General features: G+C 38.4%; 5 protein-coding genes, 1 long non-coding RNA gene and 2 pseudogenes across 9 annotated transcripts; 5 read left to right on the top strand and 3 right to left on the bottom strand.

The window, feature by feature from the left end:
* Positions 1–51,664: 51,664 nt before the first annotated feature.
* On the top strand, positions 51,665–52,026 carry LOC100429415 (dynein light chain 1, cytoplasmic pseudogene; annotated as a pseudogene).
* Positions 52,027–52,028: 2 nt separating this feature from the next.
* On the bottom strand, positions 52,029–66,579 carry LOC114678362 (uncharacterized). The gene is made up of 3 exons (XR_003729726.2): positions 66,390–66,579; positions 66,138–66,183; positions 52,029–56,366 (listed from the first exon to the last, which is right to left on the bottom strand). It is a non-coding gene; the product is annotated as an uncharacterized LOC114678362 (long non-coding RNA).
* Positions 66,580–91,366: 24,787 nt separating this feature from the next.
* Positions 91,367–94,608, top strand: LOC711701 (ribosomal protein uL30-like pseudogene; annotated as a pseudogene).
* Positions 94,609–136,077: 41,469 nt separating this feature from the next.
* On the top strand, positions 136,078–138,218 carry H2AZ1 (H2A.Z variant histone 1). The gene is given in 5 exon segments (NM_001193550.1): positions 136,078–136,136; positions 136,567–136,644; positions 136,923–137,036; positions 137,370–137,499; positions 137,780–138,218. Coding segments are annotated over 5 exon segments (387 nt in total). The 5' UTR covers positions 136,078–136,133; the 3' UTR covers positions 137,842–138,218.
* Positions 138,219–139,674: 1,456 nt separating this feature from the next.
* Positions 139,675–190,605, top strand: DNAJB14 (DnaJ heat shock protein family (Hsp40) member B14). 2 transcript variants are annotated; one of them, XM_015138876.3, is made up of 8 exons: positions 139,675–139,845; positions 155,972–156,143; positions 163,832–163,977; positions 178,104–178,289; positions 180,389–180,483; positions 181,295–181,404; positions 182,952–183,124; positions 185,714–190,605. In XM_015138876.3, exons 1-8 carry the CDS (start codon positions 139,713–139,715, stop codon positions 185,836–185,838), a joined length of 1,140 nt encoding a protein of 379 aa, XP_014994362.1. In that variant the 5' UTR covers positions 139,675–139,712; the 3' UTR covers positions 185,839–190,605. The 2 variants fall into 2 exon arrangements, with proteins under 2 accessions (XP_014994362.1, XP_014994363.1); XM_015138877.3 differs by lacking the exon at positions 155,972–156,143.
* On the bottom strand, positions 159,386–192,429 carry LOC144340815 (uncharacterized). Of its 2 annotated transcripts, XM_078002026.1 has the most exons (4): positions 192,181–192,429; positions 186,699–186,762; positions 165,719–165,785; positions 159,386–164,305 (listed from the first exon to the last, which is right to left on the bottom strand). In XM_078002026.1, the coding sequence occupies exons 1-3, from the start codon at positions 192,427–192,429 to the stop codon at positions 165,766–165,768; spliced, it is 333 nt and encodes a 110-aa protein (XP_077858152.1). In that variant the 3' UTR covers positions 159,386–164,305; positions 165,719–165,765. The 2 variants fall into 2 exon arrangements, with proteins under 2 accessions (XP_077858152.1, XP_077858153.1); XM_078002027.1 differs by lacking the exons at positions 159,386–164,305; positions 165,719–165,785 and adding an exon at positions 174,361–174,494.
* LAMTOR3 (late endosomal/lysosomal adaptor, MAPK and MTOR activator 3) lies at positions 192,331–206,425 on the top strand. Its single transcript, NM_001257535.1, is given in 7 exon segments — positions 192,331–192,513; positions 192,847–192,892; positions 194,828–194,862; positions 199,726–199,784; positions 201,390–201,523; positions 202,925–202,988; positions 204,983–206,425. Coding segments are annotated over 6 exon segments (375 nt in total). The 5' UTR covers positions 192,331–192,513; positions 192,847–192,883; the 3' UTR covers positions 205,057–206,425.
* A 7,792-nt stretch (positions 206,426–214,217) lies between these two features.
* On the bottom strand, positions 214,218–272,706 carry DAPP1 (dual adaptor of phosphotyrosine and 3-phosphoinositides 1). 2 transcript variants are annotated; one of them, XM_078002025.1, is made up of 10 exons: positions 272,365–272,701; positions 253,295–253,417; positions 246,840–246,973; positions 233,137–233,267; positions 224,905–224,952; positions 223,466–223,528; positions 222,672–222,757; positions 220,411–220,498; positions 218,389–218,422; positions 214,218–214,320 (listed from the first exon to the last, which is right to left on the bottom strand). In XM_078002025.1, the coding sequence occupies exons 1-10, from the start codon at positions 272,463–272,465 to the stop codon at positions 214,304–214,306; spliced, it is 825 nt and encodes a 274-aa protein (XP_077858151.1). In that variant the 5' UTR covers positions 272,466–272,701; the 3' UTR covers positions 214,218–214,303. The 2 variants fall into 2 exon arrangements, with proteins under 2 accessions (XP_077858151.1, XP_001107831.4); XM_001107831.5 differs by lacking the exon at positions 214,218–214,320 and having other exon boundaries at positions 216,351–218,422; positions 272,365–272,706.
* Positions 272,707–288,358: the final 15,652 nt, after the last annotated feature.

The raw sequence follows: 288,358 nt of genomic DNA, 5'->3' as shown, positions 1-288,358 counted from the left end.
CTGGCTGGCTGACGTCAGAGTTTAAAGTTGTTTTTACCCCTGGCATCTGTGGGAAGGAAAGGGAGGGGTGCGGAGCGCAGGAGCCTCTGGTTCTTTAAAAAAGCCTGCTGGGGACCCCTAGTGGCCACCAGCTATCATAGGTTTCTCTGCAAAAGGAAAGCATGAGGCCTCAGAAAAACTACCTGGGCTTCAATTATATTTGTCTTCGTTCTCTCCTCAGTGATCCAAGTTTTTCTCGGAAGTTAGTGGTTAGAAGGTAACCACTTTGTAACAGGCCTGTACAGCTCTCAAGTTTAGAAATTGGAGTTACGGGTGGCACAGACATCAAAATGATGGCATCAAATTGGAGGAGAGCTCTGAAATCCTCTTTTAATCCTCACCAGGAAAGCAGAAGGCAGAGCAAGCTGGCTGAAGACTGACAGAGAAGCATTTGCGTGTCCTTCACGAGCCCTGATTTTCATGGGAACAGCTGTCTCGGTGACTGCATACAAGGGCCCACTTCTTAGATCCGTTCCCAGAAACGCAAGAGAAAAAGTAGAAAAATAAGTCAAGGCCGTCCTGCTCATAAACAAATGTCAGACTCTTGTAGCTGGTGTGTTTCTGCTTCCTGAGTCTTTATTTCCCAAACCCTAGTGAACATAAGCAATAAAGCTATATCATGCTGGGGAATAAATAATAAATGACTCAGCCTCGACTCCAGGCATGTGTGGGGAATAGATATGGACCCAGCAGGGATTTATATACACAAAACACCACGACACTCCTGGTGAGAAACTTTTCCTTTTCAGGAGAAACTGAGAAAACACAAGTTTGTTTCAAAGCGGAACGGGGTGATTTTGGAAAAACACAGTTTTAGTCATTCAGACTCATCTTCAACTCAGCCCTCCAAGCTTCAGTTCTTTCCTTGCAATGATAAGGCCGGAAGCTAACTCCTCCTTTGGCAATTAGAGAAGAGAGTGCAACACCGGGACTGACGTCCACTAACAGATGAGGCACCAGCAGCTTCAGCATAGCCTAGAGACAGCAACCCCAGGCATAGCTATTAAGGACCCACCTTCAGAAATTTGCAATCTTGGTGTTGTTACATTAAATAAGCAGGAGACCCTTGGCCTGGGACTGTCTCATACTTTGAGGTCCTGCATAACAAACGGCAGCAGACGCCTTAACATGCTGTGGCCCAATAAGGCAAACGCCTAGCGGAAGCCAATCAGATGATTTTTTTCTATTTTTCTTCTGTGTTCATCTTGTAAAAGTTTACTGCTCACACTGCTGGGCGGAGCTCCCTAAAACCTCTTCTGGTTCTGAGTGTTGCTCAATTCACGAGTTGTTCTTTGATCAAACAAAGTCTGTTAAACAAATCTGTGTAAAATTTTTCTTTGACAATATCTCTGGCTTCCCAGCTGATTGTCCTGCCTTAGTGGTCACTGGAGATAGAGCTATTACTTTTGGCATTAGATATGACAGGAAGCATCACCCCAGGCAGCCAGAACAGAAAAAGAAAATGGCAGACAGCACAGGTTTCCAAGGGCTAGCTTGTCATTCACGAATCCTTTAAGCATGCTTTTTGTAGTGGGTTAAGTGGTTACACTCCAAAAAGATATGTCTATGTCCAATCCCCTAAAACCCATGAACATGATCTTATTTGGAAAAAGGGATTTTGCTGATGTCATTAAATTAAAGGTCTTGAGATGAGATCATTCTGGATTATCCAGGTGAGCCCTAAACTCAATGACAAGTATCCTTATAAAAAACAGGGACCAACCTGACCAACATGGAGAAGCCCCATCTCTACTAAAAACACAAAATTAGCCTGGCCTGGTGGCACAGGCCTGTAATCCAAATTACTCAGGAGGCTGAGGCAAGAGAATCTCTTGAATCCGGTAATTGGAGGTTGTGGTGAGCCGAGATCACACCATTGCACTCCAGCCTGGGCAACAAGAAAAAAAAAAAAAAAGGTACAGGGGTGAGATATAGAGAAGCAAATATCAAAGTCATATGGAGACTGAGGTAAGTATTGGAATTACACAGCCACAAACCAAGGAATGCCTGGAGCCACCAGAAGCTGGAAGAGGCAAGAAAGGATTTTTCGCTAATAGTCTGTGGAGGGGACATTGAACTGCTTATACCTCAGCTTGACTTCTGGCCTCCAGAACTGTAACAGAATAAGTTTCTGTTGTTTTCCATCACCCAGATTATGATAATTTTTAAGGCAGCCCTAGGAAATTAATATACTTTCAAAAAAATTGACTGAACACATTCTCCAGGCCAAACACTGTGCCAGACGCCAATGATAAAGCAGTAAACCAAACAAAGTCCCTACTCTCATGGAGCTTATTTTACAAAGGAGAAAGAGATTATACACTGGGAAATAGACAAATTTTTTGAGAGGGAAAAGTCCTGCAAATAAATATGTCAAACATGGCCCTGTGGTGAAGATCGTATACCTAGAAAACTGTAAAGCCTCCTCCAAAAGACACCGAAATTTGATAAATGAATTCAGCAAAGTCTCAGGTTACAAAACCAATGTACAGAAATCAGTATCACTGCTATACCCTAACAAAGACCAAGCTGAAAATATAATTAAAAACTCAATCTCTTTTACAATAGCTGCAAAAAAAAAAAAAAAAAAAAAAAAAAAAACTAGGAATATACTTAACCAAGGAGGTGAAATACCTCCTAGTACAAGGAGAACTACAAAACACTGCTGAAAGAAATCATGGATGACACAGACAAATGGAAACACATCCCATGTTCACAGAATGGAAGAACCAATATTATGTAAATGACCATACTGCCCAAAGCAATATACAGATTCAATGCAATTTCTATCAAAATATCAACATCATTTCTCACAGAACTAAAAATAAAAATCCTAAAATTTGTATACAACCAAAAAAGAGCCCTAATATCCAAAGCAATTCTAAACAAAAAGAACAAATTTGAAGGCATCACATTACCTGACTTCAAGCTATACTACAAAGCTATAGTTACCAAAGAGCAGGTATTGGTATAAAAGTAGATACATAGAACAATGGAACAGAATGGTGAACCCAGAAAGAAAGATAAATAGTTGCAACCAACTGATCTTTGACAAAGCAGACAAAAACATAAATTGAAGAAAGGACACCCTATGTAATAAATGGTACTAGGAAAACTGAAGAGCCACATGTAGAAGAATGAATGAAACTGGATCCCTCTCACCGTGTAAAAAATCAACTCAAGATAGAGCAAAGACTTAAATCTAAGACCTGAAATCATAAAAATTCTAGAAGAAAACCTAGGAAAAACTTTCTTCTGGATATCGACCTAGGCAAAGATCTTATGACTGAGACCCCAAAAGCAAATGCAACAACAACAAAAATAAAAGGGACCTAATTAAACTAAAAATCTTCTGCACGGCAAAACACATAATCATCAGAGTAAACAGAGAGCTCACAGAATGGGAGAAAATATTCGCAAACTTTGCATCAAACAAAAGATTAATATCCAGAATTTACAAGAAACTCAAACAAATCAGCATGAGTAAAACTGAGTCAAACAAATCAGCATGAGTAAAAAAAATAATCCCATCAAAAAGTAGGCAAATGACATGAATAGATATTTCTTAAAAGAAGACATATAGATGGCCAACAAACATGAAAACCTGTCCAATATCACTAATCATCAGGGAAACACAAATTAAAACCACAATGAAATACCACCTTACCCCTGCCAGAATGGCCACTATTAAAAAGTCAAAAAACAATAGATGCTGGTGTGAATGTGGTAAAAAGGGAGCATATTTACACTGCTGGTGGGAATGTAAATTAGTACAACCTCTATAGTAAACAGAATGGAGATTTCTTAAAGAACTAAAAGTAGATCTACCATTCAATCGAGAAATCCCACTACTGGGTATCTACTCAAAGGAAAAGAAGTCATTATATTAAAAAAACAAAAACAAACAAACAAAACAAAACAAAAAAAAAACACTTGCAGGCATGTTTATTGTAGCACAATTCATGATTGCAAACATACAAAATCAACATAAGTGCCCATCAACTTATGAGAGGATAAAGAATATGTGGTATATATACACCACAGAATACTACTCAGCCATTAAAAAAGAACAAAACAATGTCTTTTGCAGAAACTTGGATGGAACTGGAAGCCACTATTCTAAGTGAAGTAACTCAGGAATAGAAAACCAAAAACTGTATGTTCTCACTTATAAGTGAGAGATAAACTATGGGCACACGAAGGTATACAGAGTGGAATAAGGAACTCTGGAGACTCAGAACGGGAAGGGTGGGAGGAGGGTAAGGAATTTAAAAAACTGCATATTGGGTACAATATACATTTCTCAGGTGACAGGTGCACTAAAATCTCAGATTTCAGCACTACACAATTCATCCACAGAACCAAAAACCTCCTGTATCCCAAAGGCTATTGAAATTTAAAAATTTTAAATAGAAGCACTTATCAATATTTAAAACATAATTGAGGGATGCAACTCCAGACAGGATGATTAGGCAAGAGTAGGTGACAATTTAGCTGACTCCATCCAGAAATATCCAGAAAATTTTGAGAAGAACCTTAGGGGCATTGGACTTTTTCAAGAGATCAGGGTAAAGCCAGAAAAAAAAAAAAAAAAAAAAAATGATATTTTGCAGCCATTACTATATACCTTTAAAATTCCCAAAATTGTTTCTCAAGCTATACTCCTTGGAACCCTGAGGTGTTCCACTAAAACCTGTGCAGGAGTCACACACAGCTGGAGGGGGGCTGGAGGAGACTGAGGCAGGGTTCTTTGCCCCTGAAATCTCTGTTAATCAGAGCAGCTATATGCCCTCCAACTTTCTGTATTATAGCTTCCATGTAAGCTTTTGCTTAAGAAACTGTTTTGCAACTGAAAAAATTTGAAAACCACTGCCCTAAGTTGATGTAGCCTAGGAAATGTGAAATTAAACTAACGTAGAGATGGTTTTATCCAGGGCCTTCTACGTTTCAAAGTACAGCCATTAGTTCATCAGGATGTACGTAGACTAAACAAGGACATAGAATGTTTTCTCCTTCCTCCTGGATTCCTGTCTCCCTTTAATTGAGAGTCATTCCTTGAGGAAGGAGGCTTTACTTAACTGAAAGATATATATTGATCATCTGAATTATTTTTTAACTCATTATACAATAGTTCAGGTTTTCACACTTTTCCTAAATATTTTTTAAGAATCCCTACCCCGTGTAACATGCTACAGTTACTTCACAGCAGTGCTAAAATAAAGTCAAGGAGGCAGCCAAATAGAACTTCTTGTTAGCTGGTGATATGGTTTGGATGTTTGTCCCCTCAAAATCTCATGTTGAAATGATGCCCAGTGTTGGAGGTGGGGCCTGGTAGGAGGAGATTGGATCATGGGAGCAGATCCTTCATGAATGGTTTAGCACCATCCCCTTGGTGATGAGTGAGTTCTTACTCAGTTGGTTCATGTGAGACCTGATTGTTTAAAAGACTCTGGGACCTCCCCCTTCTCTCTCTCTTGCTCCCACTCTCACCATGTGACGTCATCTGCTCTCCGTTTGTCTTCTGCCATGATTGTAAGCTTCCTAAGACCCTCACTAGAAACGGATTCTGGAGCCATGCTTGTACAGTCTGCAGAACTGTGAGCCAATTAAACCTCTTTTCTTTACAAGTTACCTAGTTTCAGATATTCCTTTATAGCAATGCAGAAGCTGACTAACACAGAAAATTAGTACTGAGGAGAGGGATGTTGCTATAAAGATACCTGAAAATGTGGAAGTGGCTTTTAGTAACGGGCAGAGGTTGGAAGAATTTGAAGGACTCAGAAGACAGGAAGATGAAGGAAAGTTTGGAACATCTTAGAAAGTTGTTAAGTGGTTGTGACCAAAATGCTGATCAAAATATGGAGTGAATATGAGCCTGATGAAGTGAGGAAGATGGGAATGAGGAACTTATTGGGAACTGGAGTTAAGGTCACCCATGTTACACCCTAGCAAAGAATGTGGTTGGGTTGGATTCATGACCTAGAGATCTGTGGAAGTTTGAATTTAAGAGTGATGACCTAAGATATTTGGCAGAAGAAATTTATAAGAAGCAAAGTGGTCCAAGATGTGGCCTGGATGATTGCAACAACCTATGATTAGATACAGGAGTGAAGAAATGATTTAAAGTTGGAATTTATAATTAAAAGGGAAGCAGAGCAAAAAAATGGAAAAATTTGCCTCCTGGCCATGTGGTAAAGAAAGCAAAAGCATTTTCAGGAGAGGAATCCAAGCAGGCTATGTTGTACAGATTAGTGTGACTGAAAGGGAGGCCAAGTGCTACTAATATCCAAGACAATGAATGAAGGGCTTTGAAGCCATTTCAGAAGTTTTCAGGGCAGCCTCCCCTCACAAGCCCAGAGGCCTAGGAGGAAAGAATGATGTTGGTGGCCAGACCCAGGGCCCCACTGCCCTGTGCAGCCTTGGGACACTGCATCCCGCATTCTGACTACTATAGTTTCAGCTTCAGCTCAAAGAGGCCCAGATCCAGCTTGGACCATGACTCTGGAGGGTGCAAGCCATAAGCCTTGGTAGCTGCCATGTGGTGTTAAGCTTTCCGATGCTCAGAATGCAAGCATGAAGGAGGCTTGGTGGCTTCCACCTAGATCTCAGAAGATGTATGGAAAAGCCTGGGTGCCCGGCAGAAGCCTGCCATAGAAGTGGAGCCCTCACAGAGAAGCACTATTAGGGCAATACTGAGGGGAAGTGTGGGTTTGGAGCCCCCACACAGCATCCCCACTGGGGCACTGCCTAGTGGAGTTGCAGGAAGGAGGCCTAGTGGAGTTGCAGAATGGTAGATTCACTGGCAGCTTGCACCTTTTACCTAGAAGAGCTACAATCTCTCAACTCCAACCTGTGAGACCAGCCACATGGCCTGCACCCTGCAAAACCACAGCAGCGGGGCTGCCCAGAACCCTGAGATCCCAAGCCTCACATGAAGATGTGGGACATGAAGTCCAGAATTATGTTAAAGCTCTAAAATGTAATGCCTGCACTGCTGGATTTCTGACTTGGTTGGGCCCTATTATCCCTTCTTTTGGCCAATTTCTTCCTTTTGGAATGTATACCCAATGCCTCTACCACCATTGTATCTTGGAAGTACATAATTTGTTTTTTATCTGATAGGCACATAGTTGAAAGAACATCATCTCCAGATAAGATTTGGAACTTGAGACTTGAGACTTGGGACTTTTTAGTAAGCTGGAATGAGTTAAGAATTGGGGGATCTGTCATGAATGCATGACTGTATTTCAAAATGTGAAAAGGTCATGAGATTTGGGGGACCCTCACCAGAAGCAGAATATCCTCAAGTATTTCTTTATAGTGATACAAAAACTGACTAACAAAGCTAGTAATCTTCTCCACTCTACAATCAATGACAAATTTTAAAAAAATGTGGCAGTAGAGTACCCTCAATGGATTTAGCTGGGCTAATTTTAGCCTGCTGAAACCTCAGGGTTATCAGTTGCAATTAGATTTTCTGTAACATAAAAAAAAATCATGAATAATAGTGGCATCAACAAGAGGGAAGGACGTTTTAATTCCCCTCCCCAAAAAGTCGTGTAGTCAGGCCACATCCACCATGGCACTCAAGTGTTAGGACCCAGGTTCCTTTCACCTTGTGGTTCTGGCATGCAGAGTTTCTGTCCCAAGATCACCTCGTGGTTCAAAAGGGCTACTTGAGCACCAACCACATAATCCAAATTTCCACCAACAGGAAGGATGAAGTAGGGGGAAATGACATGCCTTTCACTTTAAAGACACTTGCTGGAAATTGCAACTTGTACTTCATTTTACACCTCATTGGCCAAAACTTAACCATGTGGCCAAACCCAGCTGCAGGAAGTTGAGAAATGTAGTCTTTTTTCCAAGTAGTCATGTGCCAGCTTAAAATTAGGGGTTGTATTGCTAACCCCTGTGTAGCCTCATCTCACTGTGCTCACCCCTACTCTCTGAGCTCTGCCACACTGGCCTGCTCCCAGTGCCTTGACTAGATCAGGCTCCCTTACAACAGAGGGTCTTTGTATGTTCTCTTTCATTGTCTGAGCCACTCTTCTCCCATGGCCTACCGTCCTTATCTATCTATTAATAAACCCCATCTATCCTTCAGATCTGACTTGAAACAGCACCTTCAGAGGAAAGCCTTCCTTTACATCAAACTAGGTTGAATGCCCTACTATATGGTCTCAGGGTGCATACCCTTCTTGTTTGTAGTACTTATCACTGTTATAGTTTGACATTTACTTGCATGGTTAGTTCATTAATGATTATCTCCTCCTTCAGGCAGTAAGTCTGTCTTATTCACTACTGTATCTCTAGTACTTTGTTTAATACCTGGTGCTTAGAAGGTGTCCAGTAAATATGAGTTAAACAAGTTAATACCATTTAAATGTCTGCTTTACAAACATGGTGCCAAATTCCCTAAAAAAATAAAAAATAAAAAATAAATTTAAAAAAAACTATTTTTGGGGCAAAGGACACAAACAGAAACTTCTCCAAAAAAACATAAATGTGGCTAACAAGCATATGAAAAAATGCTCAACATCACTAATCATTAGAGAAATGCAAATCAAAACTGCATGAGACACCATTTCACACCAGTCAGAATAGTTATTATTTAAAAAGTCGAAAAATAACAGACACTGGTGAGGTTGCAGATAAAAGGGAATGTTTATGCATGCTGATGGGAATGTAAATTAGTTCTGTCTCTCTGGAAAGCAGTTTGGAGATATCTCAAAGAACTTAGAAATACCATTGGACCTAGCAATCCCATTACTTGATATATACCCAAAGGCATATAAATCATTCTGCCATAAAGACACCTGCATACATGCATTCACTGCAGCACTATTCACAATAGCAAAGACATGGAATCAACCTAGATGCTTACTAACAGTAGATTGGATAAAGAAAATGTGGTATATATACATCATGGAACACTATGCAGCCATAAAAATAGTGAAATCATGTACTTTGCAGCAACATGGATGGAACTGGAAGCCATTATCCTAAGCAAATTAATTTAAGAACAGAAAACCCAATACTGCCTGTTCTCACTTATAAGTAGGAGCCAAATATTGGGTGCTCATGGACATAAAGATGGCAACAACAGACACTGGGGACTACTTGAGAGTGAAAGGTGGGAGGAGGGTGAAAAAATCATTTGTACACCAAACCCTAGTAACCATGTAACAAACCTTGTAACTCATAACCATGTAACAAACCTGCACACGTATCCCCTTGAACCTAAAATGTAAGTTAGAAGGTAAACAAAAACATATTTGTGACAAATATAAGATGTATAAGATGTACAACTAATTACAAAGTTATTTTTTCCATTTCGCTTGCCTAAATTATGATTGTATACAAAACAAAAATATGAATATTTTCTTGCCCATAATCTGGAAACTCTGAAGCTTTTTTTGGGAAGAGGGATATGTAGTAGTTGCTTATATTAGTGAATGTGGGCATGAGGCAGTGGGGGAGGAGTTTTATTTCTATTTTTAATCTTCCCAGGTGTTTTCTCCTTCATTCCCAAGCTCCTTTGCAGCTGGCTTTAAATTTTTGCATTGAGTCATCCTTGAATACATTTCCTAAATATACTCTAATCAAAGTAGCAGCCTTCCTTTAGTAGTTCAGCCAGTCTGATGTAATTCTAACAACACAGACAACAATTTCATTCCTCTAACTTGAATAGTCTTCTATCAGCAGCTTTATTGAAAAATCCCCTCGTGTGCAATTTACCAGCACTTTCTGTTTAGGGGTGATGGTAATAGGCCTTGTTCAGGGAATCAAAACTGAACAACTCCCAAAACTAATCTTTTACTGGAGTTGAGTCACATCTTTCCATATTTCTTTTGTGTAAAAACAGCCACAAAAAATAAAATGACTACGGGAGAGAGAACAAATAATCAAAAGCTGACTATATTTGTGGTGTTTTCCAACTGTGGCTTCTACATGACTTCCTTGCTAAATTATCTTGAATCTTATTGTCCTTAATAATGATGAAATGATAATAGAGTCATAGCAAATATTTATTGAGTGCTTACTATATGCCATGCAGAGCCATCAAAATAAAACACTAAGGAACACTATGCTAACCTAATATTGTAAAACCTAACACACTAGAACGCCCTATGTTTGAAACTGTGTCTGGCAATATACACTATTTATATATAAATGACACAAAAATCTTCTTCCAGCAAATTGGTAAGCATGAGTCATAAGATTTCTTGAGCTCTTCTCCTTCCACATACAAATCTTGATATGTATTATGGATACTCTTCCTCCTCACTTGAGTTTGAGATTATTAACTCAAGCTACCTCCTTGGGTCTTCACTGACTTATTTCTTAAGTGTCTTTCATCTAATGCATTGATGAGCACTCACAGCCAACAGACTTCATGCAGCCCACCTGGCTTTGTGACACTGTCTACAATACAACTGTAGAAACAATAAGTGAAAATATTAGTATTGATAAATGATATTCCCACTCATATATACATATTTGTAAAACCCTGCCCATGTTTTCTCTTGCCTTCAGGTCTCTACACATTCTGTTCCCTCTGTCTGAAACCTGCAGCCTGCTTCTGCCTAGCAAACTCTGAACCATCTATCACTTATCAGCTTTCATATCTCTCTAAATCTAGTTATCCAATCAGTAACCCTATTGTATAGCATTTACCATACTATGTTATAAAAGTGCTATACAATTGTCTGTAATGCCCAATGAATTACAAGCTTTAGAACAGTAAAGACTGTGTCTTCTCTTGATTTATTTTCTGCATCAAAAGCAAGCAAAATAAGAATTCATGTTCATATATATTAAAAAATGTATTGACTATTTATTATAGACCTGGACAATAACTATGAAGGTATGCTTTCAACACTGATTAATGGCCTGCTATAAGTTGCCCAATTCTCAAACATAAACCACAAATTCTTCTACTTTTGTTGCAAAAGCAACAGCTCTACAGTCTTGTGGATATAAACAAAACCAACCCACCTATCCCAATTCCAAAATAAATTAATACTTCTGTATTTCTTGCCGTCAATTGTATCTTCAGTAAGTAATTTGTTAGAGAGAATGGTAGAATTATGGTAGATTATTCATGAGATAATTTATTTAAATATATAAATAGACTGACCATGTTTCTCATCTGCTCAAAACTTCCAGTGATGCCTTAATATCTGTACAATGAAAACCCATATTTCTGAGGCTGATATTTAAGGCTAGTCATGATCTTGCACCTTCCTACCTTTCCAGCCCTTTCTTCCCAACCCATCACACACTTGGTATTCTAGGCAAATCAATTTGTTATTCCCTAATATGTGCAATCTTTGATCATAATGATAATAACCAACCCTCAAAGAGTCTTCATTGTATGCCAGCCCCTCTTCTAAGTGCTTTACATATGTTAACTCAGGTAATCTTTACAACATTGTTAGGTGGCTATCACTATTATCTCTGTTTTAGAAATGAAAAACTTGAGGCACCTTGCTTAAGGTCACACAGTATGTAGGAAAGCCTGGCTGTGATCCCAGACAAGTTTAGCTCCAGGGCAATGTTCTGAATCATTATGCTCCCTGCTTCACTATTCTGCTCCTTCTACCTGTCCCCACCTCTGCATTTCTGAATCCCATACACAGCTTTCAAGTCTCAACTCAAATGGCACCTTCTATATGAAGACTTTCTTGATCTCCCACTATCCTTGTTTCTCCTGAAATCCCCTAGCCTCTTGCCAATATTTACCTTCTAATGGAGCTGACTTTCTAACCTGTCTATATTTGAATGTATTTGCCTTTGCCTTACCTGAAGTAAGCTCCTTAAAGTCGGAACCTTATTTTCATTACTGATCTTTGTTTTAACCCCAGTACACATAGTTTGTAGTTTCATTCATAACAGGTATGTAATAAATTTTTTTTGGAAATTGAAGAAAAAGGAGGCAAACAATGAAAAAAGAATGCGATAAATGGATTATCCTCTGATATTTTATTATATTTTAATGCCACATTCAAAGTCACTGAACACATTTGTCCAAATAAAATACGTTATAATAAACTGAGAAAACTATCTAAGACTTTTCTTATCCTTGCCACTGTATCATTTTTCTCAATCACCCTTTTGTTTTTCTGACAAATATCTACCTTAAGGACTATCCTTAAGGACTGAGCTTAAATGTCACTTCCTCCCAAGGCTGTTCTTGAGGATGTCCATCTAATAACCCCAGGGATGGTGACAGATTTCTTCTGTATCTCCTATGGCTCTTCTGCCTAACATTACACAGTCCATTGGATTGTGTTGAGGTGTTTACTTGACTTCTCATTAGGCTAGGAGTAGAGGGCCATGGACTTCATCTTTATGTGGCTGGAGGAATTAGCTGAGGAACCCTGTCCCCACACTCACAGCCTTTAATCAGACAAAACCCCATTGCTAAATATAGACTATAACCTATGCTGCACTTATCCCAGAGTAACAAAAAGTTGCCATCCTGTACTACTCTGGTGGTTATTAATGCCTAGAGCTGCTCTGGACAGGTTTCTCACCAACAAAGAAAATGTTCTTACTTCAATATCAGTTTAGATTTTACCGTCCCTGAGAATAACATCAACACTTTCTCTTAGAAGCTTTTGCTTATATTATAGGTTAGCCAGTACTATGGTTTGAATTTTTATCCCCTCCAAAACTCATTTTGAAATTATTTGCCAATATGACCAAATTAAGAGGTGAGACTTTTGAGAAGCCATGAGAGTTCCACCCTTGTTGGTGGGATTGGTGCCCTTGTGAAAGGAAAAGTTTGGCCCCCTCTTGCTTTCTCTTGCCCTTCCACCTTCTGCCATTGGATGGCACAGCAAGAAGGTCTTCAGAAGATGCTGGCTCCTCTATCTTGCACTTCCTAGACTCCAAGACCATAAGAAATTTCTGAATTTTCTGTTCATTATAAATTACCCAGCCTGTGTATTCTATCATGGCAGCACAAAATGAACTAAAACATCCAGTAAAGGAACCAACAGGTCTGCAACTTTGCTGGTGGGAGTTTTAAGAAGGAAACTCATGTTGAGGCCTCCCCTGACTAGAGGACTGTAGCCAAACACTTCCTTCACTCATACAGCCCATTTTCCCTTAAAGCGTAGGCTTTCCTGGGATTTTTATACTTGGCAGTAGAGAGGACAGCTAGATTTTTTTTTTAACACTAAGAAGCTTGCTTGAAAAAGGGTTGTTTTGGCTGGGTATGGTGGCTCATGCCTATAATCCCTGCACTTTGGGAGGCTGAGACAAGAGTATCACTTGAGCATAGGAGTTCAACAGCAGCCTTGGTAACACATTGGAACACTTGTCTCTACAAAAAAAAAATGTTTTAAATAAAAAATGGTCAGGCATGGTGGTGTGCTTGTAGTCCCAGCTACACGGGAGGCTAAGGTGGGAAGATTACTTGAGTCTGGGGAGTTGAGGCTGCAGTGAGTCATGATTGTACCACTGCATTTCAGTCTGGGCAGCAGAGTGAGACCCTTTCAAAAGAAAGAAAGGAGAGAGAAAGAAAGACAGGGAGGAAGGAAGGAAGGAAGGAAGGAAGGAAGGAAGGAAGGAAGGAAGGAAGGAAGGAAGGAAGGAAGGAAGGAGGGGAGGAAAGAAGGCAGGCAGCGAGAAAAGAAAGAAGAAAGAAAGAGAGGAAAGAAAGAAAGAGAGAAAGAAAGAAAGAAAGAAAGAAAGAAAGAAAGAAAGAAAGAAAGAAAGAAAGAAAGAAAGAAAGAAAGGAAGAAAGAAAGAAAGAAAGAAAGAAAGAAAGAAAGAAAGAAAGAAAGAAAGAAAGAATTTTTTGTGGGACAATTAGCCAAAAAAGCCCAAAATAGCCTGAGGGTAGGCATGCTATCCCCTGGCAGCTAGCTAAGGTGACTGGGGAGTTGTGGTCTAATTTCTCTGAGATTCAAGGTAAAGTACAATTGAGCTAAACTGTCTCTTCTAATTGTAATTTCCTCTGCTTTCATTCTCTAATGTGGAAATTCCCAGTCTCAGATAGTGCTTTAGGGCTGCTGAAGACAGTGGGTGGTGACAGGAAAATGCAACTTGTCCCACCCCTCCATCTTGGGCCTCAGTGGAGAAAAGGTGTCAATGGTACTAAGTGGTGCTGAGCTTCAAGTGTTATTGCAAGATGACTGGGAGCAAAGCTGGGGTAGAAGAAGACCCATGATGCTAAAGGAATAGCTGAAAGCAGACATGCACACAATGGAGTAATACACAAACTTTGGGTTTCTCCAAAGGAAAGGAAAGCACCACTCCCTGAGGACAAAAGAGAGTTATAGAAAAAAATCCTATAATAGACATTCAGTAAATGTTTAATATCAATCGAAAACCCAAAAAGAAATATTTCTACTGCTCTTCTGAAAGTCAAAGACAGAAAACTTAGACACTTGAACAAAATAATTCTTCATATAGTGAGAAGGAGGAAGTATAGTTGAATCGATAAGAGCTGTTCTCTAGGCAATGCTGTCCAATAGAACTGTCTTCAATGTTGAGAGATTATGGATTACACTGTCTATGCAGTCCAACATGGCAGCCCCAGCCACATGCTGCTATTATGCACTTAATATGTGGCTAGTACAATTAAAAACTAAATCTTAAATTTTAATTAATTTAAATTTAAATTAAATGCATGTGCTGATAGCTACCGTACTGAACAGTGCAACTTTAGACTCATGCTGACTTAGATTTGATTCCCAGCTGTATCTTTTACAACTCATGTGCTCTGAAGTAAGGCAATAAGCCTTTCTAAACTTTAGTGTCCTAATGTGTAAAATGCAAATATTAATAACACTCTTTTGAGAGTGTTGAGGATTAAATGAAATAATGCATGTAAGTGCTTAACAGTACCTAGCACCAAGTACATGCTCAATATATGTTAGCAAATTATTTAACATAAAGATAGATGACAGTAATATGAACTACAAGCTTTTTTATCAATTGGAATAACAGAAGAATAGTTATTTTAATAAAGAAAGAGTTGGTCTCTGTTCCATTGCCATATTTTATTTTCTTCATAGCACTACCATTCTCTAGAAGCTATATTATTAATTTATTCATTTACATGGTTTTTATCTGTTTGCAATGCAAGAACAGTATATAAGTTCACAAGTTTTTTTTTTTCTTCTTCCTCTTCTTTTTCATAAGCCCAATATCTTGTTGAGTATCTAGCCCATAATAGGTTCTTCCTAAGCAGTTACTGAGTAGATTAATAACTTAACAAATTAACCTAATCTTATTCACGATTTCAAAAAACCTTAGGGATACTACTGCTTACCAAAAGAGAAAAGAAAAGATGCTTTTTCTCCCACAATGGCTAGTGCATAGTGAAAGACTAATGATGGATAAATACAGGATGATTTCATAAATCAGTATGAATCAATTAAGACCAAAGCAAGTGCTACCTTTTTTGAGATTTGGAACTTCAACTCTTCGGATTCTTTTATTACATAATTGCTCAAAACTTAGTGAGTAATTTAGATTACTATACATATAATTTGCCAACAAAAATGATATTCTGTCAAAATTAATTGCCTTTTATTTTTGTCAAACCTATTTTTAAAGAATTCAATCAAAATACTAAAACATTTTCCAGAAAACAAAGCTCAATTAACATAAATGAAATGAAGATAACTACGCTTTTATACAATGATGTGCCTCAAATACATTTTTCATGCTTTAATACTCAGCAAAACTACAACATAATAAAGTTTTAAAAAACAATGAAATTGTCTCTAATTTGCAGATCCAACATAGTCAAAATATATTGTTAATAAAATTAACATTCACATAATGGCACTGCTACCAAAGTATAATTAATATAAACTGAACTAGATTATAATTTACTGAGAAGAATACTCCACTAATTGCCAAAGAAGTGCCTGAATAGTGATTGACACCTGTAGCACACAGAAATACAGTCAGGTTTTACAATCTCAGAGAATCTTTAATCTAATGCTTGAAGGTGGGAAGAGAAGAGATTAGAAAACATACTCTACTTCAGACAGAAAAATTGGTATTTTTTATTTGATTGCTTTCTTCCTCTTTAAATTATTGGGTATGAGCATCAGGTCTATGGGCAGGGAAGTGAATAGGTTTGCATCATACATTTAGATCCAAAATAACAATCATTATAATAGATAACTTGTAATTCTTACTATCTGTTCATCACTGTTCTAAGACTTTATTTGTAAATTGTCCAATCCACATTTTCCCTGGCCAGATAATTCAAAGCCAACATTTACAAACTAAATTCATTACCCTTCCCATGTTTAAAGAAAAACTTTAGACACAATAAATTTAACAACATTTATTTGCACAGAGTGACTCATGACTCAGGAAGCACTCAAAACCAGAGCAGGTTCACAGAGTTCCACCCAGCAGTGTGAGCAGTGAGGTTTCCTAGGCCAAACTCAGAAGCAAAATAGAGAAATCACCTGATTGGTTACAGCTAGATATCTTCCTTATTTGGGCATGGTGTGATGAGGCATTTGCCTTATTTGGGCATGGTATTATCAATTGGCTTCCTGTGATTGGCTAAAGCTGTACTACTTGTCATTGGCTGAAACCTGGTTATTTGTTAGAAAAAAATATACTCCTAATTTAGGTTTCAACTTGTTTATGCACTAAGTTAGGTAGTAATTTGTTATGTAAGAACCGAAAGTACTCAGAGAGCCTCAGGCTAACGACCTGCTGCCTATTTAATTACACATCCATGAACTTGCAAATCATTTGAGTAATTTTCTTAACTATTTATTGGTGGAAATGCACCCTCTTAAAGAAAATCTGGGTCCAGGCACAGTGGCTCACCAGTAATCCTAGAGCTTTGGGAGGCTTAGGTAGGAGGATCACTTGAGGCCAGGAGTGTAAGACCAGCCTGAACAACATAGTGAGAGCCTCTCTACAAAAAATTTTTACAACTAGCCAAATGTGGTGGTGCATACCTGTAGTCCTAGCTACTGGGGAGGTTGAAGCAGGAGATCACTGGAGTCCAGGAGTTTGAGGTTGCAGTGAGCTATGATTGCACTACTGCACTCCAGCCTAGGCTACCAAGTGAGACCTCATCTCTAAAAAGAAAAAAAACCTGAAAAATTAAAATATATATACAAAACCGATGAGTTTAATATTGGGTATGTTGAAAATGCATGCATGATACATGACATAATTAAAATACAACTTTGCTTTTGGCTCTCCATTATCTTACTAAAATTTATTCAGCTGGGTAGTTACCTACACCAGAATAAAAACTCTATCAGGTCTAAGAATTTTTAAATTCCACTCTTCAGTGACAGTTATACAATGAGTTTAGTCACATCAAAAAAAGCCTCAGTTTCAGAGAGCAGAATGGTGGTTGCCAGGGGCCCAGGGTAATGAAGAGTTACTGTTTATGCAGAATGAAAGAGTTATGAAGATGGATGATGGTGATGCTTGCACAGCATTATGAATGTATTTGATAACACCAGACTGTACACTTAAGAATGGTTAAGCTGGTAAATCTTATGTCATGTGTATTTTACCACCATAAAAATAATTGGGGAAAAAGTCTAATTCAAATATTATATGTGCAGCCACACACAATAATTGAAACTCTGAACTTGACTAAATGCTCCTGCTCTCATTGACTCCCCCATAAGGCTGGAAGTCTGCAGTGAGAAAGGCACTTGTGGTAGCTGCGTCTCCGTTTGTTCAAAATGCTTTCCCCAGCTGGGTCATGAGTCCTGGCCCTCTTGTGTGGGTTCAGAGGAGGGAGAAAGGGAAAGGGGCAAGAGAGGACTAACTTACAATGAACTGGTCTCATATTGCATGCTCCTGGCTAGTGGTTTCAGCTGACCTCCCTCTCTGGTGGGGTTTTACTGGGTTTCTCTCTCTGTATTTTACCACTGTGCCACTCTCTCCTGCAGTATCCCTGACCCAGAAGGTTGACTTTCCCTTATAGGTGGTCACTTATAACTCCTTTCTCAGGCATACTTCCGTACTCTTTCTGCTGAGGACTTCATTCCAGGAGGCCTATGGGACAGATGCAGAATTCCACTGGATCACTACTCCTGTGCAGCCCACATCTAGTGCATTTGAAACATGCATCCCTTGCCTTGACAATGTATTTGATGCAGGCTGATCCCAGAGTGGCAGCAACCACTGTCAAAGCAATTAATCATCCCCTGTCTCTCCTTCTAGACTTTCTGGACAAGAATCAGACCCCAAACCACAGTTCACCTTAGTTGTCTCAGAGAGAGTCAGGCACCAGTTCTCCTAACTACAAGGAATGCATTTCAAAGTTCACCAAATAGCCCTTTCTTTCACTAAGCTTGGGCAAGTATGTAAAATTCCCTGCCACCTCCCTCCCAAAGGCAGGTGATGAGATTTTAGAGCATGAAAAAAAGTATTCCTAAATACATTTATTTAGCAATCTTCTCTTCCTTCCCATCCTCTGAACATTTTTTATTTCCTTGCTCTGCTAAGTCAGGGAACTGGTTCTCAGAGAATTCCTTTACTAAGTCTTTATTTACAGATATGTCCCACTCTCCATTTGCCTATCAATAGCTACTATCTTAGTGCCTCTATTGAAACTGAGGCATGAAGAGTCTCACTCTAACATGAATATAAAAGCAAGTTGAAGGCTAAGCTTCTGTAACAGAGAGACCCAGTCAACAAAGATTAAATAAGACTGAGGCTTGACTTTCTGGATCAGAAAGACTGTTCTCTTTATTAATTTAGCACTCAGTTTTCTTCCATGTACTCAGCCATCCTCTAAGGATATAGCTCTTAAATCTGTTGCCCCCTGAACCCTTTTATACTCTTAAAAATTATTGAGAACCCATGAAATCTAAAACACTGCCACCACCAAATGTTGGCAAGGATGCGGAGCAAGAGAAAAAGCTCATTCATTGATGGTAGAAATACAAAACTGTACAGCAACTTTGGAAGACAGTTTGGCAGTTTCTTACAAAGCTAAACATATGCTTACCATATGATCCAGCAATCATACTCCTTGGTATTTACTCAAATAAATTGAAAACATGTCCACAAAAAAACCTGCACATGGATGTTTACAGCAGCTTTATTCAAATTGCCAAAACTTGGAAGCAACCAAGATGTCCTTCAGTAGGTGAGTACAAAAATAAACTGTGGTACATCCAGACAATTGAATGTTATTCAGTGCTGAAAAGACATGAACTTTCAAGCTATAAAAAACATGAAAAAACCTTAAACTCATATTATGCAGTGAAAAAAGCAATCTGAAAAGGCTACGTACTGTATGGTGCCAATTACAGGATACCCTGGAAAAGGCAAAACTATGGAGACAGTAAAATGATCAGTGGTTGTCAGGGGTTATGGGGAGGAAGGGATGAGTAGGCAGAGCACAGAAGTTTTTAAGGCAGTAAAACTACTCTGTATGATACTATAATAGTCGATACATGTCATTATACATTTGTCAAAACCCATAGAATGCACAATGCCATGAATAAACTCTAAAGTATGGACTTTGGGTGATAAGGGTGTGTCAATGTAGATCCATCAGTTGTAACAAATGTACCATTCTGGTTTGGGATGTTGGTAGTTGGGGGGGTTGTGTGCATTTGGGGAGGAAGGGTATATGAAAACTCTCTATATTCTATATTTTCCACTTAATTTTACTGTGTACCTAAAACTTCTGTAAAAAAAAAATCATGTCAAAATAAAATTTCTGAGGACCCCAAAGAGCTTTGGATTTTATGAATTATATCTATCAATGACTATTGCATTCAAAATTAAAACTAAAATTTTTACAATATTTATTCATTCATTCAAAAATAGTACTCAACTCATTATATATGAAAATAAGTAATATATTTCTGGGAAAAATAGATCTATTTGCTAAAACACAAATGTAATGAGAAGAGTGAAATTATTCTGTTTTTGGAAATCTCTTTAATATTAAATACCTGGGTTAATAGAAGTCAGTTAGATTCTCATATATTCTACATTCAGTCAGTTTCACTGTATCGTTTTCATTAAAACAGATGAATAAAAGCCAGCCAGACAGAGTTTTGTAGTTGGAAAATGAAGGGCTACTCTAATAGTCTTTTGAGATAATTATGGCTATTCTTGTTGGATACTATACCAACATTTAACAAGTTATAGGATAGTTAGGATAGAATACCCTATAGGATTATAGGGGAGTTATACCAAAACTTAATAAGTAATAGGATAGTTGCAGGGTAGAATCTTAAATCTGATATTAATGAACTGTTCATGTTCTATTATATTAAAATCCATTGGTTTATCATGCAATTTACATGTTTTTTTTTTTTACTATGTGTGAGGTAGTAACATACATTGGTCACTTAGAAAATACTGGTGAACTGAGTTAATGTAGGTTCAAATTGCATGATAAACCAATGGATTTTAATATCATAGGACATGAACAGTTCATTAATATTAGGTTTAAGAGTCTACCCTGCAACTATCCTATAACTTATTAAGTTTTGGTATAACTCTCCTATAATCCTATAGGATTAACACACTTCATTATGCAATATTTTAAAAACATATTAATTAATATACTGCCAACTTAATCAACAGAAGTATTTAAATATTGGGAAGCTATTGAGGTCTTGGCAGCAAATATAAGTTTTTTTAAAATATATTTTTGCTTATCTGCTCAAATTTTAACATTGGCTGACTTCGTTCATTTTCAGAGAATGTCTGCTGAAATCCCCAAGTCTAAATAACTATAGTTTTTCTGTCTACCTATTTAAATGCGAATGGTGGTACACCACAAAACAACAAAAAGCAAGTTCAGCTATTCAAACACACACGGGCTTTGAGACACCCACCGTACTTAGGCAGGCAGCAGAAGAATTGGATGTACACTTGCCATTTTGTCACACTGAATGTCAAAAAGATGTATTCTCAAAGTCCAAGATTTAATAAAATTAGTGATTTTTACTACTTCATCAAGGAAAACCTTAGGTAAAACTGGCACTTTTCACTACTGTGTGGTGATGAATCGAATGACTACTTTTACAATAGAATGAACTGCCTAGATTTGTGCTAAGGTGACAGTTTTACCCACCATTAATTTTGCACCCACAGTGTCAACGTCAACATAGTGTATAAAGCAAATAACAAATTAATATTACAGTGAAAATAGTTTTGACCCCTCAGACCCTCAAAATGTCATGCAAACTTGCAAGAGTCTGCAGACCACACTTCAAGATCAACTATCTTGGAGCTCTGTCTGCATCTGCATGGTCCAAGTTAGTTGACCTCTATATCAGCCTGTTGTATGGGGAAAGCTATTGAAGCAAAATGAGTATGTGTCACTTCTGCTTACATTATACTGGTAAGAACTTGATCACATGGTATTGATTAGCTATTTCTGAGTAACAACCCACCCTGAAAACTCAGTGGCTTAAAGCAACAACCATTTTATTCAGCTCATTATCCCATGCGTTGGTAATATAGACTACATTCAGCTGGGTAGTTTCTGTCTCTATTAGAATCCCTCACACATCTTTCATCATCTGCAGGTCAGCTAGGTGGTTTTCACTGACTGTCAGCTGAGGAGATGAGGTGGTTAACCATGTGTCTCTCACCATCCAGCAGGCCAGTCCAAGCTTAGTCACAGACAACCGTGAAATTCTAAGAGAGGGCAATGGCACAAAAGCCCTATTGAGGTCTAGGTTCAGAGTTGACACAATATCACTCCCACTGCATTCTATTAGGCAAAGCAAGTCATGAGGCCAGCTCATACTCAGAGGGTGTGAAACAGACTCTGCATAATGAAAGGAGAAGCAACAAAGTCACATTGCAAAAGAGTACGAATACAGGGAAAGGAATAATTGCAACTAGTTTACAAGTACTCTACCACACATGGCCAAAATTAGCTGCCAAAAAGGATGATAGAGTCTTCAAATGGCAGCCATAAACTTATGAGTAGGAGGAACTTATCTCTTGGGAACAAATCAGCAGTTTGTAAAGATTTCCATTGTTCCCCAATTCCAATCAAAATTACCACCAATTTTTTTAGGGAACTTGACAATTTGTTTCTAAAATTTGTTGAAAAGCATATGGTTTTTCTACATGAGAAGTACCAGGACAATGCTAAAGAGGAACAAGATGGAGACATTTTCCTTTGCAGATATCAAAATCAATGTAACAGATTAAAGGCCAGAAACAAACCCATGAATATATAAAAACTCTATTATAAATATGTATTACCTATCTGTGGGAAACTAAGGACTATATTAGTCCATTTTACGCTGCTATGATAGAATACCACCGACTGTGTAATTTATAAGAAACAAATGTATTGGTTCACAGTTTTGGAGACTGGAAAATTGAAGATCCAGGTGTTGGCATCTTGCTGGGGCTTCCTTGCTGCATCATCCATGGCAGAAGGTGGGAGAGTAAGACAGAAAGAGGGAACCAAACTTGCCATTTTATAAGGGAACCAATCCCACCCATGAAGGTGGAGCTCTTCTTGTCTAATACCTCTTCAAAGTCTCACTTCTCAATACTGTTACAATAGCAATTAAATTTCAACATGAGTTTTGGAGGGGGCAAACACTCAAACCATAACAAGGACTAAAGACTTCAATGTAAAAGGCAAAACCAGAACAATTTTAGCAGGCAATACCAGGCATATCTTTATGACTGGAGGAAAGCAAGGATGCTTTATGTAAGACCCAGCGTTACTATAAGGGGAGGAAATAGCCACATTTGGTTATACTAAAATTTGGGCTTTCTGCTCATCAGAAGACACTATAAAGAACGTGATAAGACAAACCAGTGTGAAAATGAACAGGGATAGGTAAGTAGATGAATGGAATAGAACAGCAAGACAGAAATGTCTTATATTGGTCATGAACCATAAACTGCAAGAGAATATTTGCAATACAAATAACCAACAAAAAGTCATTATCTAAAATGTATGAAGAACTATTAAAAAGGGCAAAAGATGATATTTCAGGGAAGAGAAAATACTTATGGTGAATACAGACAAATAAAGGATGTCTAGTCTCATTAGTAATTAGGGAAACAAATTAAAACCGAAATCAAATGGCATTTATACTGCCCTGATTTTGCAAATATTAAAATATATGATGTCAAGTATCTTCATATGAGGATGTTCAGCAACAGAAACACTTATAGTCTGCTAGTGGGAGTATATCAGTACAACCTCCTTTGAAAACAGTTTGACAATATATAATAAGGTGTATATAGCGTATTCTACTCCTCAGCAATTTCTCTCCTATATGTATGTATTAAAGAAAGCCTTGCACAAGTGCATGAAAAGACATACAATATTCATAGAAACATTACTCAGAAGAGCAATATTTGGGGGATAAACAAATATCTAATTATATATAGATAAATTATATGTTTATATTTTGGAATATCATATACAGTAATTAAAAGTGAATGAAACAACTGGAAGGATTTCCCAAATTTTATGTTAACAATAATTTAAAAAGATAAAAGCAAGTCATAGAAAAAAATATGCTGCATATTTCCTATTATGATAAAATAAAGCCAAAACTAAACAGTATACTGCCTAAGGATTTATTTACAGATGGCAGTGCTGGTTTATTCTATTGACAACCTGACTAAGCTAGGAACTATATATCCTGGAGTTCTCTACCCTGTGCAGATTAAAGTTAAACTTGGTCAAAAGAGGAACTTGAACAAGATATTGGAAGCAGAGTGAAGAAGCATCCAATTTTCTCAAAAGAACTGTGCCGTCAAATGTGGTGATAGACAGATGCAGAAGTGCCAGGAGGTTGCCCCTTATACTTCCTCTCCTCAACTCAGCTCCCAGCCCTTCTTCCTCACTGGGGGCCTGTTGACCAATAACAGACCCACAGAAGGGGAAGCTACAGTGGCAATCACTTCCCATAGGACTCTCCTCCATCTCCCTCTTTGTGGCCCCACTCCCGTTGCTAGATGCACTTGGATTCTTAGCTCCTCGGTGAAATTCTCACTTACCCATTGACATGATGCTTCAGGAGGGCTGGTTAGTGGTTTTTCCTCCATTTTTCGCACTTCCCCTTTCAGATCTTCACTGAAAAGCTATATGAGGTATAACGTGTAAGTCCTGTAATAACCCCTGTATTAAATCATTTATAGTGGCTTTTCTTTCCTGTTGAAATTCTGAGTGATGTAATGACAAAACTATAAAGACAAGCAAAGAAACAACTTAGCATCTGGTAGGGAGGAGAATGAACAGAATTAAGGCAGGGCACACGGGATTTCAGAGCCACTGGAGCATGCTTTTCCTTAAGATGGGTATGGGTATGGCTATGCAAGCACTCATTTTAGTAATATTATTTAAATTGTACAAAATATAATATATACTCTATATGTGATGAAGTTTACAATTAAAAGTTAAAAACAAACAAAAACATAGTGAGATGTCTCAAGCCAGAGAGTTCAAATCTTCAGGAAGAGTCCAAAAGCCTTAAATGTAAAGGAGAGAAAGAATTGCCCCTGGTCAAAGAGAAAGGCATTGTTAGTTCCCTGAGACTTGGTGCAGCCAGAGGCAGAAAGAAGCAGTCAGACCCAGAGAGCCGGGTGTTGAGGTAGCAGACTGCTCACTTCCCAGTGTATGGAGTGTGGGTGGAGTGGTGATCAGTGACAGGTAGGGGATTGAAGGGAACTTTTCAAAGGGGACAGCAGTGTGCTAAAAGAAGCAGGGTACATTGATTCTACCCAGGATAGCAGGTGCTGTCAGGAAAAGGCAATGTGATCCCAAGTGGATAACCATAGCTGGAAATGATGTTTACAACCACAATACCGTCCTCTAGAGAAACTGAAAGACACAGCAGAGTGTGAGTTTTTCCAAAGGGCCTCTTAGAGGAGACATGGAGAGCTGGTGGAAGCTGGGATTGATGGTGAGCTAGACTGATGGGTGGACCTCAAGTAGGGGGAGCTGGGGAAACAATTGTGACGGTAACACTAGCAGCCACCGTTTACGGGATGCTTACTTATCTCCCTGACTTCTAAACGTTGGGTCTCCTCTTTTCCAACTAAACTCCTCTGACAATCCCATTCAGAGTCATGACTCTCAATACTAACTACAGGCTGCTAATTCTATTTTAGCCTGACCTTTTCCCTGAACTCCAGACTTTCATATCCAACTGGCTTCTTGATATCTTAACTTAGGTGAAGGTGATTAATTGGCATCCGGTATGTCCGAATCTGAGGTCGATGTCGTTACCCACATCAACTATCCTCCCTACCCTAGCTCCAAACCTGCTTTTCTCACCACCATGACTATAGTTTTCTCACCACCTCAGTAAATGACAATTACATACTGACTATAGTTTAGACAAAGAAGTTGGTGTCTTTCTTGGCTGCTGTCCTTCTCTCACATCCTACATGTGATGCCTCAGCAAATCCTGTCGCTCCGCTTCAGTGAGACTGGTCTTCCTTCTGTTTTCTTAATCCACCAGATCTTGCTGCCTCAGGATTTTTGCACCCATTGTTCCTTCAGCCTGGTATTCTGTGTCCTGAGAAAACTGACTGACTGGTTCGCTCATCCCATTTAGTTTTTACTCAAATATCTTAATGAGGCCTCTTTAACCAGCCTAATTAAAACTATAAACCAGCCCTCCAACACTTTCCAGTCCTTTTTCTTGCCTTATTTTTCCTCTTATCATCGTTTAATATAATATAAATGTTCTTATTTAACTTACTTTCTGCTATTACACATACACCACAACCCCCCCAACACACACACACACTCACACACATACATGCACACACCCAAATGTAAGCTCCAAAAAAGTGGAGATTTAAGTCTGTTTCGTTCAGTTTAGTAGTCTCAGCAGTAGAACAGTGCCTGGCACATAAGAGGCCCTTAGTGGGCTGGGCACGGTGGCTCATGCCTGTAATCCCAACACTTTGGGAGGCCGAGGCAGGCTGATCACCTGAGGTCAGGAGTTCGAGACCAGCCTGGTCAGCATGGTGAAACCCCTTCTCCACTAAAAATACAAATATTAGCTGGGTGACATGGTGTGTGCATGTAATCCCAGCTAATTGGGAGGCTGAGGCAGAAGAATCACTTGAACCCAGAACATGGGAGGTTGCAATGAGCAGAGATTTTGCCACTGCACTACAGCCTGGAAGTCAGATCAAGACTCTATCTCCAAAAAATAAACAATAAAAAAAGAAAGAAAGAAAAAAAAAACTCTCAGTGAATACTTGCTGAATAAATTAGTGAGTGAGTGAGTGCAATTTGTCAGGCACTATAAGTGCTTTACATGAAATGTCACAATTTCCATTTAATTATTCCCATTTTACAGATAAGGAAACAGGTTTTTAGATATATTTTTTTTATTTGCCCAAGGTCACATGGTGGTGAGTGGCAGATCTAGGCAGTGAACCTCAGCAGCTTGATTCCAGAAATCTCACTCTTTTTTTATTATTATTATACTTTAAGTTCTAGGGTACGTGTGCACACTGTGCAGGTTCGTTACATATGTATACATGTGCCATGTTGGTGTGCTGCACCCATGAACTCGTCATTAACATTAGGTATATCTCCTAATGCTTATCCCTCCCCCCTCCCCTCACCCCACGACAGGCCCTGGTGTGTCATGTTCCCCATCCTGTGTCCAAGTGTTCTCATTGTTCAATTCCCACCTATGAGTGAGAACATGCGGTGTTTGGTTTTCTGTCCTTGTGATAGTTTGCTCAGAATGATGGTTTCCAGCTTCATCCATGTCCCTGCAAAGGACATGAACTCATTCTTTTTTATGGCTACATAGTATTCCATGGTGTATATGTGCCACATTTTCTTAATTTAGTCTATCATTTGGGTTGGTTCCAAGTGTTTGCTATTGTGAATAGTGCCGCAATAAACACACATGTGCATGTGTCTTTATAGTAGCATGATTTATAATCCTTTGGGTATATACCCAGTAATGGGATGGCTGGGTCATATGGTACTTCTAGTTCTAGTTCCTTGAGGAATCACCACTGTCTTCCACATGGCTGAACTAGTTTACAGTCCCAACAACAGTGCAAAAGTGTTCCCATTTCTCCACATTATTTCCAGCACCTGTTGTTTCCTCACTTTTTAATGATCACCATTCTAACTGGTGTGAGATGGTATCTCATTGTGGTTTTGATTTGCATTTCTCTGATGGCCAGTGATGATGAGCATTTTTTTCATGTGTCTGTTGGCTGCATAAGTGTCTTCTTTTGAGAAGTGTCTGTTCATATTCTTCATCCACTTTTTGATGGGGTTGTTTGATTTTTTCTTGTAAATTTGTTTAAGTTCTTTTTAGATTCTGGATATTAGCCCTTTGTCAGATGGGTAGATTGCAAAAATTTTCTCCCATTCTGTAGGTTGCATGTTCACTCTGATGATAGTTTCTTTTGCTGTGCAGAAGCTCTTTAGTTTAATGAGATCCCATTTGTCAATTTTGCCTTTTGTTACCATTGCTTTTGGTGTTTTAGGCATGAAGTCCTTACCCATGCCTATGTCCTGAATGGTATTGCCTAGGTTTTCTTCTAGGATTTTTATGGTTTTATGTCTAACATTTAAGTCTTTAACCATCTTGAATTAATTTTTGTATAAGGTGTAAGGAAGGGATCCAGTTTCAGCTTTCTACATATGGCTAGCCAGTTTTCCCAGCACCATTTATTAAATAGGGAATCCTTTCCCCATTTCTTGTTTTTGTCAGGTTTGTCAAAGATCAGATGGTTGTAGATGTGTGGTATTACTTCTGAGGGCTCTGTTCTGTTCCATTGGTCTATATCTCTGTTTTGGTACCAGCACCATGATGTTTTGGTTATTGTAGCCTTGTAGTATAGTTTGAAGTCAGGTAGTGAGATGCCTCCAGCTTTGTTCTTTTGGCTTAGGATTGTCTTGGCAATGCGGACTCTTTTTTGGTTCCATATGAACTTGAAAGTAGTTTTTTCCAGTTCTGTGAAGAAAGTCATTGGTAGCTTGATGGGGAAGGTGTTGAATCTATAAATTACCTTGGGCAGTATGGCCATTTTCACGATATTGATCCTTCCTATTCATGAGCATGGAATATTCTTCCATTTGTTTGTGTCCTCTTTTATTTCATTGAGCAGCGGTTTGTAGCTCTCCTTGAAGAGGTCCTTCACATCCCTTGTAAGTTGGATTCCTAGGTATTTTATTATCATTGAAGCAATTGTGAATGGGAGTTCACTCGCGATTTGGCTCTCTGTCTGTCTGTTACTGGTGTATAGGAATGCTTCCGATTTTTGCACATTGATTTTGTATCCTCAGACTTTGCTGAAGTTGCTTATCAGTTTTTGGAGATTTTGGGCTGAGATGATGGGGTTTTCTAAATGTACAATCATGTCATCTGCAAACAGGGACAATTTGACTTCCTCTTTTCCTAATTGAATACCATTTATTTCTTTCTCTTGCCTGATTGCCCTGGCCAGAACTTCCAACACTATGTTGAATAGGAGTGGTGAGAGAGGGCATCCCTGTCTTGTGCCAGTTTTCAAAGGGAATGCTTCCAGCTTTTTCCCATTCAGTATGATATTAGTTGTGGGTTTGTCATAAATAGCTCTTATTATTTTGAGATGTGTCCCATCAATACCTAGTTTATTGAGAGTTTTTAGCGTGAAGGGCTGCTGAATTTTGTTGAAGGCCTTTTCTACATCTATTGAGATAATCATGTGGTTTTTGTCTTTGGTTCTGCTTATATGCTGGATCATATTTATTGATTTGCATATGTTGAAGCAGCCTTGCATCCCAGGGATAAAGCCTACTTGATCATGGTGGATAAGCTTTTTGATGTACTGCTGGATTTGGTTTGCCAGTATTTTACTGAAGATTTTTGCATTGATGTTCATCAGGGATATTGGTCTAAAATTCTCTTTTTTCATTGTGTCTCTGCCAGGATTTCATATCAGGATGATGCTGGACTTATAAAATGAGTTAGGGAAGATTCCTTCTTTTTCTATTGATTGGAATAGTTTCAGAAGGAATGGTACCAGCTCTTCTTTGTACCTCTGGTAGAATTTGGCTGTGAATCCACCTGGTTCTGGACTTTTTTTGGTTGGTAAGCTATTAATTATTGCCTCAATTTCAGTGTCTGCTATTGGTCTATTCAGGGATTCAACTTCTTCCTGGTTTAGTCTTGGGAGGGTGTATGTGTCCAGGAATTTATCCATTTATTCCAGATTTTCTAATTGGTTTGTGTAGAGGTGTTTATAGTATTCTCTGATGGTAGTTTGTATTTCCATGGGATTGGTGGTGATATCCCTTTACCATTTTTTATTCAGTCTATTTGATTCTTCTCTCTTTTCTTCTTTATTACTCTTGCTAGCGGTCTATCAATTTTGTGGATCTTTTCAAAAAAACAGCTCCTGGATTCACTGATTTTTGAAGGGTTTTTTGTGTGTCTATCTCCTTCAGTTCTGCTCTGATCTTAGTCATTTCTTGCCTTCTGCTAGCTTTTGAATGTGTTTGCTCTTGCTTCTCTAGTTCTTTTAACTGTGATGTTAGAGTGTCGATTTTAGATCTTTCCTACTTTCTCTTGTGGGCATTTAGTGCTATAAATTTCCCTCTACACACTGCTTTAAATGTGTCCCAGAGATTCTGGTATGTTGTGCCTTTGTTCTCGTTGGTTTCAAAGAACATCTTTATTTCTGCCTTCATTTCGTTATGTACCCAGTAGTCATTCAGGAGCACGTTGTTCAGCTTCCACGTAGTTGAGTGGTTTTGAGTGAGTTTCTTAATCCTAAGTTCTAGTTTGATTGCACTGTGGTCGGAGAGACAGTTTGTTATAATTTCTGTTCTTTTATATTTGCTGAGGAGTACTTTACTTCCAACTATGTGTCAATTTTGAAATAAGTGTGATGTGGTGCTGAGAAGAATGTATATTCTGTTGTGGAGAGTTCTGTATATGTCTATTAGGTCAGCTTGGTGCAGAGCTGAGTTCAATTCCTGGATATCCTTGTTAACTTTCTGTCTCACTGATCTGTCTAATGTTGACAGTGGGGTGTTAAAGTCTCCCATTATTATTGTATGGGATTCTAAGTCTCTTTGTAGGTCTCTAAGGACTTGCTTTATGAATCTGGGTGCTCCTGTACTGGGTGCATATATATTTAGGATAATTAGCTCTTCCTGTTGAATTGATCCCTTTACCATTATGTAATGACCTTCTTTGTCTCTTCTGATCTTTGTTGGTTTTAAATCTGTTTTATCAGAGACTAGGATTGCAACCCCTGCTTTTTTTGTTTTCCATTTGCTTGGTAGATCTTCCTCCATCCCTTTATTTTGAGCCTATGCATGTCTCTGCACATGAGATGGGTCTCCTGAATACAGCACACTGATGGGTCTTGACTCTTTATCCAATTTGCCAGTCTGTGTCTTTTAATTGGAGCATTTAGCCCATTTACATTTAAGGTTAATATTGTTATGTGTGAATTTGACTCTGTCATTATGATGTTAGCTGATTGTTTTGCTTGCTAGTTGATGCAGTTTCTTCCTAGCATCGATGGTCTTTACAATTTGGCATGTTTTTGCAGTGACTGGTACTGGTTTTTCCTTTCCATGTTTAGTACTTCCTTCAGGAGCTCTTGTATGGCAGGCCTGGTGGTGACAAAATCTCTCAGCATTTGCTTGTCTGTAAAGGATTTTATTTCTCCTTCACTTATGAAGGTTAGTTTAGCTGGATGTGAAATTCTGGGGTGAAGATTCTTTTCCTTAAGAACGTTGAATATTGGCCCCCACTCTCTTCTGGCTTTAGAGTTTCTGCCAAAAGATCTGCTGTTAATCTGATGGGCTTCCCTTTGTGGCTAACCCGACCTTTCTCTCTGGCTGCCCTTAACATTTTTTCCTTCATTTCAACTTTGGTGAATCTGACAATTATGTGTCTTGGAGCTGCTCTTCTCAAGGAGTATCTTTGTAGCATTCTCTGTATTTCCTGAATTTGAATGTTGGCCTGCGTTGCTAGGTTGGGGAAGTTCTCCTGGATGATATCCTGAAGAGTGTTTTCCAACTTGGTTCTATTCTCTCTGTCACTTTCAGGTACACCAATCAGATGTAGATTTGGCCTTTTCACGTAGTCCCATATTTCTTGGAGGCTTTGTTCATTTCTTTTTACTCTAAACTTCTCTTCTTGCTTCATTTCATTCATTTGATCTTCAATCACTGATACCCTTTCTTCCAGTTGATTGAATCGGCTACTGAAGCTTGTGCATGTGTCACGTAGTTCTTGCACCATGGTTTTCAGCTCCATCATGTCATTTAAGGTCTTCTCTATGCTGTTTATTCTAGTTAGCCATTTGTCTAATCTGTTTTCCAAGTTTTTAGCTTCTTTGTGATGCGTTTGAACATCCTCCTTTAGCTTGTAGAAGTTTATTGTTACAGGTCATCTAAAGCCTTCTTCTCTCAACTCGTCAAATTCATTCTCCATCCAGCTTTTTTCCATTACTGGCAAGGAATTGCATTTCCTTGGAGGAGAAGAGGCACTCTGATTTCTAGAATTTTCAGCTTTTCTGCTCTGGTTTCTCCCCATCTTGGTGGTTTTATCTACCTTTGGTCTTTGATGATGGTGACATACAGATGGGGTGTTGGTGTGGATGTCCTTTCTTTCTGTTTGTTAATTTTCCTTCTAACAGTCAGGACCCTCACCTGCAGGTCTATTGGACTTTGCTGGAGGTCCACTCCGGACCCTGTTTGCCTGGGTATCACCAGCGGAGGCTGCAGAACAGCAAATATTGCAGAATGGCAAATGTTGCTATCTGATCGTTCCTCTGGAAGCTTCACCTCAGAAGTACACTGGGCAGTATGAGGTGTCAGTTGGCCCTGAGTGGGAGGTGCCTCCCAGTTAGGCTATTCGGGGGTCAGGGACCTACTTGTGGAGGCAGTCTGTCCATTCTCAGATCTCAAACTACATGCTGGGAGAACTATTACTCTCTTCAAAACTGTCAGACAGGGACATTTAAGTCTGCAGAAGTTTCTGCTGTCTTTTGTTCAGCTATGCCCTGCCCCCAGAGGTGGAGATTACAGAGGCAGGCAGACCTCCTTGAGCTACGGTGGACTCCACCCAGTTTGAGCTTCCTGGCCACTTTGTTTGCCTACTCAAGCCTCAGCAATGCCAGGTGACCCTCCCCCAGCCTTGTTGCCACCTTGCAGTTTGATCTCAGACTGCTGTGCTAGCAATGAGTGAGGCCCCGTGGGCATGGGATCCTCTGAGCCAGGCACGGGATATAATCTCCTGGTGTGCTGTTTGCTAAGACCATTGGAAAAGGGCAGTATTAGGGTGGGCATGACCCTATTCAGAAACCTCACTCTTAACTGTAATGCTAGCCTTTCCCAGGATGAAAGTCTGTGACATGGTCCTACAAAGAAGTTGGAAGTCAAGTACCAGAGAAACCAGATGTAATTCCCAAAATCAGGAGTAGAATGATAAACAAGAGATGGAGCCAATTCTCTAGAATTAGATGCAACTGGATAACAAGGGTTCATGGGAGGGGTGGGAGTGGAGTTGTGGCCAGACACAGACACTCTCAGTTGACCTGCCCACCCTTAGAGGCCAGGATAAATATACCTCTGTGTGTGTCAGAAAAACAGCTAAAATGAACTGGATTCCAAAATTATGAGAGATGGGAAGTGGATGCAGACTGTGGGTTTTGTCTCATTATTGTGCTGCCAGCACCCGTTCAATGGTCCCCGAAATGGTTGGCTCTGCATCCCTACCCAAATCTCATCTTGTAGCTCCATAACTTCCACATCTTGTGGAAGGGACCCGGTGGTAGATGTTTGAATCCTGGGGGCGGGTCTTTCCCATGCTGTTCTCGTGATAGTGAATGGGTCTCATGAGAACTGATGATTTTAATAAAGGGAGTTTCTCTGCACAAGCTCTCTTTGCCGGCTGCCATCCAGATAAGATGGGATTTGCTCCTCCTTGCCTTCTACCATCTTTGTGAGGCTTCCCCAGCCACGTGGAAACTGTGAGTCCTCCATTAAACCACTTTCCTTCGTCAATTGCCCAGTCTTGGATATGTGTTTATCAGCAGCATGAAAATGGACTAATATAATCCCTCATTAGGCTGGTGGGTGGCCAGGGGAGAGTCTGATACAGAAAAATGATTCCATTGACATATAAGTGATCAAAACAAGATGTGGAATGAGATATAAGGGATTAAGATTATGTTTCTTCTTTTGATTTGTTTTAAAAATAGCTTTGATTTAGGACACAAAATTTCAAAAGCAATTAATATTTATTACATATACATTTGTTCTGCTGCTTCCAAACTATATGACTTTGGGTGAATTGAAGTATTTGCTATGATTGGAGACAATAATAGTACACATTTTATAGAGTTGTGAATATTAAATGATACACACACATAAAGCACTTAGAACAGTGCCTGGCATATAGTAAACATGCAATAAATATTTATCATTACAGATATAAAATATAAGGCTATTTTGTTTATTATTACATATGGACAGACCCTCTTTGAGCACCATGAAATAAGTTGCATCATGAATAAAAGAAAACTTTGTTGAAGATCAAGTTTGTGGGAGAGTAGTTAAAGCAGCATAATAAAAATGCAGAATAAGATATGTAGCTAAAATTTCATCAAATAGGGAACCATTATTCTGAAAGAATGTCAAAGGTCCTTTGGAAAATCAGGACCAGTAAACAGGACATCTTCTGTCCAGCATGTATTGGACAGAGAGACTGAACATAATCCAAGAATGATGAAATATCATTTGGACATATTAAACCCCATCCAATCCTGCACAACCATGTCTGTTACTAGTATAAGAGTGTCATGTTAACCGTCAAGTGGCAGGAAATTAAACATTTGAATTTTCTAAAAACCGAAATTAGAAAAGAAATGTACATTAAAATAAATTCTGTGGTTAGTTTACTTTAGCATGATGTTTTGACCAAAAATTGTCTAGAGGGATCCCCTATTATGGTTATCAGATAATGATTCAGGTATGGGACTCCTGGCACTTTGGGAAGCTGAGGCAGAAGAATCATTTGAGCCCAGGGGTTCGAGACCAGCCTGGGCAACATAGTGAAATCTGTCTCTACAAAATATAAAAAACTCAGCCAGACATGATGATGTGTGCCTGTAGTCCCAGTTACTTGGAAGACTGAGATAGGAAGATTGCTTGGGCCGGGGAAGTCTAGGCTGCAGTGAGCTCTGATCGCACCACTGCACTCCAGCTTGACTGACAGAGTGAGACCATGTCATAAAAATAAAAAAGGGAAAGAAAGAAAGAAAGAAAGAAAGAAAGAAAGAAAGAAAGAAAGAAAGAAAGAAAGAAAGAAGGAAGGAAGGAAGGAAGGAAGGAAGGAAGGAAGGAAGGAAGGAAGGAAGGAAGGAAGGAAAGGAAGGAAGGAAGGAAGGAAGGAAGGAAGGAAGGAAGGAAGGAAGGAAGGAAGGGAAAAAGAGAGAAAAAGAAAGCGAGAGAAGGAGGGAGGGGGAGAGAGAGAGAAAGAAGAGAGGGAGGGAGGGATGGGGGAGGGAGGGAGGGAAGGAGAAAGAAAGAAAAAGAAAGAAAGAAAGAAAGAAAGAAAGAAAGAAAGAAAGAAAGAAAGAAAGAAAGAAAGAAAGAAAGAAAGAAAGGGAGAAAGAGAGAGAGAAAGAGAGAGAGAAAGAGAGAAAGAAAGAGAGAAAGAAGAAAGAAAGAAAAAGAAAGAAAGAAAGAGAAAGAAAGAAAGAAAGAAAGAAAGAAAGAAAGAAAGAAAGAAAGAAAGAAAAGAAAACAAAAGAAAAGAAAGAAAATGGGACTCTTTCTTTGGTCTAGGGAAACATTTTTTGCTTCCAAATTGATTATCAGTCAAAGTGCTGTCAAAGACTGGAGATGTACTTTTTTCAGTAGAAAAACAGTACAACTTTAGTACTGGTACCTGGCCCAGGATAAATGAAGGACATCTCATGATCCCTAGGTTTTCTTTCCAAACAAACAAGAGAAAGTAATATTGAATGAGGTATAAGAAAAATTAAAGAAATGCAACTTCTGGAAGATTCCTGGAGTTGTAAGGAAATGATTTAGAAGGAAGAAAAAAACTGAAGTACCTACACTGGGCATCCAACCTAACTTTATTCACTCACTCATTGGGTCCACCAGCCCTCCAGTCCACAGCTGAGTAAACTTAAACAAGGCATCTTGTCACTCTAAGACTCGGGGCTTTTTTTTTTTTTTTTAATTTGTAAAATAAGAATAATAATGGTCTCTACTCATAGAATAGTTTGAAATATGAAATAATGCATGTAAAGTGTTTAGAACATGGCATGGCATATACATTGGGGCTCCATAGGATTAGCCATTAGCATTGTTGTTATTATTTTTCACTCTTATTATTTTCCACTATAATAGAATCTAGGTCCTAATGGTTTAGTGTAGATAGCATGAACAAAACTTACCCTCATGGAACCTGCCAGCTGTCAGCCTCCTAGTCATAGAGGCTACATCAAACCCCAAACAAGGACATTCATTGCCCACTATCTCCCCGAGCCCTGTGTGGACCCTACTTCTCCAGAGATGCTGACCTGAGATGGCCACAACCAAGAGACACGTGAGCACATTCTGTCATAAGCACCCTGCCTGATCTTGCTTGTGCCTTTTATCTCTCCAATAAGGATACTGGAACTTAGTAGAAGTCTAGAAGATAAGAAGAGGGGACATCCAGGAAAGGAAATCCAAATCTGGGTTCCAGCAGAAAGTATCTGTAAGTATTCCAAATACAGAGAGACAACCAAGGAAGTCTCACTGAAGCTATGATAAACTGCTACTGCCCAAGCATCCACTGAAAATCCACTGAGGAAAGAAATAAGGAGATAATTGAGGAGAGTCCTTTAGAAAAATATTTCGTGAAATCTCACAATTATTAATTGTATACTACTGCATTGTGGAACATTCTAATAAAGCAAAATGCTACTAAATATGTGTATATTGTAGTGTGCCTGTGTTAACTGAGGACTGATAAAATCTGAAACCGTGATCCATGATAAAAATAGAAAACGTGGTTTTGCAAATGGATTTTTATCTAGAAAATAAATTTGCCACAGGATGGCAGTAAAAGGTAAGATATAAGGATAGGGCATATATTTTATTAACCCTTAAAAGCGCTTTAAGGTATATAGAAACTTCAAGTATTTGAACATAACCTGTATACCATTCTTCAAACTAGATACAGAAGAAAAAAAAAAAATCCTGGAGTTTTAAATACCAGAGTTATTAGACTAAAATTGGTTTCCTCATGAAAAAAATGATGCGTAACTGATGATTATGACATCTTAAGGAGTCATCCTATAACTCTATCTTCAAGTTTGAACCAATATTATTACAAATAAATTCTAGAGTAACTAGGTCATATTTTAAAGAGAATTAAAAAGCATAAGACAAGCTTTTCATCTCAGTTTCCCTGAGATCTCAAGTCCTGATGCTCTTCCTCTGCTTTCATCTCTTTTCCAGTTGAAGTCATTAATCATCTCAAAAACATTTCAAACTTTCTGTGCTCACTTTGACAATGATACTAGGGCCTCAAATTCTTGGTTGAAGTCATCTGCTTGGTGAATTCATCACAATCATAAGTGTAAATAAAAGTCACTAATGTACATAAAATTTTAACTCTTCTAAAGTTATCACTTCAGAGTTGATGGGCTTAATAGCCAGTGACGGAGCTTTAATACAAGCGAAAACTTGTCAAAGGAGCCTCAAGGATAGCATTGATCAAGGGAGCAATGTATTATAGGACAAGGGTTGGGGCAACATATTTGTTCATTCATTCATTCTACATAAACGTGTTAGTGTATAGAAGGTTAAAAGGTGCCAGGCAGTATAATATATGCTGGAAATAGTTGGGCAAAGGAGTATTTGCCCTCTAGGAGTTTACAGACTAGTAAATAGTCAAATACTATACATTGAGACAACTGCTAAGGTAAGAGATGAGTTTGCAGTAAGCACAAAAATGTGAACTCTATGAGGGTAGGAATTTGGGTCTATTTTGTACCTTGCATCCCCAATGCAGGAATGGCTACATGATTTGTGAGGCTCGATATAAAATGAAAATGTGAGATCTCTTGATTGAAAAAAAATTTTAAGATGTTCAAGACAGCAATAGCAGAGCCGTAAACCAAGTGTGGTGGTCCCCTGAGCACAGAGTCCCATGAAAGCAGCCCTACCCCCATGCCTAGAACAGTGCCTGGCATAGAGTAGGCTTTCAATAAATATTTGTGAAAAAGGAAAAAAAAAAAGTTGGGGGCAGGGAGCGGGTGTGGAGAACAGGCAGAGAGAAGGCAATGAAAAGTCTTAGAAATACTGCCTGCAGTGAGCTGAAATCCGGCCACTGCACTCCAACCTGGGCGACAGAGCGAAACTCCGTCTCAAAAAAAAGAAAAGAAAAGGAAAAAAAAAAAGAAATAGTGCCTAAGCTGGACTTGAGAAGTTAACAAAGATTCTCTGAGACCTTCTGGTTGAGACAGAAAGTAGAGCAGGAATTCCCTGGGAAGCAGCAGAGGAGGAAGAAAGTGCTTTACTTAGAAGTAAGCACATGTGCAAAGTCTCAGACAAAAAGGGAGAACTGGCTCATGAAAGAACTACTGAGCAGAGTGGGTCATGAAGTCAGTTTGGTAAGTGTAAACCCACATTTATAAGAAAGAAAAGGGAAAATATTAGAATTCCTCTTCCATTGCTCTGTAAAGCTTTTATCTGATATACGTATATATGTGTAAATGCATACTGAATCATACTGTAAAATGCTGAGAATTATTTATTTGGTCGAGGTCAAAAAAAGCATGAAAGGTCCTGGGCTGGAGCAGGGGAGGAGTGTGGTGGGAGCAGCAGTAGGAAGAAAAGGGCAGGGGAGGGGCAGTGGGGCGGGGGCCATGATAATCAAAGATGAGCTTAGGAAATTAGCAGGGATTAGTTCAAGAGGGGCCTTGTAAACCTTATTAAAAAGTTTAGAAGCCATTCTGACAGCAGGAAGAAGTCACTAAATGTTTTTAAACAGGAGAATGACAAAATCAGATTGCATTCTTAAAAAAGATTAGGCAGTGGCTCACGCCTGTAATCCCAGCACTTTGGGAGGCCGAGGCAGGTGGATTGCCTGAGCTCAGGAGTTCAAGACCAGCCTGGGCAACAGGAAACCCCATCTCTACTAAAATACAAAAAATTAGCTGAGTATGGCAGCATGCGCCTGTAATCCCAGCTACTCAGGAGGCTGTGGCAGGAGAATTGCTTGAACCTGGGAGGCAGAGGTTGCAGTGAGCCGAGATGGTGCCACTGCACTCCAGCCTGGGTAGACAGAGTAAGACTCTGTCTCAAAAAAAAAAAAAAAAAAAAAAAAAAAAAAAAAAAAAAAAAGATTAGCTGCCACTTGGAATGAATTCCCCACCCAGCAGTCAATCTTATTACTCCTAGGTTAAAATCTTTAATTGCCTTCAACTCTTTTTAGAATGAAGACCCAAATTTTTACCAGGCTTACAGGGCCCCTTCAAGATCTGAGACTGAGGGCAGAACTCACTTGAGCTATTCCCACCCAATCCCACCCATACCCCAAATGCTAGTTCTTTGGGGCACCACTCAGCCTCTCCGACTTATACTAGAAACATTCTCGTCCCACTGCTTTTCTGCTTGCCCTTTGCTTGGTGCCTTCTCTCTCAACCCACAAGCCTCAGGTTAAAGACCCTTGGGGCTCCTCTGGGAGCCTTTCTCTGAGCTCCCAGACTTTCCCTTCCCTTGTAATGAGATCCTCAAGCCCTATCACACTTGTCATTTACAAGATTACTCATTTCATGTCTCTGTCCTCATTTGGCTATAACCTCTGCAAAGGTAGAGACGGTGTCTGTGGGGCTCATTACAGCATCTAACGTGGCGAGCAGCCCATAGCAGCATTCAATAAATACATTTAGTGAGTGGATTTAAACAAAAGGAGAACATACCTCCTGGCAGCACAGGTTCTGGTTAAAAACCGTTTTAACAATGCAAAGGAGATGAGCAGGAATAGGGATTGAGATGAATGGGCTCCTGCAAGAGTTATCTGACATATAAAATGGACAGGATGCTAATTATATTTTCTATGCTGAGCTAATTGCATTTTACCTGGAGGCTAGGTGTCTTCTGGGGCATAGGTTTCTTCCTGCAGGACAGTACTACCAAAGAATTCCATTTAGCTAATACAAGGGAAGAATTGGAAGAATTTATGAATCTTGAGTTTACTGAAGACGACACTCTCTCTCTTATTATTCTGGTAAGTCGGGATCCCAGACAAAGCAAGAGAGAAATCAAATGCTAATTTTCCTATTCTAGAAAATAATGGCAGCTTAGACTTTGGACTGAAATTGGTGCTTCTTACTTGAGAGAATATTTTAAATATTTTATTTCTCAAAATGAGAATGAATGGTAGCTCCCAATTTAATGTCTGTCCTCAAGAGATTTCCATGTGCTTAATTTAACTGGCCCATAATTAGAGAAACCATCATATCAGCAGTTCATATTGATGAAAATATCAAAAGACCCAACCCCAAGGAAACCTGTCTTTTTTTTTTTTTTTAAGACAAAGTCTCACTCTGCTTCCAGGAGTGCAGTGGCGCCATCACAGCTCACTGCTGCCTCAACATCCCCAGGCACACACCAGCAAGCCTGATTTTTATATTGTTTATAGAAATAGGGTTTTGCCATGTTGCCCAAAATGGTCTCTAACTCCTGAATTCAAGTGATCTGCTCACCTCAGCCTCCCAAAGTGCTGAGATTACAGGTGCGAGCCACCGCGCTCAGCCTCCTGTCTATCTTTGAGCACATAAGAGCATGTCACAGGAATGGTTCATTTACATATGTAGTCTGCTTCTGTTTTTTCTCATCAGATTGTAATGACTCGAGCTGTACTGTTTTGTGCCAACATAGTTATTAACACAAATACAAAAGGAGGCCAAGAAATCAAGAGGTGGTTCTCAGGAGGCGATGCCGAGATCCCAAATACGTTAATAATACTTTTTAAGATTAACATCAAAATGAAAACATAGTGTTTTTAAATTTTATAAATAAGTTACGATTCCTCAGTGGTCTTGAGACTCCACTCAAGAAACATGTCTTCAAAATATTGCATGATGACTACCTTCCCTAACATTCAAGTGACTCCTCTATGTCAACCACCTCTGTTTTCACTTCTTCAGTGGTAAAAGTAACCAGACCATATCCAGTAATGATATCCAGTGTTTAGGAAAAATGTCTATCCTAAAAATGTTTCCAAAACCTTCTAAACTTCCATGTGGTCTCTCACTCTCTGAACTCAAAGCATTTATTGACCATAACACTCATTTGGCAATTTATCACTGAAACATTTTATACATATTGCATTTCCAACTGTTATTATTTAATGCTTGTATTTCCATTCAGCCCCTCATAAACTTATGCTTGGTCTCCGCCAGATTTTGGTCCAATACTACTCCCAAAGACCAGCCACCAGTATCTTGTTCCTTAGCTCATTTTTGTCCTTACACTATCTAGAGAGAAAATATCCATGCTGATAGGAAAGTTGATCTTTGATCATTTGGTGTTCTTTTACCTCACCCCCATAGTCCCCCTCAGGTCTTCAGTATGGATTGCTTTATAATTCCTCTCGATACCTGCTGATAATACTTAGCCATTTACCATGTGTCAATTTGGATTTCTGAGAAGCAGATGCCAAAACAAGACTAGAGGTGCAAGAGATTTATTGATGGAAATTCCGGTGAAGGAAAAGATGCAGGAGAAGTCAGAGAGAGCCTTTGAACCCTTAACGGTGCCTCTTCTCTGGAGAATAAGGTCTGGAGACAGATTATTCAACCTTTTTTCACACTGATTATATTTACAGAATAAATTCCATGCCTCAACTTGATTTTGCTGCATTGTTCAGGCCCAACCACAATGTGTCCCCAATTGAGGTAGTACTCAACACTCAGGAAAACTCAAACATTCCGTTCAAGCCAGCCTCAAGTACAAATGGAATTTCTTTGGCACATTTATACATATATATGTGTGCGTCCATGTGTGTATGTGTGCGTGTGTGTGTATGTATGTTTGTGCTAAAAATATAAATAGAGGTGTTCAGTTTTTTGTTTTTTGTTTGTTTTGTTTTTTCTTTTCAGAGACAGGATCTTGCTCTGTTACTTAGGCTGGAGTGCAGTAGCCCTATCACAGTGCACTGCAGCTGTGAACCTCTGGGCTCAAGCAATCCTCCTGCCTTGGCCTCCCAAGTAGCTGGGACTACAGGCATGCACTGCCACACGTGGCTAATTTATTTACATTTTTTAAAGATGGGTTACCACTATGTTGCCCAGATTAGTCACAAACTCCCGGCCTCAAGAAATCCTCTCGCCTCAGCCCCCCAGAGAGCTGGGATTACAGGTGTGGGCCACTGTTCCCTGCCAATAGTAAGTTTTTTAGTGAATGCTTGAAGGAAAATATATTGGAAATGCATATTTTGTTTATTTCCTTTGGTGTGTTTATTTTCTGATAATATCCCAGAGGAGAATGGGGGTAGGAACAACAGAAGAGAAGAGGCATGGGAAAGTCTTAATGTTCTGAGAGCTCTCCTAGAGATGAAGGTAAACCCAGGCAGAACACGAAGCAGATGCCTTATCATCAGCCTCTGAATTGCACAGTTACTGAGGCTACTCTGTTGTTGTTGTTGTTGTTGTTGTTGTTGTTTTTACTTACAAGGGTTGGGAGTGTAAGTAAATGAGTGAGGAAGGCCTAAAGGACTCTATCTGAAGTCAGGGTGGGAGGGGTGGAGGCTGTGACAAATTACAGAGAAGGTGGCCCACTTAAATAGGACAGCAGCTATTCAGCTCCAGTCCTGTGAGAATTTCATTTTGCCACATCCCCTATTGTTTAAAGGTAATAGAGTAATGTAGGTTTTTATGTGAAGTCTCCTTATGATTAAATGTTTGTTCAAAAACATATATAAGATAGTCTTCAGGCCAGACACAGCTCCCAACCAGTTTGATTTCACAGGCCACTGAATTTCAACCTCTCCCCTACTGTGAAGCCTTTCCAGAGATGCTTACATTGTAGTGACTTATAAACCTTCAAAGGGAAAACTCTGGCAAGTTGGATTTTCACACTAAAGAAAAGGGAAGATATTGGACACCTTCCTAGTGCCCCCTAAATCTCGAAATGTACACTTCCACCCATTCTAACTAGGTCTAAGACTAATCTTGGAAAACATAATCTAAATGAATACTTTGATTTTTCTGCAAGATTCACATTCATCTTCCATTACAGTTGTATTTTATCACCCTCAAAAAGAATACACGGTCATTTTTTCTAACAAGTACTTCAATTTTATTTAAAAAGCAAAACTGTTGACTTCAAGGAGCTTTTCCTCAGTCTGTGTATAAGAATGACAAGCCTCCCTGGTTTGCCCTGAACCTCACATTTGGCTTGTCATGAACTCTATGTGCCGTCTGTCACCACCCCTAATTTAAAAGGTTCTCGTATAAAGTAAAACGTAATTATCTGTTCAAGGCCTGATTCTATTGCTTAAATGCTTGAATGCCTCCCCAAAATTCCACTGGGAAACACAGGCACAGAAGTGCTACAGTGTCTTATCTTTTCTGTTGAGAAGTTAAAATAGGGCATCTTATCACCATGGTTACAGCGTTCTGTGGGTAGTCTTGATCCCTTACTACCCAAAAAGATCAGTTAAGTGACCAATAGGGAATCTGTACCACAGTTTCACTGACAAGCTGAAAGCAGCAGAGGAGCTCACAGGCAACCTGAGGCATCTTGGAGCTCACATTTCCTTTCAAATAACAGGTCTACACAAGGACGAAACATTTAAAATATGTTTTCCAGTACTCATAATTGTGAAAATCAATGTGATTTGAACTTATTTTAAAAATTAATTCAAATATACCATTGCTCATTATAAATATGTATAGAAAGCTAATATGCATTAATATTTGTTAAATATATTTAAGAGTAACACAATTAAATTGAAGATGAGAGAAGCAAAAATGTATGGTCTTCCTTTAAAATACATAAATTTAGATGAATGCAGCCATTCAGTTAATCTCTTTTGAGTACCTTCTACATGATAGACATTGTACAACAAGTTACCTGTGATACGAACAAGATAGAAGCAATGTATCTATCTTCAAATCACTCATAAGCTAATAAGAAATTTATAAAAACATTCAGGCACAGTGACTCACACCTGAAGTCCCAGCACTTTGGGAGGCCGAGGCAGGAGGATTTCTTGAGCCCCAGAGTTTGAGGCTATGATTATGCCACTCACTCCAGTCTGGATAGCAAAGTGAGAATGTATCTCTAAAAACTAACTAAATAAAGCCATTTATAAATGGAAATATAACTAGCAAGAATAGTAAGTGCTTTACAAAGTTATATATAAATTGTCATGGGACCTCAAAGAAAAAAATAATTGCTTAAGCCTGGGGGACTCCAGGGAGACTTTAGAGAGTAAGGCCATTTGGGCTGGTTCTTGATGGTGAGCAGGCAGAGGAGAAGACCTGTGCGGAGAACCCGCGGTGAAAGGGCATCACCTGCGGGCAGGGCAGCTGGAGCTCCTGGAACCCACGCTGCAGGGGCAGAAGCGGAGGTGGGAGGTTATTTGGGGCCAGATTAAGCAAAGCCTTTTATCCCAGATTTAATGTTGTGGGCAATAAGGAGTCAGTGGGGTTTTAGGCAGAAAACAAGATGATCAGATTTAATCTCAAAGGTTTCCCCAACTAACATATGGAGAAAGAACTAGAATAAGTAGAGACCCATGTCAGATGTAAAATGAGCATTCTTCTCTGATGGACCAGCCTCCTTGTTTTTTCAAAGCACTCTTCTTTTAATAAGTATATATTCATAAGACATTTTTCTGAAAATACAGATTAACTTTCCAGTTATCTTGCTATTTCTAGTTATTTGGTGAACAGGAAAAGTATCTCATGTGGTAACTTCGTATCATCTTTCATGAGAGAATTGGCTTCATTAATCACTTTTTCAGAATTCTGACACTCAAAGATGTTTCTGTTTGACTCTCAGGCATTTTGCAATTCAAGACCTTGAAAATATGTCCCTGCATACAGCAACAAAGAGGTTGGAGGTTATTTTTTAAATGTCTGAAAGTGAAAAAAATCAACAGAACTCCCTTAAAAATAAATTAATTCTGGTCTCTAAAATGTATTCTTAGGAAGAGAAATGTAAAAAAGAGAAATAATGCTATAAAATAAAAAGAGGAGAAATAAAAACAACAAAAGGGAATCCAAGAAGAGTTTGAAACTGTATTGTGCAGTGTTCCCTGGGTAACAGTAAATATTTCTTACCTTCCTCCTCTGCCATCATGACAAGTCATGAAACCTAGACAATATTTAATCACAGCTATATTCACCACAAATCATCAATAGACAAAACCCCTGCAGCTCTGTCAGTCAGGGGAGCCCAGAGGCAAAAACAGTCCTTGAGAATGATAGGAACAGGACTTCATTCATAACCCTGTCATAATTCCCTGCTGATTCTACAGGAGAAGGTTACTGAATTTGATTTGGAAAAAAAAAAAAAAAAAAAAGCACAGTTATCAACTGTAATATGCTAAACATCCACATATGATATCTATGCTAGCAATACAGCATTCAGTTTCCCCATTTTACAGAAGAGGCAGAAGCCCTAGAGAAGGTAAGAAAGTTTCTATAGTCACACAGCTGGTAAGTCATCCTAATAGTGTTGGACCAATAACTTCTTGATTCTAAATCTTGTGCTTTTAAATCAAGGATAGCTACCAACATAAAGAGAAATGTCAAGTGCCACCCGAGTAAGACACGCAGTGAATTCTGTGGTTCTTGGAGAAGGGAGCCCCCTGTCTGGAACAAGGGTCAAGAAAGTCTTCTAGCAGAGGGTAACACCTGATCTTGGTCTCTTTACTGGACAAGTCAAAAGGATAAAGAAAGTTCATTCCAGGTTTGAATTTAACAGCAAGCATGAAGAGATGTAAATGGATATGATAAAAATTTTTACATACCCATTCAAGAAATGTATTATGCATCTATTATCTGTAGCATATTATGCTAGGGATATAACTATTAAAAAAAAAAAGAAGAAGGCAATGTGAGGAAAACAGCATTTCTTTAAAAATTGTCTTAGGTGCCCCTTCCTTACAACGATTACGAGATTGAACAATATGACTCTACCAAGGGGTTGGTAGAAAGAAAAATAAGAAAAGGCTGTCAACGTAATTTGGACCAAAAGTTATGGAGTAACAAATTTGTAGTTGTGATTACTAATTTATTGTTATGTCATGCTCAATATAAAATGATTCTGAAGTATCTTACAAAGATGCAATGGTAAACATAAAATATAAAAATAAAAGGAAATTGAGATGAAGAAATATAAATATAAGTATGAATAAGATATCCCAGCACTTTGGGAGGCCAAGGTGGGATGATCGCTTGAGGCCAGGTGTTTGTGACCAGACTAGGCAACATAACAAGACCCCATCTCTATTAAAAAAAATTTTTTTTTAATTAGCTGGGTGTGGTGGTGCCTGCCTGTAAACCCAGCTACTCCGAAGGCTGAGGTAGGAGGATCACTTGAGCCTATGAGTTTGAGGTTACAATGAAGTATGAACACACCACTGCCCTCCAGAGTGGGAGAATGAGTGAGACCCTGCCCTAAAAAAGATAATAACAATAATAAGATGGGCCAGGCATGGTGACTCATGCCTATAATCCCAGTACTTTGGGAGGCCAAGGCATGCAGATCACCTGAGGTCAGGAGTTCAAGACAAGCCTGACCAACGTAGTGAAATCCCATCTCTATTAAAAATATAAAAATTAGCCAGGTGTGGTGGCATGCACCTGTAATTCCAGCTACTCAAGAGGCTGAGGCAGGAGAATCATTTCAACCCAGGAGGCAGAGGTTGCAGTGAGCAGAGATGGAGCCACCGCACTCCAGCCTGAGCGGCAGGGTGAGACTCTGTCTCAAATAAATAAATAAATACATAAATACATAAATAAATACATAAATAAGATGAAGCTGGAGTAAGGTCAGTTAAAATGTCAAATACTGGCTGGAAAGGGGTATAATTTGGCTCTATGCTTCCTAGCAGTCATTACCCTGCTCCCTCCAAAAATAATCAGTTATATTATTTGATAAGACAAAACCATTCAATGAGAAAAAAATAATTTTTTGTAGTAGTAATAACAATAATAATAGCTATTATTTGTTCTCATATGCAACTACTGGGGCTTGATTGGTTTACATGTACTTTCTCACTGATGACCACAATAAGCCTGTGAGGTAGATCCTATTATGGTCTTCATTGTACAGAGAAGAAAACTGGGAGTTAGAGAAGTTAAATAGATTTCCCAAAAACACATGATACGGTTTGGCTGTGTCCCCACCCAAATCTCATCTTCAATTTTACTCCCATAATCCCCACATGCTTTGGGAGGGACCCAGTGGGAGATAATTTGAATCATGGAGGCAGTTTCTTACATACTGTTCTCATGTTCATGAATAAGTCTCAAGAGATCTGATGGTTTTATCGGGGTTTTCACTTTTGCATCTTCCTCATTTTCTCTTACCACCACCATGTAAGACGTGCTTTCACCTCTCTCCATGATTCTGAGGCCTCCCCAGCCACGTGGAACTGTAAGTCCAATTAAACCTCTTTTTCTTCCCAGTCTTGGGTATGTCTTTATCAACAGCATGAAAACAGACTAATACAGTAAATTGGTACCAGTAGTGGGGGGCGTTGCTGAAAAATACCCGAAAATGTGGAATCAACTTTGGAACTGGGTAACAGGCAGAGGTTGGAACAGTCTGGAGGGCTCAGAAGAAGACAGGAAAATGTGGGAAAGTTTGGAACTTCCTAGAGACTTATTGAATGGCTTTGACCAAAACCCTGATAGCAATAAGAACAATAAGGTCCAGGCTGAGGTGGTCTCAGATGGAGATGAGGAACTTGGGAACTGGAGCAAAGGTGACTTACTATGTTTCAGCAAAGAGACTGGTGGCATTTTGCCCCTGCCCTAGAGATTTGTGGAACTTTGACCTTGAGAGAAATGATTTAGGGTTTCTGGCAAAAGAAATTTCTAAGCGGCAAAGCATTCAAGAGGTGACTTGGGCACTGTTAAAGGCATTCGGTTTAATAAAGGAAGCAGAGCGAAAAAGCTCGGAAAATTTGCCGCCTGACAATGTGATAGAAAAGAAAAACCCATTTTCGGAGGAGAAATTGAAGCCAGCTGCAGAAATTTGCATAAGTAACAAGGAGCCAAATGTTAATCCCCAAGACAACCAGGAAAACGCCTCCAGGGCATGTCAGAGGGCAGCCCCTCTTGTCACAGGCCCAGAGGCCTAAGGGAAAATGATTTCATGGGCCGGTACCAGTGTCCTCATGCTGTATGCAGCCTAGGGATTTGGTGCCCTGCATCCCAGCTGCTCCAATGATGGCTGAAAGGGGCCAATGTAGAGCTTGGGCCATGGCTTCAGAGGGTGCAAGCCCCAACCCTTGGCAGCTTCCACATGGTGTTGAGCCTGCCAGTGCAGAGAAGTCAAGAATTAGGGTTTGGGAACCTCCAACTAGATTTCAGAAGATGGATGGAAATGTCTGGATGCCCAGGCAGAAGTTTGCTGCAGGAGTGGGGCACTTATGGAGAACCTTTGCTAGGTCACCGAGGAAGGGAAATGTTGGGTCAGAGCCCCCACACAGAGACCCTACTGGGGCACTGCCTAGAGGAGCTGTGAGAAGAGGACCACCGTCCTGCAGACCCCAGAATGGTAGATCCACCAACAGCTTGCACCATGCCCTTGCAGAAGCTGCAGGCACTCAATGCCAGCCTGTGAAAGCAGCTGGGAAGGAGGCTGTACCCTGCAAAACCACAGGGGTGGAACTGCCCAAGATCATGGGAACTCACCTCTTGCATCAGCATGACCTGGACATGAGACCTGGAGTCAAAGGAGATCATTTTTGAGCTTTAAAATTTGACTGCCCCACTGGATTTTGGACTTGCACGGACCCTGTAACTCCTTTGGCCAATTTCTCCCATTTGAAATGGCTGTATTTACCCAATACCTGTACCCACATTGTAACTAGGAAGTAACTAGCCTGCTTTTAATTTTACAGGCTTATAGGCAGAAGGGACTTTCCTTGTCTCAGATGAAACTTTGGACTGTGAAGTAACTAGCCTGCTTTTAATTTTACAGGCTTATAGGCAGAAGGGACTTTCCTTGTCTCAGATGAAACTTTGGACTGTGGATTTTTGGGTTAATGCTGAAATGAGCTAAGATTTTGGGGGACTGTTGGGAAGGCATGATTCATTTTGAAATGTGAGGACATTAGATTTGGAGGGGCCAAAATGGAATGATATGATTTGGATGTGTCCCCACCCAAATCTCATCTGAATTGTACTCCCACAATTTCCATGTGTTGCGGGAGGGACCCATCAGGAGATAACTTGAATCATGGGGGCAGTTTCCCCCACGCTGTTCTCAGGGAAGTGATTAAGTCTCATGAGATCTGATGGTTTTATCAGGGCTTTTCACTTGTGCATCTTCCTCATTTTCTCTTACCACCGCCATGTAAGAAGTGCCTTTCACTGCCCACCATGATCCTGAGGCCTCTCCAGCCATGTGGAACTGTAAATCCAATTTTTCTTCCTAGTCTTGGGTCTGTCTTTATCAGTAGCATAAAAATAGATGAATACAACACAAAATCAGTAATTGGGGCAAGCAACCTCCAAATCAAGCAAACTTTCTGCCTACCTCAAGCCGAGGAACTTAACCACTAGGTTATTTCTGAAGTAAATTATCCTGCAAGTCCTCAAGAAAATAGACCAGGCAATACAGAACAGTGCATCTCAAATTCCATTGCACATATAAACCACCTGGGATCTTACAATGCAGATTCTGATTCACTAGCTCTGAGGTGGGATTTGAGATTCTGCATTTCTAACCACCTACCAGGTGACCCCAAAACTTCTGGCCTAAACCACACTGTGATTAGCAAAGCTAGAATGAACAATATCCCCACAGTTTAAAGGGGTTCTATTTTATAGCATCCCTCAAAGGAAGTAGATGACACAAAACCACAGCATTTCCGTAAAAGCATCATCTCTTTTTAAAAGAAAAGCTATAGAAGGAATGTAGCACTGCAATGATTTGGACTAACCAAGGAATTTAAAGTATCAAGACAGAAAAAAAAAAAGGATATTCTATTAATAATATACCTTATGTTCATACTAGGCTGCATTTAATTGCAACTAAATTATGTCTAATCCCTTCAATTATAGACAGGTACTGTTGATTAGACCTCAATGAGGTGGGTGTTAAGTGCTAATTATGCACGTGACTCTGATTTACTACAAGAAAGTAAAAAAGGCCAAAGCAGAGGGAGATTCAGAGGAAAAGGGGAATGGCCTCCTGTTTTCCTGCCTAGAAAATAGATTTTTCTAAAATAACTGCTACATAGCAGTATCCAAGAATAAAACTTTTCTTTTCAATTAACAAAGAATGAGGAATTTCTGAGGCTGCTGCTTCAGAGCCCACAATTTTTTAACAAAACTGCATATGTTCAATCACTATTTTGCTTTTCATTTAGAATCTGTTGCCAAGGAAACATCAATATCCAAGTACATTCAAGGTAAATCTTTCTTCTTCCGTGTTTTTGAAGTGAATCATTGAAGTGAATCACTTAGCAAGGCAGCAGCAAGTTGTAGAACTGAGCTAATCCAGAGGTGGACTTAATTCCAACCACTGTGTCCTTGATAAATCAGCTAGACCTCAGTTTCTTTACCCATAAAGTAACAATGATTATACAGTTGTTGTTTTGAGCAATTTAATTCTGGGGCATAGTCCCTCTATCTGATGTATAGTTTGTCATCTCATTATGCATGGTCAGGAATCTATAGAGTTAGCTTCTTTTATGTAATTACCCTGGAACAAAAGAGGACAAAGAATCCCCATTTTCTCCTTCAGTAATGCAAAGGCAATACATACTTGACTTGCCTAAAAGAAGTGAAGCGATGTGGAATCAGAATCAAATTAAAAAAAAAAAATTCCTGTCCCTGCAAATATTATGTAATTCAGGTTTCTCGGTTTCATGGTACATCAGAAATCACAGCCAAAGATAACCACAAACTGAAAGGTGTGTCTACAAAGTCCTTCTGGGTCACTGGCAACAGGGTATATGATCACAAACAAGGGTGGATTCAGGTAGTGTGTGGCCAGAAGCTTTCACAATCTGAAGATTCCCTTAAGAAAAAAATGCGTACTTGTGAATCCAAACTGACTACAAAAGTATCAGGCATGAGAAAAATAAAATAAAATAAAATAAATGAAAAACTGATAAATACTACAATCAACCAAAAATGCCAGAAAAATAATATAATTTTATTAATTAATGTCCTGATATACTTCTAGTAGTCTCTTTTTCCTATGTTTTGGACTTCATGCTCTTTGAGCACCTTTATGGATGATAATTATTTCATAATACCTATTATAGAATAGGACTTCAGTGCACCTTTGAAATTTATTTTATCAATAGTTTAAAATAGATTTATTTTATCAATATGTTAAAATTTATTTTATCAATAGTTTAGAATATAGTATCTTTCAGTTTCACACCACATTATTGGTAACTTCACGTAAAGTTTCAGGATTGTGGTCAAATATTAGAAACACTTCCATCCAAGTTTCTTTCACATGTGAGCTCTAAGGTTCAGAAGAATTTTCCACTAGGTGCATCTAAGGAACATAGCAAACCATTTCCTCCTCTACCACCACATTCTTCTGAAGCTGGATACTGTGCACACGTCCAACTATTTGGCCACACCTTTCGCCTTTGCATCTGCACATAGCATAGTGGGCAGTCAGAGGTTTTCTAGAATCCATTCCAACACCAAGACAGCTAGAAGTAACCCAACTGTGTGTAGAAATGTAAGTCAAATATATCTTATAAGCCCAAACTAAACATATTCCCAACTCAACTTTCCCACAACTGAAAGCCAAGAATGCCTACAGCCCTCCAATACCAGTTGAAACAAAGGCAAATGTGGTGGAGATGAAATCAAATGGGAAGAGTCATCCTAGCCAATTGTAGTTAAAATATCTTATTTTGAGTATACTTACTTGCAAAGGGCCCTTAAACTTCATTAAAATTTAAACTGCATTTGCTTCACTGTAAGTCCGTCTCTGACAGAAAGTGATTATTTTCTCATTTTCTCATGCCTGACAACTTTAACATAACTACCTTCAGTTTCATTACTTCATGTGAAGGATTGTGCTATGTGTTTTTTAAACATTAGCTAATCCATCCTCAAACCAACACTATGAGGTAGTAGTTATTGCACAGCTGGAGAAACTGGAACTCTGAAAGGTTAAGCCACTTGTTCAAGATAAGTAAACTGGTACAGTGGTTCCAATGCTGGTACATGCAAATGTGCTCTCCTGCTTCCTTGAGAAAATTTAGTGGGGAAAGAGCATGAGAAGGACTTTCTATGCTCTCTTAGGCACAGAAAGAACATGACTAGATACAGAGTCTCATTAAGAATATAAAATGTGTTAGATGTACCATGGCTCCTGTAGTGACCGTAGCTCTCACAGGGCCTGAGCCATGCTAGCACCTTCCCAAGGAGACTATTCCAGTTGGCCAGTCTCTGCTCCACAGTAACCATGTGAAATTGAAAAGCTGTGATCAAAAATGCAGTCACATTGGAAGAGATGCAGCAGGGCTTAGTGGTGTGAGCTACACAGGCATTGGAGAACATTAAAAAGACTCTTTCAGCCCATATCAAGAAGCAGTTTGACAAGAAGTACAATCCCATCTGACATTGCATCATGGGGAGGAACTTTGGTAGTTGCCTGACACATGAAACCAAACACTTCGTCTACTTCTACCTGGGCCAAAGGGGCATTCTTCTGTTCAAATCTGATTAAAGGCATAGACTGTGCCGCACATAGAGTGATTCATCCAGAAATGAGGACTGCAGCCTAAATTACAAATACCAGAGACTAAAATTGTCAGCCTTGCTAAGGAACACCTCAATCTTTGAAACTTTATTGTGTTTTGTACAGGGCATTCTCTGTATTAGTTTATTGTGGTTATAAGATAATTAGTAACACACTTATATTTGTATTCCATACTTCTGTTCCATGTTTTTTTCCCTCAAAATCCATTACTTTAAAAAACAAATCTTTTACAGATATGAAAGAAAAAAATGTAAAACACTGCATCAGTACTTTCTTGTAGTAAGTTTGGGCACTGAGCTAAGAATCCAAAAAGTTAATTCAGATAATATGCTGTCATTGGGGTAATTTCTGTCAGCCATTCGCCAGCAGTTTAACTCTGTTTTATCACATGTCAAATAACAGCCTGTAGTAATAATAAAAATATTGCCATATTTGAATCACAATTCAAATGGATTTTACCAATAACACATATGTAGCATAATTTGATATTGCTTACTAGGGCAAGATTGTATAGACTGAAGCCTAGAAGATGCTTTGTAATAAAGCATGATTATAGGAAAATTATCCTATTTAAATTCAAAGAACTACGAGTTCCTGGCTAAGTTTATGTCTCTTATACAAGAAAATCACAGGGTGACAACCTGCAATTAAAACCCTAGCTCTGTTCAGATCATTAAAAGCCATCTATTTACAATTTAGGTTTACAATTAGTCTATCTCAAGTCACTGAGAATGTGGCCACACCAGAAAGTTCACCTCCAAGAAATCAGGCAGCTTCCTTCGGGAGTCTTAAGTGTAGTACATGCTGTACTGTGTACCCAGCTCCCTTTCTCAAATACCTCCAAACAGATGTGCTTCCCATTATTACTTGCCAGATGAATTCGAATTAAAACTATGATAAGATACTACTCTACACTGACTAGAATGGCTTAAATTTAAAGACTAACAAAACCAAGTGTTAGCAAGAATGTGGAGCAACTGGAATTCTCATAAATTGATGGTGGGAGTGTAAAATGACACAATTCCTTTGGAGAAATGTTTGGCAGACCCAACCAAAGGTAAACATATGAATACCCTATAATCCAACATTTCCATTCTTGGGTATATATTCAAAAGATAAGAGTATATCCTTCAAAATACATGAACAAGAATGTTCATAGGTACTTTTTTTTAACTAATATCCAGAAACTAGAAGTAATATAAATGCCCATTAAAAGTAGAAAGATAAATTATGGTGTAATCATACAACAGAATACTATACAAATGAAAATGAATTCATTCCAGCAGCAGGCAACAACAAGGATAAATCTCACAAATGACCATGAGTGAAAGAATCTAGATACAGAAGAATGTACAGTATAATATTGACAATCAAATTTACAAACAAATATCATAGTATTCACAAGTGGGCAAAACAAATCTGTAGGACTAGATATCAGGATAGCAGTTACCTGGGAGTATTGACTTGGAAGGAATATTATAAACCTGCATATTCATCTGAGCAGTAGTTACATGGGTAATATATATGTAAAATTCATTTAGTTGTAGATTTAAGATATGTGTACTGTAAATATGTCGTATTTAATGTAAAATATTTTTTATATTAACATTAAGGCAGAGCCTGAGAAAAAGGATCAAGACATCAGAATAGCTAAATAGGAAACCTAGGGCATCTAGAAGAGTGCAGAGGTTCTCAACCTCTGTGGCCCAGAAGGAACACAGAGGAAGGAAGAAAGAAAGCAGAACCTGGGGTATCTAAACCGGCCAAACACATGCAAATCCATTCTCGTTCTCTCATGCTCTCACTCTCTTTATGATCCAATTTCTTTCTTATGTCTTGCTTTTCCCCTGAATTTTTGCCCAGATACAGCAAAGGAAGTAGAAGCAGAGCTTTGGATTCAGGGGAATCTTCATCCATCACATTCTCCTGTTTTGCATGAAGCATTATTTTTCAACCCTAATGGACTGGTAGGTTATTCCCGATCTTACACCCAAGTATTATCAAAGTTAAAAGTGAAGGAGTTTCATATGTGAGGCTTTACACAATCTTTCTCATTGTTGTTATGCTTTTTCAACTGCTCTATTTCTTTATTTCAACAACAAAGAACTGTTAGAAGACATTAGTACCCTAAAACAACCTAAATCAATGTTAGTTGGAGATGTTTCTAGAAGATGCCCAAAGGAATTTTTTAAAATAAAAAAATTAACACTATTTAGTGATCATATTCCTATAGTATATTTTCATACTTGTAAGTTTGGGTTGTTACTATAAACAAGCATTTAAGTTGCAAGATAGTATAGTGGATATTACTGTGAAGGTTAAAAAAATGCACATTAACACGATGATTGAAATTATTGTGCTAGTATCATGTAAGCATTTGTGGCACAGAATAAAATTTCCAGAGTTATATCTTGAACAACATAAACTGAATTGAAGACTGGTTTCTCTGGGAAAAATGTAAGGAAAGTAAAGTGTTTCTAGAGAAGATAAAAATACTACACTACCAAAGGTTCAAGTGAAGAATTTAGTTTATGAATTTGGGATTTTCTACATTAAAGAATTTAAAATTGCATGTGACCATTTCATGTACATCTTTAAAAGTTTATGTGTTCACGATGGACAAAGAGAAGATTGCTGAAGGCTGACAGTCATATTCCATATGTATACAGTGTAAACGAGGCACTCAAAGTGGAAACAAATATTTTAAACACAGCTTAATCATCATATTGAATTCCAGTTTGACACTTTTGTCACCCTCACTTTGTGTTTCTGCATGTATATTCCAAGGAGAGAATTGTGCTATAATCTAAATGAGATAAATACAGCTAATTATATTAAGGTTAAAAATATCACTTTTGAAGAATAGGACTATGTGGTTTGTCCTTAAAAAAATCATAGTCAGAAAATGGGACTGAGTTATTGGCTAAGATAAGTGTTCACCATATGCTAGTAATAAACCCAGCTATCTGTTCTTAGAACATCTTTGTTATTAGTAAAGAGATGTTAATGACTTGGGAGAGTAATGTTGGTAGAACTGGTTAAGAATGTCGACTCTAGAATCAGACTGCCAGCACTAAAAACCCCACTCTGTCACTTGCTCTGTGACTTTGCACATATCACAACTTCTCTACACCTGTTTTCACTCTGTAAAATGGGAGTTACGATAAGATCCACCTTATAAGACTTATAAGACTTATAAGGCTTTTGTAACTAGTGAATGTTAAAATATTTGTTAAACAGGCCGGGTGTGGTGGCTCACTCCTGTAATCCCAACACTTTGGGAGGCCAGGGCAGGTGGATCACCTGACGTCAGGAGTTCAAGATCAGCCTGACCAACATGGTAAAACCCCATGACATGAAAAATCATGAGAACATGAGAATAGCATGAAATGAAAAAACTAGCTGGACGTGGTGGTGCACATCTGTAATCCCAGCTACTCAGGAGGCTGAGGCAGGAGAATATCCTGAACCTGGGAGGCTGAGCTTGCAGTGAGTCGAGATCATGCCATTATACTCCAGTCTGAACAACAAGAGTGAAACTCAGTCTCGAATATGAATATATATATATATATATATATATATATACACACACACACACACACACACACACATATATATATAAAACAGCTAAAAAAATATCTTGCACGTGGCAGATGGTCAGTCAATATTAGGTCTTATACTTTATCCTTTTCCCTTTCATTGACAACAATACCAACCTTTTTTACCCCCATAAAGGACTTTTTGTAATACAGAAAGTGAATGTAATAAAATACCATAGAAACCTAATAGAGCAGAAAATTGAAATGGAGAGAAATGAAAACAGACTTATTTTAGGCAGAACATCACATGTCATAGATTTGGCTAATGATGAGTTTAGCTCTTTCAGTGGATCTGTGAGTGCCAACTAACACATCCAAGAAGCCAATCTCTGGTGTGACAAGTTTCTTCGTTATTTTCCACTTACCACGTTATAGAATGCTCACTGGCTTGAATGCAACTTTAGCTGAAGTGAGCAGTAATGAAAACCAAACAAAGTACTCCTCTATCCAGAAGAGGTCAAACTCAAATCCCAAGAAAACATATAAGTAACACTTCATTGAAAGGATTTTAACCAGCAAATTAATGCTGCAGCAGCAAATTAATGCTACAGTAGCATACGAGACTATAAGTAAAAGGAGCTTCCATTGAAAGTGCCACAAAGCATTGCAGGGCCACAGTGGACAAGTGATAGCAGAACATCCTATGTTCCAGGAAGAGGATGCAGGACACACATTATGGTTTATAAAAACTCCCGGTTCTTGCAGTTGGCAAGAGCTTGCTTTTAGTCCAAATAACATTCTCCAGAAGTTCTTCGTCTTCTTGGATCCCCCGTTTTGCAGCAACATTAAGAAGCATTTCTACATCCCTAGAAGAAACTGTTATTTAGTAGTGCTAAGAAAGAGTAAACCAAAAGCACCCGCACATTCAAGAGTTTGAGTTAAGAGCCAGAGTAACAGTTGTTTAAACTCATTGTAAGGTAATGAGGGAAACACATGCCATTTCACCTGGGTTCCATCATGAGTTCTGATATAGTTTGGCTGGGTCTCCACCAATATTTCATCTTGAATTGTAGTTCCCATAATCCCCACGTGTCATGAGAGGGACACAGTGGGAGATATTTGAATCATGGGAGCAGTTTCCCCCATGCTATTCTCATGATAGTGAGTAAGTTCTCATGATAGCTGATTGTTTTATAAAGGGCTTCTACCTTCGCTCAGCTCTCATTCTTCTGTCTCCTGCTGCCTTATGAAGAAGGATGTGTTTGCTTCCCCTTTTGCCCTGATTGTAAGTTTCCTGAGGCCTTCCCAGCCATGCAGAACTGTGAGTCGATTAAACTTCTTTCCTTTATAAATTACCCAGTTTCGGGTATTTCTTCAGAGTGGCGCATTAACAAACTAATATAGTAAATTGGTACCAGGAGTGAGGCACTGCTGTAAAGATACTTGAAAATGTGGAAGCAAATTTGGAACCGGGTAACAGGCAGAGGCTGAAACAGTTTGAAGGGCTCAGAAGAAGACAGGAAAATGTGGGAAAGTTTCAAACTTTCTAAAGACTTGTTGGAAGGCTTCGACCAAACTGCTAATATTGATATGGACAAGGAAGTCTAGGCTGAGGTGGTCTCATACGGAGATGAGGAACTTGTTGGGAATTGGAGTAAAGGTCACTCTTGCCATGCAAAGAGATTGGAGGCATTTTGCCCCTGCCCTAGAGATCTGTGGAACTTTGAACTTGAGAGAGATGATTTAGGGTATCTAGCAGAAGAAATTTCTAAGTGGCAAAATGTTCAAGAGGAAACAGCGCATGAAAGTTTGGAAAATTTGCAGCCAGACAATGTGATAGAAAAGAACCCATTTTCTGAGGAGAAATTCAAGCGCACTGCATAAATTTGCATAAGTGAAAAGGAGCCCAATGTTAATCACCAAGACAATGGGGAAACTGTATCCAGGACATGTCAGAGAGACCTTCGTGGAAGCCCCTCCTAATCACACACCCAGAGCCCCATGAGAAAAAAATGTTTTCCTGGGCTGGTCCCAGGAACCCCCTGCTGTGTGCAGCCTAGGGACTGGGTGACCTGTGGCCTGCCATTCCAGTCATGGCTAAAAGGAGCCAAGGTACATGTTGGGCTATGGCTTTGGAGGGCACAAGCCCCCAAGCTTGGCAGCTTCCATGTGGTGTTTAGCCTGTGGGTGCACAGAAGTCAAGAACTGAGGTTTGGAAACCTCCACCTAGATTTCAGAGGATATACGGAAATGCCTGGATGTCCAGGCGGAAGTTTACTACATGGCAGGACTCCCATGGAGAACCTCTGCTGTGGCAGCGCAGAAGGGAAATGTGGGGTCAGAACTCCCACACAGAGTCTTCACTGGGGCACTGACTAGTGGAGCTATGAGAAGAGAGGCACCATTTTCCAGACCCCAGAATGGTAGATCCACTGGCAGCTTGCACTGTGCACCTGGAAAAGCCACAGACATTCAATGCCAGCCCGTGAAAGGAGCCGGGAGGGGGGCTGTACCCTACAAAGCCATAGGGGCAGAGATGCCCAAGGCTGTGGGAGCCCACCTCTGGCATCAGCATGACCTGGATATAAGACATGCAATTGATGTAGATCATTTTGGAACTTTAAGGTTTAATGAGGGCCCTATTGGATTTCAGATTTGCATAGGGCTGGTAGCCCCTTTGTTTTGGTCATGTTTTCTATTTTGGAATGGGTGTATTTTCCCAATGCCTGTACCCCCCATTGTATCTAGGATGTAGCTAACTCGCTTTTGATTTTACAGGCTCATAGGCAGAAGGAACTTGCCTTGTCTCAGATGAGAGTTGGGATTTGGACTTTTGAGTTAATACTGGAATGAGTTAAGACTTTGGGGGACTGTTGGAAGGGCATGATTGTGTTTTGAAATGTGAGGACATGAGATTTGGGAGGGGATGGGGCAGAATGATATAGTATGGAGCATCCCCATCTTTACTTGTAGTTCCCATAATCCTCATGTGTCGTGAGAGGGACACAGTGGGAGGTAATTGAATCATGGGAGTGGTTTTCCCCATGCTATTCTTGTGATAGTAAGTTCTCACAAGATCTGATGGTTTTATAAGGGGCTTCCCCCTTTGCTCAGCTCTCATTCTTGTCTCTCCTACCAACTTGTGAAGAAGGACGTGTTTGCTTCTCCTTCTGCCATGATTGTAAGCTTCCTGTAGCCTTCCCAGTTATGCACAACTGTGAGTCAGTCAAACCTCTTTTCTTTATTAATTACCCAGTCTCATGTATTTCTTCATAGCATCATGAGAATGGACTAATACAAGAATCTTCATAATAAAATCAGAGCTACCCAAATAAATATTCTTAAAACATCAGAGCCTAACTAGATTATTTTGCCCTATTTAGAGAAGTTTTTCTAGCCAAGAATCTTATGTAATGTCTGAGGCACCCCTCTCTTGCAAGGAAATTCTATATTTTGGTTTGGGAGTGCTAACTGGAGAGGGATTCCATACAACCTCCCATCTGGTAACTGTCAGTTGCAAAATAGAACATATTGGCTTCGCCATTTTGACTTGGCTGCCTCAAAATGGTCATTTCAAAATTTTGTTACCAATTGTGCAGCCAACATCCCTAACTATTATACAAATTCCCAAGATCCGCCCCATCCTCAGTGCTTTACTGAACCTTTTTTTCTAAAACTGGTCTACCTCTTAGCCTGAGGTAGAAGACTAAATGCTGGAGTGGCAGGACGTGAGGTTCAGAGTGTGATCCAGGAGGAGATGTGTTACACTCGAAAAGAACTGCTTGAGTTTTATAATTTATGTAAACAGAAATCTGGAGAACAGGCATGGGAATGGATATTAAGGGTGTAGTATAATGTTGGAAAAACTATAGTTGTATCAGGCTGAATTTATTGATTTGGGTCCACTAAGCAGGGATTTTGCATTTAATGTTGCAGCTTGGGGAGTTAAAAAAAGGTTCAATAGTTTATTTGCTTAGTTAGCTGAAATATGGATTAAAAGATGCCCTACTGTGAGCAAGCTGGAAATGTCTGATCCCCCTTGGTTTAATGTAGAGGAAGGGATCCAAAGGCCTAGGGAGATTAGGATGCTGGAGGTGATTAGTCACTTTAGACCTATTCATTTCAGTTGGGAGGGTCCAGAAGATATACCCTTGACCAATGCATTGCAAAATAGATTTGTGAGGGCAGCACCTGCATCTTTGAAGAGCCCTGTAATTGCTCTTCTCTGTATGCCAGATCTAACAGTGGGAACTGTAGTCACTCAACGACAAAACTTAAATACAATGAGAATAATTGGATCCCAAGGTGGCAGAGGCCAAGTGACGTCACTTAACCCTCAAAAGCAAGGTGGGTGTAGCTACCGTAATGGACAGCAGAGGCAAAGCAGCAATCAGAATAGTCTCACTTGTGTAGAGCTCTCACATTGGCTAATCACGGTGTTCCTAGAAGAGAAATTGATAGGAAGCCTACTGCATTCCTACTCAATTTATATAAGCAGAAAACTTCCAGGTGGAATAGACAAAAGACCAATTTGAATTATAAAAACAGAGAATCACGACCCCTCAATCAATTTCCAGACTTCAGCCAGTTTACAGGCTCAGAGCCCCCTGAATGAAGGGGAGGACAGGTACCCTTAAGGAAGGACCCCACTACACTACTGACAACTTATGTTAATTTTTCTCCCATCCTTCCTCAAATCGACCTCTGGCCTCTTACCAGGGTAACTGCATTGGGGAAAAAGAAATGATCAGACATTTTGGGAACTACTGGACACTGGCTCTGAGCTGAAGTTGATTCCAGTAGACCCAAGACGTCATAGTGGTCCTCCAGTTAAAGTAGAGGCTTAGGGAGGTCACGTAATTAATGGAGTTTTATCTCAGGTCCAATATACAGGGGGTCCAATGGGTCCCTGGACTCATCCTGTGGTCATTTCTCAAGTGCCAGAATGCATAATTGGCACAGACATACTTAGTAGCAGGCAGAACCCCCACATTGGCTCCCTGACTGGTAGGGTGAGGGCTATCATAATGGGAAAGTCCAAATGGAAGCCATTAGAGCTGCCTCTACCTAGAAAAACAGAAAATCAAAAACAATATCACATCCCTGCAGGGATTGCAGAGATTAGTGCCACCATCAAAGTCTTGAAAGATGCAGGGGTGATGACTCCCACCACATCACAATTCAGCTCTCCTATTTGGCCTGTGCAGAAGATAGATGGATCTTGGAGAATGACAGTGGATTATTGTAAGCTTAATCAAGTGGTGACTCCAATTGCAGCTGCTGTACCAGATGTGGTTTCATTGCTTGAGCAAATTAGCACATCTTCTGGTACCTGGTGTGCAGCCACTGACTTGGTAGATGCCTTTTTCTCCATTCCTGCCCAGAAAGCCCACCAGAAGCAATTTGCCTTCAGCTGGTAAGGCCAACAATATACCTTTTCTGTCCTACCTTAGGGGTATATCAACTCTCTGCCTTTGTGTCATAATCTTATTTGGAGTGCCCTTGATCACCTTTTGCTTCCACAAGGTATCATACTTGTCCGTTACATTGACGAGATTATGCTAATTGGATCCAGTGGGCAAGAAGTAACAAACACACTGGACTTATTGGTGAGACATTTGCATGCCAGAGGATGGGAAAAACATCTAACAAAAATTCAGACAGCTTATACCTCAGTCAAATTTCTAGTGATCCAGTGGTGTAGGGCCTGTCAAGATATTCCTTCTAAGGTGAAGGATAAGTTGCTGCATTTAGCCCCTCCTACAACCAAGAAAGAGGCACAGTGCCTAGGGGGCCTATTTGGATTTTGGCGGCAACACATTCCTCATTTGGGTGTGTTACTCTGGCCCATTTATCCAATGACCCGAAAGGCTGCCAGTTTTGAGAGGGGTCCAGAACAGGAGAAGGCTCTGCAACAGGTCCAGACTGCTCTGCAAACTGCTCTGCCGCTTGGGACGTATGACCCAGCAGATCCAATGGTGCTTAAGGTATCAGTGGCAGATAGGGGTGCTGTTTGGAATCTTTGGCAAGACCCCATAGATGAATCACAGTGGAGGTCTCCAGAATTTTGAAGTAAGGCCCTGCCATCTTCTGTAGGTAACTACTCTCCTTATGAGTGACAGCTCTTGGCCTATTACTGGGTTTTGGTGGAAACTGAATGTTTGATGATGGGTCATCAAGTCATCATGTAACCAGAACTGCCTATCACGAACTGAGTGTTTTATGACCCATTTAGCTACAAAGTAGGTCATGCACAGCAGCATTACATTATTAAATGGAAGTGGTACATATGTGATTGCGCTTGAGCAGGTCCTGAAAGCACAAGTAAGTTACATGAGAAAGTGGCTCAAATGCTCATGGTCTCCACTCCTGCCACCCTGCCTTCTCTCCCCCAGCCTGCACCAGTGGCCTCATGGGGAGTTCTCTATGATCAGTTGACAGAGGAAGAGAAGACTAGGGGTTTTTTTAAGAGAAGACACTTGGTTTTGCACGATACACAAGCACCACCTGAAAGTGGACAACTGCAGCACTACAGCCCCTTTCTAGGACATCCCTGAAGGATGGCAGTGAAGGGAAATCTTCCCAGTGAGCAGAACTTCAAGCAGTGCACCTACTTGTACACTTTGCATGGAAGGAGAAATGGCCAGATATGCAATTATATACTGATTCATGGGCTGTAGCCAATGGTCTGGCTAGATGGTCAGGGACTTGGAAGAAGTATGATTGGAAAATTGGTGACAAAGAAATTTGAGAAAGAGGCATGTGGATAGACCTCTCTAAGTGATCAAAAACTGTGAAGATATTTGTATCCCATGTGAGTGCTCACCTACGGGTAACCTCAGCAGAGGAGGAGTTTAATAATCAAGTGGATAAGATGACCCATTCTGTGGACACCACTCAGCCTCTTTCCCCAGTCACTCCTATCATTGCCCAATGGGCCCATGAACAACATGGCCATGGCGGCAGATGTGGAGGTTACACATGGGCTCAGCAACATGGACCTCCACTCACCAAGACTGCCCTGGCTATGGCCACAGCTGAGTGCCCAATTTGCCAGCAGTAGAGACCAACACTAAGCCCTCAATAAGGCATTATTCCTCAGGGTGATCAGCCAGATGCCTGGTAACAGGTTGATTATATTGAACCTCTTCCATCATGGAAAGGGCAGAGGTTTGTCCTCACTGGAATAGATACTTACTCCGGATGTGTGTTTGCCTATCCTGCATACAATGATTCTGCCAAGACTACCATCTGTGGGCTCATGGAATGCCTTATCCACTGTCATGGTATTGCCTCTGACCAAGGCACTCGCTTTATGGCTAAAGAACTGCAGCAGTGGGCTCATGCTCATGGAATTCACTGGTCTTACCATGTTCCCCATTATCCTGAAGCAGCTGGATTGATAGAATGGTGGAATGCCCTGTTGAAGTCACAATTACAATGCCAACTAGGTGACAATACTTTGCCAGGGCTGGGGCAAAGTTCTCTAAAAGGCCATGTATGCTCTGAATCAGCATTCGATATACGATACTGTTTCTCCCATAGCCAGGATTCATGGGTCCAGGAATCAAGGGGTGGAAATGGAAGTGGCACCACTTACCATCACCCCTAGTGATACACTAACAAAAATTTTGCTTCCTGTTTCTGTGACATTATGTTCTGCTGGCCTAGAGGTCTTAGTTCCAGTGGGAGAAATGTTGCCACCAGGAGACACACTGATTCCATTAAACTACAAGTTAAGATTGCCACCTGGACACTTTGGACTCCTCCTACCTTTAAGTCCACAGGTTAAGAAGGGAGTTACAGTGTTGGCTGGGGTGATTGACCCGGACTATCAAGATGAAATCAGCCCACTACTCCACAACAGAGGTAAGGAAGAGTATGCATGGAATACAGGAGATCCCTTAGGGCTTAGTATTATCATGCTCTGTGATTTAGGTCAATGGGAAACTACAATAGCCCAATCCAGGTAGTTGGCCCAGACTATTCAGGAATGAAGGTTTGGGTCACTCCACCAAGAAAAAAACCATGACCTGCTAAGGTGCTTGATGAAGGCAAAGGAAATACGAATGGGTAGTAGAAGGTGGTAAACATCAATGGCCCCGTGACCAGTTGCAGAAATGGAGACTGTAATTGTCATGAGTATTTCCTCCTTCTTTTGTTAAAAACATGTGTGTGCATGTATACACTTGTACTAAGAAAATAACTTCATTTTATTTCTTTTTTCCTTTATCATGTGACATAAGATTTACTTACTTCATATCGGCATTTGAGTGTCATTAACTTTATGTAATAGTATTTGGGTTGGGGATTGGTGCGTTTCTGGTTATATGAAGGATAGTTGCATTACGCTAGGCATAATTATGACCTTATTATTGTTTTTATTTGAAGATTATGTATGATCTCAGGAAATGTGTATCAGTTAAAGTTGACAAGGGGTGGGCTTGTGATGGTTAATACTGAGTGTCAACTTGATTGGATTGAGGGATGCAAAGGACTGATCCTGGGTGTGTCTGTGAGGATGTTGCCAAAGGAGATTAACATTTGAGTCAGTGGGCTGGGAAAGGCAGACCCACCCTTAATCCGGGTGGGCACAATCTAATCAGCTGCTATCACAGCTAGGATAAAAGCAGGCAGAAGAACGTGAAAAGGCTAGAATGGCTTAGCCTCCCAGGCTACATCTTTCTCCCAGGAAGCTGGATGCTTCCTGCCCTTGAACATTGGACTCCAAGTTCTTCAGCCTGGAGACTCAGATGGGTTTCCTTGCTTCTTAGTTTGCAGATGGCCTACTGTGGGACCTTGAGATTGTGTTAGTTAATACTACTTAAGAACTCCCCTATATATAAAAATATCTATCCTATTAGTTCTGTCCCTCTAGAGAACCCTGACTAACCCCCCGTCTCTACTAAAAATACAAAAAACATTAGCCGAGCATGGTGGTGTGTGCCTATAATCCCAGCTACTTGGGAGACTGAGGCTTGCTTGAACCCAGGAGGAGGAGGTTGTAGTGAGCTGAGATCACGCCACTGCATTCCAGACTGGGTGACAGAGGGAGACTCTGTCTCAAAAAAAAAAAAAAAAAAAGGTTTTTCTTACTTGAAACAAGTACAGTACTTTAAAAAAATTAATCACATATTTGTTTCAAATCAATTCATCAGCTTTTCCAAATATTGATATAATTATACTCTTTTCTCCAAAATATACAGGCAATCAAAATGCTGGAAAGGACTATGTGGGAATGTTAGAAATTCAATAACATGTAAACTGACCCTTAAGCACTATTTCCAGTTGCTGAAACATAAATGTAAATTGCTAGTACTTTCCAATAGAATTTTTACCAAAGATAGAATCGATCTGTATTTGCACTGTCCAGTACAGTAGCCACTACTGGTTATTGAATACTTGAAATGTAGACAGTGCAACTATGCACTAAAATTTTAATTTTATTTGGTTTTAGTTCATTTCCATTTATATGGCCACATTGTGGCTGTTGGCTACAATACTGGATGGTGCATATCAGTCACCCCAGGGTCTTATTAAAATGAAGATTCTACTTCAGTGGGTCTGCATTAGGGCCTCAGAGGCAGCATTCCTACCAAGTACCCACCTGGCGATGCCAATGCTGTGGGTGTATGGACTATACTCCCAGTGGCAAGAGCTTCAGTCAAGTGCAGTTAATCACCAATGACACTTTGCCACTTTGGAACCACGTCACTCCCTTCCTGATTCTCAAAGGTGTTTCTTCTGTTGTCAGGTGAACTTTATCAGAATATCGATTTTAAGCTTTAGAATATGTTCCTGAAATGCCTTCTTCTGCTGGTTCATGTTTACTTTATTAACCATTATAGACTTCTGGAGTAGTTTGAGCTGGCAGCATATTACACTCTTCTAGGGAACTTTTTCTGCTCATTTAAATCAATCTGGAACTGGGCTTCAGTATTTTTCAGAAGTTTCCCAGGTGATTCTAACACATAGCCCAGTTTGTAAATTTCAAATTAGTGTATGTTTTATAGTCAAGAGCTCAAAACCTTAATAACCAAAGTAATGTTAACACAGAGCATTGTTAATAAATTTATTGACATCCTGAATATTGACCTAGATTGGTCCACATTCCCCACTTTGACTCTTTTGAATCTAATCTGCTGTTTGCTTACATTGTGTAGACTGTTTTAAAATGCACTGGCCCCACCCTCTCAACAGCCCCACCAGTACTCCTACCTCATCACCAAGTGGAAAAAGTAAAGAGGGTACCAAGACTTTAATATTAAGAGATTTTAGATCTCTAGCTTATTTTTGCTCTAGGGAAAAAGCACCAAAATCATAAGGTTTTCTATTTAAGCATAGGTTGAGCATCCCTAATCAGAAAATCTGAAATCTGAAATGCTCCAAAATCTGAAACTTTTGGAGTATCAACATGACACTCAAAGAAAAATCTCACTGGAGCATTTCAGATTCTGGAATTTCAGGTTAGAGATGCTCAACCAGTTAGTATAATACAAATATTTCAAAAAAAAAAAAAAAAATCCAAGATCCAAAATACTTCTGGTCTCAAGCAACTCGGATAAGGGATGCTCCACCTGTACTTTCTGAACAGGTAACTCTGGAGTTTTGCTTTTTGGCAGATGTCATCATCTTACCTAAACCATTGCATTGCCTTCTCTTCATCCTTCACTATACCAGCTCCTAGGTAAACAAAAGATATTATATTTTTAAAAATGGACTCAGTTTACTGCTGAATGCTAAGACTTAAAAGTCTACAGATATATCGGGTTGGTGCAAAGTTAATTGGCAAAATGTTTTTGCCATTAGTTTTAGAACTCTAACCAGCAAACCTCTCCCCACCTCTTTTCCCCCAGTAGAATAGCACCAGAGAAACAAAGTTACCTTACCTTTCAGATATCTTTACCCAAAATGAGCATAAAAATGTGCCACATGGAAATGAAAGCTCTGGGAATACAGCCACGTATAAAGGAGAGAGATCATGGCTCCCACTGTGGCCAGGAGCTGCAAAAAGGAAAAAGGAGACAGGAGGAAAAGCATAAGAATCTACTACTTCAGCTATGGTTCAGATATGAAAGAAATGACTGTACTGTATGAGAAAAGCATTTCAGGATGAATTTCACATGATTTAAAGAGGAAGTATGTCCTTCAATGGCCTCTGTTGGGCAAAACATCTTTATTGTCACTAGTCTTTTATTTTAAGACAGTCTTATATTACTTTTTCTAGGTGATACAAGATAACTGGATTGCGTAATTAAATGAATTGGATGCTGACCAATAGGATCTTGGCAGTTTATAAAAGAAAAACAATTGAGGCAGAAACAAAAGCAGAAGTGATAAAAAGAATGTATGTGTTTATTGTTTGGGCAGGGACACAGTGAGGGGCTGAGATTTGGAGCAGAGGAAGATTCCTGTCCTTCTCTGTCGCAGTCTGAAGAAGCCACAATCCTGGCCCATTTTCCTAATATCTCCAGCTGCTTCTAAAGAACTGACAGACCCTCAGACTGCACTTACAGCTTCCTTCCTAAAAAGGTCTTGACAAGCCTGTGGGCTCACAGAAGACGAAGGAAGATGAGATCTCACAGCCCAAACCATAGCCTAAGCTGACAATATGAGGATACTTCCTGAAAGAACCATGGCCTTAGCAGGAGCTTTGTCATCATCCTTCTTAGCAGTTTCAGCATGCTATCTACTTCTCTTCAGGAAACCCTCTTTTCTCATCATGAGAAGCTTGTACCTCAATGGATTGATGCCCAAAACAAGATCACATTGTCCAACCTAATCAGCATGGCCATTAGCATTTCCAGAGACTTGGCAGTCACCCTCTGAGGTGTCAACTCATACAGCTATCGATGGCTGACAGCGAAATAAATTCTGTGGGGCAACTATGAAACACAGCAAGACTGCAAACTGCACTAGACCATGGAAAGCTCAGTAGCCCCTAACCCATCGCCTGGGCATGCTTGGCTGGCTTCTAAGGAGGAGCTCATAATCTGGAAAAAAATACAGTGGGGCTGACTATTTTCCCTTTCAGGTGCGATGTATTTCTAAAAGAAGAAAGGAATGCTGCGTCTACACCAAAAACCCAGGTCTCTAGTGCTGGCATGAAGGGTACAGATCTATTATTGACTCCAAGACCAAACTTGAACTTGAAAATTGGTGATTATTGGTGGTTATACATAATCATATATGATAAAGCCTGTATGACAGTCTTCATGTTTATGTGTATATATATTAAATACTAATAATATTCTTTGTATATTGTTGAATTTTTTTTGTTTTTTGGTGTATGTTTGGTAGGACTGTTCTAATTTTTTTTCCTCCTCTACAGTAATCTCTGGATTCTGTTTCATGAATACACTACAGCCTTTTACAGTAATTCTGTATGTTACGGGCTTTCATAGCAGATGGATATTTGCTTTTAAGACTCCTCAAATCTTTTCTGAAATTATTTAATTGATTCATTATTTGTTTTGAATGTGTTTAACACTGTTCTGATCACTGTAGATAAAATAGTGAGTGAAATAAGCAAAATGTCCTGCTCTATTATAGCTAATATTATAATGAGGATAGAGAAGTGAGGAAGCAGACAACTAGTAAAACACATGAGATATTGGATACAATAAATGCCATAGAAAAGCATAAAGACTAGAAAGACATTAGGGAATGCTGTCTTTCTCTCCCTCACACACACAGCTGGGGGAAGCAAGCTACCATGTTGTAAATAGCCTTATGGATTGGGCCACATGATAAAGAACTGATGTCTCCAGCCAACAATCAGCAGGGCACCAGAGGCTGACAACAGTAACGTGAGCTTGAAATAAGAACCTCCCTCAGTCAGGCCTTTCAACGACTACAGCCCCAGCTGATAAATTGATTGCAGCCATACAAGAGAGCCTGGGCCCAGATGCCTGACCCACAGAAACCGTGAGATAATAAATGTATGTTTTACGCAACTAAGTTTTGAGTACTTTGTTACATAGCAACAGATAATGAACACAGGGCCTGTTGGCCATTTAAAGCACTTTGACTTTTACCCAGAGTAAAACAGAAAGGCACTGAAGGGTTTTAAGAGAGAAGTGATGTTATCTGGCATTTTTTAACAGAATTATTCTGGCCTCTGTGAAAATAGAGTGAAGGGAGGCAAGGGCAGAAACCGAAATAACAGTTAGGGAGCTATCGTGAAAATGCAAGCAATACTGAAGATATGATGGGCGCATGATACATGGTGGGAATGGAGGCAACAGCAAAGCAATTCTGAAAATGCTGATATTAGATCTAAGAACAACTGCTGTTTGGATGTGGGTGTGATAGAGATGGGAGAGTGTATACCTTTACTTTCTTCATTTGGGAGGCCTTCTTCATTTTCAATTTGTTTTGAAAATCGAATTTATTCTTTCAATTGGTGAATATTTATTAAAAGTCTACTATGCTGCTATGTCCCCTCCAAAATTCAGGTTGAAGCTTAATCCTCAATGCAACAGTATTAAGAGATGTGGACTTTGGGAAGTGATTAAGTCATGAGGGTCCTGCCCTTCTAAATGGCATTGGAACCATTATTAAAAAGGGCTCTAGGTTGAAGAGAGTCTTGCCTTTCCACCTTCTGCCATGTGATGACATGGCAACAAGGTGCCATCTTGGAAGCAGGGAGCAGGTCTTACCATGCACCAGTACCGGTACCTTGATCTTGGACTTTTTAGCCTCCAGAACTGTCGGAAATAAATTTCTGTTGCTTATAAATTGCTCAGTCTATGGTATTTTGTTATAGCAGCACAAACAGATTAAGACATGTGCCTGTTATATAGTCTGTTTGCTTTTAAGATAGTCCAATCTTTAGTTTCAAAGATTTTTTTTTCTAACTTTAGTGGGAAGCCATTGGCACACTTTTAGCAGAGAAGAGACATATGATTTATGTTTTAGAAAATCTCTCTAGTTTTATATAGGGAATTAGCCATATGGGAGTAAGTGAAGAAGCAGGGAGACCAATTAGAAGACGACTGCAGTTGGGTGCAGTGGCACGTGTTTGTAATCCCAGCTATTCCGGAGTCTAAGGAGGAAAGATGGTGGGAACTCAGAAGTTCAAGTCCAGTCTGGGCAACATAGCAAGACCCCATGTCTTGAAGGAAGGAAGGAAGAAAGAAAGGAAGAAAGGGAGGAAGCAAAAAAGGAAAAAAAGAAGGAAGGCAAGAAGGAAGAGGGAAGAAAGGAAAGAGTTGAAGACATTAAACGCTGTATTTCTTAATATCTGAGAAGGAATTTTCAACATGTAAAGGAAGCAGACTAAGAAGAATCTTGACTAGGCACCATGGCATGCCTGTATTCCCAGCATTTTGGGAGGCCGAGGCGGGAAGATCACTTGAGGCCAGGAATTTGAGACCAGCCTGGGCAACATAGTGACACCCCATCTACATAAAATAAAAAACATTAGCTGGGCAGGGTGGCACATGCCTGTAGTCCCAGCTACTGGGCATCTGAGGCAGGAGGATCGCTTGAGCCCAGGAGTTCAAGACTGCAGTGAGCCACTGCACTCCAGCCTGGGCAACAGAGTAAGACCCTATCTCTAAAAATAAAAATACATAATAAATAAAAAGAACCCCGAGGTATAGGATTAGAATTAAAAGTATCAGCATCAAGTCAGGTATAAAATACACACACACATACATAAACACATACATAAATAAAAATAGTTACAATCATATGCTTGCATACATACACATGTACATGCATATATACATACATACATTTCCTAGCTCTTTCTACTGAAAACTCCCAATGCAATGACACCTCGGTAATGATGAACATGAGCTCCCAGATCATTGTTTCATTCTTTTAATACATGGTATCCTTCATTAAAAGAAATCAAGGGTAGGCTGGGCATGGTGGCTCACGCCAGTAATCCCAGCACTTTGGGAGGCCAAGGCAGGTGGATCACTTCAGGTCAGGAGTTCGAGACCAGCCTAGCCAACATGGTGAAACCCTGTCTCTACTAAAAACACAAAAAGTACCCGGGTGTGGTGGCACATGCCTGTAACCCCAGCTACTCGGGAGGCTGAGGCAGGAGAATCACTTGAACCCAAGAGGCAGAGGTTGCAGTGAATGGAGATTGTGCCACTGCACTCTAGCCTGGGTGACAGAGCAAGACTCCATCTCAAAAATAAATAAATAAATAAATAAATAAATAAATAAATAGTTCTTTAAGAAATGGCTAACTCCAGGGGACCCAGATCATTGTTTCATTCCTTTAATGAATATTATCCTTTATTAAAATAAATCAAGGGTCCTTTAAGAAATGGCTAGTTCATTTAATGGAATGAAAAAAGGTACCTGGAGCATTTTGTTATCTCTAAAAAACATATACAATGAGTGATGGAGATATGTCAAGAAGCCTACTTACCAGGGCTAAAACTGGTCAATTCTGGGATAATATCCACATCATGATAAATAATATTATCAAATGAAAACTCAGTAACTAAAACTGGAATCCATGAATCTATACTAACATAAATAATAAAGAAATGTGAGAAGATACATTTATTTGTTATAGTAGAGTGCCAACTAATAATTGTAGAAAGAAGTAAATAAGGAAGCAGCCATTTGGCAAACCTCATTATGATGGTTGACTCAGTTGGAAATTGTCAATGAACGCTAATACTGATGTGGGAAACTCGATGAGAAACGGGATATTAGTGTAAAATCTTAGACGTCTTGCCTTCAAATGTTAATTGGTCTTAAAGAAAAATTGAGCTTTTAGAAATCTAGTAAACACTAACATAAATATGTGCCCAAGATCAAACAGCAGAACAGATCAACACTGTGTGGTGCCTCCTGACATGAGGCACCAGGAAGAGCACAGCATCATTCCTGTGATATTCCTGCCACAAATGCATGACTTGTGTCTGGTCATGAGGAAACATCAGACAGACCCGTGTTTAGGGTTGTCCCATAGAATAAAAGGAATCCATTCTTTAAAACCCAGAGACTTGAGAGAGAGTGAAACACTAAAATGTTCCAAATTGAAGGAATCTAAAGAGGCATGGCCACTAAATGTAATGCAATTTCCTGGATAGGATACTGGACCAAAAAGAGGAAGAAAACACTGTTGGGACAGTTGGCAAAATATGATCAAAGTTTGTGGATTCAATGGTGGTGTTCTATCAATGTTGATTTTCTTATTGGCAGCCAAGTATATTGTTACTATTATAGCAGAGTGTCCCAGTTTATGGCACGTATATACTGAAGTATTTAGGGAGTAGAGCGACATCAGATCGGGGGAGAGAGAGAGAAGCAATAAATATATATACATAGTAAAATGTTAAGTAATCATCCAAATAAAAAGGATTGCTTTGTTCAGGCCGGGCAAGGTGACACACCTGTAATCCCAGCGCTATGGGAAGCTAAGCTAGGAATATTGCTGGAGGCCAGAAGTTTGAGAACAACCTCAGCAACAAAGTAAGACCCCATCTCTATAAAACATTAAAAATTTGGCTGGGCATGATGGTACCAATTACTTGAGAGGATGAGAGAGGAGGATAGCTTGAGCTCAGGAGGTCAAGGTTGCAGGGACTCATGATCACTCCGTTTCACTTCAGCCTGGGTGACAGAGCAAGACCCTGTCTGTAAATAAAAAATAATTTTGTTCTATTCTGCCAACATTTCTATAGGTTTGAAACTAGTTTAATTTTTTACTTTAAAAAGCAAATTGCAGTTCTTTAAATACATGTATATACACACACTTATATATATATATTTTATTGGTTTATAAAATCCATCTGCTAATTTTTTTCTGTTCCTAAAGTTATAATTCATCTTGGCCAAAAAAAAAAATATATATATATATATATATATACACACACACACACACCAATCGATAAAGAACAGCTGGGCAATATTTCACAATCAGCATACCCAAATGGCAATACCGATAACGAAATAAACATTGAATAGTTTTGTCACTGTCATCTATGATTTTATACCATCACTTCAAAGTGGTGGGTCTGAGCCTTTCTCCAAAATAAAGTCATGCCCATTTTTCATTATTTTTTCTAATTTTAAAAAGCCTCAAAAAAAGTGGAAATAAGATATTTTTTAAAGCCTCTATTTTTTTCTTATAAACAGTAAAGGTTACTTTTTTATATTTTCCCACCATTGCTTGACCTTTGGTGTTTTTACACAAGATCTTTTATCTAGGTTCATTGGCCGATGTCTTGTGAAAATATCAATCTTTTAAGAAATTGCTTTATCTTCTTTCTCTTTTTGATTGTTTATTTCTTAAATTAACTTATATAGCTTGTGGTATAGGAATTAGATACTAAACAAACAATAAAATATGCAAGTAAAATTACAACTGAGATAAGTGCTAGGATCAAACCATAGGGAGGTTCATGTCTTCATATCTTTGTATCAAAGAGCAAGGGTTAGCTTTTGGTAAGGTGAGGCTGAAGAGGGAGATAGAGGGCAAATTATGAAAAGACTTGACCAAACGCCATGCTAAAGATTTTGGTCTTCATATTCAGAGCAAATGGAAGTCTCTGGAAGGTTAATGTATGAAGGATAGGGAGGAAAGAAAAAAATAATAATTTTGAGTTTCAAAACTATTCTGACCACAGTATAGAGTTGCAGTCTCCAATGTGGAGTATACAAGATGTTCCACTGGACAAGGAAAAAATGTTCGAACTTCTACAAACACATATTAAAAACTTAAGCTTCGTTAATATTTATCCTAGGGATTCACTTAGTCAATATGACAGGTGTCATGACTCATTTAGGGCAGGTGAGGTAATATTAGGAAAGGGTGAGCATTCCACAGTGTTGACTTTCACATATTGGCTGTGCCTCTGTTTATGTATGCCAGGTTAAGTAGATTTATGGATATAGTGCTAGTTTAACTGAAATAATCTTCATAAAATAGACATACTCTTAAAAAGACTGCTGTTAAAAAAAAAAACCCATGAGATGAAGTAATATTAACATTGTAAGGCACGGCAATCAATAAACTTCCCTGGGTTTCTGATTTGCATGACTCCAGTCACCAGAATAAGAGAACTAGGTGTAGGCATATTACATTAAAGATAGTGCAGGGGCCCGTGACTTTGGTTTGGATCATATGGGGCTCAGAGAAAAACTGTAAAGCAGCCCATTGGGTGTGAGTGTCTGGAATTTACAGATGTCTATACTAAACATTGAGTTGTCTAAGTAAAGGTGGTAATTTAGGATGTATAGGCTTTAATGAAATTTTAACTTTAAATATCAAAATTTCAATTTTTGAGAGCCTCAGATCTCTCTTGATCTGTCTTTCTCTATAGTCTATAATTAGAATTCTATATTTACTCTGATGTTTTTAAAGTTTTTCTAAAGTTAAGGACGAATGTTTTCAATCTTAGAAGTTTTTCTTTAACTTTTTAAAAATAAGTAAATGTATTAACGCCATTTTATATGGGTGTTGTTTAAAAGAGGCATTTGAAATCAGCTCTTTCACTTTTAAAGTATGAAACTTTCAAACATACAGAAAATGAATTAGATAGCTATGGACCCATCAGCCACATTTAACAGGTTTATATTTTGACATATTTGCTTCAGATTTTTTCTTAAAGAAATAAAGCATTACAGAAATAGAAACATATCTACCCTCATCTCTTCCCTCCTCTCTTCCCAGGGGTAACTACTAAACCTGTATTAGAGGTTTGACATTCTAATGCATGGTTTCAAGGAAGAATGGGCTTAAGTTTTAGTTATATCAATATGGATAAATCTTTAAAATAAATGTTACAGTTAAAAAATGAAGTTGAATGATATTTTAGTAGTTCACATGGTTAAATAAGAATAATAGTTAACCACAATAGCATTACCAAGGTTAACTAAAACATCACATTTCTGTATTCTTGGTTGGAATTTTTCAACCAGTATTGTATATGTATGTATCAACAATGAACAGAAGCCAGAGATTATTTTTAAATTTGTAGTTTGCTTGGTAGAAGTCTATTAAAACATAAAATTCATTAACAGTAAAATTTGTAAAGGATGCAAAGGGGTAGGTATGGTGGCTCACACCTGTAATTCCAGCACTTTGAGAGGCTGAGTCAGCAGGATTACTTGAGCTCAGAAGTTGGAAACTAGTCTGGACAACATAGCAAGATCCTGTCTCTACAAAAAAATATTAAAATTATCTGGTAACGGTGCATGCCTGTAGTTCTAGCTACTCAGGAGGCTGAGGTAGGAGGATCACTTGAGCCTAAAAGGTTGAGGCTGCAGTGAGCCATGATCATGCCACTGCACTCCACCCTAGGTGACAAGAGCGAGACTCTGTATTAAAAAACAAAAAAAACAAAAAAAAACATATGCGATCCTAAGTGAAGTGATGAAAACACTGGGACAATTTCTGGTTTAGAACATATGCCTGGCTACACAAAATTTGAGTCCCTGATTATGGTTAGTTAAATCTCTAAACTTGAGGACACAATTTGTGCTAAACTCTGGTTAAAGAGATACACATATGACCTAAACCTTGCTTTCTAGCATTTCAAAGTTGTAGAGCAGAGATATAAACAAATGGTGAAACAGCATGATAAGCATTTTAGTAAAAGTGAGGAATGTATAAAGTTCCAAGGGAGTGGGGGCACTCAGGTTTTGTGTATGGGAAGAAAATAGTTTTTATATAAAAATGAAACAAATTATGAATGACCACTAAGGTCTCTTGTTCTTTGTGTCTAAGATATATTTTATTTTACTTAATTATACATCAATTTTGTTCTCAATTATTAGTCTCAAATTACAAACTTTGATATACACAGTTCATTGTATTTCAAATTAAACATCAGAAAACCTTAGTTCTCAATCACACAAGCCCCTATTTGGGTATATCAGGGCACCAGAGAGTCTGGTGAACATTTTGACTGAGTTCCAAACATTACAATTACATTAGCAAAGTGCTTACCCCTTGTCTCCCCTGAATCCCAATGCCTTGAACTATATCCCATTCCTAAAGGCCTCACTCTAAATTCACTCTTATTGTCACCTAGGAAGCAGTAGGCCAAATGAAAGAGAAGGATAGAGGAGATGGGGAAGGAGGGTTGGCTAAGGGAGGAAATGAAGGAAGAAAGAAGAGAAGAAAAGGAAAAGGATTTGAGTTAGAATGCCAACTCTGTCCTTATTTGTTTTTTTAATTAAAAAACATTTTGATATGTAATATTTGTACGTATTTATAGGACTCATGTGATTTTAAAAAAAATTTTAAGGGTACAAGTGATATTTTGAAACACGTATACAATGTGCATTGTTATTTAATCTCTGAGGGTCAGTTTTCTCATCTGTAAAATGAGGGTAAAAATACTTTCCCATTCAGGTTTGTAAGAGTGAATAGACTATAAATAAATTATTTAGTTGAGCGCCTCACCACATTGTAGGCCCTTCAAAATAACTATTATTTATTGAGATTTTAATCTTTATGCAGCCTAGAAGCATTAGTAGGCAAAAAAAAAAAAAAAATCAGGAAAGTCTTTGGATGAAAGAAATTCATACTTAATGATGGAATTGTTAATATGTGTCATACAGCAAATGGACTTGAATTCCTCTGCTTCTACCATTTACTGGTTGTGTGACTTTGGGCAGGTTGCTTAACCTCTGAGCTTCCTCTACCTCATTCCTCAAATGGGGATGATAATGTTAACAAGTTTACAATATAAGATTTGAAAATTAAATGAGATAGTGTGCACAAAGCACTCAGCACAGGGCCTGCCACACAGTGAGGGCTCACATTAACTGTTCCACTTTGCAGTCTGGGCACACCACTCTGCACCTCAGAAACTCCAGAAATCTGTTCAACACCCGAGTTTGCTTTTCACAATTTTTTTTTTTTTGAGACAGAGTCCTGCTCTGTCACCCAGGCTGGAGTGCAGTGGGTGCAATCTTGGCTCACTGCAACCTCTGCCTCCCAGGTTCAAGCAATTCTCCTGCCTCAGCCTCCTGAGTTGCTGGGATCACAGGTACGCGCCATCATGACTGGCTAATTTTTTTTTTTTTTTGTATTTGTAGTACAGACAGGGTTTCACTGTGTTAGGCAGGATAGTCTTGATCTCCTGACCTCGTGATCTACCTGCCTCAGCCTCCCAAAGTGCTGGGAGTACAGGCGTAAGCCACCGTACCTTTTGTAATCTTGAACAAATTGCTGTGTTCCTGGGCCTCTGTTTTCTTATCTAAACATTTTAAGAAAAAAGTGGAAAAGTAAGATAGATGACCCATAAAGCCACTACAGGAATTAAGTAAGAAAATATATGCAAAATCACACCTATAATAAAGCCTTATACAAATGTATGGTGGCATTCGATCACACCAAGTACTCATTTCTTGAACCCTCTCTTCTCTTAATATGTGTGAGATATTCTTCTCTTTCTAGCCCTTAAATCTCCATGTTCCCTTAGGTTTCTTCATCAAACTTTCTCTGACCTTGTTGAGTTGACACACTTTCCTCCTGTGCTCTCAATTCACATGACTCCAGACAGTACCATATGTGAATGACACCCAAGAATCTATTTCCAGGGCTTCTGTCCCTTCTGAGCTTCTGATTCAAATCCCCACTTGCACATCCCACGTAAAATTAAACTTTTCCAAAATTAAATTCACTATCTTCTGCCTTAGAACTCACCCCTTTTTCACTTCCTCTAATTCAATGAAACCCAAGTCCTGTCTAATTAAACTTCTAGTGTCTCAAAATTCACTTTCCTCCTTCTTGTCACAGACCCAATTCAGATCATCACCATCTCACCTGAATTATTCTTCGGTGTTTTAGTTCATCTCCAGGACTGTCCTGAGCCCTCCAATCCCTTCTATAGACCACAGCCGTGTGAATGAACTGTCCCCAAGCCAGGGTTAGATAAGCTTCCTTTTCTTCAGTAACAACATGTGTACTCACCCCCATTGCAGTAGCAATGATACTCCCACCTATCCCCATACACATACATTCACATGTATAAGTTCCACAAAGGAAAAGACATTTTGGTTATTTTCATTTATTTTTGTGTAACAACTGCCCAGCTAACTGCTTCATACGCTGTAGTTCTTTCAATGTTTGAATGAATAAAGGGAATGAGTTTGAGTGGAGCAGAACTTGAACTCAATTTACTGAATTTACTGATTATCTCTAGTTTGTCCTAGCTTCAATTTATCAGGAAAAGCCAGTGTAGGACACTCAAATATTTATTGAGGACTATAAAAACATAAGATACATTGATAATTGACAAAACTGAAATAGCTGAAACATATTTTTAAAAAACACTAAAAATAACCAGAGATAACAATTTTGAATTTGCCTTTGCACTGCCACAATGGCTTTTACTGATCAAGCTGACAATTAGGTTCACAAGCCACATGAGAGAGAGAACAGGACAACAAAAAGGTCAAACAGAATTATGGCATTTTTTTCCAGGATATCTGACTTCCAAATAATGGGAGTCTCATAAAGAAATCAGAAAAAATAAAGAAGAAGAAGAAGGTATTCAACTAATGATTCAAGAAAATTTTCCAGAACTAAAAAACACAAGTTTCCAAACTGAAAGGTGTCACCGTGATACAAGGTGTCCAGCACAATGGGAAGAAAAACAGTCCTATAAATGCATATGACTGAGAAACTTCAGAACATCACATATAGAAAAGAAGATGCTAAAAGCTTCCAGAGAGGTGGAGAGGAGAAAGCAGGTCACATACCAACAAGCATGAATCTGAAGGCACCAGATGTCTCAGTACCAAAACTGGTACCTGCAACATAGAACAATCCCTTCAAATTTTAAGAATGAAGTATTGCAAACCTAGAATTCTAAGCCCTGTCTATAAATTAAGTGCCATGGTAGAATCAGGACATTTTCAGATGGGCAAGGTCTCAAAGTTTACCTCTCAGGCAGTCTCTCAGGAAGCTACTGGAAAATATGCCCCACCCAAAACAAGAGAGTAAGTCAATAAAGAGGAAGTCTCGGGATCCAGGAATAAGGATCTCAGACAGAAGGAAGGTGAAGGAAATGTCCCAGATGATGTGACAGGAAATCCCAGGAAGACAGCTGAGGGGCAGATGGGGAAGACAAGTAGCTCAGATAGGAGCAGCAGGGTGGAAGGTGTATCTTCAAGACAACAGGGAAACTGAGATTTCCTGAAGCGTTAGACTGTATTAAGAGGAAGTCAACACTTTGTGAAGCAACACAGGATGACCCTGGTAGCCATGAGCACACAGAAAACAAAGCAAAAATTTTTTAAAAGGTACAATTATAAGTACCCAGAAAACAAAGTTGTAGAAGAAAATAATTACAATCCCGATACACTACATTCATCAGTTATGAATGATATCTAATTGGTTATAATGAAAACTGAACATTGATTTAGCCAAATAAAGCTGTAGCTATACTGAGAAGAGAAGTAGAAGGTAACTGTGATTGAGGGGGTAGGAGGGCAGGGGTTAGAAATAACAAGTTAACCATAGGATAATAAAAAATTGAAAAAATAGCATTAAATGAGGGTTCTTAGACGTACAGCAGTAGACGCCAGGAAAAAGAGCTGAGAGAATTAAAAATGGTTTTCTCTGAGGACCAATAATGAGGGGAAGGAACAGAAGAATGATGTTTTTAAATTATTAGCCTTGTGAAATATTTGACTTTTTAAGCTATGTATGTGCATAGTTTTGAAAATAAAAATTTAGTTTAAAGAGTAGAAAAATTGCTTTATATTTAAAAATTCAAATATAATGTATAAATAATGACAAATAACATCTTAGATGGTTGGCCTAGGAAAACAAGTATTGAACATATTTACATCTATGTGATTTCCTGCCGCCACACACTAAATGTAATAATTCACAGCTAGCAATACTATTAGCACACTTTCTGAGATGTGACATTTCCACCTTCAGTACTATCATTGTATACTATAACTATTTGTTCAGCCAAAATTAAAAGGAGCTTTCAGCTGCAGAATCCTATTTAGCACCCAGTAATCCACCTCTTGATCTGATACCTGAAAAAAATTTCGATGTAAGCAGGGAATGAAAATTATGTTTTCATCATTCATTGCCATCATGGTATGTTTGTCACAACTGTTTCAATTTACTCCCACACTTATAGCAATGAGAACTAACATAGCACTAGCATTTAGTTAACTGCTATAAATGCCAAAACAAAACAAAATTTTGACACTGTAAGAGCCATAAATATTTTCACGAGGTCTTTCTGCTGTACTGTAAATAGTTGCAAATTATAGATGTTTTGGAGAGATCATCAGTTTTAAAGCTCTTAGAACTCAAAAGACCTACTGCTGTTATTAATATTTGATATTTCACATGACTAGTTAAATAGCCGTATAAATTTATCAGCATTGCACAGGAGGGAGATGTGTGTCTTCTCCCTTTTTTCATCAGTGTGTTTTTTAGGTGGCTAGTGATAATTCACCCAAAGCAGATAGGAAACCTTGGATATAACAATAAAAACCAAAGAGCAATCTGTTTCCTTTCACAATTCAGGGCTACCCATATTATTCAACCTATAAAAGGAAATCACACCCATTTTACATTTTTATTTGCATGCAGCTGTAATTACCAGGCAATGAACTAATGAAATAGGGCCTATTAAGAAAGGACAGCTTCCAAGAAATCAGCTATTTATCTTGTTGCTAGAGAAAAGAACTCTCTTCTAAGGAGGAATCCTGAACCATTAGTGATATATCCAGTAAGTTCTCAGTTTTCCGGACTGATAAATGGAAGTTGTTTTCAGATCTGAACCAAAGACTAGAATTCCATTGTGTTGTTTTTAAGTCAATGGAAATCTAAACCTCTTAAGTTTCAACTGAGGGACTAAAGGGAATTAAAATCTTTCATGTTGTATCTCTGAAAAAATATTCAAGATATTGCTAATAGTGGTTGCCTCTAGGAGGAGGATTGGGTGGGTGAAGGTTAGGATAGAGTGATTTCTGATTACTACCTAACTTTTCAATTTTGTACCACATGCATATATTACTCTCTCTCTCTCTCTCTCTATATATATATAGAGGAAGCTACTGGAAAATATGCCCCACCCAAAACAGGAGAGTAAGTCAATAAAGAGGAAGTCTCGGGATCCAGGAATAAGGATCTCAGAGAGAAGGAAGGTGAAGGAAATGTCCCAGATGATGTGACAGGAAATCCTGTCATATATATATATATATTTATATTTATATATATATATTTTTAATAAATTTTTAATAAATTTTTTAATAAAAAAAATATATATATATATTTTTTTACAAACACTTTATGGGGCCGGGCATGGTAGTTCATGCCTATAATTCCAGTACTTTGGAAGGCTAAGGCAGAGGGATCTCTTGAGCACAGGAGTTTGAGACCAGCCTAAGTAACAAAGCAAGATCTCATCTCTACAAAAACTAGAGAAAATTAGCTGGGTGTAGTGGCATGCACGTATAGTCCCAGCTACTTGGGAGGCTGAGGAGGGAGGATTGCTTGAGCCCAGGAAGTCAAGGATGCAGTGAGCCGTGATCGTGTCACTGTACTCCAGCCTGGGCAACAGAGTGAGAGCTTGTCTCAAAAAAAAAAAAAAAAAAAAAAAAAACAAGCTATATATGAAGATTTATCTATAGTCTTATCATCTTCATATACTTACTCTCACTCAGACATCACTGTTGTCTGTTAGCACAACAATTACAGTAGTTTAGTAGTTTCTGTTCAAGAATATTCTGTAGAAACTGAGGTTCTACATTTATATATTCCCTGGCTTTTTATTGCTGTTGTTTTTATGAGCTTTTCTCTAACTTCGTGAGTGTGAGAGTGTGTGTGAGTGTGTGTGTGTGTGTGTATACAGCTGGGAGCTGAATGTTTATGCTCCTTAAAAATCCTTCTAGTTTTATTTATTTGAGAGATATCAAGGAAAGGCAATGCCCATTAGCCGTCAAGTAAGAGAAAAGGAATGCAGATAGAGTAGTAGTGTACTTAAATGGAGCTGTGGAGAATAATATAAATCAAAACTGTCATTCTTGAGAGCCTAAAGTTGTACTTCTAGCTGCCAAAGATGTCTAAAATAAGAATTAATCTGCACATTTGTATCTATTGATAAATACATTGTTTTTATTTGGCCACCACAAAATTGCTAGCATTCCCTCCTTTCACCACTTCTGTAACTCCTATAGCTTTTATTTACCTGTATTTAAACAATCCACTCTCTAATACCTTAGGGTAAGAGTATGTTAAAATATGAGTGAGCTGTTTGAGAACTCTACTAACACTATAACATGATTTTTATTCCTTTCATTCAGCATTTCAATTTTTAAAAAGCTTTATATTTTCAATATCAAACTTAAGCTAATTTTTAAAAAGAAACAGTAACTGAAATTGATAATAATCCTTCAATTTTTCAGCCAAATTTATAAAAATCAGACTATGTTTATGTGATTTCTAGCAACTGGCTAAAAAACTGGAAAATGTAAAGCTAGCTATCTGGTGTCAAGTAATTATTTTTACTGAATTTTGATGAGTTATTTACCTCTTGGGTTAATGTGTATTTTAAAATATATTAACTGGTTAATTCAGGAAGTCCAAATTTGTGTGTATATATAAAATTGTGAGAGTTGTTTTGTAGAGGCAGAGATTCTCAGTATTGCCTATGCTGGTCTCAAACTTCTGGCCTCAAGCAATCCTCTCACTTCAGCCTCCCAAACCTACCGGGGTTACAGAGGTTAAGAGCTTTGTGAGGTTCTTAACATGTGTGATAACCTTGAATAAATTGATCTTCAATACATTTTCCAGGAAAACTAAAGTACTTCATCTATAAACACTTAAATCTAGAGCTAGGGTCCCAACCCCTGGGCCGTGGACTGGTACCAGTCTATGGCCTGCTAGGAACCCTGCTGTGCAGCAGGAGGTGATCAGTGGGGCTACGGAGCATTACTGCCCAAGCTCCACCTCCTGTTAGATCAGCGGCAGCATTAGATTCTCATAGGAGTGCGAATTCTATTGTGAACTGTGCATGCGAGGGGTCTAGGTTCACACTCTTTATGAGAATCTAACGCCTGATGATCTGTTACCATCTCCCATCACCCCCAGATGGGACCCTCTAGTTGCAAGAAAACAAGCTCAGGGCTTCCGCCAATTTTACATTATGGTGAGTTGTATAATTATTTCATTATATATTACAATGTAATAATAATAGAAATAAAATGCACAATAAATGTAATGTGCTTGAATCATCAGTCAATGGAAAAACTGTCCTCCACGAAACCAGTCCCTGGTGCCAAAAAAGATTGGGGACCACAGATCTAGAACTTTACGGAAAAACACAATGTGGTTGCTGTTTTTATGTAACTATAACTTACAAGTAGTAGCATTCCTCCCTCTTGCCCAATTCTGTCTTGTGTCTTGGAATTGAACACTCACCTCCCATTTATTCCATGAATTTGAAGTGTGTGTCTTGTACTTCTGGGGTAGATTTGTTCCAAGGGTGTGTATATCAGTTGCCTGGGTTCTCCCTTGCAGTTTTTGAGGCATCAAGAACAGCATCATCTTTTTCTTCCCCTGCTGGCTTCTCTGTTCTGTCTTCTCCAGTAGCAGAGGACTTTTGTTTGTTATGTCTGGCTTAGTAGGGACTCTCCAGGGGTCCCTTAGTCTTCCCTTCCACTTCCCTCAATTCCTATTCCGTTTCATCCTCCCTCCGGGTCCAGAAGCTGGTTTTCCTCTTCTGATTTACACCTGAGGCAAAGCAGCTGTCTTTTAAAGATAAGAACCAGAAAATAGAGACATCAAACAGACATAAAGAATAATATAGGAAAGACAAGAAGTCCCTTTCCCTAAAAATAGCTTTGTCATTAGCTCTTTTTATGCTGAACATCCAGATTTATTTCCCATTGTCCCTTTGCTTGAACAAACCAAGTCAGTCAAACTACCTCACCTGATGAGAAAGAGAACAGTGAAAAGGAAATCCTCTAGGCCAGACTGATTTAACCAAAGTAATATAATATGAAAAGTGGCTAACTTGACTCTTCTTTTTTGGTAAATGTTAAAATTATAGCATAACCACAAAGGAAGAGTTTGGGGACACAAAAAAAGAATAGGATAAAAAGACTTACTGGAAGAAAATGAACTGTGAATACCTAGTAAAATGAGAAGCAAAGAAAGCACATGCATATTTTATATATATATATTTAAATAAGCATGCATAAGAAAGCATGAAGCATAGTTAGATTTTATATACTACATATTCATGGGAGGATTGAGGAGGAGAAGTCAGAGTTGAATGGCTGCACTCACTGAGCAGGAGAAACCCTGAGATTCCAAAGAATAAGCTAAATTGTCAGCTGCCACTGCCACCTCTATCTTTCCTCTTGGGAGCTGTGGTCCCGGAAGAGGCAGATGTAGAAGAGAGCCTCTAGGATGAGAATGATGATCCCCGTAGTGCTTTGCTTCCCTGGATATTCCTCAAGGGTAAAATTGCATCACAAATGTATATGCATCAAGAACTAGTATCACTGGTTCCATCTGTAGGAAGTAAATTACAATGTAGTAAGGAGAAAGGTCAATGCATACTCTGCATAGGGGTTAAGTGCATGGGTTTCAGTCAGACAGGTAGTGTTAAGACCCTAGGACATGTGATCTAGAACCTTGTTACACAATGTATGATGCACAAGCCAACATTGTTGCCTTGACCTGGGAGCTGATTAAAAATGCAGAATCTCAGGATTCACCCCAGACCTACCAAGTCAGAATTTGCAAATTATCAAGACTCTTGGGTGATTCTTTTGCACATAACGTTTGAGAAACACTGGTCTAGGGTAAGTTTCTTAATCTATTCATGTCTTAGCTTTCTCATTTCTAAAATGGGCATAATAGTACCTACTTTGTAGAGATGTGAGGATTAAATGAGGAATACATGTAGAGAGACAGCAAATGTCCAGTAACTGCTAATGAAGACAAGTCATAAAATATGGTTCAGGATTTTGAAATTGAATTCTATGCTCTGCTGCACACACAATTAAATTTAACTAAAGCTGAGTTTTACTTATAAATGCTAACTGACTTTTATGACCATTTCTCCAAATGAAATAGTCACTTAAAAATGAGTAGATTCTAAAAGGGCTGTCAATATTAATTGCTTAGCTATGCAAGTCACTTTATTTTTTGAGAAATTGATTTCCTTATCTGAGCATAGGGCAGTTCAGCTAAGATCCTTTTTAATTCTAAGTTTTGAGTTTTAGTTATTTGCTGTGAAAATTAATGCTCTTTTTCACTGATTAATTTGGAAGATCACAAATTAGATATAATGATGGTATAATTCCTAACCTTTCTAATTGATGACTATTTTAACTTAGAAAGCAGAGAAAAGCACAAAAAAGGAAAGGTGACCAGAATAGGATACAAAACCTGAGAAATATCTTGTGGATCTCTGCTTTCATTTCTATAAGTATAAGGTCTCTAAGGCTGCAGTTAAATGTGTTGTTGGAGGTTCTTAAACATCACTGCATAAAAATCACCTGAGCCTCTTGTTAAAAAACACGAATTCCCAGGGCCCCATCTGTAGATATTCTGATTCATGAATGAAACCTTGAAATTCATAACAAACAACCCGAGAAATTATAATGTAGGCAGAACACAATTTGAAAAACACCATGCTAGGTGATTTTTTTCTCATGTCAAACATAGTTTGATTCTTGCATATTAGATCATATAATGTAAACATATTTTCTACTCACTTATATATAAATATTCATAAACCTTAATGTCATATATAAGTAGAACTACTGTCATTTGGGAAATATGAATATGAGTTTCAACTTTGATAAAAAGCTCTACGTTTGGCATGATAAGCATCAGGTAAGCAAATAATGTCTGTGTTTCTCTTTCACTTTAACTACAAAATAAAACTGAACTAAAAACGTTCTTGAAAGGATCATATGAAATAAGCATTTCAAAAGCTCTAAAGCAACTTTAAACATTGATTTTGATAATATTTATTCAGTTTCATAATTCTTTTCAAGTTTGTAAACTTATTGAAGGTAAGGATTGTATCTTTTAAATTTCTTTTAGTGGATAGCTATTGTTTCTGCCTGCCTGACATTTCTTCCCCCTTGTTTTGGTAACAGCATCCTTTTTTCCTTTGGGAAACCTCTGTTCTTCCATTATCAGTTCATGTTCAGGAACTGGAGGAGTGGTTCAAATCTGGGTCTGTCAATGAGCCTGTGATCTGCCTAGGAGATCAGAGCACTCTTTTTTCCTACCACTGAAACTGGTTCAGGAATTCGTAAGTGACACAAGCCTGGCCAATAGGAGCGAGCCCCAGAACTTCTGCTGAAACCTTTGAGAAAGAGAACCCTTTTTTAAATTTTAATTTTTATTTATTTATTTATTTTTTGAGACAGAGTCTTGCTCTGTTGCCCAGGCTGGAGTGCAGTGACGCGATCTCGGCTCACTGCAAGCTCTGCCTCCTAAGTTCAAGCATTTCTCCTGCCTCAGCCTCCCGAGTTGCTGGGATTACAGGTGCCCATCACCATGCCCGGCTAATTTTTGTATTTTTAGTAGAGACCGGGTTTCACCACGTTTGCCAGGCTGACCTGAAACTCCTGACCTCGTGATCCACCCCCTTTGGCCTCCCAAAGGGCTGGGATTACAAGTGTGAGCTACCGTGCCTTTTTGAAGTAGAGAAACCAGTAGCCTAGAGTCATGTTTGCTATCACAAAAGAAAGCACGGTTGGGAATAAAGCCATTGCAAAAGAAAACAGAAATGAGAGGGTAAAAATGGCAGATACGTCTATGACACTGTTTAGGGCCTTGAATTAATCCCATGTAGACTTTTCCAATACAAAAGCTTTCTCTCACCGTCTCTCTCTTACCTAGGCAATTATCATGCAGTTGGAGACTTTCAAGGAATGTTGACTTACTTGTTTGCTAATGAAAAAAATAAATCCTTAATCACAGATGACAAAGCAAAGATGTTAAAGTTAATCATTGCAATGTTTTGGTGATTCATTCAAAAACACATTACACGCACATGTAGAAAACTGAGAGTTCTTTTATTTTTTGTTTGTTTCAGTAATCTGCGGAGCAACCAAAAACATCTACTAGACATTAATTTTAGGCACTATCCATAAATTACCATTCTGCTTTGCATAATTCACCAAATAATCCCCATACTGAATACCAAAAACTGCTCAGCTTGAAGAATGAGTCAGTCTGACCGTCTTGTTCTAGCTTAAAATCTAAGAACTCAGAGCTCTCTGTTCTTTTGTTCCTTATTGTTTTTGGGATTTGAAAACCAGTCACTTCACTTCATATCCTGCATCTGTAAGAGCTGACTAGAATACAGGATTCACAAAGCAGGTAGATATGAGGTTTTTTTATTTGTTCATACCGATTTTAAAAAATTAAAAGGATGGCTTCAAGTAAATAATTCTTTACTCTTTTAACATGCTGCCATCATGTGGTTGCTTTGCTTATTCACATTCAAATGTCTCAAAGTTAACATTTATAGTGACTCTTACTCAGCAAGGTACTAAGAGGAAGTGCCCAAAGAAAATGAAGGGAAGAGAATACATTCTTCCCATAATCCTACTTCAGAGGATGGTAGAAACATATGTGTTATTTGCCAAAATGCAAGGTAGAATGTGGTAAGAACCTAAAGAGACAGAGTGCAAAGGAGACTCAGAAGGGAGAGTCAACTCTCTTAGATTTCAATCTATTAAAAAAAAAATGTGAGGCTGTAATTTTAGCAAAACTATTTCATAAAATGTGACAGTACAGTAAGCCCTTGGTTAACTCCAGCTTCTACCAAAATCCATACATACTCAAATCGGCCCCTCCCATATATGGGTTTTGTATCCTGCGAATACTATCTTTCCATTGTGTTTGGTTGAAAAAAAATCCACCTATCAGTGAACCTGTGAAGTTCAGCCTTGTGTTGTTCAAGGGTCAACTGTATTTACATATATTATTAATTCCTTGCAACATCTCAGCAATCATCTCTATTTTAATTCTGAAGTGCTTGAAAACAACAGAGTACATGCCAAATGTCTATGTAAATTAAAAGTGAGAGTCTTTGCTCATATTTTGGACTCATAGAGCTTTACATAGTTTATTGTTTCTGAGTCCTGAGTGGTGGATAAGGCAGGAAGATTTGAGAAGAGTTCATCAAATTTTTCTAACTTAAGAACTTTTTTACTGAATCTTGCTTTATATGTAGATGCTAAAAAATGTGGTTGGATTAGATGAATTCATGTAAAAATACCCAAACATTTTGAGATTTTGTATTTAATTTTCAATAATCAAAGAAAAATTTAGTAAAATGACTTGGATTAAGTTCTATTATAATATTCATTGTCAAATTGTTTTTAGAATGAGTTTTAGCACCTAGAAAGAGAATTGAAGAAGTTGTACATTTTTAAATTATAAAAAAGAAAAGAGTTTTTTAGGGCTACATACAGGACACATAGTTACTAAATTCTGCTTAGATTTAAGCACTTACCTCTTGTCCGCAAATTATTCTTTTAAAATATTACAACCTTCAATTCTGAACTAAGAGAGGTCTTCCTGGTCCTGCCCGCATTTAGGAATCCTATCATCTCAAACCCCTGGACCTCAGCACTACTTTTTTCCCAAATCACAAGTCAAAAACAGCCTATCCAGTAGTTTGCAGCCTCCTTGCCTTCTCTCTTAAACACAAATTTTATTTAGATCACCAAAAAGATTCATGTTATGGGTTGATTGTGTCCACTGCCCCATAATTCATATGTTGAAGTACTAATCCCCAGTACCTCAGAATGTTACCTTATTTGGAGATAGAATCTTTACAGAGGTAATCAAGTTAAAATGAGATCATTAAGATGGGCTGTAATCCAGCAGGACTGATATCCTTATAAAAAGAATAAATGTGAACACAGAAGCAGTTTCAGAGAGAAAACAACATGTAGACACTGGGAGAAGGTTGCTGTCTACAAGCCAAGAAAAGAGGTCTGGAACAAATCCTTCCCTCAGAAGGAACCAACCCTACTGAGACCTTGAGCTTGGACACGTAGTTCCAGAATTGTGAGACAATAAATTTCTGTTGTTTAAGCCACCAAGTCTGTGGTATTTTGTTACAGCAACCCTAGCAAACTAATACAATTAGATTGGTAAAAATGGTTTATATTAATTTCCTTTTAGGCATGTATATCTTTGCAGCTAGTCCTAACTTCCTGTTCTGATTCTAGAAAATACAAAAACAATATATTGCTATTTTCATCCCGAAACTGTTAGTGTGTTAAATTATTTTTGAGAAAAACTAAGACCCTGGAAAGAGATTGTATACTTTAATAATCAAAGTAGAAGATTAAAAATTGGTACTTACAGGCATAAATATTGGTATTGGCAGTTATTTCTCTAACCGCATCTTCCTATTTCCCTGTCCCAGCCAAAATTCTATCAGGCTATGTGGAGACAGGACCAATTATTTTCCTCCTTTTTTTTTTTTTTTTTTTTTTTTGTTGAGACGGAGTCTCGCTCTGTTGCCCAGGCTGGAGTGCAGTGGCCAGATCTCAGCTCACTGCAAGCTCCGCCTCCTGGGTTCCCGCCATTCTCCTGCCTCAGCCTCCCGAGTAGCTGGGACTACAGGTGCCTGCCACCTCGCCCGGCTAGTTTTTTGTATTTTGTAGTAGAGACGGGGTTTCACCGTGTTAGCCAGGATGGTCTCGATCTCCTGACCTCGTGATCCGCCCATCTCAGCCTCCCAAAGTGCTGGGATTACAGGCTTGAGCCACCGTGCCCAGCCTTATTTTCCTCCTTAACCCTCAATATTTCAGGCCAAGAGAAGGAAAAGAATATTAGTTTTGTGATTCTCAAGTATCAATCTTTTAAAGACCATCACCTGGAGGATAAGAACACCAGTTGAGAATTATTGATAATAATCGTCAACCTTTTTTACCAACCTTCAATGATAGGATGTCCCCTCCTGTAGAGGGGAAGATGAGCCTGCCTCTAACTATGAAGCCGCAAAGGCCTAATATCGGTTTCCATAACCTCCTTTACAGGCAGAGCATGGACACCCGACCAAGACCACAGACCAGACATGGCCTACACTGACCAAATCAGATGTTGTAAGCCTAAAGAAGCAGGGACTGCTCCAATTTCATTTGGAAAATCCAGTTGCAGCCACATCCATTTTCTGAGGTAGCAGGAGCAGTTGTGCCACCACAGCACCCAAGGTCGATAATCAGGAATGATCAAGCCACAGAGGATAGCGCACAACAATGGCGATGCCTGTGTGATTCTGTAGCATAATTCTGAACAGTGTTCATGGCTGATGAGCCTGCCTACCTGCAGTTAGAGCTACCCCATTTGTGCTTCAATCAGCCATAGTTTCTGTTGCTTCCAACCAAAAACTGACTGACCTAAAGGATATGGTTGTTTTAAATTTATCTTTTAAGAAATATAGAATTCTCTAATTATTTTGCTTTTTACAATAAAGGTATCAAAACATTTTACTCAGTAAATAGAAATATTAAATGTAGATTTAAATTCTTCATGAATGGTTGACAGATAGAGGTAAATAGGAAAGGAAAATAGAGAATAAGAGGCAGAAAGAAAGACAACTTATTAGATGTTCAAAAGTTTGTTTTTTAGAATTTTAAGACTAAAACCTTCTTGATTTCTCATCGTTTGGCCCATATTTTACTTAACTTGAAAAATCTGTATCAAATATTTATTTAAGATAACTAAATAGAAACCATAATAGAGAATATAATATAATATAGAATGCAATTTAAAAGTATAATGATATAACGGTTTTCACCCCACACAATGGCAAGACCCCAAAAGTGTGACAATGCACTATGTTGGAATAAATGTGGGGAAACAGGCCCTTTCATGTTGCCTGTGAAAATATAAATCGGGACAACCATGTTTTGGGAGGAAAATTCAGAAGCATACATCTGGATGACTCATGCAGCTGCCCTTTGGCCCAGCCGTTCTATTTCTAGGAATTAATGCTGCAGATAGATACATGAAGGCATAAAACTACAAAAGTAGAAGGATATTAATGGTAACCACAATCAAGAACTAATTATATCAGTTCTCGTATATTAAAAAAAAAAAAAAATAGTATGCTATGAAGCTGTTAAAATAAGCCAGGAAGGTCTCCAAATGCTGATATGACAATCATAGCCAGGACTTATTGGTAAGTGGCAAAAAAAAAATGCTTACTTATATAGTATGTTATCATTAGGGGGAAACAATAATTATAATGATCTTTATGACTATATTTGTGTGTATACGCTTGTGTGTGGATAGACGATCTCTAGAAGGTCTCTTTTTTAAAAAACCTGTTAATACAAGTAGGGATTACTTGTGAATAGGAAATTGGGTGTCCAGGGAATAGGGCAGATGGTAGATTATGCCCTTTGTATCTTTTGAATTTTATAATACATTTCTTTATTATCGATTTTAAAATCACAAAAGGTACTAGACTATACATATATGCATGGATATAGTAAATCATTTTTAACTATCAAGAAATATAAGTATATAAAGATCTATCAAAAATTATAAGAATAAACCCAAAATTCCAAAAATAAGTACTTTATTAGGAATTAGATTCATGCAGAAAATATCCATAAATTTGTTTCGAGTTAAATAACCCACATCTGTTATTTTTGCTGATACGATGTGGTAGATAAAGCTCTTTCCCTCTCACCCTAGATCTTACCATAGGCCTGGGACAATTTGGCAAAGCAAGAATGGACTTGTTCAAAGTCTAAGAACAAAGAGGAAGAAGGTTTGTATGTGTTCAGCGAAGAAAAAGAGATACAAATTAGAGAGAAAGAAGAGGGGTCTTGAATCCATGGAGCACTGTTACACACCTTGACAGCCCTGGCTGTCTCCAATATTTGGGGAGAAATGTCTTTTCAACACAGAAATGAGAAAGATGGCTCCTATGGCAGATGGCAGAGTGGTTCCTCGTACGCACTGCCAGAGGTATGCTTAAAGCTAACATTTCAAGCAGAAACAGACTTTAGACATTATATATAATCCTCCTAACTCTTTTAATTTTTACATATGAAGAAACTGAAACCTAGGGAAGTTGTGACTTGCCTGAATTTACACTGCCTGAATCCAGGGGAATTAGGATAAATGTTCCCCTAACCGATGTTTCCTCAAATCTACATTCAGTACTTTTTTTTCCACTACACACATGAATTGCTTGCTCCCTAGAAGTAACCCTTCCATATGTGGAGGGAGGTGCTTCTTCCATGTTCAGTATAACAGAGATGAAACAAAGTGAAGGAAGCATGTTTCCCCCTTCTCTTGTAAGCCCACAGCCAGAGCAGCTAAATTTCTATACATTTGGTACAACTCTTTCAGCTGGACTTCAGTTCTACAGACGAAGGATATGTAAAGTAAGGTCAAGTTGGATTAATGCTGTGCTGCAGCCAAGGCTGTTCTGGGTGCAAATACCAGAAGCCAACTCAAATTAGTTTGAGTAAAAGGAGTTGCAGATATTGGGTTTCACATACTTTGAGGAGAGTAAAGAAATAAGGACAGGTTTTACATGAAATGGAAAGCTGGGGCCAGGCATGGTGGCTCACACCTGTAATCCCAGCACTTTTGGAGGCCAAGGCAGGCAGATCACCTGAGGTCAGGAGTTCGAGACCAGCCTGGCCAACATGATGAAACCCCATCTCTACTAAAAAAAAATACAAAAATTAGCTGGGCATGGTGGCAGGTCCCTGTAATCCCAGATACTCGGGAGGCTGAGGCAGAGGTTGCAGTGAGCAGAAATTGCACCACTGGACTCCAGCCTGGGCAACAGCGAGACTCTGTCTCAAAAAAAAAAAAAAAAAAAAAAGGGAATCAAAACTGTTTTCTATATACTCTTTCAGTTTTGCATCTGACAGGACAACATCTACAAAGAATAGAATAGATGAAACTCTTTGCAGCGGAACCTTAAAAAGCCATTATAGGAAAAAGGAATGAGTAAAAGATGGCTCAACTATCAGTTCTTGTTTAAAAAAAAAAAAGCCAAGATTTTAGATTAAAACTTTAATATGAACCTAGAACATATTACTAGGAGCATAAGGCTCACCATAAGGAAAGTTTTTTTTTTCCCTTTATTAGTCATACTATATCTAGAATATTGGGCTCCACTCTAGACACTATGAGAAACAGAGAAAATAAAAAATTAAAATATCCCGTGGGTAAAATTTTTGAAAACGTAGTTTTTCCAGAGGAAAGACCATAGCCAGAGGACTTGATAACCTTCTTTAAATATTTGAGGAGCATTTAATTAGGGATATTCTCTGTGCCTATGGGACAGAACTAGGATGAGTTAATAGAAGCTGTGGAAGTGGAATAGTGTGTGGCGGGAGGCCTTCTGTGTCACAAGGGTTCGTGTGTGATCTGTGAAGGGAGCCATGTGCTTCACTGCATGATAGAGAAAAAACTTTTCAGCACATGGCCCAATTCAAGGGAAAAAAATTTGTAGGACACATTTTTTCCAACTCAAAATAGCTTTCCTGAATTCCACTGGGGAAAGCTTTTTACAACTTAGATTAAATTCTTTAACAAACAGCAGGATGTTGAGAGATTTTGGCATTTCTTTGTAGTTATTAGAATTTAATATCTGGGCATGTTAGCAAAGTAGCAACTTTTCAAAACCCTTACATTGGTGTAGCACTTGAGTCACAAAATACCCTCACATGAGTTATTTCATTCTTGAAACACCTCTGCAAAGTAGATACGGTATTTACTATCCCTGGGAAACAGGTTTAGAGAGGCCAAATGACTTGCCAGAGTCTAGCAAAGGAGGATAACGTTCAAGCAAGATTTAGTTCTCTCCTTTTAATGCAAACTTTAATGATCAAGGTGGTTGCCGTGGAGACTTTTTTCTTCTTTCTTATCACTCTGCTTAGTATGAAGTCAAAAAGCAACCAATCACTGCCTCACAGGCTAAATGTACGTGTTCCTTCCATTCCCAAGAGAATTTTCAGATGAGAGTGTTTTGTTAAAACAAAGGGAACATGCTTTGTATAACTAAAAGAAGGTGCTGCTTTCAAAAAGTGCATAATCACTTAAATGTTAAAACTCTGCAATATGATTTTTTAATAGTTTATGAGAAAATATTTTCTGTATATTTCGCTTTTAATCTCCAAATACATTAATATTGGCATTATGCATTTAGATTGCTAAATAGCTATGTCATAGTAACTATTGATTAGTTTTCTTTATTAACCTAGGTTCCAACGATATGGGCCCTCTACATCCAAGAAATAAAACGGCATAATGATGAGCTCTAATATCAACAGTGTGTACCCAGCACCTAGCACAGTATCTACTAAGTATTAGGCAATCTATAAATATTCATTAAATAAGAGAGCTTTTTTGAGCTGCACCACTAGAAAGACGGTGGAGCAAGAGCAAAAAAAATCCCTTTGGTTCCAGAAAATCTCCTGAAAAAGAGGAAGGCTTATCAAGCCCTCAATGCCATCCAGGCAAAGCAGGCACTTTCGGCAAAGAAGGAGCAGAGGAAAGGAAAAAGGCTCAGGTTTAAGCGACTGGAATCATTCCTACATGATTCCTGGCAGCAGAAACGTGACAAGGTGTGTCTCAGACGACTAGAAGTGAAACCTCATGCCTTGGAATTGCCAGATAAACATTCCTTGGCCTTTGTTGTATGCATCGAAAGGATTGATGGCCTGAGTTTACTGGTGCAGAGAACCATTGCAAGACTTCGCCGAAAGAAAATGTTTAGTGGTGTCTTTGTAAAAGTCACCCCCCAGAACCTAAAAATGCTGCATGTAGTGGAACCTTATGTGACCTGGGGATTTCCAAATCTGAAGTCTGTCCAGGAACTCATTTTGAAACATGGACAAGCCAAGGTCAAGAATAAGACCATCCCTCTGACAGACAACACAGTGATTGAGGAGCATTTTGGGAAGTTTGGCATCATTTGCTTAGAAGACCTCATTCATGAAATTGCCTTCCCAGGGAAGCATTTCCAGGAGAGCTCATGGTTCTTGTGCCCTTTCCGCCTCTCAGTGGCCCGTCATGCTACCAAAAATAGAATGGGCTTCCTCAAGGATATGGGCATAACCAGCTATCAGGGTGAACGCATCAATCAGCTCATCCGCCAGCTGAACTAGACGCAGGTGCCAAACTGCAGTAATTTTTATCAATGAAGTGGAAGCATGTGTTTTTGTTTTTGGGGGAATTTTTATCAAGTATCTTCAGAGAAGACTATTTCCTGCCTTATCTTCAAAAACTGGAAAGGAGGAGTCAAAGAAAAGACAGTAACTGGCTGGGCGTGATGGCTCACTCTTGTAATCCCAGCACTTTGGGAGGCTGAGGCAGGCGGATCATCTGAGGTCAGGAGTTCAAGACCAGCCTGACCAACATGGAGAAACCCTGTGTCTACTAAAAATACAAAAATTAGCTGGGCATGGTGGCGCATGCCTGTAATCCTAGCTACTTGGGAGGCTGAGGCTGGAGAATCACTGGAATCTGGGAGGCGGAGGTTGCAGTGAGCCAAGATTGCGCCATTCCACTCCAGCCTGGGTAACAAGAGTGAAATTCCATCTCAAAAACAGAAAAGAAAAGACAGCAGCTTATGTTCATGGCAAGTACCTCTCATCACAGTCCAATTCCAAGGAAAACTTCCAGCATTTTCTACATTGGCTGCCGCCTCATCTGAAATCAGCATATTCCATGGAGGAAGGAGTCCTGTTTTGTTGCATCTTCTATCCTAGGGTTTAATGTTGGTAAATGAGTAACTCTAGCATTTGTACAAGGCTCCCTAAGACTCCTACAGCAGTCGACCAAGCCCAGGGGCATAATTGAATCTGGAGATTCCTGGGGTTTTGTTTTGAAAAAGATTTGAAATACACATAGGAAGAAAGGCATAAAAATAAATGTTCATTTGTCTCTGCAAAAAACAAACAAACAAACAACAACAACAACAAAAAACCAAGAGGGCTTTTTTGATAAAAATGAAACAAAAAAAAAACTGTCAGACTTAACAGATATCTATACATTAGTGTTCACAGCAGCATTGTGACCAAAGACAAAAGGTAGAAGCAACTCAAATGTCCATCACAGATGAATGGATAAACAAAATGTATATACATAAAATGGAATATTATTTAGCCTTAAAAAGGAATGACATTCTGACCCATGTTCCAACATGGATAAACATGAAGGTGTTATGCTAAGTGAAATAAATCAGACACAAAAAGACAAGTATTCTACTTCTGTGATGTATCTAGTGTAGTCAAATTTATAGAGACAGACAGTAGAATGGTGGTTGCCAGGGGCTGGGGGAAGGAGGAATGGGGAGTTATTTTTTAACAAATAATGGAGTTTCAGTTTGGAAAGAAAAAAAGCTCTGGAGACAGATAGTATTGATGGTTGCAGGGCAATGTAAATGTACTTAATGCCACTGACCGGTACACATAAAGATGGTTAAAACGGTAAATTTTATATTATGTGTATTTTACCAGAGTTGTTTTTAAAAGCTAATAAATAAATAAATCATTTACGTTTAGTTCATGAAATTAGAAATCATGTCCCAACTCCATAATAGCATCTTGGAGATTTAATGTAGCTTAAGTTTTTAAATAATTTTTTTCTTTAAAAAAAATCACTTGAATTTAAAATAATTTATTACTAAAATAAGTAGAAAAACAGCTGTCAAGTGTGAAGGAAATGATCATCTTTAAGCATACCTAAAAATTAAATTCTCAAAAGGCATAAATGCCTAAATTATTTAAAATTTTTATAATTATGAAGTTACATATTAATGTATATTTGTGGAGGAGGAGGACAGAAAAAGCTTTCTACCAGAACTCATGAAGAAATTTAGAAAAGACACCTCATTTATAAAAACTTTTATTCAGTAACATTTGAAGAGTTCTCTCAGTTTAATAGCTGGGGGACCATATTGTTTCCATGGGAAATAATCTTTCCTTGAAACTATTCTATGAGAAAAAAAGAGACGAGATGGTGGCTCATGCCTATGACCCTAGTGCATAGGGAGGCTGAGGTGAAAGGATCACATTATCCCAGAAGTTCAAGGTTACAATGAGCTATCATCACATCACTGCACTCCAGCGTGGGCAACAGAATGATACCCTATCTCATAAAGTAACAATATTAATAATAATAAAGTTATGTAGAGGGGCGGAATCAAGTGTCGGTTTAGCCTTAACACATAATAAGGAGACACTATCCTTTATAATAATGTGAATAGTGAAAGTATGTGGCTTTGTTCATAGCCTTAAATAGATGGTATAGGTGGAAAATATTGCTTACAGACAAACAGGGAGTCCATAGACCAGTGCTTCTCAGCTGGTGCTATTGGACAGAATGCACAAGTACTCTCCATGCAATACAGTGCTTTCCTAATAGTCAGAAATTGCTCTTCCTTAACATTCATCCTCACCACAAATAAGGAGCTATTTCCTGCAGACCCTAACAGCCTTGATTGATTATCAGTCTGTATAATGTTTGCCCCTGCTTGCAGTAACAGTAGGCACTAGATTATTGTCCTGATTGTGATCTTCAGCTTTCTCTGTTCAGTAGGTGTCATTGATGTGCCCTCTCAGCTAAAGCTTCCTGCTAAGAGTTAACTTTTGCTATTTAACCCTCACCTTTACCTTACCTTAGTTATTCTATTGCATAATACTTGTGTAATATTATATTATTTGGTTCTGATGAGCTATCATTGCTATGACATTAAATTTTTTTTTTTTTTTTTTTTTTTTGAGACAGAATCTTGCTCTGTGGCCCAGGCTGGAGTGCAGTGGCCGCATCTCAGCTCACTGCAAGCTCCACCTCCTGGGTCTACGCCATTCTCCTGCCTCAGCCTCCCGAGTAGCTGGGACTACAGGCGCCTGCCACCTCGCCCGGCTAGTTTTTTGTATTTTTTTGGTAGAGACGGGGTTTCACCGTGTTAGCCAGGCTGGTCTTGATCTCCTGACCTCGTGATCCGCCCGTCTCGGCCTCCCAAAGTGCTGGGATTACAGGCTTGAGCCACCGCGCCTGGCCATTAAAATATTTTTATCAGGCCGGGTGTGGTGGCTCACGCCTGTAATCCCAGCACTTTCGGAGGCCGAGGCGGACAGATCACGAGGTCAGGAGATCGAGACCATCCTGGCTAACACGGTGAAACCCCGTCTCTACTAAAAATACAAAAAAATTAGCCAGGCATGGTGACAGGCGCCTGTAGTCCCAGCTACTCGGGAGGCTGAGGCGGGAGAATGGCGTGAACCTGGGAGGCGGTGCTTGCAGTGAGCCGAGATTGCGCCACTGCACTCCAGCCTGGGCGACAGAGCGAGACTCCGTCTCTCTCTCTCCCTCTCTCTCTCTCTCTCTCTCTCTCTATATATATATATATATCATTTTTATCTTTTGGTAGAATTTCTAAATTGCATCTGAAAGGGATAGCAACAAAATACTCATTCAACTTGCTATTGTAGTCTAAATGTCCTTAAAACTTACTGTAAATAATAAATAATTTCAAAAACACAATGTGCTTTCACCATCATGCCAGTTTAGGTTTTTCGATGGGTGAGAAGTGAGATATGCTATAAACTAGAAGTTAGCAAACTCTGTGTAGTACATATTTGAGGCTTTCTGTGCCGTATGCTTTCTGTCGTTACTACTCAACTCTGCATTTGTAGTGTGAAAACAGTCATAGGCTCAGTTATAATAAAACTTTATTTACAAAAATAGACTTGGGGGCATGGTTTGCTGACCCCTGCTATACACAATAAGAACTAATGGAGATTAGAGAACAGAAACTATGAATGGAGACTGGTGTAGTTAGAAATCAGATGGAGGTGAGGTCTTACCTATCCTGGAAAGGTAGAGAACAAGAAGAGTGTATTCTAGGCAGGGGAGGCTGCATGTGTCAAGACATAGGCATAGAACTGACCATTCATAGAACCCCCAAACAGGACTACATAAAGGAAGAATTCACTGAGGCCTGGGGATAATAAAGTGGGAGAGTGTTTAGATGAATTTTATGTCATGGTGGATAGATTATTAATGATCCTAAAAGGCTGTTTGAGATTTGGACTTTGCAGATTATAAAATTCTTATTATGCTTTTATTTCATTGTAAGCATTATCAGAGGCTATGGAGTCCATTTGAAATTTCTCCCTGGGCAACCTTTAAATCTTAACTAAAATCTTAAGAATTTCAACAACTTCAGAGATATGAAGGAGTATATGGAAGCAGAGGCAGATGATAATTACTGTGCAACTGCTTTCACATTGATTTTTTAAACCACTTTATTAAGTTATGATTAACATGCAAAAAGCTGTACATATTAATGTGCAGTTGGCCCTCCCTGTAGGTCCCACATATTTAAAAAAATACAACAATAAGAAATAATGCAAATTAAAACAATACAGTATAACAACTATTTACATAGCATTTTTATATTGGGTATTATAAGTAATTTAGAGATAATTTAAAGGATACAAGAGCATATGCATGGGTTATATGCAAATATTATGTCATTTTATATAAAGGACTTGAGTATTCTCAGATTTTGGTATCACTGGGTGTTGGGGGTTCTAGAACCAACCCTGCACCTACCACAAACATAAATGACTATATATAACTTGGTGACTTTCAAGATAAGTATACACCTGTGAAACCATCATCACAATATATGCCATGAACACATGTATCACCTCTAATAGTTTCCTCCTACCCTCTGTGTTATTATTATTATTTTATGATAAGAATACATAACATAAAATCTATTCTCTTAGCAAATAAATACATGCTCATTTGATTCTTGTAGTACTTTTGTAAGAAATTTTATGAAATCATACATCAGTGACCTTTTATAAACTATAAAACACAATAAGAAGTAAGATACTTATGTAGTATTAAAACAATTCTATTAAATAGGATAAGGCTCATATTTTAACCCCACTTTGCAGACTTAAAAACTGAGACTCAGAGAACTTAATGGACTTTCCCAAGGTCACGCTAACTAATGGCAGAGCCAGTACTATCAGTGCAGTGCAGTACAAAGAGAACTAGTTTAGGTCAAAACATTAAGGTTAAAAAATGACTGTAGCAGTAATTAGCCAGATAATCTTTGAAAAATCAGTCATTTACCTAAGTACGAGTCTCTTAATTTGTAAATTGCAGTTGGTATTAATAATACATTACTATCCCACAGTAGCTGTGAAAACAAATTGAGATCACATGTATTTGTTCTTCTTTTCCTCATTTCCTTTCACCTCTCTCAACTTTCCTTTTTTTTTTTTGAGATGCAGTCTTGCTATGTCACCCAGGCTGGAATGCAGTGGCACAATCTTGGCTCACTGCAACCTCTGCCTCCTGAGTTCAAGCGATTCTCCTGTCTCAGCCTCTTGAGTTGCTGGGATTACAGGCACATGCCACCACATCCAGCTTTTTTTTTTTTTTTTTTTAGATGGAGTCTCGCTCTGCTGCCTAGGCTGGAGTGCAGTGGCATGATCTCGGCTCGCTGCAAGCTCCGCCGTTCTCCTGCCTCAGCCTCCCGAGTAGCTGGGACTACAGACGCCTGCCACCATGCCCGGCTAATTTTTTGTTTTGTATTTTTAGTCAAGACGGGGTTTCACCGTGTTAGCCAGCATAGTCTCAATCTCTTGACCTCATGATCTGCCTGCCTCAGCCTCCCAAAGTGCTGGGATTACAAGCATGAGCCACCGTGCCCAGCCTCCTCAACTTTTTTAATTTATCTGCAACCAATAATCAAAGCATGCATGTGACCTGTCATTTCCCACATCTACCTGTTAGGATCTCTTAGTGTAGTCTTTTTCTGTTTTCTCCTTTGTCAAATTATTTTTTAAATTTTATTTTATTGTGGTAAGAATGCTTAACATAAGATCTGCCTTTGTACAAATGTTTATGTGTACATACATTATTATTGATTATAGGTACAAATTATACAGTGGATCTGTAGCTTATTGATCTTGCTTAACTGAAACTTTATGCTGGTTGATTAGTAACTCCACATTTCACCCTGCTTTGCTGCCAATCCTGCTGGCCTCTGGTAGCCAGAATAATTTCCTTTCTTTTTTTTTTTTTTTTTTTTGAGACAGAGTCTCGCTCTGTCGCCCAGGCTGGAGTGCAGTGGCCGGATCTCAGCTCACTGCAAGCTCCGCCTCCCGGGTTTACGCCATTCTCCTGCCTCAGCCTCCCGAGTAGCTGGGACTGCAGGCGCCCGCCACCTCGCCCGGCTAGTTTTTTGTATTTTTTAGTAGAGACGGGGTTTCACGGGGTTAGCCAGGATGGTCTCGATCTCCTGACCTCGTGATCCACCCGTCTCGGCCTCCCAAAGTGCTGGGATTACAGGTTTGAGCCACCGCGCCCGGCCTAATTTCCTTTCTTTTTAAGGCTGAAAGTACCCCATTGTATGTATATGCCACATTGTCTTTATACATTCATCTGTCCATGGACATTTAGGTTGTTTTCACATCTTGGGTATTGTGAATAGTGTTGCAATGAACAGAGGAGTGCTTCACGATACTGCTTGATACTGCTTTTGATTTCAGTTCTTTTGGATAAATACCTTGAAGACAGTGTCTTAGTCTGTTCAGGCTGCTATAACAAAATACCATGGACTCAATGGCCTATGAACAACAGAAATTTATTTCTTACAGTTCTGGAGGCTGGGAAGTATAAGATCAAGGTGTTAGCAGATTCAGTGTCTGATAAGGGCCTACTTGCTCATGGATAGCTACCATAGACTCTAACATCACATGGTAGGAGGAGTGAAGAATCTCTCTCTGGCCTCTTTTATAAGGGCACTAATTTCATTCATAAGGGCTCTGCCCTCATAACCTAATCACCTTCCAAAGGCACCATCTCATAATGCTGTCACCTTGGGGGTGAGAATTTCAATATATGAATTTGGGAGAGACATAAACTTTCAGATCATAAGAGTAGAATTATTGGATTAAAGACTTAAACATAAGACCTGAGTTGAACCTAAAGATGTTATGCTAACTGAAATAAACCAGACACAGAAAGATAATTACTGCATGATCTCATTTATATGTAGATTCTTTAAAAATTGAACTCACAAAAAAGAACAAAAAAAGTAAATAAATAAATAAATAAAAACATAAAAATTAAAAATATTGAACGCATAAAAGCAGAGAGCAGAATGGTGGTTGGCAGGGCTGGAAAGCAAGGGAAATGGGGAGATGTTGGTTAAAGGGGTACAAAACTTCAGTTATTCAGGATGCATAGATTCTGGAGAGCTAATATAAATCATGGTGACTAAAGTTAATAATAGTGTATTGTATACTTGAAGTTTGCTAAGAGCAGATCTTAGGTGTCCACAGGGAAAAATGTAACTATGTGAGGTGTTGTATTAGTCTGATTATAGCAATCATTTCACAATGTCTATGTATATCGAAACATTATATTGTATGCCTTAAATATATACAATATTTATTTGTCAAATATATCTCAATAAAGCTAGGGGAAAAAGTATCCTAAACACTCTAAAATGTATGTTTCTCTTTATAGACACTAAAATGTTTTAGATATTATTCTCAATTATGTTATTGTAATAGTGTAATACAAATATGTTTTATTATACTATAATAAATATAAAAATTTTTAAATATAAAAATAATTGTTTTAAAGACAACAACAAGGAAGAACCGTAAGACCTGAGACTGTAAAACTCCTAGAAAAAAATATAAGAGAAAAGCTCCATGATAGTTGATCCATGAATTTCATGGATATGAGATCAAAAGCACAGGCAACAAAAACAAAAGTAACCAAGTGGGACAACATCAAACTAAAAAGCTCCTACACAGCAAAAGAAAGAATTAGCAGAATAAACAGGCAACGTGTGGAAGGGGAGAAAGTATTTGCAACCCATATATCTGATGAGGGGTTAATCTCCAAAATATACAAAGAACTCCTACAACTCAATGGTAAAAAACAAACAAACTAATAACCCAATTAAAAATGGGCAAAAAACTTGAATGGACATTTCTCAAAAGAAGACATACAAATGGTCGACAGGCATAGGAAAAAATGCTCAGTGTCACTAGTTATTAGAGAAAAGCAAATCAAAATTACAATGAGATATTACCTAACATCTGTCAGAATGGCTACTATTTTTTTTTTTTCCAAGACAAGTGTTAGCAGGTATTTGGAGAAATTGAAACCTTTGTGAGAACCATTGGTGGGAGAGCAAAGCGGTGGAGCCATTGTGGAAAGTAGTTTGGAGGTTCCTGAAACGATTTTAAATGTAGTCTTTCGATTTCCACTTATATCTGCATCGGTTTCAGTATTCTTTGCTTCAACATCCCAAGTGAGAAAATATGATTGGTTTAAGTGGGGGGAAAATAAACCCAAACCTCTAAACCTTAAAGTGATATCCTTGAGCAGCCAGCTTATATAAATGGACTTGAAGCAAGAAGGGGGAAATTGGGGTGACAGATAATTATAATAGATGTAAAATATGAATCAAATGTTAGTTACTGTTCTGATTCATAGTCTAGTGTGCCTTCTAGTAGATCACACATTGGGAAAAACAAGCAGTAGTGGGAAATTACCTTCTGGGAAATTCCAACAGCTAATCTCCAACAGCTAATGTAGGCCACAAATGGTAAATCAGTTACTTACGGATTCCATGTTCCATTATTCAAATGTACTACCAGTTAAGAGAAAACCACACCTTATTCTTAGACTTCTGTGGGCATCTTATGCTTAGATTTCGTTTCAAATCAGTGCCTTTTGCTCCACTGGGCAATTCCTAATACAAAAATGTAGGTACTTTATCCTTTACTGATTTACACATATTTTAAACTTTTTTAGGAGATAAAAACCCTGTATGTTTTTCTGCCTTAAGACATAGAATTTTAGAGTTGGCGATTATCTTTGAGTTTAGACTAATTCTAATTTTATGAGTGAGGAAACGAAAGGTCCTGAATATTACAGTTACTACCCCAAGCTCCAGTAAATGGCTGGAGGCCATGACAGTCTAGGTCCTTAGTTTAGTTTGGCTCTAATACATGCAATAGCGCTTTATTTTCCAGTGACACTACATAAATGAAATGGAGTTTTTCCACGTGTGAATTTTCCAGATAACTAAAATGTAAGCACTAAATTAATTGTCAGCCATTTTTTGAAAAGTTTTAAGGTGGGTATTTTGCACTTTTCTGTCTTGAAAAACAAAGTAAATGGGTCCTCACTTAGCCTTTTATAGATGGCTCATTCAGTAGTATAAACGTTACTTACTGTGTTATTATATAAGGAAATCCTTTTGAAATATGAAAAGCTGTATCAATAATGACTTTTCTGTGTCTTCATAGAAACTACATAAATATCTGTTGGTGGAGTGATTCTACACATTTGCAATCATGCAGGAGACTGAGGTTCATGGCAACTATTTTTCTCAGAGGCTTAGAGACAAAAGTTGGAGTCCGGTTCAAATTGAAGGTTGATTCCAGACTGGCATAGTATTGTGACATACATGTATTATTTTTATTAAAATATTATAAAATTCAGCTTTCTCTTTCCCATCCCCTCCCCTTCATCTTGCCCTTTCCCCCCATTTCCCTTTCTTTTTTTGAGCAATTCAGGCTTAAAAACATTAGGTAGAGCAGAGCCAGACAGGAATCAACAAAGGGACTGACTTGCATGAGGTGTCAAACCCAGGAAGAATGAGAAAGGCAACCACATTGGCAGGTGATGTCAATGTGAGAAGGGTGAGGAAGGCATCCACACAAGAAAAGGGGGCTAGAATGAGATGTCAGCTCCCAAGTGGTGTGAGAAAGGCTCCCACACATAGGGGAGCCTGGCATGGAGACCTGGAGCCCAAAAGAGTGAGGATGACACACTTGAGTGAGAGTAACCTGGCCTCACGTGTCAGAGCCAGAGTCACATGAGGAGGGCTTTCAAATGGGTGCAGTGGAGAAGGGAGAGACTTGGCTCAGGATGTGAAAGGCTATGCAGGGTAAGGAAGGTCCTTATACGAGGGAGATATGTGGTATGGGATATCAGGGCCCAAAGAGAGTGAGGAGGGCATCTACCTGGAGAGGCAGTCCTGCAGTGAAGCAGCGCCTGAGGAGGGTGTCCATGCATGGGGGCAACTTACGGGTTTCAAAGCTGGAGTGGATTAAGGAGGGAGTCCATATAGGAAGGAGACCCCACTTGGGGTGTCAGAGTTCAAGGAGGATAAAAAAGTCACCCATGCAAGGAAAGTAGCCTGATGTCGTATATAAGCCTGAGTAAGGAAGATGCACCATTTGGTGGGAAGGAGGTAACCCCGTCTCAGGAAGGCCGGGGGAGGTGGGGGGTTTCTATGTGGGAGAGGCGGGGCAGCAGATTGATGAAATAAACACGAAAAGGAGGAAACTAGGTTGGATTCTGTGGTGTTGGATTGGAATTGAAGGTGCCAATGTAACTCATGGATTTCAATATTTAGAGATAGATGTAGAAATTAATGCAGTTGTAAATATATATATGTGTATTTACACATATGTGTGTGCACATATGTATGTGTCCACATACACATACTTCCTACATCTAACCACTGATAGGGCCTTGGAGCAGTGACCACCCCATCCCCACACCCCACCTGCAATAGGAATCAGCACACCAAGCACCCAGATCATGGCTTAAAAATCAGTGTCCACTAAAAGGAGCCAAGTCTTCCTTGAAGAAATGACTGATTTCAGGGATGGGCTTGATGAAGTACTAGATGGGCCTGAAATATCTTGTCCTCAAAAGCAAGGAAGTGCCTTAGAAACATAGGGACATGTAAAGCACATGGGCATCAGCTTGAAGGAGCTCCTGCTGGTCAAATCTGGGGCCCTTAAGCCTGGTAGTAACAGTAGTAAAAATTTATTATGCATGGCTTCAATTTATATAAATAAATGAATACATAGAAAATTTGATGAGAAATAGAGTGTGGAGCAAAATTTCAAAGTACCTCTCCACAAAATACTTAGTAATTCCAAAAAAATATGTAATAACTTCACAATGGAGAAAGCTGACAGACTATACCTTAAGTGATTCAAGTTAATAGCCTCAATAGTGGGACAAATTGAAATTATTAGAGACCTGATAGAATGAAATTCTGTGATATTCCTGCCAAAGATGCAAAATCTGAATATAATCATAAGGAAACATCAGACAAATCCAATAGAAAAACATTTTACAAAATAAGTGGCCTATAATTTTGTTTTAAAAGGTGACGGTCATGAAATTCAAAGAAAGGCTGAGGAATAATTCCAAACTGAAGGGACAAAAAAAGACATGACAAATACAACACACAATTCTGAAATAGATCCTTTTGCAATAAAGGACATTATTGAGACAAATGGAGAAATGCAAATGGGGTCTGTGAACTTGATACGGATTTGATGGTTGTAATGTAGAAATGATAATCTCTTGATTATAATGGTTATCCTATGGCTTATGTAGGAAGAATGTCTTTGTTTGTAAAGAATATACCTCCAAGTATTTGAGGGTGATGGGTCAGCCACTTACTGTCTAATGATTTAGGAAAATAACATTATTTGCATTGTACTTGTAATTTTTCTGTACATTTGACAGTATTTCAAAGTTTTAAAAAAGTTTCAAAAAATATCCTCTTTTATGACTCGTGTCATTTTCTCAGCAAGGTCTTCTCTGACAATCCCTTTAAAATTGCAACCTCTGCCCAGCACTCCCATTCCTTTATCCTCATTTATTTTCCTCATAGTATTTATCCTCTTGCATTCCACATAATTTACTGATATATTTGCTCTCTACGACCCCACCCCCACTCCATTCCATTTCTAGAATGTAAGCTCCTTGAAGATAGGATGATTTGCTTTTGTTCACTATTGTAAATCAATGTGTAGAACAGTGGCCAGCATATGATATGTACTCAAATAGTCATTAAGTTACTGAATACAGTTGGTTGTTCAGGGACAGGTTCTATTTTTGCTCTATAAATTGATAGCTCTTTGTTCATCAAAAAACCCAGAAGGCTATTGAGTTTCATGAAGTTTAGGTCTAAGTACGTTAAACAAGGTAGAGAGTTAGGGATCTTTAGAACTCAATTTATTCCTTCATCCTAACTTCTAATTAAAAAAAAAAAAAACCCAAAAGTATATAAATGGGTATCAATGAAGTAACAAATAGATTTCACAAGCTAGCAATAAAATACATTGCCATGCTTTGCATGCATATGTATGTGTGTGAGAGGTTCATTTAAAATCATCTATATCTTGTTTATATTGAGATTTTTGCCACATGGTTGTCAATAAAAACTTCCCAAATATTGATCATTTCTTAATATTCAACAGACTACTCCTTGCTAAATCAATATTTTGCTCCTTCATGGTTCATGAGTTTCACTTGTATTGAAAATGGCTGTTGTAAATATTTTTGAGTCATAGAAATTTAGCATTATTATGTACATTTAAGACTATTTTAAGTAAAGTTGTTCTAAAAATTGTTATTTAATTACAAATTAACATCAACCATTTATGGTATCTTTATATGTTATTGGTAGGCAGGTATGTGTTTTCAATTTATGATTTCAAATATCTGTGATATTTTAGTATCTGCCTTTTCTTTCTATCATTAGAATCTAACAAAGCAGAGATTTGGCTTTGTTTCTTATGACCTAAAAATATACTTCTTTGTCTAGAAATAGAACTGTTTGTTGACAGCATCACATATCTACAATGCAATTCTGAAACGAGGGCAATGTAATAGTTTCTTGCATAACAACAACAACAAAAAAAAACTCCAAAAATCCCAGTAGTGCCTAGAGTGAACATTTCTGTTTTTTTGTATGTGTTCCATTTGTGGTTCTGAAAATACTCATAAATTAGCATGATAATCACCAAGTTGTACATGGTGACTGAGGAACAATTTTCAATATTACATAACTGAATATATAAATCTAGATATAGCATCAGTTGACTGGGCTATCAGTTTTTTACATTATTATACAGATCTTACTTAAAAGACAATGTAAATTACAACATAAGTGATAGCAATGAAATTTTAAATGTTTTGTAAAATCTCATGGGGTAATATTAGTTTATCATATGCAAACCAATGCTCAAACATGATATGTAAAATTCATGATCCATTACTAAATCAAGTATTGCTTTAAGAATTTCATTTAAAATTCCAGATGTTATTGTTTCAGCAGAGTGATAGTTTGGCAATTAAAATTAATTTTAAAATCTATTAAAAAGTTTTAATAAATCAAGCAATGTCCTCTCATTTGGCCTGCTGTTAATACAAATTAATGAAAATACTGATTATAACACAATTAGCAACTTTTCTAAAATGAAGAAAAAACAATTTTTACAAAATAAATATATAATAATGTATTCATTATATATATTTTTATACCATTCGGACATCACTGGCCTATCACTAGAATGCCAGACATGCCAAGCATAATTAAAATAAATCATCTTTTACATTTACTAACTTGCAGCTATTTAAAAGGAACATAGTTCTTTACTTTTAAAAATGTTATAAATATAATTTTGTCAGTGTAGGGTGATAAAACATTTTACTCAATAATTTGTTAACTTTTAACATGTAAATATTCAGGAAAATAGTAAGTATGCCTCCACAAATGCTGGGGTTAATTTGGTTTTTGCTTGGTTTTGTCTGTTTCTAAACTTTTATTTGAAGCTCGGGGGTACATGTGCAGGTTTGTTCTATTGGTAATCTCATGTCATGGGGGTTTGTTGTACAGATTATTTTACCATCCAAGTACAAAGCCTAGCACCCAATAGTTATTTTTTCTGATCCTTTCCCTCCTCCCACCCTCCACCCTCAGGAAGGCCCCAGAATGTGTTGTTCCTCTCTTTGTGTCTCATTTAGCTCCCACTTATAAGAACATGTGGTATTTGGTTTTCTCTTCCTGCAATAGTTTGGTAAGGATAATGGCCTCCAGCTCCATCCATGTTCCTCCAAAGGACATGATCTCATGCTTTTTCATAGCTGCATGGTATTCCGTGGTGTATATGTACAACATTTTCTTTATCCAGTCTACCATTGATGTGCATTTAGGTAGATTCCATGTCTTTACTATCATGAACAGTGCTGCAATGAACATATATGTGCATGTGCCTTTATAATAGAACAATTTATATTCCTTTGGGTATATACTCTGTAATAGAATTTCTGAGTCAAATAGTAGTTCTGTTTTTAGCTCTTTGAGGAATTGCCACACTGCTTTCCACAATGGTTGAACTAACTTACACTCCCAGTAAGTGTATAAGTGTTCCCTTCTCTCCACAACTTCGCCAGTATCTGTTATTTTTTAAAATTACTATTTAATAATGGCCATTCTGACTGGTGTGAGATGGTATCTCATTGTGATCTTGATTTGCATTTCTCTAATGATCAGTGATATTGAGCTTTTATTTCACATGCTTGATGGCCCCATATATGTTTTCTTTTGAAAAAGCATCTGTTTATGTCCTTTGCCCACTATTTAAAGGGGTTGTTTGTTTTTTTCTTGTAAATTTGTTTAAGTTCCTTATAAATACTAGTTAATAGAACTTGTCAGATGCATAGTTTGCAAATTTATTCTCCCATTCTGTAAGCTGTTTGCTCTGTTGATAATTTATTTTCTTGCGCAGAAGCTCTTTAATTAGATCCTATTTGTCAATTTTTGTTTTTGCTGTAATTGCTTGTGGCATCTTTGTCATGAAATATTGCCAGTTCCTATGTCCAGAATGGTATTGCCTAGGCTATCTTTCAGGATTGTTACAGTTTTGGGTTTTACATATCAGTTCGTAATCCATTGTGATTTGATTTTTGTATATGGTGTAAGAAAGGGCCCCACTTTCAGTCTTCTGCATATGGCTACCCAGTTATCCCAACATCATTTGTTGAGTAGGGAGTCCATTCCTCATTGCTTACTTTTGTCAGCCTTGTTGAATATCAGATGGTTGTAGGTGTGCTGCCTTATTTTTGGGCTCTTGATTCTGTTCCCTTGGTCTATGCATCTGCTTTCATACCAGTACCATGGTGTTTTGGTTACTATAGCCCTGTAGTGTAGTTTGAATTCAGTTAGTGTGATGCCTCCTGCTTTGTTCTTTTTGCTTAGAATTGCCTTGATTATTCAAGCTCTGTTTTTGGTTCCATATGATTTTTTAATTTTATTTATTTATTTATTTATTTATTTATTTGAGATGGAGTCTTGCTCTGTCACCAAGCTGGAGTCCAGTGGCCCGATCTCTACTCACTGCAACCTCCACCTCCTGGGTGAAGCGATTCTCCTGCCTCAGACCCCTCAAGTAACTGGGACTATAGGCGTGCACCACCATGCCCAGCTAATTTTTGTATTTTTAGTAGAGACGGGGTTTCACCACGTTGGCCAGGATGGTCTTGATCTCCTTACGTCATGATCCACTTTCCTCGGCCTCCCAAAGTGCTGAGATTACAGGCGTGAGCCACCACACCTGGCCTCCACATGAATTTTAAAACTGTTTTTTCTATTTCCGGGAAGAATGTAATTGGTAGTTTGATAGGAATAGCACTGAATCTATAAATTGCTTTGGGCAGTATGACCATTTTAAAGATATTGATTCTTACTATCCATGAGCATGGAATGTTTTTCAATTTTTTTGTGTCATCTCTGATTTCTTTGAGTAGTGTTTTGTAGCTTTCATTTTAGATATCTTTCACCTCCCTGGTGAGCTGTATTCCTAGGTATTTTATGCTTTTTGTGGCAACTGGGAATGGGATTTGGCTCTCAGCTTGGCTGTTGTTGGTGTATAGGAATACTAGTGATTTTTGTGTGTTGATTTTGTACCCTGAAAATTTGCTGATGTTGTTTATCAGCTGAAGAAGGTTTGGGGAGGAGACTATGGGATTTTCTAGCTGTAGGATCATGCCATCTGCAAACAGGGATAGATTGACTTCCTCTCTTCCTATTTGGATGCCCTTTATTTCTTGCTCTTACCTGATTGCCCTGGCCAGAACTTCCAATACTGCGTTGAATAGGTGTGGTGAGGGAGGGCATCCTTGTCTTGTGCCAGTTTTCAAGGGGAATGCTTCCAGCTTTTGCCCATTCAGTATGATGTTGGCTGTGGGTTTATCATAGATGGCTCTTATTATTTTGAGGTGTATCCCTTCAATACCTAGTTTATTGAGAGTTTTTAACATGAATGGATGTTAAATTTTATTCAAAGCATTTTCTGCATCTATTGAGGTGATCATGTGGTTTTGTCTTTAGTTCACTTATGTGATGAATCATGTTTATGGATTTGCATATGTCAAACCAACCTTGCATCCCAGGGATAAAGCCTACTTGATCATGGTGAATTAGCTTTTTGATAAGCTGCAGGATTCAGTTTGTTAGTATTTTGTTTGGATTTTTGCATCAATTTTCATTGAGAATATTGGCCTGAAGATTTGTTGTTGTTGTATCTCTGCCAGGTCTTGGTATCAGGATGATGCTGGTCTCATAGAATGAGTTGGGAAGGAGTTTCTCCTCTTAAATTTTTTGGAATCGTCTCAGAAGGAATGGTACCAGCTCTTCTTTGTACATCTGGTAGAGTTTGAATGTGACTCCATCTGGTCCTGGGGTTTTCTTGGATGTTAGGCTATTTATTGCTGATTTAATTGCAGAGCTCATTACTGGTCTATTCAGGGAATCAATTTCTTCCTGGTTCAGTCTTAGGAGGGTATATGTGTCCATGAATTTATCCATTTCTTCTAGGTTTTCTAGTTTGTGTGTATAGAGGTATACATGGTAGTCTCTGATGGTCATTTGTATTTTGGTGGTGTCAGTGGTAATATCCCCTTTGTCATTTCTAATTGTGTTTATTTGGATCTTCTCTTTTCTTCTTTATTAATCCAGCTAGCAATATATTTATCTTATTAATTTTTTCATAGAAACAACCCCTGGATTCATTGATCTTTTGACTGGCTTTTTGTGTCTCAATCTCCTCCAGTTCAGCTCTGATTTTGGTTATTTCTTATCTCCCACTAGCTTTAGGGTTGGTTTGCTCTTGCTTCTCCAGTTCTTTTAGTTGTAATGTTAGGTTGTTAATTTGAAATCTAATTTTTTGATATGGGCATTTAGTGCCATAAATTTCCATCTTAACACTGCCTTAACTGTGTCCCAGAGATTCTGATAATGTTGTATTTTTGTCCTCATCAGTTTCAAAGAATTTCTTGATTTCTACCTTAATTTTGTTATTTACCCAAAAGTCATTTGGGAGCAGGTTATTTAATTCCTATGTAATTGTATGGTTTTGAGTGATTTTCTTTGTCCTGAATTCTACTTTTATTGCACTGTGATTCAAGAGAGTGGTTAACATGATTTCAGTTCTTTTACATTTGCTAAGGATTGTTTTATGTCTGACTTTGTGGTTGATTTTAGAATATGCACCATGTGGCAATGAAAAGAATGTATATTCTGTATTTTTGCAGGGAGAGTTCTGTAGATGTCCATCAGGCCTGTTTGGTCCTGTGTTGAGTTCAGGTTCTGAATATCTTTGTTATTTTTCTGCCTCAATGATTTGTCTAATACAGTCAGTGGGGTGTTGAAGTCTTCCACTAGTATTGTGTGTGAGTCTACGTCTTTTGAAGGTCTCTGAGAACTTGTTTTATGAATATGGGTGCTCCTGTGTTGGGTGCATATATATTCAGGATATTAGGTCTTATTGTTGAATTGATTCATTTACCATTATGTAATGCCCTTCTTTGTCTTTTTTATCTTTGTTGGCTTAATTATATTTTGTCTGAAATTAGGACTGCAACCCCTGCTTTTTTCTGTTTTCCATTTGATTTTTTTAATCCCTTTATTTTGAGCCTATGGTTGTCACTGCATGTGAGACGTGTCTGTTGAAGACAGGATATCACTGGGCCTTGCTTCTGTATCCAGCTTACCACTCTGTGCCTTTTAATTGGGGCATTTAGCCAGTTTCCATTCAAGGTTAGTATTGATATGTATGGATTCATCCGTCATTGTGTCGTTAGCTGGTTATTATGCTAACTTGTTTATGTAGTTGCTTAATAGCATCACTGATCTGTGTATTTAGATGTGTTTTTGTAGCGGCTGGTAAAGATCTTTCCTTTCCATATTTAGTGCTTCTTTCAGTAGCTCTTGTAAGGAAGGTCTGGTGGTAACAAATTCTCTCTGCATTTGCTTGTCTGAAAAGGATCTTATTTCTTCTTTGCATGTGAAGTTTAGTTTGGGTTGATATGGAATTCTTGGTTGGAATTTCTTTTCTTTAAGAATGTTTTGAATCTAGGCCCCCAATTTCTTCTGGCTTGTAGGGTTCCTACTGGGAGGTCCACTGTTAGTCTAATGGACTTCCCTTTGTAGGTGACCTGTCCTTCTCTCCAGCTGCCTTTAACATTTTTTTCTTCCATTTCAATCTTGGAAAAATCTATGATTATGTGTCTTGGGGATGATCTTGTGAATTATTTTATGGCAGTTCTCTGCATTTCCTGAATTTGAATGTTGGCTTCTCTAGCTAGGTTGGGGAAGTTCTCACTGATAATATCCTGAAATAAGTTTTCCAAGTTGCTTCCATTCTTCCCATCTCCTTCAGGGATGCCAGTAAGTTGTGGATTTGCTCTCTTTACATTCCTTTTCATTGTTTTTACTTTATTCTTGTCTGACTGTCTTATTTCAGGAAGCCAGTCCTCAAGCTCTGAGATTTTTCCCCCACTTAGTCCGTTCTGCTGTTAATACTTGCAATTGCATTATGAAATTCTTGTAGCGTGTTTTTCAGCTGTATCAGGTCAGTTATTTTTTTTCTATGCTGGCTATTTTGTCTGTCAGCTCTTGTGTCACTTTATTGTGATTCTTAGCTTCCTTAGATTGGGCTTCAATGTTCTCCCGAATCTTGATGATCTTCATGCCTAGCCATAAATTATATTTGTCATTCTGGCCATCTCAGCCCAGTTATGAACCCTTGATGGAGGACTACTGTGATCATTTGGAGGAAAGAAGGCACTCTGACTTTTTCAGCTGTCAGAGTTCTTGTGACGCTTCTTTCTCATCTGTGTGGGCTAATAATGTTCTTTCAGTATTTGAAGTTGCTGTTTTTGGATGAAGTTTTATTTATTTTATCCTATTTGATGACCTTGGGGGTTTGATCGTGGTATAACATGGGTTCAGTCGACTGGCTTCATTTCTGAAAGATTTTAGGGGGCTAAGGCTCAGCTCAGGACTCCTGGACTCCATGCTCTAGCTCTAGGGGACTGGTATTGAGCCCCAGCTTTGTTCTCTGGCTTCTTGAATTTAGGAACCTGCTGCACTGTAGGAGCTGGGGTGCTCCCAGACTGTAATTCACAACACTCCAATGGGTGGTGCCAGCCAAAACACTTCATAGGGTGGTGGTAGCAGAATTTATGCTCGTGTGCACAAGTCAGCAGCAGAGGCGGCAGCAGCACAGCACAGGGGTTGCATAGTCGTTATCTGTGTCAGGGTGCTAGTGGGTGCCAGGGTGCTGGCTGCTGTGCTGGCATTCACAGCAGCTGTGGTGGCAGCGCCGCTCAAGGGGGCAGGAGACCCTTGCTGGTGACTGTTTACATGTTCATACCTGTGGTGGTATTAGCACAGGGGTTGGGCACCAGTGGGTACAGGACTGTGTGTGCCCTCTGTGCCTGTTCCTGTAGGTGGAGGTGGCCCTCAGGGTGGAGGTGGATCCACTATCTTCCATGCCTATGTTTCACGCTAGCAGCAGTGTCAGCACAGGGCTGGGGCACTAGCCAGGGCAGGGCTAGTGGGCTTGTGTCTGCCAATGCTCCAACGACAATGGCAATGCGGTTGGGGAAAGGATGGGTGCACTTATGCAGGCAGCAGTGGCATGGCAGGGTGCACGTGTACACACGCACTGCTAAGAAAGGAAAGGTAAGGTCCACCCGTGCCAGCAAAGTGATGCAGAGGGATGGAGTGAGTGCATGCAGGCAAAGCACACAGGGCAGGCTGCCAAGTGGGGAGGGTGCAGGTTGGCTGGTGAGGGTCTGCCAGCCTTTCTGCTAGAGCACTCTGCTGGTCAGGCCACGTCCATTAGCCAGAAGCTATAATGTGGGTCCCTAGGAAGTACCTGGGGGGCTGCACTGCAAGCAGGCGTGTCCAGGCCGGGTCCCCAGAAGAGACCAGCAGAATGAAGGGTGCTCAGGTCAGATGGCCCCTTGTCACGGGCAAGACCACCCAGCAGAGTTCAGGTCGGACAGTACCACCAGGGCTCAAGTCTCCTATAGGCATCCCTGGCTATGCTCCACTAAGGACGCTCCCACATCAAACCAACTGGGCTCCATGCTGGCTGTAGCTCTGCCCCAACCACCTATCAAAGCAGCTCCCCCTGCCAACACAAGTGTCCATGGTGATCACAGGGTCTCCTCCTGCCAGGATTCCAGAGTCCAGTGGCCAGAATGGGTTGCTCCTTGCCTGTTCAAGCCAACCCTTCCCCAGGAGTTGCTGGGGACCAGGAATGAGTCTTGGTGAACAGTAGCCCTGTGCAAGGTTCCCAGTTTCCTTCCCCTTCAGCTCAGCATCTGTGTCTTTTCTCCGTCTGTTCTCAACGGCTTCCCTCTGAAGTTCTGCTAGGAGCATACCAGTCTTCCCGATGTCTCGGTCACTCGGTTGCAGATGTTTCTCCTGCCTGCATCTAGTTGGCCATCTTAGAGCAGGAAAAAACAGGCTGATTTGTTAAAAATCATTACATAAATGTGTAAGTTAGTATTTTTTTTACTCTAAACAAACTGAGGATTTATATCCTATTTATCTGGCTCATTTGCAGTTTATCTGGTGATATAGTCTGTTGACTCTGAAAAGAGATGACTCATTGCTCTCCATACTAAAGAACCCCATTGAAAATGGCATAAACAAATAAAGCCAAAATTTAGTACCAGGATAAAAAGAGAAATTGGTTAATCATTGAGGTATTGGTATTTGTATTATTTTATTCCTGTCTACAGAAACAATATATTTCTTGCAGTTTTATTATAATCTAATATATATAATATAAATATGACCTATAGGCACTACTAGAGTTATTAAGTAAAAATAGAATTATTGGAGACATTCTGTCAGGTCAAATTTTATTTCATTATGTCAGAGTTAGAAAGATTCTATGGGACAAGGAGCAGTAGTTCACACCTGTAATCCCAGGAATTTGGGAGGCTGAGGCGGGAGGATCACTTGAGCCCAGGAGTTCGAGACCAGCCTGGGAAACAAAGTGGGACTCCATTTCTACAAAAAATAAAAAATAAAAAATATTATTCAAGTGTGGTGGCACACACCTGTAGTTCTGGCTACTCAGGAGGCTGAAGTGGGAGGATCACTAGAGCATGGGAGGTCGAGGCTGCAGTGAGATATGATTGTGCCACTGCACTCCAGCCTGGGTGACAGAGTGAGACCCAGTCTCTAAGAAATGAAATCAAATTTAATAAATAAAATAAAATACAATAAAAAGATTCCAAAAGAACTATTAGAAAATAGTAGTTTCATATTAGGACCATTATATTAGAATCTTAGAGATGCAAATCTAATAATTAGAGAAACTATATATTGGTAATGCTAAAATAAGGTAACTTGGTGATCAAGATGCCAGCTTTGATCTTGACCCAGGTGCTTTTGTGGCTCCTGGGCTCCCAAAGTATACTAATAAGCTTAAATGTGAATTATCATAGATTCTTAGACAAGTCTAAGACAGACTTTATTATTTAAAATATTTGTATATTGTTTTATTACCACACCTCTTTCTTCCCCAGAGTATCTGTTCTATATCCAGCAAATTTTCAGTGGCTTCCTTGCAAAGTATTTGTTCCCTATTTTGAAGCTTTCCCAGTTAAGTGAAACCTAACTTCTCAGTAATATATGCAGTTTCAATACAGGGTATCTGGAAGCTCATCAGCAGGATGTGTTTCTGCCAGAGATGAATGAAGAGGGGGAAGATTGGAACCAGGAGGCTGGAGAGTATGATTGGGGGAAAAATTATAAAGGGGGCAGGGGAAGATATACCGATTGACCATAGAGAGAGGCTTTTGGAAAGAGTGAAGATAGCTGTGAACTTGAGAAGAAATTTAGGAAAAGAAAAGAGGTGTAAAAAGCAGATTTTCTGAAGTTTGCCATATGATTTGCTATTTGAACTCACTCTCCTTCACTTTCTAACCTTAATGTGAGTTTGATTTTCAGGTTGTAGTCTTTTCTAATACTTACCTGTCAAAGTGAAATAAATAGTGGACCCTCTGTATCCGTGGATTCCACATCCATGGATTCAACCAACAGTGGATCAAAAATATTTGGAAAACAAATTGTGTTTGTACTGAATGTCTTTCCTGTCGTTATTTCCTAAACAATACAGGGTAACAACTATTTACATTGTATTAGGTATTATAAGTAATCTAGAGATTATTCAAAGTACACAGGAGTATGTGCGTAGGTTATATGCAAATACCACAACATTTAATATCAGCGACTTGAGCATCTGATAATTTTGGTATCCACCGGGGTTCCTGGAATGAATCTCCAGAGATACCCAGAGATGACTGTACTTAACTATTAAGGTAAAAAATTTTCAATCATCTACTATCTGAAATTGTCTCTACTTAAAAATTGTACATGGAAATATGTGGAGAAAGAAGAGGGCTTAGGACCAAGCCCTGGAAAAGTGCTATCTTGAAGTCAGGTAGTGAAGAGACAGTAAAGGAAAGAAAGCAATAAAAGGAGAAGAGGAGCAACCATATGGTATCCTGGAAGTGAAGAAATGGCAGTATTTGGAGTAAAGTGTGGTCATGCTGCTGAGAGTAAGAAGGCAGAAAACTGAGCATTGGGTTTGGCAACATGACAAGTAACACTGACAAGAACCTTTTGGGAGGCCTGATGGGAATGAAAATCAAATATAAGTGGTCGAAGAGAGATTTGGAGGTGAAAACATGACAACCACCTGCAAAGAAAAATCCCATGAGAAGGTTTCTGTGAAAGGGAGCAAAGACAATGTGGCAGCTGGAAGGAGGCCTAGGGGAAGCAAAGGAACTCTTTCTTAGCTATAGTGGGGGCAAAGCAGGAGAAGATGGGTGCAGATGCAGGGAGGATTGTAGAACACTGGTAGGAAGAGCAGATTCTCATGGAATGAGGCCATCACTGAGATTGAGGGCAGGGAGTGGGTTAGATCACTGATACTTAAACATAGCTGTGCATTGGAGTCATCCAGCAGGTTTTAAATAGTGTTTATGCTCAAATCTCACTCCCAAGAGACTCTCATTTAATTGGCATGGGTTGAATCCTAGCATTCATGAGTTTCAAAAGCTCCCCACTTTCCACCTCCCCTCCATTCTCGGCCCCAGGATTCTGATATGCACCGAATTTTGAGAAATGCCAGTTAATGCTTTTTGAGGATACAGAAGATATTAGGCACCAACTAGTTGCACAGATCCAGACTGCTATGTAGGAAAAATAAAATCAAAGTCACTTCTTGCTTTCAAGGCACTGTAAATCTGTAGGTTATTCAAAAATCTAAAATCAGTCCAGGAAATATGAAAGTAATTTAGGAGCATTAGCAATTTAAAGTTTATTAAAGAAATCAGGGTATAAACCATATTCAATGATGCAGAATCAAGGGGAATAAGAGATCAATTTTGGAGATTGTGGCTCAGGGAATGTTCACTAAAGGAGAGTATTGAGCCATATTTTGAAGAAGTAAAGTGCAAAATTTGACAGCTATCTGAAGCACATTTCAGATAGAGGAAGCAACAAAAGCTTTGTAAACAAAAGCAGGTGATCAAGGAAACTATGGAGAAAACACATTGCTGAGCAACTGAAGGATAGGAGTGGGAGAGAGAATTTTCACTCTATACCACTTTCTTTTAGCCTTTTAAATGTTGAAACATTGACAACTTTAGCCTTTTCAAGAATAAATTAATAAATAATGGCTTTTTAAATGGGAAAAGAATAATCTAGATTGAGACCATTAGAAACAGTGAAAAGTGAGAGTAAAGAGATACAGATGAGCCTGTTATAAAGACATTGAAAGTACTAGCAGTGTCCACAGGAGTATAATCTATTTTCTCTACCATTCACCTGAAAAGACAGAATAATAATTTATCTAAATAAGACCTAACATCACTGTAGTGAAATGATCCTTAGCAGGCACAAAGTAAGAAACCAATGTGAGCCAGACACGGTGGCTCACGCCTATAATCCCAGCATTTTGGGAAGCTGAGGCAAGTGGATTACTTGAGGTCAGGAGTTTGAGACCAGCCTGATCAACATGGCGAGATCCCTGTCTCTACTAAAAATACAAAATTAGCCAGGCATGATGGTGCATGCCTGTATTCCCAGCTCCTTGGGAAGCTGAGGCAGGAGAATCGCTTGAACCTGAGAGGCAGAGGTTGCAGTGAGCCTAGATCGCACCACTGCACTCCAGCCTGGATAACAAGATCAAAATTCTGTCTCAAAACAAGCAAACAACAATAACAAAAAAAAACAATGGGGAAGTCTATCCTTGTGTGTCTAATTCTCCTACTGACGGAAATACTAGAGCCAGACCAAATGTGTTTCTTGTTGCTGTTTATTAGGAGAAATTTTTGCTTTTGTTTTCAAAGTACTTTGTAGCCCTTAAGCCGTTAATTACTTTGAAGAGATATTAATGTTGTTTCATGTGGCCTCTTTTTCCAAAAAGGGGATAAGGATAAAAGGTTATGTTTTCTTAAGTTCTCTCTTCATGACTCACAATTATGTTGTAAGAACAACTTTTCATTAATGCAGGATGTTTACGTGCCTTAAACAATTTCCAGAAAAGCTGAGTTCAAGTGCAAAACAACACTGAATATTGGCTGCAAATTGAATTATAAATTACTCAGAACCATCTAAGTCACAGTTAATGTTGCCTGTGGCTTCTCAATATGGTACTCAATTTATCTGTAAGTTTTTGAAGAGGCGAAATTGTATTATGTGCTGAAATTAAAACAAACAAACTTGAAATATTAAACATACGGTATAAAACAGTAAAACTTGGGTGATTTTCTTCATTATAAAATTATTTCTTTACTCTGGTATCTTTTTAAAGGAAATTTTCAGTGTAGTTAACTACACCTGAAGAGACAGAATAATAGTTTTTCTAAGTAAGACCTAATATCACTGTAATAAAATGATCCTTAACAGGAACAAAGTCAAAAACCAAAGTGGAACTCTGTCCATGTTGAGCAGATCTGATTCACCTGCTGACGGAAATATGTAGAGGCAGACCAAATGTGTTTCTTGCTGCTGTTTGTTAGAGGAAATTTTGTAAATTACTTTTAATTATTTTTAAAAATCAGTGTAGATAATTTTTCACTTTTGTAAAATGAAAATAGTCATGAAATATTGCCATGCTAATAATATTTTATCTTGGTATGATGCATTACAGTTGAAAAAGCACATGACTTAGCTCATGCAGTCTTCACAATAGTCCCATTCTGCCCAAGAGAAGTGGAATGCTCACATAGGTTGATTAGACCAATGTCTCTTAGCTGGGAAGCATAAATGTCAAATCCAGTTTGTTCTGAATTTAATTTTCCTCTTTTTTTCCACTGCTGCATCTTTGCTTCTTACCTTTTGTGGTTCATGTTCAAGTTATTTGCATGTTATTTTAGTATAGCCCAACAAAACAAAATTTACAGTCAAAATATTTATATATGTAGATAAACTTATCTATTAAAGACAGCTCAGCACAACTTCAAACAATAAGTATCATTTATGTGGTGAAGCCAGAGTGGCTAAGAAGCGAAGCTTGGTTTGTTTAAATAGGATATTGGGGTTGGTCTTTTTTCTTTTTTTTTTTCTTTTAACTTAAGGGTAAAAACTATGATATGAAAAGGTCACAAACAAGGGCAAACTGCATGACCACAAGGCAAAGTTTACCATTTTTTTCTTCCTACACAGAGACAGCATCTGCAGCAATTTCATTACCAATTTTTTCTTTTTGAACTCTACTGAAAATTTCAAATAAGCACTAATGTCAATAATTATAAATATTTTGCCATATTGTTTATGCTTCCTGCATTAAAAAAAATTTTGGGAGCATTTTAAAGAAAATTTCAGAAATCATTTTATATTTCCCTGAAATACTTTAATGTGCTTTCTTTAAAAGTAATAAAACAAAGGACATTTTCTTACATAAACAAATGCCACTGTTTTCTCTAACAGCATTAACAATTATTGCTTCATATTACCTAGTTCTAAGTCTATATTCAAATTTCCCCAATCATGTAAAATTTAATGAAAAAACCACCACTTAAAAAAACAACCACTACCACTAATTGGAGGTTTAATGACATCAGCTTCCAAACAAGGTTCACACATTTTACTGGGTTGTTCTATCTCGCAATTCTTTTTAAATATCTCTTAATTTAGAACAGTTTTCTCCTCTTTTTTCTCCTCCCCTGAATTCTATTGCCTTATTGAAAAAAGTAGGTCAATTTTACACATTGTGGATATGGCTAATGATTCTTTGCATTGTCTGCTTGGTGGCTTTTTATTTTCAGTGCCAAGAAATTAGTCCTGAAGACTTGAACAGATATGGGTTCAATTGTTTTTTTTTTAAGAATACTTGATAGGTGGGATTGTGTAGTTCATTTTCATGTTAATTACATCAAGAGGCATGTGGTGTATCTGGTTGTTTTAGTTTTACAATACTAAGATTGATGGGGGGTAACAGCCATATACCTTCATTGTAAATTTCCTAACCTTACATCTAATGATTTTACAATAGATTAATGACCTTTAAATGATTCATGTGAAGGTTTAAAAATTGAGATTTAAAAATATATATATTATTTATTCTGCATTTATTAACTGACATTCTGTTGTTCAGAGAAATTTTTCTCATCAGTTAGTTCAGTATAAACTGAAACATAATTCATGGCATACAGACAAGATAAATGCTTATTTTTTCACCTTTATTTGTATCTATTTATTTGAGACAAGATCTCACTCTGTCACATGGCTCACTGCAGCCTCAACCTCCTTGGCTCAAGCAATCCTCCTGCCACCTCAGCCTCCAGACCAGATGGGACTACAGGCATGTGCCACTATGTCCAGCTAATTTTTTTTTAAGTTTTTTTTTTTAGAGAAGAGATCTCACTATGTTGCCCAGGCTGATCTCTAACTCTTGGGCTTAACCAACCTCCTGCTTCAGCCTCCCTAAGTGTTGGAATTACAGGCAGGAGCTACCTTGCCTGGCCTACTTCTTCACCTTGAATTATCAGTCATGAGATATGAGTAATGAGTTGGTGCTGTGGACACTTACAACAGCATCCAACAAATTTTTTTTTCTCTCTCTCCTCCTCTCCTTCTACCTTCTTCTTTCTCCTCCCCACTCTTTTCTCTGAACTCTCTTTTTTCTCTTCAATTTGAACTCATTACTTTTTAAAAATCCAATAGGTTTGACTCAAACTTGTGTTCATTATTGTTTTTGTTGCTCAGTGTGCTCCAATTTGGCCAGTGGAAGAGTCTTCAAACTTGTTCTCTGTCCTCTCTGCCCTTCCATTCACTGTCATAATTTTTATTACTTTTTCATTTATCCATCCACAATTGTTGTTTTGTAAATATGACCATTTATGCAATATTTTATCCCTCGCATAACTTAATACATAACCTTTGCTGTACTTATTTCTTTCACTTAATAATACATCCTGGAGATTATTCTATATTTGTATGTAAATATTTTTCTCATTACTTTTCAGTGCGCCATCCTACGTCATTGTGTCAATGTACCACATTTTATTCACTAAGCTATCTATTAGTGATCATATGATAGTTCTTTCCAATCACTTGCTGTTGCAAATGCCACAATAAATAACCTTGTGAATAATTTTCTTTTTATTTTTGCAAAGCACAGTCTTTTTAAAAGTAAAGAATGATTAAAATAAGGGTTATTTAGGAGAAAACGTTTGCCGAAACTTCTTCTATTATATATTATTAGCAAATGAGACTAGTGTCCTAATAATGAATTATTACATAGATGTAAATCTCTTTAAAATGTCTTTACATTGATTGTGTTGTGACTGCAGACCAGGCATACTAGTTAAGGAAGGCTAAGTACTGAAAAAAAAAAAAAAAAAAAAAAAAAAGCAATTGTGATAGCTTAACACAATTTAAGTGTCAGTGTTCCTGATTGTCAGGTATCCTTTCATGTGATCAATCTTGTAAATTTAACCTCTTCTATGCTGTGGAGTCATATGTGTACAACTCTCAAATACAGAAAAAGAAGGCATAGAAGGCACACCTACTTTTCAAAAGCCTCCATGCTGAAATAATACGTGTCACTTCTAGAAACACTAACAAGAATCCATCACATGGCCACCTCAGGAAGAAGAAATGGGTCTGGTGAACAGTGAGCCAGTCTCAGCCATTCAGGGCTTTGATTACCTACTTCATATTCTTCAGTGTTTTTACCTCAATGTTTATATACATATTTATAATCCATAATCCATATGAAGATCATGTTAAGTGCAATGGTGCCTTCTCCATTCCAAGTAGGTTTTGCAAATGTAAGAAGCAAATGGAGTGAGGAAGCTAATGGCAGCTACAATTTTAAAAATGAATGGGCCAGGCACAGTGACTCATGCCTGTAATCCCAGCACTTTAGGAGGCCAAGGCGGGCAGATCACTTGAGGTCAGGAATTCGAGACCAGCCTGGCCAACATGGTGAAACCCTATCTCTAATAAAAATACAAAACTTAGCTGGATGTGGTGGTGGGCACCTGTAATCCCAGCTACTTGGGAGGCTGAGGCAGGAGAATCGCTTGAACCTGGGAGGCGGAGGTTTCAGTGAGCTGAGATCTCGCCATTGCACTCCAGCCTGGGCAACAAGAGTGAAACGCCGTCTCAAAAAAAAAAAAAACAAAGACTACATTTTTACATGAGCTATCATTCAAAACAAATTTCAGCATGTAGGGGTGACTTGGGGAGACCTGGCCACTCCAAAATATGCAGTCTGAATAAAAATGTTGCTTGTTTATAACTGCAGTTTCAAATTATGTCTCTGAGCATTGTAGGACAATCAAATTGCCATAGCCAACCAAGAACAGAGCTGCAATATTTCAGATACTAGTCATCTGGAATTTTCAACATATCTTTGGAAATTTAACTGTAGTTTGGACCAGGCGCGGTGGCTCACGCCCGTAATCCCAGCATTTTGGGAGGCCAAGGCAGGCGGGTCACTTGAGGTCAGGAGTTTGAGACCAGCCTGACCAACATGATGAAACCCCGTCTCCACAAAAATAGAAAAATTAGCGGGGCATGGTGGCAAGTAGCTGTAGTCTCAGCTACTTGGGAGGCTGAGGCAAAAGAATCGTTTGGACCCAGGAGGTGGAGGTTGCAGTGAGCTGAGATCACGCCACTGCACTCCAGTCTGGGTGACAAAGCAAGACTCTGTCTCAAAAAAAAAAAAAAAAAAAAAAAAGAAAAGAAAAAAACAAACAAAAAAACTATAGTTTGAACTATCCATAAAGAATGTTTATAAGCCAATTTAGAGAACACAAAATGTAGAAATTTCCAAACATATATTTTTAAAATTCTTGAACTTTGATAAATTTTCAAATAATGCTATTATAAATCTTTTTTTTTTTAAAGCAAATGTACTAGTATTTGTTCTTGACACCACTGATTAGCAGCCACTTGGAGTTTTACATATATTCATATGTAAAAGTATTATAAATTTGTTATATGTTTATATTTATACATCTCATATATGTATACACTCCATTTATTTTTAAGTGCGGTATAATTCATAATATTCATTAATTTGAGGAAGCCCTTTCTGCAAATGAGTAGTTTTACTACATTGCAAAATCAGTGATGTGAAACAAGTACTTCTACATTATAACGTACAATAACCTTATTTACCAGACTTTCTCCTCTCCCTACACATTTTGTAAAATTCCTGAATTGTCAGCTTAGCTGGGGGAAAAAAGTGACTTGTTTTATTTTTTTAGAATTAAGTTGAGTATACTGTTTTGATTTTAAAACAGGAAAAAATGGCTGGGCGCAGTGGCTCACACCTGTAATCCCAGCACTTTGGGAGACTGAGGCCGGAGGATCACAAGGTCAGGAGTTCGAGACCAGCCTTGCCAACACGGTGAAACCCTGTCTCTACTAAAAATACAAAAATTAGCTGGGTGTGGTGGTGCCCACCTGTAATCCCAGCTACTTGGGAGGCTGAGGCAGGAGAATCGCTTGAACCCGGGAGGGTGAGGTTGCAGTGAGCCAAGATTGCGCCACTGTACTCCAACCTGAGAGAGAGCGAGACTCCGTCTCAAAAAAAACAAACAAAAAACTAAACAAAGAGCCAGCATGTAAATTTTTATATCTTGTGGTGAAATATGAGAAGTCACCTGGACAGCTCTTGCCTGGAGATGCTGGACTAATCTATTAATGGAGGAAGAGATTGTCTCTATTTCCTGCTGAGAATCTGAGCAGTAGAGAAGGATTATGGAAGAAATGACTATTTCACAAACTATGAGGACAGTAGGAAACAATGAAAACAATATTCATCTAGAAAGAATGTCATTGATGTCTTAAAAGTTGTTCAATAATAGAGTTTACGTATTTCATTAAAGACAAAGAAAATCACAGGCATGTAGACACATAAGCACTAATTAAATCCTCTTCTGAGAAGTGTTTCATTTAGAAGTATGAAGTTATAGAAAGAGCATGGAGGACCTGAATCTGGTCATTGTATGCCTGAATGTCCCCTAAATCTGTTTTTTCATCTTTAAAAATAAAGATGAGCTCTGCTCATGTCTACCTTGGATGTTTTCAGGTTGAAATGAATCCTTAGGAAGTCTTTTAGTGCGGTTGATCTTCAATATCATGTCTTAAATATCCTAAATCTGCTGACTCACTAATCATTATCTGATAACCATGTATCTATTCCTATGCACAAAAGCACTGCTCTTTCATCCTCTTCTTGGGCACTAACAATATTAAATTCCAATAACAGTAATTCAATAACAATAGATACAATATTTACCAAGATAATTCTCAGATGCATTGACAGCCATATTTGTTTCCACTAGGTTATGCTGAGATAACCAATGACTGTAAGCTCCTCTACCCCCGCATTCCACTATAAAACAGAGTTAAGAAAGTCTAAGGGTGTAGAAAAGCCTTTATTTTAAAATATTTATTTCAGTAGTTTTGGGGAACAGGTGGTTTTTGGTTACATGAATAAGTTCCTTAGTGGTAGTTTCTGAGATTTTAGTGCACTTGTCGCCCAAGCAGTGTACACTGTGCCCACCAATGTATAGTATTTTATCCCATATCCCCTCTAACCCTTCCCCCCAAGTCCCCAGTGTCCATTATATTATTCTTACACCTTTGCATCCTCATAGCTTAGCTCCCATTTATAAGTGAGAATGTATGATGCTTGGTTTTTTATTACTGAGTTACTTCACGTGGTATAATTGCCTCCAGCTCCATCCAGGTTGCTGTGAATGCCATTATTTTGTTCCTTTTTATGGCTGAGTAGTATTCATGGTATATATACATATACCATATTTTCCTTATCCACTTGTTGGTTGATGGGCATTTAGGAGGGTTTCATAGTTTTGCAGTTGGGAATTGTGCTGCTATAAACATACATGTTTCTTTTTCACATAATGACTCTTTTTCCTTTGGGTAGATACCCAGAAGTGGGATGGCTCAATCAAATGGCAGTTCAAATTTTAGTTCTTTAAGGCATCTCCATACTGTTTTCCATAGCAATTGTACTAATTAACATTCCCACCAGTAGTGTAAAAGAGTTCCCTTTTCACAATATCCACACCAACAGCTATTATTTTTTGATTTTTTTTAATTACGGCCATTCTTGCAGGAGTGAGGTGGTATCTCACTGTGGTTTCAATTTGCATTTCCCTGATAATTAGTGTTGCTGAGCATTTTTTCATATGTTTGTTGACTGTTTCTGTATCTCATTTTGAGAATTGCCTATTCATGTCTTTTGATTAAGTTATTTGGTTTTTTTCTTGGTGATTTGTTTGAGTTCCTTGTAGATTCTGGATATTAGTCCTTTGTCAGATGCATAGTTTGCAAATTTTTTTTTCACACTATGTGGGTTGTCTGTTTACTGTGCAATTATTTCTTTTACTGTGCAAATGCTTTTTAGTTTACTTAGGTCCCACTTATTTATTTTTGTTTTTGTTGCATTTGCTTTTGAGTACTTAGTCGTGAATTTTTCACCTAAGACAATGTCTAGAAAAGTATTCTAACGTTGTCTTCTAGAAATTTTATGGTTTCAGGTCTTAGATTTAAGTATTTGATCCACCATAAGTTGATTTTTTAATAAGGTGAGAGATGAGGACCCAGTTTCATTTTTCTACATGTGGCTTGCCAGTTATCCCAGGATCATTTATTGAAAGAAAAGCCTTTGGACTCTTCTCTGAGCATGACCATCCTAGTGTATTTGACTCCCCAGTCCTTTCAATAGGATGGTCACACCTTTTATATGGTTTCTGCCCTGAGGCTCAATCTGTGGAGGGGTGTGAAGTATTGTATAACTTTATATTCTATTTTGTGGTGCCTCCCTTTTAGGACAAAGGTGGCATTTAGACTCCTTTTAATACTAAGAAAGTTGTATGGAATTTCAAACGTAAAGAATTCAGCCAATGAGTTTTTCTCAGTTATGATTCTTTCGTAACATTGGGCATAAGAAATGTACATAACAAGCAAGAGTTTTGGTAATACCCAATTTAGTCACAGAACCCATGGCAACATCTCATCTTTGATAAACAGTCAAGTATTACAGATCAAAAACAGATTTGATGTTCATTATGCAAAGCTAGCAGTGCACATGCAGAAATGTTGTGAACACCATCTTGTTAGATATTACCACTAAAGAGAGTTTTCTAAGTTTAGTATAAAGTCGTTGTGCCCACTGTGAAATCACTTTAATTTTCTGGGTCTGTTGCTTCAGCTGTCTTTTAACTTACTTTCTTTTTTAAAAAAAAAATTCAGATTTTTTATTCATTTATTTATTATTATACTTTAAGTTCTAGAGTACATGTGCACAATGTGCAGGTTTGTTACATATATATACATGTGTCATGTTGGTGTGCTGCACCCAGTAACTCATCATTTACATTAGGTATTTCTCTTAATGCTATCCCTCCCCGCCCCCCACCTCACGACAGGCCCTAGTGTGTGATGTTCCCCTTCCTGTGTCCAAGTGTTCTCATTGTTTAATTCCCACCAATGAGTGAGAACATGTAGTGTTTGGTTTTCTGTCCTTGTGATAGTTTGCTCAGAACTATGATGGTTTCCAGCTTCATCCATGTCCCTGCAAAGGACATGAACTCATTCTTTTTTATGGCTGCATAGTATTCCATGGTGTATATGTGCCACATTTTCTTAATTTAGTCTATCATTTGGGTTGGTTCCAAGTGTTTGCTATTGTGAATAGTGCCGCAATAAACATACATGTGCATGTGTCCTTATAGTGGCATGATTTATAATCCTTTGGGTATATACCCAGTAATGGGATCACTGGGTCAAAAGGTATTTCTAGTTCTAGATCCTTAAGGAATCGCCACACTGTCTTCCACAATGGTTGAACTAGTTTACACTCCCACTAACAGTGTAAAAGTGCTCCTATTTCTCCATATCCTCTCCAGCACCTGTTGTTTCCTGACTTTTTAATGATTGCTTTTTCTTATTGCCAACATACTTGGTAGGAAATTCCACTTGGACTTCCCTAATGTCAACTTACAGTCAGTATTTCACAACTTTCCTGACTTACCTCTTTCTCTACCCCTCTTAATTTGCATCTATCCTTTTACCTTCCCTATTCCTACAGATGATCTTGTTACTTTATATCCCAGACCACCACCCTCAAAAACCTAGCTCTTTTCTCTTATCGCTTAGTATCCACCATCCCCCCTACATCTTCCTAAATAGCATACTTAGTCACAAAATCTTAGTGCTTTTTCTTTCAAGATGTTTTACAACCTTCACTTGGTTTCAGTGTTATATAAGTTTTAGGCTGTATTGGTAAATTTTCATGCTACTAATAAATACATACCTGAGACCCGGCAATTTACAAAAGAAAGAGGTTTAATTGGACTTACGGTTCCACGTGGCTGGGGAAGCCTCACAATCCTGGTGGAAGGCAAGGAGGAACAAGTCCCGTCTTTCATGGATGGCAGCAGGCAAAGAGAGAATGAGTTTGTGCAGGAAAACTCCTGTTTTTAAAACCATCAGATCTCGACCAGGTGTGGTGGCTCACACCTGTAATCCCAGCACTTTGGGAGGCTGAGGCAGGAGGATCACCTGAGGTCAGGAGTTTGAGACCAGCCTGGCCAACATGACGAAACCCCATCTCTACTAAAAATACCAAAAAAAAAAAAAAAAAAAAAAAGAAGAAGAAGAAAAAGGCTGGGTGTGGTGGTGCATGCCTGTAGTCCCAGCTACTCTGGGAGGCTGAGGGAGGAGAATCGCTTGAACTTGGGAGGCAGAGGTTGCAGCAAGCTGAGATCGTGCCACTGCATTCCACGGTGGGTGACAGAGGGAGATTCTGTCTCAGAAACAGCAAAACATAACAAAACAATGAAACCATCAGATCTCGTGAGTCGTATTCACTATCATGAGAACAGCACGTGAAAGACTTGCCTCCATGATTCAATTACTTCCCACCTCCCACAACACATGGCACATTCAAGATGAGATTTAGGTGGGGACACAGCGAAACCATATCATAGGCTTTACACCTAAGTGATATCAACTTTATCAGCCTTCTAACAAAATTTTTCTCTTTTCTGATTTGCCCTGTAACCCATATTAGATTAGTATCCTAAAAGTGAGGAACCCTGTATTCTTTCTTTCTCAGAAATATTAATTGGTTCCTCAGTCTCTCACGGTAAAGTCTGCTATCCTTCTACAAGTATTTAGGGTATTGACTCATTATAATAGTTAGGATTGGGTTCAGCTGCAAGTGACAGATGACCCAAAATAAAAGGGGCTCAAACAAAATAGATGCCCATGTTCAGAGAGATCCAGGGTAGGTTTGACACTCCATAGTATCAAAGACCCTTGCTCCATTTATCTTGTTATTCCCTCATGTGTGGCCTATATTCCTAAGTTCATTTCATGGTTCAAGATGACTGTCCAATTCTGTTTTCAATCCAGTCAGCAAAAATAAGAAATCGGTTTGCCTTATTTAAGGAAACTTCGTGGATGTTGCACCCACCACTGCAGTTTACACCTTTTGGTCAAAACTTATTTTCAAGTCCAAATTTAGCTTTATTCTGATGAACATTAGCTATGGTTGGAATGTTTTTGTCCCCTTCAAAAATTATGTTATAACTTATTTCACAATGCAAAAGTGTTGGCAGGTGTGGCCATAGGGAGGAGACTGAGTCATGGGATCACCCTCATGAATGAGATTAGGTGCCCTCATAAAAGGTCTTCATGGAGAGGGTTCATCCCTTTTCACCTTTCTTTGTCTTCCACAATGTAAGGACACAATGTTCCACTCCAGAAGATACAGCATCAAGGCTCCATCTTCGAAGGAGAGAGCAGCCCTCGACCAGACAGCCAAACCTGCCAGTGCTTTGATCTTGGACTTCCTAGACCCTAGAACTGTGAGAAATAAATTTCTGTTCTTTATAAACTATGCAGTCTCAGGTATTTCATCACAGTAGCACAAAACAGACTAAAACACTATGTGTCCAGCTAAAAATTGGAAGTTTTATGACTGAGGTTGATAGAAAAATGGACATATGATTATAAAAAGAAATCTCTGCCATATCTACCTTCTAACTGCTACTTCTTACACCAATTCACCATTCCAGTCAAAAGCTCTCCTTAGTCCATTTAAACATAAACTCTCCAAAATGCTCCAGCCTGCAGTTGTCTCTGTCCTTTAAAGTAGAGGTACTGTTGATTTGGCAGCCAATCAGGGACTTATTTTGTAACAACCTTCTTATTTATTTATTTATTTATTTATTTATTTAGAGGCAGTCTCACTCTGTCACTCAGGCTGGAGTGCAGTTGCATGATCTCTGTTCACTGCAAACTTGGCCTCCTGGCTTCCAGCAATTCTCATGCCTCAGTCTCCCGAGTAGCTGGGATTACAGGCATGCACCACCATGCTCCGTTAATTTTTGCATTTTTAAAAGAGACAGGGTTTCGCCATGTTGGCCAGGCTGGTCTCGAACCTCTGGCCTTAAGCAATCCACCCACCTTGGCCTCCCAAAGTTCTGGGATTACAGGTATAAACCACCACACCCAGCCTGTAACAGCCTTCTTAATGTGGTTTTAATGATTAAGACATTGTTTGAATATTCCTCCCATTTAATCTTCTTAGCTAGATTAAGGGAGGCTCCTAAGCACTATATATCCCATCTCCCAACTGCTATTGCTTGGCGTATTGCCTGGAAAGTAGAGTGACTTGATGGATATGCTCTATTTTACCTAACAGGCTCACAGCACAAATCTAGTGCTATCATATATTCTATTATTAGGGAATGGTTATGTATCATGCGGTATAATGTATGGTATTGCCTTCCATCTCAGTTGCATATATACAGACAAAAGAAGACAATACAGTAATAAAAATGTGTTAAATCTCTACAACAATTTCCTTGGTCACTATGTAAGAAATATGCAATAGGGGCATTAGTGGGTGTATTTATAATTTAGCTGTGGAGATAAGTATCAAAATACTAATACAATCATCCCTCTGTATCTGTATCTGTGGGGTATTGGTTCTAGGATCTGTCCCCACCCCCCGCTGCTTGGATTCCCAAATCCATGAGTGCTCAATCCCTTCCATAAAATGGCATAGTAGTATTTGCTTATAACATATGCACACTATATGCTTTCGATCATCTCTAGATTACTTAGAATATCCATTACAATGCCTACGCTATGTAAATAGTTGGTACACTATATGGTTTAGGAAATTACGGGAAAAAAATGTCTGTATATGTTTAGTACAGATGCAACCATACTTTTTAAAATTTTAAAATAGAGAGAGAGAAAGTCAGGGTCTTGCTTTGTTACCCAGGCTGTAGTGCAGTGGTACAATCATGGTTTACCGCAGCCTTGAACTTCTAGGCTCAAGGGATCCTCCTGCCTCAGGCTCCCTAGGAACTGGGAGTACAGGTGTGTACCACTATGCCTGGCTAATTGAAAAAAAAAAAAATTTAGAGACAGGGAATTGCTATGTTGCCCAGGCTGGTCTTGAACTCCTGGTTTCATGCGATCCTTTCACCTCAGCCTCCCAAATTGTTGGGATTACAGGTATGAACCGCCACACCCCAAACGCAACTTATTATTATTATTATTTTTTCTCGAGACCGAGTCTCACTCTGTCACCCAGGCTGGAGTGCAGTGGCACGATCTCTGCTCACTGCAGCCTCTGCCTCCCAAGTTCAAGCAATTCTCATGCCTCAGCCTCCAGAGTAAATGGGATTACAGATGTACGCCACCACACATGCCTAATTTTTGTATTTTCATTAGAGAAAGGGTTTCATCATGTTGATCAGGCTGGTCTCAAACTCCTGGCCTCAAGTGATCCACCTGCCTTGGCCTCCCAAAGTGATGGGATTACAGCTGTGAGCCATCACGCCTGGCCACACCCAGCTTATGTTGTGAATATTTTTGATCCTCAATTGGTTGAATCCACAAATGTAGAACACAGGGATACAGAGAAGGAGGACCCACTGCATAGACAAATACACTATTATTTAGGAAAACAATTTCAACACATGGACTCCCTTCCCCTGCCCCGAAAATCCTAAAGATAAATATTGATATCGATAATAGATAATAAAAGGATAATATGATAAGAATCTTGATTTTTAAAATTTTAAAACAATAAATTTCCAAAAATTCTGAGGATTAATGTATGGAAAAAGTAAGTTAGTGCTATATTAAAATGGGTATTGGGTCCCATGATCTTTGTTCTTCCTGAAATGGCAGTGGATCTGGGTTGAGCAGATTCTGTTGATCTTTGTAATATATTCCCTGCATTTGTGAATCATTACCTGTGTGCAATCTGTGATCATGAGAAGTGCAAAGCTGGGCAATTTGGAATTTAAATCGATGGCTTTGGTTTTATCAACACTGAATTAAACACACAGGCTTCTCAATCTAAACAGAATTCAGGAAGGACTATGGCTTTGGGGCCAAAAATATTATTATATCACTTTACATATTCTTCACACTTAATGAAACTCTGTCACAATTCTATCAAGTTGGTTTATCTGATGCTATGAATCCCTATTTAATAAATGAAGAAACAGTGCTTCAGTGTTTAACACACTTCAGGCCATATAGCAAGTAAGTGGTTACCCAAACTCAACCCTAATTCTTTTACTCTAGGTCAATATTTTGCATAATACCACACTGGAACTCAGTTATTCACAGCTGTGTGAATCCTTGAAGGCACATATTTTTCCTAGATGCCCTAGGTAGAGAGAACTAAGATTCTAATGTGGATTTCCTCATGAGAAGAATTTTGCCATTTTTGATCTAAGCTAATATCCTTGGAAATAACTGGGGAACTTATTCATATTTTCTTAAAAATAGGTTTTTAAAGCAAGATGTAGTTGAGAAATTTGTAATTCCCAAGTGTAAGAGTCTCAAATTCTCTACATAAAAAGACAAGAACAACAGTAGTTAATATACATGCTAGTGTTTCAGAGGAGATAGTAACTAGTCGTGGAAAATCTAGATTAGTTAGGAAAAGGCTATTAAGGAAAGATTCAATAATAGTGGGTTCGCCTACCTCCTATTAGGATTTTGTTTTGTTTTTTTGAAACAGGGTCTCAGTTTATCACACAGACTGGATTTCAGTGGCACAATCATGGCTCACTGCAACCTCAACCTCCTGGGCTCAAGTGGTCCTCCCATCTCAGCCTCCCGAGTACATGGGACCACAGGCAGGGGCCACCATGCATGGCTAATTTTTGTATTTTTAGTAGAGATGGGTCTCACTATGTTGCCCAGACTGGTCTGAAGTGATCCTCTTGCCCTGACATCCCATATTTTTTATGGCAAGAGAACTAATTGGGTATGGCATTAAACAAAAATAATTACATAGCTCTGGCTAGGTATATTATATACACGTATTACCATTAACACAAGAACTGGAAAGATACACCAAGAATATTAACATATTTGCATCGTACCTTTTCCAGGGGGTAGGAAAGAGAGTAGGAAACCATCGCACCACTCTGAGAAAAGTGCAGAAAGTAATACTGTCCTGTTCTCTGAAGGAAAGCTATTGAGTTATTAAACCAATTTCGGATTTTAGTTTGGATGTTGGATGACTTGGTTGTGTATACTTTGGGCAGGTTTCAAGCTTGCTGCTTCCACATCGAAGAAAGAAAATACACCAAATAGCAAAAAAGATTTTTGAATAGAAATAAAAGATACTTTATATCATCCCTCTCCACCATCCAATGTAGAAAATAATAGCAGTTATTTACTGAGGGCTAACTATGTGCCAAACACATGCTACCATGTACACTGCATACCTTTTCCCTTAATCTTTCAACCATGTGAAAATAGATACTATCTTTTCACAGAAGAGGAACTCCAAGCTCCGAAAGATTAGTAACTAAGATGACACAGTGAGGAGGAGGCAGAACAGAATTCATCTCTACTTGCTTCTGAGTTCATCCTCTAACCACTATTCAGCGAGGCAACAGTAAATTCCTTTTGTTGGGCTTCACAGCAAAGAGCTGGCAGAGTATTATCTAAACTAGACATGGCATTAATGTTGGTTTGTTATATATCACAAAGCTTCCCTGGAGCCATCGTTAACTATTATATCAGGTTTTGTAGCTTAATATATCATCATTACATCATCAGTAGGAAAACGGTTCATGAACTCTTGCTATCGACATCGTAACAGTTCCTTGGTTCCAAGAAATAATAAACCTCAATGTCAAAATCCTTGGGAAGTTCTTCTCTAGAATTTATCTCACAGAAATTGGGAGGTCCTCTGATTCAATAAAATCTTTCCAATTGAAACCCAATCTAAAGTACTTCAGAGTATATGTTTGTTGTTGTTGTTGTTTTTGAGAAGGAGTCTTGCTCTGTTGCCCAGGCTGCAGTGGCGTGATCTTGGCTTACCACAACCTCTGCCTCCCGGGATCAAGCGATTCTCCCGCCTCAGCCTCCTGAGTAGCTGGGATTGCAGGTGGGTGCCACCACGCCTGGCTAATTGTTGTATTTTTAGTAGAGATGGGGTTTCACCATGTTGGCCAGGCTGGTCGTGAACTCCTGACCTCATAATCTGCCCGCCTCAGCCTCCCAAAGTGCTGGGATTAGAGGTGTGAGCCACCACACCTGGCCTAGAGCATATGTTTCAAAACGTTCATCACACTGAAACTATTCAGTTATGTTAAAAAGTATAATGCACTAAAACACTACAAATGAGATTGAGACACTACTGTCCCCAAGCAGCTGGAGATATACGTAGGTGTTAATAATCTACTAGTTGGAAGGATAGTACTGTGTGTACAGTATCATTATTTTAACCTCATCATTTGCAGTTGATTGCATTGCACCGACCCTCTGTAACTGCCTGTGAATCATGTCAGAGTTACTCCGTCGACATTTGCCGAACATTTGTCATGTGGCAAAATATTTATTGTAGAAAAGTTGACACATAATAGCTCTGAGGTTTCACTAAATGAGCTTTACACATCAGGCTACAGGTACAACTCATTGATGTGTAGTCTCCAAAAAATACGGTTTATGATTTAAGAATACTGCCTCGCCAGAAGCTCCTTAAGTGTAAACAAAAAGGGTTTCGTGACCAGTGAGGTGACTTGGCTTCACCGTTTGCTGTTACAGAACTATTCCGTGGGGGATTTCATAAGTAGTGAGGGAGAGGTGGAAGACCCGGCTGAAAATAAAGTGGGAGCAACCCGTCCTGATCTGTTGTTGGTGACTGGGGATTCGCCTAGAGGGAAGAAACACGGAATCTCTACTAAGGCTGAGGAAGGCGTCAGGGCAAACCTCAGCCTCCCCTCACTGGACGCGTTCGCGCCACCTGTCAGACTGGAAGAGCCGCCAGGGATTGAGAGGGTCGGGAGAGGGTGCCCGGGGCCCCGGAAGGCGGCTGCAGGTCGCAGGTCTCCGCCCGAGAGGCGCTGGGGGTGGGGTTGGGAGCGGTGGGGGCTGCGTGCTAGATACGGACGAGACTTCACGTGGTCTCCAAAGCCCTGCTAGGGGACCCGGGGCGCTACCGCGCGCCCCTCCCCTGAGGTCTCAGCTCCTCCTCCCCGGCACGTGACCGCAGCTGGCTGGTAACTGCGCTCCCGCAGAGTAGCTTGCTCTGTTTCTTCCCTCCCGCCGCGGTGCCCTTCTTCTCCCCCGTTCCCATCCCTCCGCCCTCCCCCGCTTCGCTCCTCACGTCCCAATCGCGGCTTGAGCTTAGAAGCGCCCGCCCCTCCACCCTTTTCTTTGCTTGCTCATTGGCTGAAGTCTCAAGGACGCGTCCCGAGGGCGGGTGGCAGCCATTGGTGGGATGAGCAATCCGAGTTCCCGGATGAGGGAACATTCTGCAGTATAAAGGGAGCAGGGAAGGCGGGAGACAGCGCAGTTTGAATCGCGGTGCGACGAAGGAGTAGGTGGTGGGATCTCACCGTGGGTCCGATTAGCCTTTTCTCTGCCTTGCTTGCTTGAGCTTCAGCAGAATTCGAAATGGTAAACTTCGCAGAGACGCTCGATGACTTCGCGGGTTTTTGCCGGCGGGAGAAAAACCCGTTACACGGGGGATGGGGGTGAAGTGGCGACGGTTGGGAACGCGCGGAGACAGGATTAAGAAGAGCGGGGGGAGGTGTTTTGTCGGCTGCTAGCGGAGCAGCCTCGGATCTCGCGGCGGGCGGCGACGGTTGGGTGGCGCGCGCAGCGCCGCTGGGGGCCGGCGGGCGGGCGGAGGCGCGCGGCCGCGGCGAGCGCGCGGCGGGGGGCGGACGGGCGGGGTCGCCCCTGCGGCGCGCCGCGGGCCAGAGACCCCGGCGGGGTGCGGGGACGCGCTCGCGGCGGGACGCGCCGCGGTGGGGGATGGGCGCGCCGCCTTGGTAATTCTATATTCTCCGTTCCTCCTCCGCTCGCGGGCGTGTGCGCGCCGCAGGCTGGCGGTAAGGCTGGAAAGGACTCCGGAAAGGCCAAGACAAAGGCGGTTTCCCGCTCGCAGAGAGCCGGCTTGCAGGTCAGTAGTTGTTCGTGCGGTCTGGGAGTCGTGATGTTTTTCTTTGCATCTCCTTTTTTGTTATTCACCGCTCTCCATGGGCGTTTCGTCTATGCGTGGGTGATGCGGTGTCGCGACTTGGGCTGCCCATACGATAAATATGGGGGGGAGGAATCACGTGTTTCGATGTCGGGACGCGTTGCTGCGCCCGTGCCACTTGCTTTGGCGCGCATATAATTTCCCCATCTCTAGTTCTCCTATTTTTGTGCATTTATGTTTGTGTATGCTTAAAATTTAAGTTCCCAGTGGGCCGTATTCATCGACACCTGAAATCTAGGACGACCAGTCATGGACGTGTGGGCGCGACTGCCGCTGTGTACAGCGCAGCCATCCTGGAGTACCTCACCGCAGAGGTAAATGGGTGAACGCCTATAATCCGGAGAAGGTTTGGGGGGCGGGGAGACGGCAAGAGGGAAGGAGGAAAGTGATGCAAGAAAACTCACAGGCCCTGAACGCGGCGAGAGGCCTAAGAGAACGCTAGAGGGAGCTGCTGTTCAACAAGGATCCTACTGAGCTTGAGTTCTCTGCTCTTGGAATTAAAATTGCGTGCCCCCTGTATATCTTGCCAGTCAGATAGTGGGGAACGACTCCAGTTGGTAGATAAGCGTTTGTGAGGGTTTTATTCTGTTCTCTGAATCTTGGCCAAAGGAAAGTTGGAAGGGAACTGATTAGATTCTGCCTTCTAGGTACTTGAACTGGCAGGAAATGCATCAAAAGACTTAAAGGTAAAGCGTATTACCCCTCGTCACTTGCAACTTGCTATTCGTGGAGATGAAGAATTGGATTCGCTCATCAAGGCTACAATTGCTGGTGGTGGTATGTTAACTTCTAAAATTTTTAAAAATTTCTTCAGAGGAAGGAATTCTTTGCTGCTTTAATTTCATTAGTTTTTCTAGAAGAGAAAATTTAAGTATATTTTCATTGATGCAAGTATGGTTTTATCATGAAATTTGATTCATATGTATAACTGAATTTTTACTTCATACTTGAGCTGCACGTTTTTAAAGATACTTGAACAGTATACTTTTTTTGGTTTCAAATACTGTGATTTTAAAAAAAAAATCTTAAGTAGAATTAATTCCTGTCACTCTCCTAGGTGTCATTCCACACATCCACAAATCTCTGATTGGGAAGAAAGGACAACAGAAGACTGTCTAAAGGATGCCTGGATTCCTTGTTATCTCAGGACTCTAAATACTCTAACAGCTGTCCAGTGTTGGTGATTCCAGTGGACTGTATCTCTGTGAAAAACACAATTTTGCCTTTTTGTAATTCTATTTGAGCAAGTTGGAAGTTTAATTAGCTTTCCAACCAACCAAATTTCTGCATTCGAGTCTTAACCATATTTAAGTGTTACTGTGGCTTCAAAGAAGCTATTGATTCTGAAGTAGTGGGTTTTGATTGAGTTGACTGTTTTTAAAAAACTGTTTGGATTTTAATTGTGATGCAGAAGTTATAGTAACAAACATTTGGTTTTGTACAGACATTATTTCCACTCTGGTGGATAAGCTCAATAAAGGTCATATCCCAAACTAGTTGTGTATTAAATTGGCTTGATTGTAATATGAATTTGTTTTGAATATCTAGCAGCAATAACTAAGCACATTTCTTTGTGACTGACCTGTCAAATCTAGATCAACAAAGTGAGATAGACCAAGTATATATTTTTAATGTTATATAATAAGCTACTAAAGTTTTAATTTAAAAAGTTGTCAGGAGCTGGAGTGGGAGCATTTCAGTTTGTGCATTGACTTTGCTTGCTGTGTGACAGCACTGCACTAGTATGCTGTTAGTGTGGTGGACTTGGGGAGGGAGAGAATAGGTAGGAATGTCCTGTATATCCACATAATGAACTCCGAATTTAAACTCTGAAGCTAATAGTGCTACGTGCTAGGCCCTGCTTTGAAGTCTGAAATTGAAATTGTTAAGTGCTCAGTAACATCATTGGGGATATACTATCTCCATTTTATTGAAGAGAAGCAGGCTTTCTTATTTGAAAGTACCGAGTTCTGGTGGTAGTTGGAATTAACAGCTTGGCTCACAGCATTTTGTAAAAATCGTTACCTTGTTGGGTTGAGCAGATCGTTTCCACAGTTTGTCATGTTTTTTAAAAAAATTAAAACTGCACATAACATTCACCCCCACCCTCACCGTGAAGACTAACATGACACCGTACTTCCAAGTGGTAATGTTACCCAAATGGGAAGGAAAAGGTGAAATCAAAAGTTTGCTTTCGTTAGGGCAACACTTGAGGGGCTGATTCCTCCCTTGTTTTGAATACACAGGATTAGGGCCGCTCTGCACCACTCGTTGCAAGCTACAAATTAAACTGCTTTGTACTTTGGATAGCCTGACATCTGGGTCAGAAAAAAATGTGCAGCTGAAATAAGGCTGTCGTACAAGCCCTAAGATTAGGTTGAAACGACGCTCTAACATGTCCCGGAAGTGCTGAGACTGGACTGACTGACACCTTGGTCCTCACCTGACCGCATCCTCCCTCGCTTGAGGGGCTCAGAAGCGGGGCCTCCAAGCCTGGGAAATTAACTGAAAACGAGTGTCCCCTTCCGCCATCCCGTCCTCCTGCCCCCATCTGCGAGGGCCGTGCCCGGAGGTCACAGGGCAGGGCGCTTCCAATGCCGGCAATCGGGTCCGGGGCGGAACCCCCCACTCCGCGATGGGCAGCCCGGCTGCCATTGCCCGCCTCGCGGGCAGGTAAGCTTCTAGCCTACCGGCGCCGTGCGCGGACCACCAAGTCAGCTCGGATGTCCGGGCCCAGCAGCTTGGTCCTGGGCCGGGACGGATGCGGCTAGCACCCTAGGGGCTCGCGGGGGGCGGGGAGGCCGCCGTGAGGAGGCGGAGCTGCGAGGCCCGCCCGTCAGCCCGGGCCGTCGCCGCCGCTGCCGCGGTCCCCTGCGCTCCTCCCAGCCGGCCGCCGCACGCCCCCAGCCGGTCCGCCTCGCCTCCTCCGCGGCGGCGGCTTCCGCCCCTCTTAGCTGCGCTGCGAGAGGAAACGGAAGAAGGAGCAAGCTATGGAGGGGAACAGGGATGAGGCTGAGAAATGTGTCGAGATCGCCCGGGAGGCCCTGAACGCCGGCAACCGCGAGAAGGCCCAGCGCTTCCTGCAGAAAGCCGAGAAGCTCTACCCATTGCCCTCGGCCCGCGGTGAGACCTCAGCGTCCCTTCTCTCCCTGCCCAATCCCCAGAGCACCGCGTAGCCCTCCCCTGCCCCCACCTCGGCCCCTCCTGGAAGCCTGCGGAGCCCCGGCCTGCCTGAGCCATCCCCAGCCCCAGGCCGGTGGGGAGCATCTCGACACACCCCCGCCCTGGCCCCGGCCCCGGCTTCGGGCCGGGGCTCGGGGAGAGCTGCCGAGGCTTCTCTGCTCCAGCCTGCCCGCCGGCTCGGCGTTCCGCTGTCCTGAATGTCCAGGTTTCATTCTCCTTGGAGGAGACTTGTCTGGTCCCGTCTTACCACAGTGAGGCTTTATTTGTATCTGTGTTGTTTATGTGGCCTCCTTCCTCCCCATTCTCAGTCCCACATAAGGCCTAGGCCCCTATCGAAGTGAGAGGAACGGGGTACTCTAGTGGCTAATCTCAGGTGCCATCATTTCTGAGATCTGTAGAAAACTGTTCCCAAAGCAAACATCGAATACCTGAGATGACATTGCTTTTCCCTGGGAGAGAGTTCCTTTAAAAGAGAAGAGCACACATTCGGCAAGAATGGTCAAGAGTCAGTAGTGATTGCTGAATAGTATCTGATTTGATAACACCAGAATTATCGACGAACCAAATCTCTGAGGAATATGGTACTGGGTTTCCTTTAGTTGAATTCAGCTTATTTATTGTCCTACTCAATTGGCTTCAGAGTAATAATAGCCAACATTTATTGAGCACTTACAAAGTGCCAATAGTTATGCCTAACATTTTGCATGGATTATTTCATTTATTCCTCAGAACAATTCTGTGTAGAGGTGTGGGATTCATTTGACCAGGTTTACCCACATGGAAACAGACTTTGATGAATGAATGAATGAATTAGCAAATGAATGAAAATATCTTACCCAAGGTCACACAACAATTAGTGGCAAAGTCAGAATAGTAGCCGAACTTTCAGACTTCAAAAAGCCTTTAACCACTACACTGTTGCCTTGCCGTTAGTTTTTCCAGATTGAGAAGAAAGTTATCGATAGAAGAAAGTTATCGATAGATTCAATTAATTGTGGAAAATTGTTAATGAAAATACTTGTTTTGTTGTCTCTTAAATTTTTTTTCCCTACGTCGTTGAAGCCCTGTGCTCTTTGCTTTTCTCTCTATCCTTTCTATTACATTGCCTTCTAACACTATACCCGTGAGGACAGGAAAATAAAGTTAAAGAAAAGAGTTAATAATTTTTAAAATTGTGGTTTAAAAACCCACCAAATTTACGGTCTTAACTATTTTTAAGTGTACAGTCCATTAGTGAAGTATATTGACATTGTTGTGCAGACTCTTAAGAACTTTTTCATCTTAAAACACAACTGTGTACTAATTAAACAGCTCCCTATTGCCCCGTCTCCCAATACCCTGGCAACTACTATTCTACTTTGTGTTTCTGTGAATGTAACTACTTTAGTTACCTCAGATAGGTAGAATCATGCAGTATCTTTTTGTGACTGTCTTACTTCACTTAGCATAATGTTCTCACATTTCATTTATGTTGTAACATGTGAAGGATTCCTTTTTAAAAGAATACTGAATAGGCTGGGCGCGGTGGTTCACGCCTGTTATCCCAGCGCTTTGGGAGGCCGAGGCGGGCACATCATTTGAGGTCAGGAGTTTGAGACCAGCCTGGCCAACATGATAAAACCCCATCTCTACTAAAAATACAAAAAAGTTAGCCAGGCATGGTGGCGCATGCCTGTAATCCCAGCTACTGGGTATGCTGAGACAGGAGAATCGCTTGAACCCAGGAGACGGAGGTTGCAGTGAGTCAAGATCGCAACACTGCACTCCAGCCTGGGCGACACAGCAAGACTCTGTCTCAGGAAAAAAAAAAAAAAAACACTGAATAATATTCCATTGTATATATATACCACATTTTGTTAATCCATTCATCTGTCTATGGACATTTGGGTTCCTTTCACCTCTTGGCTATTATGAATGATGTTGCTATGAACAAGGATATGCAAAGATCCTGCTTTCCATTATTTTGGATACCCAGAAGTGGGATTGTTGGATCATATGGTAATTTTTAGTTTTTGAGGAACCACAATACAGTTTCTGTAGCGACTGCACCATTTTACTTTCCCACAAACAGTACGTAGGGTTTCAGTTTCTCACCATCTTTGCCAACAACTATTTTCTGGTTTCGTTTGTTTTGATAGTACCCATCCTTGGGTGGGAGGTGATATCTCATTGTGGCTTTGGATTTGCGTTTCTCTGATGATTAGTGATGTTGAGCATCTTTTTATATGCTTATTGGCTATTTTTATAACATCCTATTTTTGGAGAAATGTCTATTCAAGTCCTTTGCCCATTTTTAAATCACATTACTTGCTTTTTTGCTGTTGAGTTGTAGGAGTTCTTTGTTTATTCTGGATATTAACCCCTTATCAGATACGTGATTTGCAGATATTTTCTCCTATTTATATGTTGCCTTTTCATCACTTTGTTGATGGTGTTATTTGATACACAGTTTTTAAGTTTGTTGTAGTGCCGTTTGTCTATTTTTGCTTTTTTTTTTTTATGCTTTTGCTGTCATATTCAAGAAATCATTGCCAGTAGTTAATTATTTTTGAATCCTCCCCTACTGTTGAATATGATTTCATGTAGTCATTATCTAGTCCTAGAGGGACAGTTTTAACATTAAGTGAGTAGGCAGTCTAGACAGAATAACTTGGCTTTTGAAGTCTGACTCCACCTACTAGCTTGTAACCTTGTTCTTGAGCAGCGTGGAGAACCTCTTTAGCCTTTAGCTTTTTCATCTTTAAAATGGAGACAATGTACTAATCTCATAGTGCTGTTGTGAGGATTACATGGGTTAATACAGGTAAAGCATTTAACAGTAAGCACTCAATGAATTTTGGTGTCATCCCCATTTTACAAGTGTGAAGCTCTGAGAATTCTTAAAACCCACCCAAACTTACACAATCTATCATGCTTCTGTCATGCAAACAATTTGAATGAATCTCCTAAAAGACATTATAAGATACCAAAGCACAACACAATTTGTTGCCCTTAAAGACATGAATGTAGGAAAAATTAAATATGAGGGTGAAAGTTGGTAGTACAAATGTAAGGCAGTATGTGATTACCAGTTAAAGTGATAGGGGATAACTATGTAGTCCAACTATGTAGTTCAGATGCAGATGTTGTCTCTGACTCCTTTTTAACCACTGACAAATTACTTAACTTCTGTGAGCCTTCTTTAGTTACATGTAAAGTGAAGATGTCATCACAGGATTTATGTGAGCTGAAATAAAGTTATGTGCCAGTATTCAGAAAAGTGTATTTTATATAGAACATTCTAGAAGATGTTTATTGGCACAATTTAAGAATTCAGGAGAGAGAAAGATCTAGGACATTTGTGTGAGATCCTGATAAAATATTTCATATAGAAGTTGAAGCTATTGGTTACAATGAGATTTTACAATTTTAGCCCTGAACTTCACTTATACTAGTCCACCACCAGATTCTTATAACTCAGAAAGTTGACTGAATGTTCGTCTGGATGTGCTTAAACTAAGAGAGGCAAAATAAAAGATCACATTTTGATTTCCATTATTCTTCCATGATAAGTGGAAAAACATGAGACTAAATTCCTGCTAGATTCCAGGATTTTTGTCCTCTTAAAATTTTATTTATGCCAGGTAAGAAGTCTGATACATAAGACACTTTCAGAAATTGGCAAGAGTTTTTCTTGACAAAAAACTTGATCCCCAAATGGATCTAGGATATTGTTTCTTTCCATGTTTTTAGTTGAGAATATTATTTTACAGTTTACTTATTGCAGTGGACTTATAAGTGAATTCAGTTGTACAACTTTCAAATATTTTATGAGTTTAGGTTTGAAAGTATTGATGTATATGAATAGCTACCACATAGAAAATATAAATATTCAAAAAAATGTCAGTAAACAGAACTCAGTAACTGTAGTTTCTGAATAAACTGTACATTTATTGAGTTATTGATACGTTCTGGATTTTCAGAGAGGGATGCAATCTGTTTTAATGCTTTACATTGCAATTTTAATACTTTAATGTTTCATAATAATTGGGAGATAGTTTGAAATGTAGATTTTTTTTTTTTTTTTAGAGAAAAGCATTTTTATTGTTTTCAGGAACACTGGAGTAATTTGAATCAATTGGTGGCTTACAGCTTCAAAAAAGACCATTCTTCATCTACTGTAATGAATGGATAAGTATGATAATCCAAATTATATATTGAATAGTATATAACTCGCAGCATCCATCTGCACAATAGCAATTTAAATAGTCCTTTTTCTTTCTAATTTTTGCTACATTATTTTAAAATTTATATCTAATAAAAAATTCAAAGTTCTGTCTCTTTTTGTCTATCTTAAAATGGTTTAAAAAGTAGCTTTTAAATTTGTCATTATACATCTGGAGTATTATCCAACATATTCTTTTTAAGATAATTTCATTCTTTTGTGTTTCTGACTTAATTAAAATTTAGTGACAAGTACAAATTATACATTCAAAACAATTATTTCTGTAGCACCAACTGAAGTGTTACAGAAATGATTTCCAAATTTCAGCTAGTAGCCAAATTATTTCAGATATTACAGTTGAAGAAAGAATACTGATTTGGGGTTTGAATCTTGATTTAATAATGATGTGACCTTGGATATATAGCTTAATCTTTCTGAACCTCAATTTCCTCATCTATAAAATGGGGTTTGATTTATTCAACAAATTTTTACTGAATGTACATTTTTCTGTCCCAGACAATATTCTAAGAACTGGGGATTCAGTGGATAGTAAGACAAAGTCCTTGTCCTCATGGAGCTTACATTCTAGAGGAAATATGAAGTATATCTGTCTGGTATATGACACAATAATTCCATTTCTGTCATTGCCTCTTCCTTTCCTGAGCCTCAGCTTTCTTGTTTATAATCTTCACAGGCTTATTGTGAGGATATTTTATTATCTTAAGTGCTGTAAGCATGTCATGTATTATTTCTATAGGAAAAAAAACTTGCATAGTGCCTTGGGGTTGATAGTATGTTTGTCTCTTTTGTCATTTGTTAAAGTAATTATTTGAGGGTAAGATAATTGCTTTATATTAGGAGTAATCTTAATCTGGATTCAACTACTCATTCCATGCTTAGTTAACATTTATTTCTTTTGCCTTGCTGACTTCATCTCTTACCTTGCCTGTGTATATAGCTGCTGTCTGTCTCCTGCATCTAAAATACCTTAGCAGTCAGGAACCATTTTAATCTTAATTATCTTTTTTACTCCCATGATGCCTAACAGTATTTTGCATATATTTGTGACATCTATGGGCCTGGATTTTCTGGAATGATAACTGTTTATTTAATTTTACTCTCTTCAATAAAGATAATTTGTTAAATAAATAACTAAATGAAAATATAGCTGTAAGGCTTTCTATATTAATACGTTCACAAATGAAGCTTTTCTACAATCAGCCTAAGTGTTCAAAAAAAAATATATATATATATATGGATTGTCTCTATAGCAAAAATTTGGAAAGCGTATAAATGTCCATTAGTGGAAACTGATTAAATTCATTGCATTCATAAACTATGCACCTATTAAAAATGATGACATGGACCTATGTTTATTTCTATAAGGTGATATATCTAATGTGTAAACAATTGAATAAAATTAAGCTAAAAACAGGTAGATTCTTACATTTTTAGTTTAATGATGTCTAAAAAGCTAGACAGCTAGCTAACTAGAGTAACCAAAAGGGTATAGCAATTTTTTGCAGGGGGAGGGGAGGGTTGGAAGGGGATTTATAAGTGATTTTTACTTTGTTATTTTATTTATTTATTTTTTTGAGACAGAGTCTCACTCTGTCACCCAGGCTGGAGTGCAGTGGCACAATCTCAGCTCACTGCAACCTCTGCCTCCTGGGTTCAAGCGATTCTCCTGCCTCAGCCTCCGAATAGCTGAGACTACAGGCGTGTGTCACGACACCGGCTAATGTTTGTATTTTTAGTAGAGATGGAGTTTCACCATGTTGGCCAGGCTGATCTCAAATTCCTGACTCCTGACCTCAAGTGATCCACCTGCCTCATGCCTCAGCCTGCCAAAGTGCTGGGATTACAAGTGTGAGCCACCACACCTGGTTGTTATGTTTTTTAATGAGCTGAACATACATGTTTGTATAATCACACAAATAAAAGCTATTTGTATTTTGTGAGAAAGATAAAACATTATTTATTTTTCAAATCATGTGTTCTGATATTCAATTCAGCTAATGATATACATTATATAGGAGTCCAACAGAAACAGGAATAAAAATAGATCTCAGTTCTTCCTTTTTGGATTATCAACATAAATATTTTAAATTATATATTAACTTTTTCATTGGTCTTTAATATGGAATATACTAAATTACATGCAGATTATGTTAAAACTCCTAGTAGAGCAGTATGTCTGGAAGGTAAATGCATAAAATGAGATTAGATAAAATCTTTCATAAAAGTGAATGTTCTCTGGTTTATAGGTACTATCCCAATTAATGTTCGTAATACTGCACATTATTGTAAAAGAGATCCCATGTGATAACTAAGACATTTAATAAATCAGAAAGATCCAATGTGTTCTAAATTCTCACAGTAGTTGAACTGAGTCATCTTCTTAGGCATCGGTTCCAGTGATTATTGGTACTGACAACCTTGCTGATTCCATTTTTAAGATGATTAAACTAGATTTTGAGGCCCAGAAGTAATATAACTTGTCCACATTTTCACTTGATGGAGCCAAAGGCTGTGTAGTATGAGCTCATGTATGCACACAGCTACTGTTAGGCAGAAGCCCTATGCATGAAATTCCAGAAAAAATTTCATTATCATAGTAACTGCCAAAAATCTGTAACAACTATATGATTCTGCTCTAGCAGTATCCAAAATTTAGGTGTTAACATGGAAAATGTCCAGAGGAACCATGGAAGAACATGTTTGTGCTGAAAATGAAAGGGGGAACACACAGATAACTTCTAATTAGCATGCATTGGGTCATCGTGGCCACCTTTATTTATTTTGTTTTATTTTATTTCATTTTTAAAAATTTTTTGAGATGGAGTCTTGCTCTGTTGCCCAGACTGGAGTGCAATGGTGCAATCTTGGCTCACTGCAACCTCTGTCTCCCAGGTTCAAGCAATTCTCCTGCCTCAGCCTCCCAAGTAGCTGGGACTACAGGCATGCACCACCATATCCAGGTAATTTTTGTATTTTTAGTGGAGACGGGGTTTCCCCATGTTGGCCAGGCTGGTCTCAAACTCCTGACCTTAGGTGATCTACCCGCCTCAACCTCCCAAAATGCTGGAATTACAGGCATGAGCCACTGTGCCCGGCTGGTGGCCATTTTTAAATATTAAACCTATATAACCACTTTCATATCTGGCTCTACAATTTTTAAAAAGTATTTTTTTTTCATTTATTAGCCGAAATAGTTATATAAAGAGACACTTCCTCCTCCACCTGTCTTATGGTTATGCAGTGGTATAGTTTATATAGGAAAATCATGATAAATGCTTGATTGCTTTTATCAGTTTTCAAGAAAAGGAGGCTGTTCCTTTTCATTCTCCAAAAAATAGCAAGTTATTATTTTTTAGGTTTTTGGTCAGTGGGAGCCCCTTTATATTAGTACATTTAGTTTTGGAAAATTTTGAAATAATTTCAAACTTACAGAAAAGTTGCAAGAATAATATAAACTTATACAAATACAAAATAATACAAACAATACAAAGAATACTAATTTCCATATACATTTCATTTGCTTTGTATTTGTTAAAGTTTTTACATTTGCTTTATCATGCCCTTCCTCTCTCCCTCCCTGCTACCCTTCTCTCTTTCTCTTTCTCTTTCTCTTTCTCTTTCTCTTTCTACACACACACACACCACAGTCTATTTTTTCTGGAACCAATTAACAGTAGTTGTAGACATGATCTCCCATTACCCTAAATAATTAAGTATACATTTTCTAAGACAAGGACACTCTCTTAGATAACCACAGAGTAACCATCAAGTTTATGAAATCAGTGCTTACACCTTATTCAAATTCTGCCAGTTTTCTTAATTATGCCCCTTATGGCAAAAAAGCACATGTCACATTTATGTGGCCATGATGTTTTATTCTCTAGATGCCATCATTTTTTTTCTTGACCTTGGTATTCTTGATGAGTATAGGCCTTTTTTTTTTTTTTTAATCTCTGCTCACTGCAACCTCCACCTCTCGGGTTCAAGCAATTCTCCTGCCTTAGCCTCCCAAGTAGCTGGGATTACAGGCAGGCACCACAGCGCCCAGCTATTTTTTTTTTTTTTTTTTTGGTACTTTTTAAGTAGAGACGGGGTTTTGCCCTGTTAGCCAGGCTGGTCTCAAACTCCTGACCTGAAGTGATCCACCTGCCTCAGCCTCCTAAAGTACTGGGATTACAGGCGTGAGCCACTGTGCCTGGCCTAGGCCAGTGAGTTTATAGAATTTCCTTCAACTTTTTTTTTTTTTTTTTTTTTTAATAAATAGAGACAGGGTTTCACTGTGTTCTCCAGACTGGTTTCGAACTCCTGGGCTCAAGTGATCCTCCCACCTTGGCCTCTCAAAGTGTTGGGATTACAGACATGAACCACCATGCCTAGCCCTTAATTTGGGTTTGACTGATAGTTCATTATATTTGTTTTTTGTGTAATACCATGGAACTGATATATGTTCCTTTATTATTATTTTTTGAAACGAGTCTCACTTTGTCACCCAGACTGGAGTGTGTAGTGGCATGATCATGGCTCACTGCAACCTGTCTCCTGGGCTCAAGTGATTCTTCTACCTTAGCCTCCCAAGTAGCTGGTACTACAGGCTATGCCACCATGCCTGGCTAATTTTTGTATTTTTTGTAGAGGCAAGGTTTTGCCATGTTGCTCAGGCAGATCTGGAACTCCTGAGCTCAAGTGATCAGCCCACCTTGGCCTCCCAAAGTGCTGGGATTACAGTTGTGAGCTACCGTGCCCAGCTGATGTGTATTCTTAGTGTAACATATCAGGAGACACATAATGTTGATTTGGTCCTTATTGGTGAGGTTACTTTGATCACTTTGTTAAGTTAGTGATTGCTGTTTTTCCCCACTATGATATTATTCTTTGAGATGGAGTCTCCCTCTCTCACCCAGGCTGGAGTGCATGGCACAATCTCTACTCACTGCAAGCTCCGCCTCCTGGGTTCATGCCATTCTCCTGCCTCAGCCTCCCGAGTAGCTGGGACTACAGGTGTCCACCACCACACCTGACTAATATTTTGTATTTTTTAGTTGAGACGGGGTTTCACCGTATTAGCCAGGATGGTCTCGATCTCCTGACCCCGTGATCCACCCGCCTTGGCCTCCCAAAGTTCTGGGATTCCAGGCGTGAGCCACTGTGCCCGGCGGTGTTATTCTTTTCTTACTTGTATTTAGTACATGTTTTGTAGGGAAATACTTTGAAACTGTACGAGTCCTGTTACTCAACGAACTTTCACTATCTCTTTGTAGCATCCATTGATTATTCTTTCCTGAATAAATTTCTGATGGTTGCCAAATGTGGTTTTCTAATTCCATAATTCCTTCTACATTTATTAGTTAGCATTCAGCCTCAATTATCTGTTATGGATTCATGGTTTCCTATTTAATCTGTCATTGTCATCATTTATTTTGGTGTTCAGATTTAGTTAGTGGGAGCCCCTTCAGGCTGGCTCCTGTTTCTTTTGGACATCTCCTCATTGTTCTTTGAATTTTTCAATTTCCTAACACAAAACAATTTCAGGTTCACATTTTACTTTCTCTGCCCTAGGAATCAGCTAGTTCTCCAAGAAGTCCTGATTCCTTTTACTAAACAATGGTATTTAGAAACTAGATGTAGATACTAAATGACTCATAGCTTACAGAGGTGTCATTGCTTCCAGCCTTATCAGTGGACAGAGTCAGGAAATAAATGTATGTGTGAATGCATGTATGTATATTTATGTATATATGTGTGTTATATGTGTTTGTGGTCTACACATATCTATAGTAATTTGGTCAATGTTAATTTTAGTATCTGTGATGCATGCACACATATATATTGTATTCACATACTTCCATTTTTAGTAAAATACACAGGGTTCATTCTAGCCATCTCCATTTCCATATTTGTGATTCTGTTCTCTGTTACAGAATGAGAAATGTGGCTACCATTATTTGCTCATTTTCCCTTTTATGTAAAATTTTGCATGTATTTTAGCATATAAAAGCCCATTGGTCCAGGCCCTCTTGAGCTCAGCCATGATTTTGGTTGTGACTGTTTCTATTTTTTAATTTATTTTATTTTTTGATATAGTCTTCGTCACCCAGGTTGGAGTGCAGTGGCACAATCTTGGCTTACTGCAACCTCTGCCTCTTGAGTTCAAGCAATTCTCCTGTCTCAGCCTCCCGAGTAGCTGAGACTACAGGCGCATGCCACCACACCTGCTACTTTTTGTATTTTTAGTAGAGACAGAGTTTCACCATGTTGGCCAGGCTTGTCGCAAACTCCTGACCTCAAGTGATCCCTCTGCCTCTGCCTCCCAAAGTTCTGGGATTACAGGCGCGAGCCACCGCACCTGGCCATGACTGTCTCTTGAGTCCCAGTAAGCTTCCTTGGTTCAGGGTTCACAGGCGTTGCCAGCCCCAGATGGCAAAAGGAAGAGAAGGGAAAGGAAGAAGCCTAATTTTTCTGTTAGAGGAGGGAAAGACAGGGGAAGCCCAACATTTAGAAAATATTCAAACCGTGTCTACAGTGTTAGAAGATACTGCTGTTACATGCTGTATGCTCTCTCTTAACCATCATTTAGTCTTAGCTGTATAAATAACTATACATTTAATGCTTACTACTACCAGTCCTTATGTCAGCATATATGTAATTATTTTGGATTCCTAACACCTGTTTTATAGTGGCTTCCCAGAAGGGCTTGTGGGAACTAAGTTCCATTAATTCTACAATGTTGAAAACAGTTCATTTGTGACCTTACTGCTTGAAGTTGGTTTGGTGGATACAAAGTCTTTGCCTTACATTTTCTTTCCATGTGTATCTGTGTTAACTCCATTGTTTTATGCAAGTACTACTGATGAACAAAGTCTGATGACAATCTAATTTCCTGTCCTTTATAAGTCATTTTCTCTTTTTGCCTAGATGTTTAGTTAATTTTATTAGAATATGTCTTGGTGTTGGTTATTCTTGTACAATATTAGGTCTGTGATTTGCCCTTTCATTTAATAGTTTCAGATTTTTTGTTTTTGTATCAGAAAAGTTTATTCTATTCTTTTGTTTTTCTTCAGTACTCATTGTACGTATGTTGGATCTTTATTGTTAATATTTGCTGTTTTCTCTTGAAACTTTTTTGTCTTTTTCACTTTAAAAAATTTTTTTTAAATTTCCCTCTGGTATATTTTCTTTCTCTTAAATCATTATCTGTTGTATTTATGAGTCTTTGTTTCTTCTAGATTAGTCTTTTTTTAATTGATTTTTTAAAATGTCTTATTTTTTATTGAGTTTTATCATGTAAGTTTTTGATAGATAATTTCTTCTTTTTTTTTGAGACAGAGTCTTGCTGTGTTGCCCAGGCTGGAGTGCAGTGGCACAATCTCAGCTCACTGCAACCTCCACCTCTGGGTTCAAGCAATTCTTCCACCTCAGCCTCCTGAGTAGCTGGGATTACAGGCACTGGCCATCATGCCCAGCTAATTTTTGTATTTTTATAGAGACAGGATTTCACCATGTTGACCAGGCAGGCTAGTCTTGAACTCCTGACCTCAGGTGATCTACCCGCCTAAGCCTCCCAAAGTGCTGGGATTACAGGTATGATCTACTGCATCTGGCCAATAATTTCTGATGTTGTAATTTTGATATATATTGTTCTTTTATATAATGCATTATTTTTTAGTTTTTTCAGCTTGTTTTGAAGTAGTGAAGTGTTCATCTGTTTTGTTAGCAAGTGTTTGTGGTATATATTCATTGTCTTCAGAGGTTTAATTTGTATTCATCCTTTTCTTCTTATAATTTTGTACCAGATTTGGCTTCTGTCATTTTCTTTTACTCATTTTTATGTGCTGTTAGACTTTCTAAATACGTAGCGATCCTTCTGTTTTTGTGTAATGTTTAAAAATGTCACCTTGCTAAATGAGATCTTCTCATTCCTTTATCCTTCCCTACTTTTATCTGGAGTTTCTCTTTTTGTTTTTTTTCTGTTTTCCCTCTCCTCTTCAGTTTGGGTCCTGTTCCCAGCAGTTTCTTCTTGGTATGACTTTGTTCTGGAAGAGAGCTTTGGTTGATTATTTTTAAAGGCGTGTAGTGACTAGAGTCTTCCATGCCCTTAAAGTTTTATTGTGGACCCTTGCACTTGTGTACTATTGTATATTGTAGTAGGCAAAACTCATTCCTTTTTACGCACTTTCCCCAGTTTTGCCTGCTGTGCTATATAGAGAGTATCTGTTGGTTATTTTTATTTTTATTTTTTTATGTTCTGTGGGCTGGCAAATTCCCCTTTATTATACTCCACTACCTACACAGATCTTGTAGCAGTTGGTGGTTTGTCCCCACCTTCTTATATTTTGGGATTTTGTGCATGAGATTTTCTCTGATTTTATGAGGGAATTTGGAGAGATTTAAAATTTAAGCTGCTGTCAGCCTTTTTTCCAGAATTCCCACGAAAGTTTTTATGTTTAAATGTTGTGAACCACTACTTCCCTTAGACCATGCTGGTTTCCATTGTGATTGCAGACTAAATACAGACTGTAGTTTAAAAATTGGCCAGACGTGTGGCTCACGCCTGTAATCCCAGCACTTTGGGAGGCTAAGGCGGGTGGATCACTTGAAGTTAGGAGTTTGAGACCAGCCTAGCCAATATGGTGAAACCCCATCTCTACTAAAAAAAAAATTACAAAAATTAACCGGGTGTGGTAGTGGGTACATGTAGTCCCAGTTACTCAGGAGGCTGAGACAGGAGAATCACTTGAATCCTGGAGATGGAGGTTGCAGTGAGCCGATGTTACACCACTGCACTCCAGCCTGCCTCAGTCTTTAAAGAAAAAAAAAAAAAGACTATGTTATATTTCTCATTAATAACTGTAGATTGGTACCTAGTTGAGTGTGTGTATGTATATATATACACACATATATGTAACATAACATTATGTATAAATATATATACATTTATTTATGTTTTATAAATATTTATTTATATATAACTATATATAAAAATAGCTTTATTGAGACATAATTCACATACCATACAATTCGTTCATTTCAATTATACCATTCAGTGGTTTTTTAGTATTTTAGCAGAGTTGCACAACAATTATGGAAATCAATTTTAGAATATTTCCTCACTTCAAAAAGACACCTCATTACTCTTTAGCAGTCATTCCTCATTTATTCCCAGTTCCACCCTCCCCTGAACCCCCAGCTTTGTCAACGATTCATTTACTTTCTGTCCCTGTAGGTTTGCCTGTTCTGTACATTTCATATAAATGGAACCATATAGTATACTATCTTTTGTGACTGAAGTCTTTCACTTAGCATAATGTTTTCAAGGTCCATTCATGTTGTAGCACATATCAGTACTCTGTTTCTTTTTATTTTTGAAAATATTTCATTGTTTGGATGTATCATTATCCATTCATCAGTTGATAGACATTTGGTTGTTTCTATCTTTTTGCCATTATGAATAATGTTGCAATGAACATTTGTGAGTCAGTTTTTGTATGTTTTCATTTCTCTTGGATATGTACTTAGGAATGGGATTGTTGAGTCAAATGGTAACTGTGTTTAATTTTTTAAAGAACTACTAGATGATTTTTCAAAGCAGCAGTACCATTTTACATTCTCACCAGAAACTTATTAGGGTTTCAATTTCTCCCCATCCTTCTCAACATTTGCCATTGTTCATCTTTTGGATTATAGCCATCCTTGTGGGTGTGAAGTGATACATGTCTTTGTGGTTTTGATTTTTATTTCCCTAATAGCTAATGATGTTGAGCAACTTTTTTGTGTGCTTATTGACCATTTGTTTTTTTGTTTTGGAGAAATATCTATTCAGATCCTTCACCCGTTTTTTTAACTTGTGTTTTTGATCTTTTTATTATTGAAATGTAAGAATTCTTTATATATTCTGGATACATTTTTTTTTTGAAAATCAGTTATGTTATTTGTAAACATTTTTTTTCATTCTGTTGATGATAGCCTTTGAAGTACAAAAGTTTTATATTTTGATAAAGCCCATTTTCTCTATTTTCCTTTTATCACTTTTACTTTTGTTTCTATAGTTAAGAATATTTTGCCTAAATCAACATCATGAAGATTTACTTCTGTATTTTCTTCTAAGAGTTTTGAAGCTTTAGCTCTTACATTTAGGTTCATGATCCATTCTGAGTTAATTTTTGTGTCCAGTGTGATGGAGTCCAAATTTATTCTTTTGCATGTGGATAGGTAGTTGTTGACCCACAAGTTCTGATATGTAGTATTTTCATTTCTATTCAGTTCTAAGTATTTTGTAATTTCTATTATAATTATTTCATTGATACACAAGCTGTCTAGATTTTTGTCATTTTGTTTTTTAAACCCATTTGTGATTTTTTTTTTTCTTTGAGACAGAGTCTCACTGTCTCCCAGACTGGAGTGCAGTGGTGCGATCTCAGCTCACTGCAAGCTCCGCCTCCCGGGTTCACGCCATTCTTCTGCCTCAGCCTCCCAAGTAGCTGAGACTACAGGTGCCCGCCACCATGCCTGGCTAATTTTTTGTATTTTTAGTGGCGACGGGGTTTCACCATGTTAGCCAGGATGGTCTCGATCTCCTGACCTCGTGATCCACCTGCCTCAGCCTCCCAAAGTGCTGGGATTACAGGTGTGAGCCACCGCACCCAATCCATTTGTGATTTTTTTTTTTAGTTACATTTTTTGTAATTGATTTATCACATAACTGTATTGTGCTCATATATTGTGGTATATGTATATGGTACTAATTCTTTGAGATTTGAAGAGTACCACTCTATGGTCTATCAATAATGTGGGCCTGTGAGAAAGGAATATTCACCAGTTGGGTATAATGTTATATCTCTTAGAAAAAGCTTATAAATTTGATGTCTAACTTACCTGTATCCTTAGTATTTCTTAAAATTTACCTTATGTCAGATACTGATTGAAATGTGTTAAAATCCACAATGATGATGGATTTCCCTTTTCCATTAGTTTTGATAAAATTTTTTACGTTTAGTTTTAACTTTTATTATGGAAAGTTTCAAGCACACACAAAAGGAGAAAAAAATAGTATAATCAATCCCTATCACTCACCTGTCTTGAACCATTATGAATATATATGGCCAACCTTATTTCATACACATTCCTTCTACCCCTACTTTTATGCTTCTCCTCCCCAGATTATTAAAAAGCAAATCCTTGATAAGACTATTATTTTTTTACACACATTGTTCACATTTACTCTCGTATGTACCACACTATTTGCGTACCATTCCTTTTTGCATCTCAGCCTATCTGTAAATGTTTCCTTTTGCCTGAAATGTATATATTACAGTATCCTCTAGTGAAAATCTTTTAGTGATAAATTTTCTATTTGTTGGAAAATGTTTTTATCTTGTGCACTTTCTGGAAAATTAGTGCATAACTCAAGTTAGCAGTTTATTTTTTCTGAGCACTTGAATGATAATATTCCAGTGTCTTGGCTCCCGTTGTTGCTGTTGAGAATTAAAGAGGAAGGCTAAATTTCTGTTATTGTGTGGATGATCTCATTGGCTGCTTTAAGGACTTACCTCTTTTTCTTTGGTAATCTGCAGTGTCACATGATATGATGAATAATATTATGTCATAAATAATTGAATGATTATAATCTCCAGTTACTAGCTTTAACTTAACATTCTACTTGTAGGTGGTGATTAGTGTTCTGTAAAAAGTTAAGTACATAAGGGAATGCATGCTAATTAAAAAGATCCTATGGTGAATCTTTTTGGAGAACACAGTTCATAATTTGTCTGCTTTAAAACTTTCTTCTCAGGATCTTGTGTATGTACCTTGATGTAAACAGGCACAGTATACTTTATCTTTCTACAGCACTATTGGAAATAATTATGAAAAATGGAAGCACGGCTGGAAATAGCCCTCATTGCCGAAAACCATCAGGTAGTGGTGATCAAAACAAGCCTAATGGCACAAAGGACAGCACATCTGGTAGTGGTGAAGGTGGAAAAGGCTATACCAAAGACCAAGTAGATGGAGTTCTCAGGTAGGAATAAATATGGTTTACATCTCAATCATAATTAGTATTGTACTTTTTGATGTTATAACACCTGAAAAAAGTGAAATATAACATTAGAAGAATAGACATCAAAGAATTGAACTCTGGGTTTGTCTTATGCTTCATATTCTTTATAAAACCAGTCTGTAGGGGCCGGGCGCGGTGGCTCAAGCCTGTAATCCTAGCACTTTGGGAGGCCGAGACGGGTGGATCACGAGGTCAGGAGATCGAGACCATCTTGGCTAACACGGTGAAACCCCGTCTCTACTAAAAAATACAAAAAAAAAAAAAAACCAAAAAACTAGCCGGGCGAGGTGGCGGGCGCCTGTAGTCCCAGCTACTCCGGAGGCTGAGGCAGGAGAATGGCGTGAACCCGGGAGGCGGAGCTTGCGGTGAGCTGAGATCCGGCCACTGCACTCCAGCCTGGGCGACAGAGGGAGACTCCGTCTCAAAAAAAAAAAAAAAAAAAAAAAAACCAGTCTGTAAAGTACCAACTCTATAGAATATTCTGTTTTTTAAAGTAACCTCAAGTTACAAAGCTTTTTCCAAATAATTTTTTTAAGAAAAATTATTGCAGCTTTTTGACACAATATGTTGTTTGCATAGCAATATTAAAAGAGGATGAAGAATTGTTTTATTTTACATAGATGAAAATGGGAGAATTTCATGAGAGGAATATTGAGTGTAATAGCAACATTTTCAATTTCCTACTTATATTAGTGAAGGATTTTTTTCTATTTATATATTTTTTAAGGCTATATATATGCAGACACTATAATGTCTTTTCTTTTTGTATATTTTTAACTCTGATTATTCTGTCTCTGTTTTTAGTTTTACCTCATGATATACTTTTACTTCAAGCAGAAATGTTAGAGTTGAAAAGCTATAAACTGGGTTTTGGGTATCTGGCTTTTAAAAATTTTATAAGTAAAAGGTTTTCTGCAGATGAGATGAAACTTTTGGAAACACTAGAAAAAAGTCTGTTTTGTTTCCTGCTAAAGCTTAAGGAAGCTGTATTGATGTTGTACTGATATTACTTTGCTAGGGAAACTAAAGATTAAGAATTTTGAACAGAGATTAATTCAAGAATTCTCATGGAGAGTGAATAATAATATACTGAACTGACTCAAGTGAAGAGTAGTTAAAATTAGTTAGGTTAAATCTCTTTCTCAGTTGTTCTTTCTTGTCTCTCTTTTAATTTTATTTCTTTTTTCACCTTTTTACCCCATTCTCAACTTTTTATTTACCATAATTTGTAACTGAAGTGTATTTTGAGATATAGGTTTTATTTATTAAGGAAAGTGGTTTACCATATCTTAATTTTAAAATCAAATACCCATATATTTATACTTTGCATTTGTCCCTATATATTTAAATGCAAAACTTGGTTTTAACATTTTATTTGAGAGTGATTACAATGAGAAAAAAGGATTCTCTGGGTGTGGTGGCTCACGCCTGTAACCTTAGCACTTTGGGAGGCCAAGGCGGGCAGATCACCTGAGATCAGGAGTTTAAGACCAGCCTGGCCAACATGGCAAAACCTCATTTCTACCAAAAATAGAAAAAGTAGCCGGGCATGGTGATAGGCACCTGTAATCCCGCTACTCGGGAGGCTGAGACTGAAGAATCACTTGAACCCAAGAGGCAGAGGTTGCAGTGAGCCAAGATTGCACCACTGCACTCCAGCCTGGGCGACAGAGCAAGCCACCTTCTGAAACAAACAAACAAATGCACAAAAAAGTATTCCTTAATCATGGTAAAGCCATTATAGAGTATTTGATGAGTATGAATGAAGCACTTTGAGAATATAAATAATGCTACTAACCACTTTTATACCTATAGTACTGTATCAGAGGTAGCTGAATAAGTTAAAGAAATGAATAAGTGAGAAACTTACTTTAGAAATTATTTCGTAAAAAACTTTTGTTAGTAAGCAGTATGCTTGAAACATGTTCCTGGAAAACACATCCTAAAACAAATTGTACTTGCTTATAGGATTTACTTTATGTTGGGAGAACATATTCTCAAGGGTTCAAAGAAAGTTAAATGTATTATATATGATTTGTTTTTTTTTTTAAGAATATAGAATCACCTATATATTTGAAAGTCTACCAAAAAACTATGGTTGAAAGTTTTGGAAAAGAAGAATCTCCTAAATCTGGTGTTTTTAAAAAGTCTGTTTCTTCATTTCCTCTACCCTAGCCTTGAAAGAAAAAGAAGAGTAGTCCAAGGTGTGGTAGAAATAAGGAAGGAAGAGCATTGATGCCTCTTTGTTCTGGTATTGATTATATATATATGTGGGATGGGGTTGGTTTTGTGTGTATGTGGGTGGTCGTGTGTGTGGTTCTCCAAAGCCCAGAGGAACTGGCTCTAGGCAAAGAAACACCTTGAGAATGGAAGAATGAAAGATGATGGTGAGTGTCGATACGCTCTGTGTGTGGCCAGAGTTGGACAGGTGGAAACATAAAAGGTGGAGGGAATTTTTCTGTTTTCTCTGTCAAATTGGAGATGAGGTCTTCTGAGAGTAAGAAGAAAAGAGATGAGGTTGAAAGCTTAAGAGAGTGGTAAAAGTATGGAATATTTGCAGAGGATAAAAGCAAAGGGAATGGAGTGTGACTGATTTAGCTTTGAGGCCCAGCCACATTTGAGACCATGAATTCTTTAGGAGTGGAAGAAATAGCTTAGTAGTATACCTGTATTAAAGATTGGTCCCCTGGTCAGTAATCTTATTATACCTTTTTAATTAAATATAATTTTTGGGGGAGACTAAATATGATTGGAACAGTCTCTAAGAGAATCCCTACATTTTCAAAATACTTCAGTCTGTACTTTATGTGAGTTTCTTAGCTGAATATACCTTTTCGCTTATATTAGCCTTCATAAGTGTTGCTTTAGTGAGGGTACAGATCACCAGCAAACACTTACATGATGTATGTTTTTGTTTTTTCTTTCACCTATACACAGGGGATTTTTCTGAAGAAAGCCATGTTATCTTGTTGGTTAGCATGATTATGCGAACAAGTTGCTCAGTAACAATTTGGCTCAATGGGGAGAAGTCTTGCAATAATACTGCATCCATTGCATAAGTAAGAGCTAGCTTACAGTAAGACTGAGGAAAAAGTGTGTAACTCTGTAAACTAATATTCTGTTAAACTTGGCGATTTTTTTTTGTTTAGTTGAAGCATATTGAAAAATAATGGAGACAAAGTTGTCATGGATCTTATTTGAAATTTTTAATATACCATTGAGAAACTTTAATGTATCATTTAAAAACTTTACAAGATCAGTGTGAAATTATTAATGGGAGTATCATTGTATTTATCAATTAGAAACACTGTACAGCTGTTAAGTCAATTTAATTATGGGGATTTGAATTTAAGATTTGATTTAAGCTTCAGTTCTTTGAGAAGAAAAGAAATCATTTTGCTAAACTTATAAAATAAGTAATTCCTTGTCTCAGGAATAAATAAATGTTTCCTTAAACACTAGTTAAGTTTGGAGTATATTTAAATAATTAGCTATATAGCACACATGAAAAAAAGAGAATCGAAAAATGACCTTCCTCTCCCACCAACTATGCTTCCATGTACATAAGAGAAGACATAAAGTCTGGACCAGGCAGAGTTTTCCCATTGTTGAGCTCCACACAGATCCTTTTGGCCTTTTTGTACATTATTTCCTTCCAAGATAGGTAATGGGTTACTCTTTTTAAATTTATTTTAATTCTTCAGTGAGGCAGGAGAAGGTTTTACTCTTTTAGAAAGCAGCAGATTGTAAAAAGTGTAACAAACAGATGTAGCTGATGAAAAGGAGCATGATGAACAACAATGTGAATGAAAATAGATACCTGAATGCTAATTTCTCATTCAAGTGTGAAAAATTAGGTGAATGGGTATATTTGGAGCATTACTTCAAATACATAGCCTTCAGGCTGTCCATTGGTGATGATGACTTTATAACCGCTGGCTTCTCAAGAATTTCTGCTCTAATATATAATGAAAATTTAGTGCAGAGAAGATATGGTAGAGCTGGATACAGCTAAGACTTAATGAAATAACTGTTTTTCCTGTCTAGCCTTTTTTTTTTTTCCCTCGTCTGTGGCAATTCTTAACTTTATGACCCTATCTAGAGCACTGTAGTTTTTCACCTAGTTTGTCTACACTATCCAGCAACCTTCTCCTGTGCTGGCTTTTTAAGTTGACCAGGCTTTTGTGCTCAGTAATTATAAACAAGACAATTTAGAGACTTAATCTGGAACATAATTCAACCTCCTACACACTCAAACCAAGCAGTAATGGCTTTAGGATTGTTCAGTGTTTAACTTACCTTTTATTTTTTGCATTCAGGTAGTGTCTGCCATATTCATAGCTGTATACCTTGTCTCACAGTCTGTTTCACTTCTGTTAACTGCTTCTCTTCTATTCCAAATGACTTTTATTACCAACTACATTTTCATGACAGCATTCATCACATTTGATCTGAATGTGACTTTTTAGATCCCCATCATTTCTGCTCTCAAATTGAAAGTCATCTGTCCATCCATCCAATATATATGGTGAACAAAACATAATCCCTGCCTTCAAAGAATCTGTAATCTAGAAGAGTTGTCAGACAAGTAAAGAGGCAAATGTAGTACACTGTGGTAATTGTTGGGATAAGGCTAAGTTCAGAGGATGTGGGGAGGATGTAAGAGGGGCAGCAAACCTACTTCTGAGGAATCTGGATTCTTAGGAAAAGGAGGAGTTAAGCCAGAGTCCGGAGAGTTGTAGAAACTAGCTAACCAAGAGGAGAAGCAGAGAAGGTGTGCTTAGCACCAAAAACAGCTGCAAAGGTCTAGGAGGTAAGAGAGTCGGCTTCAATACTGATTGTAAGAAAGAAACAGGAAGATGATAGGTCGCTTTGAAATCTGAAGGGTATCCTTTTTTTCTGTATTCCAGTTCTGAGACAGCACATTTTCAAGTCGGATAAACAGATTTGAATTCTTACTTGTGAGGCCTTCCTTTATTACTTATTTGAAATAGGAGGCCTGCCCTTCCTTTCTGTTTCTATTAGCTACTTTATTTTTCTCCAGATATTTATCACCATATGATGTACATTATATTTTACTTATATATTTGTTTATTGCTTGTTCTTCTCCAAATTGTAAATTTGTGATTGTTTTATTCAACACTGTAGCATCTGAAATTGTGCCTAACAGAAAGTAAATATTTGTTGTTAGTAAATATTTGTTGAAGAAATAAGTCCTCATTCTCATCTGTTACTTGATTATGTGAATTTAGGCAATTTACTTAACCACTCAAAGACTGGTTTTCTCATTGGTTAAATAGCAATAATGTCTACCAAATGAGGAGTAAATGAGATAATTTGTGTAAAAGAATCAGTATAATAAAATTCTATAATTCTTTATGTGAAATCTTTGTGACCAAATGCAATTTGGAATTCAGAATTCTTCGTATTTTAGAGAGGTACTAATATAGTTGGCTCTCCATCTATGGGTTCTGCATCTGTGGATTCAACTAACTGTGAATTGAAAGTATTTGGTGAAAAATAACAATACAACAATAAAAAATAATACAAATTAAACAACCAATAAAGTGTAACAGCTGTTTACATAGCATTTACATTGTCTTAGGTATTATTTATAACCTAGAGATGATTTAAAGTACATGGGAAGATGCATAAAGGTTATATGTAAATACTACACCATTTTATATCAGGGATTTGAGCATCCATAGATTTTGGTATTCAAGGAGGGAGGATCCTGGAACTAATCCCCTGTGGATACCAAGGAATGACAGTGTATTATATATTATACGTCTTAGACTCTAGGGCAGCAGTCCATAACAAATAGTAATATATTGCAGCAAAACATACAGGTATTCACACTTAAATGGGATAAATGAAGATTCTGTAGTAGCTTCACATCTTTTCAGGTCAGATTTTTGCCTAGAGGCAAAATCTAAGTCCAGTTCAGTTTTTTATGCAGTAAAATTAGTTATAGAATGACTTTGATTTTTCAGAGCTTTATGGATATTAGAACATTGATATGGGATCGTGGACCTGTACCTAACACACAGTAGGTGTTTTATAAATGCCCCCCATTTCCTTTATTTCTATCACATAGTTTCTAAACATTTCTAGGAGAATGAGTCTCCACACAGGTGAGGATCATTCTCTTTTTTTTGTTTACAGATACATGTCAAATACCTAGAACACTGGGCATAGTAGGTATTCAATAAATATTATTGACTAAATAAAGGAAATGTCATGTTTTTGAAATAAAATTGACATATGTTAATGTTTTTTAAGTCTCTAAAGTAGAAAAATCCAATTTTAATTTCTGTAAATTTGTATAATTTTATATTGCTTGCCCTTTTAACCTCCAATTTCATATAACAAATGATAGATGCCTTCATTATATAAAGAAAGCTAAGGCTCATTTACTTCGAAAATATTTACTGAGATCCTATTGTGTGCCCAGCACTGTGATATCTAATAGGTTTAATAGTTAAAAAAAAAAATCAATCTTGTCTCTTTTCTTTGAAAACTTTGAATCAGTCTTTGCAGTTCTTTTGCTGCCAGTGTCCACTTATACCCTAGATCATTTCGCCAGTCACTACCTCTGTCTACCTCTGTTATCAAGCCACCCACACATGGAACACATCTACAGTTGCAAAGTACTCTCCAAAAATTTTGAAAATGTACTGTGGTTTTGTGAAAGTAAATTACTAGATTGTGGAAGAAGGTTGGCATCCACTTGTACTTAATGTTCTCTGTTCCATTCAGAGTATTTCTTTTCTAATCCTAATGTACTTTAAATACTCCAGGCTTAAATCTGTTAAATATTTAAGGTACAAACTGTATGTATATAATCTTTAGAAATGTGCTTATCACAATGAAAATCAGGGATAACATTTTTTGAGTACCATGTTATATTTTATCATGAGATGTTATCTTTTTCAGAGAGTGACACAGATAAATTATCTTCGGCATAACAGGGCTGGCTGGGTGCAGTGGTTTATGCCTGTAATCCCAGCACTTTGGAAGCCTGAGATGGGAGGATCATTTGAGGCCAGAAGTTCGAGACTAGCCTCAGCCCCAACATAGCAAGACCCCATCTATACCAAAAATAAATAAATAAATAAATAGGCTAACTTAATTTGACATTTAAACCATAGAATACTGCAATTGTTTTGCATATACTAAACTATTGATTTGATAGTTGGTTAGATCTACATTATGCAAGAACAAAATTTTTGGAATGTAATGCATGTTCATTCTTAGCTGTGACACGCTTTTGAAGAGTTTTGGAATTACTTTATCCACTATGAGTAGTAAAAAATTGTTCATATTGTCTCATTTTAGTTACAATATATGTTCTGACTTTCATCCATGATTATTATGGGCTTTGCTTTACTTCTCTGTACTTGTGATACCTTACACTAAGGACATTTTCATGGTTTACTCTTCTTAGACTAGGGAAGAGGTTGGAGGAATGGTCTGTGGTCGAAAAAGAGAATGAAGTAAACTAATCCTTAAAGAGATAAGCCATCATTAGATTTTGAGAAAGAGTCCACAGATAGTTCTTTATACCATTCTAATAAATTAAAAAATTAGAGATATTACATGACCGTCTTCCTTGAAATTTACATTATAACACACTTTCTTGTTCACAGCATAAACAAATGTAAAAATTACTATGAAGTACTTGGAGTTACGAAAGATGCTGGTGATGAAGATTTGAAAAAAGCTTATAGAAAGCTTGCTTTGAAGTTTCATCCAGACAAAAACCATGCACCTGGAGCAACAGATGCTTTTAAAAGTAAAGTAAACCTTTTAAAGCAATTTTACTAAGTTTTCTTTAAAATTCACTTTATAGTGTTTCAGAATATTAAATTCTGCTTTTGGACTGGTGCATTTAGAGACCAGCACAAGCAAGGGTCTGGAAAATCCTTTAAAACTTCAGTATTAACTGGTCATACCCGAAGTCAAACGAATGCAGTTTGGCTTCACAAAAGCAATATTCCAGTTCTGATACAGTCTTAAGTAACTTTTCTAGGCACGTATGCATGCTTTCTTGTTTACCAGGAACAAGTAGGGTGATGATTATGCATGAGCTTCTAGCGTATTGCCATCTGGTTCTAAATGAACTAAAAGCAAAATATAGTTTTTGTGAGTTTTTAAGGTATAATAGACTGGAACTTGGATATTTAAGAAAAATCTCCCCAGAGTTCTTTTATTTCTATTAAACTTTGCCCAGTTTTTTCATTTTATATATGTAGTTTTAGCTAATGTCATTTTTTCTTTTTAAAAATATCATTCCTCTTGCCTACTATTTATTTTTTGTTTTCCATCCCAATAGTCTTTAAATTTTTTGCCAATTTAATAAATTTCAGGAAAGTGATTTTGTCATTTTATATTTTGTTAAATACAATTTATTTGTAATAATTAATTTCTAATTCATAGTTAAATGCCTAAATTTGTGATTGTTCATTCTTGTGAATTTGGCATTCATAAAGCCAGTGTATAATATTTACAGTACAATGGTGGGGTCTTAGAATCACTGGAAGTAGATACTCATTTTAAACATCTTCCAAAAAGATAGAAGAATCAATTGGTGCTTCATGAAAATACTGATAAGATTGTTTCCAAAACAGTTTTGTTTCTTGAAGGAAGTTGCCAAGGAAAATACATTTGGGAATTAATAATATATTCCAATAAAAGCCACTGCCAAAGTGGTGCTGGTGACAGTAAATTACCACTGTGACAGGGAGAGACGTCTCAGTTTGTTTCCTTAAAGTAAAAGTGGCATGTTGAAAGTACAGGAAAAGCTTTACTCGAAAACACTAACTTGCAAATTACATTTCCATCAGTTCATTACCTGAAGAATGTGTCCAGAAAATAGTGCCATTATTTTCTTTCCTCCAAATACACACCTTTATTAAACAAAAGTAAAGCTTTCATTTTTAAAAATAACACAGATAATAGCACTTAGGTTAATTTATAATTCAATAGTACAGAAAGTTGGGAAATTTCTGATGGAATTGTCAAGTAGAATAAATATTTGTTTAATTTGTGTTATAGCTTGAGCCTAATGTATGCAGTCACAGAGTTACCAGAAAATGTAACTGAAATCTTTAAATAGCTAATTTATTATCATATATCCCCCCAAAAGCTAAAAGTGAGTTTAGATTTATGAGTTCCACAAATTTAATTTAAAGTTTTTTGAGTTTTAAAAACGTTTAAAATATTTTGGCAGTGGATTATTCGTATGTTTGTGATCTGCTAAGTGATTTCAGTGTTAATTCTTCATTAATGCTAAGAACATTAAACTATTTCTTCAACTTCTGTATTGAAGTCATATTAGCATCTTGGAATAACACTAAATGTATGTAACATATTTCTACAGCCTCTGTAGTGTTTTGAATAGGTTAACAGCATAGATGTCACCTAAGGAAGCCAGCTAGACACTCAGTGGGGTTTTACAAAGCTGGTTATACTTTTGTGTGGTACATTTCAGAGTTTAGTGCTCTGCTTTGCAAAACTAGAGACTTAATACTTACCAACATGCCAGGAGATGATTTATATCAAGAGGAGAGGATCACATTGTTCAATACACAAAGAGATTACCTGTAAATCAGAATGCCAGTTTATTAGTCCCAAAGAGGATCAGAATAGGGAATTGGCTGATGAGCCTATTTTTCACTGAGTGGAAACTACATAGAAAACTCAAGTTGTAATCCACAAATGCTTGGCTAGTAACAGTAGTTAATTAGAAAATATTACAGATAGCATCATCACACAGAAATGGCAGGTTTCATTCATTTAGCATACAGGATCTTCTCATTGTCTTCTGTATCATCTTATTTTATTTTTAACCAACCAGTCTGTTTTTGGAATACTAAGCCATATATCTCTGAGCAAAGACAATACTGTTGTCTTTTTTATAAAAGCTAAAGTATGGATTGATTGCTCTGTAATTACTAAAACACTTTTTTCAGAAAATGGAAACTACTTGCTTTTATTTCCTTCAAGAATAGAAAATGAAGAGGTAATTAGTAATTAAATGAAGAGATGTTTCATTTGTGTGTTTTGTAAAGCTTTAAAAATAAAAAAGATTGTTCTCAAGGAGAATGAACTCATACGTTCATGTAGCTATTTTGCCTTTCCAGTTAGGATTATAAGTTTCCCAAGTGGGGAGTATTTTATTTACATGTAAAGTGACTTGCAAAATACATGTAAACATATTTTAAAACACATTTTAATGAGATGAGTCCCTTTCCTTTTTTCTGATGTAGACGTCTTCAAAACATACCCATTCTACATTATCTTCAAAGATTCCCAAGTATTTCAGAGACTATTTGAATAATACCTGTGTCTATTGACATACACATGAATGTAGTAATAGAGCATATATTAGTTGTTTATGTGTTTTTTTGACAAGTAATAGTGGAATGGGAGTTGTTGCTTGTATTAGTTCTGGTAGTTCAATATGAACATCTAGAGTATATCTCTAAGTACAAAGAGTTTAATTCTGCCATTTGGGTTAGTTCTTGTAGAGAAGTACAATGAGAGAATCTGAGATATCTTCTTCCCCAAAGAATTTATAATTCATAAAGGGGAGATAAACCTTACACAGAACTTTTGTGATATAGTAATGCCTCACATTTAAGAAACATCTTACAGTTTTTCATTCCCATTTTTAAATTTAATGCTTATTAAAAAATCTCATGAAATAGTTAAGAGACCAGTGTCATCCTCATTTCAAGAATAAGAAAATTGAGACTCAGATTTACCCAGGATCTCACAGAAGACCAACTATATTTAAATACTAAAACAGACTACAGATGTCCAAAGCAAGGTTAGAAAGATGAAGTCTCATTGTGAGCAGAGTAGTTGGAGAAGCCTTCATAATAGTTAGAATTAAGGTTAAAATTAAGAATTTTCTTAAGAGTTAGCATGATGTCTATGGTTAGAGAAGAGAGGGGATAGCAAAAGCTTGGCAGCAAGAATGAGGTGGGTGATCTAAAATTCCATGAGGACTTCCACTTTCAGGAAGATAGGACAGATATACTTTTCCCTATTTCTCCCAATGAGTACAACTGAAAACCCCAAACATTAATATATAAAATAAAGAAAACAAACAAAGGAAGACTCTGAAAGGTGGAGAGAAAAAAGGTAGACCAACTAGGTAGGGACCTCAGGATTCAAAGAACAACACAGCAGTTAGTTGCTTAGGTTTTTTTGTTTGTTTGTTTTTGACGGAGTCTTTCTGTGTCGCCCAGGCTGGAATGCAGTGACACAGTCTTGGCTCACTGCAACCTCTGCCTCTTGGCTTCAAGCAATTCTCTGCCTCAGCTTTCTGAGTAGCTGGGATTACAGGCGCCTGCCACCACACCTGGCTAATTTTTTTTAATTTTTACTAGAGATGGGGTTTTCACCATCTTGGCCAGGCTGGTCTTGAACTCCTGACCTTGTGATGCACCCACCTCAGCCTCCCAAAGTGCTGGGATTACCAGCATGAGCCACCGTGCGTGGCCTACATATTCTTTTTTTACCCCATATATATCCCAGATTAGATGCTGGAGGAGTAGGTAACACAAAAACACCAATAAGTATAGACAGAAAAGCCCCAAGAAAAGCCTGCCTTATCTAGCCAAATGATCAGGAAAGGGATAGCCTAGAAAGACAGAAAAACAGTAGCCACTCTACTGCAAACACCACAGGAAAAACTGTTGCCCCACTCTGACCCACACTAGCAAAGGCTGAGTAGAGAGCCTAGACTACCACCCCCTCTATGCTGTAATGAGATGCTCTAAGCTCCCTCCTGGGATGGTAACAGAGAAGGTTAACTAGATAGCTTAGACTTTCATTTATGCTGGGTAGTAAGAAAGGCTTCCCTCACAATGTCAGTGGGGATCATGTGGACTTTCACCTCCACCTAGCAGTGAAAGGGTGCTCATTCTCCCTGCTGGGGTAGTATCAGAGGTAGCCTAATGTACAGTCAGGACTTTAATCACCACCCAGAGGTAACAAAGTCATTTCCTTATGGTGTCAGTGAAGTTAAATGGAGAACAGTAATGAAGCATCTCTTCTCCTCCTAGCCAGCGAGATATAAGTGGAGGTCTGATATTCCCATAAGGGAACTTCTGTATCTATCCAATGGGACCCTTCCCCTTGAGTGTCTTCAGAGGCCAAGGGAAAAAACCTGGACTTCCACTCCCGCTTAGGAACAATGAGATGGTATTCCCCCTTCTCTGCTGAAGTGGAGTCAGAGGAATACAATAAAAACAAAATATATAAATAAGATCCAGACTCTCATAAGATAATACCCCATATTATGAAGTTTCAGTTGAAAATTACTTGTCAGTCTAAGAACCAGGAATATCTCAAAACTATAGAATGTTTATGATCATATAAATGTTTCAATGGGTCATCATATGTTTCAATGAGCAACTACAAATAAGCTTAAAACAAAATAATCTTTGCAAAGCAATAGAAAGTCTGAGCAAAGCTATTAAAGTATAAAGAACAAAATAGAAATTTTACAACTCAAAAATAAAAACTATCAGTAAGTGGAATAAACAGCAGAATGGACAGATAGAGGAAATAATTGGCGAGCTAGAAAATAGAAAAATAGATGTTATCCAATTTGAACATAGAAAATAAGCTCAAATGAAAAAGGACATAGCCTCAGAGACTGGTGGGACTATAGCACAAGATCTAATATTTAGGTGATTAGTGTCCTAGAAGAAAGGGAGAAAGAAGGCAGAGCTGAAAAGGTACTCAGAAAATTAAAGGTTGAAAACTTCCCAAATTTGGCAAAAGATAGAAGCCTATAGATTCCAGCTGAATGAACCCCAAACTGATAAACCCAAAGAAAGCCACACCAAGACACATCATTGTCAAACTTTTGAAAACTAAAGACAAAGGCTTGAAAACAGCAAAAGAGAAATGATGCTTTACCTATAGGGGGAAAAGCAATTTAAGTGACAGCAGATTTCACATCAGAAACCACAGAGGCCAGAAAGAAGTGGCACATATTTCAAGTGCTGAAGGAAAAGGAACTGTCAACCTAGAATCCTATACTCAGCAAAAATATCTTTCAGGAATGAAGGGGAAATCCAGACATTTGTCAGATGAAGGAAAAATGGGAAAATTTGTCATGAGCAAATACAACCTAAGAGAATAGCTAAAGGAAGTTCTTTAAACAAAAGGACACAATAAAAGAAAGAATCTTGAAATATCAAGAGGAAAGAAAGAACACGGTACTCTGGTATTATTTGTGGTGCCCCAAAGTTTGTATGTTGAAACCTAGTCACAAATGTGATGGTATTAGGAGGTGAGGCCTTTGGGAGGTGGGATTCTACCTTGTGAAGACACAGTTAGAAGGAACCATTTGTGAACCAGAAAGCAGGCCCTCACCAAGACACTGAGGCTGCCAGTGTCTTGATCTAAGCCTCAGCCTCTGTAGCTGTGAGAAATAAATTTGGTTATAAACTATCCAATTTATGATATTTTGTTATAGCAATCTGAATGGACTAAGACACATGGTAAGCAAAAATATGGTTAAATACAGTATACTTTTGCTTCTCTTGAGTTTGATATTTGAAGCAAAAATTACAACATTGATAAGGTTTTAGATGTATGTAAAGAAAATATATAAGGCAATTATTTTTTTGTTTGTTTTTTTGAGATGTAATCTCTCTCTGTCACCCAGGCTGGAGTGCAGTGGCACAATCTCTGCTCACTACAACCTCCGTCTCCCGGGTTCAAGCGATTTTCCTGCCTCAGCCTCCTGAGTAGCTGGGATTACAGGCTTGCGCCACCACACCCAGCTAATTTTTTTTTTATATTTTTAGTAGAGACGGGGTTTCACCATGTTGACCAGGATGGTCTCGATCTCTCAATCACGTGATCCACCCGTCTCAGCCTCCCAAAGTACTGGGATTACAGGCATGAGCCACCGCGCCTGGCTGGCAATTATGTTTTAAATAGGGGAAGATAAAGGGAAGTAAAGGGAGGTAAGGATTCTGTACTTAATTCAAACTAACAAAATGATGACACCAGAGGATTATAAATTATGTATATATTATGTATATATAATACATATAAATTATGTGTATATAATGTATATATAATGCCTAGAGCAACCACTAAAAAGTTATACAAAGATATATACTCAGAACAGACTATAGATAAGTCAAAATGGAATTCTAAAAAATGTTCAAGTAACTAACTCACAGGATGTCAGGAAAAAGAAAACAGGAATGAAAGGACAGAAAATAAAAAATAAAATAGCAGGCTTAAACCCTAACTTATCAGTAATTACATTACATGTAAGTGAGCTGTCTATGCCAATTAAAAGTCTTTTGGTATAATGCGTTTTAAAAGCATGATTTCACTAGGTGAAGTGGCTCACGCCTATAATTCCTAGCACTTTGGGAGGCGAAGGTGGGAGGATCAGTTGAGCCCATGAGTTCAAGATCAACCTAGCCAACAGTGAGACCCCCATCTCTACAAAAAATTAAAAAATCAGCTGGATGTGGTAGCACGTGTCTGTTATCCCAGCTACTTAGGAGGCTGAGGCAGGAGAATCACTTGAGCCTGGGGGGTTGGGGCTGCAGTGACCTGTGATTGTGCCACTGCACTCCAGCTGGGGTAACAGAGCGAGACCTTGTTTTAAAAACAAAACATGATTTTGCTGTATGTTGTCTACAAGAAAATTATTTGATAACACTATGTCCAGAATAAAAATAAGATTGAAAAACTATATCATGCAAATATTAGTCAAAAGAAAACAGGAGTTGCTATATTAATATTAGAGCAAGTAGGCTTTAGAGTAAAAAAATTACCAGAGTAGTACATTATGAACATGTACATGATAAAAGGGTCAGTCCTTTAAGACATAAATGTATATGCACTGAAAGACAGCTGCAAAATATGTAAAGCAAAAACTAATAGAACTGGAGGAAGAAATAGACAAAGTCACAGTTATAGTTGGAGACTCTGATACCTCTTTCTCATAACTGATAAAACAATTAAACAGAAAATCAACAAGAATATAGAAGAACTAAACACCACCATCACCCAACAAGATCTAATCAACATTTATACATGCCGCTCAACAACAGCGGACTGCAAATTCTTTTCAAGTGCCCACAGAACACACAGGAAGATAGACCATATCCTGAGTCATAAGATAAACCTCCACTAATTTAAAATATTGAAATCATACAAGTATGTTCACCAACCACAATGGAATCAAAGTGGAAATCAGTAACACAAAGGTAATAGGAAAACGTCCAATCCTTGGAAACTGAACACATACTTCTAAAGTATCCACGGGTCAAACAGGAAATATCAAAACAAATTTAAAAAAATATATTGAACTAACTTGGCCGGGCACAGTGGCTCACGCCTGTAATCCCAGCACTTTGGGAGGCTGAGGCGGGTGGATCACAAGGTCAGGAGATCGAGACCATTCTGGCTAACACGGTGAAGCCCTGTCTCTACCAAAAATACAAAAAGCCGGGTGTGGTGGCGGGCACCTGTGGTCCCAGCTACTCGGGAGGCTGAAGCAGGAGAATGGCATGAACCCGGGAGGCAGAGCTCACAGTGAGCCGAGATTGCGCTACTGCACTCCAACCTGGGCAACAGAGCAAGACTCCATCTCAAAAAATATATATATATATGTGTGTGTATATATATATGTGTGTGTGTGTGTGTGTGTGTATGTGTGTGTGTGTATATATATATATACACACATATATATATATAACTAAAAATGAAAATACAACAATCAAAATTTGAGAAGACCAGCTGAAGGAATGCTGAGAGGAAACTTGTAACATGAAATGCATATGTTAGAAAAGAGGAACAGTCTCAAATCAGTTATCTGTGCTTCTACCTTACAAATCTAGAAAAAGAATAGCAAAATAAACTCAAAGCAAGCAAAAGAAGGAAATTATAAGAGTAGAAATCAGAATTGAAAAGAGTAGCAATAGTGAATATCAATGAAACAGAGCTGGTTCTCTGAAAAAAATCAATAAAATTGAAAGACTGACCAAAAAAAGAGAGAAGACAGAAATAACCATTGTCAGAAATGGTGTCAGAGACAAGGATATCACTGCAGACATCAAAAGGATAATAAGAATACTATGAACAATTCCATACACGTAAGTTTACAAATTAGATAAGATGGTTCAATTAGTTGAAAAATACAAATGATCACAACTCAGTCTGATATAGGTAATGTGAATAGCCCTATAGAAATTGCTGTGGTTTGGGTATATTGAAATTTGATCCCCAGTGTGGCAGTGTTGGGAGGTGTAGCCTAGTGGGAAGTGTTTTTGTTATGGGGGCAGATCCCTCATGAATGTCTTGGTGCTGTTCTCACAGTAGTAAGTTCTTGCTCTTTTGAGGCTAGATTAGTTCTCGCAGGAATTGATTATTTCCTGAGTGAGTGGGTTGTTATAAAGCCAGGATACCCCTCAGGGTTTCCCCTCTTTGCACCTGTCTGCTTCCACTTTGATTTTCTCCACCATGTGATGTAGCACAAAAGCCCTCACCAGAAGCCAAGGCCATGCCCACAAACTTCTCAGCCTATAGAACCGTAAGCTAGTCTCAGGTATTCTTCTATAGCAACACAAAATGGACTAAGAACTGTTCAGTGAATTAAAGTTGTAATTACAAAATTCCCAAAAAAGAAATATCCAGACTCAGATTCCCGCCCCCCCCTTTTTTTTTTTTGAGACGGAGTCTTGCTCTGACGCCCAGGCTGGAGTGCTGTGGCGCGATCTTGGCTCACTGCAAGCTCTGGTTCCCAGGTTCACACCATTCTCCTGCCTCAGCCTCCCAAGAAGCTGGGACTACAGGTGCCCACCACCACACCCCGCTAATTTTTTGTATTTTTTAGTAGAGACGGGGTTTCACCATGTTAGCCAGGATGGTCTCGATCTCCTGACCTCATGATCCACCCGCCTCGGCCTCCCAGAGTGCTGGGATTACAAGCGTGAGCCACCGTGCCCGGCCTTCAGATCCTCTTATTGAAGAAGTCTATCAAACTTTTTAAGGAAGAATTAAAACTAATTCTACAGAATCTCTTCCAGAAAATAGAAGAGGAAGAGACATTTTCCAGTTAATGTTAAGAAATGTTTTACCTTGCTTATATCAAAACCAAAGACATTACAAAAAAACAAAAACAAAACAAAACAAAAAAAAAACTACAGACCAGTATACTTTGTGGAATAAACCCAAACGTCCTTAACAAAATACCAGAATTTTGCAGTATATAAAAAGAATAATATACCCCAAACAATAGAAGTTTATTTGAAGGTAGCAAACTCAATTCACTATTGGAAGATCAATAAGTGTAATCCACCACATTAATAGACTAAAGGAAAAAAAATCCCACGATTATATTAATCAGTGGAATAAAAGCATTTGATACATTTCACCACACATTCATGATAAAAACTGTCAGAAAAAATAGCAATAGAAGGGAACTGCCTCAACTTGATGAAGAGCAACTACAGAACTCCTGTAAGCTAACATTAAATGGTGAAAGACTGAATGCTTTTCCCTTATGATCAAGAATAAAGCAAGAATGTCTCTTTACCACTCTTATTCGACAAAGTGCAGGAAGTAGTAACCACTGTGTTAAAGAGAGAAAAAGGAAATAAAAGGCATACAGGTTGGAAAAGAAGAGCTAAAACTACTTATATGCAAATGACATGATTATCTATGTAGAAATCCAAGGAATCTACAGAAAAAAACTATAACTACAAAGTGAATCCCGTAAGATTGCAGGACACAATATAAATATATAAAAAATTAATTGCATTTCTATTTACTGGCAATGAACATTTAGACACTAAAATTAATAATACATTAGCATTTACAACCATACATACAAAAAAATACTAGATGTAAATTTAATAAAACTTGTATCAAATTTATATACTGAAAGCTATACAATATTTATTAAAGAAATCAGAAAATAGCTAAATAAATGGACTGAAATATCACGTTCATGGATGGGAAGATTCAACATAGTAAAGATGTCAAGTCAGCTGGGCGCAGTGGCTCACACCTGTAATCCCAGCACTTTGGGAGGCCGAGGTGGGCAGATCACCTGAGATTGGGAGTTCTAGACCAGCCTGACCAACACGGAGATACCCTGTCTCTACTAAAAGTACAGAATTAGCCAGGTGTGGTGGCACATGCCTGTAAGTCCAGGAGGCTGAGGTAGGAGAATCACTTGAACCTGGGAGGCGGAGGTTGCAGTGAGCCAAGATCGTGCCATTGTACTCCAGCCTGGGCAACAAAAGCAAAACTCTGTCTCAAAAAAAAAAAAAAAAAAGATGTCAAGTCATCACAAATTGATATACAGGTTTAACACAATTCCTGTCAAAATCCTAGCAGGATTTGTTTTGTAGATAGAAACAAGTTTTATTCTAAAATTCATATGAGGGGAAGAAAGAACCTGAATATTTAAAAACATTTATTTTTATTAAAAGAATGTAGTTGGAGTAATCAGTGTTCCTGATTTCAGGATTTACTATATCAATAGTAAACAAAACTGTGTGGTATTGGCAGAGAAATATACACATAGATCAGTAGAACAAGATAGGGAACCCAGAAACAGACTGATACTAATATAGCCAACTGGTTTTTGACAAAGATGCAAAAGCAATTCGATGGAGGAAAGACAGCCTTTTCAACAGTTGGTTTTGAGGCAACTGGACACCCATAGGCCAAAAAATTAACCCCGACAAAAAGTATCATCCCTTATACACAAAATGAACTCAAAATAGATCATGAGTGTAAATATAAAACATAACACTTAATCAACAATCATGGGAGTAAATCTTTAGGATCTAGGGCGAGGCAATGATTTTTTAAGACTTAACCCCAAAAGCACAGTACATAAAAGGAAAAGTTGTTAAGTTGTACTTTAAGATTTTTAAAGTTTGCTCTGCCCTATTACAAGGATGAAAAGAAGCTCCAGGATGGGAAAAAAGATTTGCCAGGCACATATTTGACAAAGGACAGGTATCTTGAATATATTAAACATAAAGAACTCCCAACACTCAAAAGTAAAATAACAGACAATCCCATTAGAATGGTCAAGAAAATGAAGAGATATCCCATTGAAGATGATATACAGAGGGCAGATAAGCACAGTGAAAGATTTTCACTGTCATTCATTAGTCATTAGAGAAATGCAAAGTAAAACCAAAATGGGATATCACTACACATTTATCAGAATGGCTTGACTGAAAAATAATGACAATACCAAATGCTGGTATGGATGCAGAGAATGGATCACTCATTGTTGATGGGATACGTAATGACACAGCCATTCTGCACAATAGTTGGGCAGTTTCTCAAAAATATATGCAGCTACTATACAACCCAACAATGCACTCCTGGGGATTTATTCCAGAGAAATGAAGATTTATGTTTACACATAATCCTGTACATGAATGTATATAGCAATTTTATTTGTAATAGCCAAAAACTAGAGAAAAACTAGATGTTATTCAGTGGTAAATGGTTAAACAAACAGTGGTACATCCTTAACCATGGACTACTACTCACTGATAAAAAGAAATGAACTATTGGCAAATATGACAACCTGGATCTCCAGAGTGTTATGATTTACAAAGCCAATCCCAAAAGGTTTCAATCAATTTATATATCATATAATATAATCCCATTTATGTACTGTGTTATTTCATTAATACAATATTCTTGAAATGACAAAACTGTCAAAATGGAGAATAGATGAATGGTTGTCAGGGGTTGGGAAGGGAAGGAGGAGGAGTTGGATGTGGTTATGAAAGATCAGCATGAGGGTGGTATTAGAAATGTTCTCTATCCTGACTATATCAGTATCAATATCCTGTTTGTGATATTGTAAGATAATTTTGCAAAATATTACTATTGGGAAAAATTAGGCAAAAGGCATAGCGGATCTGTGTATTAAAAGTTTAAAGAAAAATAAATGAAGTGGAAGGTACCTTTTGGTCAGATAAGTGAAAATGAGGTAAAAATGCATTTTGTAAAACTTCTGAATACCAAAATAAATTTTGGATATAATTATTTAGATAATAAGGAACTGCAAAAAATCTTGATTATATGGGTATAATATCACAAAGTAAATGAATAGAAAATTACTCTGGCCACAATATATAAATTGTCTTATGTGTACAATTTTAGATTATGACAGTATTTCTCAAATACCATCTAAATATCTTAATGTTTAGAAATTACTTTTTCTAAAAAAGGAAGCCTTAAAATAGAATTGAGTTGCCTATATATTAATAGTTTTAAAGTATTAAAACTATTAAAGTAGCATTGTTACATAACATGGGATAGCCCTTTTAGTTTATAGATGTTAAATCCTAAAATTGATATTGTTACTAAAACTACAATTTTAGGAGACTGATAGATAATGCTTCTTTTTTTAGGTATGAGTTAATACCTTGGTGTTGTTTGTAAGTACATTGTTTCTATCTTTGACTGTGCTTTCCCTTTGAAATAATTCATAAAATGATGGCTACATTTCTGAGTCACAGATTCTTTGAGAATCTGAAGAAAGTATCTCCTCAAATAGATGGACCATCCACCTAATTTTTCATACAGCAGGGTACACATACCACCTGAAAGCAATCTCTGAATCCCAGTTTTAAGAAGCTCGATTAGAAGAAAATATCCAGAATATTGTATACAATTAATTTCAGGATAATGTGTAATCATCCAAAAACAACTACCTAATGAGCATCTGTTTGCTTGTACAGTATCTATGGCAGCCACCACATGGGATCCAAAACTATTTTTAAAATATTGCAAAATATTGTATTGCAAGAGGCTTACAATCTAGTTTAAGAAGCAAGATGTATTTATGAAGTGATTATTAGAAATGTCAGAATAATAAGAATAGGGTAGTTCCTAGTTTTAGATTCAAAGCATTACAACTTGTAAATTGGTAAATTTGTAAACTTTAACAATTTTCTGGATTAGTTTCAGGTAGTCTTTTTTTTCAGCATGACATTAGTTTTTGTGTGAGGCAGCCTTTTATAATATAAAAACTTTGCTTGCCAACTTTTACTCATTTCTTTTTCAGGGACTGGAAATGCTTATGCTGTTTTAAGTAAATTCTGGTAACCAGTGTACCATTACCTCTTGGATTTGGGACTGTGAGATGGGAAATAGAATTATTTTTTATAAATAAATGTTATGAAGGTAGCAAAGTGAAACAGAAAAACCGAGGACTGTCTGTATTTATTTAAAAACTAATTCAGACTTTATGCTGGACCTTGAGGATACGGCCATGAAAACATAAACACAGTCCCTGTCTTAATAGAGTTTACTGTTTTAGGGGATAAGTTGTGCGGGATGATAGAATGAAAGAATAGCTCATGCAGGCTCCACGGTGCAAAAAACGATTTTTGGTATAGGCTGCATAAAGAGAGTGTACTTATTGTGCTAAGAAGAATTTGAGTTCTTGAATTTCAGGGCCCTCATTTGTAAGGTGGGGATAATAATGGACAATGTAATAAGGTATTGGGTGCAGAGCCTGGCAGTTCTTAGGTACTCAATAAATGGTAGCTACTGCTATTGTTATTTGTTTAAACCACTTGAAAAATGGCTTAAGAGGCAGGATTTTAGGAGATGGAGCACAATATTAAAAAAGGAAGATGGATATTCCTTTGTTTTCAAGGCAGTAGAGACACTTGTCTGGTATAAAAAGTTGTATTGAGAGATAATATGTGTAATTGTACACAATGTATAGCTTTAAAAGAACATATTTTTAACAATTTTCTGAATTAGTTTCAGGTAGTCTTTTTTTTTTTTTCAGCACGACATTAGTTTTTATGTGGGGTAGACTTTTATAATATAAAAACTTTGCTTACCAACTTTTACCCATTACTTTTTCAGAGATTGGAAATGCTTATGCTGTTTTAAGTAATCCAGAAAAGCGAAAACAGTATGACCTCACGGGCAATGAAGAACAAGCATGTAACCACCAAAACAATGGCAGATTTAATTTCCATAGAGGTTGTGAAGCTGATATAACTCCAGAAGACTTGTTTAATATATTTTTTGGGGGTGGATTTCCTTCAGGTATTTTAATGTAATTATAGATACTATATTTTATGAAGCTACAGAGTCTTACCTCCAGTTACATTATTTAGAGATGTATCTATCTTTTCTCCTACATTTCTTGTAGTGTTATGATCCTGTGATGGTTTTTCATGAAAGCAGGAGAAAAATGTTAGGGTGATTACTTTTATAATAGCCTGCCTTTTTCCTAGAACATATTTTAATTAAAAAAAAAATGAAGAGTACAGATATTCTGTATTTTATATAAAGCTGAAAGGGAATGTAAGCATGAAATGTAATGTCTGTGTCTTAGGTAAGTACTATTACAATTATGAATGGTTTTCTTTACTTAAACCCAGATGACTATTTGACATTGCTTCTCTAGAAATCTTTGTACGTCTTTTATCAATAATATTATAGTTGACTAATTTGGATTTATGTAGAGGTACTCATCTCTATTTCCATTTAAACAGTAGAAAGTCTGATTCATAGGTTATACTCAAAGTAAGTGGATTTTTAAGGTTACATTAAAATAGAAATAGCTAACTTTAACTAGACTATCAAAGTGAAATATTGTAGTGATACCACTAAATAGATAGATTTTATACTACCAACATAAATAGTATTAAACGCCACTTACATTTACAGTAAGTGGTCACTTAACATAAGGTTTTTGGAAACTGTGACTGTAAGTGAAACAATGTTCTGTATAACAACTAATTTTACCACAGGCTAATTGATATAAACGAGAGTTAAATTGCTAAGGCATATAGTACATCATGTTTACTTGAAGCTGCAGTTTCCAAGGACCTCTGGATGACATTAAGTGAGGACTTACTGTACTGTGAGTTGTTAGTGTGGAAATCTATTTTCCTTGAATGTAGCTCCTCTAAGGTACTTAAAATTATAGCTTTAGTCTTGTTTACAAAATTTACTTCAGGCGCTGAAGTAAATCTCATTCAACATTAGGAGAGTCTTCATGAATGTAGCAATGTAATTGGACCTGGTGGCCCTCTCTGAATATTATTGAGAAAGGTTGTGGTCATTTCTTTTTATTTTTTAATAGAAACAGGGTCTTGCTCTGTTGCCCAGGCTAGAATACACTGGGATGATCATAGCTCAGTGCAGCCTCAAAATCCTAGGTTCCACCAATCCTCCCACCTCAGCCTCCCAAGTTGCTGGTACTACAGGCATGTACCACCATGTCTGGCTAAGTTTTTAAAAACTTTTGTAGAGACAGGGTCTTGCTGTTTTGTCTAGGCTAGTCTTGAACTCCTGGCCTCAAGTGATCCTCCCACCTTAGCCTCCCAAATCCTGTGCTGAGATTACAGAGGGGAGCCACCATGCCCGGCAAGGTTGTGGTCATTGATAGGACATTTTGCAAAGCATCCTTGAAGGAAAGAGGATATATAAATGCAAATTAATGACTGAAAATATAACCTGTGTTTTGACATGTTAGAATATATAATTACAGAAAAATTATTAAAACTAGTAATTTAGACTGGAAATATACTAGAAACAATCAGAAATCTTTCAGGCAATAGTAAATTTTCTTCTGATATTTGATTTGCAGTTATTTTGCTAGTTTTAACATAGTTTGTCAATGGTAGCCATTTCTGATTGCTCATCTTATATGAAAACAACTTGAATGTTTATCAGCAAGAGAATGTTGGAATAAATTGTGGTCCATCAATACCAAGATATATTATAGAGCTATTTTTAAACAATGAATTTGAATACTATCTTTTGATTTCTAGAGATGTTTATGATTCATTGATAAATGCAAAAAGCAAAGTTTCAAAGTAATAATACAACATTTATAAAAACAACTAGTCATAAACAAAAGAGGTTTATAAAAACCTCTATGTGTGTGGAGAAACTCTTAGTCAAGTTTTCATAAAGAAGGAACTTCTACCTGTAAAGGAAGCAGATTGGGAAGAATCATTCCTATTTCTTTCCACCCTTCACTCACAAGAGGAGAGGGCAATAAGTATTTACTACTGAAAATAAACATGCATTATTTTACTAATTTTTAATAATTAAAGAAAAATGTAAAAGAAAATATACTTTTTCTGATCATAATTGCTCTCCCTAATTTAACTCTGCTTTTAATCTTTTAGGTAGTGTACATTCTTTTTCAAATGGAAGAGCTGGTTATAGCCAACAACATCAGCATCGACATAGTGGACATGAAAGAGAAGAGGAAAGAGGAGATGTACGTTTATGACTAGAAATCACAAAATGGCAAATTTCAGCTCAGGAAAAGCAATTAGAGTTGTCTGGAAAGAGGGCAAGTTGTTGTAGGAAATATTGAGTTTTTCTCTTACTAGAGGTGTTTGGTAGAGACTAGAAAATCCTTAGGGATATTGTAGGAATAGGAGGAGAGGTCAGCCCTGGGTGGTTGGATAGTATGACCCCTTTAGATTTGTTATTCTGTGATTCTAATGAAGGTACACCTGCATTGTGCATGTTGTGAAGGCAACTTGTTATTGTTGGTCCTGAAGAATTTAGAATACTGAAAAACTTGAATTGGAGGTAACTTTCCTTGTTCTAATGCAGTTATACCTAATTGCCTATAGCAGTTTAATTACATGAAGTGGAAAGGTAAATGGAAAGAGCACTAGACTAGAAATTAAAAGGCCTGGCCCCCAGCTTTGCCACTCATCAACTCCCATCTTCTACCCTCAAATCCAAGGTAAAACATGGTTTTACAGCCTGCAGCATATTGATAGAGTCTCTGTGTGTGTCGGGGGAGGGAGTCGGGAAAGAGAGAGAGAAAGAAATGAGGACTTCCTCATCTATAAAATGAAATCACATTTTATCAGTGTTTTAAAAATCAGAATCTCCTGGTGATGTGCCTGGGCAGTTATATTTAAGAATCACCCCATTGGTATTGTTAGCAGATTTGAAAGCACTGAACTACATGATCTCAAATGCTCTTTCTGCCTCAAAATGTATGACAACTGTCGGATTATTAACAACTACAGTTATATTACAATTTGTTATTCTTTGATGATTTTTTATAGGGAGGTTTTTCTGTGTTTATCCAGCTGATGCCCATAATTGTATTGATCCTCGTGTCATTATTAAGCCAGTTGATGGTCTCTAATCCTCCTTACTCCTTATATCCCAGATCGTAAGTAGCTAAGTGAAGTTTTACAAAAATGAATTGTTGCTATTTCTGACCTAGCTTCCTTTAAAGAGCTTGTGCTCGTGTAAACTTTGAAGTGCCAAATCTATTACTGCAAGTGTACCAGATTTTAAATTTCTATCTAATTTTTAAATTAGTTACTTTAAGTAATAAATTTGTCTTATGTTGTTAATTTACATTTCTATTCTCCTACTGTGGATAAGGACAGAAATGCTATATTTGAACTTGATAACAATTTAATGTGGTAGGTAATGTGTTGCCATTAAAGGCAAAAAATACTCTAAAGGACAAAACTACTTTAAAGACAAAAAGAGCAATGATTGATCTTACATAGTTTTATATCATTAAGGGGAAAATGACTTTACTCTTCATTTTGCAAAATATTGATTAAATAAAAGCAAATATTACTTTTTTATGGTGTATTTTTTTCACCATATACTTTATATATAAGAGGTGAGGACATAAAGGAAATTTAATACAGCATCCATTCTAGACAACTTTAAAACAGTGAACATAAAGGAAACTATAACATCATATTGGCTGTTAATAGCAGCATGAACAAATAAAAAGCAGATAAAGAAAAAATAATAAAAATCATATTGGCAGTGATTTTACAGTATTACAATCACATTGGTCTAAAAATAAGAATTACTTTATTCCAAATAAGATTTTTATTAATGAAAAATTGAGATAACTTTATAAAAGCATAGTGTATTTAAAACTGTGGTTACTTTGTGACATGAAATCATTGTTTTGGGCAATTTGACAGAACGTAAATAAATTACAGGTGGAGTATTTCTTATCCAAAATGCTTGGGACCAGAAGTGTTTTGGATTTTGGATTTTTTCAGATTTTGTAATAATTGCGTATATTTTATCAGATGTCTTGAGAATGGTACCCAAGTCTAAAAATGAAATTTATGTTTTATATATACCCTATACACATAGCTTGAAGGTAATTTTATACAATATTTTTAGTAACTTTGTACATGAAACAAAGTTTGTATACATTAAACTGTCAGAAAGCAAAGGTATCACAATCTCAGCCACCCATGTGGACAACCTGTGGTTGTTTGGCATCATTCCTGATTCTGAATTTATATGCTACTGATAAGCAATCATTTTCTTACTCTAATTCACATATAAATATTTAACAGTGAAAAAATAATGTGTTCAGGGTTAACTAACCAGCATAGTAGCATCACCAGAATACCTGTGTTAGCTGTTAAACAATAGCAACAACAAACAACTACAGGCTTTTAGTTTCCACCTATGATGCTGTGTTTTGATTAAAAGGTGACCCATCATATGAGGTCAGCTTTGGAATTTTTCACTTGTGCCATCTTGTCGATGCTCAGAAAGTCTTAGTTTTAGAGCATATTGGATTTCAGATTTTCGGATTAGGGATGCTCAACCTGTATTACCAATATTAACTTTTCAATGATTGTTAATTGTTTTTGTTCGCTTGGTTTATAGTAGCATATTGGAATGTCCAATTTTAATTAAAATAATGTTGCTGCATCTCTTTTACAGTGGAACAGGGCAAACTATTAAAATGCAGACAGAAAACTTGGGTGTTGTTTATTATGTCAACAAGGACTTTAAAAATGAATATAAAGGAATGTTATTACAAAAGGTAGAAAAGAGTGTGGAAGAAGATTATGTGACTAATATTCGAAATAATTGCTGGAAAGAAAGACAACAAAGTAAGTTTGTCATGGGTTTAACATTTTAAAACTTATTCACAGTCTTTGGAACTGATTAATGTAGATTTCCCTATTCAAGGAATGTTCTGGAATTCCCTGGCACGTAATTGGGGCACAGTACTTAAATGAGATCATATATTTTATATACATGTGGCCTAACACAGGAATTCACACATAGTAAGATGGTACTTGTGTATTGTTGTTATCGATAAATATTTGGTTGAATAAGGAATACCAAATTTTATTGTACTGATAATATCCATCGTAAGACACATCATTCTTTTATGTACCACCAAGAAAGAAAAAAAATCCTGGGAGATAAACTGTGTCATCAATTTTAAGATGCATCCTGTTTTCAGGGTTAAGTTTGAAACTCTTTGTTAATTTAGCTTTAGTATTTAGAATTTAATGTACAATGAGTTTTGTTGACATTTCATTTTTCTTTACTTTGTTCACAGAGAGGCTCTTCGGAACACTTAATTTTCTTAGGCTTTTCCAGCCTCAGTTTTGTTAATTTAAGGAACAGTTCCATCTATAAAGATTGACCATAAGAATCTGCTGAGATGTTGCACGTGAACTGAGTGTTCTTGTTTTTGTGACCATTGTTATGAATAATAATGTAGACCATATAGTGTAGTGTAAGGAGAACTGACTTTGGAATTAAACAGAGTAAAGTTGAATCCTAGCTCTGAAATTTTTAGCTGACGATTTTAGCTGACGAATTGTAACCTCTATGAGTTTATTTCATGTGTAAAATGGGTGATGATGAGTGGGCGGAGGAAATAATAGCTATCACTTATATAATGCCTACTGTTTCAGTCACTGTCCCAAGCATGTTATAAGTATTAACTCATTTAATCTCCACAACAACCCTGTGAGGTTACTATACTCATTTTACACATGAAGAAACTGAAGCAAAGAGAGATTACTAACTTGCCCAAGGTCATAGAGGTTGTTTGTGATTCAAAACCAGACAATTTGTCTCTCGAATCCAGGCCCTGTGCTCCAAAGTCTTCTCAGAAATAACCAGCTTTATGGGGTTTGTTGTGAAAATTAAATCAGGCAATAAAATACTTCACACATAGTAAATGCTCAGAAAATGTCGGCGATTATCATCATCTCCCCCTTGCTAGGGAAGAGTTGATAAAATGTAACTTCCAAGAGAGTCCTTAACCTCTCTGGTCTTGGTTTTTTCCTCTATATAGTGGCAGTTAGAGATGTGACCTCCTTGACTTCTAACTCAATGAGTTTGTGAAATCAGTCTGTCTTCAGTGTGGAGAAGGTTACATTAGACTAGTGACTTTTAGGTTTTCAGCTGGGAATGAGTTGCTACCCTCCCTCCACCCTACCCATCTCTAGAGATGTTTGGTAATGTCTGGAGATAGTTTTGTGTGTCATCATGGGATGGGAATGGAAAGGGATTGCTACCGGCATCTAGTGGGTTAAGGTCAGGGATGCTGCTAAACATCCTACAATGCACAGGACAGGCCCCCCACAACAAAAAAAATATCCAGCCCAAGCAGTACTTTAAATAATTGAACGAATATTAGGCTAGGCATTGGAGAGTTGGATTGGAATCTAGACTCTGCCATTCGTTAGCAGTGTGAACTTTGGTTTATCTAAGTCTCAAATTTCTCCTTTGGGAAGAATCATCTGTAAATAGATATAAGTGCATTATGTGTAAATAAAAGGCATAGTATAATATTGATTGAGTTGTTAATCCTAGTCCAGTTGATTTAGTAAAGATTATTTCTGGAGATTTTTACAAATGGAATGCTCTCTTAACTGTGAGTATATTTTTAATGTGATCTTGACTAATCCATATAAACCAGATGTCTTCTACTTTGACCATTGTGTTCCAGAAAGTAACTGATTTCTTTTTTTGTTAAATCTTCTTTAAGTGCTCCTGGTCTTTACAGGTATTAATAAACAGTGAAATGACTGAGAGTAACAGGAAAAAACAAGGAATACTCCTTGAAGAATTTTGATTTGTAGTCTGTATATCATTAGTAGCTGTGCTGTCTACACACTGAAGGAAGCCTCAGAAGTACTTATTTGCTGAATAGCAATATTATGATCGTATAACAAGCATTTTTTTAATCTATGTTCCTTCAGTAACATTATTATATGTATTTTTTAAGTAAACTCAGAACAAGATTTAAAATTTTTGTATTAAATACTTAAGTCTTGGAATAATCTGAAATCTTAACAGAAGGCCACAGCAAAAATAACCACTGGCAGTATTGAAAAGCATATAATATTTTTAGGAAAAGAGGCCAGGATGATGCTTCAGAGGAATAGTTTTTAAACCACTGGGGAACAGGAGTAGAGAGAAAGGATTCCAACATGAATTGACAGGATTCTATCCTTATTTCTTTTCTGTGTTTGTTTTACCTGCTAGACTTCAGATAAAGTTTTCATTAAAATTTTTTTTTTCCTACTAAAACAGCTTTTAGGAGTTGTACTTGCATTTTTTTAAGTCAGTTAATCAAAATATATCGAAGGGCTCCTGTAAAGCATCACTTGAGCTTAAGCAACTAGGTGACAAAAATTTTATTCAATTAGCAAAATATTTTTCTTTCTTAACAGAAACAGATATGCAGTATGCAGCAAAAGTGTACCGTGATGATCGACTCCGAAGGAAGGCAGATGCCTTGAGCATGGACAACTGTAAAGAATTAGAGCGGCTTACCAGTCTTTATAAAGGAGGATGAACTGGAATTTTTATTTATACCTTTTAGCGTACTCTTTATTTTTTCTGTAAGTAAGTTTAGTTTCATCATGAGAGATGAAGAAAAAGATTTGATACTGAAAACTAAACTGAATAGTTGGTTCCTGAAATCTTGGACTGTTTATGACCTACTGGCTCCTTTAAATAGTAATTGAAAACTAAAATGGAATATTTTAGTTACGCTTCTACAATTATTTTCATTTTAAAAGCTTACATGATTCCTAACTAAAATGTCTTGAGAAAGGATTATCACACCTGTAGCAACTTCCAGTTTTAGTGATTCTCCATTTTTTCCCTTGTCATGTAAATATTTATGGAATGATCATTTTGTGTACATACAGGTTACTGCTTTTTTATTTAAATTCCTTTAGTGTTTAGCTCCATGAGACACTTCAGTTTAAATTGATGGAATAAATGTTATATGACACATTTACATTTTCCTTATCAAGGTGTCAAATATGTGGACTTTAAACAATGAAACTTTTCCAAAAAGAAAAAAACTTTAACTTTGTGTAAAATCTTATAGTATTATCAGCTTAGAGGGAATTGATATTTTTAATATTGCCGTTATATTCCAAAATATATATTGAGATAAATGAACTGGTGTAGAATATCAGTTTGCTATTTAGTTTTATGAATTACTATACATATACATGCATAGAAATGAAATGCTATACTGATAGATTTTAAAGAAAATATGAGGAAATGGCTATAAATATTAAACTAAAAGGGTGTTGAACAGTAAAGTGCAGTTATGTCATTTACAATTCCAATACGTAAAAGGCCACCAAATTTTGATGTATATGTCCTTGAAGACTGCTAAAATTTATGAAGAGGACTCACATTTTCCCCCATAGAAATTTGCAGTTTCTTGGTGATCATTTAAGCAGGATCCAAAGAAGTTCTTCTACAAATAAGTAATAAGAAATATGAGTACTAAAATATAGCTTTGTGCCTTTTAACCCTATGCCAACTCCTAAACATAAAAGTAGATTACAGTATACTTACCTGATCAGAGCATGATCTGTTTGGCCATATGCAAGTGTGAGCAGAAATAGAGCAGCAGGTAGAACAGTAACTTAAAGCAAGTCATCCTTTAAAAATTCTGAGCTAAAATCTATTCACCATTGAGTAATTGAATTAATCCTATAAGAATAAGCTCCTTGTAAGTAAATCCATAATATGAATTAGAAAAAAGAAAACAGCTGGAAATTGAAGTTTTTGGTGCCTGTATACTGGATATGAAACTATTTGATTTCTAGTCTTCTGTGGTTAGCAGTTGTAATATTTTAATGATTTTGCTTCATACTTGGTTAGTGGAACATAAACATATCTTTGGTACTTCTTTGTGAGTGAGAGAATGCTAGATAGGGTGGCTTTGTTCTTTGTTTAAATTTTTTTTCTGAATGTAGTTAATTTATGGCATCTGTTGAATAAAACTGCTAAAATGAGCTCTTAAAAATGTTCTGTTGTATCCCCTTTTCCAGGTGAATCAATAGAAATGCCTGATTGAATTAGTAGGTTAAACTAAACAACATACTGTCATAGGAAAACTAGACAGCTTAACCAACTTGCTCTTAGAAATGTTACCTTAAAAAAAAAAAAAACAGTGCTAAGAGAAAATACAATTTTAAATATTTTGTTGAGCCTGTAGAGTAAGTTTTTTTAAAAAAACTAAGTTCATAGCATTTTAATTAACTTTGAAAGTTCATATGTATCAGAAAATTTATGAAAACTTGAATGAAAAATATTTCATCTATTTTTCTAATTTTAATGGCAAATTTACACTATTATGGCTGATAATTCTGTGAACTTACCTTCTTGTTGACTGATTCTTTTTCCCTTAATCCCAGCTTTAAGGAGATAGGTGAAGTTATTATACAAAGTTAAGTGGTACCATAAAGTGTATATCATAAAGTCATACATGGCTTTTGGACAGTATTATATTTCAGTTGCATTGCTGCATTCCATTAAATTTCATAAAATGCTAGGGAAAATGTGTTTGATAAAATTTTCTGCAGTGAGAAATGACAGACTGAGTGCCTGACAGTTTAAGCCACATATGAAATATGCAAGTAAAGATTCAGTCCTTAATGTCATCTATATCATGGTGTAAAAGCTCAACAAGTGTCTTATAATTTGGAGTTAATCATACAAAGTAAGAAGAGTTTAGATACCTTGAGATGAAATATTTTCATGTTTGCTGCTTTTTTATAATAAAAATCCCAATATTTTGCCATCTTATTTTTAACTACATGAACTTTGCAATTTCATTGGCTCATTCTAATGACCACCTAAAAGTCCTCAATCTTTGAATAGTGCTTTATTAGCTCCTCTAACTGGTATTCTAACAGTTTAGCAGCAGTTATATTTATTAATGCTTTACATTTTTACCCCTTTTTACATAAACACACACAAATACACCAATGCATATGCACACAAACATTATTGTCCTTGTGAGGGTTTGGGGGAAATGACAATAGTACCCTTCTCCTCTTCTTTTGATTCCTTAGTTCCCAAATAGACTGGTGCTAGTCATTTAGTCATTTGTAAATTTCAGAATGTAGTTTGATTAAATGTGAACTGAATTCTCAACAATGAAAAATGTCAAGTTGGATTCATCTAATAAGTGAATATAATATATTTTGTAAACATTACATTTGAACGCCTAAATATTTGTTTCATAATCATTACATGCTTGTTTATGATTTATAAAGATTTGGTAGAGAAAAGTACAGTCCTTAAGGCATATATATGCCAGTGCATTAAACTACTCAGCTTTTGTGTCAGCTCAGGTGTTCATAGGAACAGGAATGTGGAATACCAGCTTTTCACTTTAATTATACTTTTATGCTTAATTTTTCTTCCAGTTAAATCTTTAATTACACTAGTATGTAAAGTAGTTACTGAGAAAAATGATTACGTTTTTGATTTCCCTTCTGTTGATCTGTAATATTTTTAAACGAAGCTATTTAACACATACGACATGCTGATGTTACTTAATGGATTCCTATGTATTTCATTAAAAAAAAAACCTCCCACCTGTGTTAAGACAGCTAAATATTTCTTGATGTTGGCTTGAGGACCAAGTGAGCCATCTTGCCAGTTAAGCAAGTTTTATGTCCAAGGACCAAATGGTTAAAAGAGGAGAATTTGTACATTTGTTGAGCTTCCCCATGTGAAGCTTGGGTTCAGTACTATCCTATTACTACTAGCCATCTTCATACTGAGTGAAGCAAACTGAAAGGGAATTCATAATCTTTTTTCTTATCTGAACAGAAAAACTAATGAAAATCAACAATACCTATTTTAATTTTCATTCAACAGCTGAAAAACCATGTCTGTTGACCACATTGGACTATTGCCTAGTTAAAATCCATAAAATACCCTATAAACCAATGAAAAGAAAGTAATCTGGCAATAATTTCCAACATTTTAAATTCTAATTTCTAGTTACAAAGAAAAAGGATAGAATGAGGCTTTTCAAGGAATTCTTGTTCATCCCTTCAATAATTTGGCAGGCAAAACAGTCCTAGAATTCAGCTTCCTTTTTGGTTTTATTACTATTAAATAGATAACTTTCATATAAATGGAAACACTTTTCCTCAAAACATTAATTCAAAACATACTCCTTATATTAAGGATTATAGTACCACATTTTTTGTAAATTCCCTATGTGTAACTTTTTCCTGTTGGTATGTGATTTTTTTTATTTAATATGACTATCTGCTGGTGTTGGGGCCAATAGATTTGTGAATATTCTGTGGATGTGTCTATGTACAGGTGTATATATATATTTTTTTCCAGCTAATACCTCAAATGTGTGATTGTTTAATATATACCACACTATGTTTGCACAGTGCAGGGCTTCCATTAGCAGTGGATATTTTTATTTCTAACTTTGAAAATCAGTCAACACAATTTCATTGGTGTGACTTCTTTCTGTTGCTCTTTTTCATATTTTAATGCAGAGATTCCTATTATAAGGTCCATGCTTCAAACATAATTATATCTTTCTATATCCAGCCATCTGGAAATATATAGGGTTAAGAAGTATTTCTTGAAATGTCCTTGTTTAGTAAGTTAGTAAAAACTGGGATGACTAGTTGCCAAGATGTCTTGTAACTGCATAGCAGATGACACCTGGCATGGCAAGCCTCATTCACTTCAGCACAAGACTGTACATTTCAATCTGATATTCTACTTTGCCATTTAAGTACACAATTAAAATCAGAGATTTTCAGTGACATTGGAGTATTGTAATTATTAGTTTCAAAAAGAATTATTTTGAATAGGATGATTAAACCAGTGAGAAGAAAGAAACACACATAAATGATATTTTGCAGTTTATCTGTATTAAGAAATGCTTCTTGCCAATTTCTGGTTTTGGTTTTTGGATTGCTGCATAAGACTTTCTTTCCATTTACTTTATGTATTTTTAAAAGCTGCAGGTAATTTTTAAGGTTTGATGGAATTATAATGGAAGCCTTGTATAAGTTAAATGAAACTAGTAAAGGAGAGCTTACTTTGTCTATAATGCATTCAGGATTATAAATTAGATTTTAAAATGAAATGTCTGATTTGTAAAATATTTAATGTTATATCAGACTTAAATAAAATTTTCTGTGAGAACGCAAAGTAAATGCATTTGATTTTTAATGAATGTTCTGAATGAAATATGAATTTTTGTCTTTCAGTCTCTGTAGTTTATCTCAATATATTAATAAAAAGGTCTGTTCTCACTGTAAAATGTTTGTTTTTATCATGTTTTATACTCTTAATATGGCCACTCTTTCATTCATTCAACTAGGCAACAAGTGTATCAATGCTTGCTATATCCCAGGCAGTGAGCTGGGTGCTGGGAATCAATCATTGAATAAGAAAGACAAAAACCTTAGAGTTTCCATCTAGCAAAGAAAATAAATATCAAGTAAATAATTATAATTATGATAAATTCTACAAAGAAAATTACAGGGCACAATGAAAGCATTTATCTAGAAGGCCTAAACTATTCAGTGAGGGTCAGGAAAGGCTTCTCTGAGAGTGAGTTTAAGCTGAAAGGCAAAAGAAGAGATTAGTAGGATTAAGGTATGCTAGAGAAATATCTCAGGCAGAATGTGCTAAGTTGGTAAAGTGATAAAAATCTTTATGGAAGTGGAAACAAACTTGTATGATCATAGCATAAGGAATCCAGGGTAGGTGAGAGAATCAATATAGGGGCCAGATCCCCATAAGAACGATATATAAACCATGATGCTGATATTGAACTTTATAATAAAGTTGATTTTCAAGAAAGGAGTTAAATGATCCGATTTGGGTTTTTAGAACATCATTTTTGTTGCTCTATGGAGACTGGAGGGCAAAAGAGAATGTAAGAAGAATAGGAGGTTATTGTCAAGAGAGAGATGATCATGGCTTGCACTAGGGTACGAACATAGATAGGTGACTAGTTTTCAAAGATAGGAGGTAGAATCAACAGAACTCTGATTAGATTTGTGACATGCAAGCAGCAATTAAAAACCAGGCTAAAATTTTCTGAAAATTTGGCTATGAAAGGGAGTAGAGGAAAAACAGGGTGGTAGCTGAAAGAGGATGTGATTTCTAAAGAAGCTTTTCTTTTGAGCATCTCGCTCTGTCACTCAAGCTGGAGTTCAGTGGGGCGATCACCACTCAATGCAGCCTCAAACCCTGGGCTGAAGGGATCCTCATGCCTCAGCTTCCGGAGTACCTGGCGCACGCCACGTAAGGCTAATTCTTTATTGTTGTTATTATTATTAGTAGTAGTAGTAGTAGTAGAGATGGGGTTCTATCTTGCCAGGCTGGTGTGGAACTCCTGGGCTCAAAGGATCGTCCCGCCTCGGACTCCCAAAGTGCTGGGATTACAGGCGTCAGTCACCGCACCCGGCAAGGCTTTTTTTTTTTTTTTTTTTTTTTTTTCCAATTATTATTTATTATATGAGACCTTACTAATTTTTAAAAATTCTGATGTAAAAGGGAACATAGAAAGTACCCGTAATCCCGTGTCTGCATGTTAAAAGTAGACGCTTGAAGTGCTCCAGAAAACCCATGGCTCCTCCCCATTCAATCTAGATAAGGCCTTGAGTAAAGAGCACCCATGGGGAAGTCACAAGAACCTAGGAAACAAGTCAGAAACCTGTGGACCTGATACTTCCAATCACAGGCAATCTGTTGCTTGCTCTTCAGCTCATCACACCATCCCCTCAAATTACTTCATCTACAAGAAAAGGTTTTAAGATAACGGACCCTGAAAAACTAATGACATTTATACACCCTCTCTGCACAAGAATGTCTTGTAACACATAACCTTGCTTGCATTTTCTGGGGTCCTCAGGGTCCAGCGATCTCGTACAAATCCTCTACCCCACAGCTGACGTCCCTCGGCCCGTGACACAAGGCGCAGGCGCAAGACGCGGCCCGCGGTGGGCGGGGGAGGGGCGGGGCGCGTCGGGCGGCCGCGCCCTCGAAGCTTCCGCCAGGCCCTTCCGGAAATCCAGTATCGTGGGGCGACGGCGTAGAAAGTGCTTCCCGGAGCGCCGAAGAGGTCATCAATCATGTGACGGTGGCTTGAGGAGGAACCTGTCTTTAAAGCTGTCCCTGAAGTGACAACGGAGAGAACCAGGCAACCCAGAAACCCCAGGTAACTGGCGCTACTTTGCCTGGTTTGAGGCCTAGTCCCGGAGGTGGCGCGGGTGGTGAGACTAAACAGAAGGAGAGGGCCCCCTCTTCTTTTGTTTGGGCCTAGCTCTTTGGGGTGGAGGGGCAGGGATGGGGTGGGCTGAGGCAAGGCGTGCCAGCTGAGTACCCGTGGGGGTGTTGGGGCACTCCGACTCCCACTGGGCTCGCTGGGCCAAGCCCTAGAACCGCGGGGGTTTTGCCGGGTTCTGACCAGGGCTGATCTTGCTTATTAAGTTGGGGGTGGGGAGGACGAGGAAGCCAAAGAGGTAAGAGTCACCGGGAGTTTCTCTTCCAGGCGTGGAGATTGATCCTGCGAGAGAAAGGGGTTCATCATGGCGGATGTGAGTGACACCCCCACATAAGAGGAAGGGAGAGTGGGGAATTTGGAGGGGAATACTGAGCGGGGAGAGGTAGAAGATCCTCCCATCCCCACCCATCCCAGTTAATTATTTTCTCTTGTATGTGAAATGGGAGACTAATATGAATGAATTTGCAGGATCCTGAGTTTCTGCCTCGAATGGGGGTGGAGGACACTAAGGTGCTTGAGACTGAGAAAATTATATTCTCCCTCCTCACCAATCCAGCTGGGGTATAAGAGAGGCTCTGTGTATTTACCATTTGAAATTCTGAATGATGGTTCGCTGCTTTTCCTGTCAGAATTTGGTCAGTAGGACATGTACCCAGAATACTTTTTTCCAGTAAGTGGTAACAATATCTTATTAGGTTTATTGTGGCAATTTACGATGATTTCTAACCCATGCCTCTTTAGAAACATAACATGAAATAAAATGAGGGGTGTGTGTGTGTGTGTAGGATGAGAGCAAAAATAAGCCAATAGTCATAACATGAAATAAAATGATCATTCGGGTTTGGAGAATAGTAAGTGTTGGAGGCTCAAAACAACAGATACCTGATTAATCCATGCGAGGTCAAAATTGATACCTCAAGTGTCAGTGAAATTCCTGGGATGAGAGAGTGTAATGAGACAAAATAAGATAATCTTCTGGCCGGTGAGGTGGCTTCGTCTGTAATCTCAGCATTTTGGGATGCCGAGATGGAAGGATCACTTGAGGCTGGGAGTTCAAGATCAGCCTGGGCAACGTAGCAAGACCCCGTTATACAAAAAGAAATTTAAAAACCAGGCGCATTGATAACCCTGTAGTCCCAGCTATGCTGGAAGTGAGGCGGAAGGATTGCTTGAGCCCAGAACTTGGAAGTTGCAGTGAGCCCCAGCTTAGAAAAATAAAATAGTCTTATATTTCTTTAGTCTTAACTGTGTTTAGTGTTAAACACTTGACACACTTCGCCATTTATCTTATATTCTGTAAGTCTGGGCTGGGCGTGGTGGCTCACGTCTGTAATCCCAGCACTGTGGGAAGCCAAGGCGGGTGGATCACCTGAGGTCAGGAGTTCGAGACCAGCCTGGCCTACATGGTGAAACCATATCTCTACTAAAAATACAAAAAAATAAGCTGGGACGTGGTGGTGGGTGCTTATAATGCCAGTTACTCGGAGGTTGAGGCAGGAGAATCGCTTGAACCTGGGAAGCAGAGGTTGCAGTGAGCCGAGATTGCGCCATTGCACTCCAGCCTGGACAGCAAGAGCAAAACTCCCTCTCAAAAACAAAAAAAAAGACTGTTGCCTCACATAGTCATATATAATTTATTTTAGGTCCTTAAACAGAATATTTTAATAATTATGTTATAATAATATGCCTTACACTGTTTCATTATTTGTTGAGTAGGTGAGTTCAACAAATAATGAAACAATGGAAGGCATATTTTTATAATGTGAGACAGCAGTCTTACAGAAGTCATATCACCTTACCCAAGACCATTAAAATGATGGTGGAAAGTCTATCTTTGAACCTGGAAAGGTGTTTATAATGTCTTCTCAAGTGAACACAATAGCAACAGGATATAAAACACTAGTATGAATATTATGATATATTTTTATGGCTAAAATGTATTTGTGTTTCCCATTTCTAGGTATGCTAATCCATGCAACTTCTCAAAAAACTTTAACAGCACTCTTATGATGTAGGTTCTATATTAGCCCTATTCAACAAATAATGAAATAGGCTTAGGGAAAAAAGGTTAGTTAACTTACTCCAAGTTGCATGACTAGTAAACATCCAAATCAGACAGAGAAAGATAAAACACAGCAAGAAAGGTTATGAATGATAACTGAACGTCCCTAAAATTTGGATAGGACAGGATCTAGAAAACAGTGGAAGGCCTATTATTATAACATGATTTTTTAATATTCTCTTTCAGGACCTAAAGCGATTCTTGTATAAAAAGTTACCAAGGTAAGAAATTTTTAATTTGTTACTGAATAAATTCTATATGCCATATGTTAATTTTATGAAGTATTTTGTCTGTGTATTTTCAATGTTTTGAAGTATCTCTGAGATTTCCTTTAATATGAATATTTTTTGCCAGCATCATGTCCTCTGGAAAATTTTCGTCACAACCGCTTTCCTCATTTATGTCAATAAGTTTGCCTTCACTGAGTTCTCTGTGTATCTAGAGGGATAGTGTCAGCATTCCCTTGGTCACCTGTTTCTTCTATAACTCTTTATTTGAAATTCACTTCCAGCATTATTACTTTTCATTTCTTTGCTGTATTTCATCTTTGTCGGCCAGTTTCCTCTTTTTATTATCTCTTTTTCTAAATGTCACATACTTTATCATTGGGAGACAAGGAGGTACAAAACTACATGCTTTGCTATCTCTGCACGAACTGCATAACAGATGCACAGTGACCAACCATCAACATACTTTGAAAGAAATGATGTGGCTGGTTACTGATGACAGTGTGCATCTCTTAGTTGCGTAATTATTTATGTTATGATTTGTAGACTAAAGAATTAGAAAAGTTTATACTACTTTATGCAGTTATTCAGGTATTATGCCATGCAAACTAAAATGTGCATATTGGGACTGTGCAAAATGAGGACTTTCTGTATTTTTCTGTAGTTACCTTAGCATAAAGGGTGCTCAAATTGGAATGCAGAGATACCCCACTACACTGGCGATATGACGAAATAGTTAATAGTGCAGTTAATTCACTTAGAAGTCTTAGTGATTTACAATCCTCTTTTGAGTGTTAGCATCTCTTATTGAAGAAACAGCAAAATTACATTCAATGTTCTTAAGTTATAAACCCACCAGAAAGATACCCATTATTCATCTGGAGATCTAATAAAGCAATAATTGATTCTAATTACATCATCTGTGATTATAAGTATCAGAAATGTTTCAGACAATGGTGATCTCATTTTAACTATTAAGTGTACTCTGAAAGTCATAATAGTGTGTGACACTGGGTATGGTGAAGCTGTCTGTATAAAGGAATTAGAGAATAATACCAGAAGTATTTATTATATTACTGAGTAGTTCTAATGTTGATCAGAAATAGTTGGAAAGTATATGCTTGCTCCTTCTTTGAATTCGGATGTCTTTTATCTTTTAACGAAAGGGGAAATACCAGGTTGTCGTGCTTATCCAAGAAATAAATTCAGTTAAAGGATATTTGTTAAAAGCTTTATGAAAGTCTTTCATAATGGCAGGAAAGGTATTAGTACTGTCAGGTTTTTTTTAAATAATGAAAAAAAGCCAGTTCAACTCATATCATTTACTGAAATTAGGCTTACTGCATCCCAGAACAATAATAATGAAGAAATAATAATGTTTTGAACATTCATGAAGAATAGTAGAATACACTTTGATTTGTTGCTAGATGTATGGGTTTGGATGCAGGCATCCTGCTTCAGAGCCATGGATTCATGCTTTTAACTGTTGAACCTCAGTGCCTCTCAGTAACAAAGTCTGCCAGCTATGGATACTAATGTGTGTTTTTGTGCATTTTTTGAATTCTCTGCAAAATATCGTTCTTGCGTTTGCAATTTAAAATCTGATTGTGACCCAAAGCAGTCTCAGGCTTTAATAATCCCACTTTGTATGTTTTAAAATAATCAAATATTTCATAATTATAAAACTAAATCTGATGACTTTCATTAGTACTGCAACATTTGTTTTTAGAAAAAAATGGTTGTTTTAGTAAGCTTAAGGTTTAGATTTCTTCAGAATATTTCACAAAATTTAATTCATTTCTTCTAAAAGTGTAATATCTCTTCATGAGCCAGTTATTTTTAATTATTAGTAAAATCTATTCATATTACTCTTTGTGCATTGTATGTAGAATTGAAAACAGCTTTTATATTGGGACCTGATTTCTAAAATTATATACTTAAGAGTGTAAGTAATTTTTCTACTTTCTTGAATTCATTTCTCTGTGAAGTCCATCAGAAAGAAAGTCCTTTTATTTTCTTTGGAGCATTAGTTGTATTTAAAGTAATTTCCATGGAAATTTTAAAAAAGAAGCTACCTGTGGTGGCACTAATTTTTCTAAACATTTTTGTGGTCCTCTTTACCTGTTTTTTAAGTTATTTTGGGAGTAGGTAGTACATTCATAAAGTTCAGATTCAGGAGTTCACTGAAGAACATAGAGTGAGTAGCTGCCCATCCTTCCTCTCCAGCCACATGCACAGTTTCCCCTCACAGAGGCACCCACCATTATCTGTAGAGATATTTTATGTACCTATGAGCAGACATGTATATACACATATTTATACACACAGCATACACATATGCCTGCACATTTTGGTACATAATTTATTGCTGCTTGTATACACTGTTCTAAACTGTATTTTTTCACTTAAGAATGTAACTTTGAGAGTAATCTTTCCTGGTACATAGAGAACTTCCTCTTTCTCATGACTGCAGAGTATTCCTTTGTAGGTGTATATCATATCTTACCTTGTCCTTCTTGATGGACAGTTGGGTTTGTAATGCTTTACTGTTTCAAATGATGTTGCTTTTGGTAACTGCACAAAATAATTGGCATATGTACAAATATCTGTAGGATATGTTTTATATAATCTAGTTTTTAACTTAGAAGAATATATTTATTTTATGTATTTATCTGTTTTGGTTTTTGTTTTTTTTTTTTTTTTTGAGACAGAGTCTCGTTCTGTCACCCAGGCTGGAGTGCAGTGGCGCGATCTTGGCTCACTGCAACCCAGGTTCAAATGATTCTCATGCCTCAGTCTCCCAAGTAGCTGGGATTACAGACAAGCACTACCACACCCGGCTAATTTTTGTATTTTTAATTGAGATGGGGTTTCATCATGTTTTCCAGGCTGGTCTCAAACTCCTGACCTCAGGTGATCTGCCCACCTTGGCCTCCCAAAGTGCTAGGATTACAGGCATGAGCCACCGTGCCTGGCCTATGTTATGTATTAATCTTAGAGATATATTTTAATCCATAAATAAGTTTAGGATTGAATGAATAGGAAATCATGCCAATAATAGGATAAAAATAGTATAAAAGTCATTTATAAAGTTATTTTATTCTTATTTTTTGTGTAAGGAAGACAAATGATTTTGTTTGTAACATTTTCCACTCGCATTTAATAACACTTCTCTGACTTAAAAGTTTTTGCAATGGGGTTTTTAAAAATTTAATGTCAGTATTTAAACATAAGGTTAATATACTATTTCTTATTCCTTAGTTAATATATTAAAGTTAACACTTTAAAGTTAACGCAAAGAATAGATAATTCCGGGTTGCAGTAGGGATATTGAACATATCTCTGAGTTGTAGTTTATAGATTCCATAAGATAGTTACAGGACTATAAGTTTTATGTTACAATGAAAGGGTTTTGCATAAATGTTGAAAGTTGAGGAGTGTCACCTTATATTTTTTAACAGTACTTTTGTGCTCTACTGTATGTATTTCTTAATTGCTAATTTCCCAGGGATTCTCACTGATTATTTAGTACTTAAACTTTAGTGATAAATTATGTCATTGTCACTGTGCACAATTGACACCATTGGTATTAGTTAATAAGTGATATTTTCTAATTATGTGCCAGCCAACACTTTATGTGCGTTGTATTAAATTTCACAATATCTAAGTAAGTACAGTTATTCCCATTTTTCAGATAGTTAATCTGAGGCTTATAAAGGTTTCATAACTAGCCCAAGACAGCATAAATAATCAGTGGCAGAGCCTGGACTGGAACCCAGGTCTTTCTAACTTTAGAGCTATAGCTTGACCATTCTGCTTACTACTTCTGTAAGCATGGCTGAAAGCATTGCTGCATGGCCTTCATTCGTTTTGCCCTGTTTCTTCAGCCAGGAACAGTCTTTCCACGTCTTTTCACTTAATACCATAACATCTCAGCTGAGATATTACTGCCTCAGAAAGCCTTCCCTGGTCCACTCTCTGTCTGCATCAACCTCCTGTTTTCTAGGTTCTCATATCACTATGAACTTTTTTTTTTTTTTTTTTTTTTTTTTTTGAGACAGAGTCTTGCTTTGTTGCCCAGGCTGGAGTGCAGTGGCACGATCTCAGCTCACTGCAAGCTCCGCCTCCCGGGTTCATGCCATTCTCCTGCCTCAGCCTCCTGAGTAGCTGGGACTACAGGTGCCCACCACCACGCCGGCTAATTTTTTTTTTTTTTTTTGTATTTTTTAGTAGAGACGGGGTTTCACCGTGTTAGCCAAGATGGTCTCGATCTCCTGACCTCGTGATCTGCCCGCCTCAGCCTCCCAAAGTGTTGGGATTACAGGCGTGAGCCACCGTGCCTGGCCCCTATGAACTTTTTAACAATACTTGCCCCCAATTTTAGTTTTACGTTTGTTCTTGTGAGATTATTGATAACACACTCACTTTTTAGATCGGAAGCCACGTGAAGGCAATGATTGTGCTTATTTCTGTTTTTCATAGTATCAAAGTATTAAGTGCCACAAACACCGGCCATTTAATATTTGCATGAATGAAAAAAGAAGAAGGCTCTTTTTTGTCACTGCAGCCATTGCTGATAATCTTTCATGCTTTTGTAAACCATGGACTGATCATTCATTAGCAGTTTTAATGGAGAGTTAGCTTTGTCTTAGATTCTTATTAATAAACCGCATGAATTTATAAATATTATAAACATTTCTATAATAGACATTGATTCCATTTCTGGGAGAATTTTGGGGTCCTGTGGTTTTTCAGAAAATACATGAGAATTATTATGTCTTTGAGGTGTATAGTTTGAGAAAATGAAATATTTTATATTTTAACTTTTTTTATATTTTAACTATTTTCTTTTTCTAGTGTTGAAGGGCTCCATGCCATTGTTGTATCAGATAGAGATGGAGTACCTGTTATTAAAGGTAAAAGTGAACATTTAAATGCAAATATCTTCTTTGCTTTTGACTAAAAATGCGTGTAATTTACATCTGAGTAGTACAGCAGGCAAACATCTAAAATTCATTTTAGTAAATTTTAGGAGATGGTGGTCTTAGTATTGGCGGAAGTGTTTGCTTTTGTATGTTGAAGGTTGAATTTGAATCTACAGTGTATTATATATCAGGTGTATCATGTTAACATCTAGAGTTTAAGCATGGATTTATCACAGACCCATTTCCCGTTGAAGACATTTACAGTGCAACGTAAACCATTAGTAAATCTAAGTGATGAGAGTGAGCATGTAGGCAGCTAGATAAACACACAGACACCCCTACATTACATACACACACACACACACACTTTATCAAATTGCTAGTTGTTTTAGGATAATACCCATGTATTTGAATCATAAGTAAACATGATGTCACAGAGAGTCAGTATGGATTCAGACAATTTTTTACTATTTTTATTTTATGGTATTATGAGCATGGATGTTCCTAGTTTTTTTGGGACACTGTAATGGCTTTATCAAACATTAAAGATTGGATAATGTTCTGTATATTTTGTGTACAATTTTCCACCTGGAGTTGTCATATATGTCAGATAATTTTAGACTTTAGAAATGAACGGAGGTTTAGAAGTCAACTGATTTAGTTCTTTCATTTTATAAGTGAAGGTAATAAAGTGCAAAGACACTTGGACTTCATTAGCAGTTTCAGTGGAGAGTTAGCTGTGTCTTAGATTCTTATTAATAAACTGCATGAATTTGTAAAGATTATAAACATTTCTATAATAGACATTGATTCCATTTCTGGGAGAATTTTGACAAACACATTATAAGAACATGGAATATCAACAAAGGAGGTCCTGTGGTTTATAATCTTCAAACATTGCAGTCCAAAGTCGGGCGTGAGTCAGTAACAGAACCCATCATCTCCTGATGTGTGGTCCAGTGTGCTTTCTAACTCACTATAAAATGGTCGTTGAATGGTTGTGGACAGATTACTTGCTTTCTCTTAATTCTGTAATGAGGGATTTGAACAAAATAATCTCAGATTTTCCAGTTCTAATGTTCTTCATGAGGATATCTGTGTTAAAGCCTTGAGCCCTGCACTCATTAATACAACAAACTCCATGCAGACCTTTTAATGAGTGAGAGAAACACGAAACAGGTAACTAGCTGCAGATTGCTAATATCTATGAGAGATATTCCTTGCTGTGGGTTTTATAAGAGCAGAAGTTTTGTAACTTTTTTCATTAGTTTATTCTAACCTAGTCCTCAGATAACCAGTTAAATGTGCTTGATTAATCTATGTTTTAAGTTAGATATCAAGAAAAGGTAAACATTTAATTTTCTTTTTAAAATTTAAAAAAATTGTGAGAGTCAGCATTTCTTCTATTGTGATCAGTGAACTTTTGACTGAGCAATTTTTCCTGATTAGTGATGAGACCCCATTAGTGATATGATTTTCAATATTGTGAAACGTAACCTTTGTGCTCAGTTTTAAACAGAGGTTTATGAAAAAGGGCTGTAAATCTCTCTATCGTATCCTCTGCATAATTTTTATTTAAATCACTTATTTTTCTAGTGGCCAATGACAATGCTCCGGAGCATGCTTTGCGACCTGGTTTCTTATCCACTTTTGCCCTGGCAACAGACCAAGGGAGCAAACTTGGACTTTCAAAAAATAAAAGTATCATCTGTTACTATAACACCTACCAGGTAAGTTCATAATTATCAAATGATTTGCTGATTTCAGTTGTCATTTTTGTACCTTTTATATATAAAATAGTTTGTGTTATAGTTCTCAATTTCAGTTTTGAAGAGGATGAAATTGTAAAATTTTAGCCTTCAAATTGGTTGTGTTAAACGGTAGTAATTTTCTTCACATTTTATACCAGGAAATAATTACGATGGAAAAGTAATTAAGTGACTTAATAAAGTACATGTTATCCTAAAAAGTGTACGTCAGGTCACTGTTATCTCCAGTAGATGGTGCCCTTAGCTAAACAACTGTGATTTCTCAGATGACACACTTTTTTTGTTGTAGTAACAGATAAAAAAAACTTTCCTTGAAAGTTTATTAAATTTGCTCTTGCTACTAATTCCTTCATTTTTTGGAAACATATATATGTAATAAATGAGGTTATTATTTGTGGGAAAGAAGTTAGTTTTTACATGTCTCTTGATCTCAAGCTATATTTTCTTAAGACTGAATTAATTCCTTGTGCTTTAGAGCTATGTTTCCTAATCAATTGATGTTAAGTTACTCTTTTTTTTTTTTTTTTTCTTCCGAGACAGAATCTGCCTGTGTCGCCCCATGCTGGAGTGCAGTGACATGATCTCATCTCACTGCAACTTCCGCCTCTCAGGTTCAAGAGATTCTCAAGCCTCAGCCTCCCAAGTAGCTGGGATTACAGGCATGTGCTACCAGGCCTGGCCAATTTTTGTATTTTTAGTAGAGATGGGCTATCACCATGTTGGCCAGGCTGGTCTTGAACTCCTGGCCTCAAGTGATCCCATCCACTTCAGCCTCCCAAAGTGCTAGGATTACAGACGTGAGCCACCATGCCAGGCCCATCTTTTATTTTAAAAGTTACATATTTTAATGTGTATTAGGTAAAACATAACCAAACCATCTGACCTTTAATTTCAAATAAGGATTAGGTTGAAACTAAGTTTTTTTTTTTGAAGGTAGTTAATTTAAAGTTATTTTAAATTTAATTTAAATTACTGTAATACACAAGAGCCAGAAAATATCGTGAAGATAAACCTACCTGAATGACTGAGAACTACTGTATTTATCCATTTAATTATCAACTACTTATTAAGTCCTTATGATGTAATTGACATTCTGCTGGGCTTTAGAGATAAAAAAATGAAGACATGGTTTCACCTTAAAAACTTTCCAGGCTCAATGGTATTAATGTCTCTAAGAGATCATCACTAATTATGGAAATATTCACTGAAATAGAAAGTTCGTTTCTATTTCATAATGTAATACTATGATGTTGGACTAAAACATTAATCATTTTAAAGGTTTTGAAAGATTAAGACATTTCAGTTTAGTTATACTACCTTTTCACAATGCAACATATTATTTGGCTCTTATTTTCTTTTTAGGTGGTTCAGTTTAATCGTTTACCTTTGGTGGTGAGTTTCATAGCCAGCAGCAGTGCCAATACAGGTGTGTTTAATTACCTTAAATATCACTTTTAATCCTTAATTTAAAAAAATTAACTTAATTACCATACCTTAATTTAAGAGGAATAGTAGATTTAGAGCCAAAAATCTTGAACTTGTGGCCCAGTTTCACTGTCTTTTTTCCATGTCTTGGGAAGTGATTTCTCTGAATCCTAGTTTCCATATCTGTATAATGGAGATAATATATGCTTTCTCCATCTTACAATGTTATTTTCTAGTTCAAATGAGACCGTATGGGTAAGTGATTTTTTTTTTTTTTTTTTTGGAGACAGGAAAATTAAATATTATCTTGAGTGCTACATCTTGCTCCCATTACAGCAGTTTAAGAAAACAAGGTGAAAATAACCCTACAAAATGCATTAAAATGATTGATGAATTATAGACCAATCTATTAAATTAGAATTTTTAAAATTTTACCTAATGGGGAAAATGAATGTGATTGAGAATTTAAAGAGCCTGAATAAGACGAACGTAGTCTCATTCTTCTTGAGAACTGAAGAATTTGAGAACAAATGCTAGGAAGCTGTATCCTTTATAGAGGATAGTAAAATTCCATTGTATCCAATACTTCCACCGAATATTTATGTGTAAAATAATGACTATTCACTTGGTTGTAATTTTTTTACTTCATTTTATATAAAGTAGGATTTTTATTAAAAGGTCTGTCTCCTTTAGATTTGATTGCTGTTGAGAATTGTAATGTATTTTTTTTCTGTTTGATATTTCTCCAAGCTGAGCAAATTCTTCTAGCTATGTCACTGAAGCCTGTTCTTAGATACCTTATCTTTAGAATGAGAGGTTTAGATTTGATGATCTATTAGATCTCTTCCATTTTGAAACATTTTAGAAATCTGTAAAATACTATATGTAAAAGCACTTTCTGAATTATATAGGATAGTAATGGTGTTTAGATTTTAAGTATATTTATGAAATATACTAAATCTCAATTTTGGTACATGACCTATCACATACCAAGTCACCAGTTGTTGTAAATTATGATAATGTACAGAACAATATTTTAGTACTTGGACCCTTTCCTTGAGAGTCCAGATGCTTTTTATGTTCTATAAGACAGAGAAAGATCTTTATTTGTTTGAACATAAAACAGGCTCTGTTTGAGGTAGGTAGCCTTTCACTCTAGTAAACTAAGGAGAAGCTAGATATGCTGATTTCTAGATGTTTATCTCCCAGGTTCATCAATGAACTCCAGTGTGTTTTATACTCTACCATTTATTTTTAAAATATGTTTTCATTTGAAATATTTATTTATGTCTTAGCTTTGTTGAATTTATAAAAATAAATTTCTGATTTCCTTTGTTCAGTATAGAAGCTATCTACCTATCTTTTGATGTAATCCATTAAAATTTGCTCGGAGACAAAAGTATGCCTGATTTAGTAAAAATTATATGTATTTTTTCTGAGTCAATGCAAATTTTGAAACAGTAAGGTATAAATTAAGATTTTCGTTCTAGAACTCTAACAAATTATAGTGCATATAATTTATTCTGTATTTCCTAATATATAAGTATTTTTCACTCATTTACTTCAGTAATAGATGCTGAAAATAAACTTATTAATGACTACAGAGTTTTTGGTTACTTTATTTAGGGTTATAGTACAGGTTGAACATCCCTCATCCAAAAATCTGAAATCCAAAACATTCTAAAGTCTGAAATTTTCTGAGCACCAATATGGCATTCAAAGAAAATGCTCACTGGAGCATTTCATATTTGAGATTTTTGGATTAGGGATGCTCAACTAGTAAGTATTGTACAAATATTCCAAAATTCAAAACACTTCTGGTACCCGGCATTTTGGATTGGGGATATTCAACCTGTATTTTGTTTCAGTCATGGGAAATAAACTATGTTCTGATTTACTTTTGGTAACTATGTATTTTGGGCTTGAGGAAATTTGAATTTCAGACTTTGAGGAACATTTTTCTAACATGTAATTTTCTTAATCTCTTTATTTTAGGACTAATTGTCAGCCTAGAAAAGGAACTTGCTCCATTATTTGAAGAATTGAGACAAGTTGTGGAAGTTTCTTAATCTGACAGTGGTTTCAGTGTGTACCTTATCTTCATTATAATAACACACTATCAATCCAGCAATCTTTAGACTACAATAATACTTTTATCCATGTGCTCAAGAAAGGGCCACTTTTTCCAACTTATACTAAAGAGCTAGCATATAGATGTTAATTTATGGATAGATCAGTTGCTATATTTTCTGGTGTAGCGTCTTTCTTATTTAGTGTGATCTAGGGATACCACAGAAATGGTTCAGTCTATCACAGCTCCCATGGAGTTAGTCTGGTCGCCAGATATGGATGAGAGATTCTGTTCAGTGGATCAGAATCAAACTGGTACATCGATCCACTTGAGCCGTTGAGTGCTCCCAATTGTACAATATGCCCAGGCTTGCAGAATGAAGCCAACTTTTTATTGTGAATAATAATAAGGACATATTTTTCTTCAGATTATGTTTTATTTCTTTGCATTGAGTGAGGAACATAAAATGGCTTGATAAAAGTAATAAAATCAGTACAATCACTAACTTTACTTTGTACATATTATTTTGCAGTATAGATGAATATTACTAATCAGTTTGATTATTCTCAGAGGGTGCTGCTCTTTAATGAAAATGAAAATTATAGCTAATGGTTTTTCCTCAAACTCTGCTTTCTGTAACCAATCACTGTTTTAATGTTTGTGTGTTCTTTATAAAATTTAAATACAATTCGTTATTCTGTTTTCAATGTTAGTATGTATGTAAACATGATAGTATAGCCATTTTTTTCATACGTGAGTAAAAATAAAATAGTATTTTTAAAAATATAGTTTGAGCACTATATAGGTCCTGTTTTTGTTCAGACTTTTTCCAAAAATCTAAACTTAATTACTCTTTCAGCCACATGAATAAATAATGAGTGTTTCTTGTAGGTATTGGTTTGGAGGTTGTTTTATGGTAGTATAAACTGTTAATTGGAAAAGAAACCTCAGGTTGCAGTCAGCCGAGATTGCGCCACTGCACCCTAGTCTGGGCAACAGAGACTCCGTCTCAAAAACAAAACAGAAAAGAAACCAAGAAACCTCAGGCATGAAGCTAATTTAATCTCCATGAAAGAGGTACTACAGTTCTAGAATATGCCCTTTATGTTCAGGAATGCAGTCTATCATTCAGAGTTGTTAATTTCTTTCTAGTTTCTTTGACAATCAATTTTTCCCTGGAACAGTTCAGTACATGTGCATTGAGCACCTGTGTGCCAGTCAGCAGAGCTATCACATTGCACAATTCTAAGAAGCACCATTCATGTCACATCATATTTCTATGCTCTGGGAGTTGCTTTTCACATAGAATATGTGTGATTGTTATCCCTAAAATTGTGCAGTGAGGCAATTGGCTAGGTGCTGTGCTGCTTTTTCTTTTTTTTTTTTTTTTTTTTTTTTTAGAGACATAGAGTCTTGCCATGGCCATGTTGCCCAGTCTGGAGTGCAGTGGTGGCATGATCTTGCCGCACTGTAACCTCTGCCTCCTGGGTTCAAGCTGTTCTCATGGCTCATTCTCTCTTGTAGCTGGGATTACAGTCTTACACCATCGTGCTTGGCAAATTTTTATATTTTCAGTAGAGACAGGAGTTCACCATGTTGGCCAGGCTGGTCTTGAACTCCTGACCTCAAGTGATCCGCCTGCTTTGGCCTCCCAAAATGCTAGTATTACACATGTGAGCCACAGCACCAGGCCATGTGCTACTTTTTCTTCCTTCCATCCTTCCGCCCTCCTTCCAGTGTAAATATGAGATTAATTTGTGATACTGTCCTTTAAAGAACTTAGAGGTCAGTAAAGGAAGCAGGTATAGAAAGTGCTATGATAAAGCTATACATAGGATGGTATAGAACCACAGACTAGAGGCACCTAAAATGGACAAGAAAATAGCCTTTACAAATAAAATAGAAGCAAGAGATATAATGCTTTACTTGCAAAAAAACTATAAATACAGTCATGTACCATATAATGATGTTTCAGTTAATGAAAGACCACATACGAGGGTGGTCAGAACAGCAGGCTATACCATATAGCCTAGGTGTGTAGTAGTAGGCTATACCATCTGAGGTTCCTGTCAGTACAGTATGATGTCCATATAATGATGAAATCACCTAACAAAGCATGTCTCGAAATGTATCCACATTGTTAAGCAACACATGACTGTAGTTAATTGTTACAATTGAAATATTAGATGTACTTATTAAAATCCAGAATTCCCATTATCTGGATTATTATTTAATAATGTTCAGGAAATTTTGCCAGTGCAATGGTGCATTAAACAATGTCTTTTAGAAATGAGGTGGCCAGATTTCTATTTGCAGGTAATAATTGTATATCGAAAACTAGAAAAAGAAATGATTATAAATGGAGCTACTTAACCTTTACATGTTGAATGCTGCCACTGTTAAAATTTCTGAGGGGGTATAATAGAGAAACTATCCCATAGTTCATCTGGAAAAATAAGTAGGTGAAAATAGCTAAGAAGTTTTTGAAAGGGTAATATAAACCTAGATTAACTATTTTTGAAAGGTAGTACAGAACTGAATGCACAATTAGATATCAATGGTATGTACTCACCCAAAAAAGATTTCAGTATCATACATGTGAGGGCTTAAAACATTGTGATAAAGATGGGATCACAATGGGAAAAGGATTATCCAATAAGTAGGGCAGGCATTCTCTGTGCCTGCTAGGGAAGTGTAACTTGTTATACTCTTCATGTACAGCAGTTGGCAGTCTGTGAAACTTAAATTCACATACATAACCTTTTGCCCTGCAGTTCCACTTCTAGAAATTTATCTTACCAAACAAAGCACATAGATGTGCAAAAGTATGTATTTACAAGTATATTCTTTGCAACTTGGTAATATCAAAGAATTGGAAGCAACCTAAATATCTGCCATAGGTAGGATAACCATATGCTCTGGCTTTTTGAACACTATGAGTTTATACCTGCTGTTCTTGGTATAATTATTAATCGTGCTCCTTTCACTCTCAGTGTCTCACTTTAGATAATAATTACACAGGATTGGTGAAACAAATTTCATTTGCCCAGTGGAAAAAGGAATGAAGAAGTGCTTTAGGTACTGAGATGAAAGGATCTCTAAGGCATAATAATGTTTATTGAGAAAAGCATGGTGTAAAACTGTGTGGCATGCTACAATTGATGTATAAGAAGAAAAATGTGTGTATTCATATTTGTTTGTATATGGTAGACTGTCTCTGAAGATATACATGGAAGAACCTGATCACATTGGTAGTCTCCAAGGAGTGGAACTAGATACCTGGGGGATAAGGATCCCAGGAGTGCTCCTTTTCATTGTAAACTTCATTGTACTTTGAGTTTTTAACTGTTCAAAAATATAAAATTAGAAATAAAATATTTCAACAAATAATAAAATGGGATATTTGGGGAAGAAAGTTATCTCAGGGCCTCCAAAGAAGCAGAAGCAGTTGGATATATGATATTTATTTCAAGGAAGTGGCTTATGCGATTGTGGGGACTGGCAAGTCTAAAATCTGTGGGACAGGTCAGAAGACTGAAAAGTCTCAGGTAGGAGCTGAGGCTGTGGTTTGGGAGCAAAAGTTCTTCCTCTTGGAAACTTCAGGTTTGCTCTTAAAGCCTTTCAGTTGATTGGATGAGTCTCACCCACATTATGGAGGATTATCTCTTTTTACTTAAATTTAAGGGATTATAAATGTTAAGTACAACTCCAGAATACGTCCACAGGAGTACCTAGATTCAAGTTTTATAATAGTTTTTTAATATAATAGTTTTTTAATAACTAGGCAATGTGTCCTAGCCAAGTTGATGCACAAAACTAACCTTCACAGTCCACTCTTAGTCAGCTTGGCACCTGTATGCATCTTTTTTGGGTTTTTTTTTTTTGTTGTTTTGTTTTTTTATGAGACAGTCTCACTCTGCCACGTAGGCTGGAGTGCTGTGGCCTGATCTCAGCTCACTATAACCTCTGCCTCCCGGGTTAAAGCGAGTCTCCTGCCTCAGCCTCCCGAGTAGCTGGGATTACAGACGTGCACCACCACACCTGGCTAATTTTTGTATATTTAGTAGAGACGGGCTTTTGCCATGTTGGCCAGGCTGATCTTGAACTCCCAACCTCAGGTGATCTGCCTGCCTTAGCCTCCCAAAGTGCTCGGATTACAGGCATGAGCCACTGCACCTGGCCTGTATGCATCTTAAACCATATTTTAGTCTCTATTCAAATAAAGACAGTAACTAGGTTGTACTTCTAACATGTACAACCACGAATATTCCCTGGAGGAGATTTCCTCAGAAGAGGATGCAATCCATTCCCCAAAGGAGGATGCAAAGTCCTTGGTGATCACTTTTTTCCTTGCTATCCTGTACCTTAATACTGCGATGTAAGGATACTATTAATATATCTTACATTAGCTAAGAGGATAAAGGAGGGGGAAAAAGATTTGTTCAGTATATATATGTGTGTATGTGCAATATATACATATTTGTATACATAAGTACACAGACATAATCACAGTTCTTGTTTTGGCAATTGGACATGTGATTGTAGCTGGTATTTTTAACACCTTGCATTGCCTATTCCATATTTCCTTGCTCTCAGCAAGCAACTTGGCTATTTGGGATTCTGCCTGGTGAGATATTCCAAACCTTCATTCCTGAAGAATCTGAGCCATTCGTTGTCCTTCCTGTATTAGGTTTTAAAGTTTTCCATTGACTTTAATCAGGGCTTGGTAAAACAGATCTAGTGGATCTCCTGTATTCCAGACATACCCTTCTTTATTTCCTTGTGCAGTAGCAGCCCAGTTTCCCCAGGCAATCAGGACTAGTCACCATAGTCAGTACAGTAATTCTCTTCTTTATGTGTTGATTCAGAGGCATGAGGAGTGCAAAGTGGCAGAGTGGTAATCTTAATGTCCAGTTTAATAGAATCATTGTGTCTCCTGGTTGAGGTATTACTGGTTTTGGAACAAAGTCTGCTAGAACTAAAGAGCATAGGAACTTGGGGACAGAAAACAAAAATCATGCCAGTGGACAAGGGGTGATAGTGAGTGGCACAGCTCCCATTTCCACCCCTTCATTGCTGGATCTGTGAATCCTGGCTCTGGAAGAAAGAACACCATATATTGGATGCTGATTTTACAGCATATATAGCCTCCTGGAGAACATTGCCTCAGCCCTGCAAGATACCGCCACCTACCTAGTGCTGTAACTGAGCTTTCAAAAGGCTATTCTACCATTTTCTCAAGCCAGCTGCTCCAGGATTATGGGCAACATGGTAAGACCAATGAATTACATAAGCAATATAGAAAACAGTGTTGCCGCCAAATTCCAAAGATGCTTGTTAGGTATGTACTGTTTTTTGTTTTGTTTTTATTTTCAGAGGGCCAGATGCAACAAGTTGTTCTTTACCTTAGGAGAGATATCTTGACATGTCCCACAACACTGGACCCCTAGAAATTCTGGTAAATTGGAAGGCACTTGAATTTTTGTCATATTTATTTCCCACCCTCTGAGACAAATGTCTCACCAATATGTCTAGGGTATTTGCTACTTCTTGTTGACTAGGTCCAGTCAACGTAGTGTCATCAATGTAATGGACGACTGTGATGTCTTGTGGAAGGGAAATGCGATCAAAGACCCTGTGGAGAAATTATGACATAGGGTGAGAGAGCTGATACACCCTTGGGGTAGGACAGTAAAGGTATGTTGTTGGCCTTACCAGCTGAAAGCATACTGCTGTTGGTGGGGCTTATGGACAGGGATGGAGAAAAAGGCATTTGCCAGATCAGTAGCTGCATACTGGGTGTCAGCGGATGTGTTAATTTGCTTAAGCAATGAAATCACATCTGGAAAAGCATCTGCAACTGGAGTCACCACATGAGTAAGTTTGTGATAATGTACTCATTCTCCCAAGACCTGTCTTTTTCTGCATAGGTCAAATAGGTGGGCTGAATGGAGATGTGGTGGAATCGCCACCATTGCATCCATCAAGTCCTTGATGGTGGCACTGACCTCTGAAGTCCCTCTGGGAATGTGGGCTTGCTTTTGGTTTACTATCTTCCCAGATAGAGGCAGTTCTAGTGGTTTCTACTTGGCCTTTCCTATTATAATAGCCCACACTCTGTAGATCAGGGAACCAATGTTGGGGTTCTGTCGGTTGCTGAGTACAGCCATACCTCATTCATTAACTATGTCTAGGATTTGTTTTAAAGTGTTCCAAACAGAAAAAAAAAGAAATTTTTAAGTGTAGGAGAGATCAACAATATGGCAAAATATTGATGACATTTTGAAAATTTCAGGAAAAGTTAAGCAAAAAAAATAAAAGATGAAATTGTTGCAGATGGTATCTTTGTGTAGAGAAGGAAAAAAAAAATGTAAGTTTTTTGATCATGCAGTTTGCTCTTGTTTAAGACCTGTCTTTTTGGATCATGGTTTGCCCCTAAGTTTTTGTTGTTGTTGTTGTTAATAAAGGCCAACTTCAGTATCTGATTTAAACAAACCAGGCTGGACTTGTCAGTTGCTCTGGTTTCATCACATAAAGGATACTTTATTGTCTGAGGCTGTGCTTAGCTGTCTTGAATAGCTAAGTTCATCAACCCAGGCATACCTTGTTTTATTGCTCTTTGCTTTACTGTGCTTTGTAGATGTCTTTGTTACAAATTAAAGGTTTATGGCAACCCTGAGTTGAGCAAGTCTATTAGCACCATTTGTTCAACAGCATATATTCACTTTGTGTCTCTGTGTTACAGTTTGGTAATTCTTGCAATATTTCAAACTGGTTTGATGATGATTATATCTGTTATGGTGCTTTGTAATCAGCGATCTTTGATGTTACTATTGTAATATTTTGGGGTGCAATAAACCACACCCATATAAGGCAACAAACTTAATAAATGTGTGTGTTCTGGCTGCTTCACTGACTTGCTGTTCCTCCATCTCTCTCCCTCCCCTTGGGCACCCCCTTCCCTGAGACACAACAGTATTTAAATTAGGCCAATTAATAATCCTAAAATGGTCTCTAAGTGTTCACATGAAAGAAAAAGTCTCACATCTTTCATTTTGAATCAAAAGCTAGAAATGATTAAGCTTAGTGAAAAAGGCGTGTTGAAAACTGAGACAGACCAGAAACTAGGCCTCTTGTGCCAAAAAATTGTGAATGCAAAGGAAACATTTTTGAAGAAAATGAAAAGTGCTACTCTAATCAACACATGAATATGAAGCAAGACAGCGTTATTGCTGAGATGGAGAAAGTTTGAGTGTGAGTGGTCGGGACTGAAGATCAAACTAGCCGCAATATTTCCTTAAATCCTAATCCAGAGCAAAGCCCTAACTCCTTTCAATTCTATGAAGGCTGAGAGAGGTAAGGAAGCTGCAGAAGAAAAGTTCAAAGCTAGCAGATGTTGGTTCATGAGATTTAAGGAAAGAAACCATCTCCATAACAAAACTGCAAGGTGAAACAGCAAGTGATGATGTAGATGCTGCAGCAAGGTATGCAAAGGATCTAGCCAAGATCATTGATGAACACCACATTTTCAATGTAGCAGAATAGTCTTCTATTGGAAGAAGAGGCCGTCCTTCGAAGCTTTGAAGCCAGTCATTGACTTCTTTCTAGCACTTTCACAGCTAAAGAGAAGTCGATGCCTGCCTTCAGAGCTTCAAAGGATAGGCTGACTCCCTTGTTAGGGGTTATTACAGCTGGTGTTTAACCTGAAACCAGTGCTTACTTACCATTTTGAAAATCCTAGGGCTCTTAAGAGTTATGCTAAATCTACCCTGCCCCTGCTCTATAAATGAGACAAAGCCTGATAATAGTACATCTGTTCTCAGGATGGTTTACTGGATATTTCAAACCCACTGTTGAGATTTACTGCTCAGAAACAAGAATTCTTTCAAAATATTACTGCTCATTGAAAACGCACCTGGTCACACAAGAGTTCTGATATGTACAATAATATTAATGTTGTTTTCATACCTGGTAACAGGATCCATTCTGCAGCCCATAGACAGGAGTAATTTTGACTTTCAACTTTCAAATCTTATTATTTAAGGAATACATTTCATAAGGATATCACTGCCATAGATAGTGATTCCTTTGATGTATCCAGGCAAAGTGAACTGAAAACCTTCCCAGAGGATTCACCCTTCTAAATGCCATTAAGAATATCTGTGGCCAGGTACAGTGACTTACGCCTGTAATTCCAACACTTTGGGAGGCCAAGGCCTCCCAAGAGGAGGTCAGGAGTTCAAGACCAGCCTGGCCAACATGGTGAAATCCTGTCTTTACCGAAAATACAAAAATTAGCAGGGTGTGGTGGTGCACACTTGTAGTCCCAGCTACTTGGGAGGCTGAGCCAGGAGAATCGCTTGAACCCAGGAGGCGGAGATTGCAGTGAGCTGAGATCACACCACTACACTCCCGCCTGAGTGACAGAGTGAGACCTCATCTCAAAAAAAAAAAAAAAAAAAACACCCAGAACCCAAAGAACAAATAAAGATAAGAATATTTGTGATTACAGGAGGAGGTCAAAATATCAACATTAGCAGGAGTTGAGAAGAACTTGATTTCAGCCCTTATGAATGACTATGAGAGGTTCAAGACTTACTGGATGAAGTAGCAGATGTGACGGAAATAGTAAGAGAACTAGAATTAAGAGTGAAGCCTGAAGATGGGTCTGAATTGCTGCAATCTCATGATTAAAATTCAATGGATGATGAGTTGTTTCTCATGGATGAGCAAATAAAGTCATTTCTTGAGATAAAATCTACTTCTGCTGAAGATGCTGTGAACTTGTTGAAACGACAATAAAAGATTTAGAATGTTACATAAACTTAGTTGATAAAGCAGTTGCAGAGTTTGAGAGGAATGACTGCAATTTTGAAAGAAATTCTACTGTTAGTAAAATGCTATCAATCAGCATCTTATGCTACAATGAAAGCTTTCAGGAAAGGAAGAATCAATTGATGTGGCAAACTTCATTTTTGTCTTATTTTCAGAAATTGCTGCAGCCACCCCAACCCTTAGCAAGCATCACCTGATCAGTGAACAGTCATCACCTTCCAGGCAAGACTCTCCACCAGCAAAACGACTGCAACTTGCTGAAAGCTCAGATGATCATTATAATTTTTTTAGTAATAACTTTAGTATGAATTGGGAAACAAAAAATGGTGGGACTTACTTTATTGCAGTATTTGCTTTATTGTAGTGGTGTGGATCCAAACCTGCAATATCTTCAAGGTATTCCTGGATGGCTATACCAATGATGCATCTGGAACAGGGGAAATAATCATAAGATGGGATCAGGGACCTGCTGGGCTAACTTCTCTGGCTCCAATCTTGCTTTTTCTGTGGAAAATATGGTCATTCTCAAATGCCTCCCAGATATTTCTGGAAGTCCTCATGGACCCTTCACACCCTGCCACTCCTGAAACCACATGGCATCTGCCATTATTTTATTTTCTTTGTTCTTGCTGTCTGGGATGATTATGCCCCACAACCCTGGCCATTGTTGCTACTGCTAAGTCAGGTTATGGCTGCTGTTGTCTACAAGGGCACACAACCCTTGCTTAAGGCCCAGGGTGCCATCTTTGTTCACAGCTGAAAATGTGACACAACTTACTATCTCATTGTCTGTGCACTGGAGACTCTGGTGAAATAGCTCCTTTAGATTTTGCTGAGGAAGGACTGAGTAACAGTCAAGAATGTGCTCTGAATCACCTTTCCCCTCTAATGATGCCCATATTCCATCAACAAAACATGTGCACTTCAACCCTTTCTGTCTTCAGGTGAATTCTTTCTCAAGAAGGCTATTTCCTTTTACCTGCCAGTCAGCTAGACCTATGCTACTCAAACGTGGTCCACAGACTGGGCTGTTGTGCACACTCTTTGCTAGCAAGATAAGTACAGAAATGCCTGTTTTAAGTGTTGAAAAACTTACAACAATTTAACATAGTAACTTTGTGTCTGTTGAATCTGATAATAGTAAACTGGGATTGTGATATTTGTATTTTTTGCTTGATTTTTCTAGTAATTTATTGAATTTTATGAGATCTCAGTCTGTGATAGATTATAAATTGAAAAAAAAAAAAAAGAAAGAAAGAAAATCAGATGCTTTGCCGCAGATGGTTTAAGAAACTCTGCTTGACATTATGGTCAGACAGCCTGAATTCATAGTGAGCAGAACGTAGGCTCAGCCTGGCACTCTGCTATGTAGTATACATGACTAGGAAGAGTTTGGTAGAAACATGGATTTGCTGCAGAGGATCTGAAGTAGTGGAAAAGGAAGGAAGTAGAACTGACCTTCTCCGTATAATAGTTCTCTTGCTTTCTGCCTGAAACAGGGACAGAGCATAATGCCCTGACCTGCATGCCAAGCACTTGTGAGAGATAAGGAGAGAGGAAACCACTCTCTTGCATGCCATGTGGTTGGGAAAAGAAGGGTCCTGCCCTACTGAGTTCTCTGATGTCCAGCTGTTCTGGCATAGGGTGAAGGTTTCCCCCAGAAATAGTACAGATGCTCCTTGACTTATGGTGGGGTTCCATCCCAATAAGGTCAAATTAAATCAAAGATATCAAAGGAGGAAATGTATTTAATACCCCAATAGACACTTTGTGAAGTTGAACAATCCTAAATCAAATCATGATAAGTCAGGGACCATCTGTATTAGCCCCTCACCATGCTGGTGTCTCCATTGGTCCAGAGAAAACTGCTCCTGTGGGCCAAGATCTTCCCAGAGGGAATTCTGAGAATAACTGCTAATACTCTGTCTTAATAAGTTCATACCTGTTAGCAGACAGGTCATAATGCAGATATCCGACTCTCTTTTCTCCCATATTCCCCCGCTCTGATCTGCCATTGGCACAAAACATCCTCCCTCTTTTTGGACTTGGAGAAATAGCTGAGGAACCCTCACAGGCTCCACTTAGGAGTTAGAATCATTTCTTTGCAGGAATGCTGAGGGCAGGCAAAACACCTAGCCTAGTACTAATTACATAGCAGATACATGTTAGCGCACCCTTTTCATGTCAAAACTCTCCAACAAATTGTTTTATCCCCTGCTGAAGCACCTGTTCCATCATATAGCTTTATGTACTTCTCTTACAGTAATTGTCTTATTTACTGCTATATATATATATATATATATATATATATATATATATATGTTTATCGTTTTGTCCATATTCAACCAAGAACTCCTTGAGGTCTTGGACTATTTCTTCAACTTCCAATCCTTTGTGGTTAATAGTCTAACTGAAGTGAATTCTTCATTGCTATTTATTATATTAATCAGTTGTATATTTCTTTCAAGTTACAAATATTAAAATATATTTAATAGCAAAATAGTACATACACAGCAAAATCATGCTCTTTTTAATAAACAGAGTCAAAGAATATAAATAAACAGGTTATGTTTTATAAAAGGTAAACATAGTAAAACACAGTATTACACACAAACACATTTGTTTCTAAGAAAACAAACATAGAACCATACACATCCTTGAGGATTCATTTGTAACTTCTGGTTTGTTGTTGTTGTTGTTGTTTTTGAGACGGAGTCTCACTTTGTCACCCAGGCTGGAGTGCAGTGCCACGATATTGGTTCACTGCAACCTCCACCTCCTGGGTTCAAGCAATTCTCCTGCCTCAGCCTCCTGAGTATCTGGGATTACAGGCACCTGCCACCATGCCCAGCTAATTTTTGTATTTTTAGTAAAGACAAGGTTTCATCATGTTGGCCAGACTGGTCTCGAACTCCTGACCTCAAGTGGTCTGCCTGTCTTGGCCTCACAAAGTGCTGGGATTACAGGCTTGAGCCGCCACGCCCGGCCAGTAACTTCTTACTTTACAAATGACACAATGCATTTTAACTCAACATTTGCTTTATCCCATATAATACAAACATAACAAAATACATTTAAAACGGTGTTGAAATATACAAAAATTTAATGTAATTTCTGAGCCTTAGATGTTTAAATAAGAAACTTCTTTAACCAGGTATCCCTTTGGACTGCAAGAGCAGTTTATATGATAACTTTGCATCATAATCTTTTTACTCTCAGGCTCTTCAAGCGTTTTTATCTTCTTTGAAACTTCTATCTAAACAAAAATAGTATTTAAAAAAATAACAGAAGGGGTTAGATTCTACCAATGAACTGTGGACATCAGTATCTCATTCTTCTGTTTGTCTCCTTATTCTAGTTTGAAAAAGCTTTGGAACATATTATTACCTATCATTATTACATATTTCATGTAGCTTTAGTGTTACTCCCCCAACTGGAAATAGAAGTTGCTCTTTAGTAAGGCCCGGGGTGCTTAGGGAGCAATGCAAGATTTTTCTTACATCTCTTGGGTCAACCCTATACAACTAATTCTGGGAAAGGAATTGTTAAAATACACTGTCCTTGAGAAGTGTCTTTTGGTCCATTTGGAGAAATGGTTAAAGATAGCTCAGTGCTTACAAGCGTCTATTATGATTACCCTCATGACAATAACTATTATTAAACTAAAAGTTACCTACTGCTTTATCACCCTTCCTCAATTTATGCTTTCTTACTCTTTAAAACGTTTACCCCCAAAGGGTGAAAATAATGCCTTAAAAATTGTACCTTCATTTACCTTTATTACACTACTTAATTGCCCATAGGACATCTAGCTCTCACAGTTTTATCATTAGAAGCAAAGGACTCACCAAATTTCTGAACCTTTTAAAAAGAGAAAATAAATGCCACAAGCATTTTCCATTTTAGTTTTGGAAATGTTCTTTTTTTTTGTATAAAGAGGGAAAATTAAATTAAAAATAAAATAAAAAAAAAAAACCTCTTCCCTGAAAATATATGATGTTTGCTGTCTCAGTATAAATCCTGCAGAAGTCATCTAAGCTTCTAAGTATCAGTTTCCTTCCTGGTTAATAGCACAACCTGGATGTCAGACAGGCTGACCATGACTCAGAGTGGGACTCTAGGCAACTAGTGTCAATAGGCTTGGGGACCACAATGAGTGAAAACAAAAACCCTTCCTCCTCCATTGTGTGTTCTACGAGTGAGCAGACCTAAGAGTGGTGGTTTAAGCACTTTCTATCAGAATGGTGATTGCTTCAGCATTCTCAAGGAGATGGCAACATCATGGAGGGACAGCAACGTGAATCAGCAACGTGGTATATGGGTCCCAATCAGCAACTGCTTCTGATTTGTTTTTAAAGGAAAATCCTTAGCTGGTTTTCATTTGAAGCCTGCTGCAGATCACAGCATCAGGGAACATTCCACCTTGCTCCTGGGCCAGAGCAGTCTTTGGCAAGAAAGATCTATTCAAAGATGAACGACCGAGATCGGATCGTACCTTCCCCTCGGTTGAGCTGTTTTCTTATTTGTGACTGTAATAAAGCACACACACGTGTATCCATTATTGAGTGATTGTAATGAACCCTGGATTCTAACAAATATTAAATAAGACATTTGATTAGTAAGGATGTCATACAACTATAAGTTAATTATCATGTGCCCACCCCCAACTATAAGCTAATTATCGTGTGTCCAGAAAAATTTTCTGCATTTTTTTTAGGACACATACTGTAAAGTGATTGCTAAAGCATGTACAAATTGGGAATTGGTCTAATACTTATAGTAATCTATAAAATGCAATAGTATTCAATGAGTCAAAAGAAAAATATAGATCTAAAATTAATATGAAAAAATGTTCACAATATATTGCTAAGTGAAGTGAGCAGATATAGAACACCAGCAAGTGATTTGTTTTGTTTGTAGTTTGTATATTATCAATAAAGATGCTATGAACATTATCGTAACGTTTTTTAGTGGATACATGCACTCATTTCTCTTATACACCTCAGCGTGAAAATGCTGAATTATAGTGTAAGCATACGTATAGTTTTAAAAGAAACTGCCAAGCAATTTTTCAAAGTAGTCATACACATTTTCATTCCCTCTAGCAATGTAGGAGAGTTCTAGTTCCTTTGCATTCATGTTAATACTTGATATTGACAGTCTTCATTTTATCCATTCTGAAGGGTGTGTAGTGGTACATCATTGTAGTTTTTACTGCTAGCAAGTGATTAAATTTTGTTTTTAAATATTTATTTGTACAGAGAGAAGTCTAAAAGTGTGTATACTTGATATATTGTTCTATAATTCTTGTATAATGATTCTGTGTTACTTTGATAATTAAAAATAGAAAGAATAAGAAATTAATTCATATCTGAGCAAAAGTTTCACAAGGCAAATTATCCCTCACTGAATAATAAATACATTGGAACAATTTAAAAATGAATGGTATACTTATTTGAATTTCAAACTGAAAAGATAATTGAAAGCAAAAGTCTCAGTATCTAGAAAGGAATTTTCACATATGAGACAATTTTACAAAAACTAGTTAAGAAAAATGTTTTATGTTTGAAATCATCTGGCTGGGCATGGTGGCTCACACCTGTAATCCCAGCACTTTGGGAGGCTGAGGCCATGGATCATTTGAGGTCAGGAGTTCGAGACCAGCCTGGCCAAAATGGTGAAACCCCGTCTCTGCTAAAAATATAAAAATTAACTGGGCATGGTGGCGGGCTCTATAATCCCAGCTATTAGGGAGGCTGAGGCACGAAAGTCGCTTGAACCCGAGAGGCAGAAGTTGTAGTGAGCCAAGATCACACCACTGCACTCCAGCCTGGGCAACAGAACGAGACTCTGTCTCAAACAAAAAAAAAAGAAAGAAAGAAAGAAATAATCAAAGCTTTCAAGATGGTATTTATAGGAAATTTTAGTCAGCTTTAAGGACAAGTTCTTGGCTAACAACTCACTAACTTGCAAGCACGTGAAAAACACGTAGAAGATTGGTGAAGTTTTGTAAGTACTCACTCAGTCTTCTCCCCGGGAGATATATAGAGAGCAGACAAAATAAACCAGCTTTTGTCCTTGACCTGCACAAAGTGATGCTTACACTGGAAACTAAGCTAAGTTCCTCTGGCAAACTTTCTTCTCTAACAATTTAAGAGGCTTTTCAACTAGAGAAATAGGTCGGCTTTCCTCTGTCAGACCTTCTAGTCCTAAATGTCCCCCTCCAGATAAAGCTGAACTAACTGACACACCTTAAAGGAAGTCTGATAGGTGGTTATTAGGCTAAGGCTCTATGTCTAAGACCCAAATACAGCTTAATTCTTCCTTTTTTACAACCCTGTCTTCATCTCTTCTCATGTCCCAGAAGAATTAACAGACTATTCCGCAAGCCTGGAAGTAGGCACCCAGACACCTCTTTGATTCTCGGGGATAGTGTGATTCTTTTGATAGAAATATGTTTGAAATCATCAACATGTTATTTCTCAAGACTCGACATCTGAAGGCTTAAAACTCTCACCAGTTTCCAGCGTAATATCTTGATCCACTCATCAGCTTCTACTCCGGTCTTTGCACAGAGATAAAATGTCCTGAATGGAAATACCAAACTAATAGGACAAAAGAAAGAACATAAGATATTGCAGATGATTAGCTCTCTCTCTCTCACTATATATATATAGGTTGATTAGCTATATATATATATATATATGTTGAACACTAATTAGAGTATTGCAAGGGAAAAATGAATTGATAAAGGATCCAGGTAAGTACCTTGAAGAGCTGGTATATATGGACCTATTACTGCTAGCAAACTGCAGAAATGTTAAGGAAGTTGTAGATTCATATTACTACTCCAGGTCAGATGTATATACTCTAATAAGACTTTGAAGAAGAAAGAAGCATGTTCAGGACACCCCCAGATCCTTTTGTGGTTTATGTCTTAGGCTAACTCTAATACTTATGTATTTATTCAGCTGTTCTCTCAAAGATCTCTCAAAACCTTGTGCTATGATTCAAAGAATAAGCAAGACAGGAAAGTTTGCTAAAAAGAACTCATTTGTGTTAGCTTGCTTCAATGAGGATAACTCTGCCTTCTGTGGTTGTTGGCAATTTCAACTATCGAGACAGTAAAAAGAGACAACAAAACTCAATTAGTTATTTCTCCCATCTCTGAACAAGAGTCAATCTCTGCTTCAGGGATATGAACTTTCCTACTGACACAAAATACTTTTCCTAGATATAGAGTAATTTTTCATTTGACTGTGTCTGATTACCTAGTTAAAATTATGCAAGTGATAATAAGGTCAGCCCTAAATTACACATTGAACATACTTCCTGTACTTACAGTTGAGATGCAAAATACTAAAAATCTTTTCTCTTTTTGTGAAAAAAAGCCTTCAGGAGGGTTTCTTAAAGCCTACGCTGTATATTTTGTTGATGCCAGCAATTAATATTGAATAGGTAAGTCCTTGTGCATAGAAGGTAATACCTTGATGTGAGGTCTAGTGGAGGGTGAGTGGACAGTGGTGGGGAGGAGTGATAGAGTGCATATACTCGAAAACTGGTTTCTGTAATTGTCATTGTTTGGTACTCCCTATGGGAGACATTATTAACTGCCAATTAATACAGATACTTTTTCCTTTCTCTTGCTAACAGAACCCCAAGCAATAAATCCTAATTTGTTTAAGCCAATTATCACCAGCTGCTGGGGATGGCCATGACACCTGGTCTTGGCCAATGAGATATAAGGGACAATCTCATAGGGGAGATTCTGGAGAAACATTGGTTTTCCTGATAAAAAGGGACACACATGGCTGATACCATCCCTACATCTTTCTTTGTACTTTGTTGAAAACATGAGACCTACAGGTGTAGTAGACACTTGAATCCTGAAGTAGCCAGCATGAGAAAAGGCCAGGAGAACTGTAGAGACCCTGGACCTGACCTTGTCACCATAGCTGCTTGCCTCCTGGTTTTTGGATATATGAGAAAAATAAAGCTCTGCTAGCTCATAGGGCATGTCTGTGCAAATTTTAAACAAGACACCCATTCTCAGTTGATATTATAGAATTAACATTAATTTCCTCAGGTGTAATAATGATATTGTAGTCCTATAGGTGATATTTTATTCTTAGGAGACACATACTCAAGTCTTTAGGGGTAAAGTGCCATGATGTCTGCAAATTACTTTCAATTGATTCAGGAAAAAAAAAAGTGGATAGACTGGGATAAAGCAAATATGGCAAGATATATTAATAACTGCTGATGGAGGGTATATAAACGTATGTCTTTCAACTTGTGTGTGCTTGAAAAACTTTAAAATAAAAGGTAGTGGGAAATAAGACATGCCTTTCTCAAGACTCTTCTCCCAGTTAGAACATTTTTATAATATACTGATTATGTTAGAAAAAAATATTTTTGTGCCTTCTGCCAGATATCGTCATAACAATACAAATCACCTATCATTAGAGTCAACAAAGTTATAATTAAAATGGGGGAGAGAGCCTCAAAGAAATTAAATTGTCTAAGATGTAAATGGCATCCTCTATGTGAGTCATACTTCTCCAGTACACAACGTAAGCTGAACTGGCCTGCCTGTTTGTTTAAGCTACTTTAAATGAGGTGTTATGTCACGCTCAGCTGAAAATACTCCTAATATGTAGGCATGCCCCTCAGATCTGAACTTTGTAGATATTGAGATATACAGCTTTCTATTCCTTAGCCAAAATAAGTGTCTGGCAAGAAGACATTAAAAAATGTTTTCTTAATAAAACGACTTACCAAAAACAGTTTACTCTTTCTTGTGAATAATCAAATTGTACAGCTGAGCATTCTGTTAGGTCTAGGATCCGAATTGGTTCTGGTGACTAAATAAAATAAAAAGCAACATATATCATCTTAAAACAAAAACAAAAACAAAACAAAACAAAACAGAAAACAGACAAATCTGTCCCTCACTTATTCCCCTCACAAGTCTTCCACTATGTGCAATTGTCAAATTTCACTAACAGGACTGACAATAGAAAAGCCCTACCACGGGAAATCCTTGGTTTTGGAATGAGCCTTTCATAAAACTGGACGTTAAGATACTGCCTTTATCAATTTACTGATGAAGATGGATTTTAACACATGGAAGAGAGGCATATTTTTCTCTCATTTTTTAAAAACTTCTACTTTCTTAGAAATTTTATATAAGAAAAGTGAGAAAAAATAATTTTAAATTGGCTTCATGAAATGGGCATGGGAAATGGACAGACTGTATTTTTAATAAAGGGACAAATTGCTGCAGAGAGACAGTTAATGAATTGCGGCAAAAGAATAATTACATTGCCCTAAACAGAGGGAATTATGTGCCCTGGGGAACTATAGCCAATCCAAGAGAGCAATTTCTGGGATACACATCTCATCTTTGCAAAATAACTCTGTTCATTTCAGGAATCAAGATTTCATATCTCCAATCATTTATTAGGTGTTTCAGGTGGATATAAAAATAATTTCAGAGATTTTAAAGACATAAGTTTCTTTCATCTAGAGAATTGATTTTTAAAGGAAAAATATATTATCATGTTTCTCACCATCTGGTCTTTGTAGTATTTCAGTTCATTCCTGTGCAGAGTAAACCATCTTGTTTTCCAGGTCTGAGAAAAACACACACACACAGAAACACACACACACACACAAAGTTTTGAATGCAGGAATGCAATATTTGAACCAGATGATTTACTTTCATTTTAAAAGTATCTAAAAAATTAAATACTATAACCCCGAAAAAATTTTTGTGTGTCATTTCTGAGAAAAAAAGTTTCAAAATATCTATAAAAATTAAAATAATTTCTTGCATTAAGCTCATAATGAAGGCAGATATATCATTAGTATATTTTTAAATACAAAAAGAATTAGTCTATCGTAAATATTCAACATGATTTATAACAAAAATGAAAGCAGATATATCATTAGTATATTTTTAAATACAAAAAGAATTAAGTCTATCATAAATATTCCTGTGATTTATAACAAACCACTACAATTTCCATTTTATTAACCCTATAATAAAGATAAATATTGTTCTTTGAGTACCTAATATGGACGATACACTATCGTTGGAGGCTTTATATATTATACTCAATCCTCACTGTTATTATTCTTGTCTTACAGATAAGAAAACTGAGGTTTAGGAACCCTGACTCACGTGCTATTCTAAACCTTGCCTAAGAACTCCAAGGTATCAGTGGTAAAAACCGTCGCAGCCCGCTGTTACCCTCTTACATGCAAACAGCATCCTACTCTATCCTGTGTGGCAATGTGCCCAGTTAAAAGAAGTAACAGAGGATTTAAACATAAGTATGCTATGAATATGAATACTCTCTGTCCTCAGGGAGCATTTGATCTAGAAGGGACACAAATAACGAAATTATTTAGGCTAATTCCAAGCACGCCAGTACCTGTGAGAGGTTAAATACTGTGAATCTTAAAATAAGAAGGAACAGGCACATTCTATGAAGGTCTTCTTGGCACATCCAGATGAAACAAAGGAATTCTAAAGGCACAATCTCATAAATGGGGAACATTTGGATACTCTGAACTTGTAAAAACCTAAATTATGTTTTTCTTTGGATTTTATAACATAGTTTCAGTAGCATCAGTGATGTTTTGGGCCTATCTTTAAGCAAACATTTTATACAATTTTGACTTCTTGTTTTAGAAAAAGAACGAAAGATGTTCTAGGTTAACTTGCTATCTTCATCCTCAATCATTCCATTAAGAGGACTATATTTTATTGACTTTTAACTATAGGCTATACCTATGCAGGGCTTTGTCGAAGAATAGTCAAGTCATTTTCCAGAATTTCGACTAATGAGCCATAAAATGGACTCTTGAGTCAGGTAAATATTATAAGTGGGTTAAAATGAGCAGGCAATCATGCTTCCAAGAAAAACTATCAAGATGCGAATTGAATCTACATGACGTGTTCTCTTTTTCTGTGGCTGGCATGAGCAAAACCATACTTCCTTACCTTGACCAGGCCTCCCTGTTTGGTGAGGTAACCTTCTTTGGTGCCCAGCTGAAAAAGAAAAGCACTGAATGAAGCCCAGAACTGTCACAACAGGACGTTTGTCCTTCCTTTCCTGTCCTATTTTTAAATGAAGAATGTTTGCATTTGATCTTTAAATTACTGTCTATTTTTCACCTAGGCACTTGAAAAGCTTCCATGTGCTGAGAGAGATTGTTTTCAGATTGGATCTACCCGCGTCATTCGGTAGCTACTAACTCTATAGCAATTTGCAAACAGTAAACCACATCGTTTCACTTATAAAAGTCCGTATTTGTCAGTGTGTCATGTGAAATCCAGCTGTTTGGATTGTTACAGGGTTATTAGCACATAAACACGCACACATCTATTGTCAATACGTTTGGGAGACTGGATTAAGAAAACAAGGATGTTTTTACTTCAGGGCTTCCCAGAGTCTGTATTATGCTAATACACTTTGTAAATTTTTAAGAGGGAACCTTAGAAACAGCATTTTTACCATTTATTTTATCACATAATCCTCTTCCCCAGCTCCCACACTCTCTTGAGATCCATGTTCCGAGAAACAGACTGTCAGGAGTGTAGATTTATTTACACCTGATTTATCCAAAATGACTTTGAAATAAGAATGAGCCAGTTATTTTAACTTATGTTGTCATTAATTTAAAGGTAAAAACAACAGCACACACTTAGCTAGCACCAATGAATTACAAGGAAGGGTGGAGAATTGTGTGAACAGAAATTTGCATAAGACAAGTAGCCTAACATCAAAAAATCTATCATTTCATAAATTCCAGAAGAAATTCAATTCCTAGTAGAATATTTTGTTCAAATGTGATGTCATCATATGTCTTAGTAAGAAACAAAATTAACAAAAATTGGGAAGTGATTTGGTTGACACCAAGGTTCTTTCTATGGTAATTTCCAGAATATTTTTTTCTGGGGTGAATTCTCCCTACCAAATAAAAAGAGGAACAACCATCTCTACCACAATAAAAAGAGTTAAAGCAGGAAATAAGCAAATACTTCATTTAAAATCTTAAGATATAAAATTAAGGATAAGGTACCCAAATGTTCACTTAAATAATATTAATCAATATTAGTGAATTTGATATCTCATAATCAGTGTGATTTATTTTGACATTAAAGAAATTGAATTGACACAATTGAGTTTAGGTGTTACGGAAGGGCAAAAAGTAATTATTTGGGGCTTCTACAGGTTAAAACCTGTAGAGGCTAAATAACTAGCAGTAAATGGTTACATAAAAGATCCTGATAGAATTATTTACTGAAATCAAGCTAGGGAATAATCCCATCTTACCTCCACCCAAACAATATAATATAAGTGTAGTATTTTTCTAAGGTTTTGATAGATAAGTGGAAGGCTGCATGGGAAAGCACTGGGACTATTAATTTTATTCAAGGTCTCAAGATGATAAGAAAGTAAATAATTATAGAGCAGATTTATCTTTAAAAATCTATGATCTGTAACAGAAAAACTGTTTATAAGAGCCCCCATTGGGGTACCATCTAAATGTTCAAAAACAAAGGACTATCCTTTCTGCCATCCTACCTACCTACTTGTCTCCCAGCCTTAAATGTAGTCAGAAGCCAACAGGTCAGGTAAAGCAAGGCAGGCATTGATGTGTGTGTGGAGGGCTTTCAAGCACCTTAGTACAAGGTAGTGGAGCCCAAGCAGGGCACAGGGAGCCTCTGTATGGACAATGGCGGTGACGGTGGCAGCAGCAGCTGTGTGCGAGGCATTGAAGCCTGGCAGGGTGTGAAGGGCTTCTGCCTGAAGGGGTGGATTGGGCAGCTACTGCACAGTTTCAGAGCCAAGTTGGGCTAGGTAGGCATCTGTAGTTAGGGTGGGAGCAGCAGTGGCCTGGAACTGGGCATTGAAGCATGACTGGGTGATTGGAGTGTCGGGGTAGGGGTTGGGTAGTGGAAATAGTGATGGGAGATTGCTTATATTCAATTGATCATCCCATAAGTAAGTGTACTGACGATGATAAGATCCATATTTTCTCACTGTGGAGAAGGGAAAAAACTAGAATGAACTTTGTGGTATTGGAAGTATTGTTGTGAACTCATGGATGGATGAATGAATCGATAGATAAATACAGATGTAAAAGTATGTATGTGTACATGTGTGTATACATACATATCTTCCCAGCTCTGCTCACTGAGTGGGCTGGGAGAGCGACATCCCAATAACAATAAGCACATAGTACCTAGATGTCGATTTCCAAAGTGCTATTCTGAGGAAACAGAGCAGGGTTTCTTGGAGAAATAGCTGGTTCTAGAGCAGCGTACAAAGAAAGAACAAGATAAGTCTGAATCATCCTGCTATTCAGAAAGTAAGAAAGTTCTTAAAGAATTTTGAGGCTAGGCCAGGCACAGAGGCTCACAACTATAATCCCAGCACTTTGGGAGGCCGAAGCATAAGGATTGCTTGAGCCCAGCAGTTCGATACCAGCCTGGTTAAAAATGGTGAAACCTTGACTCTACAAAAAACAAAACAAAACAAAACAAAAACAAATATTAGCTAGGAGTGGTGGTGCACACCCGTAGTCCCTGCTACTCAGGTGGCTGAGGAGGGAGAGTCACCTGAACCCAGGAGGTCGAGGCTTCATGAGCCGTGATCACACCACTGTACTCCAGCCTGGGAGACAGAGTGCACAGCGACAAAAAAAAAAAAAAAAAAAAAAAAAAAAGGAATTTTGAGGTCGTATGAACACAGACACCATTGAAAGGGCTCTTTCCCCAACTGACCAAATCGGAGAAATTTTGAAGGATCAAAATAAATAATGATAGTTAGGATTATAACCATTTGATATAAAATGATTGAAAATTTTGAAGAATAAAAAGCTTTTCCTTACGGTAGAATGACAACCAATAAATGTAAAAAGGAATAAGAGAATCAGAGAGTCACCATTTGATAACAATCACAGTAATGATTAAAACAGCCAAGAAACATCAGTAAATGCTAAAATTGGCGAGTAAAAATTTAATAAGCAACAGAATATTCTTATAGTCTCAAACAACCTCTCCCCAAATATTTTTTAATAACAAAGGGAATATGGTGACTTTAGAGTGAAGAAACCTGGTGGACACCACTTAAGGAATCAAACACACCATAGTGGGACAGATTGCAATTGTGTTACGTCTGAGAGGATGCAGTGAGGAGCACAAACAAAGCATACTTTTGTGGTATTTGTACCCAACATGAAAAAACCTATATCTAATCATGATTCAATATCATATAAACCAAAGTTGGGGAACAATTTACAAAATAACTGGCCTTTAAGTTTCAGATGTGTCAAAGTCACCAAATTAAGGAAAAACTGAGGATGTGTTCCAAAGTGAAAAATATTCCAGAGACAGGACAGATAAGTGCAACTTGTGCTTGAGAACTGGATCCTTTTACTCTGAAGGACCTTACTGAGAAAACTAGTGAAGCTTGAATGAGATCAGTGGATGAAACAGTGGCACGGCCTCAATGTTAATTTTCTAGTTTGAAAGGCTCTATGTGGTCATGTAGGCAAATGCCGTTATTTTTGGAAACACACACTGAATTATTCAGGGTGATAGGGCATCATGTAGGCAATTTACTCTCAAATGGCTTGGGGAAAACCAAGTTCTGTGTACTATTCTAGCAATTATTCTGTAACTTTGACATTATTTCAAATAAAAAAGCATGTAAAAACGTAATAACGGATTAACTGAATAAACTGATATACCCAAATAATGGGATATTATGGAATTTGTTTAATGGTGTTTTAGAAAACTAAGTAATTACATGAAAAAAATGCTAAATATATAGTTAATTAAACAAGAATATTACAACTCTACAATGAAGAGCTCATTATTTTATGTGTGTGTGTGTGTGTGTGTATACACACACACACACACACACACAAAAGACTGGAAGGATAAACAACAAAATATTAAACCTGAGAAGAGTTTCAAAAACGAAATACTGGAAAAGGGCAATATGCAAGGAAAGTGTCCAAGAAGAGGAACTACAAAATGTGTCAAAGATTACAGAATAAAAAGAGAAAGATATTGCCAAAGCTAAGGAAACAGAATTTTTAGAAGGAGGGAGTTGTTAAAAATGTCAAATACCACAAAAGGGAAGCTAAGGAAACTAACATTTTAGATAGGACCTATTATGTCAGGAACTTGAACTATATTAATTTCGATCTCTACCAATCAACTAATTGGTATTTCACATTTAACATGTCCAAAATAGAGCTCTTCTTTCTCATCCCCTTAACCCACCCCTCCAGCAGAGTCGGTCTTCTCAGTAAATAGCAGGGCTTCTCTGCCATGACTCTGCTACTCTTTCTTTCATGTATCACATTCAATCCATGTGCAATAATCTTTTTTAAACAAGCTCAGAAGGTAAAGAATTTTTATGTTGTGCACAAAAAGTACTATTGAGATTTTTGGGCAAGATAATTCTTTACCACTCTTTGAAGAATAGTTGGCCTCTGATCACTGTTGAGAAACAATTCTCTACGGGTCTCTTGTGTTTCCAAATGTCTTATGGGCAAGGCATTAACAGCTCTTTGTTGCAGACTGATATTTAAAGCATGCTTATACAAGCAGCCTTGGAATATAGAAATATTTCCCTTCAGAGCAAAAGACATGTCTACTGATCATTAGAAAAGATTTGGGTTCCCAAGGCTCAGGATTCCTCTCCTGTAGGGCAACCCATTATGGATATCAACTGGCCCTTTCAATGTTGCCCTTTGGGAACTTCGACTCAGCACAGGGAACTAGCACAAATACTGATATCCTAGCTCTTGCTCTTCCTGTGAATAACAAATTATTTTTCATCTCTTACCTAGAAGTCTTGTGTCATCCATCAGCATCCATGAAACTGTAGCAGGCTAACTTGTTAGCTTGCAAGCAGGGTAAAGTCAGACTCTTCATGGCTCTTGACACTCACTCATGATAGTAGTGCTGCAAAGCATTGCACCAGCAGAAACACTCATATTTCTAAATGTTCAGCTGGGAGGTGCTGCTCTTTGAAAACTCCATTGCCTTATGTGATCTGACCCCTCATTACCTCAATAATCTCACCTTCTACAACTTTTCCTCTAGCTCACTTCATCCCATAATTCTGACCTTTCTAGCCTTTGAAACACCTCAATTTAGTTCCCACTCCAGGGCTTTGGTACCATTTCCTCTGCCTGCAGCACTCTTTCCACATCTTGACATGAATCACTCCTTCCCTTCAATGAAATCTCTTACTAATGGTTCCTCCTCACAGAGGCCTCCCCTGCTTCCCTCTTCTCCCCTTATCCTACTTTTTCTTTTCATGATGTATTACCATCTGGTATTAGATTACTGCATTGATTATTGTCTGTGATCTTCACTAGAATGTGAGCTCAGTGAGGGGAGGAGGACCGTTGTCAAAATCACTGCCAAACTCCCAGTGCTTAAAACAGTTGTGAGTGTATTGGAAAAACTTTTAAAAAAAAGTTTGTTTAATAAATGAATTAATTAAATTTAATACTATCATGGGAACTCAATGCTATGTTGTTTATGAGACATAAATAGCAATTTCCCCAAATGCAGTTACTAAAAGATGTTAAACAGTTTTACACAATCATCTGCATTTCTGGGCAGTGGGGCATCTTTCACTTTCACTTCAAACAAGAAGTTCTTTTAATTCTCTTCCTCCACTGCTAAACCTTGAGCCAGAACTACACCCCAAAAGGAAAATGCAGAAGTCTGAAAACCCTCAGGGCTCTCAGACTGGAGATGGAGGTGCAGCATCATGTAGCCATTTTGGGTAGCAAATGAAGGCTTAGAACTTGTGTTTGATAAGGGACAAGAGCATTCTGATCAGACCAGAACTCTTACCCCAGTTATGCTGGTCCAGTCACCAATGATTTCTCAATAAGAAGTAATGAGAAACATTTCAGATCCTCTAGGAAACCTTTACAGGTTTTTTTGTCCATAGTGATGTACAATCAACTTCATAAGCTTGTCATTATACAGTGTGAGTTCAAGTCATTGTCAATCAATCACTCACCACTATTTTAAAAACTCCATTTTAAAAGAGGTGAATCCATCTGATAGCTGGAGTGAGCAAAGAAGGTAAGTAACAAGGTTTCCAGAATGTGCTTTAAAGAGGCTTATTTCTGCATAAGGATACTATATCTTCTGCTCACACCAATCTCACAAATTAGGTATTATCTGTATTTTATTGCTGATAAAGAACACACTTAGTAGGATATGGTTTGATTGACCTTGAGTGGAGACCTTTAGGGGAAGTGTAGCAGAAGAGAATGTGAAGTTAAACTAACAGTGCAAATGAAATAGATGTTGAAGTGACTGGTGACCTACATTAAGGGTAAGGATGGGTAAAGAGGAAATTATGAAGGGACTTGTCAACTGGAAAACAAGAATTGGTTGCAGAGTAGATCTTGATTTGTTCTTTGCTCTTTTCTGCCTTTGGACTATTTATTGTCTTGTGCTCCTAAATTTCTCAAGTTCTGAGTTATGATGCCTTTTCCCCCACTTCTAACAAAGCCAAAATAACTTTCTCAGTCAATTTTCAGGATTTTTATTTCTGAGGAGATGTAGCACTGCAATGAAAATGTAAGATGTGCCATGAGCCAGACTAGGCTGTAAAGCTGCAAGGACAAGCAATGATTCATGTCCTTAGATGTTTCTGGCTGGTGGGGAGGGCAGAGAGATGTGAAGGTAATTAGCCCACAGCATGGTAATTTTAGAATAAAGGCAAACAGAGCGTGCTCTGGAGCACAGAAGAGGAGCGTTGTAAAAGAAGCTAGACGGGGTGAAGAAAGCCTTCCCGGAAGATACTGATCCCTGATAGCAGTCTTGAGGGATGAGTAGATAGCAATGGTGTTGGCAGCATTTCAGATGCAGGGACAGGAGAGAGACAGGTTTCACAGTGTGAGTGTGGGAGTAGCATGAGATGAAGACAGAGAGCCAAGCAGGGTCCAGGTGGGCCATGAAGACAAACGACACCACCAAAGGATGTAAAGCAGAGGTCACGTGGCAAGGCTTCTTTTTAAGAAAGATCTCTCTGGTCAAGGGTAGAGAAAAGTACTGCAGATATAGAAAGTCACACTTATTTTAATGTAATTTGTAGCCGAATGTCTTCAAGTGATTATTTTTCAAGTGTCACGATTACTATCCAGAATTAGTTCTTGATATTTATTTGGGTATTATCTTCTTCATCATCTGCCCAAATCGAGGTTTCTAATACCAGTAGTATTCAGCAAACAAGGAAGAGACAACAAATAGAAGAGCCTTCAGAATAATGAAGGGAAAGGGGTGTTGGAGAGGAACCTCTGCAGAGTCACAGTTCACAAAACAAATGTAAACAGACTCTTGGACAAACAATGAGTGCCCCAGTTGCACTGAAACTGAACAATGGCTCACGTTGCAAAGAAGCACAAGTGTTTTCTGTCTGTAAACCTTAGTCAGTAAAGGAAAAAAGCTAGACAAAATAATACACTGAGTTTTTATAGTAAAGGTGGAGAATATTTGTCTTCCATAGGTAGTTGAAATATTAAAAATATATATTTTCTTAATATAAGAAAATTATAGAAGAAAACAGTTTAGTAAACTATGTGAATGCAAACTTCTCTTTCCCATTCTACTATGAAGTGGTTTGATTAACTAAGGACAGAGATTTAAGTTCCATTTTCTAAGTATTTAAAATCCTATTACTATTGTATTGCTTTCATTTGTTCGTTTTGAGACAAGGTATCACTCTGTAACCCAGACTGGAGTGCGGTGGCGCAATCACAGCTCTCTGCAGCCTCAGCCTCCTTGACTCAAGTAATCCTTCCACCTTAGCCTCCTGAGTAGCTGGGACTACAGGTTCATGCCACCATGCCCAGTTAATATTTTTAAAAGTTTGTTGTAGAGATGTTTATGTTGCTCAGGCTGGTCTCCAACACCTGGGCTGAAGCAATTCTCTTACCTCAGCCTCTCAAAGTGTTGGGTTTATAGGCATGAACCACCATGTCCAGCTGCATTGTAATTTTTATGATCTACCCAGGACCAGATGATCTGAGTCATAGGCTTCAAATCTTACATTCCTTTCCAAGTTTTATATTCCAAGCTAGAATTTTTATGTGAACAAATACACTCTTATTAACTTTTATTGAACTCGATTGATTTTAGACAGTGAGAGAGCTTGTGGTGACATTGAAGGTCACTTACAGAAGGTGCTGTGGGCACAAGGTCATTTTCTGTTCTTCCTGTCTGCATTGCTGTGTGAACCCGAACAGACTCATAAATGGAGGGTTCTTCCACTTTTCTTGGGTAGGGATGTTTTAGAACCATCAGAGTGCCTGAATGAAGACAAAAAGTATATAATCGAACAGTGTTCTCAGAAGGAAGGTCCAAACGCTAACTGGATAACTGTGGCTCGATTGGAAAGTCTTTTATTTTTTTCATGTATTCCCTCACTCATTTTCTCAACATTATCAAACATCAATTAGGTGTCAGGCACTTAAGCTGGACACTGAGATATAAAGCTTGATGGAGATGCTCCTTGGCCTCCTGGTGCTCAGAACTGGTAACAGATATGGTCGTTTAAATGAACAGGGTGATGAGACCAATGGCAGCCATGTGAGTGAAGCATGATGATGGTCCCCAGACTGCCTGAAGAACCTTTCCATGAAAGGATTCAGGACAGCTTTCATAAAGGAGGTGACGTTTGACCTAGATCTTAAGTAGTAACTGGAAGTTTCCCAGGAAGGCTTTATGAAAGCCATGAAAACAAGACTAAACAAACGCACTGGGATAGAGGAAGATCTATTCTATTGCCCTTATTTTTGCCAGTTTCAGAATAAACTTGTAACAAATTAGTGGATTTCAAAAAAGTGAGCATTCTCCCTACCCTCTGATACTACCCAATTAATGAGAGTAACCAAGCAAAGTCTTCGCATTACTAAGTGAACATGACCTGAACAAGCTGGTGCTCACAAGTGATTGCCTCCCCTTCCACCTGGAGGGGGAGCCTTCAGGCAGAAAAAGGGCTCAGCCCAGGGGGCCAGGAATAGGGGGCTGGGGAACTTTGTTCCAAGGGCTCAGAGCAGTTCTGAGTCTATGCTTCTGACATTTCCTTCTTGAAATCCTTCCCTCAATCAATCAGTCAATCAGAAACTAACTACAAAAAGAGGCAACTTAAGGGGATTTTTTTTTCTTCCTTGCTATGGTTTCTTGCTTTTAATTTTACTAGGGTCTTTTCTACAGCAGTCCTAAGATTGTACCAGAGATGGAAGAGATGTAAAGAATTCAGCAATTCATTCAACGAATATTTACAGAGCTTTGCACTGTGCCAGGCACTTGTCTAGGTACTGGGAATACGACAGCAAACAAAGGAGTTTAAATGCTCTTATGGAGCTTATGTTCTAGGTAGAGGAGACAGAAAAAAATTTAAAAAAATATTTTATGTGTGAGAAGTGCTATGGAAAAAATGAATAGGGCATGGTAAAGGGATAGAGAATAAAAAAGGTGGGGTTGGGAGAGGGTGACATTTTCCAAGAGTCATAAGGAAGGGCGTCTGAAAATATTTGAAAGATTCTGGAAAGTAGAGAACCTGAATTAGAGTAAGAGAAAGAAAATGAAAAATATCTCCTCTGTGGTTAAAAAACACCCTAATGTTAATGATAAATCTACACAAAACAGGCCAGGCGCAGTGGCTCAGGCCTGTAATCCCAGCACCTTGGAAGACAAAGGCGGGTGTATCACGAGGTCAGGAGATCGAGAGCATCCTAGCTAACGTAGTGAAACCCTGTCTCTACTAAAATACAAAATAAATAAATAAATAAATAAATAAATAAATAAATAAATAAAGAGTTGGGCGTGGTGGCAGGCACCTGTAGTCTCAGCTACTCGGGAGGCTGAGGCAGGGAAACTGCTTGAACCTGGGAGGCGGGGGTTGCAGTGAGCCGAGATCACAGCACTACACTCCAGCCTGGGCGACAGAGAGACTCTGTCTCAAAAAAAAAAAGAAAAATCTACACAAAACAAAATCCTTCTGTGATACTTGAGTACATGCAATATCTAACTGCAAACACAGAACTGTGGCTTTTGACACTTGGGCCCAGATAAGGTGCTGCTGTAAAATGAAAAGCTGTTGAGAAAAGCCAGAAGAGGGTATCTGATCTCGACCTCAGAGAAGAATGAAAGCCTCCGGCCCTTCCTCTTTCTGCCTCTCATTGGCATTGCAGCATGGGGATCACAATGAAAAATGGATTTCGCCATTATCAGAAAAGTCCCATTCTTGTACAGTGTCTGTGCTCTCTTTTGTCGATGTGATCTTCCCATAAGAACAGAGCCAGTCATATGAAGAGAAGGGGTGGACTACAGTTTTACAGTCAGAATGAAAAAAGCAGTACCTATATCAAGAGTAGCCGCTGTGCAGACTCAGGGGCTCTGTGAACACAGTGCTCACATTGCAGATGCATGGTAAATTCAGCGCTGGCTCTTACCCCTAAGAAACACTCCCAGTGATGTGCCTCATAGTCACTCTGGACCCTTGGAAAGAGCACTGGATGCATAGGCAGAGGAACAGGGTTCAATTGTCACTACTGCCATTCAGTACTTATTGGCCTTGGACAACCATTACAAGCTTCTGCTCCTTTTCTGACTAGTGAGAATAACTATGCTTCTTTCAGAAGGCACCAAATAAATGTTGGTGGGAAAATTATAACATATTAGATATTATTATTCTTTGACAGAATATTTTTAAATCCTTAAATAAAATTTGAATGATCGCATCTTTGGGGACATGAATTTTGAAATCTTAAAAAAGACCTAGATGCAACATTCTACTAGGAATAAAAATGGTGGTAGTCAGTAATCACTACTTGTGATTACTAGAGTTAAATTGGTGCCTCTTAAACACTTTCACCCTGCAGAAGAGGAGAGGGGAATTGAAGCCTAGGGATCAAAGCAGCTCCCAAATTAGATACATTTTGAACTCATATGCTTTATCTTCAAAGTTGATGCTTAATTTTCATTCTACTTCATATATTTAATACTTAATATGAAAACAATGCTTTAAATGACACTCCAGAAAGATGTACTCACTTGATATGACCAGACACACACTTCACATAATAATACCTGTGTTAATTTTTTTTTTTTTTTTTTTTTTTTTTTTTTTTTTTTTTGAGGTGGAATCTTGCTCTGTCACCCAGGCTGGAGTGCAGTGTCACGATCTCGGCTCACTGCAACCTCTGCCTCCTGGCTTCAAGCAATTCTCCTGCCTCTGCCTCCCGAGTAGCTGGTATTACAGGCATCTACCACCACACCTGGCTAATTTTTGTATTTTCAGTAGAGATGGGGTTTCGCCATGTTTTGGCCAGACTGGTCTCGAACTCCTGACCTCAGGTGATCCACCCACCTCGGCCTCCCAAAGTGTTGGGATTACAGGCGTGAGCCACTGTGCCTGGCCTAATTTTTTATTGCTATTGTAGCAAATTCCCACAAACATAATAGCTTAAAACAATTCAAATTTATCATCTTACAGTTCTGGAAGTCAGAAGTTTGAAATGGGTCTCACTAGTCTAAAACTGGCAAGGCTGCTTTCCTAGTGGAGGCTCTAGGGAGGATTCATTCCTTTGCATTTTCCAGCTTTGAAAGGTGCCCTCATGTCTTGACTTGTGGCCATATTCCTCTGTCTTCAAAACCAGTAACAGCCAGTCAGATCCTTCTCCTGCTGCCATCTTTCTGGTTCTCCCTCTTCTGGCTCCCTACTACTTATAAGGACCCTGTCAATTACAATGGTCTCACTTAGACAATCTAGGATAATCTCCCCACCCCAAAGTTATCTGATCAGCTGCTTTTATACCATCTGCAAACTTAATTCCCTCTTGCCATGTAACAATATATTACAGGTCCAGGGAGACATGTGCACATCTTTGTGGGGGCATTATTCTGCTACCACAGTATCAGTCCCTGTAGGAGAAATGGCTGCCGGGGCCAGTTGTGCTGCAGGGTAAGGATCTCTGGGCTGGGCTACTGCCTGAGCCTGCAGTGCTGTTACCTCTTGGTATTAGAGAGCCACTGCCTTTCCAATGTGTGCATTTCCAACCTCTGTGAGCCTCTTCAGCCCACATATGGGTCAAATTTATCTTTGTATCCATACCACCTGATACAGTTTCTGACATAATGAAGGCAGATGAGTAAATGAATTAATGAATGAACGTTACAGTAATGCAGACTTGAGCCAGGAAAGAGCCTAGGATGAACCAGCCTCCCAGGTCCACAATTCTCCAGACCTAGGGCAAGAAAGGACAACAATCGCAGGCACAGCTCTTCAAATCTCTAGTGGAGGAACCCAAATTCTATTTTGAAAATCTCCTCTAAAGTTTAATTCAACAAGAGTAAAACAAAGGAAAATGGTATTGAGTCAACCAGGAGAGTAGATCTGACTGTAGATTGATTTTAACTAGTAACCCCACAAATGAGGCTAAACTAAATTGTGAGATGAAGAAGATGACAATGTACTTATAAAATGGCAACTTATATGGATACAAATCTGGTGTCCTAAAAGACAGTTCTCCTTAGCTGACTATTCTTGCCCAAGGAAAAGCCAATATACAGACTTCTTGGCATGGCTGTGAGGCTTAATGATTTCCCCTTCTGCAGAGATTATACCTCCCAGTGTACAGAGATAGATTCCCTACAACCATGTAATACCCCCAGACCTGGCCCTGCCTTCGAACACCTGATCTGATCACACTAACTGGATTCAATTCTTGGGTATCCACTTAATTACTTCTCTAGAGAGAAGGTCCACCAACTTCAGTTTCTGAACTACACGAAGTAGACTATTGTTTCCTGCCTTTGACATGAAACCTGATTTCAGAAAGACTGGGTGGAGGTACACTTCTGAGACGATCACAGCTGAATTAAGACTGACATATCAATTGACTGAAAGCCTCAGAGTTGCCATGATTACTAAGCAGATTCCTTGTTGTCTCTTGGTTGTTCAACTTGCCCTTAAATTCTGGGAGGGTATATTGTTAATATCCTTTCCAAAAATTCTGCTTCTGGGCCAGGCACAGTGGCTCACGCCTGTAATCCCAGCACTTTGGGAGGCCAAGGCGGGCGGATCACAAGTTCAGGAGATCGAGACCATCCTGACTAACATGGTGAAACCCCGTCTTTACTAAAAAAGAAAATATAAAAAATTAGCTGGGCGTGGAGGCACACATCTGTAGTCCCAGCTACTCGGGAGGCTGAGGCAGGAGAATTGCTTGAACCTGGAAGGCAGAGGTTGCAGTGAGCCGAAATCATGCCACTGCACTCCAGCCTGGGCGACAGAGTGAGACTCTATCACAAAAAGAAAAAAAATTCTGTTCCTGTTCTCCTGTTCTTGTACCCTACTCACTTAAAAACAAAATCAAAAACAAGACAAAAGACAAAAAAAAAAAAAAAAAAAAAAAAAAAAAAACCAGCTAGCCAGAGTTGATTTCTGTCATTTCCAATCAAAAGAAACTTAGCCGGGTGCAATGGCTCATGCCTGTAATCCCAGCACTTTCGGAGGACGAGGGAGGCGGATCACGAGGTCAGGAGATCAAGACCATCCTGGCCAACATGATGAAACCCTATCTCTACTACAAATACAAAAATTAGCTGGACAATGGTGGCGCGTGCCTGTATCCCAGCTACTTGGGAGGCTGAGGCAGGAGAATCGCTTGAACCAGGGAGTCAGAGGTTGCAGTGAGCCGAGATGGCACCACTGCACTGCAGCCTGGCAACAGAGTGAGACTCTGTCTCAAAACAAACAAACAAACTTAACTACTACAAACAAACTACAAACAAACAAACTTAACTACTGTGGCTACCACAGACTCTTAATACTCTGCATCCAAGGTCCAAGATAGTGTCTCAGCTTGGGATGAAAGGGACTCTGATTTACTGAGATTCAGACCAAATGAACTCCAGGACTCAACTGGGAGATTTAGAAAAAGGCAACAGGAGGCAGGGGTAGCAGAGCAAGAAGAGGGAAGAAGACCAGTAACCACAGGCCTTGGAAACTTGGCTAAGTAAGTTTCACTTCAGTTTCTGAACTACGTAAAGGTGACTATTTTTTCCTGCCTTTGACATGAAACCTGGTTTCAGCCATGTTTAGTGGAGGTACATTTTTGAGATGATCAGAGCTGGACCGCAGCAGGCATTTCCGTTTACTTTGACTGAATGGTAACTCTGTGTAAGAGTTACATACATAACTATATGCAATAATATGAAATTACATTGAAGGACCCTTTATTTTGTATTCCAGCAGAAATTCAGAAAGAGAGTAAAAACAGTCTCAATTCTTAGGCATTGGTTTGGTATCTGAAATAGAGTGTAGCACAGGGCACACAAAACTCTTAAAGAAAGACTTTTGTTTAGAGTATTTATTTTATGCAAGGAGGTCAGTGCTTATTCATCAGGTACCCCAGCTATCCTGTAAGGTGTTTGAAGGCAAGAATAATATCTGATTTATCTTTCTATATTATCAGTGGCTCACAGTGCCATTTCACTCAAAACACTTTGTTGAATTAAATTAAAATCAGATCATGTCCATTCATGTTTCATTACTGCCCTCAGGTTCAGAAAACAAGCTCTGAAATGGGCATAATGAGTTCCTCTCTCCTCTCCTTCCAATAAGAAGTAGATTTCTTGGGGTTGGCAGGAGAGAATAGGGTTATTCAAGATCTTTTTCCTTCCTTCTTTGCCACCTGCTTTGCAAATGGACTTTAAGCCATGTTCATTTACATGTGAAGCGGCTTTAATATTTAATTTCCACTCTAATAGGGTGAAGTGCATTGAACTAGGAGAGGCATAGCAGTTAGTCAGTGTAGGAGAAAATTCTGTTCAAATATCCAAGTCAAGTCACTCTTTCTGGAGTGCTCACTTGATTCTACCACTTATGTAAGTCCACTATGGAACTGGATTAAAGTTTGAAGAGAACATCACAAATATTTGACAAATGCAAATTCAATTGTCCCTAAACTAACTCTTCATGATTTATCAAAGAACGTACAGCTTTTGCATAGAATCTGATGGAATTAAAAACCATAAAAGGGTTTTATTAAATATAAATAATAATTATTAAATACTTATACTATGCTAAGAATCATTCCAAATATCCTATGTGCCTAATTTCACTCAATCTTCACAATAAGTCATAAAAGTATGAGCTACGACCACCAAATCAGTTTCGTAAGATGATGAAACTGAAGCTCAGAGAGATTATATAACTTGCCTGAGGAGACACGCAGAGCCGGCAAATGGCAGAGGCTGGAGTTGAAACTTAGAATTCGTGTGTTTACTCATTATACCATAATTATTCTCAGGCTCAATGTAGTCACCATGGAAACCTCTAGGGCATGTGAACTACTGTGCTCTCTTGTGGGCAAGAGTTGACACGTATAAATCAAAGTTTGAAGAAATGGATTCTTTAGGAGGCAGCTTGAGGAAAGGAGATGTGAGTTTTTGCTTCCCCATTTCTAACCAGGCCTCAGTTTCTTCATTTATAAAGGAAAAATGCAAAAGTCCCTGAGCTTCCTTTCAACTCTAACATCCTGTAAATCTAGTTAAGCAGACAGGCCCAAATAAGGGGAAAAAAACATCGAGAAGCTTAGTTACCAAATGCTTGTACTGCTTCCTGTAAATGTACAATATTCATTTGAAATACTTTGTTCCTGCTGTCATTTGATCTTACCTCTCGTTTTCCCTTTCTTTCAGTTTCTCATTCAAACTTTAACTTTTAATTTACCTTGTTATACTTAGATAGGCTGTTTGATATCCTTGCCGGAGAGACATGACTAAGATGAACCTGAATATTTGGGGGGATGTTTTCTTGTCAGCCTTTTTATGTTTTAAAATTTCCTCTAGTATAATTTCTGAAATAGCAATTAGTGTAAATAAAATGGGAATAACAATAAATACAAAGGCAGAGGTTAAAGTTGATTCACACTCTTTAGAACAATAGGTTGACTTCATGTACCAAACACATTATTATAGACTTTAAAGAAGAGATAAAGAAGAAACTGAGGGATAGGGCTAAGACACGTGTTATAGCCCGACCATATCCTACAATCATTCTATTATATTATTGTGGCAAGACTTCTTCTAAATTCATTTAAGGCCACGCTGTGCCATGGCAGCAATGTATTGCAGTGCCACTGTGGGACGAGTTTCAAGAGATAGCAACGTGCGTGGAAAGCATCTATGCTTCAGGACCAGGTTAGCCCAGATTCCAATATCAGCTCTGAATTCTTCTAAATCCATTTAAGGCCATGCTGTACCATGGCAACAATGTATTGCTACTGTGGGACCAGTTTCAGAAGATAGCAAGGTGCATGGAAAGCATCTATGCTTTAGAACCAGATTAGCCCAGATTCCAATCTCAGCCCTAATGTTTACCAGCAGTAAAAACTTGGGCAAGTAACTTATAACCTCTGAGTTTTCATTTCCTCATCTGCAAATAGACCGTTGTATGCATTATTGTGGGTGGTTGAGATGAAATAAGTTGATGTAGGTGAATGCCTGGAAACTAGCAAACACTAAAAATGTTGGCCTTAATTCCCTTCTCAGCTGCTTTTTCCTTTTTCAAACAAAACTCATCTATCAACTGAGAACATTTTGTATTTTTGGCAAACATAAACTAAAGAAGTTTGGCAAAATTCTAAGCTGTCACTAGTTGTTTTCTGAAGAATCACCCAGTTCTCAAATTAAAATTAATTTTAACCGCATTATTTTAAAATGCCACCTGGGTAGTGTCACAAAATTAAATAATAATAGCAGTAGCAGTCGTCAAAAGATTGGGAATCCCCATATCAAAACAAAAAGAGAAATGGAGAGTTGACATTTACAAAAAAAATAAGATGACATCTTTAACACTGAGAACCAATTATTATAAAGGATAAGCACAAACATAGAACTTAACTTGTATTATACTTTTGCATGCCAGTTAGGTGATTACAGTCACAACACAATATAATAAATTGTACATGGCAATTTCATGTTAAGAATTATTGAAATATAAACAAAAGGTAATGGTAAAAGTAATTTTTTTGTTCTAATCATATTTAGACATTTAAGCATAAAGATAAATGCCATCCACATTTTCAAGACTATATATATGAAACTTAGCTAATTATAAGAGGATATGACAAAATTAACAATAGACCAAACATATTTATACTAATAAAAAAGTTTCTCAAATTTTCAAATCTATTTGAGTTTAGTTTAGAGTTCGTGCACAGACATGAATATGTTTTATTTGATATCCTACTATTAAGACAGAAAAACTCCAACCTGCCTGCCCACTGAGGTGGAGCCTTAGGAAGTCCGTGCCCTTTGCAGCGGGGAGGAGCCTGGCCCTTCCTCTTCCTGTGAGGAACATAGAATTCAAACTGTTCGGCAGGCAGCGCTCTAGCAGGGACCCTGGCTAGGCCCTCTTTTCTTTCTTTTCATCCAATAAAACCCTGCTTCACTCACCCTTCAAACCATCTGCAAGCCTAAATTTTTGTGTCTGGGGGATGGAGAGGGACCCAATCTTTAGCTGAACTAAGGAAAAGTCCTGCAACAGTATCACAAATGAAAGGCAAATTCTGAATTTAATCATCACTGAGCATACATGCAACACAAAACATCATTTCAAATTATGCTTTTATAAACTTTGAAAGTTAAAATTGTAACAAGTTTGCTAGTTTTGGTGTTGCCATAAAAAACTGCAATGCAGGCATTGGAAATGGGGCATCTGACATATTGTGGAAATGATTAGTATTTATTTTTTCAGGTCCTGGGACACAGTAGGAAGCAAAGCTGACAAAAATCCCTTTCTTCATGGAGTTTCCAGACTAGTGTGGAAAAAAAAGTATTTTTAAAAAAATAAGTGAATTATATACGTCAGAAGGTAAAAGGGCCATTGAGAAAAATAAAGCAAGAGAGTACATTGTATATCTCTATCATGTACTCAGGAAATTATTAGGTTTTGACAATTGGAAGTATCTTAAGAGTGTTTATGAGTATTGATAAAAATAAATTAGAGTGAACAGAAACTTTAATGGAGATTAGAGAGATGAAATAGAGATTATGACAAGGGAAAGGGAAATTATCATAACATACTCTTAAAGTTGGCAAGAGGCTTAGATGTTGCTTAGGAAATCCTTGCTTTTCAGATTAGCAAACAGAAATCCTAAAAGTGTAAAGAGTAGGGAACAGGAAAAAAAAGATATCTTAAAATAGCATTAATCCCCTTAGGTCAACACTTTTATCTATTTTGAGTGCAAAGATTTTCTTATGACCCAGAATCAAATATTCTGGGTTTCACTCTACTGAAGGCATTATATATAACTGCAAGGCAAAAGTGTAAAGTTTTGGTTATTTGGATATCATTTATGTTGCCCTCAGAGGTAATGCCACTTGTGCCAGTAGATAAATGTATTATAAGAAAGTCTCTCTTTAATAAACTTACCCTCTAGGCCCTGCAGGGTGAGGCTGGGCCTGCATGGGGTCTGACTGACAGGAGTGGCCTGAAATATCCAATTCTAGTCCTTCTCATTCTGGTAATCTGAAGTTGAGAGCCCTGGGAGGGGCTTGTCCATTGTGTGGACAAATGCTTTTCCTGGTGATGTTAATCAAACATAAACTATAAGAAGTATTCGTACTTCATCTAATGGTGAACATGAAATCATTAGCCTGAAGATCTGCTGATCACTGGGAGCCAATACTAAGAGCCCATGCTTAAAGGAACAAGAAGAAAAGGCCTATTTTTAGAAGGTGGCATCTCAGGTTCCATTCACCATTCTTTATAGTCTGCAATGCTGACTCTGTAACCTCGAGGACTTTCTGGGCTTACAAGTCATCATGACTTGAACACATTATCTTGTTTCCCAAGGCCTATTACTCCCAGAGGGGCAAGATTTGAACACTTATCTGTCATGGGTTTTGCCTGTTGTTCCTAGCCCTGATGGCTTTCCCTTCATCTGGCTGGGACAGATAAGAGGAATAAAGCTAGCGGACTCTAACTCAAGGGCAGGAAGCTAGCAAGTCAAGTGCATATCCATCAGCACCAGGGGCTGGAAGCAGGAATTCAAACAGCAGCAAATTCTTCATTGGGTAATGAGTAGAACAGAGGAGAGGCAGTGGAGAGGATAAAAATATTAGGTTCCTGAGTTATATTGTAATAAATAAAATGATAATTATAGTCAAGATAATAATATAGCAAGTTTGAGTTTTAGAGTAATTACTGTAGAAGTCTGGATTACAAATCCTTACAATCTCTAATGCATTAATCATAAGGCTTCTTTACTCAGAACATGTTAGTTACAAGGAAGCTTATCATTGTCCCAAATGCAATATCAAAACATCTTTATTTTGGAGCATCCTTAGGTGATCCTCTTGCCTAGTGATTGAATCAGTGCCAGAAAGGTTCAACCAGAAAGCATTGCATTCACTTTGATCTTAAATGTTTTGAAATCTGCCAATAGGCAGAATATGTATCTTTTCCCTAACTTGGAGAGGGTCAGGAAGGAGCACAGGGAATGATCAAAGAAGTTGAAAATAGAGCCTAGGAGAAGCGTTTAAAAGAAGGGAGCTGTCTTTGGTTGGAGGAAAAAGAGAAAGCAGAAAAATGGCAACGCTAGTGGCTTCGAAGGCTACAAAGAGTTCTTACTTAGAGTTATCCATTTATTCATTTATTTATTTACCCAAAATGCCCTGCAATGGGCCAGGACCTGGCAGATATGAAAGACAAAAATTAGAGGTACACAAAACAAAGCCCTGGCTTTAAAAATCTCCTCTCCATTGCCTGTGACCAATAACTGAACAAAATCCAGTATAGAATTGGATGCAAGTAGGAAAGGAGACTGAAGTGAAGGGATTTGAGAAACTGAAATGCTTGCCAAGGCCAAGGTAGCAATGGAAATAAATATACCTCCACTGGCCATTTGTTCATGAGAACAACTGCTTGTTAAATGGTGAAGTAATTTTCAAGGTTGATTGGGAGAATATATACCAGAAGAAAGAAGGGAAAAAAGGTTATAGCTTCAGTTTGTAGTTTGGATTATTCTGTCTTAGGCTTGGTGTGGTCAGTATAAAGCAGAGCAACGATTTTCCAGTTTTCCACTGTGCACTTCATGTATACTAGACACTGTCTGAGTCACATCAGAGACTATCCATGCCATATAAATAGCAGAAAAGACAGAAGCCAATGATGCCCCCTCTTCCTACCACACTGAAGTTAACAGAAAGCCCACTGGCAAGTTTGCCAAGAAAACACATATGTTCAAACTCATGGTAACCGGTTGTGTTATTAAGTCTTCAGTTCCTCTTGTGCCACAGGTTCTTGGAATTTCCTAGTCTTTGATTAACTGAGATTTATCATTATTTAGGACAAAAGTGTTGTGATTCTATATCACAAATACAGGTATGACATTTACTTCTTTAAAATAATATAAATAAACAAGATATTCAATCTTAGATAATTCAAGTGCCAAGATAGACTGTTTTTTGTGTTTATTCTTTAAACACGAATTTTCTGCTTTAATTCTCTTACCATTCAAACAGGACAATTCAAACTTTTCCAGCCATAATTAAGTCTAGCTTAAAATCTTATTTAAAAAACTGTGACAATAGAAACAGAATTTTATAACTCAGGAGAGCACTTCCTAGTCAATATTTTCAATATTCAGCGATCCCTGTGAACATTTAAGTGGGAATTTTCACTTTTTAAAATGCTTAAAATTTACTTCTGTGGGTCTCACTCATGTGCAAACTGCCCATACGTGAAATTATGGGTAATCAAAACGTCATTTTTACCTTTCTTCTTTTTGTGTGTATTGTGTATGTTATTTTTAAATGGACAGCCCATTTTAAAGAAATGCTTTTCCATAATGGTTGAACTAGTTTACAATCCCACCAACAGTGTAAAAGTGCTCCTATTTCTCCACATCCTCTCCAGCACCTGTTGTTTCCTGACTTTTTAATGATCGCCATTCTAACGGGTGTGAGATGGTATCTCATTGTGGTTTTGATTTGCATTTCTCTGATGGCCAGTGATGATGAGCATTTTTTCATGTGTCTATTGGCTGTATGAATGTCTTCTTTTGAGAAAACAGTATGGTGATTCCTCAAGGATCTAGAACTAGATGTACCATATGACCCAGCCATCCCATTACTGGGTATATACCCAAAGGATTATAAATTATGCTGCTATAAAGACACATGCACATGTATGTTTATTGCGGCACTATTCATGATAGCAAAGACTTGGAATCAACCCAAATGTCCATCAGTGACAGATTGGATTAAGAAAATGTGGCACATATACACCATGGAATACTATGCAGCCATAAAAAAGGATGAGTTTGTGTCCTTTGTAGGGACATGGATGAAGCTGGAAACCATCATTCTTAGCAAACTATCACAAGAACAGAAAACCAAACACCGCATGTTCTCACTCATAGGTGGGAACTGAACAATGAGATCACTTGGACTCAGGAAGGGGAACATCACACACCAGGGCCTATCATGGGGAGGGGGGAGTGGGGAGGGGGGAGGGATTGCATTGGGAGTTATACCTGATGTAAATGACGAGTTGATGGGTGCAGCACACCAACATGGCACAAGTATACATATGTAACAAACCTGCACGTTATGCACATGTACCCTACAACTTAAAGTATAATAATAATAAATAAATTAAAAAAAAGAAGAAATGCTTTTAATCAATCCATTAAGTAACACATTCTGAGAAAATATCTACTTTATACAAAGTACATTGTTTTCTCCTCAAGATAATGTTGAAATATAAATGACAACCATGACATTCTTCAACTGAAATCTGCCTTGTTTCTCCTCCATCCCGAAACAATATTTCATAGGTCAAATGTCTGCTCATAGCTTACCTGTCTCGCTTCCAATCAAAGGCTGATTTGCAAAATGCTTGACAAAATCCTTCAAAGATGCGAATTCATTAAAGCCAAATTTAAATGAATATCCAGTATATTCAACGTGAAAGTGTTTAACAGAATCTTTGGCCCTAAAAGGGAAAAATAAGTAATTAATGTTATTTAACAAATAAATACCTTGTTGAAGGGAAATATGATCTTAGATGTTAGCATCACTATTAACCCTTTCTAAGAGCTGAGAATTAGACAATCATTGAAACCACTGACAATTTTAAAGAGCATCACCAGTTTCTTTTGGCAGAGTGTGCTCTTTTCGACTTTTATTTATTTATTTATTATTTTGAGACAGAGTCTTGCTCTGTCGCCCAGGCGGGAGTGCAGTGGCATGATCTCAGCTCACTGCAACCTCCGCCTCCTGGATTCAAGTGATTCTCTGGCCTCAGCCTCCTGAGTAGCTGGGATTAGAGGTGTCTGCCTTGATGTCCAGCTAATTTTTGCATATTTAGTAAAGACTGGGTTTTGCCATGTTGGCCCAGCTTGTCTTGAACTCCTGACCTCAGGTGATCCTCCCGCCTCGGCTTCCCAAAGAGCTGAGATTACAGGTGTTAGCCACCACGCCCTGCCTCAACTTTTTACTCTAATGGAAGACAAGAGACTGTTCTCCCTATCTACTCCTAGACTTACCAAAAGAGTCCTTGAACATTATGCTGCTAATGGGGCATGAGTTTAAGAAGGGCAGAGAATAGGAATGACAGAAATGACGTATGACACCCTCACCACACTCTCCTCCATCTTGGGCTTTTCTCCCTTGCTTGTCTGGGAGTCAATCAGAATTCAGCTCTGTCGCTTGATTAGTTATGTGAGCCCAGCTCTTTTCCTCCCATGCATGTTCCACTGCCTACTGAATAAAATATCAAATTTCCTACGTTGTCATTTTCCACTTCATTTTTGAAATGAGCAGAGTATTAAATAATATATATATATATATATCTGCCTCTCCACTTTATTTGACCCCATTCTATCTTTCTAGCCTCACTTCCTGCTATTCCTCTCAGTGCAGCCCATGCTACAACGTTAGCATGCATCAGAATCATCTGACGGGCTTGTGAGAACCCAGCTTGCTGCCACCTCCACCTCCACCCCTGCAGATTCAGATTTGGTAGATCCAAGGTGGGGCCTGAGACTGTGCATTCCTAGCATGTTAAGAACAGGTGACACACCTGGTCTGCGGACCACACCTTTAGAACTGCTGCCCTAGTCCAACTGGACCTACTGCTCTTCAAGGAGTTTCCACTTCTGTCCCTTAGTTCACACTGTTCCTTTTTCCTGAAACAGTGTTTCTCTTTGTCTCTGCTGGTAGAAATCCTAGCCACTCATTAAGTTGCAGTTCAAGTACTACCTCCTCTGTCAAGTATTACATGATAATTCCAGCTTAAAGTTAATTGCTTTTTCTCTTCTGAACCACCTAAACACTTATCTTGCTTTCTTGTATGTTATTTCTCAACCTCTACTTTGTAGTATGTTACTTGTATGTGGTCTTTTTGGCTCTGTGAAGCTATAATTCCCCAAAATAAGGTATTTGAATCTTCTACAGCAGGGGTCCCCCATCCTGGGACTGCAGACCGCGTACCTGTTAGGAACCAGGCCGCACAGCAGGAGGTGAGCAGTGAGTGAGCATTACCGCCTGAGCTCTGCCTCCTGTCAGATCAGGCATGAGAGTCTCAGGAGCCTGAACCCTATTGTGAACACATGTGAGGGATCTAGGCTGCACACTCCTCATGAGAATCTAATGCCTGATGATCTGAGGTGGAACAGTTTCATCCTGAACCCCCATTTCCCACAAAACCAGTCCCTGGTGCCAAAAAGGTTGGGGACCACTGTTCTACAGCACTTACCAACGTGGCTGGTGCAGAATCAATGCTTTCAAATATTCATCAGTAAAAGAATGAACAAATAAGTGAATATTTGTTCATAAAACAAAAATAGTCATTCTCCTGAATTAGTCTGTGGTTTTTGTCACCTTTGCTGGTCATTTTTTAAATATAAGCATTCTCTAGTGATTGTAAGGAAAATCAATAATTTATTCTTTATGTATATGAAATATATGTCATCGATTTATAAATAGCTTATGGTCTAATTGCTCAGATGAGACATACATAGGTGAAAAGTTAATTAACTTTTCATTTTTGGAAGATTCATGCCAGGGGTCCCCATCCATCCCCCTGCCAGCCACACAGCAAGAAAATGAGTGATGGGTGAACTAGTGAAGCTTCATTTGTATTTATAGTTGCTCCCCATTGTTTGCATTCTCACTGAGCTCCACCTCCTGTCAGATCAGTAGAGGCAATAGATTCTCATAGGAGCGCAAACCCTGTTGTGAACTGCACATGCAAGCGATCTAGGCTGTGTGCCTCTATGTTAATCTAATGCCTGACGAACTGTTACTGACTCCCATCACCCCCAGATGGGACAATCTAGTTTCAGGAAAACAAGCTCAGGGCTGCCACTGATACTGAATGACGGTGAGTTGTATAATTATTTCATTATACATTACAGTGTAATAATAACAGAAATAAAACACACAATAAATGTAATGCACTTGAATCATCCCAAAACCATCTGCTGCTGCCCCGGTCTGTGAAAAAATTGTCCCAGGTGCCAAAAATGTTGGGGACCTCTGGTGTATGCAATAAAGCATCTACAACTTAACCATTAGATGGACTTTTGACATTTGCTGTTGAGCAGAGAAAGCACAATTCTTGTTGCCACTCAAACAGAATTCCATCTTGGATTAATAATTTTTTCATCTATGTTATTCAGAAAATGTATAAATAAAATATAACAGGGTGACATGTTAATGAATATGCTTTTTTCTCCTCTGTGACCCCTACTTACCCCATCACCCTCTACCTGTTTCGCACACCCACTTCAAGTAGGCCTGTAGATTTTCACTGTTCCAGGAATGGGAGCTGTGGCAGGCAGCATTTTAAGATGACCCCAAGTCCCAGCCCATGGAGTACACACTTTATGCCAATTATTCAATCAAAAGCTAGTCTATATGCTACTGGGAAGGGATTTTGCAGGTCCTTAAAGTCCTAAGTCAGTTGATGTTAAGATATGGACATTATCTGAGTGGGCCTGAAACTAATCACATGAGCCCTGTAAAACAGAGAGTTTTCTCTGGCTGCTCATCAAAGAAAAAGTCAGGGAGATGTTTTCTGGCTGGCATGCAAGAAAGCAAACACCGATGTGGTAAACAGCCATGGGGCCATGTGGCAAAGAACTGTGGGTGGCCTCTCAGAGTTAAGAATGCCCCTCTGGCTGACAGCTAAAAGGAAAATGAGGACCTCAGTTCTACAGCAGGAAGGGAATGGATGAAGAAGAATGAAGAGGAAAGGAGAAAATGAAGGAAGAAGACACTGAATGCCAGATCAGAGCCAGAACCTTCTCCAACACCTTTATTCCAGCCTGGCAGGACCTGGACAGAGAATCCAGCCAGAAACGGAGATAATCAAGTTGTGTTACTTTAAGTGCCTAAGTTTTTGATAATTTGTTATGTAGCATAGAAAATGAATATAGAGGCAAGGCCCGGAGCCCAAAGACAGAGTGTGAAGGCTGCTACTGAGTTAGTGACAAGTAGTGACCGTGCAGAGTGGAAAAGAAGTGAGAGAGCCTCTGAGGCCAGATTAGCTTGAGGGACTGCACTATGAAGGGAAGAGTGACTCTCCATGGGATATGGAAGTGCCATCAGAACGGTAACACAATAACAGTTTGAGCTTAATGGGTGGGTGGCTGAGGGAAATTTCATGGAGTCCTCACATCCGCTGCCTAATCCATGGAGAAGTGCCTAAGAACCCAAGAAAACGTGCTACATGTCAGTGGAAGGCAGAGTGTCAGATCCTGGCTGAGAACCAGCCACCTCCCCTGACTACCAGAAGCTCGGTCAGCCTCTCTGATCTGGGGTGCCAGCCAGGAAGAAGCAGGTGTGGGGTGGGGAGGACCTGAAAGGTCTGGACAATGATTGCAATTGCCTGGATGAACCTGGTGGGGACTGGATTAACTTTCTTACCATTTGGGAGAAATGGAGACTCAATAAGAAAAGTTAGCCCACCAACAGTGTAAAAGTGTTCCTATTTCTCCATATCCTCTCCAGCACCTGTTGTTTCCTGACTTTTTAATGATCGCCATTCTAACTGGTGTGAGATGGTATCTCATTGTGGTTTTGATTTGCATTTCTCTGATGGCCAGTGATGATGAGCATTTTTTCATGTGTCTGTTGGCTGTATGAATGTCTTCTTTTGAGAAATGTCTGTTCATATCCTTTGCCCACTTTTTGATGGGGTTGTTTGTTTTTTTCTTGTAAATTTGTTTGAGTTCTTTGTAGGTTCTGGATATTAGCCCTTTGTCAGATGAGTAGATTGCAAAAATTTTCTCCCATTCTGTAGGTTGCCTGTTCACTCTGATGGTAGTTTCTTTTGCTGTGCAGAAGCTCTTTAGTTTAATGAGATCCCATTTGTCAATTTTGGCTTTTGCTGCCGTTGCTTTTGGTGTTTTAGACATGAAGTCTTTGCCCATGCCTATGTCCTGAATGGTACTACCTAGGTTTTCCTCTAGGATTTTTATGGTATTAGGTCTAACATTTAAGTCTCTAATCCATCTTGAATTAATTTTCGTATAAGGAGTAAGGAAAGGATCCAGTTTCAGCTTTCTACTTATGGCTAGTCAATTTTCCCAGCACCATTTATTAAATAGGGAATCATTTCCCCATTTCTTGTTTCTCTCAGGTTTGTCAAAGATCAGATGGCTGTAGATGTGTGGTATTATTTCTGAGGACTCTGTTCTGTTCCATTGGTCTATATCTCTGTTTTGGTACCAGTACCATGCTGTTTTGGTTACTGTAGCCTTGTATTATAGTTTGAAGTCAGGTAGCATGATGCCTCCAGCTTTGTTCTTTTGACTTAGGATTGTCTTGGAGATGCGGGCTCTTTTTTGGTTCCATATGAACTTTAAAGCAGTTTTTTCCAATTCTGTGAAGAAACTCATTGGTAGCTTGATGGGGATGGCATTGAATCTATAAATTACCTTGGGCAGTATGGCCATTTTCACGATATTGATTCTTCCTATCCATGAGCATGGTATGTTCTTCCATTTGTTTGTGTCCTCTTTGATTTCACTGAGCAGTGGTTTGTAGTTCTCCTTGAAGAGGTCCTTTACATCCCTTGTAAGTTGGATTCCTAGGTATTTTATTCTCTTTGAAGCAATTGTGAATGGAAGTTCATTCCTGATTTGGCTCTCTGTTTGTCTGTTACTGGTGTATAAGAATGCTTGTGATTTTTGCACATTAATTTTGTATCCTGAGACTTTGCTGAAGTTGCTTAGTATGGCGATTCCTCAAGGATCTAGAACTAGATGTACCATATGACCCAGCCATCCCATTACTGGGTATATACCCAAAGGATTATAAATTATGCTGCTATAAAGACACATGCACACGTATGTTTATTGCGGCACTATTCACAATAGCAAAGACTTGGAATCAACCCAAATGTCCATCAGTGACAGACTGGTTTAAGAAAATGTGGCACATATACACCATGGAATACTATGCAGCTATAAAAAAGGATGAGTTTGTGTCCTTTGTAGGGACATGGATGCAGCTGGAAACCATCATTCTTAGCAAACTATCACAAGAACAGAAAACCAAACACCACATGTTCTCACTCATAGGTGGAAACTGAACAATGAGATCACTTGGACTCAGGAAGGGGAACATCACACACCAGGGCCTATCATGGGGAAGGGGGAGTGGGGAGGGGGGAGGGATTGCATTGGGAGTTATACCTGATGTAAATGACGAGTTGATGGGTGCAGCACACCAACATGGCACAAGTATACATATGTAACAAACCTGCACGTTATGCACATGTACCCTACAACTTAAAGTATAATAATAATAAATAAATTTAAAAAAAAAAAAGAAAAGAAAAGTTAGCACACTATAGGAAAAATTGTAAAGTTGCATATTACCTGCTTGAGGTTGTGACTATGAAAGCTGTACAGTCATAAATCCATTCTGCATTTACAGATAAATCAGGGAATAGTGAAAAGGGCACTCAGCCAGGTGTCAGGAATCTGGATTCTGGCACTGTTTCTATTGTTGATTTTTGGAGTACCAGACATTCCACCGCTTTGGGTTTCAGATTCTTCAACAGCCCCATGAAAGGTTTGTATCAAATAATTCCTCATGTCTCCTCCAGCTCTAAAAATTTTTTTCCTGCTAATGAATGGAGCAGGAATTTTTTTATACCTTTATCATTTAGAGTTTGGAATCCTTTAACTTGGTGGTCTAACAGGAATTGGGAAGTTTTGCTATCTGACAGTTTGAGTGATGATAAAGTCAGTAAGTGACAGAGGAGCCCATGCTGAAGTCATAGAGCCCTGAAGCACCTTACCTAACAGAGAGAGAGTACAGCCCAGTGGTCTCATTGCTGTCCCGCAGAAGGTAGCTGCCGTCACACCCATTTGAGAGGAGAAGAGCTTCGGCAGCATGGCGCGTGAGGTTGCCGTGATACCACCTAGAAAAGAGGGAACAGCGCTTTCACTCAGGCCAAACCATGGCATGACTCCCCTGCACTGGCTTTTCCTCGCAAAGATTAGCTAGCAACATTCTTCAAGATAAGTAGCCCAGAGATTCAGCTCTCAACATCAGGACAAGGAAATTGCTGGGTGGGGTTGAAAGGAGAGCACGGAGTTGACTAGTAGTAGTGTGACATGGGTTGAATTGTGTCCTGAAGGTTCTTATGTTGAAGGGCTAACCTCCCAGTACCTCAAAATGTGACCTTGTTTGGAGACAGGGTCTTTACCAAGTTAAAATGAGGCCATGGCTGGGTGTGGCGGCTCACGCCTGTAATTCCAGCACTTTGGGAGGCCGAGGCAGGCAGATCACTTAAGGTCAGGGGTTTGAGACCAGCCTGGCCAACATGGTGACACTCCGTCTCCATTAAAAACACAAAAATTAGCCTGACATGGTGGCAGGCACCTGTAATCCCAGCTACTCGGGAGGCTGAGGCAGCAGAATCACTTGAACCTGGCGGACGGAGGTTGCAATGAGCCAAGATCATGCCATTGCACGCCAGCCTGGGCAACAGAGTGAAATTCCATCTCAAAAAAAAAAAAAAAAGAGGTCATTAGAGTGAACCCTAATTCAATATGACTGGTTTCCTCTTGTAAAAGGGAAAATCAGGAGACAGACTTGCCTATGGGGAGAACACCACATGAACATGACAGTCACTTGCAAGCCACGGGAAGAGACCTGGAATAGATTCTCCCTCATGACCCTTGGAAGGAACCAATCCTGTTGACACCTTGATTTCCAACTTTGAGCCTTCAGAACTATGAGGCAATGGATTTCTTATAGTCAGCTGCCCAGGCTGTGGTTCTTCGTTATAGCAGCCCTCACAAACTAATACAGTGTTGCTTTGTAATCAGAATTGGTTTAAAGTCCAAGTCAAAATAGGCTTTGACAAATTGCCTCTTCCTTTTTTCTTTTTTGTTTTCTCACACTCTTTTTCAAGTGTGGTACTTTTTCATGGCTTAACCTCTGAGCTATAATACTAAAGTCTATTGTCATGAGTGAAACGAAGCTGGATGGAAGCAATTATAGTATGAAATAAATGCCATCAAGTACTGTTTCAGCCTGACAAACATCTGAAGTGCTAGGGAATGCCACAAGGAGATTCAAATTGATCTTTGTGTTTTAGAAAAGGTAATATATATCTATGGTAAAAAAAAAAAAAAAAAAGTCCAACTTGTCCAAAAGGAGACATAGCAAAACATGTTTTCCTCACCCTTGGCCTTCAGGCTCCCTGCTCCTTTCCTAGAGGACACTATGGTAACCATTTTCCTGTGCTTCCTCTTAAGAGATAGTCTACACATGGTGGGAGGATCACAAGGTCAGGAGATTGAGACTATCCTGGTTAACACAGTGAAACCCCATCTCTACTAAAATTACCAAAAATTTAGCCAGGCATGGTGGCAGGTGCCTGTAGTCCCAGCTACTCAGGAGGCTGAGGCAGGAGAATGGCATGAACCCAGGAGGCGGAGCTTGCAGTGAGCCGAGATCGCGCCCCTGCACTCCAGCCTGGGTGACAGAGTGAGACTCCATCTCAAAAAAAAAAAAAAAAAAAAAAAAGATGGTCTACATATCTAGAGGCATTGGGTGTGTACCCCCACTCCTGATTCTACAAACATAAGAGCATTATTTATTCTTTTTATTTTCTAGGCATATTGCTCTGCACCATCTTTCTTTTCTCCAATAACAGGTCATTCACATTCTTTTAAACGATGTCATAGAGGCATGCAATGTGATGATTAGGATTGTGGCCCCGGGGGTTGCTTTGCCTGGATTCCAATCCAGTTGGTACCTCTTACTAGCTGTATGGCCTTGGACATGTTACTTAACAAATCTGAGCTTTGATTCCTCATGTTTAAAATAGTATGACAAGGCCGGGCGCAGTGGCTCAAGCCTGTAATCCCAGCACTTTGGGAGGCCGAGGTGGGCAGATCACAAGGTCAGGAGTTCGAGACCAGCCTGGCCAATATGGTGAAACCCCGTCTCCACTAAAAATACAAAAATTAGCCGGGAGTGGTGGCGGATGCCTGTATTCCCAGCTACTCAGGAGGCTGAGGCAGGAGAATCGCTTGAACCTGGGAGGTGGAGGTTGTAGTGAGCCGAGATCGGGCCACTGCACTCCAGCCTGGGAGACAGAGCGAGACTCCGTCTCAAAAAAATAATAATAAATAAATAAATAAATAAATAAAATAGTATGACAAGTAGGCATACCGCATAGGCCAGTTGTGAGTCCTGCACACATTAACACGGGTGATGTGCTCCATAAAGCCTGTGCTTAGTATGCATTAATTGCTACCAGGAAGCCATTGAGATCCACAAAGCCGTAGCTTTCAGTTTACTCTCTGTGGCATGATTTTCTTATTGCTCAAATATGATTTTTGTTACTTTTTATTTAGATTAGATAACAGAAAGCTAGATAGCAGGGGTAGTTGCTGACTGCTAGGGACCACAGTTTAGGTCAGTGAAGATGAAAGAGACAGGCAATTATACAAGTGTCAGTGTGATGAACTAAATGCTATTAAAGAGGTATGTATAGTGTAAAAACGCTTTGAGGAATAGCCCTGTTCTGGCATTAAGGGATCTTGCTGTCACGAACCACACTGGCATCCACTGTGACATCCCTGTGGCATAAAATTTTAGCCTGAGTAATAAAGAGTAAACGTAAGTGCATCTGTGGAAGGAAGTTTCTATATAAGTCTCCAGGATACCTATTTTCTAAATCTGTATTTCCTAATGCATGTTTCTTAGCATATTTTATCTTTGGGGCAGAGATGCTTTCATCCTATATTAGAAATATACTTGCTAGCTGAAAGCAATGGCATGAAACACATTTTATAAGAATAATCACAGAGCTATTTACCCAAAGCAGCTCCATTCATTGAACTGATTCCCAGACAAGTTCAAATCTGTTCACCACAAAATGCTTTCAAAGAACAATTGGAAGAATTGTAAGTGAAGCAATAATAAACTTCAAGTTCAACTGAAGCCAAAATTCTAATTCTTTTTGATAGGTGGAGTTTCTACAAGGTTATTAAAACTTAGATATATTTTGCCAATAATTAATTTTATAATAAACATTTCAGCATATGTTTCAGTTTGAGCCAGTAGATTGTTTATTTAAAGCAATATTTGATTCGCAAAATTCCAAAACATTTAAAGAATTTGGACATTCCTTTGGATTCTTTTCAATAGAATTGGAAGTTTTTGTTTAAAGCATTTATAGAATTCTTCTGACATCTAGTTATATAGCCTGATAACAGTTGTTTATTTAAAGCAATATTTGATTCGTAAAATTCCAAAACATTTAAAGGATTTGGACATTCCTTTGGATTATTTTCAATAGAATTGGGAGCTTGTGTTTAAAGCATTTATAGAATTCTTCTAACATCTAATTATAGCCTGATAACAGTTTTTACTAATAATGTTTTAATGATAACTTAAAAAACAATAACTATATACCATAAATACATAAGAAATACTTGAATATAATGCAGGAAGAATCACACTATGCTGCAGTCTGGAAAAATCTTGGAGACTGCAATTCCTTGGTGGCAGCTTTGCTTGAGTCAATATTGCCTTTTCAGGATTCTACAGACTCCAGGGCCTGGGCAAGCCCAGTATAGAGCTTTCCAGGCAGCCACCTACATTCCATGATGTCAACGGTGCAATAAGGATCTTCATTCCCCAAATAGCTTTTCCATAAAAACCTAAACTTCCCCTTTTAATTGAGTTAAGCGTTCCTTTCCAGGAACATTCTGATGAGCATTTCTTCCAGGGGAGTGAATATATATCCTAATGACATTGTGTATCCTTTGTAGAAATATGTCCAGTTTTGATAAGGATGACTCAAGACTGTGTCCATAAAAGTTAAAAATAGAGTTAAGTTGGTAGTTTTCGCATAATCAACCTTTTCTGCCTTCAATCATTGCTTCAGATCCATGCAAGGCATTGTGCTAAGCAGGTCAAAGGGAACAAAAATGAAAAAGCCACATACTGGGTGACAAGTAACCATTAATCTAGTCAGGAGGATAAGACAAGCATATTGCAAACGATATTCAAGAGAGAATAAAGTACCCAAGGGATGTTCTGAGAAGAAGGATCAAAATCAGATTCCATGAATGAGCCAACATCTGTATAGGTCTTGAAAGATAACCTGTTTTTTTTTTTTTTTAAGTGTGTATTACCTTTTATTCTGATTATAAAGGATATATAGTAAAGATCAAAACATACACATGTAAAGAAGAGAAAGTATATGTGTTTTTCAGAAGAGGAAAGATGTGTTTCAAATAAATAATCTCACTGTTAATCAGAGAAATGCAGATTAAAACAATAATGTGATATTTTTCTCTATCCACCAGATCAGTTATAATGAAAGGGTTAGATAGTATTAAGTATTGGAGAATTTGGGCAATGGCTATTATTGTCCATTGTTGATAAGGGTCTAAGTTGGAGGGGAATTTAGCACATAGGGTGTAACTGAACCTGCACATATGACCAGTGATTCCTCTTCTAGTTTCCACCTAGTGAAACACCCACACGCGAGCAGAAGAAAATATGAACAAGGGTGTTCACTGCAGAATTGTTTGTAAGAGTAAAAAATCTAGAGTCATCCTAAATGTCCATCAACATGGAGATGATAAATAAAGCTGAGTGCTAAAAGGATGAGATTATGTAAAAAGTTAATCAGAAGTGTTTGAAAAGGCGTGAGCATATTTTTGGTTGCCAGACAATGAGGGCAGGGAGGTGGGGTGCTATTGTTATTTTGTGAGAGGGTGTCAGGGATGCTTAACATCCTACAAATGATACAGTCTTGAAGAACCAAGAATTATCTTGTTCATGATGTCAATCACAACCCCCTCCTTCCACTGAGAATCACTGAAGATGTGCGTGTATACACACACACACCAAAGTTGATAGATCCCAACATATATTGTAAAGCTAGAAGAACTAGTTGCAGGCACCAAATGCTACCACTTAGTTTTAACACGTTCCCCTATAGAAAATCAACAACAAAAATGCACTTGCATATTAAGATATATAAAAACATAAAATAAGAGTTTAAAAAAATATATACCAAATTCATAAGTATGATTTTCTTTGTAGAAGAAACCAGAATTGGTTCAAAGGGGACTTTAGCTTGATCAGATTTTTCTAATTTAGCTTATTCTAATGAAAAAAAAAAAAAGATTTCTATATTGAGTAACTACAAATTTAATTAGGAAAAAAGAAAATAGCTAATTTTTTCCTTAATCCAACTTCCAGAGATAACCTTGTTAATAATTTGTCTTTTTCCTTCATTTATTCAACTACTGCTTATTGAGTACTTGGACTGGCCTAGGCACTTAGGTGAAGATTGAGAGAGAGAGAGAAAGAGAGAGGAAGAGAGAGTTTGGCTTTTTCCCATTAGAAGTCTGGTGGGATTTGGAGTAGTAGTTGTTCAAGGAGATATAACGTGGGAGGGAATAGCAGCAGCAAAGACCTAGAAGTGAGAGAATGCCAGACAGTCATGTGAGAATCAGAATATCATGCAGTCATGTGAGAATTCAAAGTGAGTGATGAAGGACAACAGTCGGGCATGGTGAGAGATGAAGCTGGAGGACATTGAGGCTGTATATGTGGCACTGGATACTGACAGTTCCTTGTTTGATGTTTATAGAGCCACCTGTGGCTTAATATGCATGTTCAATAGCTCATTACATAAAATCTAATTGCATGGACCTTAAAGTTTCTATAATTAGATCTATATTAGATTTTTTTTTTTTTTCCTAGATGGATTCTTGCTCTGTCGCCCAGGCTGGAGTGCAGTGGCACAATCTCGGCTCACTGCAACCTCTGCCTCCTGGGTTCAAGCAATTCTCATGCCTCAGCTTCCCTAGTAGCTGAGACTACAGGCATGTGCCACCACGCCTGGGTAATTTTTGTATTTTTAGTAGAAATGGGGTTTCACCATGTTGGCCAGGCTGGTCTCGAACTCCTCACCTCAGGTCATCTGCCCGCCTTGGCCTCCCAAAGTGCTGGGATTACAAGTGTGAGCCACTGTGTTGGTCCAGAACTATATTCAATTAAAAAAAAATTTAATATTCCAATTATTAGGGATAAGAGGCAGATTTGAATGGTCTTGAAGCTTATAAAATCTAGAGGTCTCTTTAAGAAAAATTACACAAAATTACAAAAAAGAAAGGAATATTTATTTAAAACGAGAAATCACAGATTACAAATTTTAAAAACTGAAAAATATCACAAACATCACAACACAGAGAAAATAACTTATTTTTATTAATTAACTGTTGAATCAAACCTTATAATTTTTTTCTCTATAGTTTTGCTGTCTGGTCTTTGATTGTCTCTTCATGTAATAATTTAATAATATAATTTCCTATAGAGGGAATGGAATGATAATTAAGTCTTTCATCTAGAACACTTTGAAAAAAATTCTTGATAGTATAGAAAAACTATTTTCAGCTTCTCAATGTGATTGGTAATGAAATTTTTATAGTTGTTGGTGAGGAGAGGCCATGCCCTTGTCTCTGGTCGTTCCCTCAGGTAGTCCATCTGCTCCAACAATTTTTAACTTATTCACTATGTGACCCCCTGGCAAGCAGCAACCTGAGTTTTCTCATCCATCAAGGTGACTAGTAAGAATGCGTAGGAAAAAAACTTTCCTTTTTTTTTCGAGATGAAGTTTCGCTCTTGTCACCCAGGCTGGAGTGCAATGGTGCCATCTCGGCTCACTGCAACCTCCACCTCCCAGGTTCAAGCAATTCTCCTGCCTCAGCCTTCTGAGTAGGTGGGACTACAGGTGTGCATCACCACACCTGGCTAATTTTTGTATTTTTAGTAGAGACAGGGTTTCACCATATTGGCCAGGCTGGTCTCAAACTGCTGACCTCAGGTGACCCGCCAACCTCAGCCTCCCAAAGTGTTGGGATTACAATTGTGAGTCACTGCGGCTGGCCAGCAAACCTTCTTATTTTCATGCATTGGAACAATTTTCTTCTTTTATAAACTTTTTATGCAATTCTTTAACTTTTACAGAAAAAAAATGAGCTAGATTTGCTAAATTAAACAATGTATTATGAATATGCTAGACATTGTGCAAAGTGGTAGGAACACACTGCTATGAAGTTGGGAATAGGTTCATTTTTTGAAACTAAAAAAAAAAAAAAATTCCTCTAGTCTCATTTTCCCTGAAGAAGCAAAAAAGAGCAAGAAACTATTAGAAAGAATGTTATAGTCTCCATTTTCCCCAAGGCCCACACATTGCCATAATTATGTCTAGGGCTGATAGAGTCAACAGAGAAAAGACTAATCAAGCTCCAAAGGAATATTTGTACTGGGTTTATAAGATTATGAAAACCAGCAATTCAACTTGAAGGAAACAGTGATATTATCCTTTCCATGATACAATAAAAAACTAGGAAACACCCACCCACCAAAGAATTTTCATAGCTGCCTTTTAGTAAGATATAGAAAATAAACTCAGCCACAGAAAATGCAGACAGGCTGGATCCGGAAAGCTGGTCCTCAGTTCAGCTTCCTTTCCTTTCATTCTGGGGCCTCTTTGAGCTAGAATCTTCTGGAAAATTGCTCCAGAATAGTGGAACTTTCATAGTTTCTTATCCCATTGGGTTTTATTGTTTTAATTTACTAATCTAACTTTATACCTCATTTGTTCTGTTCTTTAAAGGAGAGGCTTTTAAATTTTTTGAATTGACTCACAGTATAAAATACATTTTATATCACTCTGTGTATATATAAACATACATATGTCACAAACGCACACACACAAAACAAAAAGTTACAGGACATAACACCTATCTTTCTATAGGCTATTAACTTGAAAATTTTCTTTTCTCTTTATTTTGAACAAATATTCATGTGACCCATTAAATTCACTTTAAGCCTACTAACGGGTTGTACCTAGTGTTTGAACAACAATGCAAAGCTTTGCTACTCAAAGTATGGACCAACAGCATCAGCATCACCTGGGATCTTGTCAGAAATGCACAACCACAGTGTTTGAATAATTTCTAAACTCGTTAGGACTCATCCAATCTTTGCCTACATATTGCTAATGATGGGGAACTCAGTACTTGTATAGGCAAGCTCAGTCCATATGTTCATGATTCATGGTTAGAAAACTCTTGGGCTACATTGAATTGCCATTTTTTTTTGCTGTATGGCTTTCAGCAGATGGTTTCAGAGCTACTCCTTGGAGTTACATAGATGACACATGTAGAAAGAGTTGAAAGCATTTAGAATGCACATTCTTCTCTTTCCATCATCTTCAACTTTTCCTTTTATGACATGCTTTCAGTTCCTTTATCATCCAGGGACCTTATCACCCAGAGACCTCATCTCCTCTGAAAACCTTTCAAACTTAAAAAACCTACCTTAACATTAAGCTCTAACCTGCAAAACAAAGCAGCACAGGAGCTCCCTTATTCTGGCTGCTGGGCACACATAAAGCAGCCTGAGATTGCATTAGTTTCTTCACAATTGCATCATGCAGCTGATTCACACTGGACTTACTGATGATTAAAACTTCCAATTAGGTCATTTTCCTCATCTGCACTTATAAGAGTGATGGTTTTAAAATCAAGTGCAATAAGAAACTTTTTACTACTGGGAAATGCCAAGTGAAAAGAGATGCTAATGAGCAGCCAACCTGGACCACACACAACCTCAGGCCCCTCCCTCAATTTGCTAAGTCTCACGTGATTGCTATGCAGTTTAGAGTTTGAGGAGCATGCATGGGAAGGACTCTTGGGCCTGAAAACTTTAATTCACTTCAATAATGTGAACAGTTCAAGTTCACAGAATTTGGCCTCTGAAGAGAAGGGCAAAGCAAAGTACTAAGTGACTTTTCAGTACCAACAGAATGGAAAAGAGAAGGATCTGCAGGTTAACGTATAAGAATCACCAAATAGCTGCTATCTTAGTGATGTGGACAGTAGATATTTTAGCATAGGAACGGGAGCTCACAGTGGGCTGGAATGATCAGGGAAAACTTCATGGAGCAGGAAGATGATTAACTGCAGTTTGAAGAATGAATATAGGTTTCATTAGGCAGTGAGAGGCATTCTGAGAGGAGAAATGACATAAGCAAAGGCACCGGAGTTGACATGTGCTTGGTGTATACGGGCAACCAAATGCCTAACTGGAGCACAGAGTCCCTGTTGGGGAGTGATGAAAAATAACTCTGAAAGAACTGGTGGACACAGAAAGCAATCTTGCAAGTTTTAAAACATATGCCACACATCCATTTAGATAGTACATTTCTTTATGACAAAATTTCTTAGTAACTCATGTCTATAGATTATTCACATATTTATTGATATATTTTTCCCTGCCTGGAAAAGATACATGAAATAGAACCTCAATTCTGTTTCATCAGAGTTATAAAGAGGACATACATTTCAACCCAAAGTGGGAACAAAAATTCCTGATTCTGGGAAAGCAGCCAAAATGCTCTGGAGTTGAACAGCCAACAAAAGCATTCTTCTTTAGAAAATTTTCTCTTATTTCTTCATTTTCAAAGTTGTTCTCACTTTTATATGACACTGACACCCCTCTGAACTATCTAGACCAAAGATGACAAATGCATAACATATGTGCCACACCCCTTCTCTAAGGTGATACATGGCACAGCTAATTGATGTGTCTTTCTTCCTGAGCCTATACTTAGCCTCACAATCTTTCTGAACACAATGGTGGTAGAACATAAGATGAATCTGTTAGGTATTCACACTCTAAGGGTTAATCTGTTCTTACCACTTGAACTATTCCATGGGATTGCTTGGCTGCTGATTTCATTCGTGCTCATTTGTTCATAGGGTCGGTGCTAGATACTTTGATTTTGTGGAAGGTAAAGCATTTGGCCCTCTATGCCATTAGAAATCATGGGTTTAGGGTGTCTTATGTAACTCAAGAGCTACCAGTGCTGTAATTTCTATTAGAATTGGGTCGTGACATATATAAGAAAGATGGTGTTGCTCACACAAGCCCGTTAAGTCACATGTTCACAAGTGTGGGCTTATTTTTCCATTGATAATAGCAATGGACCTGTTCAAATAGAGAGAATCAAGCAGAGGCCTTATAAAGGATTTTGGAAGTTCTTACATGGTCTCATACAGGTGTAGTGTTATATACAGGGGAGGCCAAAGAGATTCTTCAGAGTCTCTCCAATAGGGAGGTTTCTGTGATGGAACCAGCAGGGCTGTATCTTTCAAAATTACTTTTCTAAATGCCCATGTTCACATGAGCTAAGAGCAGAGCTAAATGGTGAGATCAGCTGCCCCAGCCTTTAGAAAACAGAACTGAGTGATGATGGAGGCAGAGCATGTAAATATCTCATTGATCTGTGAGTTAAAGGCAGGTCCCAAGTTTTTTGGTGGGAGTCAAGGCTCAGCTAATGGAAATCAAAACTGAAAGGGAGGAGAGAATTCTGTAGTAGTTTGGGATCAGGATGAACCTGTTTGTGAAGAAGTCTGAGGAATGAGGCAAGAAGGTCTGGAAGATGAAAACACAGAGACAGACAGAGATGGAGACTCAGAGGTTCAGAGACAGAGTGGCACAAAGACTCAGAGACAAAAAAGTCAAAGAGCTGCATACAGACAGATAGAAAGATAGAGACACAAAACTGAGATCAAGATAGACCTGCCAGCTCACACAGATAGCCAGAAGCACATGGAGACAGAGACTTAGGGAACACACATGCAGACCCAAAGAATGATCCAGGAGACAGGGGCAGAGAAAACAATGAAAGACAAAGATGTGTCATTAAAGATAAAGAAAAATCCACAGAGCCTGACTCAGAGATGGACCAACATACCCAGGGAAGTCAGATGGACAGACCTGAGGAACAGAGCCACAACTTGGGGGAGGAGTGAAAACCGCATCTCATTGTGCTGAGATCCTTCTGTTCGGTCCCCAGGGAAGCCTTCACAGTGCAGGAATGGCTGCAAGACCAAAAGAGCACCACTGCTCCCCAGTAAATGAGGCTCGGGGACCATTTTATTTGGACTGGAAAAAACCTTGAAAAGGTCTAGAATGACTAGGCAGGGAATTAAAATCAGAGGTTCTCTTAAGAGGGCTCACCTTCAAGTAAAATCAAGCTTGACTCTGGGCTTACTATGGTTACTCTTGTAACTTATACCTCATAAAGTGCTGGTTCAGGGTAATTGTCTTCGAACTGTGGTTGCCATTGACAACCTACCATTGTGGGCTAGTATAGGAGACAGAGAGGGTCACTTTCTGGAAGCTTCAGCTACAAGAAAGAGCTTGTAGGGGTCTGTAAAAAATACAGGCAGATTCTTGTTTCATTAGTTATCTCTTCTCTATTCCATGGTTCAGGCAATACCTCTAACCAATGTTAGTTTATTCCATTAGTAAAAACCGCCGGACATAAGAGGACTGAGTCTGAAAGTGATGGATGCAAGTACATCATCAGCGTTGGTGCAATGGAAAGCTCACTGGCTTAAGTCAGGAGGCTTGCGTTCTGGTCTTGGCCTTGACTCAACTTGGGGCAATTCAACAAACATTTAAACATCTGCTCTTTATCAAGTGGTATGCTTGGGTGGAGAAGGCAAAGATGAATAACCCACTGTCCTGCTCCTAAGGAGTTCACCATTAAAAGGAGTTTACTGTGCTCTAGCCTAAAGCAGGTGGCCAAACCTCTTAGTACCTCAGGACCGACATCTGCAAAATGGTTTCAAGATTATCTGGTGAATCAACCCAAAACATACCATCAACTTGTATAAGTCAGAACTCTAGGAGCAGTAACATGAAATCCAGGAAAATTTAGAAATTTATAATGATAAAGCAAACAATGAGTTATATTTGTGAGACATTAAGGTTTTCAAAATTTCTCTGATACCATTTTGAAAATGTACACAAAAGCAGTAGAATTAGTTTTGTTTGGACATGAATCGCTTATTTTGCTTAGCTCAATGGAATGACTGGATTCTACCCTTGTTCCTTCCTGACTATTCCCAGGTCGGCACTCTAGTTTCCTACTCACCAATCTGCAAACTTCCTCACTAACTCATTGTCTTGGCTCTAGCCCCTTGCCACCCATCATGCTGAACTACCAGATTAATCTACCTAAAACCAAAACATGGTGACTATGTACTTCCACATTCCTACAAACCTTCAGTACGTCCACATTGTTCACTGACCAAATCTATTTTAGGCCCTCTGGAATCTAGATCAACCCAAATATCCATGCTTTCAGAGGGAAACAAGAGCCTACTTGGAGACAGATCAAGGAGATGATGGAAAAATATCCTACCAAAAAACAAAAGCAAAATTATACATATTATATGATTACAATTTAATCTCTGTATATGTGTGCATGTGTGTACAGTAAAACATTTTTTAAAAACTGGAATCGAGATGAACAATGTTATTTTAGGTGGTAGTACATGACTGACATTTAAATGCTTTTCTTTATATTTTGATGCTTCTCTTTATTTCTCTAATTTTTAATAATTAATATATAACTATTATTTTCAACTATTTATTATAAATAATTTCAGATATACTGGAAAATAGAAAAATAGCATGAATGTTACTGCATTTAAATAATACCCATATTTTAGGCAGAAGAATTTTTAACCTTTTGCCACATTTTTAATACAACATTTAATTTTGAGTCTTTTGATGAGCAGTTTTAAATTACAGATATCTTGACACTTTAACCCTAAATAATTCAACATGCATTTCTAAAAAAGTTACATTCTTTTACATAACCATCATACTGTTATCAAAACAAGGGATTACTCTTATGCTTTTTAAAGTTATAAACATTTTTTAAACAAAGAAGGTCTAACAACAGATAATGGGGGCAGGTGCTAGTGGTCAGGGTCAGGGGGAGCATGAGCATAGAGAAGCAGGTGGTGAGCAAGGAACACCAATAAGGCCCAGCAGTGGGCACTGTGCTCCTGGTAGAGGCAGGCCTCTATCAGGGAGTAGAAACCAGAAGTCTGTGGGCTCAGAATAGGAATTTATCCTCTAGGGGAGTTGGTAGGAGCCAGAAATTAATGCAGGCTTTAACGAAATGTGTAAGAGTATGGTCATGAAAGCAGAATTACCAGAGAAAAGTCAAGTGGAAGCTTCTCATAGGACGAGACTGATGGAGGTAGAGACCAGAACCAGACCACCTGAATGCTGACAAACCAGATGGGTCCTGGGGACTGGGCGGGTTTGAGTTCATGTGAGCTTTTTCGATTCCGAATCCTTGCATATTTTGCTACCATCACTCCTTTACTCATACCGTTTTCTCTGTAGAAAATGTCACATTTTCTAACTTCAACTGACAAAAATAATATCAGCTCCAAGGCCATCTTCTCCACTTCCACTGTGGAGAAATAGCCTTCCATAGGAGGTTGTTTTATCTAGACACTGTCACAGCCCTCAGCCCGCACAACACTGCATTCTAACTCTACACGCACATGAATCCTCCATCTCTGCACAGCCATGCCTTCTTTATTGTGGTCTCCACTATGCTGCCTTGCCTGGCGTCATCATTCAACAGATAGATCTATGACCCAGTAGAAGAGTGAATGAATGAAACAAAGTTACTCCACCCAACATGGACAATCTGTGGGACAGATTTCCACTTGTAAGTAGAAGTAAGTCACCTTTCGGAGGAACAGAAAAACACCACAACTGAAGAGGAAATTCATTTGAGTTAAGAAGAGATGGAACTGCACACTAGTTACGTACTAATTATACAACCACAGAAGAACCACCTTCCGTTTTTAGAATCCAAGATTACAAAGTTGTGCACAGAAGAGGAACAAGCTGTATTGCTGTAGTTGGTGTCACACCTCTGTAAACAGGTTCCACTGAAATTTTGACTTTACTATATGTTTCTTAGCTGAATAAATTTTTCTAGTCCTGAAAATGAAATCTACACAAAATTCAATAACATCTGATTAACTAGGATACTGGCCTGGCTTTGTGTACATGTGTATGTATATTATGTGAGGAATAGAAAGAATAATGTCTTTTACAGTAAACTTTGTTATAGTCACAGAACTTTCTTTGCTTCTCTCAGTTTATAATAAGCACTACGAACATGTACTTGTATAATAAGATGAGAGAAATTTGATGAAAACCAGTTTACATTAATGGTTACATTAGTTTACATCAAGCATGAAGGCTCTGGAGCCAAACGCTTGGATTTGAAGGTATATTAGAATGGAAACTTGTGCATGTGATTAAAACTCAGTTCTTTACTTTTCTTATCTGTAAATGGGGATGACATTAGTAATAATACCCACCTCACAGCAATATGTGAATTACACAAGTTCATCTGGGCAAAGGGCTTAAACTAGTGCTTGGCACATGGCAAGCATCCAATAATTACGAATTGTCATGATTAGAATATATACCTTTGACCAGTGGGCTCTACAAAGCAGCACCACGCAGTGGAAAGCTCTGGGGTAAGTTGCTAGGTGTGTCTCTCAGCTCCACTACTTACAAAGTCTGTGATCTGGATTGTATACTTAGCTTATTGAAGTCACCTTTTGCATCTATGAAATGAGTATGGTGATATCGTATTGAAAGTGTTCTTGTGAATGGCATTATGCATGTGAATGGCATGGTGCTGGTGCATAGTAGGTGGTCAGTAAATCAGGACTATCACAGCAGGGAAACAACCTGGTTTGTGAAGTCAGCATGGGTTTTGAACACAGACTCTCCGAGACTGTAGGCAACCTGATTTTCCTGCTCTTGAGTCACTTCCTATGTAAAGCTGGAATACCAGTGCCTTTTGAAGATGAGAGCTAGTGTCTACAAAATGCCTGCCTTATAATAGGGACTCATTTTATTTGTCATAATTTATTCCTTGGGTCAGCAAATCACCAGCTGAGGGTCAATTCCTGCCAGATACCTGTTTTAGTGTGGACCGGGAGCCAAGAATGGCTGTGCATTTTGAAATGCTTGGGGGAAATAGAAGAATACTTTGTGACTCATAAAAATTACATGAAATTTACATTTCAGTATATAAATAACGTTTTGTTTGAACACCATCACGGTCATTTGTTTCTGTGTTCTCTTGTAGTTTTTGCACAACAGCAGATGTGAGTAGTTGAGGTAGAGACTGTAAGGCCTGCAAAGCCTAAAACGTTCACTACGCAGACCTTTATAAAAAAAGGTTTGCTGCTCCATGATCTACTCTAACCTTCTCTCATATGTGAAGAATTCGCTGTCAACTAATTTAAATATTCAGAGCTTGAAATCTAGTTATTTGGCACTGGTCAACCCAGCCAAACACTGGCACTTTCTTATACAATTTCCAATTTGAGAAAATATCTAAAAAAGAGAATGTTTATTATGTTTCTCACATGGAGTTACGACTGACTAGATCATTTGAATATTTAATTGTAAAGTATGCTAAAATATTTTCATTTTATGTTATTTCTTTTGTATTTATACTTATATAGAGCTATATGTAGAAATAGTATAGTAACCTTTGTTAAACCCAAAGAATCGCTGGAATTTTCAGTTATTCTTTACCAGTTTGTTACTTAGGTGATATCTCCAGTATTTGTTACTTGTTTAATTTTGCCATCTCTTCATTTTGCAAGCAACAAACAGCCTGACCCATCTCCTGGTTCATGGTCCACCTCCCTCCTCTCCCCTGATTCTCCATGCCCCTCACTTCTTGCCCTCCCCACACCCCTCTTCCCCCTAAGCCCGTACCCTCCCCTGCAAAGTGTAAGCGAAGCTGAGCAACAATTTAAGATGGTTTTATTTCTCCTTTGCTTCTGGACACGTGAATGTATTTTAGATGAAATAAAATTAATGTTTTTAGGCTGCCACTGTGTAAATGAGACATGGAAAAGAATGGTGTTGCTTGATTTAGGTATTTTAGAAAATAATAAACCTGTACTCTGAGCAAGTTGTATATGTCCTAGGAAGGCAAGTGACGGATTTGCTGCAGTTCAGGGCTCAATTTACAGGATTTACATATTCCAGAGCCTGAAAAAAACAGATGCCCAAGAACAAAGACTTCTGATATTTCTGTAATTTAACCACTAACTTATCTGTTTATGTCTATCAAAAATATAGACGTAAGGATTTATCTAACTACTCAAATAACCTCTTCAAAATAATTGAAAAATTAAGTCATTAAAACCAGCCAAATTTTATCTATCAGTTACATTAAATCATTTTGTTTTTAAGGAGATTTTGGAAACTAAATTAATCAGAAGGTTTGGTAGAGATTCTATCTCACCAGTGGTTAAAGATTCAAAGAAAAAGTCAATATTATGTTTGAGTTACGTTCAGTATTCTAGCAGAGGCAACAAGTCATTGTCAAGGGTTCTCAAATTGTTATCTATAAAAAGTGTATCAGTGAGATGCTGCAGGGGCAAGTACTGGCACAAGTTGATTATTAAATATTCAGTTCAATGATGTTAACTTGTTGGCAGCTTGAAATTTTCTATAGTGGGAGTATTTATACCAGGGAATTAGGCAAATTCTTGAAATCAGGGCTTTCTCCACCCCTCAACTCACCCCAGGTGTTTTTCCAGCACACTATTGAGTATGCTTAAAGAAGCCCTACATCTGAGAGTTCTTTTTGGGAGAACGGAAATGTACTAAAACTGATTTATGGTGACAGTTGTATCACTCTGTAAAGTTAGTCAAAAGTCTTGAATTGTACACTTGAAACGGGTACATTTTATGATATGTAAAATACACCTTAATAAAGTTGCTAATCGAAACGCCCCTAAGCCAATAAACAAAATATCAACATTTATTAGTACTTTTAAGATTCAAGTACACACCCAACAGACTTAAAACGAAAAATAAGACATTTACCTAATGCATTTGTTGGATACATATTCTATGCAGTGATCATCAACCTAGGGTCTCACTTTGGAATTACTTGGAGAGTTTGACAAGAAAACGCCCACCCTCAGAGATACTGAAATCATTTGTCAAGTCTGTGGTTTGGGTGTCAGGAGTGTTTTTTGTTTGTTTGTTTGTTTTTGTTTTTTTTTTTTTAAAAAGAAAGAAAAAGCTCATTGGGTTGTTCCAGAGCACAGCCAAGGTCAAGAACCTGGACTGTAGAGCAGTTTTCCCAGATGCCTGCAGGTTGCCCATTGCTATAGAAATCATCCTCATGTTTAATAATTGTTCAGGCCTTCTGAAATAGGGAAATCTGGACATGAATATATCCTTTTTTTGCAGGGAAGTGGTGTGACTCGGTTTTGTATTCAATGTCGATTCTTTGCACATGGAAGAAAGACACAGTCCACAGTCCTATTTCCCCCATGGGGTTCACCTGTAGTTGCTTCTTGCTATTGGCATCGTGGTGGGGCACAGAGACAGCATCTAATTCATCTTTGTCATCTAAGCGTGTTCCCACAGTACTCAACCACGGACTCTGGGTTCTAGGATTGTTTGTTTAACTAAACGACCAGAATTGAATAAATTCTTCTGTCTCCTCCTTCGGGGTTTTCTATTACAGTGGGCTGGGAATCAGTTAACAGAACATGTAAAGCGTTGTAGCTTAATGGTTCAATAAGGCACTGCGGGCCACAGTTCAGCCTCAGCATTTGGACTTGGTGAAAACTGTGCTGGATGCTCACAGAAGGGCCCTTTGCCTCTTCTGTTTGGGGATTCATTCTAGAGGGATAGAGAGATTCTAGAGCTCTGGCTTCCTAATAAGGGGAGTTTTCTTTAATGAAAATTCCAGTTGTTTTATCTGATTCGCCAAATGAAAGTAGAGTTCAATTCCAAGACCTCAGTTTTATAATCTAAAGACAGGAATTACTGATAAACTTTTACAGCAATACAACATAAAAAGATACAATCTCTGCAGCGTTAACACAGAGAGGTTTCAATTCTATTTTGGTTTTTCTTCGGTTTAGGACATAACCCGTGGCAGGTTGGATGCCCAGCTTTGCTATGTAATTGATGTGTGACTAGCAAGCAAGTTATTCAAACCTGTTTGATGCTTGTTTTCATCCTTTGTAAGATGAAGATGACAACAGCTCCCATGTCATTGGATTGTTATGAAGATTTAGAGCTATTTACTCAGGCAGAAGGTACAGGTTTTACCTCTCCTCATGCACAGGTGCCAAAGCCACCCTCATTGGGATATTCCCAGTGCATTAGGCAGAAGGTTCAGTTTCTCTAGGAAATCCCCAATTCCTCTCTTGTGTAATACTTGCTTCTTTTATTAAATACCCGGATGAGTTGTCATCTGGGTCACTTCTCAAAGACAGAGCTCCAATGACTCCACCTACCTATGCTTACCTGTTTGAAGAAGAAATTTTATCCTCTTCGTGGATTGTTGGTATTTAAAGGCTCAAAGTTGGCCCTCTGGACATACATAAAATATAAAACTCCCAAATGCAGTATCAGGAGAAAGAAACATACAAGCGAGACTACTGCAGAAACTTCCTCATTCTCTATCTTTTGAAAAAGTCCCCCTCCCTTACAGTAGGGTAGGCTTTCTGTTTATCTTACCAGCAACATGGTCCTTTTACTGTCCCTGGGTCAGTGCTGGAAACTCTTGAACAACACATTTATTCACAAACCAGAGCAACATCAAGGAAGTCAGGCAACGTCACCTCTATATCCCAATTCTGTCCCTCTTCTCAAAGAATGTCCAGCATTTGATTTTTTTCTCTATTTTCTCAACCTACTTGTTTTCACATCTAGAAAAATAATGCAGGCTTTTGCAATGGAATTAGCCCCAAACAGGAAGATACTTAACAGATACAAATGAATAAAGTGGAAAAAAATAAACAGTTGAAGTGGCAGAGGGCAACAAGGCGCTGAAGATAGTCATTAACCAAAGCATGAAGGTGGGAGTGCGGAGTCAATGTCCACCCACTAGGCACTTTGAAAGGAGATCTGCTCCCTTACCCCAAGTCCTGCAGCAGCTCAGCTTCTCCATCGGATCTGCTCCACAGATCTGAGGGATCCTGGGTGCTCATCTTCCCTTCTAGAAGTTCTGCTCTGCCCATTCGCGCCCTTCACAGAGGCAGAGAGAGACAACTCGGCTGCTCCTGCCACCCTCTCCCTCTGTGAGACAGCAGCCCGCTGTGGCTCTGAGTCTCCAAGGCAAGGAAGTGAAACTTGGTTACTTACTCCTCCCACCAATACCACCACCCTGGCCTGGAGGCACTGGCAGGAGTGTTCTGTCAGTGAGGAAGTATGCAAACTTAGGTAGTTACCTCTGAGGACACCCACACTGCATCACGCAACAGGCAGTTGCTATCAAAGGAAATGAAGAGGCGGTCACCCCACCTGGGATTGGACAACAGTGCAAACTGCTTGTGTGAGGCCAAACCCTAGCTTTTCCCTAATGCGATCAGCCTCTGGTTTGTAGGGGAGGATGAGTGCACTCTTTTACCAATCTTCTTTCTGTCTTACACACCAACACAGGGAACACTGAGGAAGCTTCTATATCAGGAACACCTTTAGAGTGGGTAGAAAAAACAGAAGCAAACCACAAGTTCAACCCTGAAGTTTGCTGTTTTAGTACTTTTGTAATATTTGTGCTTGTTTACCCAGATCTTCTAATATATCCTCGATTCTCTGAATAGGGATGATTCAGAGATAATTATTGTTTCCTCCATGGAAGAATTAGGAGAGAAGAAGGTAGGAAAAAGTTACAAGGGGCCATTCTGGTGCCCACCTAATGGGGCATATTAGAACTCTTGCAGTCTTTTTTTCTTCTTTTTTTTTTTTTTTTTTTTTTTTTTGAGACAGAGTCTCGCTCTGTCACCCAGTCTGGAGTGCAATGGCGTGATCTGAGATCACTACAACCTCCGCCTCCCGGGGTTCAGGTGATTCTCCTGTCTCAGCCTCCCAAGTAGCTGGGATTACAGGCACCCACCATCATGCTCAGCTAATTTTTGTATTTTTGTAGAGATGGGGTTTCACCCTCAGGTGATCCACCCATCTCACCCTCCCAAAGTGCTGGGCTTACAGGCATGAGCCACTGTGCCTGGCCTGAACTCCTGGAGTCTTTGAGCGCCACTTTCTTCATGGGCTTACTCACACCTGCATGGCTTTGTGCCCAGATTCATATGTAGAGGGGGATTCTATCTGCCTGCAATGCTAAAGGTAAATGGCGGTGACTGAATCCTTGGGAAGTAGGACAAAGTGCAGTATCAAATGAGTCAAGGACATACGTTGCTTCCTGCCTTTTCTATGTACCTACAGGTCTCTCTCTCCCTCTCGCTTTCTCTCTATTTCTTCTTATCTCTACTCCCTGACTCACTCAGCACTCACCAGGGTGCTCTGTAACTTGTTCTCACAGTTACAGAGGCCTGAGGACTAGCAGCACAGCAGAGCTGTTCCTAAAGGACTAGATGATTGCAAGAGGCTGCTGTTCACCTCACACGGTTCTATCCTTCATGTTCCTCCCTATTACCACTGTGAGACCCTGGGTAACGCTGGTTGCCAGTGAGAAATTCCCGAGTGTCTAGAGGAGTCTGCTGAAGACTAAGCTCTGATAATACATATGTAACTGACTAAATGAGCACTTACAATTCTTTTGGCTACAGTTTGTTCACAGAGGAGGACAGGGCCCACTCAAACAGAGAGGCCAGTGCAGGCCAGGGAGATACTGAATATGCACACAGCAGCGACAGGGGAACAGCCTGTGCACTAGAGTTCCTGTTCCCTTTCTAGAGCCCTTTATTTGGTGTTTTAGTATCTATTTCATTCCCATTTTTTGCAAATTCTGGTTATTCTTTTTCTTAACTTTTTTGGAAGCTCAAGTAGCAGAATTTTCTAAGATCATCCCTCTTTTCTCTCTGAATCTCCCAGTCTTTCTCCCTTTCTCATGCTGCTGTCCTATCTGTTGTCCTCTCCTTTGATGTCATTGTTCCACTTTGTCATTTACTCAATTTTCCCGGTATCCCTACCACCGTGCCTGCTCCACTAACTGCACACTTAGTTTTGCAGTGGTAACAGCTGCAGGAGGCTTACTAGATAGTTTCAACAAAATGCTGGACCTTCATAAAAATATTTGGTAATATATGTTTTACATTATTCAAATGATATAATTCTTAAATATTTGTTTATTTATTTTTTAGAGATGCCCAGGCTGGTCTCAAACTCCTGGGTTCAAGCAATCCTCCCATTTAGGCCTCTCTAAATATTGAGATTACAGGTGTGAGCCACTACATCCAGTATGTTTATCAAAGGAACCTCAACTTTTGCTTCCAAGCAAGTACAAGGTATGTTTTTAAAAATCACGTAATTATTATTTCAACAATCTCTTTTCAGTGGTGCTGGTTCACAGCCCTGAATTTTTTCCACTCAGGTATTGCAGGCTTCCTCTCAGTGGTGATTTTAAGCAGAGCTCTGTTGGATGCCTTAGACCCTCAGTCATGTCTGTTATGTCTAAAACCCAAGTGCATACAGAGTCTTGAAAATCCCATGCAAAACAAGAAGTGAGTCTAACTGGGTAAGGGGTCAGGGGTTGGGGGAGGTTTAGGAAATATGTCCCCAACTCCACATTGTATCCTCAACTCCAGCACAATTCTAAGACCACTTCTGAGAAGCTATCTGACCATGTTATCTCCTTTCTTTTTTCCCCAAAGTGGATGAGACTTAAGATCAACTTAATTTTAGTCTCCAAAAGAATACATATGCTTTTGTCCACACTCTTTGTCTGTCTAGAATGCTTTTCTATTCTATGTTCTGTCCAGCCAACTCCTTTGCATTTTCCAGTCTCAGCATACATATTATCTCTTTTTGAGAGGTGTTTCCTGGCTACCCCCTCTGTATACGGGGTCAGGTGACTGTCCGTGTTGCTAAGCACCTGCACTGCTTAAAGTACTTCATGTCTTGATTACAACATTTTTGCCACTGTATTGAGATTATTTTATTTTGTTTTTTATGTGTCCTTCAAGACAAAACTCTCATCTAATCGGACTGAGAGAGCACTTAACGGCAGAGTTTCTGTCTTGTTCATCTTTATACCTGTTTCACTCAGCACAGTACGCGGCGAGGACTAGCAGCTCAATGAATCTTATTGACTCAGTGGTAGAGTCTCTTTCTGAAGCTTTTGATTGAAAGCCTAAAACTGGGATTTTTTTTTAAAAATTTTGGGGTGTGTGGCAGTATAGGCTTTCTGGAAAGTAGGCACCAACAGGGAATGAAAAGTACAGGGAATTTATTGGGTGGATGTGTCCTATGAAGGACAGAGGTGAAAAGGAGAAGAGCAGACAGGGTGAGTCTCAGACCACAATGTAGAGCTGTGTGTTAGTGTCCTAGGCCTGCCTCAACAGGGGACCACACACTGGATGGCTAAAAACAATAGAAATGTATTGCCTCCCAGTTCTGGAGTCAGAAGTCCTAAACCAAGGTGTTGGTAGGATGGGCTTCTTTGGAGACTCTGAGGGAGAATCTGTTCCAGGCCCCTCTCCCAGATTCTTGTGGTCACCGGGAATCCTTGGCATTCCTTGGCTGGTAGACACAATACTTTGACCTCTGCCTCCATTTTCACACCACCTTCTCCTCTCCACATCTTCACCTGGACTTCTTATAAAGACATCAGTCATTGGATTTAGGACCCTCCCTAACCCATTATGAACTCATCTTAATTAATTCCATCTGCAAAGACTCTATTTCCAAATAAGGTCACATTCTAAGGTTCCAGGTAGATAAGAATTTTAGGGGTCAATTATTCAATTCAGGATAAGCTGACATTTGTGAAGGGAGAGAGAGAAGGGAGGAACTGGGTAGATAGAACGTTGGACTGCATTTCTAAGAAAACTTCAGTCAGGCCCATGGGGAGCCCCAGAGCAAGGATTTGGCCTAGAGCAAGCATTTGCATTGGGCAGAAAGAGCCAGATCTAGTAGCCCCATCATGCTCAGACAATGGCTGGGAGCAGCCAGGGAAAGCTTTGGCGGGAGTGTGGACAGCAGAACTAGAAGGCACCATCTCCAGGCACTCCAAAAACATCTGCCAGAAAGAAACCATCAGAAATCTTCCCAACCACACTTAAGACATCTGCCAGAGACAAACCAAGCAGAAATCTTCCCAATCTTCCTCTTTTCTTCCTTATTTCTCTTCTCTATTGTTTTCCTACCTTTCACTTTCAACGCTCAGTCCTGAACTCCATTCTCACCCTTCATTATCTAATGTGAAGTATTTTTTCTATTTGTCAGTTCAGTCACTTGGTTTAATCCCTTGATATCACTTCAAGTGTGATAAGGTTTTCCAGAAGTAGCACTGCTGTGTAGTTCATAAAATCCACTTCAGGAAAGATGGAAAACAGAGTCCCCTGGGGTACAGGGGAATCCTTGTCCTGCACCCAAGTGTCCTAGGAATCTCCTTGTAGTGTGTCACAAAGAAAAAGCTCCATTCTCTCAGGACTTCCCGACGGCAATACGTCTCCGCCATCCACTGTATGTCTAAAGTAGATTAAAGTGCACAAGACCCACAGAAATGGTTCAGGCTCATGGCTTCTGTGGATTTTGTCTCAGTTTCTACCAATATTCCAGCTACTCTTTCATTTAAATAGTGATACAACTGTCTTCATGATAAAACAAACAGACGTTTAACGTTCTCCTCACTCTCTTCAATTAAAGCTCCCCTCCTCCTTCTCCTCCTGAATGTGGCTCCCTTTTGGCTCAGGGCTATACCATTGCTTTTCGCTCTTCCTGGGTCTCGCTTCCTCCAGATCTCACTGTGGCTCTCTCACTTCATTTAGGGGTTTTGTTCTAAGGTCACCTTCTCAGAAAGAACTTCCTTATCTACCGTGTCTAAAATACTTTTCTGCCTGCCTCAAGCCTATCACTTCTATTTCCTTACCCTGCTTTTCAAAGCTCTTAATATTGGTAGAAAATACTTTCATACCAATTCGTAAATAGTCGCTGTCATGTGGTGATTGTAGAAGTCCTGAGGCCCTGAATGTCCCTCAGTCATCTTGGCCACCCCGTCCCTCCCAGGACATCTATTGTTATGTAACTGAGAGGGGCATTTAGAGTCTTGTTCTGGGCTGGGCATGGTGGCTCACGCCTGTAATCCCAGCACTTTGGGAGGCCGAGGTGGGCGGATCATGAGGTCAGGAGATCGAGACCATCCTGGCTAACACGGTGAAACCCCGTCTCCACTAAAAATACCAAAAATTAGCCAGGCGTGGTGGTGGGTGCCTGTAGTCCCAGCTACTCCGGAGACTGTGGCAGGAGAATGGCATGAACTCAGAAGGTGGAGCTTGCAGTGAGCGGAGATCATGCCACTGTACTCCAGCCTGGGTGACAGAGCGAGACTCCGTCTCAAAAAAAAAAAAAAAAAAAAAAAAAATCTTGCTCTGGAACCAAGGCCAGCATCATGTCAGTTCTTATCCTTCAGTGCCTGTGGCATGCTAGTTGTATATTTAACAGGTGTATTGAGGTATAATTTGTATATCGTAATGTTCATTTTTCTTAGGTGTACAATAATTTTGAGTAAATTTGCAGAGTCGTGCAACCATCATTGCAATATAACTTTAGAATGCTTTTCATCACCTTAGAAGATCCTTTGTATCTATAACACTCTAAATACCACCTCTGTTTTTAGCTCTACCTGAAATTATGTAGAATATTTGCTTACTTGTGGCAAATTCTCTTGATGGATGGAGAGTAGATAGATGATGGATAGATAGATAGATACATACATACATACATGTCCTAACCCACATGTTCTTCTGCAATGTGACCTTGCTGCTCCCTGTCAAGAGGCAGCACCTAACTCCCGTGCTTTGAATCTGGCCTGGCCTCTGTGATTCACTTGTGACCGATAGAATGTGGTGGAAGTGACACTGGGTCACTTCTGAGGCTAGGCCAGAAGAAGCCTTGCAGTTTCTATTGTGATCTCATGGCCTGTTGGAATGCTCACTCTCCAGATGTTACTTTCAGGGGTTCCCCTTAGGAACACAGCTGTTATGCCTAGAAGCATGTGGAATGCTTCATGTGTGTGCTCCGGTCAACAGTCCCAGATAAGCCCAGCCTGAATCATTCTAGTCCAGGTGCCAGACTTGATTGAAGAAGCCTCCAGATGATTCCAGCCTCCAGCCATTCAAATCACTCTTTCCTAGTGGTTTGCATATTGCCAGCTGAGATCCCAGACATCAAAGAGAGACAAACCATGCCCTGATTGAATTTTGGATCTAAAGAATACTTGCACTTAATAAGATGTTTGCTATTTGATGCCATGAAGTTTGGGATGGTTTGTTAGGCAGTGATATGGTTTGGCTCTGTGTCTCCACTCAAATCTCATCTTGTAGCTCCCATAATTCCCACATGTTGTGGGAGGGACCCAGTGGGAAATGACTGAATCATGGGGTGGGTCTTTCCCCTGCTGTTCTCGTGGTAGTGAATAGGTCTTATGAGATCTGGTGGTTGTAAAAATGGGAGTTTCCCTGCACAAGCTCTCTCTTTGTCTGCTGCCATCCATGTAAGACGACTTGCTCCTTCTTGCCTTCTGCCATGATTGTGAGGCCTCCCCCAGTCATGTGGAACTGTAATTCCAATAAACCTCTTTCTTTTGTAAATTGCCTAGTCTCTGGTATGTCTTCATCAGCAGCATGAAAATGGACTAATACAGCCAGTGATAGATAACTGAAACACTTGCCTATCATCTGGGTCACTGCCTAGAATGTGAGCTCTCAGAGGCAGGGACTTCCAGGGTCTTGATCACCTTTTATCTTTGATGGTTACTTTTATGTGTCGTCTTGGCCAGACCACAGGTCAGATGTTATTCAGGGTGTTTCTATAAGAGTGTTTTTGAGTGAATTAATATTTAAATGGTAGGCTCTGAGTAAAGCAGATTGCTCTCTATAATGTGGGTGGACCTCATCCAACCAGTTGAAAATTTGAACAGAACCAAAGGAACAGCCTCCCACGAGCAACATAATTTTCCAGTAGACTGCATTTGGTCTTCATCTGCAGCATCAACTCTTCCTGATACTATAGTAGACAGCCTGTGGACTTGAACTAGTTCTCCAGCCTGTCAGCCCACCCTGCAGATCTTGGACTTGCCAGCCTCCATAATTATGTGAGGCAATTCCTTATTTTACACACACACTCCCTCTCTCTCTCTCACACACACTCACACACACACTCACACTCCACATATATACATACTATTGGTTCTGTTTCTCTAGAGAACCTTCACTGATATAGTATCCATAGTCCCTAAAATGGTGGTTCTCAATTGCATCCTCATATTTGAGGTGGTTTTCATTAGTAGTTGTCACAACCTGGGGAGCCTACTGACATCTAGTGTGCAGTGATGCTGAATATCCTAGTGTGCAGTACAGCCCCCACAATAAATAATTATCTAACTGAAAGTATCAAAAGGGCTACCTGGTCTACTTCAAGCACATTTTTTTTTTCTCACTTTAAGAGCATCCTAAAAACCATAATACAGTAAATCCACTGAAGGTAACTATGCAAAGTCACCTACCTAACGAGAGAGCTAAGGTGAAATAAAAAGCCAGCCCTTCCTAGAAATCACTGGGGAGGATTTCAGGGAGAAAGGGCTAAGACCCTACCTTTTTTACAAGCAACCTGAGGTCAAGTGAGCACAAGTCAAGTAACATTAATGGGACATTGAGGTCACTCTTCATTTGTGTCTACCACACACCCTGTGCCCAAGCCCATCGCCCGCCTGACTTGGATAATCAGTTCTACATGGTTACAGGAAGTCAGTCTAATTGGTTCACTGGTGACATTTCCCAGCAGCCGGTGTTGAAACAATTACAGCTTTGCCCTCAAACAAGAAATACAGCCACTCTCTGTGGTTATAAAAGAACAGCTCCCCCTGTTGGTGCTAGCTATATTCATCTTTTCAAATGAAAAAATAACTAACGTATTTGACTGGATCACAATTTAGAAACATTCAATGGGCTCCTGAAGGTCTAGAAAGAGAAAGACGTGACCAATAACAGCAAACTTAACCAGGATCCATAAAAATATGTTTCTTTAGATTATGAGTGTTCATAATCATTTTCATTTGTATATCATGAACATTTGGTTATTGAGACAGAGCAGATATCACTATTCTTGTTATTTTTTAATAGACAAGAAATTAGCAGCACCAGGAAGAGACTTTATGTGCATAAGTCACTCTCCAGTTAAGAAAACAGAAGCCACTGTAGACATTTAGCTGCCACTGCTGGTCTGTGGGACCAGAAGGACACAACTCTGTTGATGCAGTTGGAAACTGGCACTGAGACTTCTGGAACGTGCAGCTGCCCACCATTGCTGAGGGCTGCTCATGCTGCCGAAGGCACTGCCTAAGGAAGAAAAAAAGAAAGAAAAGGATTTCTACCCTTCTCCAGTCTTCCTGTTAGCAAATTCTTTCTGGAAGACAGCTGGCAAGGGAATTAGTGAAATGTAGTTTGTTGGCTTCCAGTCCCCTATGACACCAGGGGAGGAGAGGAGGTCAGAAGTGGAGCTGAAGCCAGTGGATGAATAACTAGCACATAACATTCTCACTCAAGGTTCTTTTCACTCTGTCTCATTCTCTCCTGTGTTCATCAGGGTATGCTAAATTGCTACTTCAGAAAGACTCAAAATTTAACACTTCAACACAGAAGTGAATTTCTTATTCACATGACTGTGAATAATGTGGGTCACTCTCCCCACCCCATCCCTAGGGGTCCTGGGTCACTCTCCCCACCCCATCCCTAGGGGTCCTGGGTCACTCTTCCCTCACCCCATTTCTAGGGGTCCTGGGTCACTCTCCCCACCTTTATCGCTAGGGGTCCTGGGTCACTCTCCCCACCTTAATCACTAGGGGTCCTGGGTCACTCTCCCCACCTTAATCACTAGGGGTCCTGGGTACTCTCCCCACCCCATCCCACAGACTGGGTAGCTTATACACAACAGAAATTTATTTCTCACATTTCTGGAGTCTAGGAAGTCCAAGATCAAGGCACCAGCAGATGTGGGGTCTCATAATGCCTGATTCATTGTTCATAGATGCTGGCTGTCTTCTTGCTGTGTCTTCACATGGTGGGAGGAGCTGAGAAGTTCTCTGGGACCACTTTTATAAGACATGAATCCTGTTAATGAGAATTATGACCCTATGACTTAATCACCTCCCAAAGGCTCCACCTCCAAATACCATCACATTGGGGATTAGGCTTTTACATAGGAATACTGTGGGAACACAAATGTTCAGTTTATGGTAGTGAGGAATGGTTTGCCTCTGCTGGGATGTATATTCTATCACTGACATTGATTAGAATTGCTAGTTTCTGGTGATAATAAAGAGCAGAATGACTTCTCATTGGTTTTATCATTGTTTCTTTATTCCTTTTTTCTTTCTTTCTTTCTTTCTTTCTTTCTTTCTTTCTTTCTTTCTTTCTTTCTTTCTTTCTTTCTTTCTTTTTTTTTTTTTTTGACAGTGTCTGGCTCTGTCACCCAGACTGGAGTGCAGTGGCATGATCTCAGCTCACTGCAACATCTGCCTCCCCAGGTCAAGCCATCCTCCCACCTCAGTCTCCTGAATAGCTGGGACTACAAGCATATGCTACTACACCAGGCTTATTTTTGTATTTTTTGGTAGAGACATGGTTTTGCCATTTTTCCCAGGCTGGTCTTGAATTCCTGGGCTGAAGCAATCCTCCCGCCTCAGGCTCCCAAAGTGTTAGGTTTAGAGGTGTGAGCCACAACGCACAGCCTGCTTGTTTATTCTTATTGACTGTACCAGGGATTGAAGTGCTCCCATGCACCCCCTCACCTTTGTATGTCACTGGTAAAAAAGATTCTTATATAAGAAGGAAAGTTATTCTAAGTCACTTTTAAGTTCCCTTTTAACTTTGAAATAATGTAACATTTTGAAACAAATACCCAGGGTTGCTGAAGCTATCCTGCACACATACATAATACATATTAGGCTTTCTTGCTGAAGCTGGGGATGATTTATCTTTAACCAAACACCTCTTATCACAGCCAATCAACATGCCTTCAGATAGAGCAGTGTTTATATGTTATTCCAATAATGTTAAGAGAACACATGTGTGGTTTAAGAAGAGTGCTGTGTTTTGCATGTCTCCTAATTTCCTAGAACTTCACTCTGGCTTTCTTAACAGGTAATGCAAACAGATTAAGTAATATTATGCTCCCTTCTGCAAAGCCTTTACTTCAGCACTTACTTTGCCATTTTTAGATGCAGTGTCTTAAAAATATGCAAACATGTGCACTTGCGGGTGAGTGTGGCAGATGCTGTTTGCGCTGGTGAAGCAAGGCACCATCTGCATGGAAAGGTCATGCTTAATTGTGTCAGCACTGATTTCTGAGTAATGAAAGTCTGGACAAAAATGAAACTTCAAACACACCAGCTTTTGCATTTAAGTCTGCAAAAGTAGCTGCTAACTCAACCAAATGAAATTAAATAAGGTTACTTTTGGATCCTGTGGGCCTGATCCAAATACTTTTTGTCTCCTTGGCCACACTTCATCTGAAAAGATTGCTGTGTTAACTAATGGGAGCTAATGGCAAACAACAAAGATTACTTGACCAACTGGCCAGCTGAGATATCTCCCAGATTCTTAACTTCCAGGAAGCGCCAGGGGTAGATTCAGCTTTTGAAAATGGGTAAAACTTGAAATCGTTCATGATAATGTGCGCGAATTGAGCATCTCAGCCAAAATGTCGGAATGTTTGGTCTACTGGCGGTAGGACTTAAGAAATGAATAAGAGGGGTCTTAGAGCTTTTCATGGAGAGCGTCTTAGAGGGAAACGGCTTCAGTTCCCCTATTTAACAGGTTGGGCACGTGGGGTTGGAAACTACTAAGATACTTGCCTGAGATTTCACCCCTGGTTATAGGGGATCTGGCACTTCTGACTGAGCCCAGTTCTTTCCTTACTGAGTCCAGTAATACAGCTAACTTTAGTGTTTTCTTTTAAATCACAAAATGTTTTCCAGGCCAGCATTAAATTAATAGAAAACTAGAACCTCAGATACATGTTGTTTGTCTATTTAAAGCCTGCGTAAAACAAACTCCGCGGGAGTAAAAACTGTGGCTTACAGGTCCTCATACGACTTACTTTGAAACCCCATCAAAATAAATATTTCTTAAAATAGCCCTGGAAGCAATGAGGATGGACATTATAGAAAATATAACCTTACTCTAGCGCTGCCCTCGCCACCCCCCGACCCCCGGTGTATTTAATTTGTGGATTCGCCCTGCCGCTGTGCTTCCCACACCTCTTCCCCTCCACTTACACAGGCAGGACCTCGGTGATGAGGATATGCTACCACTAGGTGGCAGTAATACCACGTTGGTGGGCTCGGGGGAGCTGTTTTATCTGATGTCAAGATTAGACCCATTGCTTTTTCCTTCCTCTCTGTGAAAGTATAGTTCTTTATTAAAGTAGCTGAATTCAGCTGATACGACCCAACACCACATTTATAGAAGATACCTTAGACGCCAGACTATTAAACTACTAAATGATCCAGGTATAATTTATTACCTGTTTCACCAAGTTTTAAATGGTTCAATTCTTAGTTTTGCTCTCTTTTCCCTTTAAAGCTTTGAGACCTTTACTGAAATAATTTAAATGAGTAGGAAGTGATTGAAATCTAAAATTTCAATTTTATACCTAAAAATGATTTTCAAGCCTGCAATTGCAATATATTTTAAGCACTTACTTTTTCCTCAGCTCATTTGGTAAACATAAATCTTTAAAGCATTTCAATTTTTACTTAAAATAAGGAATGTAGGTGATTCTAAACTGCTAACGTAGAGTGCTGTCACAGTAACAGTGACTGGAAATAGTGAAAATTCTTCAGAGTTCTCAGTGTTACAGTGAAGGCAGCTTGGGAACAGTTCCCCAATTACAGAGACAATGACTCAGCCACAGCGACAACTTTGAAGTAGATTTTGTCACTGTTCATGGCTGGCCCATGGGTCTGAGTTTTCTCTGTTAATCATATAAATATGAGATCTTTGGTATTTTAAATATTTTAAGGGTGGTAAAGAGAAGTTTCTCTTAACATGTAAATGTTTTTGTTTTGTCTATCTAATGAAGATATTATAGAGATGATTTGTTTTGAGATGGGGGTCTCGCTGTGTTGTCCAGGCTGGTGTTGAACTCCTGGCCTCAAGTAATCCTCCTGCCTCAGTCTCTCAAAGTGCTGGGATTACAGGTATCAGTCAATGTGCCCAGACACAAAGTGAATTTTATCCGGAAGGTTAGGTGGGGGATGGAAGCAGGAGGAAGAACAGAATTATGAGGAACTATGAGTGGTTAAAAAAAAAATGTGAAGAGAGTAGGAAAACTATAAAAGAGGGTACTGACAGGATGGTGTGATAGGTGACTGAACCAGTAATATGCCCGAAGCAAAAAGGATAAACCTGGCCCTGAAGGGGGTCACATCAGAGCAAAAAATGAAGGCTTCAGAAGAGCCTGGAGGGTGGGGAGCATGGAGGTGACACACCAGAAGCTGAAAGCCAAGGGCTCCAGCACGGTTTCTTCCAGGACAGGCTGTGCACCACCAGCCTCAAAATCCCCAAGGCACAGGACCCTAGGGCCTGCATCTTGGACAGTTGCCCCAGGTGATTCTGATGTCCTGCAAAGGTTGAAGAGCACCCAAGTCTGTGGAAGAGCCTGCAGACCAAAAGTAATGTGGTGATGGGTCTGTGGGCTCCTGGGGCAATGATAGGTACTAAAAGCCTATGCCAAGAAAAGATGGTACCTCATGACCTAACAAGCTATCCATGTTTGTGTCAGTCAACACCCGTCACAAAAGAAGCCTGTCATTCCTTGGACCATCTGTGTGTGCTCACAGGCAATGGGCTATGTAAGGAGAGAAAGAAGGACTTCCAAAAACAAGAAAGGTTGAGGCCTTTTAGTGCTTGGAGGTATCAACTAAGTAACCTCAAGCTCTTGTCTGGTATCTCTTGGCTACAGCTCAGCTGAGACTCAGCTATGCTGGCATCAGGAGTTGGTGGCTCCCTGTGGAGATCCTCCAAGTGCTCTCAGCAGACAAGGCCTTCTTAGGGGAATAGGTCGCTCAATGACACTGATGATCCAGATGTCCAGAGGTCCCATGGTGGGGGACTTAACTTGATCCAGGCTTACGCTTCAGACACATACAAACCAATCTGACAGACAAGGACAGATGGGAAAGGGACGGAGATGGACTTCTGGGAGTAAAAAAGGGAGTCCCCGGGAGGAAGAATTCTTATAGGTGAGGATTCATGGCTTCAGAGCCAGGGGCAGGCAGGTCTCGGTGGTTGTTCTCGGCCTTAACCTAATCTTGCCTACTCTCTAGCAAGATTTTGCGTCTTGGAAGGAAAGGGCATGGTGATGCTCAGTAGTGTTATTGCTTCCTAAGTGATCTAAGTCACCTCAGCCTGTTGGGTTGAGGGGATCCAAGTCCCCTAACCCTTTCCTTTAATTAACGAAAAGAATAAGCCCTCCAGGCTTCCCTAGCTCACATGCTGTGGCCAGTCCAGTGATCTGATAATCCAGTGAGATTTTCATGAATTCTGGGGGCTTACAATATCATAGTTTCTGTTCTTCTTACTTCCTGCTCCCACTGACATCTGAGCCACTGAGGCAGTCAGCCAGCGCACCTTCTGAGGTTCTCTTCTCTCTGCACCACCTGACCAAGCAGTAGACATGGTGCATCTAAGTGCAGCTGTCTTATCAAACAGTCAAGGACAGCAAACTTGACTAAAGTTTTGCTTAGGGAAATGAAGGCAAGTTTGCATTATAACACAGCTTAACATTAAATAGCAGACATAGCCAAGCATGGTGGCTTATGCCTGTAATCCTAGCACTTTGGGAAGCCAAGGTGGAAGGATTGTTTGAGGCAAACAGTTCAAGACCAGCCTGAGCAAAATAGCAAAGACAGCCCGTCTCTAGAAAAAGCTTTAAAATATTAGCCAGGTATGGTGGCACATGCCTATAGTTCCTGCTGCTCAGAGGCTGAGGCAGTAGGATCATGTTAGCCAAGGAGTTTGAGGCTGCAGTGAGCTATGGTTGCACCATTGCACTCCAGCCTGAATGACAGAGCAAGATGCTGTCTCTAAAAAAATCTAAAAATAAATAAGTAAATGGCAGACTCTGAGTTGAATTTCTTCAATTCCGCCACAGAGCACTTACTACTTGGTGGCCAGCTTTGCCTTCTGGCCACTACTTCCCACCATCTCCACCTGTTCTTCTCTCAAATTTCTCACTCCCTAGCCTCCTGTCCAGCATAGAGATGGTCATTTGAAGGGAAATGCTGTCACCTGAAAGGGAGGTGAGCATTGGAGACCATTAAGCAGATGGCAAAGAACTCTGGGTGACATCAGTTTGCCATGCAGCTGCCCTGGGTCATGAGTGTCGGGGATGTGTCCCCTCACTATTTGGATGGTGGGAGACTGTGATGCAGCAGCATTAAACCTCAGAGACCTGAAGCAGAGGCTGCCCCAAGAACAGAGCAACAGCTAGAGCAGCAGGTGAACAGAGCTGCAGGCAGAGGCTGACTATGTGTGAGAGACCTCCCCTTTTTTCCTGGGGACTTTTAGACAGACACAAGAATGGGAAGGACTGAGACCCGGCCACCAGCAGGTGGAGGGTATTAATCCAGCAACTATAGGAACAAATAATGTGTTTGCCTAGGACTGACAAGCTGATGGGCCTTGGGGAATATCCACCAAGATACAGAATAGGATGCAGTGCCTTGCTTGCCTTGCCTTGCCTTGCCTTTTTGAGATAGGGTCTCAGTGTAGTGGCACATTCGCAGCTCACTGCAGCCTCAACCTCCCAGGATCAAGCATCCTCCCACCTCAGACTCTTGATTAGCTGGGACTACAGGTGCATACCACCATACATAGCTAATTGTTTAATCAAATTAAACAATAACAATTTTTGTAGAGACAAGGTCTCGCTATGTTGCCCAGGTTAGTCTTGAACTGCTGGATTCAAGCACTCCTCCTGCCTCAGCTTCCCAAAGTGCTGGGAATGTAGGCATGAGCCACTGCACCTGGCCCGCTGCAGTTTCTTGTGTTCTCACATCCTCTTTCAATACCCAGAAAAGATAATCATCTTCCCAACATGCAAACCAAAAAATAAATATTATTAATCTACTCTAAGCTGTGGCCAGTGCTTCTTAATTTAATGTGCATACACATCATCTGGGGATGTGGTTAAAACAGATTCTGATTCAATAGGTCTGAGATGGGGCCTCAGGCCTGCGTCACTGACAAAAGCATCCATGTGATGTTGATTCTGCTTGGGCCACTTTGAGAAGCAAGGGTGTGAGAGCACCCCAATGTGCTCCTTGCCCTCCTCCTCCCCACCTATATTTACAAACAATGACAAAAAATAGGTACTGAAGGACAAAAGGTAATTCATAATCTACAAGGATGATAGTTTATGGTAGAGTCCTGGCTCTACAGTGAAATGGGGGTGCTGGGATGGGAGAGGAGAAGCAATCCTGAGGCTCCTTCATGGCTCTCTTAATGAGAACATTCATTTTATCTTCATTGGACTAGCCCAGTAACAAATGTGCAAATAAATCCTCTACTGCACAGCTCTTCCTTCTGAGGGGCTTGACAGTTTGCTGTCTCCTGATTGCAGTTTCCTGACCCGTCGGTAACAGTCTTCTTAAAAGGTAGCTCAGTATGATGTTAGCGGGGATTTTTAGATTCCAAACTTGACATTTTAATTATAGAATTAAAGACTTGGACCATTTTCAGAGAACAAGATAGGGGGATTATTTTGAGGGACACTTTGGTGTCCCTAAATCATCTTGGAGAGACAGCTAACTTCTAACAGCCCTACACTCACCTTGCTTTAATCAGATCTTCTCCTAAGCACTCAATAAAATGTAACAATGTACTGGGGTGAGTCTTTGTCCCGGGGTTATTTGAGCATTCGCTGTGGCAGCTGCATCCAGCCCCAAGTG

This window comes from Macaca mulatta, chromosome 5, assembly GCF_049350105.2.
Source record: "Macaca mulatta isolate MMU2019108-1 chromosome 5, T2T-MMU8v2.0, whole genome shotgun sequence".
Classification (NCBI taxonomy): domain Eukaryota; kingdom Metazoa; phylum Chordata; class Mammalia; order Primates; family Cercopithecidae; genus Macaca; species Macaca mulatta.
This window is presented reverse-complemented; position numbering and strand designations above follow the sequence as displayed.

Coding starts and splice junctions, on each gene's coding strand:
- LOC144340815 (XM_078002026.1), bottom strand. CDS start 192,429: ATGATTGATGACCTCTTCGGCGCTCCGGGAAGCACTTTCTACGCCGTC. Junction 186,763..192,180: donor CCCCAGAAAATGCAAGCAAG/GTTATGTGTTAC, acceptor ACTTATTTGTAG/AAGAACTTCTTTGGATCCTG. Junction 165,786..186,698: donor AAATTTCTATGGGGGAAAAT/GTGAGTCCTCTT, acceptor TCTGATTTACAG/GTAATCTCTTTGTGTATTGA.
- DNAJB14 (XM_015138876.3), top strand. CDS start 139,713: ATGGAGGGGAACAGGGATGAGGCTGAGAAATGTGTCGAGATCGCCCGG. Junction 156,144..163,831: donor CAAGTAGATGGAGTTCTCAG/GTAGGAATAAAT, acceptor TCTTGTTCACAG/CATAAACAAATGTAAAAATT. Junction 180,484..181,294: donor GAGAAGAGGAAAGAGGAGAT/GTACGTTTATGA, acceptor GATTTTTTATAG/GGAGGTTTTTCTGTGTTTAT.
- DAPP1 (XM_001107831.5), bottom strand. CDS start 272,465: ATGGGCAGAGCAGAACTTCTAGAAGGGAAGATGAGCACCCAGGATCCC. Junction 223,529..224,904: donor AACAGGGAGGCCTGGTCAAG/GTAAGGAAGTAT, acceptor TGTTTTTCTCAG/ACCTGGAAAACAAGATGGTT. Junction 222,758..223,465: donor AATACTACAAAGACCAGATG/GTGAGAAACATG, acceptor TATTTTATTTAG/TCACCAGAACCAATTCGGAT.